This window comes from Mauremys mutica, chromosome 7 (genome assembly GCF_020497125.1).
Source record: "Mauremys mutica isolate MM-2020 ecotype Southern chromosome 7, ASM2049712v1, whole genome shotgun sequence".
Classification (NCBI taxonomy): Eukaryota; Metazoa; Chordata; order Testudines; family Geoemydidae; genus Mauremys; species Mauremys mutica.
In genome coordinates, this window is record NC_059078.1 from 82,351,566 (window position 1) to 82,633,742 (window position 282,177).

Sequence of the window (282,177 nt, forward strand, 5' to 3'; positions counted from 1 at the left end):
CATTGACAGTGCTGTCCTGCAATTCTTGAGACCAGAGGGCTTCAATCTCCAAGGGTGTGATTCTGCAACCAAATTTTGCCATTTAAAATTACTCACTCATATGGATGGCATTTGACCTGTCTTTTGTAGGACAAAGCAGGGAAAGCCCATTTTATATCAGGCAGAGAAACTCTGAACACAGGCAAAGCACACTTGCTAGATAGGGCTTCCAAGAGCCCTGCCTATAAATTCTTAATGACCTCTTCTCTCCTTCCTTGTCATAAGCCGTTCTGACTGTTCTGTAACCTACCAACCTTAATATTCTATCTTCAACGCAGGTATTCTGTCCTTCCAACCCAATCGCTGATGGATAGGACTCTAAGCAGGTGAAGTCAAAAGGTAAGTATATTGAAATGGGTAGGAACTATACAGAAAATACAAAAAGGGAATGGAACAGTACTCATCTACTCACAGTTTAATGTCATCTCAACTTCCATTCCAAAAGAAAATATGTGGGAAGAAGGTGAATATCCTTTCCTCCTCTCAGTTCTGAATTTCATTATACTTCACTGCCTTCCTCATGCACCTGCGTGAAAGGTATTGCACATGCATGAGAGAGGTGGCCTGAGTTTTCCTTTCAAAATCAGATAAGGCTCCTCGTATTTCCGGAGAAAGGAGAATGATACAATCCTGGCTACAAAGGCAAGGAAGAAAGAAAACTATACAGTACTGGCTATGAGGTGCAAGGGGAAGATAAATGATACCACATGGGTAGTAGTGGAGAAGGGAATGATATAGTTCTTGGTGTAGGGTGTTTTGAATATAGCAAATTATGATACAGCCCTATCTGGGGGCTGGATGATGTGAGAATAGAGACCTGTGCAGATATCAGGGCATCTGTCACTGCTGTTCCTTCTTTCTAAATATAAGAACTGCCATAGTGGGTTAGACCAGTGATTCATCTAATCTGGCATTCTGTCTCCCATACAGGCCTGGGCCAGAAGCTGCAGAGAAAGGTCCAAGAAAGAGCAGGGTGGACAACTATGGAATAAATTGTGACTAGAGAACATGTCTTCCTAATTCATCAATTAGTGGCTGCTTTATTCCCTGAAGAATGAAGTGATTATAACATTTCTTAAAGAAATTATATTCTTAGTCTCACATTTGTTTCAATTTAGTATCTCCCTATTCTTGATTTGGGAGAGGGGGGTAAATAGTAGCTCCGAGATTACCTTTTCTAGACCATTATTTTCTATGTCTCTATCATATCCCTTCTTAACCATTTCCTATCAGAACTAAGTGGTGTCAATTTCTTCTCATATAGAAATGTATTATCAGCCTCTGAACTCCTGTTTCTGCTATTAGAAATAGGGTGATCAAAACTGACATGTTCCAGGTTAGGGCACGCCAACTAGCTATAAGATGGCATAACAAGTTCAGTATCATAACTTGGCATAACAAGTTCAGCTGCGAACAGAGGAGAAACAAACAGAGGGAGCTTGTCTGTGGGGAGTTGCCACAGAGTCTTTTGCCTTTCAGGCTTCTGTGATCAGTAAATACAACATCTGAAGAGGCTCTTAGAAGGAAGACAACATGGATAGTAAGCGATCCGCTGTTGTGACCTGCACAGGGTGTGCTGTGTTTGTCTTTCTTCCAGAGAATAGAAGCGACTTCGTCTGTAAGAAGTGCAAGCTGATCTCCATATTGGAAGAGAAGGTTAAAGGACTAGAGACGCAAGTATCAACCCTGTGTTGCATGAGAGAAAATGAAGACTTTCTGGATAGAAGTCAGTGTTTGGTCCTGGAGGCACAGCATGCTGAAGAATCAGAGAGAGCAGTGCAGAACGGGGAAGAAAATTAGCAGCATGTGACCTCCAGAAGAAGAAAGAGGAGAACTCATGTACTCCCAATGCAGATCGAGGTAAGAAACCATTTTCAGGCTCTCTGCACAGCTACTATGGCGGAGAATGGTTTGGAAGAGTCATCTGAAGGAAGGAATCAGAAGGCGACCCCATTGACCAGAAGGCATGGGATACATTGTCCTAGGGATGGGGATTCCACGACCACCACTTCCAAGAGGAGGAGATGGGTGGTGCTGGTCAGTGACTCCCTCTTAACGGGGACGGAGTCATTCATCTGCCCTCCAGACTGGGAAACTCGAGAAGTGTGCTGCTTGCCTGGAGCTAGAATTCAGGATGTGACGTAGTGTCTACTGAGACTGATCAAGCCCTCAGACTGCTACCCCTTCCTACTTCTCCCCACATGGGCACAATGACACTGCCAAGAATGACTTTGAGTGGGTCACTGCAGACTATGTTGTTCTGGAAGAAGGATAAAGGAGTTTGAGGTGCAAGTTGTGTTTGCATCCATCCTCCCTGTTGAAAGAAAAGGCCCAGGTAGGGACCATCTAGTTGTGGAAGTAAATGTGTGGTTGCGCAGGTGGTGTCGGAGAAAGGGCTTTGGATTCTTCGACCATGGCAAGTTGTTCCAGGAAGAGTGATTGCTAGGAAGAGATGGGATCCACCTAATGAAGAGAGGGAAGAGCATCTTTGCAATCAGGCTTGCTAGCCTAGTGAGGAGGGCTTTAAACTAGGTTAGCTAGGGGATGGAGACCTAAGCCCTGAGGTAAGTGGGGAAGTGGGATACCAGTAGGAAACACAAGGAGGAGGGTGCAACAGGGGAGGCCTCTTGAAAGTAGGGCAATTGGCTAATTATCTTAGGTGCCTGTACATGAATGCAAGAAGCCTGGGAAACAAGCAGGAAGAATTGGAAGTCCTGGCACAGTTAAGGAATTATGATGTGATTGGAATAACAGAGGCTTGGTGGGGTAACTCACATGACTGGAACACTGTCATGGATGGGTATAAACTGTTCAGGGAGGACAGGTGGGGGAGAAAAGGTGGAGGAGTTGCACTGTATGTACGAGAGCAGTATGATTGCTCAGAGCTCCAGTATGAAACTGGAGAAAAGCCTATTGAGAGTCTTTGGGTTAAGCTTAGAGACGAGAGCAACAAGGGTGATGTTGTAGTGGGATGATGAGGTAGACGAGGCTTTCTTCGGACAACTAACAGAAATTTCCAGATCGCAGGCCCTGGTTCTCATAGGGGACTTCAATCACCTTGACATCTGCTGGGAGAGCAATACGGCAGTGCACAGACAATCCAGGAAGATTTTGGAGAGTGTTGGGGACAACTTCCTGATGCCAGTGCTATAGGAACCAATTGGGGACTGTGCTCCTCTTGACCTGCTGCTCACAAACATGGAAGAATTGGTAGGGGAAGTAGAAGTGGGTGGCAAGCTGGACAGCAGTGACCGAGATGGTCGAGTTCAGGATCCTGACAAAAGGAAGAAAGGAGAGCAACAGAATATGGACTTCAGAAAAGCAGATTTTGACTCCCTCAGGGAACTGATGGGCAGGATCCCCTGGGAGGCTAATATGAGGGGGAAAGGAGTCCCAGAGAGCTGGCTGTATTTTAAAGTCTTATTGAGGGCGCAGGAGCAAACCATCCTGATGTGCAGAATGAATAGCAAATATGGCAGGCGACCAGCTTGGCTTAACAGTGAAATCTTCGGTGGGCTTAAACACAAAAAGGAAGCTTACAAGAAGTGGAAACTTGGACGGATGACTAGGGAGGAGTATAAAAATAATGCTCAAGCATGCAGAGGTGTAATCAGGAAGGCCAATGCACAACTGTAGTTGCAGCTAGCAAGGGATGTGAAGGGTAACAAGAAAGTTTTCTACAGGTATGTTAGCAACAAGAAGGAGGTCAGGGAAAGTGTGGGACCCTTACTGAATGGGGGAGGCAACGTAGTGACAGATGATGTGGAAAAAGCTGAAGTACTCAATCCTTTTTTTTTTTTTGCCTTGGTCTTCACAGACAAGGTCAGCTTCCAGACTGCTGCACTGGGCAGCACAATATGGGGAGCAGGCGAGCAACCCTCAGTGGTGAAAGAACAGGTTAAGGACTATTTAGAAAAGCTGGACATGCACAAGTCCATAGGGCCGGATGCAATGCATCGGAGGGTGCTGAGGAAGTTGGCTGATGTGATTGCAGAGCCATTGGCCATTATCTTTGAAAACTCGTGGTGATTGGGGGCGGTCCTGGACAATTGGCAAAAGGCAAATACAGTGCCCATCTTTAAAAAAGGGAAGAAGGAGAATCCGGGGAACTACAGACTTGTCAGCCTCACTTCAGTCTCTGGAAAAATTGTGGAGCAGGTCCTCAAAGAATCCATTTTGAAGCACTTGGAGGAGAGGAAGGTGATCAGGAACAGTCAACATGGATTCACCACTGGCAAATCATGCCTGACCAACCTGATTCCCTTCTATGATGAGCTAACTGGCTCTGTGGATATGGGGAAAGCGGTGGACATGATTTACCTTGATTTTAGCAAAGCTTTTGATATGGTCTCCCACAGTATTCTTGCCAGCAAGTTAAAGAAGTATGGCTTGGATGAACGGACTATACAGTGGATAGAAAGCTGGCTAGATCGTCGGGCTCAATGGGTAGTGATCAATGGCTCAATGTCTAGTTGGCAGCCGGTATCAAGCTGTCCAGGCAAAGGGGAGGAGGCTTGGATACACTCAATGAAGCCACACCAGATGCATAAGTATAATCAGTTTTATTGCCAAAGTATAACAAGCTTCCCAGCCTTCACACGTTACTAAATACGTGCTTTCAAGCAAGCAAGCAAGAATCAATGCTTACGCCTCTTCTGCTATGGGCAGTCCCGGACCCTCCAACCTTGTCCCTGAGGGCTTGTAGCAGGCGCTGCTCTAGCGTGGGGAATTTCTGGGCACCCGCAAGGCCAGGGTCCGCAGATGAGACTGTTCATCTAAAGCAATTCGCATAGCCGTTTTTAATCATCATCTCCTTCTAAGGAGGGGGGCGGGGAGGTGGTATTCACCCACAAGCAGGCTCTGGCAGGAAACAATGCTGTTTTTTATTCCCACACTTCACAGTCTTGGGCCTCGCTTATTTCTTCACTTATTTATCCAGTCAAAGCCAGTTCACTACTAGCTCCCCACAAACCATTCTGTAACATCATCCCAGGGTAACTTGTGGTCAGCCCCAACACAAGTGGAGTGCCCCAGGTCCATCCTGGGGCCGGTTTTGTTCAACATCTTCATTAGCGATCTGGTGATGGGATGGATTGCAATCTTCACTCATAGGTCATGTTTTCTAGACCTTTAATCATTTTTGTTGCTCTTCTCTGGACTTTCTCCAATTTGTTCACATCTTTCCTGAAATGTGATACTCAGAACTGGACACAATATTTCAGCTGAGGCCTAATTAGCATGGAGTAGAGCAGAAGAATTGCTTCTCCTGTCTTGCTTACACTCCTGCTAATACATCTCAGAATGATGTTTGCTTTTTTGCAAGTGTTACACTGTTGATTCATATTTAGCTTATGGTCCACTATGACCCCCAGATCCTTTTCTGCAGTACTCCTTTTTAGGCAGTCATTTCTCATTTTGTATATGTGCAACTGATTGTTCCTTCCTAAGTGGAGTACTTTACATTTGACCTTATTGAATTTCATCCTATTTACTTCAGACCATTTCTCCAGTTTGTCCAGATCATTTTGAATTTTAATCCTATCCTCCAAAGCACTTGCAACCCCTCCCAACTAGGTATTCTCCGCAAACTTTATAAGTATATCCTCTATACCATTATCTAAATCGTTGATGAAAATATTGAACAGAACCCGACCCAGAACTGATCCCTGTGGGACACCACTCATTATGTCCTTTCAGCATGACTGTGAACCATTGATAACTACTCTCTGGGGATGGTTTTCCAAACAGTTTTGCCATGTGAGACAATATAAAAAGATTTACTGAAATGAAGATATACCACATCTACCACTTCCCCCCTATCCACAAGGCTTGTTACCCTGTCAAAGAAAGCTATCAGGTTGGTTTGACATTATTTGTTCTTGGCAAATCCATGCTGACTGTTACTTATCACCTTATTATCTTCTAGATGTTTGCAAATTGATTGCTTAATTATTTGCTCCGCTATGTTTCCAGGTACAGAAGTTAAGCTGACTGGTCTGTAATTCCCCGGGTTGTCCTTATTTCTCTTTTTATAGATGGGCACTATATTTGCCCTTTTCCAATCTTCTGGAATCTCTCCCATCTTCCATGACTTTTCAAAGATAATCGCTAATGGGTCAGATATCTCCTCAATCAGTTCCTTGAGTATTCTAGGATGCATTTCATCAGGCCCTGGTGACTTGAAGACATCTAACTTGCCTAAGTAATTTTTAACTTGGTCTTTTACTATTTTAGCCTCTGAGCCTACCTAATTTTAACCGATATTCACTATGTTAGATGTCCAATCACCACCAACGTTCTTGGTGAAAGCTGAAACAAATAAGTCATTAAGCCATTTCCACATTTTCTGTTATTATTTTCCCCTCTCATTGAGTAACGGGCCTACCATGTCCTTGGTCTTCCATCTGCTATTGTGCTGTCCTTTCATTTAGGATTATGTTTTACTGAAGTTCCTCAGTCTTTTCTAGTCTTGGTTGTCTTAAATATCATCAGCACATGATGTCACCTCACTGTTTGACACCTTTCCCCACATCATGAATAAACACCACCTTTTGTACCTAGAAGCACTGTACTATTAGTCTTTGTCCTGGTGAAAAATTTACCTTTTACTTCTACCTGTGACTTTTGTTTCTTAGTCAATTTCTAATCTGATTGTATATTGCATCTCATTCTAGTACTCCTGGATTCCTTATAGTCCCTAAAAAAAAGATATTGTTAAAGGCTTTATGAAAAGCCTAATGTCAATCAATTTTTCTTCATCCATTATGTAGGTGGTCCATAAAATGTGGGAGGAACATTTGGGGGGGCATGTGGGGAGGGAGTGATACCTATCTCTGATCCCAGCTCTGCTCTACCCCATGCCCAACTCTGCCCTCATTCCTTCTCCGCCCCCAGGCCAGCTCCACCTCTAGCCCCGGCTTCTCCCCCATCCCCCGTTCTGCCCCAAGCTCCTCTGCTGAGGAAGCCTTGGCTGTGCACTAATGGAGTGGGGGCATGGACAGATTCCATTAGTGGTAACAGGGGGGCATAACAGGAAAAGTTTGGCCCCCACTGCACTATTTTAATTACTACAATTATTTGAGCATGTTGACTGGAGGTACAATTTTCTTTTACAGGAACTATAATTGTTAAGGCCTATCATATAGTTTTGTTTTTTTTAAAAATAATTTCCTGTTTCAGCCAACTTTACTAGTACTAAAGCTAAACTCAGAGGCCTACATTTTAGGCTCACTTGAAAGCCTTCAATCCTCTTGGATTAACAGCTGGTGACTTTGCTGTTTCATGAGTTTGTTCCAGGACCCTCCCTGTTTTGACATGTCTATTTTGTGACAGTACCTCCTCTTTATTACCTGAAAAAGGGTCACATACCTTCAGGGCCGCCCAGAGGATTCCGGGGGCCCGGGGTCTTCGGCGGCGGGGGGCCCTTCCGTTCCTGGACCTGCCGCCGAAGTGCCCCGAAGACCCGCGGCGGGACCCCCCCCCCGCCGAATTACCGCCGAAGCGGGACCCGCCGCCGAAGTGCAGCTCGGTCTTCGGCGGAGGGGAGCTCCGCCGCGGGTCTTCGGGGTACTTCGGCGGCGGGTCCCGGAACGGAAGGGCCCCCCGCCGCCGAAGACCGGGCTGCGCTTCGGCGGCGGATCCCGCTCCATCTTCGGGGGTAATTCGCCAGCGGGGGGTCCTTCCGCCCCGGAGCGGAAGGACCCCCCGCCGGCAAAGACCGGGAGCGGCAGAAGCTCCTGCGCCCGGCCGCACAAGAGTTTGCCGGGCACCCCGGAGCGAGTGAGGGACCCCGCTCCAGGGGCCCCAAAAAACTCTGGTGGGGGCCCCCGCCCCTCTTGCCCCCCCCTCTGGGCGGCCCTGCATACCTTTATCCTTTGAAAACTGATGCAAGGAAGTGATTTAGCTCCTTTGTTCTCTCTATGTCCTCAATTGCTCCTTGGTACTACAGGAGCCCTTCCGATAGTTTTAGGCTTCTTCCTGACAAACTGAAATAATCTCACTTGTGTGTGCATTTAACATCTCAGTCTAACACTATGTTAAAGAGGAATTAGCTAGTTTATGCTATAACTCGATGGTTGAGTCATCATAGCTGAGTTAAATCATTACTAGCCTGTCCTTTCCTGCACTAGAAGTGGCTAGCTGGAGAAGTAATTTACGGTGTTGAAAAAAAATCAGTTTTAACTTTGCCTGTGTTGACACTTGACCAGTTCACAGGCAGGTAGCTGGAAATGCCTCTGATTAGATGTGTCTCCCTCTCCCCCAACTAGGACTATAAGGCGGCTGCTGTTGCATCTGTGTCCCCGGGAGAGAGACTGATCCCCGCCCCCGCGCGGCCCTGTCTCCACCGGCTCTGTTCCGTCCTGGGGGCTGTGAAGAAAATGAGCAACCCCGCGGTGCCGGCCGGCCCCTGAACAGCGCGGGGTTCCAGACACCAGCTCAAGCGGGCGGAAGAGCTGTTACTCCGCCCCCCATCTTGCTGGGAACCATCAAAGCCTCCGCAGGCTAAAGCCAGAGGGGCCCGGGGCCCGCCCAGAGAGAGCTAGGCGCATGCGCTCGCTATATCAAGGGCCCTCCCCCTCGGACGTGAACACAGCGCATGCGCAATCCAACTAGCGTAGGGGCAGCACCTTGTGCTGCCGCCAATCACGTCTTAGAGGCGTGGCCTGTTCCGAGCCTGGGAGTGGAGTGGGCGGGGCTGCAGGGCTAGGAAGGAAGGCGGAGGGGGAGGGGAGCTATTTAGTGCCGGGCTCCGGGGCCGGGAGTTTCGCTGTCGTTGGTACGTCGGCCAAGATGGTGTCGTGGATGATTTCCCGAGCGGTTGTGTAAGTGACTCCTGTGGGGACCGTGCTCAGAGCCCAGGTGTTTCCTTTTTTGTGTGGGGAGGGCTCGGCCTGGGGGATGGCTCGGGGGCTGGTGCCCACCGCTACCCTGCCGAGGCCCCTGCGCAGCTGGCGGGGGGGTGGTGCGGTTCAGCCGTGCGCCCCGGGGGCTGGTGTTAGCGTCTCCTTTGTGGCATCAAGGTGGGCTGCGAAGGCCGCCGTGTGCAGCCGAAGCGCCGCCCGGTGGCCCCTCTGCTCCTGGGCCCGTGGCAGCGGGTGGCACTTATAGCCTGGTGTCCCCGGTTTCGCCCCTTGCCTGGTTGCTGTCACTTGACATTCGTGCGCTGCAGTAACTAGATAGCTTGGGGGGTGGGGAGCCGAGTCCTGGGGGATGGGCCCCCAGGGCTGTGTCTCCAGAGGGCTCCCTGCTTTGTTCGTGTAGGGGCTTAACCTTTGTCTGCTTGTCCTTCCAGCGGCTTAGTAACCCATGGAAACGTTTTTGTCCTTCTCTGGGGGAGGGAACTCCAGTTATTAGGAAGAGACAGGTATTAGTAATGGGCTATTTGATCACTAGAAACATAGATAGAGCTGCATATGCGATGACTGGGAGAAGCGCATGTTGACTTGCATGCCTGGTGCAAAGGTTGCAGATCTCTCGAGACACCTAGAGAGGCTTATGTGTAGTGCTGGGGAGGAGCCTGTGGTTGTGGTACATGTAGGTACCAGTGACATAGGGATGGATAGGAGAGAGGTTCTGGAGACCAAATTAAGGCTGCTAGGTAAGAGGCTGAAGTCCAGGGTCTCCATGGTAGCATTCTCTGAAATGCTTCCAGTTCCACATGCAGGGCCAGTTAGGCAGAACTGCAGGGTCTCAATGTGTGGATGAGACAATGGTGTAGGGAGGAGGGATCTAGATTTATTAGGAACTGGGGAAACTTTTGGGAAAGGGGGAGCTTATACAGGAAGATTGGGCTCCACCTAAACCAAAATGGAACCAGATTACTGGTGCTTAAGATTAAAAAGGTGCTGTAATAGCAAATTGGGGAGAGACTCAACCCTGCCTCTGGCCAATAGGTATCTATAGACTAAGATTCTAGGATTGCCACTCTGATACTTGTAAAGTCTGAGTGAGTGTGAAGTGATGGACAGAGCTATAAGCATGGTTCAGGGGTCTTTGAACCTGGTGATATTTTCAACAATCTTCACTGGGTTTTGAAGTTTATCCTACGATCTAAACAGCAGCCATTTTGACTTGTGTGGGGGTACTCAAGTATCAATGCTTCAAGAGTCCTAGACCATTGTGATATCAGAGATGTGTAACTAAACCAATCCCCACATTGACTTTACAGCTAATTTGCATGTAACAACTTGATTGTAGTAGGGAGACTACACAGATGATGGAGTATTTGTTCCAACTGGCACACCTGTGTGAAAGGTTGGGGTTTTAGCTAATTAGTCTATAACATTACAACTTCAGACTTTGCTAAAAATCATAATTGTGTAAGCTATATCTGGTGAATTTATGGGGACAACTGGTTCCCTGACCACAATTGATATATGTACATACTAACTCAAGAGTAGCTTTGTGTGATACCAGAGCTTCTCTTACAATGTGATTGGCCATTTTCCTCCCCCCACTTTTATTAGAGTATACAATAGGCACGCAGCTTAAACATAAGTATTGTATTAAATAATAGCTACATTTCCATAATGTAATGCTTTTAATTAAAATAAAAAAAACACTCACCAAAGAAACTTAAGTGTTTCTAATAAGCATTTTGAACCCTGTGAAATTTAAGTAATCCCACTACAGTTGTTCCTAAAAATTCTACACCATTCATCTTCATTAAAACTGTTACTGGACAAGAGTTTTAAACAGTTAACTGTTTTAATGAAGATGAATGGTGTAGAATTTTTAGGAACAACTGTAGTGGGACTACTTAAATTTCACAGGGTTCAAAATGCTTATTAGAAACACTTAAGTTTCTTTGAGTGTGGGTGTTTTTTTTGTTTGTTTTGACAAAAAAAAAAAAACCAAGGGATGCTACTGATCCTGACAAAGGCGACTTTTGGTTATCACAGCATTTTCCTGAGAACCAATCCTATCTGACTACAGTGTTAATGGGATTTGGATATTAGCAACTGTCATGCTGCATTTAGATAACTGTTTTTGTTTTGTTTTTTTGGGGGTGGGTGGGGAGATAGACCCCAGTCATAGGCAGCTTTGTTAGGTTGCAACTAAGGAAGGAAGCACTGCGACTTGCCCAGAGAGCTCAGGGAAAGGTCCATCCAACCCCAGTACTTTCTGCCTTGGCTGCATTCCTGCAAACCTGCCAGTGACCACCTCCTCTCTCAGGCAATAATGGACTGCGGTGCCCAGTGCTTGCCCAACTGGGGAGTTCCTGGCAGTGTCCCAGTGCTGTGGACTGGGAGGGGAAGCAGCAGGGAGAGGCACTGCAGCCTGGATGCTGGGCCTTTCTACAGGGAGCAGGGGGTGCTGGAGGTCTATAGAGCTGCATGATATCTCTAACTGCGCTATACAGGCTGTGTTCTACCCTGGCCCCCGAGATCTGGGTATAGCATGTCCCATAGTCCTTCACCAACTGAAAATAAGTGATGGAGTAGAGGGTGGGAGGGGTGCTGAGTGAGCGTATGGCCATAAAAGATGAGGAAACAAATGTGAAGAAGGGAGATGTGCTGGTGTACTAGCTTTCCTGTGGATGCTCTCAGTACCAACAGTAAGATGGCACTGAAGAGGATAAATTCTAAAAGTGAAAAATATTAGGCCTTTTACGTAGTCAAATATTGACTGATATATTGTAATGAAAATGCCAACATTCTGACCTAAATTGCTGCTTAATCTCTCTCCATTTTAGAGAAAATGCTTTTCTCCATGAAGCTGATATTTTTTTGCTGTTTCTGCTGTAAATAATTTACAGCAATAGTCCTGAAGCTGAGGCTGTAAACTTTTTATTTGTTGTAAGGCAATCATTCCCATGTTGTTGAGCTTATTTCTCTGCTGTTGTCTTGTCCCTCATTTTGGTTTCTGACAATTGTCCCTGTAACTTAAGCTTTATTTGTTTTGACAAACTTCACTGAACAAAGCCCCAAACTAACTGTTCAGTCTTCATAGGGGATGATCAAATGAGTCCAGAAAAATCTTTAGTCAACTTACCCAGTTTGCAAACAAATGTTGTAGTCAGAGATATTGCTAGTCAATGTTTACATCACTGATGGCTAAAGTAGACTGTGACTGCAAGCATCCCTATTCATGCACCAGTCTTATGTACACATCCTAATGTCAAATGTGTAGCTAAGTGTGCAGTCACCAGCTTTCTTTTATTTCAGTTACTGCATTAGGTTACATGTAATTAATACAAAGCAATATAATGTTTGATAAGAACTTCAGTGGGTATAAAAGCAGAGTCAGCCATCTCCTGTAGTAGTTTAATGTATTGTTGAAAGCAACAGTCCTAGAATAACCATGGCTGAGAGCCTCAGTTTGTAATTATGACATGTGGCCCATAATGATAAAGCTGGGCATTATGTCTCACAAAATGACTGAATGTTGTACTTGGCACTTCTCTTATCCAGAGACTTAAAAGTAAATTGGTGCTACAGCAGCCTGTGAAAGAAGCAGGTTGTTATCCCCACTTTTCAGATTTTTATGGGAAGGAAGGGGACAACTGAGGCAGTATGTAGTGTGAGTCTGCTCTTTACCTACTCTCCTTGAGAGGCTCAGATAATTTTTGTCTTTGCTGGGAAAAGGGGAGATGTTTAAAAGTACACGTCTTAGACCTCTCCATACTCTACCTGCCCCATTTCCTAGCTGCAGAGCCCTGACAAAGTGGCTATTTCCACTGTCTCAGAAAGGTGGAGGCAGGAGGAGGGATGACTGCATCCAGGAGGGTAAACTAAGAGACTGTGAGGCAAGAGACCAGGTCCTGTGTGGGGCTAGGCAAGTGAAAACTGAAATGGAGTTGGGGAGGGAAGGGAGCTGGAGTGGGAAAGGGGGAAGTAGGTCAGGAGACGATATGGGGCATGCTATAAGTAGGGCACTACCAAATTTATGGTCCTTTTGGTGAACTTCATGGTCAGGGCATTTAAAAAATCCTAAATTTCATGATTTCAGCTATTTAAATCTGAAATTTCAGAGTGTTGTAATTATAGGGGTCCTGGTCCCAAAAAGAGTTGGGGGTGGGGTCACATTATAGTGGCCATTGCGGTATTGCTAGGCTTACTTCTGTGCTGCTGCTGGCAGTGGTGCTGCCTTCAGAACTGGACAGCTGGAGAGCAGCAGCTGCAGGCCAGGAGCCCAGCTCTGAAGGCAGTGCAGAAGTAAGGGTTGCAATACCACAATCTCCCTAAAATAACCTGGTGACTCCCTTTTGCGTCAGGACCCCCAATTTGAGAAATGCTAGTCTCCCCACTGAAACCTGTATAGTATAGGGTAAAAGCACACAAAAGACCAGATTTGATGGGGAGGGGAGACCAGATTTAATGATCTGTGACACATTTTTCATGGCCACGAATTTGGTAGGGCCCTAGCTATAAGAGGAGGCTTTCAGTTAAATGGTTTCCAGTCTTGGATTCCTTCCTGCTTCTTCTACTTTCACCCAACTCCCAGGCTTGCTCTGGCTCTTTGCCCTGATAAATTCCCTTTCTTGCTTCTTGATTTGCTCCTCTGCCCTACCCCTTCCCTCTCCCCCAGCCATGTTCTGCTGGACCCTGTTATGTCGTTCCATTTCCAAACCGACAAAGTGGGAAAGATAAACAGTTTGGCTGAGGGGCACCAATGTTTATCAGGGCCTTGCAGAAGTTGAGTTGTCTAGTGTTTGAAAAGGAGAATAATGTAACTGAATTGGGTATGGTGCAGTTCCTATCTATACTATCTACATGAGTCTTCTATATTTTAAATAGACACACAAACAACTCCAGAAACCCTGATTTTATTCATCCTGAGCAGCCGCCTGGAACAGCTGCCTTCATTGCTGTCCCTCCAGGTCTCCAACTGTTGTCCCAACTGCCATAGAACCTTTGCCTCCTGGCTGACCTTCTGCTCTCTGTTTGGTAGCCAGAAGAGCAGCAGCAGATTCACCTAAAGCAGACATCATGTGGCCCTCTGCCGATCGATTATCAGTCAGTGGATTTGCTATATTTGCACTTTGCCCCAAGTGTCTTTAAAACAAAACAAAAACCTAAAATTGTAGTTTCTCTAGACTTCAATTTCAGGAGACTCTTCTTATCTCAGAGTTAGTAAAATTACAGTGATATGTAGCGATTGCCAGGGCTGGAAGGAATAAGGTCAGAGCCAGGATTGGAGTACAGAGGCATCTGATAGTTCTGTGCTTCAACTGCTAGACCATGCTTTTGACTAATATGTTGATAGTCTTGAAAAATACTACAAGGGTTAAAATAACTGGCCCATGTGCTGTCAGTGCTTTGACTAATCCTTCATGAAATATCTGAACTTATCAACACAAATGCTTTATTATAGGACTGTCAATTAATCACAGTTAACTCATTTGATTAACTCAAATTAATTGCAATTTAAAATTTTAATTCTGATTAATCCCAGCTTTAATGGCACTGTTAAATAGAATACCAATTGAAGCTTACCTACATTTTCAAATATATTGATTTCAATTACAACACTTAATACAAAGTGTACAGTGCTCACTTTATATTATATTTTTTATTACAAATATTTACACTGTAAAAATGATTAAAATTTTTTTTTCAGTTTACTTCATACAAGTACTGTAGTGCAATCTCTGTATCATGGAAGTTGAATTTACAAATGTAGAACTATGTTTAAAAAAAACAAAATAAAACCTGAGAAACAAGTTTGTTTACATTTGCAGGCGATAATGCTGCTTGCTTTTTGTTTACAATGTCACCTGAAAGTGAGAACAGGCGTTTGCAATGCCAGCTACAATGCCATGCAAGGTATTAACGTGCCAGATGCACTAAAGATTCATATGCCCCATCATGCTTCGGTCATGCTGATGGCGGGGTTCTGCTTGATGCTGATCCAAAGCAGTGCAGACCAACGAGTGTTCATTTTCATTATCTGAGTCACATGCCCAACAAGAAGTAGGACTGAGTGGACTTGTTTCTACATGTTTTGGTGACTTCTGCTGTTTAAAAACGTTTTTGTGATCTTGAACTATGAATCAAAGCATTCTTTCTCACTTGTAGGGTCTGAGCAATTGTGTATATATACCAGTTACTGGAAGATAATATATTGTCATAACTTTAAACTAAATTATCTATATACTAGCTGTCAGTTACAGCCTGGTGTGTCCACAGCTATTGTGCGTCCAGGGAGGGTGAAGTGTTCTCCTACAGGTTTTTGTATATATATCGGCCACACCATCACCGGTTCATTCACCTGCACGTCCACCAATGTAAAATATACCATTATATGCCCGCAGTGCCCCTCTGCTATGTACATCGGCCAAACCGGACAGTCCCTACGGAAAAGGATAAATGGATACAAATCAGATATTAGGAATGGCAATATACAAAAACCTGTAGGAGAACACTTCACCCTAGCTGGACACACAATAGCAGATTTTTAAAGGTCGCCATCCTGCAGCAAAAAAGGCTTCAGGACCAGACTTCAAAGAGAAACTGCTGAGCTCCAGTTCATCTGCAAATTTGACACCATCAACTCAGGATTAAACAAAGACTGTGAATGGCTTGCCAACTACAAAAGCAGTTTCTCCTCCTTTGGTTTTCACACCTCAACTGCTAGAAGTGGGCCTCATCCTCCCTGACTGAACTAACCTCGTTATCTCTAGCCAGCTTCTTGCTTGCATATATATATATATATATATATATACCTGCCCCTGGATATTTCCACTACATGCATCTGACAAAGTGGGTATTCACCCACGAAAGCTCATGCTCCAATACTTCTGTTAGCCTATAAGGTGCCACAGGACTCTTCGCTGCTTTTACAGATCCAACTAACAAGCTACCCCTCTGATACTTGATACCATTAATACAGTAGACATAGCTTTACCTTTGCCTAGACACTATTGGAATTTTTCTGATAATCGACTTAGATGTAGTGTATTACCTTCCAAAGTAGGATTGTTCTCCACATGGTCTTATTTTTAAAAAGTAAGGGTTTTTCTCAGTCCAGTTTTAAATATGTGATTTGACAAAAACCTGGTAGCTGTTTAATTATTTTGAAGGCATCTGAATGGCTCTGAGGGTAGATAATTCTTAGCTTCTGTCCACAATTCAGATGTGGCTCAGTCTGGTAGTGACACTTAGAACACTGACCAGTCACTGAATAAGTGAATGATGTTGGTGTCATCCATTGCTTAAAATGTGTGTCCACTTGACACACATTTTGCACTTTTCTGCATTTAACTGAGGTGACACACTGACTTGCAACTCCATTCTTAGCTTTGCCATGTACAGTACTCTTAATACTGGTTTTAAACAAAATTTGTGGGAAATTGATGTTTGAATAAAAGTTTTGTTAGTGATGATAAAAATACCCAGCATCACATGACACTTGAAGTGCTGTTTGGTTTTGTTTTAAATTATATGTTTAAGTTTTGAAGAGAAGCTTGTACAAACAACTTTGGCTTGATGGTTTTCATTGTCTGCCCCAAATAAATGATTTATAATGTTGAGTTGTGTTAAACTTTTGGGAAGCATGACTAAGGTTTTTCTTGTTTGTCTCCTTGAATTTCCAAAGCCTGGAGCATAATACATTGTTTGAACGGAGGGTGCATGCTCTAAAGGGAAACAATATTGTCTAGTGATGAGAACAGAAAATTCAGAGACAAAAGACTTGGATTCTATTCACAGTTGTCCCTAACATGTGTGACCTTAAGTGAACTTGTCAGTGACTTGCCTTCTGTATCTCTAAAAATTGGTTATTCTTTCTGTGGAGTGCAGTGCAATTTTTCTGATGTACAGCAAGAAGTGTAAAGTATGGACTCCCCCTCCCACTTGCCCACCACTCTATATTGCTATCAAGAATATTGGCGCCTGAAATGGATCTAGAATGCTTCAGATAGCATAAGGAATAAAAATGGTTTCTCCATACAACACAGGGAGCTAGTAGTTTCATAGAGTAAGGCCAGAAAGGACCATTAGATCAGCCAGTCTGCCCTCGTGTATATAATATGTCCATACCTTTCACCTGGATACCACTATATTAAGCCCAAAAACTGAAGCTAAACTAAAATATTTCAGTCTTTGGGATAGTAAACTGCATGCTGCAGGAAGAGAATGGGTGAGAGTAATGGGACCAGTTACTCCTGAGGGAATTCTGCGCCTAAAAATTATGCGCACAGTATTTTAAAATTCTGAAAATCTCATTTGTCAGTTAAATGTGGCTCCATCATGGCAGTGGGGAACACAGGCCACTGGCTGCATTGAGGTGGGAGATTACCCTGAAGCCCCCATCTCCCCCAGTACAGGGACTTGGCAGTGAGGCTGCATCTGACCCTGACACAGTGCAGGGGCTGGACTTGCCCCAGAAACACCCTGGGGCTTTGTGCCAGGCATACCAGGTGTTGGTGGGCAGGTTCAGCCCAGTGGGATCCAAGTGTGGAGGGGCTTAGTGTGTGTGTGTGTGGGGGGGGGGCGGGATCCAGGTGTGGAGTGAGAGGTTTCTGTGTGGGTGGCTCAGTGGGAAATCTGGAGGCACAAGGGCTTGTTGGGGATCCAGGAGAAGGTGGTTGGGGCACAGCGGGGGTTATGTCTGTATGTGGGGGAGTCTGGGTGCCGGGGGAGTGGTGCTTGGGGTGAGGGTCCAGGTGCAGCTGGTTGGGATCAGTGGGGTGGGGGTCTGGGTGTAGGGGGCTTGTTAGAGGAATCCAAGTGTAGGGGGGTGGGGCTTGTCAGGGTGAGGGTTTGATGGGCCTGCTTAACCGGGGAGCCCCAGCTGCTGCTGAAGGGATGCCACATGCCAGGCTCCCAATTCCCCCCTCTTCCTCCATCCCCCTATCTTCACTCCCACATTCCCCTACCCTATTCCACCCCTTCTTCCCTCCCCTGCCTTCCCCCCCCCCCCGCATTACCTAGCTCCACCGCAGGCACTCTGTTGCACAGAAACCAGGAAGGGTCTTAGCACACACAAGGGGAGCACGACTGGCACTAGATCCCAGGAGACTGCATTCGGCTGCAGAGTCACAGATGCAGCCTCCTTCAGCTGGGCAGCTCTGTGCTTGCAGAAACAGGGGGTGGGGTGGGGGGTGGGGGAAGTGGCTCATAACCCCATGTGCCCCACATGCCTTGTCTCGCATCTGTTGGAGAGGGCAATCTCTCCCCAAAAACTGTGCCCATGGTTGTCGTCGTCTTCCCCCCTCCCCCCCCCCCATGGCTTCCCTTTGCTTCACTGCTGTTTTCTGCAGGGAAGCACAGGAATTCTGCAGGACGGTGTGTTTTCTGTGGGCGCACAGTCACACAGAATCCACCCAGGAGCGGAGCTAATGCTGGAACGTAGTCATCTGCTCTGCAGCCCAGCACACCTTTTGCTAGGTCAAATGGTATTTTATAGCTGCTGCTTTGCCTATGTACCCTCTGGTGCTACATAAGGAACACTCTAGGGCTGGAAGCATGCTCAGTGCAGTTCCCCATAGCAAACTGAGGGGCTGAAGCATGCTGGGACCAGATGGAGAATGGCTAAAAGTATACTGTGGGGGATGACATTCTTAGTTAATGCTCTTGGTGTATATTCCATATTACAAACTGTGTTTAAATGCATCTGTCTCCCACATTTCAGATAGAAGAATACCAAAAACATTGTGTTGTGGCATGAAAGAGTGTTCCTAGTACAAAACAACACTCATGCATATTCTGGATAGCAGAACATGCTTAACTGAGGTATATTTCAAGCTCACAAACACTTCCACACCTGTGGTGGAATAACTTACCTTATGTAGTCTTATGTGAAGCCAACAACTAATATGCTAATACAGATATGTTTCGGGAACTTAAGGGTCCAAAGCCAAATCTGGTATCCAAATACCTCATGTATTTTGATACATTTTGGATCTGGATGGCTTTTAATCCCTGATGAGCAAGTCCATAAAAACACGTCTCTAAAAGATGTGAATCTGTAACAAATAGCCCCTGTCCTATACATTTGCCATGGACAAGCTGTTTGATCTTTTAAAGGACAACTGAAATTCGTCATGAATTCCAGAATTTACACTTGCCATGATAGAAACTTCAGATTTTGAAGACTATGAAAAAGAACATGAATGATACACTGCAAAGGGATTGCCATTGATCTTTAAATTAAAAAAAAAAATTATTGTGGCACCTTAGACTAACACATTTATTTGGGCATAAGCTTTCGTGGGCTAAAACCCACTTCATCAGATGCATGGAGTGAAGTGGGTTTTAGTTCACGAAAGCTTATGCCCAAATAAATGTGTTAGTCTCTAAGGGTACGTTTACACTTACCGGGACGGTCGACGCGGCGAGTTCGACTGCTCGGAGTTCGAACTATTGCGTCTGATCTAGACGCGATAGTTCGAACCCCGGAAGCGCTAGTTCGAACTCCGGTACTCCACCGCGGCAGGAGGAGTTGCCGGAGTCGACCCTGGAGCCGCGGAGTTCGCTTCCGCGGCGTCTGGACGGTAAGTAAGTCGAACTAGGGTAGTTCGAATTCAGCTACGTTATTCACGTAGCTGAATTCGCGTACCCTAGTTCGACCCCCGAGCTTAGTGTAGACCAGGGCTAAGGTGCCACAAGTACTCATTGTTTTTGCTGATCCAGACTAACACGGCTACCACTCTAAAACAGGTTTTAATTTGAAGATGTGTTTCTTTGGGTTGTAGCAAACTATTAGCTACAGTAGTAGTGATGCTAAACAACTTGGTGCCAACCTGCCATTGGTAAATCATCCATGTGATAGACATAGGTGTATGCTGTAATGATACAAAAATACCCCTTATTCCTTTAAGCATATAGCTTTTTGATGGCAGATGTGAGTTGAATGTAACTTACACTTGTGTGTGTGTGTGTGTGTGTGTGTGTGTATATATATATATCCAGGACAGAAGAACTTTCTATGGAAAGTTCCAATATAATGCTTTTTGATTTGCCTCCCTTTGATAATGCGGCTGTTGTAATAGAAGTCTTGGCTTTGGGAGCAAAGAGTAGAAAGGGAAAAATGCGCTCTCTTTTCCTTCCCATTCACTCTCTGGAGTTTGTTCTGGCTGTTAATTGTCATAGTTTTCTCCTTATATAACTTTCTGTGGGGATAGTCTGTAGAAGGATATTCCTGTTCAGTTCTGTGAGACCAGAGGTAACATTTAAACATGTCACCAAGGAAATTTTATTCTAAATTGAATTTTTATATATTTCCCTTAGTTTTGAAGATATTTCTTCTAATTTTATGTGATTTACTGATGCTACTTGTAACATCCAATGACTTTTTAGAGGGGTGTGTGTGTGTGTGTGTGTGTGTGTGTAAGTGTAAAAGTACCTTCCTAAGTAGTTGCGAGTTTCCCATGAAAATTGCTGTGGCCTACAGTTTTGGGGTTCTGTGGATTTATATTCCCATCTTCTGTGTTAAGTTTCTCATTTCCTAGTCACTATCCAAGACATGTAAAGTTTTTAGGTGTTACTTTTCCATGACACAAGTACTTGAGGTTAATACAAATCTTAGTTTATGTATTTGTGTAGATGAGGATACAATGAGATCAGATTTATGCTGTGCTTCCCTTCAGTTGTGAAAAGTGTTGTGGAAAGAAATCCACTTCTGAAAACTCATAGCTGTTAACATAATTCCTTAGTTGGTCAACCGTGTTTTTAGAGAGACAAGGTGGGTGAGGTAATTTTATTTATTTTTGTGTCCGTCCAACTTCCGGTGAGAGACACAAACTTTGCAACTTACACAGAGCTCTGCTTCAGGTCTGTGTAAGCTCAAAGCTTGTCTATCTGACTAACAGACACTGGTGCAATAAAAGAGATTACCTCATCTCTCTAATATCTTGGAACCAATGCCTCTACAACAGTGCATGCAACCTTGTTTTTAGTCTCTTTAGGTACTGCAAGTCAAGTACCTTTTCTGAAGTACATCACATGCTTTTGCTGAAGTTAGACCAACAGGATCCCAGTTATAAACAAAGCTTGCCTCTGGTAAATCTTAATGAAAACACCAATCTCTAACCTTAGGCCTACAGTTGCCACAGGGAAAAATATTACGGGTAGCTCTGCCCTCCCTGGTATATTATATTACAATAATGTGGTATGATTAACAGCTAATCATAACTTAAATGCATAATGCCCTGGGGTAGGTTCCTGCCAGATATTCAAGCACATAACAGTGTAACTTTAACTTGAACTTTTTCCTAACAGAGATTTTAACATTTCACAAAAGGAAGAATTTCTTAGATTCAGAAATTATGTTACAGAATGATTAGTATAATGGTGACTATTGTGTCTGACCATGTTGTGATCCCCTTCCACTGAACATATTGGGAATTCCTGGGCATTTTCACATAGCTTTGAGTTGTACAGTCTTACCTCACAAGAGGTGCAGTGAATGAGACCAGGGCTTCTGTGGACTTTTATTCAATGTGAACCTTGACTAAATTTTTTCACTAAGCAGCTAACTTACCACTGCACATGTGAATGCAGGCTGTGCACCACTCTGGATATTAGTTTAAAAGGTCTTAGACATATACCAAATGTATATTGGTAGTATATTGAAGTGTGGTGTGTGGGTTTTTTTGTTTTTGTTTTGTCAATCTCCTAAATAAAACCTGTCTTCCTCCAGAACATTCAGAGGCAGTTCTCCTCACTTAAGCCCACTTCCCTTCCAGATTTTAGCTTCCTACTTCCAGCTGTTTTGGCACTAAGGCTGTTCTAAAAAATGTGAAGCATAAAGTGGAGAAGAGCATTTTCCCACTCTTCTGTACTGAAAAATGATGGAACTGTCATGGCATTTAAATAAGTAAGCTTCAGCCACAGGCCAGAACTAGAAAACTTCAGACCAGTAGCTAGAAATTGCAGAAAATATTTTCTGAAAACAGTAAGAATGGAAATGACTTGGTACCCTAATCTGTAAGATTCTCTCCTGTTATAAGTATCAGAGGGGTAGCCATGTTAGTCTGGATCTGTAAAAAATGACAGTGTCCTGTGGCACTTTATAGATTAACGGACGTATTGGAGCATAAACTTTGGTGGGTGAATACCCACTTTGTCAGATGCATCTCCAATACGTCCGTTAGTCTATAAAGTGCCACAGGACTCTGTCTCCTGTTACAAGTGTCTGTCTGTATAATCCTTATTTATGTAGTTAAATTAAAGCACCTCCTAAATAACAAAGATTATGTTAAAAGTCCTCAGATGCTGGAACTTTGACAGCTCATATGGTGCAACAACATCTTAATACACTGAATCGATTGGGTCCCCCCCCCCCCATAAACTGTTGTGAGGGAATAGAGCAAATGTTCTTAAATAGGAGCATAAAGAAATTCTCTGCAGCTGATGTGATTGGTAACTTTGGGAGTCTTATGTTGTAATTGTAACCACTAGATAATTCTCATGGTAACGTTTATAACTTGATCTTGAGAATAATATATTTTGGGGGGGGGGAAATATATACAAGGAAACTCTGGAAGGTTGACTCTGTAGCCTGTGACCTTTTTTAAATAACAAAAGGATTAGGTTTTCCTCAGGAATGATGTATTGGGGTAGGGGGAGAGGATGGATGGATAACTGCTGCTTAGAGTACAAATGAGGGATGAGTAGTATTTAAAGCTGTCTCACTGTCAAAAGTTAAATAGAACCAGTAGAATGAGGAGTGTGTGTGTGTGTGTGCACGCATGCGCCTTCAGGGAAGGGGATATGGGTGGTCCTCTCCTCCTCTCCCCCCCCGCCTTAACTGGGGTATGTCAGAGTTCCAGTCAAACTCCTCAGTGGTATAGTTGGAATGTAGCAACATCTTACAGCTGAACATGCTAGATTCAGTTCACCAGTGAAAAGTAATAGTTGCTGTATTTCTGCATTAAATTAATATATGGAATAACAGTAGTGAACATGTGGTGGTGTTGAAAAATCATGAGTCATACTCTCAAATCATGACTTAAAAATAAATTTTAAAATGGTTCTCCTTGCTTGTCTTCTTATTTCTGAGCCTTTAGTGTACATGTGGGTGATGGTTTTTGAAGCTTTAGTTTTCTCTACAACTGCAAGGATTAGAACAGGGGTAGGCAACCTATGGCACGGGTGCTGAAGGGGGCACGCGAGCTGATTTTTCAGTGGCACTCACGCTGCCTGGGTCCTGGCCACTGGTCTGGGGGCTCTGCATTTTAATTTAATTTTAAATGAAGCTTCTTAAACATTTTAAAAACCTTATTTACTTTATATATAACAATAGGTTAGTTATATATTATAGACTTATAGAAAGAGACCTTCTAAAAACCTTAATGTATTACTGTCACGTGAAACCTTAAATTAGAGTGAATAAATAAAGACTCGGCACAACATTTCTGAAAGGTTGCCGACCCCTGGATTAGAAACTTTTAAGGAAGCCTCACAGCTGAGGTTCTCATGCGTCATATTGTTCTTGAAGCCCCAGCTTTCGGAGTCAAATGATTACATCATAAAATCACAGAATTTGGCAGTACTGGTGTAGACATCAGTTTTAAATATTGCAATTGGCTCTTCAGAATCTTAATCTCTCCATTACTTGTTTCTGGGTTCCCATTACTCCCCCAAGATAGAACCTGCAAAATAAAGGGTTATGTTACCTGTTGAGTGTATGGGTATCAATGATGAACTCTTAATTCTCAAATGTACAGCTGGGGGGAGAGATGGGAGTTCTATTTAAAGTCTGTTTTAGGGCTTTCCTGTGGTGCCCATCACTGTAGCAACAAAGCACTTGAATATTCCATTATGACCTAAAAAGCTGGACAAACAAATTTAGTGAATGAAAAAATTTCCAAGGGATTGAAAACTACTTGTTCTAGGTCAGAGTGTATGGGTTTGAGTGAGGTGAACTCTAAACTTTACTTATTTGTATGCTGGTATTTAGGTAATAAGCAAGTTAAAATATGTTCTTTCACTACAGTCCAATCCAAAAATCTAATTCTGTTTCTATAAGGTTTTTTAAAATATATTCCTCGTCCCTCATGTATACGTCTCAGCTATGTTCAAGTTCATATTTTGATGGCTGTTATTGATCTGGCACCACCCGCTGTTAGGATCCTGGTGCAAGCATCCTAAATTGATAGACCATCATGCCTCTGCTGTGATGAGTGGCAGTTGCTTGCTCATAACACCTGTTATCTCTTCTCAACTTAAAATAAACACTCCTTATCTTCATTTCATGGATGTTAGCCCTATTGGTTTCCTCTTTCCATTCCTCATCCCCCAAACACACTTTCATGAGGTAGTAACCTATCCATCCCACTGCAAAAAAGTTGTCATAATAAACATCAGCTTTCATATTTTAAAAAAAAATTGTTTCTATCCATCTTCCTTGCTGAAAGTATTCAAAATGTAAACTGAAGTTACAGTTCAAGGTCTGTCAAAACCTTTTTCCTTATGTGAGCCTGGCTAGCTCAGTTGGTAGAGCCTCAGACTTTTAATCTGAGGGTCCCAGGTTCAAGTTCCTGGTTAGGCAAAAGAACACTTCCCCCTGTGATATCCCCCAAGAACTTCAGAAGGCATCTCTTGAGGACTCTCCTTGACTTCAGTTTTGGGCAGAGGGATAGCTCAGTGGGTTGAGCATTGGCCTGCTAAATCCAGGGTTGTGAGTTCAATCCTTGGGGGGGGCATTTAGGGGTCTGGGGCAAAAATCTGTCTGGGGATTGGTCCTGCTTTGAGCTGGGGGTTGGCCTAGATGACCTTCTGAGGTCCCTTCCAACCCTGATATTCTATGAAAATCATTAGTCTGTCCATCACTCTTTATAACTGACTGTTTATTTATAATAAAGGGTAATTTATTTGTACTAAGCCATGTTTTTATTACTATGACCATCACTTCAGATACATCTATACTGCACGCTCTTTTTGGCAATGTGGGAATTTAAGCTATGCACTAAGAGTGCTACATTAATGTTGAATATAGCTGGAAAAATGAAATAGCCATGCCTACAACTGGCAGTAAAAACACACTAGTAAACAGGATTACCCATAAATCTAGCAGTGTGGAATAAAGTAAATTAAATTAGATTCAGCTGGTTTTCTTATCTGCCACATGAGAGTAGTGCACCAGTATCAACTATTAAACAAATTCCTTTAAATAATTTTAAGGTCTGAAACACACAAGCTGGACAAGCCTAAAGACAATCAGTCTGTCCTTAAATTGACTTGGATAAAGATATTGTGGAAATATCTAAGGATGGCAGCCTTTATCACATGATGGAATATGTAAATATTCCTTAAATGCTGGGACTTTTTAGTAATGGTTTCTGCAGGGGAATAGAGTTCAGTAGATGCTGCACTCTTTTGTAGCTGTGGCAGCAATATCATGTAATTTTGAGATCCAGTGCTTGTCCTCAGTACCCATAGTCAGCTGCAGCACCTCACCCCCAATGCACTGATCCCTCTCTGTAGATTTGGAGGCAGATCTGAAGATGCAAGTAAACACTTGAAAAAAAAATCTATTCTTTGCCCACACCTCTGATCTTAATAAAATAAAATAAATCAGTTTTGTAACTGGTAGGCTTTCCAGATCACTCTGGATTACATGGATTTTTCATGTCTCGACTGAAGACCACTGGTAGCTATGTGGGGAAACTACACTACCTGCTTGCATCACAATTGGCTAAATGTTACTCTCAGTCCTGTTTTTTTAATACCTAATTCTCCCATTACTGGAATGAAACAAAAGCTTTTTTCTCCTTTAGTTATATCTTTTGACTCTTACTCATGGGCTAGGTTCCTTCGCTGTTGTCTGAGAACTCTTGTTAAAATTTCATGCTAGAGCAGTGTCAAACACTAGTAGAATAAGGGCCACTGATAATAATAATTATAAGATCTTCTTTTTTTATCTAGAGTTCTTGCCACTTTCACTAATACCAAGAGGAGAATACTGGAAGAGCATGGCTCATTTAATTCCCCCCCCCCCCCCCCCCCCCCCCAAAAAAAGCTATGGGTGGATAGAATTACTCCTCCATATGTTATGGGGTAAATACCAGGGAGGGTAAAGGGTTATTTTAAGCTCGAGGACAGTGATGGCACAACAACAAATGGATACCAAGTGGCCAAGGACAAATCAAGCTGGAAATTACTGTAGAAGGTTTCTAATCAGCAGTAGGGTGAGGCTCTGGAACAGCCTCCCAATAGGAGTTGTGGGGCAAACAACTCCATTAGTTTTAAAGGAGAACTTGATATATTTGAGTCATGTTTTTTTTACAGTGGGGTTGCTTGTGATGGTAGGGGTCTGGGCTCAACAGCGCTGGGGATCAGTTTTGGTTCATGTCTTACATTACTAAAAGCTAATTCTTCGGGGTTTCAGCTGGACGCTTGCAGGGGTCATGAAGGGATCACCTCACTCCCCCAAAACTCTGTGTGTGATTTCCTTCCTCTGAAGCATCAGAGATGGGCATGGCTAGAGATAGGGCATTGGGCAGCAAGGGCTAGGGCTCTGAGGTGGCACTGAGCATTTTCTCTCTGAGGTGATTGGTTGGCTGGTTCTTACTCACAGGCTCAGGGTCTAATGGATGGCCATATGTTGGGTCAGGAAGGAATTTTCCCCTAGGTCAGATTGGCAGTGACCTCAGGGTTTTTCATCTTCTTTTGCAATGTGTGGGTGCAGGTCACTTGCCAGGATTGTGTGGGTACATCTCACTTAATCATTTCCTTGCCATTGGAGGGTCCTCAGGCACTGGTGTACCTCAGTTCCTACTGTTTTCTGTCTGTGGCATGTATAGTCTAGTCTCCTGTGGGCTATAATACTTGGGTCTAATTTCAATTACTGGGTTTAGTGTGCAGGTGCTGGGTTGTGTTGGTCACCTGTGGTATACAGGAAGTCAGACTAGATGAAGTGGTCATCTCTTCTGGCCTTAAACTCTGACTATAAGGTTAAGAAAAACATTGGCTGAGACTTTATCTTGCTCTTTCCCATCTTAATTCCAACATAATTTTGGCAGATTTCAGGCTAGAATTATGAACTAGAGTTTTAGACCATCTAGCTAATATGATGCTGGTTACTGCAGAATGAAAATTACATTTTGATGCTTGGCTCTTGTTTTCATCTGGCCCTTCAAAATCCCTTTTTAAAAATAAAGTTGTTTGAAAACAACTATTGTTGAGTTTGAACTCTTCCTTACGCTGTTAAGATATCTTAATCAACCACCATAAATCATGCACTGATTTATTGAATGTGAAAATCCGTTTTTCTTTTGCTAAGACCAGAGTTCAATTTTGTATTTTCCCAGCAAAAGGATCTCAGCAGCTGGTTTAGATTGTATGGGGTTATTCTGTCCTTGCCTTGTTTTTTATCATGAAGATTTAATTAATGTAAATCAAAGAACGTGGTGGCATTACACAAAGAACTTGGTGCTTTATTCAATTGAAGTTTGAAGATCATTTCTTCCAGGATCTGTCTCTTCAAGAAATTCTGCATAATATAGTCTTTGCTTATACGAAACAATTTCAGAGGACTTCTAGAGGGGTACAGTAGAATCTCAGAGTTACGAACAACCTCCATTCCCGAGGTGTTCATATCTCTGAAATGTTTAACTCTGAACAAACATTATGGTTGTTCTTACAGTTGACTTGATACAGCTTTGAAATTTTACTATGCAGAAGAGAAATTCTGCTTTCCCTTTATTTTTTTTAGCAGTTTAAGTTTAACACAGTACTGTACTTGAATTTTTTTTGTCTTGGCTGCTTCTATTCTAAATGAGGTTGGTTAATCACTTAACTCTGAGGTTCTACTGTAATTTGCGATTTATTTAAGGCAATTTTATATCTAAGCTCCAGACACAAACCTCTGAAGAATAACTCAAATGAGAAGGCAATATTTAATGGCCCAATATAGTACTCTTTCCCGCTCAGGCTACTCTTGATACTTTTGAAATCAGTGAAGAGTAAGGTTTAAATTGAATGTATGGCTTGAATTCTGGGTGCCTGGTAATCCAGAACTAACCAGCTGACATGCTCAGCAGGACTCTACCTCAAACATGAGTGGAAGCCATGATGCCATGCTCTCATACCTCTTTATGAAGTGGGGCACCCTCCCTCCCCGATGGGACCTCTTTGCTACTCATGAGAACCTCAGTTGCTCTAAGGGAGGACTCAGGGCAATTCTCTCCCCTTCCCCCGAACAGGCAACCTCTGCTATGCCTCTTTTCCCTCCTTCCCCCCCCCCCCATTCCCTTGCTGCCACAGGTGCTACACAAGATTAACCAGGAGAGAGCCACCGTCATACTCGTAGCCCCATTCTGGCACCATCAGTTCCGGTTCACGGACCTCCTCAGACTCTCTGCCTGCCCACCATGCTGCTTCTGCTCACACAAGATTGGGAGAGGCTTTGTCATCCCAATCCAGGCCCTCTTCATCTCATAGCCTGGTATTTGGATGGGCGTCAGGGGTGCTCTACTCTGGTTCAACAAATCCTTACCTAAAGCAGGAGAAAATTCACTAGATCCTGCTATTGAACTAAATGGACACACTTCATAGCAGGGGTCGGCAACCTTTCAGAAGTGGTGTGCCGAGTCTTCATTTATTCACTCTAATTTAAGGGTTTCGCGTGCTGGTAATACATTTTAATGTTTTTTAGAAGGTCTCTCTCTACAAGTCTATATATTGTATAACTAAACTAGTATTTTATTGTAAAATAAACAAGGTTTTCAAAATGTTTAAGAAGCTTCATTTAAAATTGTTGATCTTACACTGCCAACCCGCTGCTGGCCTGGGGTTCTGTTAGCCCACTGCCAGCCTAGGTGGAGTGGGGCCTGCAGCCAGAACCCCAGACCAGCACTGCCAGTCTGGGGTCCTGGCCATACTCACATACCTACCTTCTCCCTGGTTCTGGCCTATTTTCTTCCTCTCTCTGCACTAAGCTGAGGGTGCACTGAGCACAGGGCTGGGGGTGAAGGGTCTGGCCAGGAGCTAGAATGAGGGAGGGGGCTCAGGGTTGGGGCAGGAGGTTTGGGTGTGGGGGCACTTACCTAGGCAGCTCCCATTACCTGTGAGGGGTGCAGTTGGTCCTGTTTGGTGCTCAGGGTGGGGATGTGCAGGGTACATGGGATGTCAGGGGGCTGGGGATGTGGAGGTGCAAGAGTCAGGGCTGGGGGCATGCAAAGGGGGTGCAGGTATCAGGGCGGCGGGGGCTGGGTATGTGTGGGTGTGCCAGAGTCAGGGCTGGGGTTGTGATGGGGGTGTGTGAAGTAGTCAAAGGGCTGAGTGCGTATGAGGGAGGTAGAGGGCAGAGGGCGCTGTGTGGGGGGGGGTCAGGGCAGAGGGCTGGATGACTGCCCCCCTCAGAACCTCCAACCCCCCCCACTTCTTGTCCCCTGCCTGCCCCTCCTGGGACCCCTGCCCCTATCTAAGCCTTCCTTCTCCTTGTCCCCTGACTGCCCTGACCCTTATCCACACCCCTGGCCCCAGACAGAACCCCTGGACTCCCATGCCTATCCAACCACTCCCTGCCCCCTGCCAGGACCCCCAGAACGCCAGACCCATACAACCTCCACCCCGCTCCCTGCCTTCCCCAACCCCTCTCCACACCCCTGCCTCCTGACAGCCCCCACCAGAACTCCCAACCCCCCAGCTCCATATCCCCTGACCACCCCCTCCAGAGACCCCCCCCCCCAACTGCCCCCAGGACCTCCTTGCTCCTTGACTGCCCTGACTCCTATCCACCTGCCCCCCGCTCCCTGACTGCTCTCTCCAGAGACTCCCGCCCCTAGCCACCCCCATCGGGATACCACCCCTTATCCAAAGCCCCCCTGGCCCTGGACCCCTTACCATGAGGCTCCAAGCAGAGCCAGATACGCTGCCCCGCGGGAGTGCGCAGCCCCAGCCCCCAGAGCGCTGCGCGTGTGGTGGCAGGGCTCCAGGGAAGGGGGGCGAAGGTAGGGGAGGGGCTGGCGGCTTGCTGTGCTTGGCTGGATGCTCTGGCCCAGGAGCACGGACCCTGCGGCTTGCCATGCAGGCAGGAATTTTAATGGCACACTGGAGTCCCAGCAGGCCACAGTGTGCCATTAAAAATTGGCTCGCATGCTGTCTTTGGCATGTGTGCCATAGGTTGCCGATCCCTGCTTCATAGCATGGGCCCACCGCCACCACCACTACTCACTGAACAAGGTGTCTATTCCAGTCGTCCTCAACTGCCTTCTCACCCTCAAGATGTTGGCCTGACCCTCAGTTCTATTCTATTGCATCTGGCAGAACTCGGTGTCTTTCTGTCTCCCATGGACCTCTGTGATGCATCCCACCACTATCTGCTTGATGAAAGATCTACTCAACAGTTTTCCACCAGTACTGACGCCCACACCACCATGGGATCTTAATCTCGTTCTCTCCACCCTAATGAAGCCACTCTTTGAGCAACATGCTCACTCTCCCATCTCTTGATGAAAGCAACTTTGATAGCAATTATCTTAACCAGACAAGTCAGTGAATTTTCAGCCATGATGGCAGACTCTTCCCTTACACAATGCTAGCCAAGGACAAGATATCCTTATGGCTGAACCCTAAATTCATCCCAAGAGTGGTGTCTGAGTTCCATCTAAATCAGTGCATACACCTGGTAGTTTTCTTCCCCAAACCACACCCTTCCCTTACTAACAAAGCCTTGTGCTCCCTTGACGTCCGTCGTGCACTGGCATTCCACAGGACTCGACCCTTTCATGCATCACCAAAGCTATTTGTGGCCATAGCTGAGAAATCCAGTGGTGAAGCCCTCTCATCCCAACGAATCTCTGGGTGCATCTGTGAATGCTAAAACGAATGCATCATACCTCCATCTGCTAGAATCAGTGCACTCAACACAAGCCTGTGATGATTTCAGTCACATGGACCCCCTTGGGACTGTCACCTGATGTGCTGAAATTACCTCTGAGCCCATTTTCCCTGATGGCTTGGGATCCTAGAACCCTGCATTGTTGAGCCAGACAGTGCTAGTATGCTTCAACACAGACCCAGGTCTGACCATGCCCCCAAAGCTGCAGGCTTTAACAGGTAACCTGCTGAGTGGTTTTAAATCTCTAGCACCCAGACATCCAGTTCCCAATGGGATCCAAACTACTAATAAATCCATTTTACTCTGTATAAGCTTTATACAGGGTAAACTCATGAATTGTCCGCCCTCCATACCAGTGATAGAGGTGCACAGCTGTTTGCTCTCCCAGGTATTAATCACTTACTCTGGGTTTGTTAATAAAATCACTTCTGTTAAGTATAAAAAGTAGGCTTTAAATGGTTTCAAGTAATACCAGACAGAACAAAAGTTACCAAGCAAAATAAAACAAAATCTGCAAGTCTAAGCCTAATACATTTAGAAGCTGCTTACAAATAAAATCTCACCCTGACAGATGTTCCAATAAGTTTTTCACAGACTAGACTCCTTCATAGTCTGGGCCCAATCCTTTTCCCTGGTAAAGAGCCACTTACAACCAATTGTCCTGGTTAATGGGAGCCATCAGGATTCCAAACCACCATTAATGGCCCACATTAATGCATAGTTACAATAGGACTTCAGAATAATACTGAATAATACTTCATATTTCTAGCTTCAGATGCAAGAATGATAAATTCATAGATAGGATGAACACACTCAGATTATAAACTTTGTAATGACACATTACAAGAGACCTTTTACATAAAGCTTATTCTAGTTACATTGTATTTTCATTCATAAGCATAGTTCCATAAACATATGGAGTGCAACGTCATAGAGCCTAAGCCACCACATTGGCCTCACTGGACTTTACATGTCCACGACACACTACGCCATCACACAAGCAGCAGCAGCAGACACTGCTGTGGGTCAGGCCATACTGCAGGCTGCACTTCCAGTGTCATGCATGCACCCACCTCCATGCTGGTAACTGTTTGCGAGTCAACCACGTGTGGAATACACATAGTAACCTCCTCCTCTTGAGTGATGGTCCCTTACCTGTAACTGGAGGTTCTTTGAGATGCATGGTGCCTATTTGTATTCCATTAACTGCCCTCCATCCTCTCTGCTTCAGACTGGATTCCGTTATGGTAAGAGACTGGAGAGGCATTGACCCACAATGCCTCTTATACACTCAGCGCTGGAAGAACAAGGAGACACGTGTGGGTCAAAGGACTCTGCTAAGAGACACTTATGGACTCGGGCACATGTCACACATGTGCACCCACATGTAGAATACAGATAGGGACCACACATCTCAAAGAACCTCCAGTGATAGGTAAGTAACCTCCTCCTCTGTACTGTATGTGATTTCATTAATGCAAAGCTGAAATTAAGTACTTATTCTTTTAAAAACAAAAAAACCCCAACCCAGTCACTGATGTCAACAAAAAAATCCATGTTGGCATTATAGCCTTATTTCTCAGCTACCTCTTCCTCATGCATGAATCCAAACATGGTACAGAAGGTATTGACTCTCAGTCCCATTTCTGCTTCTTCTCCATCCATCATTTTCCTTGTTTGTCAAAATGCAACTAACATGGCTTTAATTTAGGCAACCAGCAACAATTCCAATAGCTGTTTAAAAAAGCCTCTTTTAAACTGCAATCCTGTTATTTCATTGATATCCACAATTGACTAATTTGGAGATTGACTAATTTAGCACAGCTCAGTGTGCTCAGAAGTAGATTTGTATTGATACACTATTTACCATTTTATTTATATATATATAAATAAAATGGTGAATAGTGTATTTTTTTTTTTTTTCAAACAAGGCTTCTCATTAAGACTTTCCAGTCAAAAAAAAAAATGGGGTGCAAGTTACACCTAGTTACCCAGGTCAAATATCCAAGGAGAATGGAGTAGAAACATCTGGAGTAGAGTACCTGTGGTGTGTTGGGATGGAGTGTCTGGGAGCTTGGGTAGGTCAGAAAGGGGGTGGAGGAGGAAGAAAAGTGGGTTGTGGTCCTGGGAGTAATATTCATCATCTTACCATTGAATCTGGCTGTCAAGTCTGGTGTAGACAAGGCCTTATCTAACTGCAATAGCTTATGCTTCAGCTGTTTGTGTTGCACTGAATCATTTGTTTCAGTTAGTTCATCTATGCTGTATATGTGCTAGTATGGAGGTTATGCAAAATTTAAAGTTATTTAGCCAGTCATAAACAGATTCTACTCCTATGCCATGTAGCGGAACAACTTGCCCTTTTGTTTGGGTCTTAAAACCCAGAGATTTTAAATTTCTGGCATAGTACAGCTTGCTTTGCCATATATTATAAAGATGCAAGAAATAACCATGCAGTTCTGTCAAAGCTTGAATTACTGTAGTGATGGTCTTTTTTTTGTTGATCTGTTGCCTCTTTCTTCACAGTTCACTGAGAGGGAGTGCCAATTAAATTGGAGAAGTTAGTTCCATTCACTGCAAAATATGCCTCAATGCTGATAAGTCTACTGTGGATGCAGCTTTGCTGGAGGCAGGCATGACCATATTTCAAGCACTACAGGGGTTTGTGGTCACAGGGGCATGGACCATGGATACCATCTGTGATTTCATAATGGTGTTACAAAGTTAGAGTTTTCCTCATTTAGGGATTCTCTAGCCACTGCTGTTGATTCCATGTCTCAATCAACTGTCCCACCAATCCATGCTTATGGGGGGCTTATTTAAGAGCTCTTTACCATGACAACTTAGCAGGGGTGAGGAGAATACAACCTCTCACTAGGCAGTCGTGTGAATTCAGTTACCTATTGGTCTTGCTCTGGCACTCAGCATGCATTGCTGGGACACCCTCCTGGTGGTTGGTTGGTTTGTTTGTTTGTTTGAGCAGGAGGGTGAAGAACTTTCAAAACTTTGAGCAGAAAGTAGCTGTCTGTACTAAGATTGAGCTCCTACCATTTGGATTAGCATCCATATGAGCAATATGTTGTAGAAATGGCTTAGCTTCCTGGGAAATGCCAGGAAAATTAATTTGGACTTTTCATAACTCTTCATAGTGTAGAATCTATCTCAAAACCACCCACGAACCATTGTTTCAAGGAGCTGGGTTGGCAGTTGCAGAATAGTTCCCCTCAGAGCAATGCTATGACCACACATCCACATGTAGCCCTACAGTAAAACTACACCTGAAATATGTACCATTGCTACTAGTGCAGTTCCTTTAATTGGCAATATTACAGTCATCTGTTAAAGAAGCAGGTTCTAAGAAATAGATCCGTCTGTAAAGAGTCATTTTAGCTATCCTGAGTTAAAGCAGTGCCATTATACATTGCCTAAAGCTTCCTTCAAACTGCCTTAAAATCTTTTTATTTATTTTTTTTAAAGCTAGTAGAGTGCTGTTTCTAGGTTGTTCACCCATTTAATTGTATGAGATTATTGCTTTTGTTTTATATACAGCTTGTCATTTTTAAAAACTGTTTATTTTTCCTTAGGTTGGTGTTTGGGATGTTGTACCCTGCTTATTATTCTTACAAAGCTGTGAAGACAAAAAATGTGAAGGAATATGTAAGTCCCACTTCTTTGTTGTTTGTCCAATTAAACATAATGCTTCGGTTGAAACTTAGTGGATGTAAATTTTACCAAGTTATTCAGTTTAACATATAGTCACATGAAAGCATGACACGACTTTAATATATCTTCATAAATATTAGGTACAAAAATTATATGACTAACATCATTATATATACTGTGACAAAATTCCTCCTCTACCTTGCTGGGTCCTGCGCTTATTGGCAGACTTGCACACCTCAGTGACCTTCCCCTCTGGTGGAACCCACAGTCTGGGTCAACTCCTCTTGTATCTGATCAGGAGTTGGGAGGTTTGGGGGGAGAACTTGGGCCCACCCTCTACTCTGGGTTCCAGCCCAGGACCCTGTGGATTGCACCTGTCTATAGTGCCTCCTGTAACAGCTGCATGACAGCTACAACTCCCTGGGCTACTTCCCCATGGCCTCCTCCAAACACCTTCTTTATCCTCACCACAGGACCTTCCTCCTGGTGTCTGATAACGCTTGTACTCCTTACTCCTCCAGCAGCACACCCTCTCAGGCCTGGTCTACACTAGGAGTTTATGTCGAATTTAGCAGCGTTAATTCGATTTAACTGTGCAACCGTCCACACCAGGAAGCTAATTAGTTTGACCTAGAGGGCTCTTTAGTTCGAATTCGGTACTCCACCCCGACGAGGGGAGTAGCGCTAAATTCGACATGGCTATGTCGAGTTAGCCTATGTGTGGACGGAAATCGACCTTAGTAGCTCCGGGAGCTATCCCACAGTGCACCACTGTGTTGATGCTCTGGACAGCAGTCCGAGCTCAGATGTTCTGATCAGCCACACAGGAAAAGCCCCGGGAAAATTTGAATTCCTTTTCCTGTCTGGCCATTTTGAATCTCAGTTCCTGGTTGGACATCGGGGCAAGCTCAGCAGCACCGGCAGCGATGCATGGACTCCTCTGCTGGAGAGCTCTGCAATCTCAGAGTAAAAAGAGGGCCCCAGCATGGACTGACCGGGAAGTCTTGGATCTGATCGCTGTGTGGGGCGAGTAGTCTGTGCTTTCGGAGCTGCGCTCCAAAAAACGGAATGCAAAGACCTACGAGAAGGTCTCCAAAGCCATGGCACTCAGAGGATACAGCCGGGATGCAACGCAGTGCCGCGTGAAAATCAAGGACCTGAGACAAGGCTACCAAAAAATCAAAGCGGCAAACGGACGCTCCGGAGCCCAGCCCCAGACATGCCGCTTCTACGAGGCACTGCATGCCATTCGCGGTGGGTCTGCCACCACTGCCCCACCAGTGACCGTGGACTCTGAGGATGGGATAGTGTCGACGGGCAGTTTCTCGGTGATGTTCGCGGATGGGGAAGATGAGGAAGGGTTTGTGGAGGACGAGGCAGGCGACAGCGCTTACAATACTGCTTTCCCCGACAGCCAGGATCTCTTCATCAGCCTCACAGAGATCCCCTACCAACCCTCCCCGGCCGTTAACCCGGACTCTGAATCAGGGGAAGGATCAGTCGGTAAGTGCTATAAACATGTAAACATTTATTTTTTTAAAAACAGGAATAAAAACTATATGAAAAGAAGGTCAATACATATAGGGATCGAACAGAAATCCTCTTGGGAGAGTTCCACGAAGCTCTCGTAGAGGTACTCGAAAAGCCTCCGCAGGAGGTTCCTGGGGAGAGGTGCCTTATTGGGTGCTCGGTGGAAGCACACTCTTCCGCGCCAGGCCATCCTGAGGTACAGTGGGAGCATTGCCTCGACCAGCATGGCAGCAAAGGGCCCTGGTCTGTGCAGGGATTCACACAGCATGCGCTCTCTGTCTCTCCTAGTGACCCACCTCAGGGTGATCTCGCTCGGCGACTGCTGCATCTAATTAGGGGAATTAATGTAATGTTACTATTGTGAATGCTTGACTTTTCCTTTGCATAACAATGACCGTCGTTTAACAGCCACGTGGTGGAGGCTGCAGAGGGAAAGCATACAGGGATCTTTCCCGGGGACTGCCGCGAGGGGCTGGAACAGGGTCAGACTTTATGCTTTCCAGATTGCCTGCAGCAGGAGGGCACTGCTATCCATTAACTGTTAAGCAGCCTAAAGTTTACAGCTTACCAGGCCTGGCTGCTACACGGATTCTGCTGTCCTGCCCCGCTTGTCCGATCTCCAGTGCAAGACCCCAGGCAATGAAAGCGAATGCCGAAAATTCAAACGTGTCCTGAGAGCACATGAGAGAGGTGCCCTGTATGGTCTTGTTCACAGAAACTGAGTAGACTGTGTTCAGTGTTCGCAAACATGTATCTTTGCAAGGAAATCACTTCCTTTTTCCCATCACACAGCTGCGGCTCTTTCCCGAACTGCCCCGGCATCCCCCTCACAGAGGCTGGCGCAGATTAGGCGGCGAAAGAAAAAGACTCGGGACGAGATGTTCGCTGAACTGATGGCCTGCTCCAGAGCCGAGGCGGCCCAGCAGAGCCAGTGGAGGGAGACCCTCTCTCAGCAGCAGCGCTCACACAGCGAACGGGAGGACAGGTGGCGGCAGGAAGACCAGCAGGCGACTCAAACGCTGCTTGGACTAATGAGGGAGCAAACGGACACGCTCCGGCGCCTTGTGGATGTTCTGCAGGACCGCAGGCAGGAGCAGAGAGCCCCCCTGAACTGTATCTGCAACCGCCCTCCCCCGCCACAAAGTCCTGTCCCCCCCTCACCCAAAATCACAAGAAGGAGGGGCGCTAGGGGCCATGAAAACTGTCACTCCACCCCAGCAGAGCGCTCATGTAACAAACAGCTCTCATTCCCTAAAGTATGAGAATTGCTTCCCTTCCTGGCTCACCCAATCCAAAATCCCAGTTTCATCCCCCAACTGTGTAGCTGAGTATTAAAAATAGTTTGCTGTTCATTACTGTTTCCGTCATGTTTCTTTGCAGAAGACTTTGTGTGAAGGGGAGATAGGGGTTTGTTAATTGCATAGGACAGCCACCATTACCAGGGTACAGACATGGGGGCAGGATCAACAGCAGGTCACACACAGAGTGCAGTCACTAGGCACCCGGGTCACTCTGGGAGATGTCTGCTGCCCCAGGTCAGTCTGGGAGGTTTATGCTGCCCCAGGGTCCGAGCGCCTGGCATCCACAAATGGCAAGGCAGGCTGCCCTTACCATGCCCTTCCACCCTAGCCATGAGCCTCTCCGATGCCCTGAGCCCCAGCCAGAGCCATCATCCCCCCACACCTACTCACCCTTCCCACACACCCCTCACCCCTTCCTGCAAACCCACCCCTTCCTGCACACCCTCCTGTAACCGTCCTCCCCCCAGAGACCGCTGTAGGAGCAGGAGCCTGTCAGTCCTCGAGTGTAGAAGCGGTCTGTACATCACTGCACACTGTACCCACCACAGTCTGCGTCCCTGTTTGAACCCTTTAACGCGAATTCGTTAGTAAAGAAAACTTTGTTAATTAAAAATGTTCCAATAACTTTATTTTTAAACGTTTGTTGGAAGGGGGGAAACATGGTGAACGGGGTATGTAACCGCTGAAAAAAGTAAATAGTAACTGAAACGGACAGGTTCAGCTTCTCTGTAAAGAGACTGGACAGTCATAGGTTACCCTGCTCTCTGAGGAACCTAGCTTTCAAAGCCTCCCGGATGTACAGCGCTTCCCGCTGGGCTCTTCTAATCGCACGGGTGTCTGGCTGAGCGTAATCAGCAGCCAGGCGATTTGCCTCAACCTCCCATCCCGCCATAAAGGTCTCCCCCTTGCTCTCTCAGAGACTGTGGAGCACACAGCAAGCTGCAATAACAATGGGGATATTGGTTTCGCTGAGATCTGAGCGAGTCAGTAAGCTCCTCCATCTCCCCTTGAGACATCCAAAAGCACACTCCACCACCATTCTGCACTTGCTCAGCCGGTAGTTGAAGAGCTCCTTGTCACTGTCCAGGGCGCCTGTATAGGGCTTCATGAGCCAGGGCATTAGCGGGTAGGCTGGGTCCCCAAGGATCACTGTAGGCATCTCCACATCCCCAACAGTTATTTTGTGGTCCGGGAAGAAACTACCTTCCTGCAGGCGTCTAAACAGACCAGAGTTCCTGAAAACACGCGCGTCATGAACCTTGCCTGGCCACCCGACGTAGATGTTGGTAAAACGTCCCCTATAGTCCACCAGTGCTTGCAGCACCATTGAAAAGTAGCCCTTTCGGTTAATATACTGGCTGGCCTGGGGGGCCGGTCCCAGGATAGGGATGTGAGTGCCATCTATAGCCCCACCGCAGTTTGGGAATCCTATCGTGGCGAAGCCATCTATGACGACCTGGACGTTTCCCAGGGTCACTACCTTTGAGAGCAGTAGGTCAACGATTGCGTGGGCTACTTGCATCACAGCAACCCCCACGGTAGATTTGCCCACGCCAAAGTGGTTCGCTACTGACCGGTAGTTGTCTGGCGTTGCAAGTTTCCAGAGGGCTATGGCCACTCGCTTCTGCACACTCAGGGCTGCTCACATCCGGGTGTCCTGGCGCTTCAGGGCAGGGGCCAGCAAGTCACACAGTTCAAGGAAAGTGCCCTTACGCATCCTGAAGTTTCGCAGCCACTGTGATTCATCCCAGACCTGCAGCACTATGCAGTCCCACCAGTCCGTGCTTGTTTCCCGGGCCTAGAATCGCCGTCCCACAGCATAAACGTGACCCATTGTCACCATGATCTCCGCGGCGCGGGATCCCGTGCTTTGTGAGGTCTGTGCCACTCTGACACTTCACGTCCTCACCGCGCTGCCGGAGCCTCCTCGCCCGATTTCTCAGCAGCTGACTGTGGAAGAGGTGGACGATAAGGTGCGAGGAGTTGACAACGGCCATAAGTGCAGCGATGATCGCAGCGGGCTCCATGCTCGCAGTGCTGTGGCATCCGCGCTGTCACTGATCAGAAAAGTGCGCTAACAGATTTCCTGCCGGCATTTTCAGGGAGGGAGGGCGGGAGTGACGGTTGAATGACGACAGTTACCCAAAACCACCCTCGACACATTTTTCCCCCAGCAGGCATTGGGGGCTCTACCCAGCATTCCAATGGGAAGAGGGGACTGCGGGAACTGTGGGATAGCTGCCCAGAATGCACCGCTTCCAATGTCAACGCTTGCCCCGTTAGTGTGGACTCACAAAGTCGAATTAGTGTCCTTAGTGTGGATACACAAATTCGACTTCATAAGGTCGAATCCACAAATTCGACCTAAGTTAAATCGAACTACTCTTGTAGTGTAGACATACCCTCACTCTCAGCTCCTTGTGCCTCTTGCTCCCAGCTCCTCACATGCCCCCCACAAACTGAAGTGAGCTCCTTTTTAAACCCAGGTGCCCTGATTAGCCTGCCTTGATTGGCTGCAGGTGTTCTAATCAGCCTGTCTGCCTGAATTGGTTCTGGCAGGTTCCTGATTACTCTAGTGCAGCCCCTGCTCTGGTCACTCAGGGAACAGAAAACTACTCATCCAGTGACCAGTATATTTGCCCTCTTCCAGACTCCTGTACCCCACTGGTCTGGGTCTGTCACAATGGTTATGAGTACTTAGCTAATTTAGAAATGAAGTTACGGTTTCGATATAAATGACACAACTTAACACACAAAATTATGGTATATGAAGAACAACATAAAATGTGTTCATATGTACCATAGTCAAGCTAGGTCCTTGGTTTCGCCAACTTAGTTACATGACTGTGTGTTTGTGAGTAGCCTCATTGACACTTAGGTGTAGTTGTGTGTAAAGTTATTCAGGTGGATAAGTGTTTGCAGGATTGGGGCCTGATGTTGTAAAATGCTTAGCCTTAGTCAGGAAACTCGAACTGCCTACAAGACCACCGTAAGTCTACCTAAGTTACGCTACTCCAGCTAAGTAAATGTAGCTGAAGTCGACATAGCTTAGGTCAATTTACTGTGGTGTCTACACTGTACTGGGTTGCTGGGAGATGCTCTCCCATTGACTTACCTTACTCTTCTTGTTCATGGTGGAGTACTGGGGTCAACTGGAGAGCAATTTGTGGTCGATTTGGTGGGTCTTCACTAGACCTGCTAAATCAACCATGGTGCATTGATCGCCAGAGTGTCGATCTGGCGGTAGTGTAGACATAGCCTTTGTGATCTTAACTATGCTGCCTTAATGAAACATTAAGTATTCTTAGCATCTTTCTTTGTTTTGTAGGGGGAAAGGTTGGTGCTACTTAAGTTTTCAAGTAGAACCATTCTTTACCACCTTACTCGACAAATCTTTCCCTTTTTGGTATTGTCAGTCATGTCATGTTTTCTGACTTTCATGAGGTTTTTATAGCTTTTTCCTAATGTTAGGGCTTCTGAAACAGAACAGTCAAGACTGAGCAGATTTCTACTCCATTTTATGTGAACATAATTGTGTTTGCTCCACAACTGCCTGTGCTGTGAAAATCTTGTGAAGACAATGAGGTTGCAAATATCAAAGGCTTTCATTAGCCCCACAGAAATATTACTATTTGTATTATGCATAAAATAAGATGTCCTACCAATCATTTTAGGTGTCCTTAATAGTTAAGAAAACAATTATAGTAATGACAGTTATTACAGTTTCTTTAGTCAACATAATTCTACAATGGCCAGGAAAAATAAAGCTAAGTCTCCCTCCTGCAGATCTCCCTTTTCCCAAAAGTATAGCTGGGGTTTGCAACAAATAATCCGTGGTGTCTCAGGCAATTTCTAGGCCAACTAGCATTTCAAAACCAACACCTTACGTTCCACTCAGAAACTGGACAGCAGGCAATGCAGATGATAGGTCATGGATTTAACATTACACTGCAATAGTCCAGTCTCAGTGACAAAGGCATGAATGACAATAGCAGGGTCTGCATGCAAAGAAATAATTGCATCTTTCTGGTCTTGAATGGACAAAGGGTGTGCTAGGCATTGCTGCTAGCTAATCAAGTAGCACTTGGGAGTCTTAAGACTCTATCACCTATAAACTCAGAAAATGAAAGATGGAACCACTAGGGATGTAAATAGCGTATAAAACACAGCTCACCCACATTTTACGTGAGGCCCTGCTGCTGGCCCCCTGGGTGTGGGGCGACAGCAGAACTGAAACCAATAAGCATCAAGCTTATTGGTTAACCAGTTAAACTTTTACATCCCTAGGAACCACACCATCCAAGGTGCAGATATTCTCTGTCAAGCTGTCAGACACTGTCTCCAGAGAGTGACTAGCAACCTCAGGACACGTTAAGAAGCAGAGCACAAACCCCAAATTGGTTGTGAGTTGTATATTTATATTTCACCAACCAATTATCAAGACATGAGAGGTAATTCTTCCATGCTGCTCAGCACTGATAAGGCCTTAGCTGAAGTATTCTGTCCTGTTCTGGGCACCACACCTTCCAGTATGTTCCACTCCTTTCCCCAGAAGTCCAGAAAAGAGCAGTTAAAATGATTAAAGGTCTAGAAAACATGATCCATGATGAAAGATTCGAAAAATCATTTTTGTTCTGGAGAAGAGAGATAAGTTAAGTGTGTGAAAGGTTGTTATAAAAAAGAGGGGGATAAACTGCTCTCTTATCCACTGAGGAGAGGATGAGAAGTGATGGGCTTAAATTGCAGCAAGGGAGATTTAGGAAGCTTTTTCTTAATGTCTAACTCAGGGATCGGCAATCTTTAGCACACGGCCCGCCAGGGTAAGCCCCCCGGCAGGCCGGGACAGTTTGTTTACCTGCTGTATCTGCAGGTTCGGCCGATCGTAGCTCCCACTGGCCACGGTTTGCCGATCCAGGCCAATGGGGGCTGCAGGAAGTAGCACGGGCAGAGGGATGTGATGGCTGCTGCTTCCCACAGCCCCCATTGGCCTGGAGCGGTGAACTGCAGCCAGTGGGAGCTGCAATCGGCCAAACCTGCGGACTCGGCAGGCAAACAAACCAGACCGGCCTGCCAGGGGGCGTACCTTGGCGGGCTGCATGCCAAAGGTTGCCGATCCCTGGTATAACTTAACTGGAAGGGCAGATAAGCAATGGAACAAATTACCTAGGGAAGTTGTGGGATCTCTGCCTAACCTCCTCTTAAAAACCTCTAATTACATCAGGAATGGTAGGTAATATTTAATCCTCCCTCAGTGCAGGGGAGTTCAGTTGTCTGTTTTTGTGAAAATAGCCCAATGATGCTTTAGTCGTGTTTCAAAGTAGAAGTATACATTAAAGTGCCACCAACATCAAAACTTAGTTTAAGGAATTTTTAGTGTTTTTTAAAGTAGGGCTGTTGATTTTAATCACAGTTAACTCACACAATTAACTCAAAATTAATCATGATTAATTGCAGTTTTAATCGCACTGTTAAACAATAGAATACCAATTGAAATTAAATATTTTTGGATGGTTTTTCTATGTTTTCAAATATATTGATTTAAATTACAAGTAATATTTCTTGCAGCATGAATATTTGTAATAAAAATATAAAGTGAGCACTGTACATCTTGTGTTCTGTGCTGTAATTGAAATCAATGTATTAAAATATAGAAAACATCCAAAAATATTTAAATAAATGGTAGCAGTGGTGATTTTAATCACAATTTTTTTTAAATCGCTTGACAGCCCTAATTTAAACCTGATCTTGTTTTCTCTGGCCAGTTTTTGTGGTTTGAAATTCACATTTCCAGCTAAGCTTTTTCTCCCCATTGCTGATGTGTAACTCTCCAAATAGGTGACATTGACTACCCCGGGGAAACAGTAAAGCTGACTAGACAAAAGTGATGTCAGATTTGCAGTTGTGGTAATCTTGTAAACAGTAGGTTAAAAAAATTTCAGGCATAAATGCGATTTGGAGGTATTCCTTAAATACTGATTGCATTTAAGGGGATTAGTTAGGCATTAAGGAAACACCTAGTTAAGATGTAATGAGGTGTGGTTTCCCAGTGTTGCAGCCTCTAGGATTCTTGCATGCCAGTATTCTGCTGGGTTACGATAACTGGGGCTCCATGTTGATTGACAGTCTGATGGCTGCCTCTACAGTGGAGGTGAAAATTATCTTTAATTAAAATTTTGTAGAGTATGGCAGCAGGGGGTGCTGGCACCCTGAAAAGGGGCCGTCTTCCATTTGAAATAAATAGGTAGTGTATTTTGGAGTGAAACTTAATGGTGTGTACATGGTTAAATAAATTAATCCTTAAATCAGTAGTTTTTTAAATGATGGTGTCTAGGCTAATTCTCCACTCTGGCACTTCGAGTGCAGAAGGTTGGGCCCACAAAGATTTTAAAAATTAATACTGGCCATTCCAGGCTTTGTATTAATTTCCCAAGGTTACAGCTTTTCTCTGACCTTGGATTGGTAGATGCTGCTGCCACCACCCAAGTGCAGAACCCCTTTGAGAGCCAAGTATCAGAGGGGTAGCCGTGTTAGTCTGGTTCTGTAGAAGCAGCAAAGAATCTTGTGGCACTTTATAGACTAACAGACCTTTTGCAGCATGAGCTTTCGTGGGTGAATACCAACTTCTTCGGATGCAAGTCCGAAGTCCCACTTCTTCTTGCATCCGAAGAAGTGGGTATTCACCCACGAAAGCTCATGCTGCAAAAGTCTGTTAGTCTATAAGGTGCCACAGGATTCTTTGCTGCTTTGAGAGCCAAGGAAGGCACACTTGGAAATTCCTTTCTGTGGGGTACCCTCAAGCCCAGTGGTCCCCAACCTTTTCGTCTGGTGGGCACCAGATGAAGGACTGTGGCGGCGGTCGAGCATCCGCCGAAATGCTGCCGAATTTCGGCGGACGCTCAACCACCGGCCAGAACGCAGGCACTTTTAGATGCCCCCCTGGGTGCCATGGTGCCTGCAGGCACCGCGTTGGGGACCTCTGCGTAAGCCCGTTCACCCTCCCTCGGAGGAAGAACTGAGAGAGGATGGTGGGGGGGTGGGGGAGGGAAATCAGCTGTTGCTACCAGCTAATTAAACAGTACGTGCACAAACCTCTTAAGATACACAAATCCAATTCTATTATTTAAAAAAGGTAATTATAAAAAAAAAGAAAATATCTGAACTCAGGCTATTGCTTGATTTTAAAAGAGCAACTACAAGGACTAAGCACCAAGAATATTTTCCTTGAGGTCCAGCTTAAAGGTTACAAGCAAAACAAAAGCACCGGGGGTTAACACAGAGGAATCCACAAGGCATAAAGAAATAGTAGAAGACATGATTAGGTTTATCCCTTCTAAGAGGGATTTTATAGCTTCTGGATGGCTGTGTGTTCATAAAAGGGAGCTCCTGCCATCCCCCCTCCCGCTTCATTTATCACAGATGGTCTGTATATGGCTGGCTGCATGGTGTCCTGACCGTTTCTTATATTTTTGAAGAGGAGCTAGCCTAAAAGCCTTAAGTGGGTCTGCTGCCAAATAAGTAGAGAGGAAAATGGTAGCGGCTATTCTGAAACAGAGCCAATAATGAGAGTGCAGCTACCTGCAGAGGAATATGTAGGAGAGCTGTGGAGATGGGATTGAAGCAGTGGGACTCTTTACCCAAGAGAGCAAGGGGAGAAGAGGATCAAGTGCCTGTCTAGGCAGCATGTACAAGGAGAAGAGGACTGGGTAGTACGAGACAAGGGGGTGGGGGTTCAGGTAGCATAGGAGGGAACAGAACAGATAAGAGGGGAAATAAAATGCCATGCTGTACTCAGGGCCGCCCAGAGGGGGGGGGCAAGAGGGGCAATTTGCCCCAGGCCCCGCGTCCCGCAGGGGCCCCCACGAGTGTTTTCCGGGGCCCCTGGAGTGTTTCCCCTCTTCCCGCGGCTCCGGTTGAGCTCCCGCAGGCATGCCTGCGGCAGGTCCACCGGAGCCCGGGACGAGCGGACCTGCCGCAGGCATGACTGCGGAGGGGCGCTCGTCCCGCGGCTCGGCTGGACCTCCCGCAGGCATGACTGCGGCAGGTCAACCGGAGCCGCGGGACCACGGCACCCGCCGCAGTCATGCCTGCGGCAGGTCCGCTCGTCCCGGGCTCTGGTCGACCTGCCGCAGGCATGCCTGCGGGAGCTCAACCGGAGCCAAATGCCGCCCCCCAGGGAAAGGGCCGCCCCACGCGCCTGCTTGGCGCGCTGGGGTCTAGAGCCGCCCCTGAGCGGGGGCCCCCGGAATTCTCTGGGCGGCCCTGGCTGTACTAGATAGTGTAATTAACTGTACTGCAATTAAACATCTAAAAATACATACTGTAGATACTTGTTCATCAGCCTGTTTGTTTATAAGCCACCCCCCTCCCCCCAAGCTGGATAGGTGAAAATACCCAAAAACTGTACGACCCTTTCATAAGATGACCCTATATTTCAGGGCCTCCTGGCTTGTCAGGGTAAGCCACTGGCGGGTCAGGACTTTTTTTTTTTTTTTTTTTTTAAACTGGAGCGTCTGCAGGCATGGAGCCCCTCTGCTCTCTGTGGCTGCAGTTCACTGTTCCCAGCCAATGGGAGCTGCAGGAAGTGGCCACAGGGAGCTTTTTTTTTTTTTTTTTTTCCCAGATGAACTCATGGAAGTTTATTAACCCTCGTGCACTGCTCTGTCCATGTGGCTGCATTCCTTCCAGCTGAGGGGCCCCAGGCCTGCAGATGCTCCAGGTAAACAAAATGACAATGTGTTAGATACTGAATTCAATGATTTCATAAAGCTTAAAATCATCCAATTTTAGTGTAGACCAGTTTATAAGCCGACCCCTGCTCTTTGAGTCACTTTTTACCAAATATATTTGGCTTATGAACGAGTATATACAGTAATTTTCTTACTACTCTTCCATGTAAGCAATTTTTATAATTACCAGAGAGATGATATGCAGTTGTAATCAGGAGGGGAGCAGGTCTTCGGGAGGGTGGCATAGCCTAGTGGTTTGAGCACTGACCTACTAAACTCAGGGTTGTGAATTCGGTCCTTGAGGGGGCCACCTAGGGAGCTGGGGCAAAGATCTTTCTGGGGATTGGGTCCTGCTTTGAGCAGGGGGCTGGACTAGATGACCTCCTGAGGTCCCTTCCAATCCTGATAGTCTATGATTCTATGACTCTTCTGTATTCTAAATTGTTTAAAAAAAAAAAAAAAAAACCAAATAACTGCTGACTTTTTTCCTTTGGATGCTTGGGTTTGATTTTTGAGCTTGACTGACTGAAGTCAAGAGAGCAATTGCAAGATTTATTTTGCTATTCTAACTAAGCCATTATTTAATTAGTGTTGCTGTCTTTGCTTAAACTAATTGTCCAATGTTAATATGGAGAGAGAACTAATTGTAAAGTATAGTATCTGTGAATATTGCTGTTTTTTCCCCTGATAATTAGGTTCCAAATATTTAGCTGCATTTGGATTTACTCAGTAGCATTCAAAGAGAAAATGGATGGTTGTAAAAACTCAAAGGGCTTTGAATAAATGCATTCTTCCAGGAATTACTGAAGTGTGCCTAGCTTTGCTGTACCTTATGCAGGTCACTTAGGGTACGTTTATACTTACCGCGCGGGTCGACGCGGCGAGTTCGACTTCTCGGAGTTCGAACTATCGCGTCTGATCTAGACGCGATAGTTCGAACTCCGGAAGCGCCGCGGTCGACTCCGGTACTCCACCGCGGCAGGAGGAGTTGGCGGAGTCGACCTTGGAGCCGCGGAGTTCGCTTCCGCGGCGTCTGGACGGGTAAGTCATTCGAACTAGGGTAGTTTGAATTCAGCTACGTTATTCACGTAGCTGAATTCGCGTACCCTAGTTCGACCCCGGGGCTGTGTGTAGACCAGGGCTAAGATGAATGGTGATTACATATCTGGATCTAAATTACTAATGAAGATCCTTTCAGATCGATGAGATTTGTGAATACTTAATAAATCACTTTGAATCAATACAGCTTTAATAAAGTATTTGTTTTAATATGCAAAGCCTAAAAAAACAGGTATCATAGCTTTTTAGATTTGTCATGTAGTTGAACCAGGGCAATTGAAATAATAGCTAAGTAATGCCAAATAATATTGAATTCCATTTTATATTTTAGTGTTTTTATGGCAAAGTCCAGGTAGCATTTCTTTATTTAATGTTCAGTGCATAAAATGTTTAATGAAAATACTGCTATTGGGTAAATATCTGCATCATTAGAGTGAGATCATATCTACACTACTTCCCATTTAGTTGATTTAGATCCACAAATATTTTATGAAATTATATTGCTTTGTAGCAGCGTGGAGCAGTTTATATCAATATAATTTAAGTCGCTTCATTTAAAATAAAGGTTTAAATCATCTCAAATTAGCTTTGACCTTTTGACAACTCTTTTTGCTTCTGCTATTTTAGATTAAAACCTTTAAAGCCTTAAACTAGAAATGTGGTGTATATGCATTTTTGTTTACATACAAGCTGAAGTATTCACAATAATACTGAAACTTGTGCTCCTAAGTCATTCTGGAGCCTAAGTTCCAATGACTTCAAACTACAAATCCTGATGAAGTATAAATTTGGCTTTCCTAACTTGTGGAAGTACAATGTTAAGGTGGTGGTAGTTGCAAATATAGCATGAAGTATTTGCTTAGCAATTGCATTTGAGTTTGTTGTGTTACCACAGTAAGGATGTTAACGAGGCCCTACACTTCTCTTTCATTGCAGATGTGAATTTGAAGCATAACGCTTACTAAATTATCACTTCAGATTTACATTTTTTTCTTGACACCTGAATCACTCATGTTGTGTAGGAAAAATCCCATATTTGAGCTCTTCAACATCCGTTTAGGACCCTAACTGAACACTTCTATTTCTAAACATTTCAGAGGGTGTGTGTGTGTGTGTGTTTGTATGAAATGTTCAAAATAGCTCTAATGTATTGAAAGTCTAAATGTTTTGTTAACACTGAAGCAGTTTTGTTTAGAAGTGACAAACTTTATTCCTCTGAAATTTAATAAAAAATTTTTAGCCCCTCAAGCTACAAACGCATATGTGCTTAACTTTACTCACAGCTATATCTACATAAACTTGATAATAAAAATCTTGTTTACTTTAACTAGTTACTCTTTTTCATCTGCCTAACTTAAGAGCAGACTACTCTTTGCTTGTGGCAATCAGTGCTATAGATGTTTTAAGTATTACTTTTACTGACAACTTGCAGAATAGGCCTTCCACAAATTAGGGCAGTGATTCTCAAACTGTTGTACTGGTGACCCCTTTCACATAGAAAGCCTCTGAGTGCAACCCCCCCCTTATACATTTTAAAACACTTGTTTTATATATTTAACACCATTTATAAATGCTGGAGGCAAAGCAGGGTTTGGGGTGGAGGCTGTCAGCTTGTGACACCCCCTCTCCATGTAATCTTGCAACCCCCCCCCCCCCCGAGGAGTCCCAATCCCCAGTTTGAGAACCCCTGAATTTGGGTCTTTGGCTTTATACTGCAGTATAAACCTAAAAATCAAGTATAGCTATGTAGTTTTAAGAGTGACTTGTAAACTGGCACTGGTAGACCGCGTTCTGTACTGAAAATGAGGCCTTATTGCAGAGGAGAGAATTCCTATGTCTGGAAATTATGTAACTGGCTTCCAACACATAACCAAATCCCTTGTCTTTCCTTTACTTACTGGGAATAAATTGGGTTTTAAAAAAATCCACAAAATTCATAGAATTTAGGGATGTGATTTTAATGAAATGGTCAGTGAAGTCTAAATCTTGGGTGACCAGATAGCAAGTGTAAAAAATCAGGACTGGGGATGGGGGATAATAGGTGCCTATATAAGAAAAAGACCCCCAAATCAGGACTTTCCCTATAAAATTGGGACATCTATTCACCCTGTCTAAACCTGACATGAGCACTATGGAGTTCAATAGTGAATGAATATATTTTGGTTGCAAATTGAGAATGGGACATCAGAACTGTCTCCATGTGCTAGTAAGCATCATAGTGACTCTGAAGTGTCATATCTATGCCAGTCACTCGGTCCTTAACTTTTTTTGATCCCTGCTATTTATATCATAGTTCCTTGAAGTCATTCTATTTTACAAAATGTAGATCTCGTCACTCAATTACTTTGAGAAAACGATGGTTCTTCAAGCAGATATTAATCATTTTGGACTAGCACAGTCCTTGTTGGATCTGTTCTTGCTTGCCCGTTTACAAAGATAAACCTGTTTGAATTAACAGGAGGTATTAATATTGTGGGGAGTTCTGGATTCTGCTGTCTCTAAGCTGCCATAACTTACCTAGGCAAGTGCAGGAGTCCAGGTTGTGATGTGCAGGAGGAGGAAGGTATGTAAAGTCTTTCAGTTGAGGAATTCTCACCACTGAGAGATTTGAAATGTTGAGAGAAATTTGTTTTACAAACTATGCCTTAAACCCTTGTCTGCTTGGCGGGTAAAGTTCTTCATCTATTGTTGATGCCGATCATGAATGTCTTCCTTAAAGTTAGAGACTATTGCCTTGAAGGAAGCGGTTCAGTAACATATCACATCTTACATTTTTGAGGAAGGTTGTGGTGAGAACTCTTTATCTAGATGCCTCAGGTCTCTTTTGGCAATTAACATAAGAATGGCCATACTGGGTCAGAGCAAAGGTCGATCTATCCCAGTATCCTGGGTAGTGGCAAATACCAGGTGCCACAGAGGGAGTGAACCCAACAGGCAATGATCAAGTGATCTCTCTCCTGCCATCCATCTCTACCCTCTGACAATCAGAGGCTAGGGACACCCTTCCTTACCCATCCTGGCAAATATCCATTAACGGACTTAACCTCCATGAATTTATCCAGTTCTCTTTTAAACGCTGTTATAGTCCTAGCCTTCACAACCTCCTCAGGCAAGGAGTTCCACAAGTTGACTGTGCACTGTGTGAAGAACATCCTTTTATTTGTTTTAAACCTGCTGCTCATTAATTTCATTTGGTGGCCCCTAGTTCTTGTATTATGGGAACAAGTAAATAACTTTTCCTTATCCACTTTCTCAACACCATTCATGATTTTATATACCTCTATCATATCCCCTCTTAATCTCCTCTTTTTCAAGCTGAAAAGTCCTAGCCTCTTTAATCTCTTCTCATATGGGACCCATTCCAAACCCCTAATCATTTTAGTTGCCCTTCTCTGAACTTTTTCTAATGCCAGTATATCTTTGAGATGAGACCACATCTGTATGCAGTATTCAAGATGTGGGTGTACCATGGATTTATATAAGGGCAATAAAATAGACTCCGTCTTATTTTCTGTCCCCTTTTTAATGATTCCTAACATCCTGGTCGCTTTTTTGACTGCCTCTGCACACTGCGTGGACGTCTTCAGAGAACTATCCACTATGACTCCAAGATCTTTTTCCTGATTCGTTGTAGCTAAATTAGCCCTCATCATATTATATGTATAGTTGCGGTTATTTCTTCCAATGTGCATTACTTTACATTTATCCACATTAAATTTCGTTTGCCATTTTGTTGCCCAATCACTTAGTTTTGTGAGATCTTTTTGAAGTTCTTCACCGTCTGCTTTGGTCTTAACTGCCTTGAGCAGTTTAGTATCATCTGCAAACTTTGCCACCTCACTGTTTTACCCCTTTCTCCAGATCATTTATGAATAAATTGAATAGGATTGGTCCTAGGACTGACCCTTGGGGGACACCACTTTTTACCCTTCTCCATTCTGAGAATTTACCATTAATTCCTACCCTTTGTTCCCTGTCTTAACCAGTTCTCAGTCCATGAAAGGACCTTCCCTCTTATCCCATGACAACTTAATTTACATAAGATCCTTTGGTGAGGGACCTTGTCAAAGGCTTTCTGGAAATCTGAATACACTATGTCCACTGGATCCCCCTTGTCCACATGTTTGTTTGACCCCTTCAAAAAACTAATAGATTAGTAAGTGATGATTTCCCTTTACAGAAACCATGTTGACTTTTGCCCAACAAGTTATGTTCTTCTAGGTGTCTGACAATTTTATTCTTTGTGACGGGTTTGGGACTCACCACTTAAACACTGCCTAATTAAGTATATGTTCCTTTCTATTTACCTCTAGGATTTGACTTCCACTTTTTAAAAGATGCCTTTTTCTCTCACTTCTTCTTTTACATGGTTGTTAAGCCACGGTGGCTCTTTTTTAGTTCCTTTACTGTGGGTTTTTAATTTGGGGTATACCCTTAAGTTGGGCCTCTATTATGAAAAGCGTCCATGCAGCTTGCAGGGATTTCACTCTAGTCACTGTACCTTTTAATTTCTGTTTAACTAACCTCCTCATTTTTTGCATAGTTTGCCTTTCAAGAAATTAAATGCCACAGTGTTGGGCTGTTGAGGTGTTCTTCCCACCACAAGGATGTTAAATGTTATGGTCACTATTTCCAAGCGGTCCTGTTAGTTACCTCTTGGACCAGCTCCTGCACTCCACTCAGGACTAAATCCAGAATTGCCTCTCCTGTTGTCGGTTCCTGTACCAGCTGCTCCAAGAAGCAGTCATTTAAAGTATCGAGAAATTTTGTCTGTCAGTCTTGGTACAGACATGGTTTTGTCACAGACTGCATTGGTTGCATTGACCAATGTGTCTTTGCTGCTGTTGGAATTATCCGATACCTTCAGTGCTTTTAATCATAAGGTCCTGTTGACTCACCTGCAGACCTTGATGAGAGTGGATAGAGTAGCTATTCAGTGGCTTTGTTCTTTTATCTCACATAGCAGTGGGTAATTCTCTTTTAATAGGAGCTTTGGATTATAGGGTGCTATTGCCATCCCTCCAGCTCAAACATAAGAGGCCATTAGGAAGGTTAATAAGTAGACATGGTACGTTGTGTTCTAAGTGGGTGATCCCCCAACTTTGTCTTGGTCATATGAGAATGTGGTGGTATGTCTTAGCCAGTGTCTGGAAGTAAGGCATGGATGACAGACAGCTGTCTAAAGCTCAGTCCAAGGTCTAAAGCAGTGACCCTATTGGAAACAGGATCCTGGACTGCGGGGCCATTGGGCTCAACCAATATTGCAATTCTTGTGTGAATTACTGAAGTGATTTGGGAGTGTTATATAGACTGATTTTTAAGTAGGCACATCTCCTGTAAACCATATAGGGCAGTGATTGTCTTTCTGTTTGTACAGTGCACAGCCCAGTGGGCTTTTTGAGAGGCATCTAAATATAAATATTGACTACTAGCAGATCTGATATTCCTACTGAAAACAGTTTTCTTCTCCAAAAATGGCATCTAAATTGAAATCAATAGCTGCAAAATTTTCGTATTCTCAGAAGATGTTTTTACCATCTTTGATGTTTCTTCCTGTCCTGAAGACAATGCACCTTGTTGAAAATAAGTCCACTTAAATTTAGGCATTCATGCATAAATGAAATTTTATATTTAAATACATTGAAAATGAAGGCTGATATGTACCAAATTCTGCTCTACAAGCAGCTTTTCCTGTTTCCATCATACCCCATACACAAGTACAGCTACTACCGTCTATTTGCTCTTTTTCCACACAGAGATCAATTTTGTGTGTAACAGTTAAAACAGACCTGCACAACTCATAAAGCGGCGAGGGCCATATTACTCCAAAGAAAAACAGCTGAGGGCCGAACCCCCCCCCCCGCCCTGCCAAACCCTGCCCCAGCACTGCCTAGCCCCGCAGAACCCCCCCCCCCCCCCAAAGTATAAAGCCTCACCACCACTGCCCGCCCGCTCGGCTCATCATCCCCTCCCCCCCCCAATGAAATAAGGGGCAGGGAAAAGAGGGACAGTTTGAAGGGATTTTCTGGGGCTATGAACTAAGGGGACGGGAAAGGGGGGCAGTGTGAAGCCCGGGCCAGGCGCCCCTCCCCTCTGTCAGCACTTTCTGGCTCTGGCTCTGCCTTGTGCCCAGTGCTTCCTGCCTCAGCGGGCCCCAGAAGTGACGCATCCGCTGTATGTCAGGCGGGGGGAGCAGGAGATGGAGACACGTGTGGTTCTGGCCATTAGGGCGGTTGGAGTGCAGTGCGTGTGGGGCTGTGAGGCAAGGTCCCCCCCCCCCCCCAGGCAGGGGGTGAACCCAGCAGCCCCACCCCGCCGCTTGCCCGTGGGCCGCACAGTGAGCCCACGGGGGCCACATGTTGTGCAGGCCTGAGTTAAAACATTTGTGTTTAAGTGAATTCCTGATATTTATGTTTTGCAGAATCCAGAATGTTAGTAAGCAATGCGTTTTCCTGAGTTACTTCTTTGATTTGTTAATTTGATCATTCAAATATTAAGTTTATTATTGGCATTTAAACTTGGCAATTTAAAATTTGGTTAAGTCTTTTACAGTGAAATACCACAATTGTCAAGGCTGATGGTCTCCAGCATAACTTCATGTCTGCTCTTTTAATTTGTGAAACCATACTTTTTTTTCCCCTTCCTATAGCTGTAGTGGTTTTCCAGCTTTTAATTTTGCTTCGTGCCAAGGTTCACTAATACATTATAATAGTTATTTCAGTCTGTTTGTAGTTTGGGAACAGAACCAGATCTGTCACTCACTGGTAGCCCGGGAATGCCCTGCCTCTAAAGTTCTCTTTTATTTTTTTTCTGCCTCTGCAGTGGCTAGGAGCTCAAACAGATCTTCCTGCATGTAGAGATTTTTCTGAGGAAAAATCTAAATTTATTTCAAATTTTACACTAATAATTTGGTTCTATAATGTTTGATTTTCAGAGGGGCATATGACTTTTGAGGATATTGTCTCCCCAGCTCCCCTTCTGAAATGCTTACTGTGATGGGTGCCCTGTAGGCTGCAGAGAGAGAAACTGAGAAAAGTTAGAGGAAAAAGAAATGGTCGGTCTGTCTCCTGCTTCACCACCTTCTTGGGTATCTTGTGGGTGAGCTCAGCCAATCCTGCTGGCAGATTTGAGTTCCCTTGTACAACTCAGTCCAGAAAGGACTACCTCAGTCTCTCTTCTCTCAGCAGGCAAAGAGGCAGGCGACATGGAAAAGAACTGGCTTTGGAGAAGCAACACTCCCCTATCTCTTTCTCTCTCCTTCTTCCCTCCGCCCCCCAACTTTTTTTTAAATCAGATAGTAAAATATACCTAAACTAAAGAACAGAGGGTAGACTTGGGCAAGAGTGTATAGAGTATTGTAAAACGACACTTAAATTTGCAGCTGCCCTAGAAAAGCTGTAGCTATATACCCTTCTCATGCAAGGTGAGAAAGAGGATAAGGATTTCCTGAGACATAAAAGATTGGGGAAAATAGCAGATTCTCAGCTGTTGTTGCAAGTCTTCATGCACTGATTATTGGTCTGTAACTCCCCAGCGGCTGCTCTGGGTCACCATGTTCTACTGCCTAGATTATTGTCTGTAGTTTATGTTGCAGTTTGCCATGCCTCGCTGCCACCTCTGCCTTGTTAACCCAGCAGGTAGCTATGGAGTGATGAGAGAGACAGTAGGCCAGATGTGGAATAATTGGCAGGCAGTAAGGCACCTGGTGGTAGGATGACCTGATGTCCCATTTTTAAAAAAAGACAAATGGCCTTACCATTATTGTACTTTCAATGAAAATGTACTTATTCTCCCACTCTTGTTGGAAGCCTCGATTTTCATCTGTGTATTTTCTTTTCTGTTTGCACTTGCCTTCCATGGTTAGATTGCCATCCCATTCTGCCCCCTCCCCAAGTGTGTTGTGTCCTCGCTCCTCTCCCTCCCAGAGCCTCCTGCCAGCACAGAACAGCTGATTGGGGCGGGCAGCAGGCAAGGGGACTGAGGGGGGAGGCTGCGCACCGGGTTCTCGCTCCTCCCTCCCACCCGCTGTGATCAGCTGTTTCATTACTTTGAGGTGACTCGGGGCGGGGGGGGGAAGTGAGGACACAGCACCCCCCCCCTTCCTCCCTCTCCCCCCCCCTAGAGTCACCTCTAATGTTGCAAAACAGCTGATCGTGATGGGAAGCGCTGAGGGAGGGAAGGGGGCTAGGCAACGCGTCCTCGCTCCTCCCCCTTCCTCCCAGAACCACCCCAATGTTGCGAAAGAGCTGATCATGGTGGGCAGGAGAGAGGAGCAGGTGCTGATGGGAGGTGGGGGGCTGATAGGGCTACCAATGGGTGCTGAGCACCCACCTTTTTCTTTTTTCTTTTTTTTTTTTTTTTCTTCCCCTGAGTTGGTTTCTGGAAGGAGCTGCATATTTATCTTTTGAAGAGCCACATGCAGCTCTGGAGATGTTGGTTGGCCATCCCTGGGTTAGAGCCTCATGTCCTTCACCAGTTAGAATCCTAATTTCATATTGTCTTATCCAGCATAATAATGGGAGTTCTCTTCCACCTACAGCCTTGTGGAGAAGAAGCTATTTTGTAGAACCATGATGGAAAATGAACATTAATCATTTTTAGCTGCACATAGTGGGAGAAGTTTTTTTTGTTAAGGCTTTTTGGGACTTTCTTGTTTAGTAAAGATTTGCTTTTTGAAAAGGGCATCTAAATGATTGGTTGTTTTCAAGTCTGATTCTCTGGGTTTTTTTGAGGTGGAGAGCGGACACAGTATGACTTTCCACTTGATGTCCATTTTGTAGAGAAGTTCCACAGACTTCCCCTCCCAAGATATGTTCCTGTAGTGTTGGGGGGAACCTGGGCCCACCCTCTACTCCAGGTTCCAGCCCAGGGACCCTAATGGTAGCAGCTGTTGGCAGCCAACGTTTCACTGCCAGAATTGCTACATTCCCCTGGGCCACTTCCCCACAGCTCTCCTGCTTCTCCCTTACCTTAGGGCTCCCTTACCGATGGTTTGAGGGTGTCTTCATTAACCAGCCCTTCAGATGCACTTGCTCTCCTCTGCCTGACTGGAGTGAGCCCTTTTTATAGTATCAGCGGGGCCTTAATTAGAGTCAGGTGGTCACATTATCCTGGAGCACTTTAGCCTGCTCTGGTCAGTCAGGGAACAGAAAACTGTTAATCCAGTGGCCAGTATATCTGCCTTCTCCTATTCTGCTGTACCCAACTGGTGTCTGTCTGTCTGTCTGTCTATAATGGTCACTCCATATGAGCTATGGAAAGACACTGCTCAATTTCTTATGTTGTAGCAGCAATTGTTTTTTATTATAGAAGTGGAAATTTAAATTAAAATGTTTCTATTAAAGATAATGTCTTTTCATTCTCAGGTTCGATGGATGATGTACTGGATTGTGTTTGCTCTTTATACAGTTACTGAAACAGTAGCAGACCTAATGATCTCTTGGTAAGATTTTTCTATAATATGGAACATGGGGATGATATAATTTTTTTCTGATGATTTAATGCAGAGAATACAATTACCAACTTATATTTATAAGTGATGTTTCCAAGAACTGCTGTAAGGAACTTGCATAATGAATAGTGTCCCCCATTTCTAAATTTGTAGTGCCTTTTAATTCCTTAAAGAGTAGGGATAGGAAAATGCTACCCAGGCTGTAAAGCACAAGAGAAGCGAATAGAGTTGTAAAACTCATGCAAAAGAAATCTGGTGTCTTAAATAAAATAGTATAATGCAAGAAAACATGGAAAGATTTTTAAATCTCTTACCCTTTCTGCTTTTGATGGTATTACATTAAATGAAAACCAAATAAGTCAATGAAACAGATATTCATCTATTAAATAGTTAATTTTTAATCAATATAGATGTTATTACACTATTTTTTCATCCAAGGTTAACATTTTGTTGTAAAAAATCTGTAACCAGTTTTTTTCCAAAGCTTTGGTTTTGGTAGTTAATTAACATCTATCTTCTTATCATAGTACTTGCATAACGTTTTATCTGCAGGTTTCCATTGTATTATGAGTTGAAGATCGCTTTTGTTATTTGGCTGCTCTCTCCATATACTAGAGGGGCAAGTTTAATGTATAGGAAGTTTCTCCATCCTCTTCTTTCTTCAAAGGAACGGGTAAGAAATTATTATTTTCAAAGTTTGGCATTGAATACAAGAATTTAACATTTTAAGCACAAAAAAGATTTATACATTAACTGAGGCCATGTCTACAGTACCACTTATGCCAGCGAAACTTGTCGCTTAGGTGAAAAAACACCTCCCTGAATGACAAGTTTTCACCGGCATAGTGGTAGCGTGCACAGCACTTCTCCCACCAACGTAACTACAGCTTCCCATTAAGGGTGGTTTAATTATGTTGACAGGAGAGCTCTCTCCGCATAGAACAGCTACATGAGAGATCTTAAAGTGGTGCAGCTGCATCGGTACAGCTGTCCTGCTGTAAGGTCTTTAGTATAGACATAGCCTAATAACTTAATATAAGTTGAAATATAAATATATTTTTACCTTCAAGTCTTCCATCAACATTTTGATGATAAAATAATGCTATGGGGTAATACAACTTCATGACTTTCAGGGATTTTGTGTGCAGATTTAAATATGTATTCTGTTTTGTTTTTTAGGAGATCGATGAGTATATTGTACAAGCCAAAGAACGAGGTTATGAAACTATGGTGAATTTTGGGAGACAGGGTTTAAATTTGGCAGCTACTGCTGCAGTAACTGCTGCTGCAAAGGTAAATTTCACTTATGCTAAACTGTTCAGGGTAAATATTATGGATAAAAAAGTAAAGTGGTATTGGGTATTTACCCATCTTAACTCAAAGAATTCATTCTAAAAATAACATGTTTAAAAATAGGGGGATGTAATTTAAGGATTGCAATTTTGTGAGCATTTTTACACAGTCTGTTTAAAAATAAATAGAATGTAAATTTTTTGGATAATGGATATCAGTTGAGTGGTAAATCAAAATATAGACTACAATGTTATGTTCAAGCTATTAGTGAAAGATCAACAATCTTTTTTTCTGTCTTTGTTGCATTTTCTTGCTGGTAATCACACTATTTATAGGATTTCTGGCTTCTTTCTGCTGTCTTCCTTCAATCAAGTTGAGGTAACTACATCTGCAAAATAAGGCATGAAATATTACTACCACAGATAAAAGCTGTTTTGTGCGATTAATTCCTAGTTTGTGATTTCAGATCCAATTTTTAAAGTAATGCACTACATGAAAGCTTGCATCATAGTTGTCTGATCTGCATATTCTTTGCTTTGAGTAATGTTTTTATATGAAATCATAGAGCTGAATAAAACGCAGTCTCAGTTTAATAACATGCAACTTTACTGAAATTAATGAAGGGGGTTTCCCAAAATATTTGATTGAAAAGCCACTAATGAAGGCAACCAAGAAAGCTCTCAACTTATAATTAGTGAAATAAGTCTGGAAACAGCTTGTATGCTTGAAAAATGTGTTTTGATTAACATAGAAGATTGAACTGACTTTACTAAAGAGTAAACGGCCCCCCCCCTTTTTTTTTTTAAGTAAAAATGCAAGAAATAGCATTAGAAATTCATACATTCTGGTTTGGCAAACAATTTCAGGCTTAATTTCTAGTGAGAACAAGTGAAACTAGTATGCTTTAAAGTAATGATATTGAAAAGTTTTTAAAGATTCAAATAAGCCACTAAAAAGCAATATATAGAAATACTACGTAAACTTTATAAAATGGCAACACAGTTGACCTGTAAATTACTGTTGTCTAGGAGAAACATGTTGACGATTGGGCTTTTGGATCCAATGAACAAAATTTAACAGACTTCTATAAAAGGAATATTTTCACATTTACCATTTTAAAGATGTATCTTTTTTTTTTAAAATTAATGACATCTCAGATTGTCCTGATTTTGATATTTCTCTTGACAACAATGTAAGCAGTTTCACTTTCTGGTTTTCATACACTAGTGCATATTGCACTGTTTGGGATGTTCAGACACGACACAGAATGTTTTAAAGTTTCCATTGGAATATTAATTATAAAACATTTTTCGTTGGTCTGAAATATAAAATTGTACATCTATAAACCTAAATATTCACCTGTATCATTAAGATATGATAAATTGATTCAGCAGTCTCTGGTGTGATGCCAGTCAGCCCAGCAAAAAACTAGCCTGTTGCTGTCCCAACATCTAACACACCTTACATCTTATTACCTAAATATAACTTATAATACAAATAAAATTGGTGACTACTGTAATTCATAGTATAGTAGAGTTCGTATAAACAGCTGTCTCCCTTTTAAAATGTTATAATTAAAAAAACTGTTCTTTTGTATAAAGATTTATTTTTAAACAAGACTTGGAAAAAGTATCCAAACTTTTATTTTCTAGGGCTCCCTAACTCTTTAAAAGTGAGATTTTTCTGCCTGAGTGGTGCTTCAAAAGATCATTGTAATTATAAAGAAAAGTGCATGGTGAGCTTATGTTTGGTGGACATCTGTTTCATATTGGTGGTGGTTGGTTGTTTAAATGATTAATACATGAGAAAAAAGTTATTAATGCTACATGCCTGAAGCCATAACAACTTTTAAACAAAATATATTCCTATGGTAGTATGCCCTAAATATCATATGGGGGACTGGGAGGGAATATCAAAAGTAACCATTTTTAACTAATGTGAACTCTTCTTTTTGAAAGAAGGTTAGTATTGCTGTTTGAGCGGAACACTCCTATTTTAATTTGCCACACTGTGCACTCAGAAAAGATAAAATGACCACCTGCAGTATTACACTATTGCTTTGTGGTCGTTTCCCTCCCTCCAATATCTATCTGGCTGGCTGGCCGGCTGGCCATGATTATGTCACAATGATATACTTCTGGCTGGCCACGAATATTCAAAGATACAGAATTTGAAGTTGCATTGAGACCCAACTATTCCTTTCTTTCTGAGGTAACAAATAATTTCTGCCTCAGTGTCAATTAAGTTTGGATTTCAAAGCCATTCAACTGTGAATGGATGGATACTTATTCTGTTTATTTGTTATGCATCCTCATGAATATATGTACAATTAATCCAGTGCAATTAAGTTGCTTGGGGAAAAAAGACAGTCATAGTACCAAAGACATTAAGATATCAATGTGATTGTAAAGAGTGCACAGAGAGAGAGAGGAAACTCCTTGCAACTCTTAAACTATATTGTTAATATCAGAAATTCTCTCTTTAATGTTCTGTGCCATTCCAAAAGCTTGGGTGTAATTCCTTCATGCTAGCACTTGGAGACTGCACATATGTTCTTTCTGGTGACTTCATTCCTTGTATATAAAGGGCTTGCTAGCTTGCCCAAGTAGGTTTTTCCTGCCTCCAACAAGTGAAGAGAACAATACCTTTACCTGACACTGAAGAATGAGGCTTGCAATTCCAGAAATTCTTTTACAACTGGGACAACCCACACCGTGTAGTTTTCCAACAACCCAGGGTGTTACAGATGCCCTTGAGCCTGACTGCCTGTCTGCCTTGGTGAACTTCCTGTGATGGATTTAGTATGTCTGCCTCCCAGCATCCACCCAGGGTGATCCCCAGAGGACGATGCCAGGATAGTTGCACTTGGCTGGTAAATGAAAATACCCTTTCTGAAGGAGTCAGGAGAATCACATGGACAACAATTTCTGTTAAGTGGGGTGCTTTCCTCAGGGCAAATCAACAAAGAGAGTCTACTTTTGAAGAGAGATCTTCGGTACTTATGGCTCCATCACTCTAGTATCTGAACACCTCACAATCTTCCATGTATTCACTCTCACAGTATCATGTGAGGTTGGAAAGTACTAATATCCCATTTTATAGATGGGGAACTGAGGCACAGAGAGATAAGGAACTTGCCCAAGGTCACGCAGGGAGATCATTTTGAATTATCTGGCTAAGCTTTTGAAATGGCTGTCTAAACATTTTATCCTGCTAAAGGAATACTCAGATACATTTGAGAGGGCTGCAGTCAGAATTGATTCAGAGGCTGCCATGATCAGTCTCTGCAGTTTCATCTTTGTCAGACTTTACATACATCATTGTGACCATGTTGAGAACCATGGTGGCCTTTATAACACTGGAAAGGCTTCTTTGACTGAAGCAGTGGTTGGCTGATAGACATTCAAGGCCAGATTGGTCACTTAACCTTTCAGTAGGGCTGCTTTTGGTGAAGAACTCCAGCATCCAAAGCCTTTCATAGATAAGGGGAACATAGGGCTGCCGCATCACAGGCACCTCCTCCTCCTGTTCTCAGTACTAATCTCAGCCTAATGGGATAGTCTTACAGTGGAAAAAGTATCACCCAGGGAAAACGTTTTTCCTGAAAACAAGGCCTTTGACAAAGTAATTGCTTTTGTCCCAAGAAAGAGCTTAGACCACACAGCTATTTTTTCCATCTTAAGTAAACAACATGAAGGTATACTTAGGCATGCACCAACAGTGTTAACCACCATCAGCTAACAAGTGTTTAAACATCACTGTTTGTTTACAATAGGTGCTAATTGATGTTTCAAACACTGTTAATTAACCTGCATTAGCTAACACAAATTAAAACACAGTCAATTTTCTTAGTCTAAGATGTGCCCTTGGTCAGGTTTTTGTGAAGTTAGTCTATGTGCAGTGACAACATGCTTTTTGCCAAAGCATGTCAACTACAGTATTTAAAAGTATTATGATATCTGAGAGGCTGTTCTGAAATTACATGTAGACTTGTGTGTGGGGAATGGATAATGATATTGAACCAAAGCCCTGCCTGCACCTCTCTTCCTGGATTTGGAATCATAAAATGTTATGATTGTGTGACACCCCAAGAAACTGATTAAAACAAAAACCCAAGCATGGGTTAGTATGTGCAGTAGTGCATTATGGTGAGGGAGTCCTAAATACATTGCTTGTATTTTAATCTTTTATTTAGTGAGTATGTTTGGTGTCCCAGGTATTCAATGATTCCACAGCTGCGCAGTTAGCTCCTTCATGTGGAATTGTGCTGCAAAAATCTTTATTAATTTTAAAAGAGAATTTTAATCTTTATGTGGAGATAGCCTTGAAAACATGTGCAGTGTAAACTGATGCAGCAATATTTGCCTGTGTCTGTAGAGAGTCTGCAGCAGTAGGTGTGAGATGTGAACTACCCCATTCATCTCAATCAGGAGCCCATGGATTCTGAAATTGCAGAATTTGGCATTTTCCCAAGATACCTTGGATTTCACACTGCAGCACTTTTACTGTGGAATACATCAATTTGCCGCAGATAAAATTTTGCTTTGCTTTGTTTCCCTGGCCTGCCAGGATTTGCCTGCAGCTGCCTCTTCCTCTCCAACATTTCACATAATGGGGAGTTAATTACAGTATATTCTCCCTGCAGTGTTCCATTGAGCCAAGCACCAGGGAGCCAGAGAGCCAGAACTAGGGAGCAGGAGGAGTCGGAGGTGAAGCAGCAGATGCTCAGGGAACTCAGTTCCTGGAGCTGGTTAAAGGCTCCCTGTTGCCTTTGAATACATTAGTGGAAGCATGATCTTAGCCAGGCCACTGTTACAAAATCATGTGGCCTGAGACCTGAGGAGGGGTGTTATGCTTTTTGGGCAGCGTAGTGGGAAGTACCATGCTGGAAAATAATTGTTGATAACTTGTTAACACACTCCTCACTCCTGTGACCTTACTGGGAGTTTAGGTTGAGAATTGGATTTAAGGATATTTCATCATGTAGTAAACTAATATTCCTGTGGAAATTTGAGCTGCAGAGTGAGAAAAGACTTGATCCTGATGAATGCATCATTTAGAAGATATTTTTCTATTAAATATCTTTCATCATTCTGTGACCCTTAAATTCTAGTAATTAGAAGTGACTTTTTTGATTGTCATTTTGGGTTCCATTGTATGATGTTATGAAGAATAATATTGGTCTGCTAGATGGTCTGACGTCGCAATCACTGTTCTCCAGTAGTATATGAAAGTTATTCCAGTTTCATCCTCTGTTCCATAAAATGTAATTAAGGATGTGCAAGACATATTCATTTAAAAAAAATTTTTTTTTCAATGTTTTATTTGCTATCTGCATAACAAAGTAGATTGACTCTTTCAATCTTGGAGGGTATATACGGGATGAAAGAGCCCTGATGGAGCCATTCTGTATCATCTTTTATATGCACATTGAATGAGGCAGTGCTCCACAAGAGCCCTTGCCTCACTGAGTGCACAGCTTTCATAGGACATAGCATTACCCTCCTCTCCGCCAAACACTTCTACTTTTTCTATGTTCTCGTGAAAACAAACTTAAAAGTTCTATCCAAAATCTACACTGAAGAATATAGCTGCACAGTAGATTACTAAAATTGGGAAACATTAAATACTAGGATTGCAACGCTAATTCTTCTCTGTGCATGTGCATTACAATAGTCCATTTCATGGTCGTATATATTATATTGTATTAGTTCCACAGAAATAATTAGGTAATGCTCAGTGAAAGAGTTAGATTAACAGGTGTTCATGTGGGTCTGTTCTTCATTTTGGGTCCCTCACTGCAAAGATTGGGTATTGTGTAGTGATTGAAGCTGGGGTGTACTTATTGATCAATGATAAAAATATATCTCCGTTGCCTCATTCACTGCATGCAGAATGTATCGCAACGGTGACCCTAGGCAAAACACATTACTGTGTATGTAGGACAAAATTATAGTCTCTTATCAGCATCTTTATTGATTTGATCTTCTATTTCAAATACTTTTCATACTGTGGAGAAACAAGTACGTGTACATCTTTATGTAATATGTTTTGGTAATTTTAATTAAAGGGCTATTACAACTACATTCAGATATTTGAAAAGTGGTACTAGGTGATAGTGTCTGGATCAGGCATTAAAGGCTTTTTTGGGGGAAAAAAATCTCTTTAATCCACCTAGAATAAGGAATAAATAAATCAGAAAGAAATAATAAGCAGTGTCCAAAAGTGTTAGGAATTGGAACTATTAACTTAATTCATGATTTTTAAAAATTCCTTTTTACAAGGTATAATCTAATGTTAAGCTTGAACAAAATGCTCCTTGTCACAGTTCTCAGGGTAACTGCACCTCTGATGCCTTTTGTGGCCTCCTTCAGGGTACCCCACTAGGCATCAGACCTCTAGCCATCATCTTTCTCAGGGCAGAGTCCCGCAATTCTCTGTATCTAGACTGGGGATTTAGGCTGCAATTCTTTAATTTGCTGTGATCATCTCAGCAAGTCTGAATTTAGTTTAGCACTTAGTCCTGTTCTCTCAGGAGCAACTAGAGTTAATCTGTGACCAGCCAGCCTTCATAAAGCAAAGTATTTATTTGGAACAAAAGCATTGTAGAGAACACATCTTAAAAACAATAAATTGCTTACATGCATGTCTGGTTTACCAAGTGTCACCTGTCTTCCACATGGGGACCTTGGGAGATTTTAAAGTACTTCAGGTCTTCTCAGAGGGCCTGCCCCTCTGGGCCCAGTCTGAAGTCTGTCACTTCTTGGATCAAGGGGAATTACCTCTCCCCCTATGTTAAGGTGGTCACATCATATAGTTTTTTGTTCTTTCTTTGACTGCCTGTTTAATGAGGTCATGCCAGTATATACGATCTCTCCAGAGGGTAAAGCTTCTCCAGACTTGTTCCTTGTCTAAGGATTTGCCCTGTGACTTTAGTTCCTGCAGGAAGCTCCTGTAACTTTCCAATGGAGCCCGAATACAATCCCATAAAGACACATGTAACATTTATAAAGTTGATAGTCTTGAATATTCCATGTGTCCATAGTATGTCAGAGTATTTACATGAGGAAAAAACACAAATGTGAATGCTGCTTAAAACAAATGAACATCTACTGCATGTCTGTGTTAAGAGAATTTTGTAATACAGCAAGAAAGCATGTATTTAACCTTACCTCAATTTGAAGAGCAAATCTTAAGGCTTCTCCATTTGTTCTTGAAAAGAGCTATTATTGTGTTCCAGGGTCAAGGTGCAATAACTGAACGGTTGAGAAGTTTCAGTATGCATGACTTAACAGCTATTCAAGGAGATGAGCCAGTGGGACAAAGACCCTATCAGACTTTACCTGAAACCAAAAAGAAAACCAAGAGTTCTGTCAGTGAGTCTCTGGGTATGTATCTTAAAGTTTTTGGGCTACTCGTGTTGTAGTTAAATTCTGATATGTAAAAGCCAGGAAGTGGAAAGAGCAAGAACTTCTTTTTTTATTCTCTTAAATATTGGTGGTGGAAAAAACCCCAATCTCTTCCTGCAAATTTGAATAAGTTTGGATTGATACGTAACATTTTCAACTAGGATTATATCCATCATAACTGAGGTTCTGAACTGGTGGTTCTTGGTGGTTCTTTTCCCTTCATGGCTCTACTGGGTGAGATAGCAAATAGATTATCCTCATGTCTATCTTGCTGAGTCTGCGGTTTGTGTTAACTAAAACAGTAATGCTAGTAGTGCAAGTCAGATTTATTGGATGCGACCCATAATTGTCACTGTTGGTGTCATGGAACATGTGAAAAGTTGTGACAAGTAAATAGGAAAAGAACAAACTACTGAAAAAAGGGTGAATGTAACAGGCTTTTAAACAGGTGGCAAAGTCACTGGTTAAAAGTTGAACATGCTTGTAGCAACAAAAATAATTTTAGTCCATTGAGGAGTTGTCATGGGAAAATTTAAAATTTGGGAGTGAAGAATAATACTTGGTGACACAGCACAAACTGAAATGCTATACGTTAAGTGCAAATGCACAAGTTAACAGGTGGTTCTCCAGAATTTTTTGATACTGTAGATTAAACAGTAAAGTTTCTGGAAGGTATCTCGACTTCCATTATTAATGAATAGCGCTTATGAATCTCTGTGCTACTTTAAAGAAAATGAAAAATTTCAGAAGGATAGAAATCATCCTTTATAGCTAAGTTTTTATCATGGATATTTTTAGTGAAAGTCAGGGACAGGTCACAGGCAAGAAACAAAAATTCACAGAAGCTTGTGACCTGTCCCTGACTTTCACTAAAAATATCCCTGACAAAAGAGGTAGGTGGGTTTGGCACCCACTGCTGCTGGGGCTCCCGGTTCCCCCACCACTGCTATGGATGGAGGCTCTGGGATCCCTTGCCCAAGGGCTGGGCTGCTGTGGAGTTCCTTTGCCCCGGGACAGCTGGGAGCTGCAGGGTCCCCCTGGCCGGCTGTTGTGGCCAGGCAGATGCAGGGGGTCCCCACACCGCATGCTGGGCAGCTGCGGGGGGTCCTCACCAGGGTGGGGGGTGGGAGCTGCGGGAGGTGAAGGTGGCTGGGAGCTCCAGCCCCAGGGCAGAAAATGTCACAGAGGTCAATGGAAGTTACGGATTCCAAGACTTCGTGATATAATCGTAGCCTTACTTATAGCTGAAGTCTGACTAAAAATATAAAATAGCTGCTGCCTCTTACAAAGGAATAGTTCTGCTTTATTTTCCTCCTTTCTGTTACATTTAAGTCAATGGTAGTCAATAGGCGGACTGTGGGCCAAATCTGGACTGCCAGACGCTTTTGAATGGACACCAAAAATCTTCTATTTACTTATCACTAGTGTTTGGTTAATTATTATTTTCTCTGGAGGCCAGACCTTGACTATACCTTTGACCAAGAAATTTGGACCTTGACAAAAAATAATTGTCTATCCCTGATTTAAGTATTGAAAAGCCTAAGGTAAGTCTTACATAAAAAATGGAAGCCATTTTTTTATGTATAATAATCATACAGAGCATTTCCTGGGGATAAATAGCTATCTGGAGGAGCTAAGGATTAATTCCCAGGAAGTGCTCGGCATAGAGACCATCACATGAATAAGATATGATAATTGGTCAGTGGAAAAGCCTATAAATTCCTATTGTATGTATACATATGGTTGTATTATAGGTGATGCAGCTGCTATGTGTGTGGTGTTTCTAGATAACTAATACATTATATGTTATCTGGTTGAATTGTTTGACAATGATCTATTGACATTCCTGTTTGAGTAAATGAACATTTATCCTAATATAAATTAGTTTCACCTAAATTATCTGTACTATTAAATCATAAAATATTTAGTCTTGTTAAACTTTGATCCATTTAGTAATCTACTTATTTTTTGCACTTTGTATATATTTTCTAGTCAAGAATACAAAATAAAATGTTTCCAGAAAGGTCATAGCTATGCTTTGAAATTGCGTATTGGAAACAGTTTGCGCCCTCTGATGAGAATCTTAAGACAGTTAAATTTAGGGTAGGTACATTGAAAATTTGCACTCAGCATGCAGATGGTAGTGACCTGTTGTCCTTTTCCTCAATGCTTAAACATGAGTTCCTTTTCTTGAAGTTTGATGTTATTTCTGTGGCTAAAAGGAGAGACCATACCTCAGTGGAAATGATTTTTGGCTCTGTGTTTATAGCGATAAGGATGTCTTGCGCTTACCTCTATGCACAGAAATTTGAAAAATGATTTGTATTAGGAGCTTGCCCATTCTAAATCCTATAAGGTGATCTCTAGCTGCAAATCTTTTAGTAATGGGGTAGGGAGGCTAGTGGTGTGGGTTGTTCTTTTAAATATATATTCCCAAATATAAAACATCAGTAAGGTTGAGTACATATTTAAAAAGTAAGCCCTTTTAAACCCTCAAGAACAGTGCAGTTAACCAAAAATGTTTGTTCTTCAGGTGCTGTTCATGTCAATTCCAAGTAGGTGTGCGTGTGCCATGTGCAGAGTCGTCAGAAGGTACCCAATGGGTCAGCTGAGGCATCCCCTGGAGTTGCTCCTTCATGGTGCCACATATAGGTCCCTGCCAACCCTCCACATCCTCAGTTCCTTCTTACCACCAATGACAGTCGTTGGAGCCAAGTGTCTCTCTTCCTTTGGCAAGCAGTCCCCTAGTGATTTCTCTTGTATCCAAACCTGTAAATCATTAAATAGTTTAGTATTAGTTATAGTTAGTTCGTGTTTGGAGTCTTCTCCCTGTTTTCTGAACCGTCTAACCCACTTCTATCCTATATAATTTGCATGGGCCCAAATTACCTCAGAACGCTGGGTTCTCCGCACAGTAGATATGCGATATTATCTCCAGTTCTGCTCCTCCATACTCTCCCATCCCCTTTCCCTGTCCCTCTTCAGGGACTCTTCTCTCAAGCAGCTTCTCATGCAGGAGGTGCAGTGCTCCCAGTCTCAGGAGTGGTAGAGGAGGTCCTTCAGGACCTAAGGGGCAAGGGGTTTTTATTCCCAATATTTCCTGAATCCCAAAGCTGAAGGGGGTCTCAGACCCATTCTCGACAGATTCATGAAGAAACAAATCTTTGGCCACCATCATCCCCTCCCCGGATCCAGGTGACTGGTATGCCTCCCTTGACTTGAAGGACACATACTTACACATATCAATAGTCCCATCCCACAGACTTTTTCCTAGGTTCATAGTGAATCACAACCATTACCAGTTTACAGTCCTTCCCTTCAGCCTGTTAGCAACCCCTCGGGTGTTCACCAAATGCATGACAGTCATGGCCGCCTTCCTGAGAAGATGGCAGGTACAGGTGTTCCCATGTCTCGTCGACTGGCTTGTCAAGGGCCGCTCCAGGGCTCAGGTAAAGGCACATGTACATCTGATACAACTGACCTTTGACTGTCTGGGTCTATTGCTGGATGTGCCCAAGTACACCCTATCCCCAAACCAGAGGATAGAGTTTATAGGAGCAGTCCTAGACTCCACCCAAGCCAAGGAGTTTCTGTCAGTTGTGCTTTCATGTGCCCCATCATAGAGGAGACTCAACGTTGTCCCCACCACGATGGCACCGAGCTGCTTGAAGCTGCTCACTAACATGGTGGCTTGCACATATGTAGTCTAGCACGCAAGGCTCCGGCTCAGACCCCTTCAGGCCTGGCTGGCTTCAGTATGCCGTCCAAGCTGGGAGAGCTTGGACAAGGTAGTCTCGATTCCTCCTCGGGTTGTCAAATCCCTCCATTGGTGGCTCAACCCTCAGGCAGTTGTGCAGGAGTGCCCTTCTCCAGGTGGCAACCATCAGTGTCGCTGGTCACAGATGCGTCAACGTTGGGGTGGGATGTGCATCTAGGGGCCTTCAGGATCCAAGGCCTCTGGTCCCAAGCAGAACTCTCACTCCATATCCATGTCAGAGAGCTGAGGATGGTTCGCTTAGCCTGTCAAACCTTCCAATCTCACCTGGGGGGCAGGCGTGTATCAGTCATGACGGACAATACAACGTCGATGTTTGTTTTATACAAACAGACAGGGTGGAGCACTCTCCTCTCTTATGCCAGGAAGCCCTGAAGCTGTAGGACTTCTGCATAGGTCACTCAATACACCAAGAGTCGTCATACCTTCTGGGATCCTAGAATGAGCTGGCAGGCCACCTTAGCAGATCCTTCTGTGGCCACGAGTGGTTGATTCACCCGGACATTGTGAACAGCATCTTCCAATGGTGGGGAATTCCCCAGGTGGCCCCGTTCATGATGAAACTGAGCAGCAAATGTCAGCAGTTTTGCTCCTTCCTGATTCAAAAGCCCAGGCTTGAATGCAGACACGTTTCTCCTTCCCTGGAAGGACCATCTGTTCTATGCATCTCCCCACCACACACCCCTTCCTGGCCCTTCCCGCTCTTTCACAAGGTCCTGCTCAAGGTCTGAAGGGACAGCATCAGTCATCCTGATAGCACCGGCCTGGCCCTGCCAACACTGGTACACAACACTCCTGGAACTGTCAGTAGCCCCTCTGATCGCCCTGCCATAGATGACAGACCTCATCACTCAAGACCACAGTTGCCTCCCGCGTCCTGACCTCGAGTTTCTTCACCTCACAGCATGGAACTTCCTGGCTAAACCACATGGGGTTGGCATGCGCAACATCTGTCATCCGAGCCTCCATATATGGTCTTCTGTAAAGACAAGGTCTAGTTGTGGCCTCATTCAGCCTTCCTGCCAAAAGTGGTATCTCAGTTTCACACAAGTCAGGACATCTTCCTCCCAGTGTTTTACCTATAGCCGGGAACAAAGGCCCCACTCTCTGGACGTCAGGCAGGCACTGGCTTTCTATATTGAAAGGACAAAAGTTCCGAAAGTCTAATCAGCTCTTTGTAGCTATAGCAGACAGGATGAAGGGTCTCCCTGTATCGTCCCAAAGAATTTAATCATGGATCACGTCCTGCATTCGAGCTTGTTAAGTCTTGGCGAAAGTGCCAGTCCTAGCATTAACAGCACATTCCACAAGGGCGCAGGCCTCCTCGGCCGTATTCCTGGCATAAGTCTCTATACAGGAGATTTGCAGGACATCAATCCACGCTTCACTTTGCATTATGCCATCATCCAGCATGCCAGGGACGATGCAGCTTTCGGCAGAATGGCGTTTCAATCAGCAAATCCATGAGCTCTGATGCCGCCTCCTAACCGTCTGATTGGGAGTCACCTACTTGGAATCGACATGAAGCAGCACTCGAAGAAAAATGGTTACTTATCTTTTTGTAACTGTTATTCTTTGAGATGTGTTGCTCATGTCCATTCCAAGACCCATCCACCTCTCCTTCTGTTGAAGCCCCCGGCAAGAAGGAACTGAGGAGGCAGCAGCTCAGCAGGGACCTATATGCGTCACCATGAAGGCGTGACTCCAGGGGGCATCCTAAGCCGACCTGACAGGTACCAGTAGGGGAAAAACCTTCCGACAACTGTGCACGCAGCACGCACACACCTACTTGGAATGGATATAAGCAACACACCTCAAAGAACAACAGTTCTTCTTCGAGTGATTGCTCATATCCATTCCAGTTAGGTGTGTGCGCGCCGCGTGCACTTCCGTTGGAAGACTTTTACCTAGCAACCCCAGTGGGTCGGCTGAGCGCCCCCTGGAGTGGCGCCATAACGGCACCGCATATATACCTCAGCCAACCCACCCGACCCTCAGTTCCTTCTTACCGCCCGTGTCGGTCGTTGGAACAGCGGAGTGCAGCTTGTCTGACCTCCGCTTCCCTAGCTTCCTCATAGTTTTTTCTCTGTAAAAATTTGTACATAGTTCTTATCTTAGCTTAGGTTTTCTTGTTTTGATAGTTTAAAATCAGTTTAGTGTTAGATAGTTAGCGGGTTCGGGGGTTAGCCCCACTCGCACCCGGGACCGGAGCGTATGCCCGGCTCCCCAGGTTTCAAGCCGTGCTCGGCCTGCCGCCGGTCTATGCCTACAGGAGATCATAGAATCATAGAATTCAAGATCAGAAGGGACCATTATGATCATCTAGTCTGACCTCCTGCAAGATGCAGGCCACATAAGCCGATCCACCCACTCCTGAAATAATTCTCTCATAGCTCCTGTTTGAAGTGCTTAGGAGAGTCGCACTTATCTACTAAGTGCCCAATTTGCAAGGCATTCAAGCCTCGCACTAAGAGGGAGAGAGACATTAGGCTGAAACAGCTCCTAATGGAGGCAGCCTTAACCCCTCCGGCCGTGGCACCGCCCGCTGCCCCGACGGACTCTCGCAGCACCGCCACGGCGCTGGACCACTCTGCGGTGCCACCGAAAGCGCCATCGGCACCGAAACCGGCCCAAAGACGCGCTCTCTCGCCGAAGGCAAAGAAAGGGAAGGCCACTGCCTCCACGGCACCGCCGGCTCCGAAGCACCAGAGTGCGCCCCGTCCGGACCGCCCGGCACCGAAACCTGCCGTGGCACCGGTTCCTCTGCCGCAGACGCTTCTGCCGGCACCGGTGACTCCGGCTCCGTTCGCGGCCGGACGGCGACCCGGCACCTGTAACCTCTCTGGCTCCGGCCACGGTAGAGATGCCACTGCCATCGACCCCGGAGACCTTCGAGGCGGCACGGGACCTCATTGCGCTGACAGAACCGTTTGTGCCACCGCCCCCGGCGCTGCCGGTGCGGGCGCCCCGCTCCATGGGCAAGCTGTCCATGTTTAGGCCACCTGCTGGCACTGACTCTGACCGGCACCGAACCCGTTCCCGACGCCACTCCCGCTCTCGGCGCTGATCCCGATCTGGCCGTCGATCGCACCGCCGCTCACAGTCCCGGCACCGCTCAACCACGCGGCTCCGGTCAGACTCGCGGCACCGGTTGTTCTCTCGCTCTCCGACCCGTCACTCCCGGCACCGATCAAGCTCTCGGTACCGATATTGCCGCCGCTACTCGTGGAGTCGCTCACGGCACCGATCATGGAGATCCCGGTCGACCTCCCGGCACTGTGCCGGTCGCAGGTCCCATTCTCGCTCCTGCTCTCAATACCGAGATGCCTCCCGGCACCGTTCACCACAAAGGCGGGAAATGAGATCTGTGGGCACTTCGGCGCAAGGCTTATCTGCTCCACGTTGGCCCTCTCGACACGCTTCGGCCTCTTCACACGCCGACAGCTACTATGTCGATGACCATGACTCTCAGGTCCCTTCGGGAGTTTTCCGGCAATCCTATCCTGCGGACCAGGACCCGAATCAGTGGGGTTATTGGACCCCTTGGGCCTATCACCAAAGCCAAGGCCCTCCTGTGCCTCCTATGCGCACTATATCGCATGAGCCATGCGTCCCAGAGGCTACCGTAAGCCGCCCCCCAGTTGACACCGAGGTACCCTCCGGTGCAGACGAAGGGGCTCAGCCCACCCAGGAACCTCTGGGGCAGGAACCTTCACAGGGGCCGGATGCTGACCAAGACGCCATCCTGCCCGGAACTTCTTCCTCCTCCTCTCCCCCGGATGAGGCGGTGGCAGGCTCGTCATCAGTGGCACTGCGAATGGATCTGCAGGCTGAGGAGGTATCGGAAGTCAGTGATCCGATAGTGACCATTTTGTCCGCGGACGCTCCAACCCGCATAGCTCTCCCCTTCATAAGGACTATCCAGGCGAACGCTGATACCTTGTGGCAGACTCCGTCGTCTATTGCGCCCACAGCCCGAGGGGTGGAACGCAGATACATGGTCCCTTCCAGGGGATACGAACATTTGTATGTGCACCCTGCCCCCTCGTCCTTAGTGGTGCAGTCGGTCAACAACAAAGAGCGCAACGGCCAGCAAGGCCCGGCTCCTAAGTCGAAGGAGGCCAAGCGCATGGACTTGCTTGGTCGCAAGGTCTACTCTGCCGGTGCCTTACAGATCCGGGTGGCTAACCAGCAGGCCTTGCTAAGCCGCTACGGCCATGACACTTGGGCTGAGGTAGAAAAATACAAAGAGCTCCTGCCTCAGGATTCCCGACAGGCGTTTGCAGCCTTTGTAGAAGAAGGCAAAAAGGTAGCACGCACCTCCTTACAGGCCTCCTTAGACGCGGCTGACTCGGCGGCACGTACTGTAGCCTCGGGAGTTACCATGCGCCGGATCTCTTGGCTCCAGAGTTCGACGCTTCCTCCTGAAGTTCAATATACCATTCAGGACCTTCCTTTTGATTCAAAGGAGCTCTTCTCTGAAAAGATGGACTCCAAGCTTCAAAATCTAAAGGACAACAGGGTTATCATCTGCACTTTGGGGATGCATACCCCGGCTACCCAGAGGCGTCCGTTCCGTCCCCAGTTTAACCGCCCTTACTATATGCCTTGCTACAGGCAAGACTCTGGTCGGCGGCGGGGTCGCGGGGGCCGTGGGTGACGGCCTGGCAACCAACCGTCCCAAGGGCGAACCCCCTCTAAACCACCGGGGCCTAAACCATCTTTTTGAAGATGCGCCCGGGGACGGCATACCAGCTCTTCCTCCAAATTCCTCCCTGTTTTTTTTCCAACCGCCTTTCCTATTTCCTCCCGGCGTGGGCCCGGCTGACCACCGATGCCTGGGTCCTGCGCACTGTGGAACGTGGTTACCAACTCCAATTTGTTTCACCTCCACCTTCCCACCCTCCTTCCCGGTCCCTCTTCAGGGACCCCTCTCACAAGCAACTCCTCTTACAAGAGGTGCACTCGCTCCTAGCCATCAGAGCGGTCGAAGGTTCCGGACGCAGAACGGGGCAAGGGGTTTTATTCCCGTTATTTTTTGATCCCCAAGTCCAAAGGAGGCCTTCGACACATTCTCGACCTGCGAGGCCTCAACGCATACATGCTGAAGTTGAAGTTCCGCATGGTATCCCTCGGGGTCATTATCCCTACTTTGGATCCAGGAGACTGGTATGCCGCCCTCGATATGAAGGATGCTTATTTTCATATCGCCATCTTCGCACCGCACAGACGCTTTCTCCGTTTCACAATTGCTCACCTACACTTCCAGTTTGCGGTACTCCCCTTCGGCCTCTCCACAGCCCCAAGGGTGTTCACAAAGTGCATGGCCGTTATCGCCGCTCACCTCCGTCGACGCGGCATCTCCGTTTTTCCCTACCTGGACGACTGGCTCATCAGGGGGGACTCGCAGGCCACGGTCCAGCAACATGTCACAGAGATCAAGGACTTATTCACGCGCCTAGGCCTACTTCTCAACATAGAGAAGTCCACCTTAGTTCCAACTCAGAGGTTGGACTTTATTGGCGCGACCCTGGACTCCTCTCTAGCCAGAGCTTTCCTTCCGCAGCTCCGGTTCCAGGCCCTTACGCAGTTAATCCGCGACCTACAGGCCTCTCGGATGACCTCGGCCCATGCTTGCCTCCACCTCCTCGGTCATATGGCAGCTTGCACACATGTCACTCTGTTTGCCAGGCTCCGCCTCCGCCCGCTTCAGCTGTGGCCCCACTCCAGGTACCGCCCACACAGGGACCCTCTGGATACCATACTCACCATCCCAGCGGGTGTCCTTCAATCCCTGGATTGGTGGCAGACCCCGTCCCACGTATGTGCGGGGGTCCCATTCCAGGCTCCTCAACCATCCCTGTCCCTGACAACGGACGCCTCGTCCCTTGGATGGGGAGCCCATCTCGGCGATCTTCAGACTCAAGGCCTTTGGTCGCTGCAGGAATTGAACATGCACATCAACATCAGGGAGCTCCGGGCAGTACGCCTGGCCTGCCGAGCGTTCCAGACTCGCCTCCACGGCCGTTGTGTTTCGGTCTTTACGGACAACACAACGGCCATGTACTATATCAACAAACAAGGCGGGACCCGCTCATCCCCCCTCTGCGACGAGGCGATGCTACTGTGGGAATTCTGCATAGCCCACTCGATACATCTGGTGGCGTCGTTCCTTCCTGGCGTCAAGAACACCATCGCAGATCGCCTGAGCTGGTCCTTTCTCTGCCACGAGTGGTCGCTGAGAGCAGACATCGCTCATGCCATTTTCCGACAGTGGGGATTTCCCCACGTAGACTTGTTTGCGTCCCGATTGAACCGCAAATGCCAGGAGTTTTGCTCCTTTCAAGGCCTGGCACCGGAGTCTCTGTCGGACGCATTTCTCCTTCCGTGGACTCGTCACCTGTTCTACGCCTTTCCTCCGTTTCCCCTCATACACAAGGTCCTGCTGAAGCTCCGACGGGACAAGGCACGTCTCATCTTAATTGCGCCAGCGTGGCCCAGGCAACACTGGTTCACCACGCTGCTCCGTCTATCGGTAGCCAGCCCAATTCCTCTACTGCTTCACCCAGATCTGATAACACAAGATCACGGCACTCTCCGTCACCCGGACCTGCCAGCCCTCCACCTCACAGCGTGGCTCCTCAGTGGCTAGACCAGACGGAGTTGCACTGCTCTGCTCCCGTGCAGCACGTTTTATTGAGCAGCAGAAAGCCTTCCACTCGATCTACCTACCTGGCCAAGTGGAAGCGCTTTGCTTGCTGGGCTCAAGCGCGTGACGCTATTCCTTCGGAACTCCCGCTCCCGATGGTCCTGGACTATCTCTGGTCGCTAAAACAACAAGGTCTTGCGCTGTCCTCCATCAAAGTGCACTTAGCGGCCATCTCCGCTTTCCACCCTGGTGAGGGGGATATACGCTGTTCTCTCACCCACTGACTACTCGCTTCAGAAAGGGCCTTGATCGTCTCTACCCCCAGGTGCGTCATCTGACTCCCACCTGGGACCTCAATCTGGTCCTCAACAGGCTCATGTCTCCGCCCTTCGAGCCGCCGGCCACCTGCTCCTTGCTGTACCTCTCATGGAAGACGTTTTTTCTCGTGGCTATCACATCCGCCAGACGGGTCTCTGAGCTCAAGGCGCTCATGGCGGACCCGCCATACACCGTTTTCCATAAGGACAAGGTACAGCTACGTCCACATCCGGCGTTTCTCCCGAAGGTAGTGTCCGCCTTCCACAATAACCAAGATATCTTCCTGCCAGCTTTCTTTCCAAAGCCTCACGCATCTCCGAGAGAGCAACGTCTTCACTTCCTCGATGTTCGCAGGGCGTTGGCTTTCTATGTTGATCGGACAAGACCGTTCCGCAAATCCCCGCAACTGTTTGTGGCAATTGCTGACCGGATGCGAGGTCTTCCTGTCTCATCGCAGCGAATCTCCTCGTGGCTCACAGAGTGCATTCGCACTTGCTATAACTTGGCTAATGTCCCCTTGGGCCATCTCACCGCCCACTCTACCAGGGCCCAGGCATCCTCCGCTGCCTTTCTGGCGCAAGTACCCATACAAGAGATATGCAGAGCGGCGACCTGGTCGTCCGTCCATACTTTCGCCTCACACTACGCCCTGGTCCAACAGTTGAGAGGTGACGCAGCCTTTGGCTCTGCGGTCCTGCATACCGCCACGTCTCACTCCGACCCCACCGCCTAGGTAAGGCTTGGGAATCACCTAACTGGAATGGATATGAGCAATCACTCGAAGAAGAAAAAACGGTTACTTACCTTTGTAACTGTTTGTTCTTCGAGATGTGTTGCTCATATCCATTCCACACCCACCCTCCTTCCCCACTGTCGGAGTAGCCGGCAAGAAGGAACTGAGGGTTGGGTGGGTCGGCTGAGGTATATATGCGGTGCCGTTATGGCGCCACTCCAGGGGGTGCTCAGCCGACCCACTGGGGTTGCTAGGGTAAAAGTCTTCCGACGAAAGTGCACGCGGCGCGCACACACCTAACTGGAATGGATATGAGCAACACATCTCGAAGAACAACAGTTACAAAGGTAAGTAACCGTTTTTTACTGTTGGTAACTGTGGTGGTTTTTTTTGTTTTTTTTTCTGATAGTTAAATAATTTCTTATTTTTATATTTTTTGACTATTCAAGTTCTATCGTAGCCCTTCTACCTTCCATCTTATATTTTGCCTGCCATAGTTTGTGCTGCTTTCTGTTGGCTTTATTAGGACTGCTTTTTCATTTTCTTAAGGATACCTGTCTGTCTTGAATAATCTCTGGAACCTTGTCATTTAACCATAGTGGCTTTTCTCTATTCAGGACATGCTATGTAAAGGATTTTTTATCTGAAAATTGAAATAGCCCATTTAAAAGCGTGTCCCTTTTAAAACCGCAATAAAAAAATCTGATTTGAAACTTCAAGTATTACTTACAAGGCAGCTCTGTACTTGCCATATGTGTGCAGTATTTGGTGGTAGAGCCAGACTGCAATGGCTCAAGAAAGAACTCCTCCAGGAAAACAGGGTGGCTTTGATCTTCACTATATAAACAATTACACTGCCAGTAGAGACAATTTAAAGGAGATGACTGTATCATGGCCAACATAGTTTTAAGGATTGCATGGCATGGGCCAATGAATGGCTTTTGCCATTTTTATAGTGTACTATTGTTTGCCCTCCTGTCTTGAAACAGATGGTAGACTGACAATTGATGGATTTTCCACAAAGAAATCACAGCTACATTTTAGATGAGTAAAGAATGTACTTGTTAAAATGGACTAAATTTTCATGTCTTTTTCAGCAAAATTCAATAAATTGAAAAGCTCTTATAGCATCCTAATGAATTAAGAAACGGCTTTAACTTTCCTAAATTTCATCATTTGCATTGCCTCTACAAATACTTACTTTAATGTTTGTGCTACTACTATTTAGACAGACTTATGGCATACAAATTTCTGCCTGATGTGCTTTATTTTAGGTTACAGAATTCCATTGAAAAAAGATTCTGGAGATGATAAAACGGATGAGGAAATGGAGGGGACTCATTCAGAAGATGAGATGTTTGCTCAGAGGGGTCTCCGACGATCACAAAGCATGAAATCTGTGAAAAGTATTAAAGGCCGTAAAGAGGCAAGTGCAGCATTTTATTTGAAAGTATTGCATTCCATTAATAACAATGTAATTTGAAAACATAACGGTCCAAGAAATCAGAATATTTTATTTATAAATTACATAGGGTGTTCCTAAATTGTAAGTGGAATGTGGAACACAGCATGTGTAGTTATGGTCCAAAAAGCCACCACTCATTTTTCTGTCTTCTAAAGGGAAACGAGAAGAATAAGCTAGTTAACTACACAAGACAAAGGGAAAAAACATACTGAACTTATAAATATAATTGAATACAAGAAGTTAAACTCTTTACCTCTGAGCACTGTCTACCAAACGTGTACTTATCATAATAATGGTGAAACTACAGGCACAGAGTCTAGAAACAGCTTGGAAGGAGGGAGCTGACTGTCATGACATCTCATTTGAGGTGTGGCTGATGCAGCCCTGCACTGTGCATACAGGGATCCTATAAGAGATAGGACCATTCACATTTTTGTTGTATCCTATGGATACTTTGAATAAGTACTAAGAAACACCGTACTTTGATTTATAACACAAAAAAGAAAAAAGATCTTATGCAGGGCTCTACACAACTTGAGAAACAGGAGCATCATCAAACAAATCATAAACCAACAATACTGCAACATAAACACACATGGCAGCTCTCTTCACAACATTTCTGCCCTTCAGAAGTCTGGGTTTTTCAGCACATCCTGAAGGTCAACAAATTTTGACCTGTTCTAGATGCAAATGTAGATGGGGGGGGGGGGGGGAAAAGTAGCTTTCTAAGCAGAAGGCCATTCATGGAGAAGGCCTGGTTGATAGCTCCTTCTCATGCTCAAGCACCTTTAACTGGAGCTGTACAGGACAATAAGAGGAAAGGCAGTCTCTCTCATACGCACATCCCAGGTAATTTAGGGCTTTGTAATGCAAAACATCACTCTAAATTCTGTCTGGAAATCAAGATGCAGCCAGAGCAGATCCTAGAGTATTGGTGTCATGTTTCCAAATACCTTTTTACCAAGTGAGCTGCTATGGACTATGCCATTTTACATTTCAGCTTCTGAATTTATTTAAGATGAAGCTCCAAATAAAGCTTGCTGCAATAATCTGAGTTGGAGGTGCCAGATGCATGGATGGTAGCAGCAGGGTCTTTATACAAAAGAAATGACTCCATGTTTCAAGCCAGCGGTAGCTGAAATAAAGCTATTCTTGCTACTGGATGGCTATGTAACATCAGCTAGGAATCCAGCAGTATCACCAGGCAATGAATTTTAATATTAGATGGCCAGTACACAATCCCAAGTAAGAGGGTATATTTTTGGTTACTTCTCCAACCTGCCAATATCTTGGTCTTGCTGACTTTCAATCAGCTAGCCCTCTATGCCCCACCCTCTACCTAACCTTGGGTAAGGTGTGTGATAGCAACAAAACCTATGCAGAATCCCACACAAGAGGCTGCTGGGCAGAAAGGCACATTCTGTAAACCACTCTCTGGGAGTTTCATAGAATCATAGAATATCAGGGTTGGAAGGCTGTAAGATCTCATGTTCAGTCCCTGTCATGGATAGCTGGATGAATTTATTGAATCTAGTCCTGTATCAAGTGGTCTAATCCTATATAATACCTGAACTGAATTGAAATATGCTGAAGTTGAATCATTTTTTTTTTAAATCACCTTTTTGTCTTGGTAATTTTTATGCAACTTAAATGGTAACACTTGATTTCTAACACAACTTTCTCTTTCAGATACGATATGGCTCATTAAAATATAAAGTAAAGAAGAGGCCTGCAGTGTATTTTTAAGTGTACTACACTTTAAAGACAAACTGCTGTACTACAGTAACTTTACTTAGCACATCATGTGTTCAGGATTTGTGTATATATAAAAACTTTAAGCATGGTGGGAGAACTCATTTTTATCAGTCTAAACAGCTATGTAAGATGCTCCTAATCTTCAATGGCTTATCACTTGATTGTTAAATCTGGCTAGGAAAAATCCTAGGTTTTTGCACTCATTAAATTTTGTAAGAATTTAATGAATGACAAAAACAAAGCCTGATTTACAAAGGTACCGAACAGCTGCAAATTCCATTAACATCAGTTGAACTTGGTGTTATTCAGCTCTTACAAAACTTAAGCCCCTAGTGTTTCCTAGTTTACAATGCAAAAATAGGTATACCGGTACTTGAATTTGTTTCTAAACCCAGGATTCCTGAAAAAGCTTTTATAATTGTATAAAAATGTACAGTTTTAGAGGACAGTTGAATGAAAGTGGGGAAAGGAAAAGCCAGTTATATTTGGTATGTCCTTAAAAGAACTACTTACACCTTATTTCCTAATATTTTAAATATTAATAGGTTACTTTGATATCTGTACAACAGTTTTTGTATACTTGTGCAGCTGTAAAAAAGTAAACATGTAATGTTAGTGATTTAAAAAAAATAATTCAGGTTTCACCAATGTATTTTTAAATGGCAGCAATTTAATCCTTGTATTACCACATCTTACTCTTGGTTATTAAGCACATGGAAGATGCTATCGATAACTGTTACTAACCTTTTACAGAATTTTGTCAGGTGCCTTTTGTATTTTAAGGGGAGTACTCTTTCTCCAGCACATTCAGATATAAAGTGACTTCTGACTAATAGCCAGTTCTCAATTCTAAATTGTGGTAGATGCAAATTTGCAGCAACTGCTAGATATCAGGGACATCTTCAACTTATCAGTTGTGTGGTACAACCGCCATTGAAATGAATGGGAGTAATGCAGTCACATCTGCATCTAGGACTGTTCAAGTCCTAGATTCTAGGTTTTTGCTAACGCTTATTTCATAATATTATATTTCAGAATAGCTTTAGATATCAAACTTGCGTTCTGACAAATGTTTAAAAGGAAACTTCATTATTCCTGAAGTAGTTATTAAGATATTTGTGTATAAATAGCTCTTTTCAAGACTGTCTTCTTGCTGATTCAGTCAGCAATGCTTTAACCCAATTGACATCATGGTTTTATTTAATTTTAAAAATCCTTTATACAAATATCTCTAACCAATAGGGATGGAAGGAAAATATTATTGTGAAGGTTTTTTATACGACTATCTCTGTAGCCACTAGGGGTAGAAGGAAAATACTATGTTTAAAAATTAAATGGATTTTAAAATGTATTGAGTATTGAAAGTGTCACTCTCAATTTAAAGGAAGTTATGTCATAGGATCACTTCCAAAAACTTCCTGCCCTGCAAACCTTCGCCCAGATATGAGAGAAATACAGAAAGTAGAGACTGTAAGAGGGCAGTGTAATCACGTTTCCTTCTGGAATCCTCCCCCCCAATACATTAACAACCCCCTATACTGGCCCAGTGCAGCCCACTGACAGACTTTTAAGTCTTGTTTTAGCTAGAATTTTTCTTATTCCTACTGTTACTGCCAGCAGAGCAGCTCCATTAGTGGGAGCATCTTTTGGGGCAGCTGCTGGCATTCTAACCACAGTGTCATGTAGAACATCTCTGAGCAGAGTTAAATGACACAGTTGAAAATGAGGGCTGGTTTACATTAGCATTACATCAGTGGGGCTGCAACTGTAGGAATTTAGGTGAAATTACTGCAGACATGGCTTTATAGACAAGAGTGACAATATTGATGGGAACAGTGGGACTATTGTGCAAAGGGAGTTTCGGAAACACATTAGTTAGTACCAGTTACATTCCATAAGGGACTAAAAGGGCTAAGATTGACACAGCTTTACTAAAAGATTTGATGACGTACCAGATGACAGCCACCCTCTCCCAAATGAGTATAGTACCACTGATGCCAGTGTCATGCTACCAAATAGAACTGAGGTTACTGGTCCCAGTCTTATAACTGTAAAGTCTCTTTTCTTACATACTTGGGCAACAGCTTTTGTTAGAGAGTTATGTCTATTCTACTTAGGTTCATATACCATGCCTATTGCCATGGTATCTGAGCACCATTGGGTGGGCTTTGTGTCCTTCACTGTCTATTACACTTAAATTATGTAGCAGGGACCTTTTGATCACCTTTCTAAATCCTTTGTGTCTCCCTGTCATCCTATTCTAGCTAACATAGTAGCCTTTGTTTTAATAATTCAGTTGATCTAATACTAGGCCCAAACTTTCAGTATGCTGCATTTTTTTGTATTGAAAACCTGTAACTGTTGTGGCATGTTAAGGCTGGTCTTCCTGACAAAAGGGTAGGAGGGGATGTACATGCCTTGTGGCACTTGGGAAGACTCAGAGACACATAGACTTTAAGGTCAGAAGGGACCATTATGATCATCTAGTCTGACCTCCTGCACAATGCAGGCCACAGAATCTCACCCACCCACTCCTGTAACAAACCCCTAACCTATGTCTGAGTTACTGAAGTCTTCAAATTATGATTTGAAGACCTCAAGCTGCAGAGAATCCTCCAGCAAGTGACCCGTGCCCCACGCTGCAGAGGAAGACGAAAAACCTCCAGGGCCTCTGCCAATCTGCCCTGGAGGAAAATTCCTTCCTGACGCCAGATATGACGATCAGTTAAACCCTGAGCATGTGGGCAAGACTCACCAGCCAGCACCCAGGAAAGAATTCTCTATAGTAACTCAGATCCCACCCCATCTAACATCCCATCACAGAGCACTGGGCATACTTACCTGCTGATAATCAAAGATCAATTGCCAAATTATTTTAGAAAATTAGGCTATCCCATCATACCATCCCCTCCATAAACTTATCAAGCTTAGTCTTGAAGCCAGATATGTCTTTTGCCCCCAATACTCCCCTGAGAAGGCTGTTCCAGAACTTCACTCCTCTAAAGGTTAGAAACCTTCGTCTAATTTCAAGTCTAAACTTTGTAGTGTCCAGTTTATATCAATTTGTTCTTGTGTCCACATTGTTACCAGGGAGGGAGAGGAATTATTTAAGCTTAATATTTATCCCTCTGATACAGGAATCAGTTGAGGCTTTTGTAGTTGGAGGAAGTACATCTTTCCCTGTCCCTTCTTTGGATGGGCAGAAGTGACTTTACACTTGAGGAATTCAAATAGAAATCTTTCCATTTCTCCATCCCATGACTCTAATATTTACCACTGCAACCACCAATAATTAACATTAGCTTTTATTTTCTGATAACTTGATAGTTATAAAGGTGTTCTCATTAGACATCATTGTCAACATTCCTTGTAGAGGAATGGGGCAATTCTCACCTTTCAAAGTTGCACTTTCAGGTTGTCTGCCTACTCACACATAATTACTCCATCAGTTTACATCCTCTTCACATTCAAAGGGTCTTTGCAAATTTAAGGGCTAGAGACTTTTTAAATTAAAGTTTAGACTCTGAAACACAATTGCACATGACAGTCTGTTACACATGGGACCATTAAGATTGGTTTCTCTGTGGCTGACTTGACTTGCCCAGCTCAGTAACTTCACAGATAATTTTTGCAGCATTTCTTCTGTAATGCAGGTATCTCTACAGATGTTTAGATACATTGGTTTGAAAATCTCAACCATAAAAGGATTTAGCCAGACATACATCATAATAAAGTGGTCTTGTGGCCCAATAATAACTTTTGGTAGCCCACATAATTGTTCCATTGAAGATAGAAAATGTAGTGGGGGTAGATTGCAACTCACACCTACTTTATTGCTTCTCTCTCATCCCATTCTCAGTGTTCTGCTACTCCTCTTTCTGAGTGTGGCTCAATCATTTTTCTTCTACAGTATTTGCTTCCTCTTATTTAAGTACTTTAATACCATATTGCACTTGCAACAGAATTTGCTTAGCACTACACCACTGAGTGAGCATTTTGTTTTTAGCACTTCAGTAAGAAGGAACTTTAGCTATGGTTTTTAGTCAGTTTCACTCAATGCAGAGTGATGTGGGGTTTGCTCTTCTGATGCCTGGGCTACACTATACAGTTAGGTCGACTTAAGGCAGCTTACATCAACCTAATTATGTCAATGTACACATTACAGCCTTGTCCTGCTGATGTAAGTGCCCTACTACATTGACATCATAATTCCACCTCCATGAGAGGCGTAGCACTTATGTCCGTGTAGTTAGGGCAACACAGTCTGTGTAGACACTGCATTACTTACATCTACTGCTGGTTGTCTTGTCAATTTCACAGCTCCATGCTGGGCCATGAAATTGACAAGAAAGCCTGGCTGTTTCAGGGAGCGAAAAAGCCTGGCTCTGGCGCTCAGCTGTGAGCGGGGAGGCAAGAAGCTGGGCAGCTGCTCCCTGCTACCAGTTGGGAGTAGGGGGACAGGGGGAGCTAGGCTCCCTGGCTCAGCTCCCCACATTGCCCCTGTTCAGTTGGTAGAAGTGCTCCTAGGGAAGGTGCACACCACTGACAGAAGAAGGGTAGTGTGGACATCAGCCACCACAGTAATTACTTCTATGTTAAGTTGACCAGTGGCTGTAAGTTGACTTAAGTCTGTAGTGCAGACATGCCCCGAGTAACTCATTGTGCTGTGCTGCTGAACACAGCCAGTTGTCTGCATTCCTGGTTTTCCAGTGTTTGAGTTCTGGGAATTAAATTCTCCTGGAAGGGGATGAGAATTACAGGATGGAGAATGCTGGCAACCGTAGCTCCATGTTAATGACGGTATTTGCATACTGTCCTATCTAATTTTAATTGCTTCAAACCATTTCCTATCAGACTGTTTTTCAATCTAATAGCTCTTACTATCAAGTCATTCCTGACAGCCTATGCTTTTCTCTGTTAAATTAATCTTTATTTTTAATCATGACTTAATGGTAAATTTCTCACTCTCCTTGAGTTTAGTCTTCAAAAGTGTAGGCTCGTTGTGTCCTGTTAGTCATTGTTTAACCAAACTATACATATTTTTTGGCCGTCCTCTTACCATGCTAGATAAACTTAGTCAACCAATTATCTGAAATATTGTGCAGTCTTTCAAACATTGTGGCGGAGTATCTTGAGGATTTGACTTGAGCAATGGTGAATGTGATCTGTGTAGTTCTAGCTATTAGATTTCTTAAAAATGTAAGTCCACTTCTGAGGAAATAGCACTTTATTCTATCAGTATGCAAATTAAAATATAACCCAAATATGGTATAAATAAGACCATTGTTAGGGAACTCTGAACTTGTCTGCCATCTACAGTATTTGTAATGTTAAAGACAATTTATGCAAGATTTGTAAATCTCATGAAACAAGATTAGTCAGAGAAGCAAGATACATTTTGGAAAACATTTGAACTTTGTATTAATGTTTAACGGATTCATCTTGGCCACATGTACAAACACCAATAGAAATCTAAAGAGTGAACCATTAATAAGTGTCTTTGAAAGAAACTTAATGGAAATCATGAAAGCAAAGCAACTACTAGTGTTCACCATTTTATTTCCGTTACTTCCCTGCCTCTCAGGTGACCTGATGTTATCTTGAACACCTTACAGGCATTAATGAACTTAGGTTGATGAGCACTATAGGAAAAACTGAAAAATGTGGTTTACAGAATGACAAAGTAAGTGTTAAAGTATTTAGCAGTGATTTCATGATGATGCATTTTATATTTTTTATGTTGATTTGATCAGTTGGGACTTCAGTATTTTTTGAAAATATTTTTTCTGTAAAGGATGCATGTTTGTGAAGGGAATATTGTAACATTTTCAAGAACTCGCATTCTGCAATGCTACAAGAACCCCCAAATTAGTCTGCATTGAGACTAAAGATAGTAGCTTTAAAAATCATGAAATAAAAGCTTTAACTTTTCTTATTGTAATATTAAATTACTGTCATTTGTTTACATATTTGTATTGTAGAGAGCTTTTTAAACATTTTGTATCCACTTCTCTTGAAGTTCTTTTGTAAATGCTACTTTCTGAGCAGGATGCAGTGTGTATGTAATTACCATAAGGATGACTTTTTAAAACAATGTAAAATAAACTGCAGACTTACTAGAAACTAACTTGTTTGTACTTTATTATAAATTCCTCATCTGAAACAGCACACTAACTGTAGAGAGCTCCTTAAAGAATGTTTGACGTATGGTTAGATTGTCACTAAATATTTTTGGAGTGCCTGATTTGAGAGAGACAGGAAGCTACTGTGTGCATGAAAGCTTGTTGTTCCATTAACATTGACTTGAAAGAGGTAAAACATTTTTAAGTGTCTAAACAAAATGAATGTAGTTATCTGATGAGGAAATGTCAGGTTTTTGGGTTTTTTTTTTTAAACGGCAAGTCTACCTAGGTATTCTATCAATTAGGCTATTCAGGTGGATTTTTTTTAGTTAAAATGACATGTTTAATTAACATACTTAAAGCCTTTCATTCCTACTCCTTTTTCTTTTGAAACTGCTTTTATGCAGGGGCACCATTTATGGAGGGGAGGCACTTGCCTCCAAGTTTTATTTCATATCCCATAATTTTACAAATTCAGAAGTAACAGATCTGCCAACTTCCTCAGACAGCATACTCCTCTCCCTCACATTGTAGGGCATAATGAGGCCCATGAAGAGCTAGGTGACTCCAGGCAGTGCCCCAGCCTCGCCTTCCCCAGGCTGCTTTTATGGCTTCAGTTGCCTGGTGGGAAGCAGCACATTTCCTCCTGTGCTGCCCCTGCCATGGCTCGGTGGGGCAGGGCCTGTTGGCACGTGGGGAGTTGAGCAAGTTCAGCTCTTTGTCTGGCCCTGCTCGGTTCCAGCTGCAGGTAGGCAGCTCGAGCCATGCGTCTGGAGCCTCTAGGGAAAGAGGCCACTTGCTGTACAAACAGGAGCATTATACCTTAAGGAGTCTCTGAGAAAGGTAGCAGTCTGGCCAGCGGTGCGGCCGAGGGGCATCTCTCTGCTTGGCTCAGTACACAGAGAGCCTGGTACTTTGCAGCCAAGCCAGCTTTGCACTTGTGGAAGCACCTCTGTCAACCCCAGGCACAGGGTTCCTGGGGCTCTCCAGCTGCCATCAGGCTACGCTCTGGGGTCTCTGGGTGAAGAGACCTATGTGGAGCTCCAATTGCTCTCATGCTCCCTATGACCCAGCTCTCCCCATCTCTCATGCAGCGGTGTCTGTATGGTGCACTTGAGGTACCAATGCAGTATCTCCCAGGTACACCAGCTCAGTGTACTCCTCCTTGGCCTTCTCATGATGGCTAGAAACAGTGCTGAACCTCTCTGGTGTTTGGGAGACTCTTGTGGTGATGCATAGCCATAGACTGGAAAGTCAGGGGGTGCACAACTTTCTAAGCAGGATAGTTAGGGAACTGATCCCAGCTGGCTGGCATCAGTCAGATTGGACTAGAAAGGGGGAATTAGGGATGGCCCTGAAGTTGGCAGGTTGGTGTGTAACATGGAGAGTCCCTAATATACCCTACTCAATGAGGTGCATAAATCACCTTCCCCTAAGACTGCTACCACTATCTTTGGTAGGATGTCAGTTAAAAAAAATCACAGGTACTCTAGTCTCCATATATAAAGGTTTGCTTAAAATAGCTTTGTATACCAAACCTAATATTAACAAATGTTTACACACACACAAGCAAAGCTGTTTTTTGTTCCCATTCAGATATTCTCCATGTCATGTTTGCAACTCAAAATTATAGTATTGTGAAGGAACTAGATGATAGATATATAAACAGGACCCTCCCGCATGGAGGAAGGGCTCTAAGATCTGTTTTCTCTGGGGGCTGGGAGTGGGAGGGAGGCCGAAAAGCAGATGGATGGAGGCCCCTAGTCCTGGTGGGTGGTGGAAAAAGCAGAGTTTTAGGACCCCAGGGTCCTGGTGTACTGCAGGGAGGGGAACCTCAAAGCTGGAGAGCGGAAAGGCAAGGAGGACTCTGAGGCAGGGAAGTGATAAGGCCTGGCCCTGGCCTGGAGGTGACAGTGGAGGACCCCACCAAGTGCTGGGAGAGGGGAGAAAGAGCAGTGGAAGAGGGAGGTGTGGGGCACTGCGGGGACACCAATGCTGGGCCATGGACGATGAAGATTCCTGGCTGGCACTCACCTGTGCTAGGGGGCTCCCTGTGCTGGGGGAGGATCCTGCTGGAAAAGGAAGGGTCTGTCTGAGGCAGGAGGGCAGCATCAGGGTCAGCCTGGCACTAGTGGGTGGGGGGCACTAGGACCCTGCAGCAGCAGGCGATGCTGGGAGCTGGCAGAGTGGAGCGGGCTGGGGCTGGGCTGCTCGCTGTTGCTACCACAGAGACTGAGCCTGAGGGGCTCTGGGCAAGAAAAAGAAATAAATGCCAGGGCCAGTGAGTGCAGGGCATGGGCCCAACCTCTGCTGCTGGCACCAGGCCCCCCACTAGTCCCCTGGGCTGCCCTGCACCCCCCCCAACAGTGTCTCCCTGAAGCATGGAGCCCATGGTGATTGCCCCAGTCTACCCTATGGATGTGATGGCTCTGGGACTTATTTTGGGGAAGTTCTAGGACCTGTGTTATACAGGAGGTCAGTCTAGATCACAATGGTCTCTTTTGGCCTTGGAATCTATGAATATCAGTTCTTAATGTTCTTCCCCTTCAAATGTTTAATGTCTATCTCAATACTGCACTGCCATCACATGCTGCAACTGGTTAAGGAAGTACTATGTACAGAGAAGAAGATGGGCTCAGTGTAGCTGACAAGGTGCAATAATACCAGTGGGAGCTGCAGAACAACGGTTCTGTTCCCAACAAACTATTTTCTTTTTCTTCCCTACAAATTACAGCTGGGATCACTGGATTTAGATCTGCAAGGAACTGGGAGGGTGCAGAGGGCTAGGGGAGCAGAAGAGGACTGGATTGCATTTTCTCCTCTCCCAAGCATAATATGAGAATTCTACATTCACTCTGCCAGTCAGATTCTGCAATTCTGTTTCCATGAATATGGAAGGTGAAAGACCCTCCAATGCATCAGTTAACATCCCATTAATGAACTACTTGGCTCTTTTCATCTATAGAACTCAAAGCACATTACAAAGGAAAGTAACTTCAGAGATGTGGGAAAAGAGGCACTGTTCCTTCCATGGTACCATACTTCATTCTTGAAAGTAAACACCTTTTTGCTTTTGAGCCTGCACAAACTGAAGATGGGGCTTAAAAGGGGAAGCAGAGCACCACAAAAAAGGGCAGGCAATAAAAGGGAGCAGACCTCTACCCTGAGCTCTGGCCAAGTACTGCCCAGGATCTCTTGTGGCCTGAAACCTGGAAAAACAGACCTGACAGGACCTACAAAGGAGAATTTTAGGGAGCATTACTAATAAATCAAATAGCCATATAACTATGTATCTCCTCCCACATGATGGGAATTCTACATGTTATTTACTTCTATTTAGACCATAATAATTTATCGACTCTCAGTATCAATAATTAAGGGGAAGAGTTTGTCAATATGTAAAATGAAGGGTCAACAAATCTTAAGTGACCTCCAAATTAGCCATCCACATAGTGTATATACAACTTACAGGAGATATATTTAAAAAACAAACAAACAAAAACCTAAGCATTTTAACAGACTATAATTGTGGAGGAACTCTCTAAAGCTGTGCATAAGGGCTAGTCTACACTGGCAACGCTAAAGCGCTGCCGTGGCAGTGCTTTAACGTGATTTGTGTGGTTGCGGCACAGTGCTGGGAGAGAGCACTCTCCCAGCGCTCTTAAAAAACCTACCTCCATGAGTGACGTAGCTCCCAGTGCTAGTGCACTGTTTAAACTGGCGCTTTACAGTGCTGAAACTTGCTGTGCTCAGGGGGTGTTTTTTCACACCTCTGAGCCAGAAAGTTGCAGGGCTGTGAATTGCCAGTGTAGACAAGCCCTAAGATTCCAATCCAACTCTATTGTAGTTGATGGGACTATGATACTTTAAGGGAAGTTAGACTGGCTCTGGGAGCAACAGAAATTAGTGGCAAAAGATACAGATGAGAGCATCAGAGAAGCAGCAGTCATATGAAGAGAAAAAAAAATACTGTAATATGACATTTGGAAATGGACTTTGTTGGTGAAGAAGTGCTACCCGCATGGGCTCCTCCACCTGAGGAGCACAGAGTAGTAAGAGTGGGTGTCCTGGTCTGCCCTGTGAAGGAACTGCTGCTGAAATCTTTCCTTACCTCTCAAAATGCTTCTGCTACAGATGGTGTTACCCAGGGTTCTTTCAACCCAAAGCTCTTGATAACTTTTACTCTGTGAGGTGGTGTCAGGAAATAAATTAGGGGAGACATGGTCGTCCGACCGATAGATGGCTGGCACAAACAGGACAACATAAGCTAAAGTTTACTTAGTCTCAAGCACTTACACATGTCCTTAACAGGTTAGTAAAACACCCCCAACCCCTGATAATTACCAAAGCTGAGTGTGGCTCTTGAGTGGCACAGTGGCAGCCCGTCTGCCGATGGGGAACACAAGATGCATCCGGAGGGAGAGAGAGTCCAACTACCTCAAACTTCCCCCCTTATTTATACATTAGTAATGCAATGACATGTCACTTAAAGAAAACTTGTTAAGCAAGCTGTTTCAACGGTCAAGCAAGAAGTTTCCTTCTGATTATTGATTAACCAGGTGTGTTTTTTTCCCAGAGTTTGCAGCCTTGAGGCCCCTAAAATGCATGTATCAGCAACTTCAACACAATTCTTATCAAGAAGGATGCTGCCCTTTCTGTGGCACCCAAAACCCTCTCCTCTCCTGCCTTGGTTAAGCTAAGCCTGCTGCATGGCCACTTTACAACCTGCTGACTTGGATGCTTTTAGCAATAAGCAATAGTGGTTTCAGGCATCTTATTGGTTTCCCAAAATCTCCCCGTACTATGGGAGCTGCAGATCTCCACAAGTAAGCTGTGTGATGGCAATTTTGTGAGCTTAGGGCATCTCATTGTTGTGCTATGAGGCTAGACTAAAATAAATCTCAAATTCAAGATCACCCATGGTAACTGGGCCAGATGCCAACTGCGTGTGTCTTTTCAGAACGGGGGGGAAAGAATACCATCATAGAAGGAAAGGAAGCTGAGGCTAATCTGGACAATGACTACATCAGTCATACAATCTAATTCAGGAGAAACAGTGTGATTTTCAGCATGCTGGCTGTCATTTGTATAGTTCCTCTAAATCTATGCTAGGGTTTATTTTATACTGGAACCCACTGCTGTGGTATCTGAGCTCCACCCACAGTTGCTGTAAGAGCTAGGGTGACCAGATGTTTTATGGAACTTTTTTTTATATAGTTCCAAACTATTACCCTCCACCCCATCCCATTTTTTTCACAGTTGCTAACTGGTCACCCTACTCAGAGCAGATGTCTGCCAGGGCCGCCCAGAGGGGGGGGGGGCAAAGGGGGCAATTTGCCCCGGGCTCTGCAGGGGCCCCCAAGAGAACAGCGGAGGCTCCCGCCTCCGCCCCTCTCCTGGAGCCTCAGCGCATCAAGCGCCGAGTCTCCGGCGGAGCCCCTGAGCCCCGCCCTGCTCAGAGCTGCGTGGTGAGGGGACAGGGCTGGGAGCTCCGCTCCCTCCGCTTGGCGTGGAGCTCCCAGCCCCGCCCCCTCCCCACGCGGCTCTGAGCGGGACGGAGCTCAGGCCCCGCCGGGGACACGCTGCGGCTGTTCCGGCGAGGCGCTGAGACTCCAGGTGAGGAGGGAGCCGGGGGTAAGAGGCTGGGGCTGGGGCTGGGGCCGGGGGGGGAAGCGGGACCTGCCGCCGAAGCGCAGCCCGGTCTTCGGTGGCGGGGGGCCCCTTCCGTTCCGGGACCCGCCGCCGAAGTGCCCCGAAGACCCGCGGCGGGGACCCCCCCCGCCGAATTACCGCCGAAGACCGGGCTGCGCTTCAGCAAAGACCCCGGGCCCCCGGAATCCTCTGGGCGGCCCTGATGTCTGCACTGCAATGTAAGCCCAAGGTTAGCTGAACTTGAGTTAACAGACACTGTGTTTAAGTTAAGGCTTAAGTGTCTACACTCATTTGTTATCCCAGGCTAGGAACTGTTGAACCCTGGGTCCCAACCTAGGGATCCAACATCTATACCAGGGCTCAGCAACCTCTGGCATGCGGCTCGCCAGGGTGAGTACCCTGGCGGGCCAAGTCAGTTTGTTTACCTGCCACGTCGGCAGGTTTGGCAGACCGTGGCTCCCACTGGAAGTCAGCCAGAGGAAGTCAGCCCGTGGGATACATTTGGTAGAATCCGAGAGTACAATTCTAGTGGAGCTGCATCTACACTGCCTGTGAAACAACAGGGCTTGAAGCCTGAGTCCCAGCTTGACTCAGGTGTGGATGCTCCATTCCTGTGGGACCAAGAGCCTGAGCCCTAGGTTAGCACGGATGGAAAGTGGGTAGGCTTCAGTTCCAACCCCGGGCTTACACTGCAGTGTAGACACAGGCAGAGCCTTCAGCTCCTTGCCCCACTCCGGGGGTTCTGTTATGGCCTCACGACTGTCTTGCTTTCTAAGTTACTGTTTCTCAGGCCATGTGCTTCAGGAGACCCCCCCCCGGCTCTGCCCCTGCTGTTTGGGGCACGTAGGCTGACCAGGTGTCCGGATTTTATAGGGACAGTCCCAATATTTGGGCCTGTTTCTTCTATACGAGCCTATTACCCCCGCCCCGATTTTTCACCTATCTGGTTACGCTCCGCAGACGCTGCCTCCCGCCGGGTCTGGCCCCAGGGAGATACAACTTCCCCCGCCGAGCGGCTGGGCGGACGCTCCCACCCACCCACCCGGGGGGTGGCGCTTCAGCCTCGCGCACAGCGAGGAGACCGTTGGTGGCTGACGAGGGCCGCGCTCGCCGCCTCTCCCCTCCCCTCCCCTCCCCTGCGAGCTGAGGCTTTTCCTGCCGCCAGAGGGCGCCCCGCTCGCGCCTGGTGGCGGGGATGCCGCGGGGCCATGGAGCTGGACGAGGCCTTCGGCTCCGTGGGGCAGTTCGGCCGGAGCCAGAAGCGCCTCACCGCCTTCCTGGTGCTGCTGCAGGTGGGAGGGGCGGCAGACGCGCGGCTGCTCAGCCCGGCCTGCGCCGGTCGCGGGCGGTGACCTGCCCTCATTCGCTGCGCGGGGGGGCGAGCCAGCGTGCCACGGGGCGCTGGGCGTGGAGCGGGGAGGCAGCGAGCGATTTCCTGGGGCACGAGAGGGACGGTGGCGGCTGCCCTGAGGACGCGCGTGGGCGGGGCGGGAGAGGGCGCAGAAGTCTCTTTTCTGAGCGCCAGCAAAGGTGTCCGTCCGCGCCGCTGGCGGTGCGTGTTTTAAACCCTGCGTGAGCCCAGTACGGGGGTGTCAGACTGGAGCCTGAGTGGCTGCGCTGCGTCCCCTGCCAGCGAGAGCCGGTCCCCGCGGAGACCTAGGCGCGAGTGGATTAGCCCAGCCTGGCTGGCAGGGGAGAGGAGAGGAGGGACTTCCCTCTCGCAGCCGCGGGGTTGGGTTTCTTTCTGGGTTCCTGGCACGGAACCCTGCTGGCCTCGCTTTATAACCTCCTGGAATAACCACCAGGCAGAAGCTCTCTCTGGCTCTCACATAATTAGCGTAGAGTCCAGCCTATCTGAGTAGTGTTTCCAAAATAAATCACGTGGATACTGTACTATAAAAATAGGTATTAAATGAAATTTCTTTCAGAATAGTTTTACATCGTTAGGCAAAAAGGTTATTGAATATTAAACTAGGCTGTTCCCTGTTCATACATCCCCTATAGTGCAAACCAGTCTTTATCCTTTTAAGCGGATGTTGTCATTGGTTGTTTATCTTCTGAAGTTCCCTTGGACTTTGGAAGGCCAGGATGGAAGCATTTACATGTGTTGTTTTAATATAAGGTGGAAGCCTGGATGTGCATGAGCTAGTATACAAATAATCTTTGGTAGTAAATTTTATATTTTAGCCTGTGAATATGTTGACATGCACTGTAAGTCAGGAGGTTGAGCCATAGTACTGCAAGTCCAAGAACTTCTGTGTTCTCTTCTTGTATCTGTCAGTGACCTGCTGTATGATCTTGGGCAAGTCCCTTAAGCTCTTTACATATCATTTTTCCCTATTGTAAAATTGGGATAGTACTTAAATATGCTGTAGGATTGTGGAGAATAATTGCTACATTTTTCTGTAGCTGAAGTTTACAATTGGCCTTTCAAGATTAACTCCAGGAAGATTTCCTTGTAGCTACAGTGTAACAAAAAAGCATGGATGGTATTGGAAAAGCTGCTGATCTTTTATGGCTCCACTCACATGAGATAGATGAAGGTGTTGAAGTTTCTTATTTCTAAATCTTTTGTTTTTAAAAAATCAAATGCAAAGAAAACAAACAAACCACCTGTGTCTTTTTGATCACAAAACCAGTTGTTCCTCAGGATTTCTTCTGCAGTGATCTGAGATGGAGCTTCTAGATGGACCCTATGTTTGCTGCTCTTTGCATATTTCATTGTCAGAGATGTGGTGGGGTATTTGGGGGCATATGTGATGGAGGGGGTCAGGGGTGCAGGCTCCAGGCGACACTTACCTCAAGCAGCTTCCAGAAGCAGCGGCATGTCCTTCCTCCGGCTCCTATGCGGAGCTGTGACCAGGTGGCTCTGTGTGCTGCCCTGTCTGCAGGTGCCACCCCTGCAGCTCTCATTGGCTGCAGTTCCCAGCCAATAGGAGCTGCGAGGGTGGCACTTGGGGCGGGGGCAGCATGCAGAGCCCCTTGGCTGCCCCTATGCGTAGGAGCCAGAGTGGGGACATGCCACTGTTCTGGGAGCTGCACAGAGCAGGGCAAGCTCCTGACCCCGCTCCCTGGCTGGAGTTTCGAGGGCCAGATTAAAACATCTGGAGGGCCGGATGCGGCCCCTTGGCCGTAGTTTACCCATCCCTGATTTAGGACCTTGGTGTAGACAGAATATCTGTTACCTTGGCAGTTTGCTGGCTGCTTTCTGTTTGAAATCTAACATTCTCTTGCATTTGTAATTGAACTGTTTGGCATGCTTATTGTATTATTAATCAGGAATGATAACATACAAAAGCCAGTAGGTGAACACGTCAATCTTCCTGGACATTCTGTAATAGATTTAAAAGTAACTATTCTTGAACAAAGAAACTTCAGAAACAGACTTCAAAGAGAAACAGCAGAACTAAAATTCATTTGCAAATTTAACACCATTAATTTGGGTTTGAATAGGGACTGGGAGTGGCTGGCTCATTACAAAAGCAGCTTTGCCTCTCCTGGAATTGACACCTCCTCATCTATTTTTGGGAGTGGACCACATCCACCCTGATTGAATTGGCCCTGTCAACACTGGTTCTCCACTTGTGAGGTAACTCCCTTCTCTTCATGTGTCATTATATAATGCCAGCATCTGTAACTTTCACTCCAGGCATCTGAAGAAGTTGGTTTTTTTACCCATGAAATCTTATGCCCAAATACATCTGTTAGTCTTTAAGGTGCCACCGGACTCCTTGTTGTTTTTGTGGATACAGAGTAACATGGTTACTTGTGCTTATGGTAGTATTTCTTTAGTCTTCACTGTTCTTTTGTAACTTCTGGTTGTCTTTGGCTCAAGAAGCACTTAAGTTTTTGTTCTGCCCGTAAGTCTTGGGGGCTGATGGTTCCGATCCATCGACCTCTGGGTTATGGGCCCAGCACGCTCCCGCTGCGCAACTCTGCTTGGGGGCTGATGCCAGGCAGCTGGCTCTAGCTCATCTGGTTTTTCAGAAGATCTAAATACCCAATAACTTCCATTGACTAACAGTAGCTACCCATTTTTGAGAAAGTTGGGCATGGTTCATATGCAAACTGTTAAAATAGTGCCAATTAAAAAAGACAAGTGAAATATAAATACTTTAAAACTTAAGAGGTAATATTAAAATCAATTTCTCAGTGAATAGTGTATCTTAAATGTTTCTTTAAATAAGACCTTTTTAATTGAACACTTCTCTTACTTGGTTTGTTACAATTTTTCCTAATGCTTGAGATTTTATCATTTTGTTTCATTCCTGAGTACAGCATACTTATTTTTTTTTATTTCTAAAACTGCACTGATCATAGTTATGAGTAGGCATGTAAACATATTGGCTAATCCAAATATAAAGAGATCCAATCCCCAAATCAAGCTGCAGGACAAGATATATTGGGCCCTGCTGGACCTGTGGGGGGAAAATAGCTCCAGAGTTGAGTTCCTTCCATAGACAATACAGCATCAAAAAGTGGTTAAGGTTTGGGTATATATTATTTTTCAAGAAAGTTGGTTTAAAGAAAAAAAGTTAGAAACACAGAACTAAGATTTCACTTCTTGTACAAGGCATTCAAACTTACTGTGGACCTCCTGAAGCCTGCAGGAAGGGAGAGTCTTCATGAGCCTTTTGATGGAAAACTTTTTCTAGTATGTAGCCCAGGGGTGGCCAAACTTACAGACCCTCTGAACTGCATACAACAATCTTCAGAAGTTCGAGAGCCGGGGGACACCTGCTGGGGCTTCTGCCCCATGGGGTGCCCCTGCTGGGGCTTGGGGCTTCAACCCTGCAGGGAGGGGGGTCTTGGGGCCTCAGCCCTGTCACTGTGAGAGGCACCTGCAGGGACTCAAGCTTTAGCCCTGTGGGGACGGGGAGTCTTGGGGCTTCAACCCCACTCCCGCTGAAGCCCTGAGTCCCGGCACGTGCCCTCCCAGATTTTTGTGAGGGCTTGCTGGCCCCACTCAGTCACATTGTGCTGCAGGGCCCCCTCCCTGCATGGCAGCTGCTGGAGCCAGTAAGCTGGGAGCTGCAGCTGTGGGGAGAGGCTGTGACAAACAGCTGGGAGATGCAGGGAGAGCCACTGCTTTTGCTTCTGCCTCTCCCTGTGGAGCTAAAGTGGCAGCTCCAGCTGTTTGCCATTGATTTTCCATGTGGAGCTAATACCTGGGAGCTGCAGGGAGGGGTAGTTGAGGTAAGAGGGGCATGCCTGGGGGCTTATGAGTATGACTCCAGCTGTGGGGGAAACCTTTAAATTGTGCTCCCCGACTCTCAGGAGGCACCGGTTGTCTCTGGCAGAAGCCCTTAGCCCCACCACACTGCCACTGGGCAGAATCCCCAAGCTTGTCCCCCTCCCCCAGTCTGTTAGGTGGAGAATGGGGGAGGGGGTTGGAGACGCATTTTAACTGTAAAAGAGATGCATGCAGCCAGTTTGCCCACCCCCATCTAACCTCCATAGTGATCAGGTTCAGTCTCTGCAAGGAGAAAAGCTAGAGGTTTCTAACTCCATTGGTTTGCTGTACTGATTTGTTGCTGGAATTGATATTCCTTAGTGATGTTACTATATAAAATGTTAGTAACTCTTGGAAACAAACTTTAATTGAATTAAATTTTGGCCTTGGGTGCTAGATCAGCTAGAAGTCCCTAGTAAAGTACAGTAGTTTATAATCTCCTTTCTGTGTTCTTGCTACAAAGCAGCAAATAAGAAGTTTGAAGAATTTTGAAATTTGGGGGAGGGTTGCAAAATCAAAATAGAAACCCACTGAAAATCTTAAATATGACATGACTGCTGTCCCTCCAAAATGCTCTTGCTTATGCGTTCCTGTCTAGGGACTCAAAGACAATACACTGAGCTGTTGTGCTTTTGAATTAGGAGAACCACTGTAGCTCAAGTTGTAAATATTAGTTCAATGAAGAGGTTAAAATATTTATGATAAAAGAGGGCAAAATATCATGTAAATTGTTTATCCTAAACAATTGTTTGTCTCTTCTTTTTAGGTATATGTGGCCTGTCAGTCTATGCTTATTGTATTAGTGGGGGCTGTGCCAGAGTATCATATTGACCAGGGAGAAATTCCTGCTAGCACAGAGGAGCTTGCCAGACATGTCCGATTTGCAGATAACTTCACATCTATAGCAACTGAGGCAAGTACTTTGTTCTGTGTCATTTCTTAATGATTCTTTTCTGTGTTTCTGGTTTATTTCTTGAGAAAGAGGGAGCTGCCACTCATGGCCACAAGGAGGTGTCAAGCGGCTCCTCACTAGAGATAGCAAACTTTGGACAACCATGGGGTGGTAGGAAGTGGCCCAGGTAGGGCAGCCTTAAGGCACTCCTGGCTGTCAGACTTTTGATAACCCTCACCGAGTCCTGGGCTGGAGCCTGGTGTAGTGGGAGGGCCTGCCCCTGCCTCCCCCCAGCTCCCTCCGCATTTTGAAGAGCCTAAGTGCTGACCATTAGACAACGCTCCCACGAGTGAAGACCATCACAATTTTATATTCAATCTTCTAAAGACTACAAAAAGCACTGAAGAATAGAATAAAACAAAGGAAGACTATTTTAGAACATATGACTGATAAACTTTAACAAGTAGTCATCCTCTAATTCAAGCAGAACACTTTTCTTAGTTCTCTGTAAGGTGATAAGCAGATTTAACTGGGATTTGGTATCAGAATTTTTTTTCCTAGTTTTTAAAAATGTATATATATATTAAGTAATCTTTCTATATCGGTGATCTGCAAAACCACCACAGAGACTATGAACCTACATGTAAGAAATTCAGTAATGAGGTGGTATTTTAACAGAGTTTTTCCAGCAAATTAAAATGTGTTGTTATCATATATGTGTAAAGCAAAAGAAAAACATCATGTGGATGAGCAATAGGTAGTAATCTTTCTGGCAGAAATATTTGAAGATAAACACAATTCTCCAGTCTGGAATAATAAAGGACTCAAAATATTCTTAATATATTTAGAGATCTTTATTAATTCAACACTAATGCAGGGCGACCTTCAGGACTAAGAAACAGAGTCTCAAAAATTTAAAAACATTAGATAAGCCTGACTGTTTTGGAATGCTACTGTATCTCTCACCATGGAATTTTAGGAGAATGTAGAAAACTTTAAAAGCATATCTATTTTTAGCATTATGATTAACTTTTTTTTGTAATTTTTAAATAAATTGCTTATTGAAATTTGTGATGTACCTGCAACTGACTACAGATGTTTCTGTAAGTATATGTTCCATCTGCCCTAACTTTTCCTTTCCCATCTTTTTTACAATATAATAATACAGTATAAAATAAATAAAACATACCAAATTTGAACTGAGAAATAACTTATGAAAAGGAAAAGATGATTGCTTGCATATCTGAACTTTACAGTCAAGTAATCCATGTTGAAAACTGAATGACTCTACAACAGTTTTGAAGAAAATCCTTGAGATTGTTCAGACCACATAGTTTTGGTGGTTCCATGTGTATTGTATTACTATACACATAACAGCCTAATGCATAATTCTTTCAGATAATGGTTGGTAGGATGACACAGAATGAATTGTATTAGATTAAAAAAGCACCTGAAAGATCCCTTAAATGCAAAATCTATGTCAATACAACATCAGGGTAGTTATTTAAGAGTACAGAAATGAGAAAATTGTAAATGGTTGCAATAAGAACGATAGCTTTGTTCATTTGTATTTTGTATTCCAGTATGTGGTGGTATTTTAAATATCTTATTAGAAAATGCATTTCTAAAGTTTCCATCACGGTGGCATCTTGGCATCATTACATACATTGAAAATTATGGACATGGTTCTTCTGGCCTGGTATTTTGCCTCCTCAGTATTTTGAGCCACATAAAAGTGTCTGGATATAGCTTGTTTTCTGTATGCTCACTTGCTGGAGTTATTTTATTGTTTGGCTATTAAGGGAATTTCTTCTGAAAGAGGTGAGCCTTGCATCACAATCAGAAGGCTGCAAGAGCTGGACTCATCTCGTATGGTAATTGATTCCACTGCTGAGGTCTCTCCCTGTGAGAGACAGTGCCTTGAGGTGGCTTGCTCATGGCATTTTCAGGGCTTTGAAAACAAGATTTAGCAACCTGACTTATGCTAAGAACTATATTGACAGTCAGTTTGGAGCATGACAGTATATGTTCTTAGAGAGATGAGGTGGCTGAAGTTATATCTTGTATTGGAACAACTTCTGTTGATGAGAGAGAGAAGCTTTTTTTGAGCTTACACAGAGCTTTTCTTTAGGAAACTTCAAAGTATCTGTGAAGAGTTTGCTTCTGATGATGAGCCCTGCTGAGCCACTTCACCTTGAATTGTCCCTTGAAATATGTGTTAACTACATGTGCTAAACAATCTGTTCCATCTTGTATTTAGCTGTGACACTTGAGGTCAGGTCTATGCTTAAAATGCTGCAGTAGCGCAGCTGCAGTGCTTCATTGAAGATGCTACTACATTGAGGGGAGACCACCTCCCCTCTGTGTAGTAATCCACCTCCATGAGAGGCAGTAGCTATATTGATGGGAGAAGCCCTCCCATTAACATAGCATTGTCTACAACAGGTGTTAGTTTGGTAAAACTGCATTGCTCAGGGGTGTGGACGAAAAGCATCGGTGTGGGCAGCGCTTCGTCGGCTGGAGATGTTCTCCCAGTAACAAAGCTACCGCCCCGCACTGGGGGTGGTTTTATTTTGTCACTGGGAGAGCTCTCTCCCAGCAACAAAGAGCGGCTACACTGCTTACCTTACAACGTCGTGGCTGCAGTGGTACTGCCGCATCATTGTAAAGTGCGCAGTGTAGACATAGGCTTTGGCTACACTTGCATTTCAAAGCGCTGCCGCGGCAGCGCTTTGAAGCGCTAAGTGTAGTCAAAGCGCCAGCGCTGGGAGAAAACTGTGGGGAATAACGGACAGCGCTGGGGCTTTGACTACACTGGCGCTTTGTAGCGCCGCAATTTGCAGCGCTGCAGAGGGTGTGTTTTCACACCCTGCTGCAGCGCTGCAAATTTGTAAGTGTAGCCAAGCCCATAGCTTACGTTTCCCAGACCTTAAGAAGAGCTCTGCATAAGCCTGAAAGCTTTTCTCTCAACAGACGTTCTTCCAATTAAAAAAAACCTCACCCACCTTGTCTCTCTAATATCCTGGGGCTGACATGACTCAACAACACTGCATACAGTATAAGATGTAAATCACCAAGTGGAAAACCTCAATTTATGTCATCAGTTTTAATCAACTTTTCCATTTGTACTTCAGTTATTTTCTAAAGAAAGGTGCACTCTCATTGGTTGATATAACATTAAAACATGCAGATTTACAACTATGTAGAGCCTTTATACTAGATTTGGTACATGTTTTTTTGCTACCTAGAAGGGTACACTATAACTATATACATTTATTTAAGCAATTATATAGCTGAATATTTTTAGATTTTTGTTAATTGTACATTTTTAGTGTGCTAGAAAATGTTGAATGATATATACTAGATAATTAACATTTTGCTCATGATTTGTGCCAAGCTGCGTTAGGATAGTAAATGGAATTTAATTAAATACACAACACAGCATATACAATTTTTATTTATTAAACAAAACAACCTTCAGTGTTTTGGATACGTAAACTTCAGTGTTTTTCTATGAGCTGGAGAGTAAGTTTCTATGGTGGGTGGAGTCATAAATATTCATAGTTGGAGAACTAACACAATCAGAGTTCAGGTAGGGAGAAGCTATAAAATAGGAGTATGAGACCACCCAGGTGGGCTAAATGAATGATCCTGATGAGATGGATGATGGTGTCTCTTGTAGTCAGAGGCTGGATCCCAACACCTGTGATGACTTAGCCAGTCTCTTGCCCTTGGGTCCCCCACAGGATCAAGACCTTAATACAGTACATAACCTCTTGTGCCATATTTATAAACTTTGACCTCAAAAATTGGATGTTTTCCCCCGATTCTTTCTTTATATAGAAAAGCAGCCTTTAACTCAAAGGTTTTGATAGAGGCTCATGGATTCAGCATATTTATTTTTATTTAAATGTTGTAAGAGATTAAAATGAAATCTGAATTTAATGTAAAATATGTTAAGGCCTAAATTTATTATAAACAGGTTCATTTTTAAAAAAGAAAAACTTATTTAAATAACAAAATATAAAAAATCTGTTTGTTTTTGTATTTTTTCAAAAAATCATCTATTTTTACCAACCCTGCTTTGTTTAGCATGTATGCTATGAGCCACAAGCAATCTGTAGTTTGAGCATCACATCAAGCTATTGCATGCTGCGGAAGTCTAGCTCTGAGGTGACAAACCAGGGATTTCTGTGAACAAGTCTGCCTTTGGGAAAAAGGAGCACAGTCTCCTGGGTAGTAGAAGGTGAAACATGATGTTTCTGGCTACTGCTGCTGTGTCCATGAGAAGTTAAATGTCTTGCATTTTCAGACTGTCCTGACATTCACTTGGAAGATGCCATTAATGAAGATTGAGGTTGCATTTCCTAGATATTCCTCCAAGTTTAGCCCTTTTTCTTCAGCAATACCTCCGTCTTATTTGAGTTGATATACTCTTTACTGTGTATTAAATATATTATATAGTGTCGCTGAATTAAGATTGTTTTGTGGATCTACAACTTAGATTTTCCTGACTTTTCTGTATATAATAACTATATATGCTTTATCTTTTTTAAATGAAAGAAAATTAATTTGAAAAAAGAAATTAGGACATCTCTATTTACAAGACTTGCAGAACATGAGAAGAGACACAAGAGATTTCCCATCCTTCTTGTTGTACTCTGTCCCGATTTAAATAGGCATCAGTATGATTTTGAAGATGACATTGTAATAAAATATGTGATGCTTAAGACACACATATGCATATGATTATTTGGAGCATTGTGTCTCATTGCATTGTTTAAAATCACAACTGAAAATTCATGTACAACACTGCACATGACACTTTGACATTTATAACTTCATTATTTCTAAACTACATTACTTTAAACATGTTAAAAGCATTTGTTCTTACTGAGGACCCAAGTCCCTGGTAAGTTCTCAAGTTTTAAAAAGAAGCTGTTTTGACTTATACCTTTGCACACAAGAATTGTCTGAAAACTAATTGGTGTAAATATATTTTCTCCTCTTTCTCCAACTGTCTCAAAATGTTCTGAGAGTAAAGGTGAGAAACTACAGAAAATTAGTTTTCACCCCTAAAGTTAAATATCTGAATTAGGGATATGGAAGTGAAGATATTTTCTCTGCCATAATTACAGATTTGCTATCCCATCATTTACAATGCAAGTTTTGATCCTCTGCATTTAAATTTTACTATCAAGGCAATGGCTCCTGTAGCTCAGACCCTTTCTTCTTGGATAAACATGCCTGGATATAGCTTAATGTATTTTTATACTGATGTTTCACCTACATGTCAAGGACTTCATCATGTATTTCAAATCCAAAACTTTCTAGCCACAGACTGAAATATAAGGTCCAGCCGTTAAAATGTGGTCATTATGCATTCCATTTTACAGTTTGTTAGTCACTTAACCAATGTTAAATTCTGTTGTCTTTCCTCAAGCAGAGCTCCAGATTTATTCAAGAGGGGCTTTACCTCCTGTAGTAAGGACTACATAATCTGTTCTCAGTGTAAACATAAAGAGCCTACTGTCAATGGGACTTGAAGGACTTTTTGCATGGTTGGCCCAATAATTTGTTATTTACCCGGTAAATAAGATTTGGCAGTATTTTTAGTTTTTCTCAGGCTTTGTTCTTAATTACAATAATTGTCATCTAGAAGTCAGTTAAACATATATCATTTATAATTACTCGTTTGATTACAGATTTTTGGATTTCAAATGCATTTCTTAATGTTTTGATAGTATGTTTTTACAATATAAAATAAGACTTGATCTTTGCCATTAGTTATCATATACTTCTGTTTTTCAGCTTTTGACTTTTAATTATTTCTCTTTTTTTCTACATTTTGTCATGATCAGATCATTTGATGAGTTTTGCAAACTCACTTGGAAAAAATAGTGCTGAACTCTTATCAATTTATATTATACATTGTTTAATGGTAATATTTAAAAAATCTCTAATTTTCTTGAAATTAATGATCGTTATCTATATTTTTTTTAGAGATCTTCTCATTTTATTTATTTTATTTTCCATATTATATACATGAGCAACAGTAACTGTGTGTGTGTAATTTGTTTTGCAAAAGATGCTAGGACTTGGTTGTGTGGATCCTTTGAAGATGGCTATGGAATATTTTATTGTGAATTTGCAGTAGTTGCTCAATCGTCGTAAAGTTCAGATATGAAATATGTATGTGTGAAAATGTCATCCTGGGGTTACATAGTTATTTTCTCAGACTGCCAGATGTCATGCATCTCATATGATGCTCATGCTTCCCCATACTCCCCTTCAATTTGCTCTAACTGTGACCTGAAGAGGCCACATCTAGGGATGGAGAGGATAGTTCACTTCCATACCTGTTTAGTTTGACCTCTCTAGAGAGACTGACAACCACAATGTCAGTTTGTGCTAATTGTGGTAGTGGTTTTAGGTATGTGGCTGAATATGCCAGCACGCTTCATGGAGGCCTGTGGTTCTCAAACTTGACCTGGTATGGCAACATTTAACCCAGGTCCTCTATTCCCATTTAGCAATAAGAGAAGTACAAGGTGGTTACAACCTCCCAGGAATTATGAATCCCCAGCCCGCCAACCCAACTTCAGGATTTTGGAATTCCCAGTTTGAGAACCCATGTCATGGTCCATTCTTGGAAACAAGTATTCAGAATAATTGAATGCTGATCTGTGAATTATTCAGCAAGGGCAGAGCCAAATTAAACAAGGGAAAAAAGGTCTTCTCTGAGCTCAGACTAGAAATTCAAAACTTCAGAGTAAAAACCAACCAACTTCTTTGTGGAAGAGGAGTTGTGCATGTTGAGTGCCCATTTCTTCACATAATATAGATAAGAGGTTGTGAAGTTCATAACTTTAACAGCCTCTTCCAAGTACCTGTTTTCAGTTCTGTTGCCATTCTCTTTGCTGCCAAAAGCTTCCCCTTGAATTGATCAACGTGTTCCAATGGCTTGGTATGCTATCCTAGATATAAAGCCAGTGTGTTTTCCTGTCATATCTCTGGCATCATCAGTGTTGAATATCAAGTACAGCAATACCAATCAGTCCCAACTGCAAGTACTGCAGGAAAGCTTCAAAGATATTTTTCCTTTTTGGTGCATCCTCTCAGTGGACAGCAAAACAGGAAGTCCATGCTGCTCATACTGGACAAATATTGAAAGTTTCATTCAGCTGTGTTGAGAACTGCTGGCTTCTAACATCTGTTTCCAAACATCTGCAGCATGTCATTAATTTGTCATCTTGCTGACTGATATCGAAGAGGGCCGAGTGCTTTGATTGGCCTGGCAGCAACTGATTCTAATATCTGAGACTAAGGGAACAATCAGTGGTTCCCTAGTTATGAGACTTTGAGGCATTTGTTATTTGTGATGACACCAAGTATGATTCTCCAAGGGCTTTCATGTTTACAGCGTTGCTATTTAATGAAGGTCACCTCATTTTGTAAACTTTTGATTGAAGAATTCAGGAGATTATTTTAGAAAGATGTATGTTTAGCCTTCAAATGGCGGTGTCCTCTCCTTCTAGTGGCTATGTATATGCCCCTGAGTCCTCTGTCAGATACTGCAGCCACCCTTTTGAAGTATTCTGATGTGCATTTTGGTCAGAGGCTAGCAGAGAGGAAAGTCTGGCTGAAAGAGCCAGTTCCATAGAAGAGGGAAGAAATGGAGGGTAGCCATGTCTGCCTTGCTGTTTGGCTCTATGGAACAGTGCAGGAGGCGTGCACTATAATCCAAATATCTTCCCCAGAGTAGGAAAGCTGAGAATGCAGAGGCAACAGCCAGCAGGTCCCAGCAGGGTAGGGGGCCCAAACCAAAATATTGAGCTCTGACTAAAACAAAACAATGAAATGCTGAATGCCAGGGCATATTGGGGGGGGGGGGGGGGAAGTCAAATTCTGTGGCTACAGAATTGATGAAAGGGGCAGCTCGTACCTTTCAGAGTTGCTCTTGCAGGCTGTTTGTACATTCAGGCTAGTATCACTGCTTCAGTTTATGCTTGGTGAACATTTTCAAGGTTATCTCTGCAACTTCAAGGGCTAGAGACATATATATATATAAAAATACAAGGGAAAAACAGGGAGAAAGAGGGTAGTTTACATGCCCCCTAAAAATCTTTTGGTGATCTTCCAGGGTGTCACCAGCTATAGGTTGAGAACTCTTGATGTAGGCCATCTAAAAGCTGTCAGTAGTTAGGACTTCTTTGATACAAAATGATTTTTGAACAAATAATCAGATTGTGTATATTAAATGTCCGAATGCGAATTTACTCTATTGTCTGTCCGACTTAATAGGCGTAATCATGACCTATCAAGTATTTAGATGTTGGTTTTTGCTTTGTATTTTTGTTTTCAAATGTATCTTTAAAATTGACAATTGAAGTAAATTAACACAAAAAATGTAAGTTAGGAAGTCAAGCTCCTTCTTTAACACAATCTGTTGTGTGTACCTGGTGTGCTAACAGGAAATCTCAAAAGTGGCTGATATTTTGTAGAGTTGCATATTACTATTGTAAGCCTCTGCTTCAGAAACAAGTCTGAAGGTTTCCAGTTCATGTTATTTAAAAATTAAGTATCTCCTATTTCTAATAACTTTGACTGTGTTGCTGTTGATGGGCCAAAGTTTATTGTGATGCATTTCTAATTTGCTTGAACATATAACGTTGAAACGTAGCATGAGAAATATATTCTAATGAAACGTCTTGACAGAAGTATATACATTTAAAAAGTTGTTGGGCCATAATCTGCCATGGAGCTTTAAACAAAGCTCAAGTGAACATAACTCAAGGCCAGAATACAGAATAATGGTATGAGATATTCCGTAGTTGTAAAAGTATTAAGTTTTCTTCAATATTTTCAAGAAGCCAATGAATCTATATTACTGTTTTTAAACTACAGATTCCTTTATTTTCAACAGTGGTTCTTAATCAAACATGAGGCTTATAAAGTAAACCTGGCATCATCCTTGTATTTTGCTGGATTGCTTATTGGAAATATAGTTTTTGGACCATTGTCTGACAAATTGGGCAGGAAACCAGTGTACATGTCAGGTAAGATAAAAGTAAAATAATTGTTTCTTACACATTTTCAATTTGGACATAATATCTGGATCTGAAGGAAATGAGGGCCAGAATAAGAACATTTAATATTTTTCCATTGGGAGTACACAGCATATGTATTTCATCATACTTTTCAGTTAAAAGTTTATTTCCTTGATGGAGACAAGAAATATTTCTGAGGCAAATATTTGTGAAGAAAGCTTGTATTGTTCTGTGTTGATTGTGGTGTTCCACCAGCTGTGGTTTAAAAAAACCCATTTGAACTTGTGGTCTGTCTGTTTTGTTTTTCTGTACTATTTGGCAATCTATTTTCTGGTTCAAAGGTTTTCTGAAATTGGCTATATTGTATAGCACAATATATTAAACTTCCAGAGTTTTCTTCATGTTTGAGACCTCAGCATAATATTTTGAATTTACTACTTCTTAGCCAGCTATAATGCAACTTAACTTACATTCTCCAGCCTTCCAGTAATTATTGTCTATTATAATGGGAGGTGGTGCTATAGGTTTTCACAAATCATCACCCATTCATAAAAAGATGAGAACATATGTTGCAATTTCTTGTAGAATTTGCAACACGTAGACCCATCAATTTCAGATATGTAAAACTAAGAAGTCTTTCTCCAGCACATAATACAATATATTTTCTTCCTGTTGTCATGAGTGTTCTTATTTTAAACCTGAAGAAGAGCTCTCTGTAAGCTTGAAAGTTTTTCTCTCTCACCAACAGAAGTTGATCCAATGACAGATATTACCTCATCCACCTTGTCCCTCTAGTGCTTTTAAAGTGATTTAAGCGCCTCAAGAGACACTGTTGCCAGTGTGTGAGAAATTCAGCCCTGCTGTGATTTGAACATTTGGATCCCAAATCACTAATGCTACTACTTAAACTAAAGGAGATCGTATAGATACAGTTAGTAGTACTGGGATTAAATCTCTGTAGAAGCTTTTAACTTCTCAGGGCAAGACGTCAAAATATATTAATGTGTAGTCTAAACAGCACAGTTTCAACCCACTGGAATTCACTTCTCAGGTTTTTTGAAAGTCAATTTCAGCCACACTCCCTTGCAACCTCACAACGGAGGTAGCATTTTACCGTCCCTATAATATTTCTCAATCAGTCCCATTGAAATCCTGGGCTGCTTCTGCTTTTCTCAGAAAAGATTACTTTCATTTCTAGGACCACTTTGTGTAGCACAAGACCACATGGCATCAGGGACTCTATTTGGATAAAGAATAGTATGCAAGCCATTTTGAGTAATAAGGAAAGTCTATGTCCTGGCCTGATATTTTCAAGATTGATCAGACACATACTACAGTACTTCCGTATGTTTTAAAGAAACCTTATCAATAGTTTCTTTATCATAGTTCTTTTATCATGAGTTTTTTAATTCCATCTTGCTTTTTCACAGTTCCTCCTTCTCCAGAATCTTAATTATATCTCCTTAACTCATGTATTATTACCGTAAAACCTTGTTGTGATAGTTCTTGGAGTACCAGAGCTATGAGTCATCTTATCATTTTCCTGCCTCCAGCGAGACGGAGACTTGCTTGTGCTTTAAATGGGTGTCAGCTCCCTGACACTTCCAGTCTGTTAGGCCAGCCCTTACTTTGCCTAGCCAGTTAACAATAGGTGTAACTCAGTCCCTGAGCCCCTTCAAAGCATTCCCCAGAATTGTCTAGCCTCTTATCCTCTGAACACTCACAGAAATACCAGGCTTGCTGTCCCCAAGAGGACAATGTACACACTAACTTGTTTGATTCAACTTAGGATCAGCTCCTTGTATAATACCATAGCACTGAGATATATTTATAGTGAAAACAATGATAAGTTTATTATCAAAGATCAAGATTTAAGAGCAAGTGAGTAAGGATAATGGAAATAGAAGGGTTACATATAAAACAAAATCATAACATGATTCCTAGAGACTAAATTTAACTTAACAGGCTAACTTCCAATCTAAATAAGTTTATCTCACCCAACATGTCCTTCGCAGTGTTTTCAACCAAGCCTACTTGAGAACCCGTTTTCATGAATGTAATCATACTACTCGATTACTTCATAGGTGCAGGTGGGGTCTTCCTTGCTTTCTTGTATTTCCCCAAGTTCATTGTTTGTACCCCAGAGTCAGGATGACCCCCTGTAGTTTATTCTCTGGTGTGCTGCCTTTCCTCTTGACTCTGTAAACTGGGATTTCACTATGTTGGCTTACAATGCTTAACTTACATTTTGACAGAGATACACACATCTTACCTGCTGTCTGGAAGAAAACCTGTTTTCCACTCTGGTTGGTGATAGACTTTAAAACATATTTTCAGTACATATACACAGCTCCTTTGATGTCATCCACATGTACATCTCTCCGTGATTATGAGGCTCAGGATTGACATAAGCTTTTAGTAGAGACCTCACGTGGCTCTCTTTGGAGAACTAGAATATACATGCCAGACTCAGGAGCTACCTGTAACCTCTGTGCCCCTTTCCAGCTGGCATTAAAAGGTTCTTGAGGCACAGTTTTATTTTCTTAAATTACAGTTGCTCTTTGCATTTTTAACCTTTGTATGAAATAAAACAGTTGTGCCCATTGTTCCCTATGAACTCAATTTCCTGATTTCTAAATTGTTTTACGAGCATCCCTCTAGCTCTAAAGTTTAGAACTGAAGATTGTAGGTCAATGGTTGTACTTAATTTTGAAGGAAGAAATTTAGTTGTGTAATAGTCATTTTCTGCAGATGGTAATTTTCTTAAACTATTTTGTTAATTAATTTAAAGTATATTTTAGAACACTACGAAGTTACATTATTATTATGCTATCGCTGAATTGCTATCAACCAGTCAGATTATCTAGTTACCAGTAGCTCCGACTGGTAGGAGTGTTGTTGTGAGTTAATTGATCGGGACTTAATCTTCGGATTACAATTAATAACTCATGTCATGGTCATTTATTTTGCAGTTGTACTTCCAGTTGAAGGGTCTAGTGTTGAATGATAGTATTGTCTAAAGCAGTGTTTCCCAAACTTGGGACGCTGCTTGTTTAGGGAAAGCCCCTGGCAGGCCAGGCCGGTTCGTTTACCTGCTGTGTCCGCAGGTCCAGTACGTCCCTCAGCCTACGCCGCTTCCAGCAGCTCCCATTCACCTGGAGCAGCGAACCACGGCCAGTGGGAGCCGTGATCATCCGGACCTGCGGACGCAGCAGGTAAACAAACAGGCCTGGCCCAACAGGGGCTTTCCCTAAACAAGTGGTGTCCCAAGTTTGGGAAACACTGGTCTAAAGGTAAGTTTCCTCTTTTAGATCTCCATTCTTGGTATTACAAACCTCAGGTGTGTGACTTGGAGATGAGGTAATAGATACTAACAGTTTGGAGCCCCTTGGAATCCTCATGTTACTCAAGATGTTTGTAACCCCAAGTGTGTGAATCCATAGAGATACACCTCTACCCCAATATAATGCGGTCGTGGGGAGCCAAAAATCCCTACTGCGTTATAGGTGAAACACCATTATATCGGGGTAGCGGTGGCAGGGCTCTGGTGGTGATTTAAAGAGCTCCGGGCTCCGGTCACTGCGGGGAGCCTGGTCCCTTTAAATCGTTGGCCTAACCCCGCTGCTGCAGCCCTGGGGTAGCGGCGGCAGGACTCCAGCACTAATTTAAAGGGCCCTGGGCTCCCCGTAGCAGCTGGAGCCCCGGACCCTTTAAAGTGCCGATGGAGCCCCTCTACTACCGCGCTATATGTGAACCCGTGTTATATCAGGTTGCGTTATAGCGGGGTAGCGGTGTACTACCTTTAGAACACTAGTTATGGTAAGTAATTCAGTCCTCTTCTTTCCTTCCTTCTCTCTTTTCTGAATTTACACTATTTGAGAAGACTGATAGACCAGATTTTTAATACTTTGTTTTGTTCAGGTCTGTTCTTTGATGTCATTTTTGGATATGTCACAGCATTCGCTCCAAGTTATAAAATTTTTGCAATGTCACGCTTCATTGTTGGGATTATGAATGGTGGAATGTCTCTAGTGTCTTTTGTCTTGACACAAGAATATGTAGGAAAGTCTTACTGGGCATTAACAGGTAAGATTTAAGAATGATGCTAATATCTTACACAAAACTTTCTTTTTTGTAAATTCTTGCAATTTTAGAAATAATTTTAAATGTATGAAGTTATTTTAGTACATATTAAAGACTATAATGAGTCAAATAAATACAATATTCCACCCAAAATGCCAATAATTTCATGCAAAATTTTGCTTGAATAAGGACTGCAGGATTGGGGCCAGCGTGATTAACAACAGGGCAGTGGTGATATTTCAAGATTAGCATAATGATTCCCAAAATAATCTGTGGACTATTTTGCATTAAAATTTTTTTTCCAGAAACTCCCTTTTCCCCCAATTTCACCATCAGTGTTTTGAGAAAATATTTATGATGGCAAGAACACTTCCCTCTTACCCCATCACCATTTTTTAAAGTAGTTCATTTCTCTTGTCCCACAAAAATAAGCTAGCACATACCTGGTGCTTTTTTCATATTCTGTACTGAATCCAATATTTTAAAAATGTCTCTCTGCTCTGACAGCGCTAGTATTTAACATAGATTTAATAATAAAAGTTGAGATTCAGCTCTCCATCACACTGTTGTAAATGTAGATAAACTCTAATTTTAGTGGATTTGCATTGGAGTAACTGAGGGTAGAATTTGGCCCTAAATGTATAACTGTGATGGCTGTGAGCCTATTTCCCCCTTTTATTTCTTCAGTCTTTACACACTCTTTTTTTCTTGTCTCTTTATATTTTCTTGCCTTCTGGGAATGAGGGAGTAGGTTTTTCTTTTGTTCTATCTTTCTGTTTTTTCAATTACTGATATTTCTCTCCCCCTCCCTTAATGGTCCTTCCCATTTGTTTGTTTCTACATTTCCACTCATGTTGTCTCTGTCTGCCTCCTGTGTGTCTATCTCAGCTCTTCCTAGTCTTTTCCCCTACAGGGCTGGCCCCTATGGGCTGAAGAGACACTCCGCGCCCTGCTGCTTGCCATTTCAGGTGCTTTGTTGTTTTAGTACCTCTCAGCTGTTGAGTAGGGGGTGATGAAGAACAGATCAATGGCTGGTAGGGAGGGGGAGCTAATGAATAATGCTCCTGATAGCGGTGCTAAAGAAGAGCTTCTAGCTGCCAGCAATGGCCAAGGCTCCATTGACCACTGTTTGAGAATGTCCAGTTTAGTACTATATCTCACATACTTGACTGAAAAAGTTTCCTCTTAGGCTTTTGTGATTGACATTGACTACATATTTTCCATAGCACCTTTTATAAATATATGTTCTTCAGAAAGGTTTGGTAAGTTTTACCCTAGTATCACTCAAGTTCATTGCTTTTCTATACAATACTAACTACCCTTCCAGTTTTAGAGGTCTCTTCCAATTTTGTCTGACTCACGACCACTCCAGATTGTCGTCATGCATCCAATTAAATCAGTTAGAGTATTTCTTTTCACTTCCTCTCCCACCTCAGCTTCTCCATACTATTTTTACGTTGAGCTTTGCTTTGATTGCCTCCCACAAAACAATTAAGTATTAAAATTCTGTAAATACATGTACATAATCCATATACTGTCAGAATCAGTTAACTTATTCAAATGAACTCAAAGCAGTATGACAACTGCATAAGAATGTTGCAAAATCTTTATGTACTGTAGGAAGAATATATACTTAGTGTATTTCACTGCTTAGAAATTTAAGGCATCTGAGTGTGACCTTTTGTCATCGTTTGATGTAGTAGCTTTTTTTTGTTTTTATTTTCAGGCTCGTTAACAAATTTAACATTTGCAGTTGGCATAGCAGTTTATGCCTTCCTGGGTTACTACATACGAGAATGGCGCTTCCTTGCATTTGTATCAAATTCTCCAGGGGTTTTCTTCTTTCTTCTTTCTTTGTAAGTAGTTCAAATTTGTTATGTGTGTAAAAATATAATGTGTAGCAATTTAACAAAAATACCTTATTTTGTCATTGAAAGATAGATCAATGGAAGTACAGTTGATTTTTTCAAATGTTTTATACTCCAAGCAGGACAAGATTAGTGCATATATGAGGTCAAAGGTAGAAGAGTTTTTTTTGGCAGATATTTTCACTAATAAAACAAAGGCTTTGAGATTTTACTTGACTTCGAAGAAGAGATGCCAAAAGAAGTCTACCCTTCCTGTCCTTATCATGTAGGTAGAGATGTTAACCTCCTTAGAACAGAAGTATTAGAAGCCAGAAGGTTTGCCTTAATGTCATTAAATATGTCCCCATTTGATTAGTGTTGGTGCAAGGAAATATTTTAACCTCTTCCTTCTGATTTGTGTATTAAGTGAAGTAGGATTCAGAGTCGTAGCCGTTTTAGTCTGTATCTGCAAAAAGAACAGGAGTACTTGTAGCACCTTAGAGACTAACAAATTTATTTGAGCATAAGCTTTCGTGGGCTACAGCCCACTTCATCGGATGCATAGAATGGAACATATAGTAAGGAGATATATATACACATACAGAGAACATGAAAAGGTGGGAGTTGCCCTACCAACTGTAAGAGACTAATTAAGATGAGCAATTATCAGCAGGAGAAAAAAAACATTTGTAGTGATAATGACAAGAAGGTGTGAGGATACTTAACATAGGGAAATAGATTCAATGTGTGTAATGGCTCAGCCATTCCCACTCTCTACTCAAGCCTAAATTGATGGTATCTAGTTTGCATATTAATTAAAGTTCAGCAGTTTCTCATTGGAGTCTGTTTTTGAAGCTTTTCTGTTGCAAGATTGCCACCTGTAAGTCTGTTACTGAGTGACCAGAGAGGTTGAAGTGTTCTCCTACTGGTTTTTGAAGGTTATGATTCCTGATTTCAGATTTGTGTCCATTTATTCTTTTGCATAGAGACTGTCCGGTTTGGCCAGTGTACATGGCAGAGGGGAATTGCTGACACGTGATGGCATATATCACATTGGTAGATGTGCAGGTGAACAAGCCCCTGATGGCGTGGCTGATGTGATTAGGTCCTATGATGATGTCACTTGAATAGATATGTGGACAGAGTTGGCATTGGGCTTTGTTGCAAGGATAGGTTCCTGGGTTAGTGTCTTTTTTGCAATAGTACAATAGTCTATAGTCTGTAAACTATAGACTATTGTACTATTGCAAAAAAATTAGACTTATTGAGTATCAGATTTAATTGATTTGCTATTTTAAAACTATTTGTTAGAACTGTTCTCCCAGTGAAGAAAATAAGATCCTTAAATCTGCAAGCAATGCTACCTAGTCTGTAAAACTCATGTTCTGAGACAAAGAGTGTAGCATATAAAGCAAAAGTGAAAGATAAATTACTTAGGCTATGTCTACACTGCACTTTAGTTGGTAAAACTTTTGTCAGTCAGAGGTACAATAGGAAAACCTTTGTTCTTTTTATTTAAAAAAAAAAATAGGGGGTGGGTGGAATTGACTTCTGGTCCATTTGCACATTTCAGGTCCCCATCTACAACATGAGCTAGGCTGTAATAATAAATAATACTCCACATATTTAAATTGGGTAGATACTGTTAAGACAAGTAGCAATTCAGTATTATTTTAGTGCCAGTATAATATTAAAGCCTAGTTTATTAATGTTGCTTTTGTCATATTGACTAAATCAGTTCAGCTTTGGTCTGTCTCTTCTAGAAATACTAGCTTATGGTGTCTTTAAGTGAATTTTCTGTTGTAGAAGTTGATTCCTCACTTGCCAAACATTATTTAGGAGGCTTGTTATCATTTAAATCAGCAATTAAATAAATATTAAAATACAAAATAAGTAAATATTAAGTTATACTGTTTATACATATATCTTGTATGCTTTTGTCTTGTGGCAAACGTATTTGTTTTGTAAGTCTTCAGTATGCCAGGAAAAAATATTAGTCTGGATTTCTTTATTACCTTTAGATATATTGACTTTGAAGAGCAGAGAATTCTTGAAACATTATTTTATTTGCTAGACTAGCAAATGTGAAATAGATTATGTTGATTATAATCAAATACAGCAAGGCCTAATTTTCTGCTCTAGCTTTTTTTTTTTTTTGGTTTGGATTAGTGAAATGTTTTAACAATTCAATATTACTATTTTTCATTATGATTTTTACTGTTTTGGAGTTGGCTTTAAACAATTTGATGTTACTGTGGAACTAAAGTTCCAAATTTTTTTGTGACTGGAGATTAATTGGTACTGAGGTATAGCATCAAGGTAATTACCAAGTGAGGGTATTTTCCTTGGGTATGAGGATGTGGGTATTTTGTTAGGGGGTGAAGAGTTAAGACAGTCTTTAACATAAAAGGACAAAATTTTGCCTTGGGTAGCACAGCGAATGGGAATTGAAAAGGTTTCTGATGTACTCTCTTATTTTGTTCCCTTGTGTGTCATTTCAGCAGAGGTCAAGATTTGTCTTTAAATTACATTTTAAAAATACTTGGACATCATAGCATTTTGTCCACAATATTTTACATGGTTTTAAAAAAAGAATTTGGGTACCTGATACAAACTGGCTGAGAAAATATCTGGGTTTTAACTTTCTTGTACTATAAATTAGATGATCTCAAATGTGTGGATTTAATATACAGTTGCTTTACAAGATGACACTTGAGGTGTTTTGCATAGAAAGAAAATTGATACAGTACTTGTTGATAGGACTGAACTTTCACTATTGTATCTTTCTTTGGTAGTATGCTTCCAGAATCACCAAGATGGCTGTATTCCCAGGGGAATACTGCAGAAGCAGAGGATGTGCTTCAATACCTGGCCTGTGGTAATGGAAAAGAAAGGTTGACTATAAAATTGAAACCATGTGCAGGAACAATGAAAAAGAATGACTCAGCATCTGGTGTCCTAAACCTATTAAAACACCCAGTCCTTCGGTGGCGAACTATCATCTTGATGTATATCTGGTAAGTAATAAAAAGGAGGTGTGCTGAGATGTCATGAATTAGTCAAAGATGATAAACTGATTAAGATTTTCAGTTTCTTCCCTTCATTTAATAATAGCTTTTTCAAAGTAAAATTCTGAGTTTTTCTGTTAATAATTCCAGGCATTGGCTTTCTGAAAAATTGTGCTGGTATTACATTGTAATGCCTTTGATCGAGTTGTATTATCTGGAAACTGTTCCAAAGACTAATAAGACATTAGCTGGAGACAACAAAACATTTAAAAAAAATTAAATGCTAATGCAGAAATTAATAAAAATTGTTTCCATCTTACATTCTGACTGAATATATACTAAATATATGAATTGTCAAAATGTAGGTGTAAAAATGAAACAGAGCTAAAAATAGACCAATGTCAATCTAAATGGGGGCGCAAAGTATGGGCACGCCATCTATTCATTAGCTTTCACACATTGCCTGATCTATTAATTAATTATTGATTAGATTATTGATTTAGTTTACACAATTAGCACTCTAATATGTTAGGTTCTTGTCAGAATTATTGCCTGTAGAGCATGGCAGTGACAACAGTACTCAGAGAAGACGTTCTGTAACTGTGAAAGTTTTTTTTTTATTATTATAATTAGTCTGATAAAAACCATCCAAAGAAGTAAAGTTATATAATATAACACTGTCAGTGCAACTGGCACCATTACAGGTATATACTCACTCTATCTTTGAGGAGAGCTCTAAAAGTTGAGACAGATCCCAGTCCAACTCTGGCATGCTGATGAAGCACTCCAATGGCTGTACCTAAGATCAGATGTTTTATAGGCCTTGATGGTCCTTATGCATAACTCTTCCCTCCTTTACCATATCTTAACTTTCTCACCCTGATAATATTGGGATGTAATTATCCTATAGGTTAGTATATTAATTAAGCAAAGCTGATTAACATATAGGTCAATTGGATTACTATGGTTACCTGCGGTTGAGCATCTGCTAATGTTCCCCTCCAAAAATACTTTAAACTGGTATAAACTGCCTTCTTGTAGTTACCTACCAGCAGTTTGTAACACTTGTGATTATTACAAAACAATAAACAAAGTCTTATGCCATCTTTTGACTTAAAGTCATTGTTAGTTTACTTACTTATGCTAACTTATTGAGCAACTATTCCTATTCAGGCTCCCTAAGGCCTTATGCTTATGCTAAATGCTTAAGCTATTTTATGTAGGCCTGTAGGTCTCTTGCATTCCTGCTCTTAGTTTCTTACCCTTTTATCTTCTAATTACTGTTGTAATTACTACAGGGCTTGATAAAATGCAGATGCGCACATTTTTTTTTTTTTTAAATATCAAATGTGGATGCACTCTTGGTAACATATGCACTGGGCTTTGTGCCCTTGATTGCATCAAGCACAGTTTCAAAAATGGGCCCATAATGAGAGAGGAGATCACACATCTGAAAATAAAGGCCCTCGACCAGAGCAACAATAAGTCACAGGAAGAGCTCCAACTTTGTTTAAGCTGATTGGGAACACCTATTACTAACCTTCTGACCTATGACTAAATAATAGTCTATGTTTTTGTAAGTCTTCAGTATGCCAGAAAAAAAAAATTAGTCTGGATTTCTTTATTACCTTTAGATATAGCGCTGTGCAGTCTGACCACTGCCCAGTTCCTTCTCTACCGCCTTTGGTCTGGGATGGGGATGGATCACTTGATGATTATCTGCGCTGTTCATTCCCTCTGGGGTACCTGACATTGGCCACTGTCAGAAGACAGGATACTGGACTAGATGGACCTTTGGTCTGACCCAGTATGGCTGTTCTTATGGAATCTGCAACAGAGCCTGCTTTTCATTTTGACCTGTTAGGTAGTGTCTTACCTGTTAGTTTTAGTGTAGTTTAGTAGTTCTTTCCTTTCTCATCCTCTCTCTCTCTCTAATATGTCACAAAAGTATACTCATTGCCACAACCTGACTGCCAGGTCCCAAAAAGACCGGGACGTTTCATTACGACTTCTCATGGAGAGATCATTGCATCCAGCATCAGACCCTGGCCCAGACACTTCCCCTGGGCAGCTCTCATGTTCGGCTAGGTCATTCACTGGCCCTGATTTGCCATGTCCTTCTAAAAGAAAATCTTCCCTTCCTGTGCTGATGGGACGAAACAGGTTCCCTCATCACTGTCTGAGGCTCTGGCCACCAGAATGCCACTCCCTGCCAGGTCAGTTGTTTCAACATCTTCAGAAAGGGGACATAGTTCCAGGGACCATCCAAGTACCGCGAGAGCTAAGCACAGATCTAAAGACCCTAAGCAGGCAGACCTACAGCTGTCAGCAACATAGACAGGACATGAGACCTTCAAAAACGGTGCTGACCACTCCGACCAGATCAACTTTGGGCACCAAGTCACTGATGAAACTTTTGGCACCAAGCAAATCCTCGGCACTGAGCAAGTGCTCAACTCCATCTACTGGCTGCTCAAGAGAATGAACCTCTCCTTTGGCACTGATACATCCACCAGTGCTGATGAAGCTCCTCCCTCCCCATCCCCCAGATACCCCAAGGACCTGCTTGTATCTGATCTGCCTGGGTCACCACTACTCAGACATAACCTCCCTCCACTTCTGTCCTCTTCTCTGGAATCACAGCATTGCTCTCTTTCCCCTCTGAGGACAGCACTGCCCGTTCCCAGCAAGGAAGAGAAGAGGAGTACTCTGCCCTCATACTTGGGACAGGCAAAAAAGGTGTCCTCTACATGTCCTTACTATCCACAATTGGACCAGGGCCCTGATATGGACTGCCATGGATGCAACCCCACGTGTCACTCCCTCCACATTGGCCATACTGGGATCCTTGGGCCATGTATAGAGCATAGTTTGGGAAGCATCTCATAGAGCAAAGCTGAATACCTACAGGTTTGCCATCTCTGTTGGTCTCTTGACTACCAGAAACTGAGCCACTCTGCATAGCTGATGAGGAAGAAGAACTGGCGGAGGAAGTTCTGCTGCCACTCCGTTTCTTCTCTTCTTCCCCTGATGAGGCTATCATGCCTCTACTCCCTACGTCAGCTGACGGCTTTAAACACTTCCAGAAGTTGTTTGGGATAATAGCAGATTCTCTCCAGATTCCTTTTGAGGAAGCGAAAGAACAACAGCACAAACTGCTCAACATCCTGCATGCATTTTCATCCTCCAAAATAGTCCTCCCTGTCAGTGAGGTCCTTCTTGACCCCACCAAGGTGCTATGGCAGACCCGAGCGTCCATCCTGCCTATCTGCAAGTGGGTAGACAAAAAATATTACATTCTTGCAAAGGACATGGAATTTTCTTTTTTCTCGTCTGACTTCAAATTCCTTAGTGGTTAATGTTGTGCATGAAAAGGGATTTCATTAAATTACATTGGTGATTCCAGCCCACTGTCTAGACCAGGGGTTCTCAAAACTTTTTCCAATCCCCATGATTATGACAGGGATTGGAAGTGATTGGCCCTATTTGGTTGCAAGGCTTGTTCATCCACTATGCTGCAATTCCAATATCCAACTACGAGGCTCTTATGGCCAAATACAGTTACCTCAGTTATTCCAAAATATAGGAACTCTGCCAAGACCTTCCTGATGACAAAAAGGAGCAACTCCATGCATTGTATCCAAAGGACATTTCTTGGCCCATACAGCTTTACAAGCCTCTTTAGACTCCACAGATACCGCTGCCAGTTCCATTGCGACTGCTGTAGTCATGAGATGGGCATCATGACTGCGCCTCTCCAGCCTGCCTAAGGAGGTGCAAACCACCGTTGAGGACCTACCCTTTGAGTGCTCCAAATAATTTGCAGAGCATACAGCTGAATCCCTACACTCCCTTAAGGATGTGTGTGCAACTCTCTGCTCTCTCGGCATGAAGTGCTGAATAGATGACCAGGGAAATACCAACCTCCCCCACGATCCCAATCACTGCAGTACACTCCCCATTGACAGTAGGACACCCAACAAGTTGACCAAAGTCCCCTACCAAATGCAGACATATGACTCCTCAAGGAGCTGTCTCTCACACACCTTTGGCCAAACAACAATTTTGAAGGTGTGGTCACAGCAGCCATCTCCAACATCCTGCCAGTTTGGTGACCGTCTATCCCTGAAAGATTGAATATGGCCATTTATATTGTTGATATTGCCACTGTTATACAATTGCAACAAATCTTGTACAAAGTATGTCCCGTGAGGTGTCAATGGAAAAGTTATGATTTGCTAAGTATGATTATCCTGTTTATATAAATGTATCATTATTTTTATCTGAAGTCATAAATATTGGCTATGTACTGGCATCATACATGTGCACTGTCTTCCTGGGTAACACCCACCAGATGAGATTTACATCAGGACCAAACAGCTATGTATTGATGGCTCATCAGTGACATTTAGCTCTCACAGTGGACCATAGAAGAAACTCATTCCACCCAGATAGCTCTTCCTGCAGATGCCCCAGCCTCCAAGGGGCCAATGGCTATCCCATGTGAGTCATCAAGCCATGTAAGGACATGTGATATGCTCTTGTGACCCTGGACTCCATTCTTGTGTCAGTAACTTTCCACAAACTGGGCTGTGAGCTTTGTTTGAGACAATAAATTTCCAGGCACATGGCAGAGGATATAAAATACCCCTGAGATCTCCATTTTGCTTCTTTCCTGCTCTGATTCTCTGGACTGTGGATTTACAACAAAAACTTTTGGAAGTTGTAGTAGGAAGAGAGCCTGAGACATAAGCCCTTGTATCAAAGGCCTGGTATGAGGCCTGAGGCCTGGTTTGAAGTAGTGGTCAAAGCTTTGCTGCTATAAAGCAAAGTCAGGTTGTGAGCAAGAGACAGGCTTTGCTCACGGAATCTGGCAAGAACAGCGTTGATATTTCAGAAACACACATTACTAAGAAATTCTAGGTACAGAACACACATGCAAACACATTCCAGAAAAGTGGTACCAGAACACCTCAATACCAACACATTCCCCAAAGATAATAGGAACACGCTGACCCATCTTAAAGATAAGGTCAGGATGCCAGCATAATGGATAGAGATGTTTTGATTGAATCAACATGTACAAGGTAATGAGTGTCACCTAAATACGCCAGAGTGTGACATCTAACCATGTCAGAGGGGCAATACGTAACTTGTTTGTATCGGTGTATAAAGAGGTATCTCAGAGTGAAAGTCTTTGGCTGGCCTGGGGATAATGGGAAGTTTTGCCGTTAACTGAGCTAGTCCATTGCAATGGGCAAACATGTGTTAGTGTACCTGTAACCATGGGTGGCACATGGACTGCCGGCCGGGGGAGGCTAGCCTCCAACCCTGCCCCTTCTGCCCTAGGTCCTGCCGGAGCCCAGAGGCCCCCCCGACCATGGCCACCAGCCCCTGCCCCCGGCCTGTCTCCTTCCCCCCAGCCCGGGAGTGCCAAGAGGGCAGGCTGAGCTGCCTGAGCCAGGGCCACTGCACGGGAGAGCTGGGGGCAGAGCATGGGCAGGCCCACACCTGGCTGTATGGGGAGGCCCAGCCTCCTCCAGCCTATGATACCCACCGCCCGTAACCATTGAGCCAGGGCATTAGAACTGTGCTTCATTAACAATAAACCTGACCATGTTCCTTCACTATGAACGGGTCTGTGCTTATTGAACAGTTCAGTCAAGTCTGCTGTGCCAACTATCTGTGCAGAGCTGGGATAGCACACAGAGAGAACACAGACGCAGCCAAACATCGAACAACAGAAGTTACCAGAGGGACTTTACAAGCCAGCAGTCTATTCCAGAAGTTTACTTCTGTTACTGGTTTGGTATAATCTAATGATAGAATGACCACCAGTTTGGGGTGAGTCTGCCCTATTTCTCAGCAGTTAGTCCTGAATTTGGCATTCTCAGCTGTGACCCACTGAGGCACAGTGACAGCATCAAAGAAAATACCTGACTCCATCATCAACTTCTAACTGGAACAACCTGCAACACCCCGACTTTGGCAGACTGCTTGGGTCAAAAGAGGTAATATATTTGATCCATGAGAGTGAATCTTTGCTCCTAGCTGGACAATATACTTTATTATCTTTTTTATATTTGTTACATGAAATATTTTCGTGAGGCTGGACTGTCTGTTCTACTTTCATGTACTTGTATGATGTATTGAAAATGTAGCTATATATTTAATAGAATAGAAGTTAACATCTGTTTAGTCTATTGAACAGTTTTTAAAAATACTTATGGAATGTCAAATCTCCCCAGGTTGTTCTGTGTGTGTGTGTGTGTGTGTGTAGATATAGATATAGATATATGTAGATATATATATAAATTTATGGTGGTACTTTGGCAAGAAGATTGGGTTTCTTTGTGACTTTAAGTAGGGTCTGTGGTATCTTTTCTTTCTTTGAATGGGATCCATAATGCTGTGTGTGAAATAATTCTCTTTGTACTACTAGTACGTATTTAAATAAATTTTAACTTAAGACCTTAGCTTTAAATGCTTATTATCAAAACTAATCAAACTTTATGGATGTTTTCAGGTATGTCTGCAGCCTTGTATACTATGGCCTAACATTCAATGCTGGTGAATTAGGAGGAAATCTGTATCTAAATGTAGCTCTTTATGGCCTTATAGAAGTTCCTGCATTTCCTCTCTGCATGTTTTTTATTGAGAAATCCTGGTAAGAATAGTAACTTTCTAGTTTTATGTCTATATTGTAAGGCTAGAATCTAATATATATATATATTTTGTGTGTGTGTGTGTGTGTAACACACACACACACACACACACACACACACACACACACACACACACACACACACACACACACACACACACACACACAAAATAGGGAAAAGCTTATTTTAGACTTTTTTGTTTGTTTGTTTAAGTGATAAGATACTGTGTATTTCTGAAACTGTTTTTCCCTGGAGAGTTATGTGTAAGATTGAAAGCTTGTCTCTTTCACCAACAGAAGTTGGTCCAATAAAAGATGTTACCTCTCCCTCTTTGTCTTTCTCTTGGGAGGCAGTTAATTGTAGGGCCTCCTGTACTTAAGATAGGAATGTGTTTAGCATTTTCCACTCCTCCCTTTTTGATGTCATCTAACTTTGTCCTATTAGGTTGAATTTTTCAATGTTTAGTGTCAGCCTAAGGATGAATTTTATTTTTTGGAAAAATCTGAGTAAAATAATTGTCACTATGGATAGAATACTCTTTTTATATATCTTATTCTTGAGGAAATTCTGTACCAAAAAATTAAAAATTCTGCACACAGTATTTTAAAATATTTAAAAAAATATTCTGCAAATTTTTTCAATAAATAAATATGAAGGTTCCAGTATGGCAGTGAGGAGCACAGGCCACTGGCTGCATGGTGTTGGGAGATCAGCTTGCAGCCCTCCCACTTCCAGGCAGGGACTCAGTGGTGAGGCTGCACCCAACCCTGACACAGTGCAAGGGCCAGGCCTGTTCCAGAAACACTCCAGGCCCTGCCAATCTGTGCTAGGTGCACAAGGTGTGGGAAGGCAGGCTCATTCCAGCAGGATGTAACTGTAGAGGGGCTTTATATGGAGAGACAAAGAAATTTGTTGGGGACATTAATTCTGTACACATGCAGTGGTGCAGAATTCCCACAGGAGTCATATCTCAATTAGAAATTTTACACCCAAATAACTAAACAAATTGAAGTAGCAAAAACTTTGAACTTAGCTTGTTTTTATCAAGCATTAAAAATGAAGCCAGTTATGAATAAAAATTGGTTTAGTATTTTTAAAGTCATAATCACTTCGTCCATAATTTTTCATATTTTCTCCATATTTGGAGGCCCTCCATTATAGAAATTTTTGTCAGTGCCAAAAGCTAAGCACTAGCTCTAGAAATCCGCAGCTATGTAGGACTGCAGCCTCACTGCCATTCAAGGAACTTTGTGTGAAGTCCTGGCCCTATTTACATCAGTGGCAAACTCCATTGACTTCATTGGGGACAGGATTTCACATATAAGTTTTGAGGCAAAGCTCACTGAGCTTGTAAGATTGCCAAGCTAAAATGATCAAGGACTTCAGTTTAAACTGCGTAACACACATTCATGGGACATAAGCGGCTTAGTCCCTGTGCAATTTGTTGAAAATATATTCATCTGTATTTGAGAACTTTTTTTAAAATCTATTATTATGGGGGCATAGTGATGTATGTAGTTATAAAAGTTTAAAAGATATTATCTGTAACAAGCCAGGTAGCCTGAAGTTTGGTATTAGGCTTAATCTACAGTGCATTAAGAAATTTTACATTTTGTTTCAAAAGGGTGAAAAGGATCATTTATATGCAAATGTTCTATGTTGATTGTAAAGAATCCAGAATTCTGCTGCTGATAAGAGAAATATATAGATATAGCTAATATATTTTACAGTGAAGTCGTATGTATTCTTGTCAAGATTTAAATATAAAATGTATTTTATACTTTTTACTTTATATTACAACAAAAACTATGTAAAAGACTATTAAGGTTGCACAATCAAGCACTCGGGTTAGAAAGGCCAGAATGAAGGTTGCCCATCCAGCCTTAATTCAGTCCCCTTGTGCGTATGCATTATTATATAATCTCTTAATTACTCGATCATGTATTATATTTACCACAGGATCCCAGCCTCATTCTTTGCACAGAATGGATTGTGCTCACAGAATGAATCAAGGCTGTGTAGTGAATGAGGCTGTTGTTTGTAGGACCCCTCGCTCATTTGTTGCAGAAGCTGACAGTTTTCATGAACCATGAATTTTGGTAGAAAACAGTTTCTGTGAATAGTAATGTACCGTAATTAAAAAAATATGTAATTACATAACTGAAACCACTGTCTGAAACATGGTACAATATGTCTATAATTATTATTATTACAGCCCTTGGCTGTTCACAGACAATTACAAAAAGGCAAGTTTTCTGTCTTGATGAGTTTAGATTTTAACCTTATCTAACCATGTGCTCTTTTTCCTTTTAGGTCTGGAAGACGTAAAACTACAACTTCTTTTCTGATATTTGCAGGATTTGCATGTATATTTACCATGTTTTTACCAGAAAATTCTGGTGAGTATGTACTGTTGTCTAAGTAAACTTGAGCTAGTCTATCTGCAGATAACTGTTTTACAATTAAACTCAACTAATCTGTTAGGAAATAGTAGGGGGCTAGTAAAGTCTCTGTATAATTTTGGAGATGTTTTGATTGCATTAGAACTGGACATGATACAAACTATTGAATAAAGATGTGACAAACAGTATTTTCACAATTATTACAGTAGTTTTTAAAAAATCCTACCAGATTCATTGTAGAATCTTGAGCTATCTACTCATATGTACATTTTATTTTACTTAATGTTACAAAATAGTAGTGTTACTATTGAGATACTGTTTAGCAGAGGCTCCCAACCTTTCTAGACAACTGTACCCCTTTCAGGAGCGTGATTTGTCTTGCGTATCCCCAAGTTACATCTCTCCTAAAAACTACTTGCTTACAAAATCAGACATAAAAATATAAAAGTATCACAGCAAGTAATTACTGAAAAATTGCTTACTTTCTCATTTTGCCATATAATTGTAAAATAAATCAGTTGGAATATAAATATTGTACTTACATTTCAGCGTATAGAATATAGAGCATTATAAACAAGTCATTGTCTGTATGAATTTTTAGTTTGTACTGAAGGGAAAATAATAGAAGAATGGAAACTAGAAAGAGATTGTACACCTATACCCCGATATAATGCGACCCGATATACCACAAATTCAGATATAATGCGGTAAAGCAGTGCTCCGGGGGGCGCGGGGCTGTGCAGTCCAGCAGATCAAAGAAAGTTCGATATAACGCGGTTTCACCTATAACTCAGTAAGATTTTTTGGCTCGCGAGGACAGCGTTATATTGGGGTAGAGGTGTAGTTTTAAGTGCTGTGAACATATGAATATTAGTGCAACATGATTGTGTCCAGTTTGCATAACTGTATTCGATATGTCATTTGCCTAGGAGTTGACCTTGATATGTGGGTATGTCAAATTTCCCTGCTGATGTTACCCAGTTTACTGAAAAAGATATTGGAGTGCCTGAAATCCCTCTTAAAGACATCCTAGGGATTCCTGTAAGTCTAGCCGAAGGCCAGACCAGAGTATGCAAAGGGTAAATTCTCAAAGTGTAAGCCTGATCTAGCCACAGTGTTTGAGCTCCAGGACTCAATGCTAACACCTCGCATGCTGGTGTAGATCCTTCCACTGACTAAGACCAGATAGGTGGTTGTTACCAAAGTGCTGAACTCAGTCGTTATTAAAGCTAAGGCTGCTTCTTGTTCTTATTATTGGCAGTAGCCATGTTGTTGCTGCATGTATCAACCTTACCTATTTTTTCTTTTGGGACATTCACTCCGGTTCCTACTGTTTAGGAGTAAGAATCATGGTGGATAAGATCTTTAAAGAAGAAAGAATAACTTACGTGTAAGTCTTGCTCTCTGGAGATACCATTACAAAGGGATTCTCATTCAGCGACCGTAACCCCCCCAGAATTTGGGGGTTAGTCCCTTTTTAAGATGCCTCAGTGTTTGCACTTAGTTTTTGTGTTTTGGGGGTGGGACTTATTTTGAGTCCTAATTAACCATTTTGAATTGGATGACCATCCTGGGAGTTTCATGTCCTGTGAAACCAAAGGAACTGACTGGAATGTTCAAAGGGAAGTATTTATATCCAGCATTCAACAGCCAGTAGGGGACCTGACTCTCTCTCTACCCTGCTACTGTGAACCTCAAGGGTCAAAATTATTTAAGTGCTGAGGGAGTTCTTCCAGGCTTGTGGTAATGACCTAAGGCTTAGGAGTGGAAATCTTTTTGGAATTATATCTTCAGAGAAACAGAATTACAAGTAAGCATTTTTTAATGTAAAACTTTTCCCAATGGGATAGCCTCATGAGATACACATCTCATTTGCATGAGTGCTTGAGGAGGATAAGATATAACAGACTTCAGTACAATAGTAATAGAATGCAAGAGCACTCAGTCTGAAGTATTAAACTGCATTGAGCAATTGCAACCTCAGTTTATATTATACCCCTGAGCAAGTGAAGGATCAAACATTTATTAAAACCATAAAACATTGATGTCAGTTTCAGTGGAACAGGTAGCTTATTCTGCTAATGTGGGGCTGCAGCCCCAAATATCAGCTTTCCATAGACACTGAATTCGAACCACTTTTTAAAATACACTGATTTAAGAAAAATTTATATCTATGTTTGACATGCAGGCCGAAATAACTAGTAGTTTCTGCTATTTTATGTGACTGACTGACTTTCATTTCAGTCCCTTTCAATGCAAACTAATTTTTTACTTTTTCTGATGATTTTTTAAAAATAGCATGATGATCTGTTCATCCATGTGTCAAAGCAAGAGTTAAAAAAAAATCATCTTTAAAGATAGTGCACTAGCACAGAGTAATGATTGCTGAAGCACTGTTGAATTTCATAAAAAACTCTGTTTGGAGTTTTGATGTTGTGGATAACTGATAAAGTTACCATGTGTGTCAGTTTCTAGCCTAGTCTGAGTAAAGTTGGTTCTTGGCCCAGAATGACTGTAGTCAGTTAAACCATTCAGCTCCCAGCATTATACAGTCTGATTCAGTTCCCAGCATGAAGTGAGGATTATTCCCTCTCTAATCTGACCTTGTAGTTATTAGAACAAAGCAATTTTTTATTAGCCTTAGTCTGCATTCCTTGAAGTATTTAACACAAAAATCTTGATTTTATTATAGTGGATTTAAAATTATAATTAGGTACTAAACATATGCATTGCATGCCCTCATCTATCAGAAATTTGATTTCTAGATAGCTCAACTTGTTTATCAACCAAAATAGATCCAAATAATTTCACATGTGGAATAAGACAAATTACAACTCTTCAGCCATTAAAGATGCTGTCTATTGGTCAATTAAAAAACTCATTTTTTAAATTAAAACACAATTAGAACTCTCTTATAGTCCCCCCCCCCCTCCACCCCTCCTTCCCATTATTTTAGGATTAAGACATTCATTCATAGGGACTCTGAGTTGGAAGGTTGGGCAAACTAAGCTATAATTTTATTTGGTTTCAAAAATAATTCTAAGAGGTGGGAGCAGCTTCCTTCATTTTCGTCTCTTGTAATGTACTCTGGTGAACAAAGGTAGCAAGTTCCAACCAGGAGAAAATGACTTAGATTTGCGTGGTAGTACACATGAATGTTCTTTTAACTTGTGCAGCTCTTCCATTGATGTCAATGGTCCACTGAAGTTGAAAGTTATTTTGTGTATCTGGGAGGGAACATTTTTTTAAAAAGCAATTCATATTGAATTAATCATATCCTGGGACTTTTTCTAGTGTTTGACTGTGAGTGCCAGACAGAATTTTAATCTGTGTAATAGGGACTTTGAGGGCTACACTTTCCTGCATAGTTAGTTCTTCTAAAGTAAAATATAAACACATATTTGGGTTCTTCAAGATGGGAAGTGCCATTGAATGAAACTTTGCCTACTGAAGCAGAAGAGTAAAACATTAATGTGTATGATGACCCTTCATGTGCAACATTTTTGATGCAATTATCATAAAAGCATAGTCATGGTGACTATTCCAGGTGCTCCAGCAGCTGCTTAATATCAGCTTCATTTATGATTAATCTCTGGTCATCTCAGACACACAAAAAATTGCAAAGGTCAACCAATTGGTGATTATACCATAAAAAATAACTGAATGGCAAAGATTTGAGCTTGATGAGAAACCTGGAACTTTCTTATTTTCTAACATAATTTTCACAAAATTCTGCCCAAAATAGTAGCACAAAATTACCCATTTTCAGAAATATTTGAAAAACTTTCCTTTGGATATATTCCTCCAGACCGATTTAAATTCACAGGGCCGCTAAAAGGTGCTTCAGGTGAAGAAATAAAGGAAGAACTGAAAGGTTTCATGTTGACACTTGATGTGAAATTGCTGGTTAAAAATTAGAATTGCCTCACTAATGGCTATCAACATCCATTCAGGAGAAACTGTGTTTAATACTGTCTAATACTTCTGAAAAAAAGGTCATGGAATATTGTGCCAGAGTTGCTAACGATGCCATCCAGGAATGCAAAGGGAAATATTGCAAGTGAGTCTTTTGTGTTTTGCCTCAGCAATAACATAATAACATCTCAGGTATAATAATCCTAAATGTCTAATGTATGGCTGTTCAGCACATCATTTAAGCCTCACTGAAAAAGCAGTAATATTTGAAGTTCTAAAATGCACTGTGGAGTTTAAAAAGTGTTGTAAACTCCATCAGCCTCATGATTCGTTGATTGAAAAAAAGAAAATTGATTCCCTAGTTTCCCAGTGACACTTAGTGGAATTATCAGGAAGACTGGGTTTCTGTGTTTGCATCCTGCTACTAGATGTATGTTGACATTTGCATTGAGCACGTGGAAGATTTTTTGAATAACCTTTGTATCCCCTTTACATTACAATGGTTTCTGCAGGAAGACATGAAACTTGGAAAAGCAATTGAAGGAAGTTTCAGAGTTCCAGTATATATGCTGATGACACTAGTATTTCAGTTCGAGTAGAAATCTGGCTTGATCCAGTTAAAAAGAATTGGAATCATACAAGGACAAAATAAAAAACAATTGAGAAACGATCTTTTTCCACTACTTAGCCAACATGACTTGATCCAAATAAGTTGAACCCAGAAATGGAGGAAGAACCTGAAATACAGTTCTTGGAACATAATTCTGACTTTTTTCCTTCTTTTCTAGCAAGTAAAATTGAAGATCCAGATTTCTACCCAAAACATCTTTTTACAAATGAGTTTGTGTCACAGTTTGTTTAATCAAAATGGTGGAAGTAAAATCATGTTAACAGGAGAGTTAAACTTAATTCTTTCAGCTTTTAAAAGATCTGCACTCTTCTCCAGTCAATATAGCATCAATTGAGTGTGTGTTTAGTGAAAGGCAAATAAGTTGGTAAAAGTGTGTCATTATCTAAGGAAAAATACATGGGAGTAGTAGGCCTATCTAGTTAGTAGACTAGAGTATCAATTACAATGTTCTTGTTTTTACTTACAGAATTTCAAACTTTTCCTTTTAGACCATGTATGCCTTTAGATTGAATAGGCTTATGAATTCAGTCACATAGTCCATGATTTTGTATTTCATAATCAGGGCCGGCTCCAGGCTACAGCCCCAAGCAGCAAAAAAAAAGCGCCGCCATCGTGATCTACAGCTCTACTGTCGCTGCTTCAGTCCTTGGCGGCAATTCGGTGGCTGGTCCTTCGCTCCGAGAGGGAGTGAGGGACGCACTGCCAAATTGCCGCCGAAGACCCGGACGTGCCACCCCTCTCTGTTGGCCGCCCCAAGCAGCTGCTTGCTGGGCTGGTGCCTGGAGCCTGCCCTGTTCATAATACATTCGTGTTTTTATTTAATTTTTACCTTAAAAAGTCCCACCTTTTCTTTTTTTTTCTCTCCCTCTCTCATGTCATTATTATTACTAGTAACCTTGGGTTTCCCAAAAAGCATTGGGAGAGACTTCTTGCTCAGAAATGTACGTCTTAGTCACAAAACAGAATATGTTTTTTCTCTGGAGGCAAGGATTTTAGTTGTCAGAAAAACGTATGTCAGTGTGATGAAGTCCTGTATATGTGATGAAGTAGCATCATAAATTTGAGTACATCACCTAGAGCATCAATTTATGATCTCACAGGGAATGCACAAGGTCAGACAATAAATTTATAAAAAAAATATTACTATGCAAAACCATTTACAAGTGGTTTAAAATAATTTTTTTTAAAAGGTCTACACTTAATTAATGAACTGTGGGGAATTTTTTTTCTACAGAAAAGAGGTCTTTAATTCCTTCCTATCCCAGTTCAGGAGGATATTTGGTAAGTGACAGGATAGATAGCTTTTACGCTGGAAGAACAAACTTTAGTAGCAAAGAGTAAATGCTATACTTGTGTTTAAGTCGCTTGAAAAAGGCCATGTTTTCAACTTAGTACAAAAAAACCCAGAGAAATGTACATATTTCTTTATATTCACATTTATTTATTTTCTCTCTTCCAAAGGTTTTTTCTTCAGTCCAACTCTGTTAGCTTTGTGTGGAAAATTGACCGTCAGTGCTGCCTTCAACATAGTGTATATTTATACTTCTGAACTCTACCCAACAGTAGTGAGGTAATTGAAAATTTAGATCTGAATCATTTTTGGCATAGGGCATATAACTTCTGGCTAATTATTTGTTTAAATTTGTATTACTGCATTAATTGTTAACCTTGGTTCAAATGAAAACATTTAGATTCATAGACTTTAAGGCCAGACAGGACCATCATGATCATCTAGTCCAATAATTCTCAAACTGTGGGTCTGGACCCCAAAGTGAGTTGAGACCCCATTTTAATGGAGTCACTAGGGCTGGCTTAGACTTGCTGGGGCCTGGGGCGGAAGCTGAACCCCACTGCCTGGGGCTGAAGCCCTTGGGCTTCGTCTTTGCCCCCCATTCCGCCTGGGGCAGTGGGGTTTGGGGTGGCTTTGGCCCCCACACCTGGGATAGTGGGGCTGAGGCAGGCTCAGGCTTCACTCCCCCATCCTGGGGTTGTGTAGTAATTTTTGTTGTCAGAAGGGGGTTGCGGTGCAATGAAGTTTGAGAACCCCTTCTCTAGTCTGACCTCCTGCAAATTACAGGCCACAGAATCTCACTCCACCCACTCCTGTAATAGACCCATAATCTCTGGCTGAGTTACTGAAGTCCTCAAATCATGATTTAAAAACTTCAGTTACAGAGAACCCACCATTAAGATGAGTTTAAACCTGCAAGTGACCCATGCTCTGTGCTGCAGCCGAAGGCAAAAAAGCCAGGGTGTCTGCCAATCTAACCTGGTGGTAAATTTTTTCCTGACCTCAAATATAGTGATTAGTTAGACCATGAGCATGTGGGCAAGACCCAGCAGCCAGATAGCTGGGAGAGAATTCTCTGTAGTAACATAGAACCCTCTCCAAGTAGGGTCTCATTACTGGCTGTTGGAGATATTTTCTACTAGTAGTCACAGATCAGCTATGCTACTGTAGCAGTTTCACCGTACTATACCCTCCATAAACTTATCAAGCTCATTCTTGAAGCCAGTTAGATTTTTTGCTTCAACTACTCCCCTTGGAAGGCTCTTCTAGAATTTCACTCCTCTGATGGAAGTCTAATTTCAAGCCTAAACTAACTGATGGTCAGTTTATATCTATTTGTTCTTGTGTCAGCATTGGCACTGAACTTAAATAACTCCTCCCCATCCCTGGTATTGCTCTGTCTGATGTATTTATAGAGAACAATCATATCTCCCCTCAGTCTTCTTTTAGTTAGGCTAAAGAGTCTGAAACAGTTGATAAAGCATGTATGTAAATGTAAACAATTTTCACACAAAAGGAGTTGACTAGTGGCTGGGTTATTATAATTTCTGTTTGTTAATTTTTTAGTAAAATAATATGATTTCATACTTATCAAAGTGACTGATAGTAAAATTTATTACTTGAATATACTTTTTATGTCAGACACATGTTCTACACCATTTGATGGGTTGAGGACTTCATTCCCCATAGCTTTTGAACTGCCAACTTTCACAAAAACTAAATCCACTTTAAAAATGTGAAAAACAAAAATCCTTCCCTAATTAAATATAACTAACCCTAGGTATATTTTTCTTATTTCCATCACTAATTTTACTAGTGTAATTCTTATTCATAAAAACAAATTTCTACTCCATGACTTTTCCTTTGTCTTGCTCTTATACAAAATACCATAATTAACATGATGGAAGAACATTTTAACTTAATTCTTCAATATGGCACATGCAATAAAAAGCTGAGTTCTTATAACACTGCTGTATAATTAAAGTCCCCTATGTAGTAATTATGTGATGTCTTTTGAAAAACAGTTACTCGTTTATACCTTCATGTTATTTAATTAAATATTTTTAACAAATAATTTATATACATTGTTTAACAGATGTATAATATGCAAACAAGTGATCTGAAATACCCACCATATATTAAATAATTCACAATAGGGTGACAAAAGCTATCACACCTGTTATCAGGAGTAAGTTAACAGCCAAGTTACAGAAGTGAAGTATACAATACCCTTCCTGTTCTCCCCCTCTGCTGCCAAAATATTATCATTTATATGGGAGAAGTGCCCCAAAAATGCTGGTCAGAATTTGGGCCCTATTGTGCTTGCTGCTGTGTAAACAAACACAAAGGAAGATATGATTCCTTCTCCAGAAAGCTTACAGTCAGAAAGGACAATAAAACAATAAGTAAGGAGAAAAGAGGTGAGGGCAACCATATATAGGTAGGGTCATCAGAAATATGGTAGGTACACTGCTTATTAGTTCCTTTTCTTTTTCCTTTTATTCATTTTTCTTTACTAGAGGGTAGGGAGAAATAGCAGTAGGATATGAGTAAATAGTAAGAAAGGGGGTTGGGATGCAGAGTGAAATGGGGAAGGAAGGAGCAGCAGACAAGGAGAGTGAGGATGTTAGTGGAAGGAATGTGAGCGAGAGGGGTTGGAAGAGGTTGGACCAAACACCAGACAATAATGTTCAGAGTTCAAATAGTAAAAATCAGTTTGACGACTTCATTAGCTGTAGAGGTCAGGAGAGCATGGATAGTTAAAACCTCATTGGCTGAGCCTCTGCCTGCTGTGCTGTCATTGCTGTTCCAAGCTATTTGGCTATGGAATTCCCTGGAGCTCATTAGAGCTGGCTGCACACCCAAGAGATGCTGTTCTGGTTTGAAATACACAAATCTAGAGTTCTAGGGGACAGCCAATGGGAGCAAATTCCATAGCCTGAGGCCCTCCATTAAGGAAGATCCACTGATGCTTCTGGAGAGTTATAAACTAGGAACTGCAGTAGGAGCATAGTTGAGGGTGGTCATAGGAGAGTCAGAGCTTTTACAAATGTTGACCAACACCTTGAACTGCACTTAGCACTAAAGGTTCATAGTAATTCTAAGCTTATAAGATATCACAACTGAAGGAGATCTGCACACTCTGACTCTTCAGGATTTTGCAATTTCTGTCACAGACCATGGGAGGAGCTTTACATGAAACAAGTCCTTGTGTTTGAAAACCTGGGCCAAATTTTAGGTGTATAACTAACTCACCTAAAAACTAGAAGCAGCAAAGAATCCTGTGGCACCTTATAGACTAACAGACGTTTTGCAGCATGAGCTTTCGTGGGTGAATACCCACTTCTTCGGACTTGCATCCGAAGAAGTGGGTATTCACCCACGAAAGCTCATGCTGCAAAACGTCTGTTAGTCTATAAGGTGCCACAGGATTCTTTGCTGCTTCTACAGAACCAGACTAACACGGCTACCCCTCTGATACTTGTCACCTAAAAACTAGTTGAATTTGGGTTTTGTTACAAAAATGTTGTGTATTTTTAATGTTTGCCTCCTCGTCCTGTACTTATCATTCTCCCTGAGTCTGAATTGTGTGAGTTAAGCCTGGAGTGATAAGTTTTTTTAATTTCTTGGCTTTTGATTGTTTCACAGTGATCACATGGTTTAAACATTTTATTTCATAAGTCATATTGCTGCTATTGCCAGATATGCAACAGCTCATATCTACCGAGAATTATACCAATACTCGATTGTAATTGAAATAAGTCATTTGTGATGGGGGGTGGTGGTGTTAATCAGATACAGCACTGTCCTCTTGGAGAATCTGTACACTTATTTCTGGAACAAAAATAACCAAATGTTATGTTTGGAGAGGTGGAGAGCAGGGGTGGAGCGAGGAAGAGTACCATTTTTCTAAACTATTTTCATTCTTGAAATTTGATTATGTTTTATAAAACAGTACGTTATTGCATCGCAGGTCCCATACTAAAAATGTTTTCACTTACAGGTTAGTGATTATGTCTGTTTATATATTCTTGATATTTTAATCAGCTTCAAATATTTTCATTATTTTATACAAGAAAAATGTCACACTAGTACTTCAATTTTTGTGCCAGATGGTTAACTTGAAAACAAAACTTTAGCACCACCTCGTGGTATTATGAAGTTTTGCAGACATCTTCAGTATTCCTTTCCCCATTTTATATTGAAGTGTAACTATGCTGTATGTTGTTAAATTAAATATTTTGTTCAAAAGCAAAAATTTAAAAACATAGAGGAAACCAGAGATGTCATAGTATAATCCATTTCTTCAATTTTATTACTAGTAAAATACATGCAGGTTTTAATTTCAGTTAACACCTATTTAGTGCCATAGACATTTAATATGCCTCCTAACATCCAGGAAAAAAAACAACCCAACAACCAAAAAAACAGATGTGCATTGCCTGCTGGTCCAGAGACTAATCCTATAATAGAAACAATGGCAGAAAATGACTCAATCCAGGAATATAGTTTACTAGAACCAACACAGAGCTACAGTACCCACTAAGAACACTTATTTCTTCTTCAAATGATTGTTCATATCGATTCCACTGTTGGGTACACAAGCACCCCAGGCACATGTGAGATGATTCTTTTGGCCAGCAGTGTCTGTTGCAGCCACACCCCAACCCTAGATTTTTCTCCATCTCCCCACTCCCAGGTCATAAAGTGTGGAGGCATGGCCAATTGTCACTTAGATCCTTCTTACCACCTATGAACCCTTGCAGTGTCCATGTGCTTCTCTGCGACTCTGTTACAGAAATGTAAAGGGCCCAGCTGACTTCAAGCCCCTTGAGTTTCTTCTTACCACCCGGACTTGCCTTTGCAATGGTTCTCAGTAGGCTCTTTCTAGATTTTATTGTAAATGGTTTTATAGTATTATTAAAGTTATTAGTTAATTATTAGTGTCGTTAGATTAAATGTTACCACACTTGATGATTTCATCCAATACCCGGTACAGAGGGATGCCTCAGTCACTGGACTTCAAGCCCTGTGTTTCCTGTAGTAAGCCACCGCCTGTGAGCATCCCACACCTAGGCTACTTGAAGTGTTTGGCATCGCTGCCAGATTTGCAGAGATTTTAAGCCTCACACAAAAAAGGGCCATGAAAACAGACTAAAGTTTTTACTTACGGAGGTGGGCTTGATACCTCCATCAGAGCCAGGTCAGTTGGACTCGGAACTGAGTGCTTTGGCTTCAGTGAAGAATGCATATCCTGTTTGCCTGAGTCCAGCCACTGCTCACCATCCCCATGGACTAAGAAGAGGCATAAGGCCTCCAAGTAGACCACTGAGAGTAGATCTCTGGGACTGAAATCTGTTAGAAGTGCAGTTAAGAGTAGAGTGCTGCCAGAGTCCAAGCACATCTCTTCTCTGGCAATGCAGAAACAGAGACCATTGACTCCAGGACCGAGGCAGGTACTGTTGAGTTTGGAGCCTGAGGGAGCACCTTCCACATCTGCAGCACTGCACTGTACTGACACCGTCATGGTGCCAGTTACACTGGAGGCATTTATTGCTGCCAGAGGTCTCTTGAGCTTTTCAATACTGATATTGCCAACGGTGCAGGAGTCTGTGCTCTCAGTACCGGCAAACCTGGGAGCTGCAACAATATTGCTGCAGGACTCTGTGCCAGGTCAGCCCTGACTGCCTCATATGGCTCATCCTTCAGTACCGTCAAAGGGGAAGCCTGCAACACTTGCTACATTGCTTCCTTTTCCAACTCAGCACCAGTCACTGGCATCGTCAGTCAATGGAAGGAGAGTTGTCCTGCTCTGAATCGGAGGTTGAATCCTACATTTCCTAACATCACAGCTGCTCTCACTACTCCCCACTGAGGCACTACTTACCCTGCCAGGGATCCTTCAACTGGAGCACTATCGAGTGGGTGGCCAGGAGGTCATTGGGGTCCTAAACCTGTCCAGTGCCCTTTTTGGAATCTGTGGCATCCCCCTTCCTGGTTTCCAGACCATATTCAAGGCATTCATATTCAGTGGCCTCGGAGAGACACACAGCACCTATTCAACAGAAAACACCAGTTCCTGAGCCTGGCAACAAACCCAGTATTGGGCACCAAGAGCTGGCTCAGGTGGACCACGTTGGACAAGTGATCGAGGAAGAGCAGTCCCAAACTGCGCTGGGCTATTCTTCATCCTCTCCCAAGGAGGTAGTCTCCTCAGGAGTCATTTTGTGTCCCCCTGATGTTTTTAAAGAGGGTGACATTGAGCCTGGGCATCCAAGTGTAGAAAGTGAAAGAATCCTTATGCCCACAACATATTTTGGCCACAGAAGGTACTTCCAGAGTGGCCTTGCCTCTCAACAGGCAATTATGGACCCCATTAAGACGCTCTGGCAGACCTTCGTCTCTTTCCCCCACCTCAAAAGGGCCACGTCAAATGCCATGAGCCAGCACAGGGATTTGAGTTTCTCCTTTTCTCATCTCCCCCCACCTCCAGGCTCACTGGTGGTATCAGTGGTCAATGAGAGGGAATGACAGGGGGGCATAAAAGCGTGACCCCCAAATCAAGATGCAAAAAATTAGATCTCTTTGGTAGGAAATTTTATTCTCCAGCAGGGTTGCAGTTTAGAATTGCCAACCAGCATGTTCTCTTGGGCTGATATGATTTTAATGTCTGTGACTCTATGCCCAAGTTTAGAGACCTCCTAGAAGAAGCTGGCAGGAGTTCTTCTCATTAGTGGACGAGGGTAAATCTGTGGTAAAGAGCTTCATTGCAAGGTGCACTGCATGCAATGGATGTGAGAACCAGGTCCCTGGCTTCTTCAGTGGCCATGTGCAGGAGCTCCTGGTTGCAGTCCCTAGGGCTTCCACAGGAGGTCCAACAAACTTTACAACACCAGCCCTTTGAAGGGGCCTTGCTCTTTTCAGAGCAAGCAGTCTCTAAGCTCTGTGGTTTGAAGGATTTGAGGGCAACCTTAAAGACGCTGTGATCATATACTCCAGCACCTTCCAGGAAGCACTTCTACCCACAACAGACCATAGACAGTGGGTATAACAGGCCAGCGCAGGCTAAGCCTTTCCTGGCACAGCTGTGTCTGTTGGATGCCAGTTGTGGGGAGATTACTGATGAACCCAGGAAGCTAAATAACACATACTGCCTCCTCAGCTGCCCTGGAAGCTGCATGGCGCATATAAAAAGCTCAGGTTCTTTAGAAGAGACATAAGTTTTTCCTGCTGCGTGGCTTGGGGTCTCAGAAGGGGAGGTGTGGTGTGGCTTGGGGGGGCTCCGGCTGTCCCTGGGCTCCTCCGGCCATGGGAAGGCAAGCGGGGTGCTCAGGGCTCCAGCCACGGGGGCACGCCTCGTGGCTTCTCTGGGAGTGGGTGTGTTCGGGTCTCCAGCCACTGGGGTCGGGGAGCGGGGAGCCTCCCTGCCCATGCAGCAGACCCACCATTACTCTGGCCCTGCTCCTCATCAGGACCTGCAGAAAAAGAAGAGTGGGGATTATAGATGTAGACAATCTCCTCCTCCTATCTCTGCATCAGTGCCTGTCCATCCAGACACAGGGACTGGTATGCTTCCCTTGACTTAAGATACACTTACTTTCATGTGACAATATTTTAAGGTTACAGAAGTTGCTCAGGTTCACAGTGAAACACTCACATTACCAATCCACTGTGCTGCCTTTTAACCTGTTAGCAGCTCCTCAAGTTTTCACAAAACGTGTCTTAGGTAGCGGCGTTCCTGAGGAGACTAGGGCATGTCTACACTAGAAACGTAGGTCGACTTACAATCACTACAGTAATTACTACTGTGAGCTCCATGGCTGGATTCTGGGTGGCTCCTGGGCTCCAGTGCAACTGCTGGGCTCTGAGCAGGGAGCTGAGAGCCTGTGGGCAGCCACCCGGCTGTGGCAGAGAGCTGGGAGCTGAGAGCTGGCGGGGGTGGTGGTTGGGAGGAGCTATCTGAAGTGATGCAAAGATCCTTCTGGCTCCAGTCATCAGGAATACCTACTGAGGTCCAAACCACCGTAGCAGGTCTTCTGTTTGAGGGCCACAATTTCTTCGTCAAAAACTGATAAAGCCCTTCATTCATTAAAGGACTTTATAGCTACTTTTGCATTTTCACTGGGCTTGTATACTCTGGCTTGCTTTCTCCTTGGACAGACCTAAAACTTCCTTCAGATAGTATGGGGGACAGGGACATCATTTTAATCCACAGAAGGCATCAGAGCCACTGAGGAAAAAAGAGGTTGCAACATAGATATCTCTTCCTCAGTTACGGCACACTTGACATCGTCCTCTGAACAGCAGTTTCTACACCACTGTTGAGAGCCTAGCAGAACTTTTTGAAGATCACTACCTTGCTACCCCCTCATCACTTTTGGCAACTGCCTTTTTTTTGACACCTGGACTGGAAATACCGTGAGATTTGTTAGCAATCGGTACTGTATATGTTCTAATATCTCTCTACCACCATGCTCACCCACCTTCCCTGTCCCTTGCCAGGACCCTCTCTCATGAGATTCTGATTTTTATTCCTCATTATTTTCTCATTCAAAAGAAGAAAGAGGTTTGAAGTCCTACTCTGTACCTTCGATGTCTCAACATCCAGCTCACAGAATGTATCTCAGATTCCCGGTGGGAACGTTTCAATACTAGTGCAGGGTCCTGTCCTCTGGTCTTTCTATAGCACTGAGGGTGTTCATCAAGTGCTTGCCAGAGATAGCCACGCATTTAGAGACAAGTGATCCACGTCTACCCATAGTCTGTTCGTGAGCTGATCTGAGGCCTGGTCTACACTAGGACTTTAATTCGAATTTAGCAGCGTTAATTCGAACTAACCGCTCAACCGTCCACACCAGGAAGCCATTTAATTCGAACTAGAGGGCTCTTTAGTTCGAATTCGGTACTCCACCCCGACAGGTGGAGTAACGCTAAATTCGACATGGCTAGCTCGAATTAGGCTAGGTGTGGATGCAAATCGAACTTAGTAGCTCCGGGAGCTATCCCACAGTGCACCACTCTGTTGACGCTCTGGACAGCAGTCGGAGCTTGGATTCTCTGACCAGCCACACAGGAAATGACCCGGGAAAATTTGAATTCATTTTCCTGTCTGGGCACTTTGAACCTGACGTCCTGGCTGGACATCGGGGCAAGCTCCGCAGCACCTGCAACGATGCAGAGCTCTCCAGCAGAGGAGTCCGGCCAATCCAAGAATAGAAAGAGGTCCCCAGCATGGACAGACCGGGAAGTCCTGGATCTGATCGGTGTGTGGGGCGAGGAGTCTGTGCTGTCGGAGCTGCGCTCCAGCAAGCGGAATGCAAAGACCTTCGAGAAGGTCTCCAAAGCAATGATAGAGAAAGGATACAGCCGGGATGCAATGCAGTGCCGCGTGAAAATCAAGGACCTGAGACAAGGCTACCAAAAAGTCAGAGCGGCAAACGGACGCTCCGGAGCCCTGCCCCAGACATGCCGCTTCTACGAGGCACTGCATGCCATTCTCGGTGGGTCTGCCACCACTGCCCCACCAGTGACCGTGGACTCAGTGGATGGCATAGTGAACCTGGACAGTTCCTCCTCGATGTTCGCCGATGGGGAAGATGAGGAAGGGTCTGTGGAGGACGGCGCAGGCGACAGCGCTTACAATACCGCTTTCCGTGACAGCCAGGATCTCTTCATCACCCTCACAGAGATCCCCTACCAACCCTCCCCAGCCGTTAACCCGGACTCAGAATCAGGGGAAGGACTAGGCGGTAAGTGCTATAAACATGTAAACATTTATTTTTTATAAAACAGGTATAAAAAAATAGAAATACTATATATAAAATTTTCAATGAAAAACTATATGAAAAGTAGGTCCACACATATAGGGATTGAACAATAATCCTCCAGGGACAATTCAAGGAAGGTCTCATTTAGGTCCTCGAAAAGCCTCCGCAGGAGGTTCCTGGGGAGAGGTGCCTTGTTGGGTGCTCCGTGGAAGCACACTCTTCCGCGCCAGGACATCCTTATGTAGATGGGAATCATCGCCTCCACAAGCATGGCCGCATATGGTCCTGGTCTCTGCAGGGCTTCCCTTAGCATCCGCTCTTTGTGACTCCGAGGGACCCGCATCAGGGTGATCTCGTTCATGAAATGCTGCATCTAATTAGGGCAATTAGTGTATTGTTACTGTTGTGAATGGTTGACTTTTACTTTGCATATCAATGACCCTCGCTTAACAGCCACGTGTTGTAGGCCACATAGGAAAAGCATACATTGATCTTTCCCGTGCACTGGCGGGAGTGGCTGGAAAAGGGTCAGAGTATATGATTTCCAGATTGCCTTTAGCGGGAGGGCACAGCTATCCATTAACTGATAAGCAGAATGTACTGTAAGGCTTACCAGGACTGTCTGCTAGACGGATTCAGCTGTCTCTCCCCACTTGTCTGCTCTCCTGTGCAATGCCGCAGCCAATGAGAGCGTATTCCGAAATCTCGAACTTGTCCTGAGATCTCGTGAGACTTGTTGCCCTGTATGGTCTTGTTCAGAGAAACTGACTAGACTGTGTTCACTGTTCGCAAACATGTATCTGTTCAAGGAAATCAGTTACTTTTCCCATCACACAGCTGCGGCTCTTTCCCGGACTGCCCCGGCATCCCCCTCGCAGAGGCTGGCGCAGATTAGGCGGCGAAAGAAAAAGACTAGGGACGAGATGTTCGCGGAAATGATGGCCTGCTCCAGAGCCGAGGCGGCAGAGCAGAGACAGTGGAGGGAGACCCTATGTCAACAGCATCGCACACACATCGAACGGGAGGACAGGTGGCGGCAGGAAGACCAGCAGGCGACTCAAACGCTGCTTGGGCTAATGAGGGAGCAAACGGACACGCTCCGGCGCCTTGTTGATGTTCTGCAGGACCGCAGGCAGGAGGACAGAGCCCCCCTGCAGTGTATCTGCAACCGCCCTCCCCCGCCAAGAAGTCCTGCCCCCCCCCCACCCAAAAGTACAAGACGGAGGGGCGGTAGGGGCCGTGAGAACTGTCACTGCACCACTGCATAGCGCTAATGTACCACACACCTCTCACGCTATAAATTTGTAGAAGTGCTTCCCTTACAGGCTCACCCAGTCCCAAATCCAAGTTTCATCCCCCCACTGTGTATTAGATTATTAAAAGCTGTTTGCTGTTATTCACTGTTTCGGTCACGTCTTTCGTGTCAGAGGATTTTTTTGTGTATGGGGGGGGGGAGGGGATTTATAATTGCACGGTATAGCCTACATTACCAGGGTACAGACTTGGGGCCATGATCAACTGCAGGGCACACACACACTGCAGTCAGTAGGCACCAGGGTCACTCTGTGTGGTGTATGCTGCCCCGGGTCATTCTGTGATGTGTATGCTTGTCCAGGGTCCTAGCGCCTGCCACCCCCTTAATGTTAAGGCACGCTGCCCTTACCATGAACTTCCACTGTAGCAACGAGCCTCTCCGCTGCCCTGAGCCCCAACAAGAGCCCTCATCCACGGACAGATACTCACCCTTCCCCCTCACCCCTCACCCCTTCCTACGCCCAAACCCGCAGCCCAATGCCGTCATCCAAAACCATATCCAAAGAAGGCACCACTCGCCCCTTCCTGCAAACCCACCCCTTCCTGCAATCCCTCCCCTTCATGCACAACCACTTGCAACCGTCCCCCACCCCAGAGACCTATGTAGGAGCAGGAGGATGTCATTCCTCTATGGAACAAGCGGTCTGTACATCAGTGCACACCGTGCCCAGCACAGTATGTGTCCATGTTTCAACACCTGAACAGAAATGCAAAGTAAAACAAAGATTTATTAATAATGAGTGTAACAATTAATTTGCTTTAAAACGTGCTTTGGAAGTGGGGGAAACTTTGAGAACGGGGTATGTAACCGCAGATCGAAATCGACACATACAGACACAGGCCCAGGGTCAGTTTCTCTTGAAAGCAAGTGGAGAGTCATAGGTTACCCTGCTCTCCGAGGAAACTTGCTTTCAAAGCCTCCCGGATACACAGCGCTTCCCGCTGGGATATTCTCTCGGCACGGGTGTCTGGCTGAGCGTAAACTGCAGCCAGGCGATTTGCCTCAACCTCCCATCCGGACAAAAAGGTCTCGCCCTTGCTCTCACAGAGATTGTGTAGCACACAGCAAGCAGCAATAACTACGGGGATATTCTTTTCGCTGATGTCCGAGCGAGTCAGTAAGCTCCGCCATCTCCCCTTGAGACGTCCGAAAGCACACTCCACCACCATTCTGCACTTGCTCAGCCGGTAGTTGAAGAGTTCCTTCTCTCTGTCCAAGGCGCCTGTTTAGGGCTTCATGAGCCAGGGCATTAGCGGGTAGGCTGGGTCCCCGAGGATCACTGTAGGCATCTGCACATCCCCAACCGTTATTTTGTGGTCCGGGAAGAAAGTACCTGCCTGGAGGCGTTTAAACAGACCAGAGTTCCTCAACACACGCACGTCATGAACCTTGCCCGCCCACCCAACGAAGATGTTGGTAAAACGTCCCCTATGGTCTACCAGTGCTTGCAGCACCATTGAAAAGTAGCCCTTTCGGTTAATGTACTCGCTGGCCTGGTGGGCTGGTGCCAGGATAGGGATGTGAGTTCCATCTATAGCCCCACCGCAGTTTGGGAATCCCATCGCGGCGAAGCCATCTATGATGTCCTGGACGTTTCCGAGAGTCACTACCTTTGAGAGAAGTTGCTCAACGATTGCGTGGGCTACTTCAATCACAGCAACCCCCACGGTAGATTTGCCCACGCCAAAGTGGTTCGCTACTGACCGGTAGCTGTCTGGCGTTGCAAGTTTCCAGAGGGCTATGGCCACTCGCTTCTGCACACTCAGGGCTGCTCGCATCCGGGTGTCCTGGCGCTTCAGGGCAGGGGACAGCAAGTCACAGAGTTCAAGGAAAGTGCCCTTACGCATCCTGAAGTTCCGCAGCCACTGTGATTCATCCCAGACCTGCAGCACTATGCGGTCCCACCAGTCCGTGCTTGTTTCCCGGGCCCAGAATCGCTGTTCCACACCATGTACTTGACCCATTGCCACCATGATCTCCACTGCGCGGCATACCCTGCTTTGTGAGAGGTCTGCGCCACTCTGTGAATTCCTGTCCTCACCGCGCTGCCGGAGCCTCCTCGCCCGATTTCTCAGCAGCTGACTGTGGAAGAGGTGGACGATAAGGTGCGAGGAGTTGACAACAGCCATAAGTGCAGCGATGATCGCAGCGGGCTCCATGGTCGCAGTGCTGTGGCGTCCGCGCTGTCACTGACCAGAAAAGTGCGCGAACAGAGTTCCCGCCGGCGCTTTCAGGGAGGGAGGGCGTGATTGACGGTTCAATGACAACAGTTACCCAAAAGCACCCTCGACACATTTTTCCCCCAGGAGGCATTGGGAGCTCTACCCAGCATTCCAATGGGCAGCGGGGACTGCAGGAACTGTGGGATAGCTTCCCACAGTGCACCGCTTCCAAAGTCGACGCCAGCCCCGTTACTGTGGACTCAGAAATTCGAATTAGTGTATTTACTGTGGATACACAAATTCGACTTCATAAGGTCGAATCCACAAATTCGACTTAAGTAGATTCGAAATAGTCTTGTAGTGTAGACAAGGCCTGAGGAAGATGACCACAGCAGGTTATTGTAAGATGGCAGCCTTCCTCACCAGCCTCTCTGTGCAGCTCCAGTCACCTTCTCTGCTCTGTCTGACATAGTCTTGCAGAGTACCGGTCATTCTACATCTAAACCCATCATAATTATGTCTGACAGCCTAGATGTGACTGGCCTATATCCACTGAAACAACTTATTGAGCTAAAGTAAAGAACATTCTGCTCCCAAGCAGGAAAATCTTATCTGGACTCACTTAGAAAGCTGAAGTGGAAAAGGTTTTTCTATTTGGACATCTCAGGACCAGCTGGCTCCCTTCTCAACACTGTTTTGGACTATTTACTAGCTCTAAAACAATCTTTGCATTAATTCCACAAGGGTCCATAAAACAGCAGTATTTGTATATCAGTGTTGTCCTCACTGTATTTTCTCACCCTCCAATGGCTAGATTCCTAAAAGGCTTTTATTAATGGTTTTCCTCTAGTTCAGTAGTCTCCTTCCTTTTGGGACCTCAGTATAGCATTATTGAGGTTGATGGGTCCTCTACTTTGAGTCCTTGGCAACCTGTTAACTATATCACCTGTCAGTGAAAACTGACTTTTTTGGAGCAATTCCATCAGCTTGAAGGGTATGGGAGATTCAGGCCCTTATGTCAGGTCCTCCCTATACATGATTTTCTAAGGGCAGGATTGCTCTCAGGCCTCTTGCCCAAAGTTGTTTAAAGTTCATATGAACCAGTTTATTCATCTCCCAGTTTTCTTCCCAAAGCCTCACTCAACCCTGGGGAAACTAACCTACATACACTAGTTGTAGTAAGGGTATTCGTACTACCTTAACAGGACAAAATCATTCAGGAACACCCCTGTACTGTTTGTAGTGTTTGCTGAAAGAAATCATTTTCCGTTGATCTTTTACTCTTCATAAACATATAAGTCAGTAATTCTTCATAACCTAATAAAATATAGGGTATAGAGTTTTCAGAAAATGAGTACTCTGGTTATTCAGAATATGTTTTAGCACCTTACCCTTTAAGAATACATACTGTGAACAGAGTGTTTGTAGTGAGCCTCATCAGTAGTAATGTACTGTAGACTCTCAGATGGGTGGAATAAATCATTAGAATTTATTGTTAAGATATAAATATTTACTCCAGGGTTGTATGTGAACCTCCTAGAATATTGAACACCAATTTATTTGAATATTTAGGCAGTGGAGCAATCTCTGTTAATTCCAGTTAATCTATTGGCTGCGGTGTTGTAGCTGTTTTGGTCCCAGGTTATTAGAGAGACAAGGTAGGGGAGTTAATATCTTTTATTGAACCAACATCTTTTGGTAAAAAAGATAAGCTTTCAAGCTTACACAGAGCTTTCTCCAGACCTGAAGAAGAGCTCTGTGTAAGCTTGAAAGCTTGTCTATTTCACCAATAGAAGTTGGACCAATAAAAGTTAATGTATTAACATTTTTTAAAATCCTTTAGAAGGATTGTCTTTCACCCTAATGCAACCACATAGACAACTGTATATTATCAATACTTATTTCTTGTTTGTATATGAAACTCAAGCATTTGCAAATCATCAATTTTAAGAATGTGGGGAGTAGATTTCCTTTTGGCTTGATGAATTTTTCTATCCACTGAACTGAAATGTTAAATGTTCTTCTGGTTTTCATTTACCTGCCACTAAATTCTACCTATATGATAGATAAATTGGATATAATAAGCTTACCACCACTTTTGAGTGTGAGAAGCTGTATATGGTGCTTCCCCAATCCTAATGTATAAACGATATAGTAGAACCAAAACAATAAACTTGGCAGGTGAATTTTAGATGACCTCTAATTAGAAAAAAACATTTAGGACCTGATTCTGATTTCACATTGGTTTTACACAAGTGTAATTCTGTTGACTACAGTGTAGTTACTCTGGAATTACACTGATCTCAGAATCAGGCCCTTAGACTGTCTGAGATTGCATCTGAAGACTTGTTTTCACAATGGTCTATAAGGTGTCATAAAATGTCTATGTCAACAATGGAGGAGCAGGGTTTGTATTTCAAAACACACTTGCCTTTTTTATCCATGGTTTGCTTTGTCATTGGCTTTCTATACTTTGTTTATTAACCATAATCCTATCTATTTATTCAGACTTTTGGGGAAGTACTGGATTGCATCAGAGGATGGGGTTTTTGGCATGGATATCCTTGGGAGATAGATGGAATATTTTCTTCATTGGCTGGTTATAGTAATTTTTACTGTTACACAGGTTGACTTACCTGCTGGACTTCTATTAATTACATTAATAGACTGATTCTCCCCCCCCCACACACACACAAACACACAAAAAAACCCAACCAACCAAACACATTGTCAGGCTCTCCCGAGTCATGGATTGACATTTTAAAAAAGTATTTGTATAAATTTCAATTGAAAAAGAACAATAAAGCTTAGATGATACACCTCTACCCTAATATAACGCTGTCCTCAGGAGCCAAAAAATATTACTGCGTTATAGGTGAAACCGCGTTATATTGAACTTGCTTTGATCTGCCGGAGCGCGCAGCCCTGCCCCCCTGAAGTGCTATTTTACTGTGTTATATCCGAATTCGTGTTTTATTGGGTCACGTTATATCGGGGTAGAGGTGTACCTGAGAATAGAATTGCTTGTTAAGGGCTCGTTCTAATCATATCACATTTTGAAATTACACATCCTTTTTTTTTCCCCCTTTGGAACAGAAATGCTGGCTTGGGTGTCTGTTCAATGACTTGCAGATTTGGTGGTGTTTTGGCTCCATTTGTGCCATCCATGGTAAGTTAACTTTTTATTTTATTTTATTTTTATGTTAATTACTGATATTTTTTCCCCTCAAGACTTCTAGTTTATTGGAATAATCTCAGAATTGCTTTCATGATTCTGAACATGGCAGGTAGATCTTTTTCAAGGGATACTTATATATATACCTCTGCAAAATGTATATTTAAGCTCTATTTAATGATATTGATATAGTCAAATTCCAGACTTAACTAATGAGAGAGGGTGTTTTGGTTGTTGAGTGTTTTGGGGGTTTTTTGTATTTACAAAATAGAATAACTTTTTATAAAACTTCATTCCTTTGAGAAAGAAGCAAATTAACATTTTATCTTTTACATTAAGTGAGTTACCTAGTATTTATCTGCTGCTGCTGTCTTTGTAAACAAATTTTGTATTGATACCTAGTTAGTACCTGAATGCTCTTTGGCTTGAAAACATTCATAATGGAGATTTTGATATGAATAATTACTTGTATAGTGAGATTTTGATCAATTCTTTTCATAATGTATGTCTAAATAATTACCATTGTTATTAATAGATATTACATACATGAATGCTGTGAAGAACAGACCTTTTGATATAACTTGTTTTTGTGTATAATTAATTGAAATATATATATGAAACATGAACAAATAATACTGCAATATTTTTAGAAATATCCTGGGGCATGAATTAATTTTGGGTTTTTATCACTGATTTTTAATTTCAGAAAACTCTTAACCCATCTGTACCATTCATGGTGTTTGGAATCAGTGGAGTATCAGCAGGATTCTTGACTCTTCTTCTTCCGGAAACTCTTAATAAGCCAATTGCAGAGAGCATTGAAGACCTTCAGGGTCCTGTATACCAAATGCTTAAAAACAAAAAGGCAGAGTAAAAAAACTTTTTTTTTAATCTAGTTTTTTATTAAAGCATTTTCCATACATCTTACGCAAGTCACACTGTAGCACACATTTCTTAGTTATTCAACTTGGACGTTAATCTTAAATTTCTGTTTTTTCTTTATTCAGAACATCCTTGCTCTGTATTTGTTAAATAGAGTTTTACAATTGTTTGTATGTCAAAGAAGAAAGCTTTAAAATAAATTTTCTTGCACTCATTTTCACCTGTGCATATGATACAACACACAAGCCACAGTGCATTTTTGTTATTGTTGAACATAATTTTAAAATGCAACCTGAAATAGTCACAGGTGATATGTAGATAACTTAACTTGTACTTCTGCAATAAGGCAATTAAGTCACTCTTATGTATTGCATTGTACCCTTTCTATTTATGTCAAGTCCCTTACTAGAATATAACATTTAAAAAAATAGTGTATGATATTTGAGGAGAGTGTTTAATCCCTTATTTATTTCTCCTCCATTGTTAGAAGCATTTGGAACACTTTCCTCTCTAGTAGATGAATGCCTAATAAAACTTTTGAAACTGAAAAGTAACTTAGTTTTGTCTGATTAATGGTCAACAATGGTAGTTTCAAAAATACAACCAGAACAATTTGAAAAGATATACTGTAGCTTTAGTTTTTAGCTGAAATCTATTACTACAATTAACAGTACAGTGACTTCATGCAAATTGCTGGAATTTGCATAAAGTCTCTTCAAAGGATGCAGCAAGCATCAGTCTATCACTGTTATACTGTAGAAACTACAGTTTTTTCCCCCTCCAATCCTGTATGATGACACAAACTTTACTGTGAAGAATCAAAACTTAATTATCTCATGATATAGAATGTGTAACACATTCAAAGATTTTGCATATGTCGTCTTACTCAGATGAATATGAATGGTAGGATTTCTAATGACAACAACAAAGGTTATCCTATGAAGTCAACACAGGTAGCTTGGAAACAAAAGAATATTAAGTGTTCTTAACACACTAACAAATTAATGAGTGTTGTTAGTTATGTTAATTATTGTACTAAAGAATTAATGAGTTTTAAGAAATTAAAAGTCCATATATACTTAATGTAGTTTAACATTTGGTAGTACTGAATTCAGTTGAAATGAAAAGAAATTGAAACACAGTCTCTTATACTCATATTTGTGCAGTTTGTTTTTTAATTTAACTTCATTTTTGAATTTTGATCAACTGAATGTATGCTGATTTCCCCCTTTGACATTAATCTGTGAACATCAGCAAAAATAAGATACTTAAAATTGTTTTAATAATTTATATTTCATCTGTTTAACAGGTAAACCAATTAGAAGAAAACACTTAAAATTTCAAAAAACATCTTTCTGGTGAAAAATCAAGCATATTTTGGTAAAGTGCTTTCATAGTGAAGGTGTGGAGCTACTGAGAAACCAGAATGGAAATGTCGAGGGGCGTAAAGTATAATGCCACTTCCAGTATGTTGAACAGTTTATTTTTATGTGACGCGCAACTGAGAAAATGGAAAAAGTTTGCCAAAATTTGTGAAAAGAGAGATGGCAAATCCTTGCATTAATTTAATGACTTAATTAATGACACTCTGGACACAGAAGACACAGTTTTTAATAAAAAAAATGTAATATTCCATTATTTTATTTTGTAAGATGTAACTGCTAGCTGTGAATTGAAATATAATGATGAAATTGAGGTAGTATGTAATAAGTGTTTTTTAAAAGATATTTTCTGATTGGAAGGTTGCAGGGCAGCCTAGTTTATTCAGGTATTTTGTACTTGTTAGAAATAATTATATCCTGTGCATGCTAATGTACTCAACAGATTTTTTTTTCTTTTTTCATTTGCTTTAAACTACTGCATACCTCATAATACAAAAAGACCAAAGATTTGTATAGATTATTGCCTTAACAGTAACATTAATAATGTGAGAAACTCAATCAAATTGATCAGGAACTTTCAAAGGGAAGTAAATTAACCTTAATGCTGGATATAGTAGGTTTTTTTTAATAAGACCCAAGTTGAACAACAGAGAAATTTAACATGAAAAATTGCAACATTGGAAAGAATAATATGAGGTCTTTGCAGACAAGAGGTACATTTAAAAGAGGGAGTAAATTAGTACTGAACATTTAGTGAAATATTAATTCAAAAGATGCAATTAACCAGTAGCTAAGTGCTAGCTATAATTACAGAACTAGAAGAAAATTATCAAAAATGTATCAAATATGATATATAATCAAAAATGTTATATTCAATTAGAATTGGAAATATCTGCAATAGAAACATAATTTCAGTAGATTTCACTTACTAATTGATATTTATTTTTGAGTGGGGATATCATAGTTGTTATGATTGGTTTGCCAAAACAGTATTGTAATTAAATTTAAAGAATTATAAATATAAAATTAGTGTCTCTTTTACATGTAAATTTGTCATACTCTTATAAGGACATTTCCTGTCATATGGACTTTAGTCCTTTTATTAAATGCATCTGGTAGGAAAAGCTTAAGGAAAAGCCATTGCATTTTGACAAAATTTTCGTATTTAAACTGAGTCTGCAAGTTATAACACATGGGTAGACTCCTCAGCCCCTGTGGAACCCCAGTGAAGTCTGCAGGGGCACAACAGTCTATCTGTATGTTATAAATGGCATGATTGAATCCTTAAATTGCATAAAATTATTTAAAATCACAAAATACGGTTTGCAGAGAAAGTTATGATTTTAGATTGCATAAAACGTCTATATATGTGCATTTAAGTCCTGTGCCAAAGTTCAAAGTAACACAAAACACACACTTCTTATTTTCTTATATATATTTAGTTGCCTTATATTCCATTTTTATGGGCTTTAGAACTCAGTTGGTGAAAGTGTTCCTGAATACCTTCTGGCAGTCTCTTACCCTCCTTTAATGTTCATAATCACAACAACTGAGGATACCTCTTCAAAGGATAATTACACCATCAAGGAAATGGTAAAGAGGAGCTCATGTTTCTATCAATTTAGAACTTTTTATTATGAAAAGCTCTGATTCTTATTTTTTTGGTAATAAAAATTGAATCTTAAAACATATCGTTTTTCTTAGAATCAGAAGTAACACATTGAGATAGGCTCTCCAAAAATATATCATTGTATGGTGAATGACTCATGTCCCCCTTCTGCCAGATGTTTAATGTATCAGCCTCAATAATGAATTTTCCACATCCTTTTATTCCAGTTCTTGTAGAAAACAGATAATAAAAATAAATTGTATTTAAAATGTGCTTATATCTCCCAATTTTTTTAAATTTTGGAATGTATCCTGCTCAGCATTTACTAAGATTTTTGAAAATGTGACAGTTTGTGAAAGTCTTTTCCTGGGGAATTCTGTTCCAAAAAAAAAAAAAAGAAAAATTCTGTGAACAATATTTTAAAATTCTGCAAAATTCTGCTTATTTTATCATCAAAATTAACACAATGTAACCCTGACATTTTCAATTATTTTGGTAATTTATTTGAAAATACCTCTCAGCAAGTATCTCTGTAATAATACAGACCACAAAAAAGATTCAGGAAATATTTTTTGACGAACAGATTCCTTATTAGGCATATTAATATAGAAACTTAATATTTAAGTTATTTAAACTACAATACAGAAATGTATTTCCCACACCCCTTAGAAGGAGTGCAAAGGACTTTGGGAACTCAGGGGTAATGAAGGAGCTGGAGGACAGGGAAGTAATTGCTGGGAAGGAGCCTGGGAGTGAACCTGGAGGGTTGTTGAATGTGGGTGGGAGAAGTATGAAACAGGTTTTTTTTGGTGGGGGGAGGGAGTTTTAGGGTGTTGAGGAGCCTCCCTCAAGCATACCCTGGCTGACCCCTAGCCTCTTGTCAGAGTCTACCCTCACTTGAAACTGGGGGGTTTCAAAGTGAGGACCCGCATATATTCCCCCACCCTAAAATCCTAGGGTAGGTCTCCTTCAGGCTGCCACCACTCGGTCGATTATGTGGGCCGAGACACCCCTGTATTCCCCCTCCCCCTCCCTTTCCAGAGACGTTCCCTGGGGAAATACAGATCCACTCACAGGAGGGAAACCTCCCCCCCTCCCTCTCTCCTAGCCACTGGAAAGAAATACCTGATTCAAACTGCTTGAATCAAACCCAGGAGGAATTCTCTCTTCCCCCTCCCCTCTCTGCCCGGAGATAAACTGTCTCACCACCGAGAGAGAGTGTCTTAGCCCCTTCCCCTATCCACAGTAGAAGGGATTTAACCAAATCTTTATAGAAAGAATTTATTAAAAGAAAAACAAGAAAATACAGAATCTCTATGAGTCCAAGCTGGACACTCATAGGGTATAACCTTGCTAAGTTCTGGAGAGAATCCTCTCTCTTCTCAGTACAACCAGTACAGGCAGAATTAAGAATAATCAATAACAAACACACAGAATTGCAAACATAGGATTATTAGATAATGACACAAAGTATCTTTCTAATACTCACTATCTTGACTAGAAGAAATTAGTTCAGAAAGGTAGAAACTTGTAGACTTGATTAAAACATCTGGACTCTTGTAACTCCAGACGGCTAAAGACAAAACACACAGGATCAGAGTGAAAAAGTTCCCTCCTAGAAATTTCAAATTCTCTTCCCTGATTGGTCCTCAGGTCAGGTGCCTACCAGGTACTATTTTTAACCCTTTACTAACTATTCATGACACCTCTCCCATTCAGTCAGGCATATCTGCCCTAGTCCCCATGTATCTCTGTATCCCCACTCCTCATTCAGTCAGGTATAGCTTCCCCTGTTCCAATGCATCCCTGCACTCCTACACAGTCACTCTCACTCCCCCCCATCCCTATGTGTCCCTGCACCCCCACTTCCATTTAGCTCTGGCTCAATATTGTCACCCCACTAGCTCCTGTGCTCCTGCCCCAGTTGGTCTCCCCCACACCAACCCTTCTGAATCCCAGTCAGTGTGGCCCCCCAGCCATCCCTTATGCACCATTCTGAATGTCCCCTCCATATCCCGTGCATCCTCATCTGGCCTTGTGGGCAGGGGACGGTGAGGAAAGCAGGCTTTGCTCCCTTGGTCTTGGTGGTTGATTGCTCTGGCCCATGAGCCAGCTCCCCTCTCTTCTGGTGCCACTTTAGCTCCTGGTGGCCAAAAGGTGTAATTGCAGTGTGACCCCACTCATGGCTTCCATTCACCTGTACATCAGAATCAATTATTCTGCGGGGGCGAAATCTGTGGGGGACATTAATTCTGTGCTTGTGCAATGGCACAGAATTCCCTCTGGAGTAAAAGTCATAATGGTTGTCAGGCATATATACTATGTAGTGAGGCGGTGTGGCTCCCCGCTGCCCCGGAGGGGGAAGAGCCCATCCGGAGGCCGGAGTGGGCGGAGCTAGGGAGCTCAGAGCCCGCCTCTCAGAGGGTCAGGCAGCGACCTGGAAGTATAAAGGCTCACCCTCAGAGCTCAGTAAGCCCTGAGCCGCAGGAGAGGACAGACGTCTCCAGCCTTGCTCATGGCTGGGAAAACTTCATGGCCCAAGGTGGCTGCCAGGACTGGCCGGACCTGCCCTTCGCTCGCTACCCAGAGGAGTTGCTGGACCTACCCCACGCTCGCTACCCGGAGGAGTTGCTGAACCTGCCCTTCGCTCGCTACCCGGAGGAGTTGCTGGACCTACCCCGCGCTCGCTACCCGGAGGAGTTGCCAGGCCTGCCGCTTGCCCACTACCCAGAGGAACCCATGGTGCTGGACCCCGCAGAGGACAACACCCTGACCCAGGTACTACCTAAGGGGGAGTCTGGAAGTAGCCCGGGGGCAGCCAACCCTAGTCTGGCTCCAGCACAGCCAGAGCCCATGTCAGTGTGTTGTGGCCAGGATCCCCACTGACTAAGCAGCGGGTCTTCTGCCACTGCTAGGGCCCCAGGCTGGGATGCAGTGGAGTGGGAGGGTCTGCGCCCCCACTGCCACCCAACTCGTGGGTGGCAGTCTCCCCCTCCCCCAGGCCTTTAGAGGCTTGGGGCCTACTGTTTGTACTTACTGCTCAGCCCTGCCTGAGGGCCTGAGCCCCTGACTCAGCATTTGTTGCCCCGCCCTGAGCTAAAGCCCAGGCTTGATACTGTTTGTACTTACTGCTCAGCTCCAACTCGAGGGCCTGAGCACCTGACCCAGTGTTGCCCCGCCCTGACCCAGGGCCTGGGCTTACAGTATTTGTTCTGGTTACAGTAAGGGCTGCCGAGGGAGACTCCGCAGCCAGACTAATTCCCCAACACCAACTGTGTGTAGTGAGCCGGTGTGGCTCCCCGCCGCCCCGGAGAGGGTCGAGCCCCGGTGAACCCTTGTACATACTAGTTTCTAATATTATGCAGAGATGAAAAAAACTTTGTGCTGGTTCTGAGCAGTTTTGAGTCATCCTCTGACTCTGCATCTCTTTGGAGTCACATTTTGCAGCTTCAATCCCTTCCATTAATTTAGGCCTCTTTTGGCAGGAATTTTTTGCTTCTTTCCTTCCCATCACAAACCCAGAACAGGGGGAAATATGGGGGCCAAAGTTTGAATAGATATGCATGCATACATGCTCTGACGGGTTGGACCACCCTTTTGGGGTGCCACCAGTTGTTTTGGGTTCCCACTGAGCCCGCCAGTCCTACCAGCTTGGGTTTCCCTTGCACTGGATTGCTGTGCCAGGTTCTCAAGCCCCTTTCCAGCAGAGGCAAGACCACACCCAGCTGCAGATACAGACTGAAATCAGCTCTGTGTAGGAGGATTCAGCTAGGGGAATGGCCAACACTTCAGTGCGTACACAATATCTGGAGTGTAAACCCCAAAATAATATTGTCTTGCGCTCTGTAGTGAGAACTGTACAATGCAAGCTCATAAAAATCACCCTCTCTCTCAATGTGGAGGGAGTTATGCACAGCTTTTTGCCCCCTCTCCCCCGATATGAATTGCACAAGCCGGGTTTTGGAATAAACAGGAAATAAGTTTATTTACTAAAAAAGGTAAATTTTAAGTGATTATAAGTGATAGCAAACAGAACAAAGCAGATTACTGAGCAAATAAAACAAAACATGCAATCTAAGATTAATTCACTACAGAAACAGGTTACAAAATGTAATTTCTCACCCTAAATGTTGTTTTTAGCAGATTGCAGAGTTTCTGCATCTTACATTTCCAGTTATTTCTCTTTACAGACTAGACCCCTATCTCAGCCTGGACTCAGCCCTTGCCTTTCCTCAGCTTAGTTCCTTTGTCTCTTCAGGTGCTTTCAGCAGTCTTCCTTCTTGGGCAGGGAGCCAATGGAGAAGGGCCCTGATTGACTTACTTCCCAATCTTAAATAGAATTTATACAAGGCAGGAATGCTTTGTTTCCAGCGGAAAAATACCAGCAGTGTCCAAGGTGGTACTCTGTACCAGGTGACATCATCAGATGACCCTGCAGTGTCAAAGCAACATCCCAAGAAGAGGGAGATTAGTATCTTCAAAGTTCTATTGTCCTTCTTAAACAGCTCATTCAGGCTGATTGCCTACTGTCTGGTTAGCGTTCCCCCAAGTACACACACAGTTGTAATTGTTACACAGTCAATATTCCTAACTCCAGATACAGAAATGATACATGCATACAAATTGGATAAACACATTTGGTAGATCATAGCCTTTTCAGTGATATCTCATATGACCCATCTTGCATAAAATATATTAGTTCTGCCATATTTCTATCATAACAGTATTTCTATGCAGAATATGGAACATCACACACACATCATGTCATCTCTCTTTACATCCTTTCCCTTTGATGTTTGTATCCCTGCATTTAGCGGTGCTAGGTTAAACACCTTGTTACAGTAGATGCTTCACCACCTTGCTGGGTTTTTTTCCCCATGGTTAGATAAAAAGGCAGTTTATTTTAATATTTGCTGTTTTTCATTTTAGGTATTTCAATAGAAGGATTGTCTGCAGCTTTGTCATTATTTTCTACTGGATTAGCACAATTACGGCTTTGGGAGCCTAAAGCTCCTAAAGGAACCCAACAGTTTCACTAACTTACTGTGCATATTGTGACAGATCAGAAAAGCATCATTTTAATCAAATAACTGCTTTTCTGAATAGATCTCCTTTCCAAGCTGTGGTAATTTCATATGTTTGGCCTTAGGGAGTTAGAGCACCTTAATTTAGGGCAACTGTTTTTTCTGTTGTTTTTCAGAGGAGAAGAGAGCTTGTTTGGGAATGTCCTAATACATTCTTTACTCATTGTATAACTGTTCTCCATCTGTTACTTTTTCTTTCCAAGCTATTAGAGAATAAAGGGAGCTGAGTTTAAAACAAACAAACAAACAAACAAAAAGTTTAGTTATGCCCATTAGGTCACAATCCCTATCTTTTAGTGCCACTTTTAGTTCTTATTTCCCTTACTCCTCACTTGTGTATAGATAATTCAGTACATGAATGTTCCTACAGTACTAGTCATCCTTTTCTGTGACAGAACAATCCCCTTCAACCTCATACTTCTCCTAAGTAAATTTGCAAAATGTGGTCTAGATGAAATGACTGTAAGGTGGATGAACAACTGGTTAAAAAACCACACTCGACTTTCTGTCAAACTGAGAAGATGCATCTTGCCATGTCCTTCAGAGGTCTGTTCTGGGTCAAATAGTATTAAGTAAGAGTTGAGTAATGGAGTGCAGAGTTTGCTTATAAAATTTGTGCATGACTGCAAGATGAGAGGGATTACAACCACTTTGGAGAACAGGATTAGAATTCAAAATGACTTTGATAAACTGGAGAATTGGTCTGAAGTCAATAGGATGACATCCAATATAAACAAGTGCAAAGTACTGTACTTAGGAAAGAAAAATCAAATGTGCAACTACAAAATGGCAAATAAATGATTAGGTAGTAATATTACTAAAAAGTATCGGGGGTCACAATGGATCAGAAATTAAATATGAGTGAACAATGTGATGCAGTTGCAAAAAGTCCAATACTGTGAGGTTTATTAACAGGAGTATTGAGGTAATTGTACTGTAGTGCTCTGCACTGGTGAGGCTTCAGCTGGAGTACTGTGTCCAATGCTGAGTGCCACTCTTTGGGAAAGATGTGGAGAAACTGGAAAGAGTCCAGGGAGCGCAACAAAAATGATGATCTGTTTAGAAAACCTGACCTATGAGGACAGGGTCAAAAAAATCTGGGCATGTTCAGTCTGTAAAAAAGAAAACTGAGATGGGACCCTATAATGGTCTTTAAATATGTTAAGGACTGTGTGACATTGTCTAATTAAAATATAACCATGCAAGCCATTGTTGCTACCACTGCTATATAATTGCAGCAATCTTACACAAAATATAACTCATGGCCAGAAAGGGTTAAACAGCTAGCAGGATGAATGACCCAAAGCCCACCCTTAAAGTCATGTTAGAAAGGTATGCGAATGGTAATGAGAACCATTCATCCTAAGCAGGCTAGAACTTTGAAATGCAAACCTATATTGTTAGAAGTAATACTAATTGTATGTATCTTAAATGCTACCTGCGTAAACAGACAGTTTTTGTCTGTCACTATAGTTACTAATTCAGAGATTAAAAGGGAATATTAACATTTAGATGAATCTTGGGTAAAATAATGTCATTTCTGTCTCTTTGAAGTTGGTCATAGACTGCTAAATGGATAATTTGCCCTGTGTTAATTTGTGTAACTAATTACTGGTGGTATTTAGAAAGCAATTGGTTACATCAAAAGCCTATTGTTTAACCAGGACTGTGTAGTCAAGTGGATGCTAGAACACTGTATAAAAAGACCCTTGGGTACTGATTCTGTCATCTCAGATTTGCTTAGGCTTCACCAGGGGAAGTTTGAGTCAGAAGACTGCAGTCCCAGTTATGCTGGTATGCCCAGAATATGATATTTGGACATTGGACTATAACCTATGAACTATATCTGAAAGAATCTTTGCAACTACAAAGCTCACCAGCTCTGCTATGAATCTGAACCTCAATGAATTGAACTCATGGCTGAACATAGGGGAGGGCTAGCTCAGTGGTTTGAGCATTGGTCTGCTAAACCCAGGGTTGTGAGCTCAATCCTTGAGGGGCCCATTTAGGGATCTGGGGCAAAAATCTGTCTGGGGATTGGTTCTGCTTTGAGCAGGGGGTTGGACTAGATGATCTCTTGAAGTCCCTTCCAACCCTGACATTCTATGTATATTGATCTTTTAACCATACACACACTCTCTCTCTCTCTCTCTCTCTCTCTCTCTCTCTCTGTTTTTAAATAAATTTTAGTTTAGTTAGTAAAAATTGGCTGTAACGTGTATTTGGGAAAGATCTGAAACATCCATTAACCTGGGAGGTAATGTGTCTGATTCTTTGGGATTGGTAGAAACTTTTCTTTTATATGATGAAATAAGATTTTCAGAAATCATATTTGACTTAGATACCTGGATGGAGGCCTGAGGCTGGATCACTTTAAGGGAACTGTGTTGTTTGGACTTCTGAGTAACCTAAGTATTGGAATATCCACCAGTTTGTGGGGGATTGCCCCATTCTTTGCAGTTCACTCTAAATGGGTGACCACAGCTGACCCCCACTGGGACCCCAGTCACAGGCTGTTATAAAGAGAACAGTGATCAGTTGCTCTCTATTTCCACTCAAGTAGGACAAGAACTAATGAGTTTAATCTTCAGCAAGAGAGATTTAGGTTAGGCATTAGGAAAAAATTCCTAACTCTTAAGGGTAATTAAGCACTGGAATAGGTGACCAAAGGGAGGTTATGGAATCCCATGACTGGAAGGTTTCAAGAACAAGTTAGACAAACACCTGTCTGGGATACTGTAGGTGTACTTGGTCTTCCTTAAGTGCGGGAGGCTGCACTAGATGACCTCTTGAGGTCTCTTTCAGCTCTACGTATCTATGATGAATACAGAGCAACACGTACAGTATTCAGAACCTTATAACCTATCTGATCCACTTCAATCACAATACAGTTTTGATTTTAAAAGTTTCAGTGATAGACAATCTGCCACCACTTTTCATAAGTTGTTCCAATACTTAATTGCTATCACTGTTTGTTTTATTAAAACTCTTATTTTTAGTCTAAATTTGTCTAGCTTCAGTTTCCTTAGAATCATAGAATCATAGAATCTCAGGGTTGGAAGGGACCTCAGGAGGTCATCTAGTCCAACCCCCTGCTCAAAGCAGGACCAAACCCAACTAAATCATCCCAGCCAGGGCTTTGTCAAGCCTGACCTTAAAAACCTCTAAGGAAGGAGATTCCACCACCTCCCTAGGTATCCCACCTTCATCACAGATCTCTCAGGTCAGGTTCTTCTCAGTGACATCATTCTGGTATCATTCTTATGTGGCAGCCTAGTCACAGTCCAGGGAAACAGACAAATTTTATACCTCCTAATGGCCATATATGCTCTGTGTTCTAGGTAGTGCAGGTAGTAATGTGCTTATAGTTAGGGTTGTCTGACAGTTTCCATTATAAGACCCAGTTTTCAGTTGCTTATAACTTTGTGAAACTTGATTTGTTTGGGCTGAAATTTTCCATGTTCTGTGTCTACTTCGAGCTGATTTTTTTTTTATAGTTCATGCTATATATAGTGAACAATGTCTAAAATTATACTGAACAGGCCCAATACCCTAGACATGGACTTGTATTCCCTAGCTAACTGTCAAATCAGACAGGGAAAATCCTTAAAGGGATCATGGAGCCAGAGTAATGATTCCTGGCAGACAGATTACAAATGCAGTGTAGCCAGAGAGAACTCAGCATTAGGTGGAGGTGTTCCTCCTTCACTTTTATTTGGTACAAATGAGAGGTAGAAGGATGAGAGAATATAAGGAAGGACTGATTGGGTGCAGGAATCCCCCAGTGTCCTCTTAACAACATTTGACAGTGGAAGGCACTTCCTGCCCCATAGTGCAGCAGATGCATTTTTTTTTAATTCGTATAGTAAAATAAGAGAAGAGGCTCTTGTTCTCTTCTTCTATCCTTTCCTTGTGACTGGAAGAGGTGCACAAGGTGGGCTGTAGTTGTGATAAGGATGTGGAACACAGTGCTGGGAAGGCATTGGCCATATTTCCTGTTCCCCAGTCACCTAACATGAGCCAGGGTTACAAAATGCTAATGTCACATGACAGGGATAACTATCCATTGGCTCAGAGTCACGGTTACAGTAGTAATTTCCACTAAGGCTAGAGATGTACTAAAGATAAGGCTAAGATTTTGTCATGGATATTTTTAGTAAAAGTCAGGGACAGGTCACGGGCAATAAACAAAAATTCACGGAAGCCTGTGACCTGTCCCTGACTTTTACTAAAAATATCCATGATAATATGGGAAGGGACTGGGCAGCTGCGGGTGGCTGGGAGCTCTGGGGCCCCCACCACCCATGGGAACTCAGAGCTTCAGGGACCCCCTGCCCCCTCCTGCAGTGGTGGGGAGCTGCCAGGGTTCCCCTGTCCTCTCCCCAGTGGTGGGGAGCTGTGAGAATCCCCCTGCTGCTGCCACAGTGGGGAGCTGCGTGGGTCCTCCTGCCTGCCTGTGGCAGCTAGGGGCTCTGGGATCTCTTGGTCTCCTGCTGCTTAGGGGAGCTGTGGGGGTCCCCCTGCCTGTCGCGGCTTCAGCCAGTGATGGAATTGGCACTCCCTCCCCGCAGCTTCAGCCGGTGATGGAATTGGCACTCCCTCCCCGCAGCTTCAGCCGGTGATGGAATTGGGGCTGTGCACTCCCTCCCCACGGCTTCAGCTGGGGCCAGATCTGGGGCTTTGCACCCCTTTCCCTCTTTTTATAACAGGAGCTGGAGCTGTCAGTTCTTCCCTGTGGGGCTCCAGCTGTCATTCCTCCTCCCCCACCCCACCTTCTCTCCCCCATTTTCTTTAGTAAAAGTCACAGAGAAGTCACAGCTCCCATGAATTTTTATTTATTGCCCACAACCAGTCCATGACTTTTGCTAAAATTAACCGTGACACAATCTTAACGTCACATATGACTATTTTGTTAGTTTTTGTTTTGACAGATAATTTGTACAGAAGAAACCCTGCTCTTTCAAGTTATTTGTCAAAATAGCTGCCAAAGCCTAAGTCTAGTAGTTGAAAATGCCATGAAAGAATTCCCAGTGCTGAGGAAGTACATGAAAATGTATCCTCAAGGGCTTCTCCCTGGTTTGACTTCTACCCCCTGCCCCACTTATGCCTCATCCAATCTCTAGAGTTTGAAAATTAGTGTTGGAAATACAAGTAAACTTTTGTCTGATGTTTTTTCAACAGGAAAAATAATGTCCTGTGCAAAATACATAGGCATCTTTGTTAAGGCACCCATGTATTTTAGAATGTGTTTCTGAAGAGTAAAGTTGGTAGTTGATGGGCTTATGCAGCCATGTTCTTTTTTAAATAAATTACATTGGCTGTAAACTGGATATTTGTTATGATCCTCTGCCTAGTGATCAACCAGGAAGGAAGGGGAATAATTATTAATAGCAGATTTTAGTTAGTTAATTTGTTGGTGGTGGAACTAATTACACATTCCAGGTGTTCTTCATCAATTTAACAAGACAACATGCAGATATCAAATGTTTCAATTACAATGAGTCTAATTAAACATGATTAAACTGTTAGGTTTACAAACACACAACTAATTACAAATAATTAAATTTGCACAGGATTTATAGCATGCATACCACAAAGTATTTATAATATGAGAAATTGCTTCACAAAAGACTACATTATCACTTTTACAATAATATGCTATGCATGTAATAATATGCCAAAAATGTCACTGTTTTTTCCAGGCCATTAATCAACTTGTCAAAAATTGTAGTGTGGAATATTGCAATAATTATTTCAGAGAATGTAAAACTGGATAAATTTTCTCATGCAAGTCAGAAAATGAAGTGAAGCTAATTAACTGTAACTGGTGAATGAACTTTGTTTTCCATGAGCTGGAAATCCTTTGCAAATTATTAAACAGAACTGAAGCCTAATCTGAATGTATTGCAAGAAAAAGTTCACAGTTGTTTAAATTATGGGACTAATCTTGAAGCCTTGAATTTGGAGAGGCTTGGTGTGAGTCAGGGCTTGCAGTGGAGGATTATGAGAACCAGAGAAGTTTTTGGTGGCTTTTGCAGAAGAGGAAGGAGCTTTGGAATAAGGTCTGTGGTTTACATTGTGTATTGGATGGAGCCAAAGACCGGCTGCTCTTGTGAAGGAGAGAAGAAGGTCAAAACATACACTTTACAGCCATGCTACCATCATTTAGAAGAGAATAGGGCCAACATCCATTTGCAACCTTATAAGAAACTAAATGTTTAGCATTTATTTTGTAGGTATGAAAGTATTGTATTTCAAACCATAATTAAACCAAAATATTACAAAAAAAATCAATAACTAGGATCAAAGGTTTAACAACTAAAACTCATATCACATATGTATCCTGGCCATGGATTAAACCTAGCCCTAGAAATGAAAGGCAAATGTGTTAAATAACTGAGTGCTGTGAAATATTATGGGCATTGTACAGCTAGGTAGAACTATCTATTTTGTTACTGAATGTACCTATTATAACCTAATATTGCATTGATTTCAATGGAAAGGTAATGGACAACTGGTAGCACTACCAGTGAGATAGAATACCAGCTGTGAAAAGGTCTTGAATAACTTGCTGGGTATCTGAATGCTCAGTGCAACATGTATAGTTTTATTTGGAATAGAGTTTCATTCATATTCATTCTCCCCATTGTATGGACTCCATAAGTCAATACACTGTAAATCTAGAGAGGCTTTGTGAAATCAAGGCATTTGGAAGATATTTTAAGAGATAGTAGGCAAATGGCCCTTTTCTATAACTAATGTGCCAGTTAGCATAGAGGAATAATGGGTAGCATTTACAATAGAATGTTTGTGGCAGAGTACATGTGCAGAAAAAATGACTATGTTCGATGGATGGTCTCAAATGCATCCATGGTATGATGCAGAATGTTTACCAGTACAAGTGGAGCAATTACTACTCTTCACGATTACCCATGAAATAAAACGTATGAAGTAAATGTCTTTAAAAGTTCAGAATAAACCATTTACTTCATTTAAAAAAAAATCTAAACTAAGCATACATAGTCTTTGAAGTACCACACTTGAGCTTGCCTAGCTATCTGCTAGTATCTGAAGAATAGTTGTAGGTAGTCACCTGAAAGAACCAACCTGACAAAGTGTCTGTGAGGTGTTTCATTAATTTACCTTCTGAAAAGTGACTCCGTACATTTGCACCAAGTCTTTTCCTGTTGCATTCCAGGATCACAAGATGAATGTGACAGAGAATGAGAATTTTATATAGTTCTTTCCTTGCAGTCTACTTAGCCCTTTAGTCCCCAAAAACCAATTTAGTAGCTTCTCAGGAACAGCTTAGAGATAAGAGTTACAGTACTCTTTCTATTTTCAGGACCAGCATTCTTCAGCCATCTCTGCAACTGCACCTCCAAGCCAATTTGTCTACCCAGCAAATGTCTTCTATCTCCCCTTTTGGCATGCAGCTACAACTTCTCTCCTAAGGGAACAGCTACAGCAGTGATTTGAGATTTGGTTAGAGAAAAGGGGTAAGCTTTGAAAACTGGGCTGTAGGTACAGATTCTGGGGCTAAGGCCTTGTCTACACTACAAGACTATTTCGAATCAACTTAGTTCGAATTTGTGGATTCGACCTTATGAAGTCGAATTTGTGTATCCATACTAAATACACTAATTCGAATTTCTGAGTCCACATTCACGGGGCCAGCGTCGACTTTGGAAGCGGTGCACTGTGGGAAGCTATCCCACAGTTCCCGCAGTCCCCGCTGCCCATTGGAATGCTGGGTAGAGCCCCCAATGCCTGCTGGGGGGAGAAATGTGTCAAGGGTGGTTTTGGGTAAGTGTTGTCATTGAACCGTCAATCACAACCTCCCTCCCTCCCTCCTTGAAAGCGCCATCGGGCAATCTGTTCGTGCACTTTTCTGGTCAGTGACAGCGCGGACGCCACAGCACTGCAAGCATGGAGCCCGCTGCGATCATCGCCGTTTTCTCCTCCTCGGACTTTATCGTCCACCTCTTCCACAGTCAGCTGATGAGAAATCGGGCTACTTTTCAATGGTGCTGCAAGCACTGGGGGACCATAGGGGACGTTTTGCAAACATCAACGTCGGGTGGCCGGGCAAGGTTCATGATGCGTGTGTTTTCAGGAACTGTGGGCTGCTCAGACGCCTGCAGGAAGGTAGTTTCTTCCCGGACCACGAAATAACTGTTGTGGATGAGCAGATTCCTAAAGTCATCCTCGGGGACCCAGCCTGCCCGCTAATGCACTTGCTCATGAAGCCCTATACAGGTGCCTGGGACAGCGACAAGGAACTCTTCAAATACCAGCGAGCAGCGTGACCTGTGACTGTTCAGTTTCTTTACAGAGAAGCTGAACCTGCCCCTGTTTCTTTACCCACTGACTGTTGACTCTCCTCTTCGGTTACATACCCCGTTCACCCCGTTTCCCCCACTTCCAACACACGTGTAAACATAAAATACATGTCCCATTGTTACTGAAGAAAGGTTTCTTTATTCATGACTTTGCGTTAAAGGGTTGAAACTGGGAGGCAGACTGTGCTGGGTAGGGTGTGCGGTGATGTAAAGACCGCCTCTAAACTCAATGAATGACAGGCTCCTGCTCCTAGAGCGGTCCGCAGTGCCGGAATGCTTCTTTCAACGAAGCCTGCCATCCCTCTTTTTCGAATTCTGTGTGCGGGGGGATATGTGACCTTGTGGCGGAGGAGTACGGATACAGATTCCTTTGCTGCGTGACTCAGCGGTCCAGGACAAGGACCGCTGTATAAGATCTGTAACCGCCCTCCCCCGCTACAAAGTCACATCCCCCCCGCCCACACAGAACCTGGAAACCACCTCCCATACCGACCATGGTGCCTACTGACTGCACTGTGTGTGTGACCCACTGCTGATCCTGCCCCCGTGTCTGTACCCTGGGAAAGGTGACTGTCCTATGCAATTAACAACCCCCTTCCCCACGCCCCCCATTCAAACACAGTCTTCTTTGAAAAAACATGACGGAAACAGTAATTAACAGCAAAGTATTTTTATTACTTAAGTAGACACTCAGGGGATGGAACTGGGATTGGGACTTGTGTGAGTCCGGAAGGGAACGACTTCTGCAAATGTAGGGTATGAGAGCTTTTTGGTACTTGAGCACTCTGCTGGGGTGCAGTGACAGTTTACACGGACTCTGGCGCCCCTCCTTCTGGTTATTTTGGGTGAGGGGGGTATGGGACTTTGTGGCGGGGGAGGGTGGTTGCAGATACACTGCAGGGGGGCTCTGTGTTCCTGCGGTCCTGCAGAACATCCACAAGGCGCCTGAGCGTGTCCGTTTGCTCCCTCACTAGTCCAAACATTGTTTCAGTCGCCTGCTTGTCTTCCTCACGCCACCTCTCCTCCCGTTCGCTGTGTGAGCGCTGGTACAGAGAGACGGTCTCCCTCCACTGGCTCTGCTGGTCCGCCTCGGCTAGGTAGCAGCCCATACGTTCCTCGAACATCTTGTCCCTTGTCTTTTTCTTTCGCCGCCTAATCTTTGCCAGCCTCTGCGAGGGGGATGCTGTGGCAGGTCTGGAGACAGTGGAAGCTGTGAGATGGGAAACAGGGAGTGAATTCCTTGCAAAGATACATTTTTGCGAACAATTAACTGAGTCTAGGCTGTCTCTGTGAATTCTGGGTTGAGACCCCTGTGCCTGCTGGGGCACAAATAATTTTTGCGGTGGATTCTGGGTAAATGTCACCAGTCATTCCTTCCTCCGGGAAAGCAACGGCAGACAATCATTTCAAGCCCGTTTTCCCAGAATTGCCCTGGCATACGCCATAGCGTGGCAACCATGGACACTGTTTTGCCTTTTGTGTATGTCACTGTATGTGTACTAGATGCCGCTGACAGAGGCGGTCCAGCAGCGCTACACAGCAGCATGCTTTTGCTTTTGCATGACAGCAGAGATGGTTACCAGCCATATTGTACCATCTACCATACCATAAATTGGTAATAAGATGGTAATAAGATGGGCATGGTTACCTGTCCTTTTGCACTGCACCATTTGGTGCTGTCATAAGTGCCCCTGGCCGAGCAGCCAGGGGCGCAAAAACAAAAATTGGGAATGACTCCCTGAGTTAATCCCTCCTTTTTGGTATCTAAAAATAGAATCAGTCCTGCCTAGAATATGGGCAAGTGTACTAGAGAACCACTGTATCAGAGAACCAGAGAGCACAGCTGCTCTGTGTCAGATCCTGCATAGATTATGAGCTGTATGCTATTCACAGGGGGTGCTCCTGCAACAACCCCACCTGTTCATTCCATTCTTCCCCAGCCTTCCTGGGCTACCATAGCATTGTACCCCAACTTGCGTGATGAAGTAATAAAGAATGCAGGAATAAGACACAGTGACTTGTTAGTGAGAAATGAGTGGAAGGCAGCCTCCAGTTGCTATGATAGTCCACATAGGACATTAAGGAGTGTGGAGGAGAGGAGCCCATCATCCCTCTGCTAGTCCAGGGGCAATTGAATCTTTTCTTTACACATGAAGGGTGGGGGCTGATGAAGTTCAGCCCCCTGTTGCTATGATGACGATGGTTACCAGCCATATTGTACCATCTACCAGGAAAAATTAGGTTCACCTGACACTGGGGAACCTGACAGATAGTAGTCGGCATGGTTACCAGTTCTTTTGCACTGCCCCATGTGGCAATAGGCTGATGATGAGGACGGGTACCAGTCATTTTGTACCATCAGCCATCCATAGCGTGGGGGAAGCAAGGATGTTGGTGTTGAGTGCTGCACCATCGCGTCTATCTGCAGCATTCAGTAAAGATACGGTGACATGTAAAAGAGTCAAGAGAGGATTGTTTTCCCTTTCACTTCTGGGGGTGGGTGGGGGGGTGCGTAAATTGCCGAGCTATGCCCTGACCCACCGCGGACACTGTTTTTGTCCCTAGAAGCATTTGGAGCTCAGCCAAGAATGCAAATACTTTTCGGAGACAGCAGGAATTGTGGGATACCTTGCGTCCTCAGTCCCCCCTCCCTCCATGAGCGTCCATTTGATTCTTTGGCTTTCCGTTACGCTCGTGTCGCAGCAGCGTGCTGAGTCTCTGCTATGCCGTCTGTCTGGAGATTTTTTAAAAATACTTTGGACCAGGCGTAACATTACAGTAATTCCCCTAATTAGATGCATGAGTCTCCTAGCGAGATCACCGTGAGGACGGGCACTGCAGTAGATAGAGAGCGCATGCTGCGTGAAATCTATCACGAACCACGGACCGATGCAGCCGTGGTCGGGGAGGCAATGCTCCCTGAATACCGCATGAAAGCCTCGCGCGGAAAAGGGTGCTATCACGGAGCACCCAATAAGGCAGCTCTCCCCAGGAACCTCCTGCTGATGCTTATCGATTAACGGAAGTAGAGCTTCGTGGAGATCTCCCAGGAGGATTTCTGATCTATCACCATATATAGAGAGACCTCCTTCTCACACACTTCAGATTCCTGTTATATTAAGAATAAAAGTTAACATGGTTAAAGCACTTACCGACTGCTCCTTCCCCTGATTCAGGATCCGGGTTCATGGCCAGGGAGGGTTGGTAGGGGATCTCCGTGACGGTGATGAATAGATCCTGGCTGTCGGGGAAACCAGCGTTGTAAGCGCTCTCGCCTGCCTCGTCCTCCACAAACACTTCCTCATCTTCCCTGTCCGTGAACATCGTCGAGGAACTGTCCGTCGATACTGTCCCATCATCAGAGTCCATGGTCACTGGTGGGGCACTGGTGGCAGGCTCCGTAGCGTCCGTTTGCCGCTTTGATTTTTTGGTAGCCTTGTCTGGGGTCCTTGGTTTTCACGCGGCGATGCGTTGCATGACGGCTGTATCCTCTGTCTGGATCATGGCTTTGGAGACCTTCTCGTAGGTCTTTGCATTCCGTTTGTTGGAGCGCAGCTCCGAAAGCACAGACTCCTCGCCCCACACACCGATCAGATCCAAGAGTTCCCGGTCAGTCTAAGCCGGGTCCCTCTTTCTATTCAGAGATTACATGAACTCCTCTGCTGGAGAGCTCTGCATTGCTGCCGGTGCTGCTGAGCTCGCCCCGATGTCCAACCACAAAATGAGATTCTAACTGTCCAGAAAGGAAAAGGAATTCAAATTTTCCCGGGTCGTTTCCTGTGTGGCTGCTCAGAGCATCGAAGCTCGGACTGCTGTCCAGAGCGTCAACAGAGTGGTGCACTGTGGGATAGCTCCCGGAGCTACTAAGTTCGATTTGCATCCACACCTAGCCTAATTCGAGCTAGCCATGTCGAATTTAGCATTACTCCACCTGTCGGGGTGGAGTACCAAATTTGAACTAAAGAGCCCTCTAGTTCGAATTAAATGGCTTCCTGGTGTGGACGGTTGAGCGGTTAGTTCGAATTAACGCTGCTAAATTCGAATTAAAGTCCTAGTGTAGACCAGGCCTAATATTTCCCAATTCAAATTCCTATAGTCCTGAATCCACTGATAGTGCAGGTATCTGGAATTATGCGGGTAAGGTTTTGAGAAAACTGTAGATATAATTGCCAGTGATGTTGTTGTGGCATACCATGCATATTCTCTATGATAGGACTTTCAACATTCAGTTGAGGCAGGTTTGGGCATAAGACGTTTGCTACTTTTACTTTGAGGACTCAGTTGATAAGTGGAGTATAGAAATCACACAGTGTTCTCTAAACTTTCAACTGCTGTTCCTTCAGTTCATCATACTTTGGGCTGCATTCTTGGTGAATGTTATTGTCCAACCATTATTCTACAGTACAGAATAGACAGCTTAGCCTAATACTACTGCTACAGCAGTATCATTTTTAAATCCCTCTGTTCAAGTCCTGGGGCTAGGATTTTGTAAATGTTTCCTACCCAGAAACTACAGTGATGGTCATTCTAATGGGAGGTCATGGTGCAATGAAGTTGGAGAACCGCTGATATATTGCAATTCCCACAAGGTGCAATCCATTACAAGTCTAGGAGGAAGGAGAGAGTCATCAGGCACCATACTAGAAAATACTGTTCGGATGATGACGGGCATACAGTGAAAAATGAGCCACTTATAAAATCTTGGGATTGTTGAATACTGGCTTAATAGATGGGAGAACAAGACTAGCACTCTGGAGTATAGATAAGATTTACCAAAGGCCACAGTGATGTAATAAGATCGGGAAAGAGGGAAGTTAAACTCTGCCCCACCCTCCCTTATTTTAATCCCTGTTACAATGAAGCTGCTGGACAGCCTACTGAAAAGTTATAAAATGCTAAATTTAAAGAAGAAAATACTTGAAAATAGAGTGTTACTGTAATGTTAGTATTGGCTTTTTAGGGAGAAGGGGCAGATCTTGTTTCCTTTCCTGGGACAATGGACTCTGGAAAACCCATTTTTCAGTCAGTGACCCAGGTGGAATATCATTTGTCCAACAAATTTGATTTCTCCTGTGATAAATTCTCTGCTGATTTACAATATAGTTTCACTTGATATTATTATTATATAGCCTGTATTGTGCAGGACGTCAGACTTAGGTGACACCTCATAAATTATCGAATATAACTGGAATTATATAGGGTACAAATGGGTGGAGAATTTAGTTCCAGTAACATAATTATCTTTATGATCAGATCCCCATTAAAAACAAATAATCTCTCCCCTTCCTCCCCCCACCCAATTTAGTGACTATGTGATAGGTCAAAGAAATCCATCTGTCGGGGCTATACTGTTGTTTTCTGACCTTGGCCACCTAACTCAGGAAGAGACGACAACATCTGCCTATAATCATAACCTTTAAAGGTGAAAAAGATGAACCCATCCTTGTACAGCTTGCAAAATCCAGGGTGGAAACAGCAGAAATGAGCACATCTTTGTGGGGGAGTAAAGTCAAGTGATATTCAAACTGCTAGATGAAATGGACAAAGATGCATGAACAGTACTGCAGGGCATAGAAGTGAAGCTTAACTGAACATTTGGAGCACGGATCACATTAATTCCCCTGCTTTTTCTTTTTTTCTACTGGTTATTATCCATTTAATTAGCATCAACTAGTTTCGTAATTTTGTGTGGTATCCCTGTTTTGTTTTCACTTCTCTCATGGACACATTAATTTGTTTATGATTATAGTATAAAAGAACTGTACTATTTTGTACTTGTAGATTGATCAAATATATTTTAATTTTGTTATTGAAATATAATTAAAAAGACTAGGGGGAAAAAAGCAGACTATAATATAGCAGATTTTCTCTGTTGTGGTCCTCCTATCTAGCAAATGCTGACTACACGAATGCAAAACTACAAGCTTGTGTGGCAACTGAGTATCAGATTCTGCCACAACTGCTATGAGGACATGTGGAGATCAGGTTGCCTGAAATGTAACCATACTATAAGAGCACTGAATCTTTAGAAGAGTAATCCAACTCAAGATAAGCACATCACTAAGAACAGACTGCACACAAGTATGCTGCCCAAAGGAGTCCTTGGTAAATTTATTTTCCAAACCCAAAGAGGGACTGTCCTCAATGCTAAGTTTGCTCAGTAGTCAATTTCGATTGCTGAATATTTGTGTTTGGAAAAGCATATCAAACTACTAGACATGAGGCTGTCAAACTGGGAGTCGGGACCCCTCAAGGGGCCATGACGTTATTACATGGGGGGTCGCGAGCTGTCAGCCTCCACCCCAAACCTCCTTTTCCTCCAGCATTTATAATGGTGTTAAATATATGAAAAAGTGTTTTTAATATATAAGGGGGGGGGTCTCACTCAGAGGCTTGCTGTGTGAAAGGGGTCACCAGTATAAAAGTCTGAGAACCCCTGTACTAGACCCTCATTACCTGTTCCAGTCCCAAAGTTTTTTTCCCCCATGCTGTTATGTCTTAGATGTATGAAAACGTTTGGAAGCAAATAAATTAGATTGTAAAAGCGTGAAATTCTACTCCTATAAGCCCCAATCTCACAGAGCACCTTGCATGTGCTTAACTTTAAGCATTTGAATAGCCCCACTGACTTTTATTCAGATCCTTAAAGTGAAGCAGTATCTTAAGTTCTTTGATTGGGATCTTACTGTGGATATGGGGACATGAAGCAATATCATGGTAGACAACAAGTTAATAAGAAACACAGTTGTGCTGCACACCAAGGATTTTTGTAGCAAACTCATGGGCACGTTTATTCTGGAGACACTTCTCGTCACGCTTGATAAATGGCAGATTGCTGGATACGTTATCAATGTGGCCCCTTGAGAAAAGGGAACCAACATAATAAAAGCTTTTAAGTCTTGAGATATGCCAGACACTACAGTTCTGTATTGTAACTTGCTAGGTTATTTCTGGACACTTTTCCCACCCAGTTTAACTTCTGGCCAGTAGTGGCTCCACAATCCCTTAACCACAGGAATGAGAATTAATATCCTTAGGTCAGAGTTGACCAGGCTGAGGCGGGAGGCTGGAGGCACAGCCTGGAAGCAGGCTATGGGGCGAGTGCTGTATAACAGGCAGCCAGAAAAGCTGACCAGAGACACATCCTATTGCTTGCAGGTGGCCAGCAGTAGCTACAATAGGATACAAAGTAGTGGCTTGCAGGCAAGAAGACATTGTGGAAGAGGCTGGAGCACATGACTTACGAGGAGAGGCTGAGGGAACTGGGATTGTTTAGTCTGCAGAAGAGAAGAATGAGGGGGGATTTGATAGCTGCTTTCAACTACCTGAAAGGGGGTTCCAAAGAGGATGGATCTAGACTGTTCTCAGTGGTAGAAGATGACAGAACAAGGAGTAATGGTCTCAAGTTGCAGAGGGGGAGGTTTAAGTTGGATATTAGGGAAAACTTTTTCACTAGTAGGGTGGTGAAGAACTGGAATGGGTTACCTAGGGAGGTAGTGGAATCTCCTTCCTTAGAGGTTTTTAAGGTCAGGCTTGACAAAGCCCTGGCTGGGATGATTTAGTTGGGTTTGGTCCTGCTTTGAGCAGGGGGTTGGACTAGATGACCTCCTGAGGTCCCTTCCAACCCTGAGATTCTATGATTCTATGATTCTAGGTGCAATTGTACTCTGAACTTCCCAGCCCTGCACTGGGTTGCCTTTAGTGGCTGAGTTAGAGAGTGTTTCTTTTTGGTGCTGTTACTTAAAGCAATGTTGCCTAGGTCGTTTACGTCTCTTATTTCTGGGAACTCTAGTAAAGAAACACTCTTGGTTACTTCAAGTGTGTGAGTGTTCTTGGGAACTAGCAGAGGGCTGAAGCCTGAAAAGTGTAGTGCTTGGAGCATCAACAGCACTTGCCTCCAAGGCTGTGGAACACCAAGCATGCTACCAGACACCTAGGGCCTAGAGTACCACAACACTCTCAGCCATACTCTGCACTGGGGTCAGTTACAGTACCAAGGGTGCAGTAGTGGAACATCTCATGAAGGTAAACTTGATTGGCCTCAGCAGGAAGTTGCTGGGCCCCTTTAGACATTCTTCAGCAAGAAGAAGAAAACAACTGACCTTTTAGAAGAGGAGGCTATTAACTTCCTGAAATTTCATGGATGTTTTCTTTATCTCCAACCTTGAAAGTGAATACTGTACAGTATAATTTATGGTTATATTATTAGCCATAAAATTATATTTGTGAACACCATCAGCAAAGGAAGAAATTTGCTTTCAGGAAATGCTAGTTTTATTTGTGGAAAAAATGTTTAATAGAATCTTTCTCCATATATAACCCTATTACATTCTCCCCAATCTGATTGAAGAATAAACTGGTGAAATTGTGTGAAGATTAATTGAGAGTATTTAGGGAATCTTATTATCCTCTTTTAAGTCATTGTCGACACTCATGCCACTTACGGGCTCTGTGCACGTGAGATAAGATTCTTTTGGCCAGCAGTGTCTGTTTGGGCCATGAGAAAGTTGTTATGTTTTCAGTTCTTCAGCATCCAAATGGAGGTCCTGGAAACAATCATGTAACAGAAATTACTGGGATTTCAGAGAACATATTTTGTTTCAGAAGCACCATGTGTCATTATTTCCAAAATGAAAATTTTATGGAATTTCTGTTCTGTTTGAAATTTTGAAATGTTGAAATTTTCCCACAAAAGGGAAATTCTGTGTTTCGATTAGTTATAATAATGAGCTGTGCAATAGCAGGACAGATGAAGCACTTTGTACCTTAGAAGATTCTGTGGCCCACGAGATGGATGATGGGAATGGGAAGGTTGTTGGATATTGACCCAGTGAAGAACTGATTTGTCAGAATGTTAAATGCCAAATTTATGACCTTTTCAAGGTTTTTGGTTCTCAGGATTTTGTCAGTCAAGCTGAACATAAGGCCTTTCTGGTTCATTCTTCATCCAATGATAAGGCATCTTAGAGAGGGCAGGAAAACTAAGTGTGTGGAAATGTCGGGTTATCGTGTCTCCATGTGTGTGACCCCAAGTCTATAAGAGGAGTTCTGTTTTTGTTAGTGTTCATTTTCCAACAAAAAAAATAAACAAGTTTGGTGTTTTTGAAGAGCAAATTTTGCTTCAGCAGTTCATGTTCCTTTAGCTGAAATATGGATTGATGAATTGATAGTGGTTTTCCAACTAAAAATATTGTTTGTATGTATCATAGAATCATAGAAATGTAGGGCTGGAAGGGACCTCGAGAAGTCATCAAGTCCAGCCCCCTGCACTGAGGCAGGACAAAGTAAACCTAGACCATCCCTGAGAGGTGTTCGTCTAATCTGTTTTTAAAAACCTCCAGAGATGCAGGTTCCACAACTCCCTTGGAAGCCTATTCCAAAGCTTAACCACCCTTACAGTCAGAAAGTTTTTCCTAATATCTAACCTAAATCTCCCTTGCTGCGGATTAAGCCCATTATTTCTTGTCTTACACCAGGCGTGCACAACATACGGGCCGCATGCGACCCACAGAGGCTCACTGTGTGGCCCGCAGGGGGATTCTAAATCCTCCGCACACAGGAAACACTGCGCTCTGCGGGCAGCCCAGAGCCCTTTCAATCCCGGCAGCGGCTGGGATTTAAAGGGCTCAGAGCTCCCCCTGGCTGCGGTCAGCCCAGAGCCTTTGCAAACCCGGCCACGGCTGGGATTCAAAGGGCCCTGGGGTGCCCGCAGGTGCGGGGAGCCCTGAGCCCTTTGAATCCTGGCCGCGGCTGAGATTTAAAGGGCTCAGGGCTTCCCGCGGCCAGGCTGGGGCTGGGATTTAAAGGGCTCAGAGCTCCCTGCGGTTGCAGGCAGCCCAGAGCCCTTTGAATCACAGCCGCAGCTCCGGCGGCCAGGCTGGGGCCAGGATTTAGAGGGCTCGAGTTCCCCTCAGCGGCAGGAGCTCAAGGCCCTTTAAATCTCTGCCCCAGCCCCGCAAAGCTCCTGGTTCCCCCGGCCGCCGGAGCCCTGGGCCCTTTAATTTGCCCCTGAGGGCTCCCGGCCACCTCTTCAGCTGGGAGCCCCTGGTTGATTTAAAATAAAGTATCACCTCCCCACACCCAACCTTCCTTTTTGGCCCACAGCTGTTTTGGTGGGGCGGCGCTGGGGAAGGAGGGTTTGTTTCCGCAGGGCTGGGCGTTGCTGGGGCGGGGGGCCGGGAGATGCTGGGGGGAGGGTGTTTCTGTGGGGCCGGGGGGTTTCGGCCCTCAGCTGTTTTCTTTGGAGTAATGTGGCCCTCGCCGCTTTACGAGTTGTGCAGGCCTGTCTTACAGTGAATGGACATGGAGAACAATTGACCACCAACCTTATAATAACAGTCAATTTGAAGACTGTAATGAGGTTCTCCCCCCCCATCTTCTTTTCTCTAGACTGAAGATGCCCAGTTTTTTGTCTTTCTTCATAGGTCAGGTTTTCTAAACATTTTATCATTTTTATTGCTCTTCATTGGACTTTATCTAATTTGTCCACTTTTTTTCTAAACTGGGGTGCCTAGAATTGGACACAGTACTCTAGCTGAGGCTTCATCAATGCCTAATAGAGCATGACAATTATCTTCTATGTCTTACACATGACATTCCTGATAACACACCCCAGAATGATATTAGCCTTTTTCACAGGTGCATCACATTGTTGTGCCACTATGGCGAGACAGTTCTTTTTCATTTATGTATGGCATGACGTAATTTGCATTTTTTATGTGCTAAGTGAAAAATACCAGTTTCCCATGGTGAATGTAAAACCTTTACTATGAAAGAACCTATGAGCCTGTGTACAGTTTTTTCCAATTTGAAAATATGGTGGTAGACTAGGGTAATGACAAACAGCATGATTCATATATTAACTTGTTTCTCATGAATTTCAAAGCTCATTAGCTTTGTGCTGAGTAAAAATTGCCTTTGTACATAAATGTGGCAATATATCTGAATATCTGAGATCACAATTAAGCTTGTATCTAAGAAGTCCATGGACTGACAAAACATGTCTGTCTCTCTGTCTAGCTCTCCAGGTATTTACATGGTTGCTGTCACTGTAGTATCTGAAATGATTAATCTGAATTTAAATTAATTGACTTTATATGTGGAAATGAGAACAGAATATTTTTGCAATAGTGTTTGATGATCGACTTGCTACTTCAGGTTACAACAATAAATTATACTTGTGATTTTGATGAATACTTTTAGCTAGACAATAAGACATTCTACAATATAAAACCATGAAAGGATCATGTTATGGGATATGTAAATAAAAGTCAGAGTTTGAAACATGGCTTTCAGACACTCTATGGTTTGGATAGGCTTGATTTTCTACTTTTGTTTTGCTGCTTTCAATATGAAATCGCTATTCTCTTCTCACTTCACATTCCTTGCCATTCTTGGCTTACAGCTTCACCTACTGTGTGATTCACAGTTATAATGACTTGCATATGCCTTCATCTGAAACAACTTGATTCATGTTCTTCATCCTTCTCATTACAGTACATGATTACCTTTTTCTTTCTTCCCATCAGGAGAAGTCTCCTCATCCTTCAGAAAAAAGCTTTTGTTGCTTATGAGATACAAACATAAGCATTTTTTTTCAGTATAATCCTTTTCCCAAATCTGATTTTCATTTTAGAATTTCTGGTTCATGGTACATGCTGAGTAGTGGAAAAAGTACACAGAGGTCACAGTGATTGGATTCCTGGTAAAGGAATAGAAAGTTAAAATTATATTTTCCATGCACCGAACCAATATCCATCCAGAAATACATTGAAAACATTGAAAATGAACACTGAGTTAAAAGAATAAACCACAAGAACACAAAAAGTAAAATGCAATAAAAATGGATATTATGTAAGAATAGATATTCTCCATTTACCAAATTACAATAAATTACCTAAAACAGAAGAATCCTCTTAAATGAATGAATTGCAAAACCCTCAAAGCCTTGGTGCAAGTTTAACTGTTAGCCAATTGCAATTATACCCAACATGTCCAGCTAACTGGACATTCTTTAAGGAACTGGGAAAGAGGAATAGCAGGTTTTACACTTTCTTTTGTCATTTTATAGTGGGCCTGATCTTGCTCCCAGTGAAGTCAAAGAGGAATTTTGCCATTGATTTAAAGGGTACTTGGATTCAGTCTTATATGTAGAGAAAATGTGCTTTGCTAGTTTATTCACAAAATAATGAATCACATAGAATTACTAGAGCATTTGAAGATTACTTTCATCCTTATTTTTGTCCTTTGCAGCTAAAATGCTCTAGCAATTATTTTTAAAAAGTAATGAAGTTCTGAGTAACTCCCTGATCTTTTTTCCATTTATTCTCAGCCACTTACAAATAGGAAGGAAAAAAACCCACAGTTATTTCTTGTCAGCCTGTGCTGGACACAGATTCAACATTATGCTAATTTTTATTTAAAAATTTCTTGAGGTAAATGACTTTTTTTTCCACATTCTATTTCTGGCATAGAAACATGGTTGATAAAATTATATGAATTATCTGAAAGACTTATTTGTCTTCTGCTGTATAATCTTATCATTCATCAATTTGTCTCCCTACCATATCAGGGATCTTATCATATCACCTCTAAAACAAACATTTAAAAAAACCCTTCTGAAATGTGTCTGACTTCTTTCAATTTGTATTTTAGCCAGTGTTGTCATAATAAAGAAACCTTTTTTAAAAAGTTCCCTACTCTGTGGTATCCTGATAAAAACCATAAGTTTTCCACTAGTGACAATTCATTAGCAAGTACACAATACTTGCCAGAAAAATTACTTTTCCTCTAACAACTTCCCTCTCCTGCTGTCCTTCCCCCTCCCCTTCCATTACCCCCTATGACTTACGAGGCATTAACAGGCCACTTCATCTTGAATGGCCCCCTGAAATATGTAACCAGTAACTACTTATGCTAAACAATCTGTGGTGCTCTGGGTACGTTTCCCAGACTTGAAGAAGGGCTTCATGTACGCTCAAAAGCTTTTCTCTTTCACCAGCAGAAGTTGGTCCAATAAAAGATATTACCTCACCCACCTTGTCTCTCTAATTTTCCTTCTACTAGCATCTTTGTATACATCATGTAGTGTTCATCTTGATGCACTGGATGGCACTAAGTTTCCAAAAACCACCAGACTTTATGTGCTCTTAACTTGAAAATCTGCTTTCTTGTCAGAATTATGCTAGACGTTGCTGCAAATGTAATTTGTAAAAGTCCACTCTTTCAGGACTTACACGTACTTCTTCTTTTGTAATTTTTAAAATTGCTATACTTTCCTTCATCTTTCTCTTCTTCCTAATGTAGTTATAGAACCTCTTCTTATTGCCTTTTACGTCACTTGCTAGGTATAACTGTTTTGTACCTGAGCCTTTCTGATTTTGTACCTACTTGCTTGTGCCATTCTTTTGTACTCATCCTTAGCAATTTGTCTATGTTTCTACTTTTTGTAGGATTCCCTTTGGATTTTCAGGTCATTAAAACCTCCTGATACAGTCATATTAGCATCTTACTGTTCTTCCTATCTTTCTTTTGCATCAGGAGAGTTTGCTGTTGTTCCTTTAATATTGTCTCTGTGAGAAACTGCCAGCTCCCTGGAACTCCTTTTTCCCTTTAGATTTGTTTCCAATGGACCTAACTTACCAGTTCTCCGAGTTTGTTAAAGTCTGCTTTTTTCTGAAGCCCATTGTCCTTGTTCTGCTACTCTCACTCCTTCCTTTGCTTAGAATAATGAAATCTAATCATTTAAAAAACAAGTTGTCCCCAGTATATTATGTTGTTGCTTCATGCATCTAAAGATAGCTAGTGCTCCTTAGGTAAGCTAAAGAGTGTGAGGAGAACTAACTCCTATGTATGGGTATGTCTACACTGCAGCTGGGAGCATGCTTCCCGGCATGGATAGACAGACATGTGCTAGCTCTGCGTGGGTATGAACCACTGCCCATGTTGCCACAAGCTACACTGCTATTTTTAGTGTGTTAGCTGGAGCAGAACTAGCATGAGTCTGTCTGCTCGCACTTTGAAACACCCTTCTAACTGCAGTGTAGACATAATAAATGCCAACACATTAATCACTGTATTTATTATTGAGAACCATTCCTGCTTCCACAAAAACGAGATGTCTTTTGTTTTTGTGGATACAGACTAAAATGGCTACCCCTCTGATTCCTGCTTCCCTACTGCTGGAGTGAAGGTTTTTAGAAATGAGGAAACAGGGCTGACTTAAGAAAACAAGTGTCAGTAGTGTTACCATAAAGGCATTATATTTTAAGAACATTGTTTCCCTAATTATTTCTAATACAGAGCAACAAACATAGAGTCTTTTTGAAGCTAGATTTGATTGCAACATCTAGATAAGTGGGTAAGCATTAGAGAAGCACAGTGGTCCAGTGGTTGGGTACTGGATTAGACTACCAGAGACTTGGGTTCTATTCCTTTCTTTGCTTTGTGACCTTGGGCAAGCTTCTGTTCCTTCTTTGCCCCCCCCCATCTGTCTTATCTATTTAGACTGTAACACATTTCCTAGCATTTCAAGTGGTTAAAGCAGGAAGCAGTACCACTCAGGTTTGACCTGGCCACCCTTCTGTAAATGGAGATAGAGGGGTGGCCAGACCAAACCTATGGCACTAAGACCCTGTCTGCCAGGTTGCAATGCCACTTGATCTGATGGCCCTCTCAAATGGGGGGCCTGAGGCAAACTGCCCTCCGCCGCCCCCATCCAATCCTTCCTCTCATTCCTGATGCCTCCCCCGGGACCCCTGTCCCATCCAACCACCCCTTCTCCTTGTCCCCCTGACTGCCCCCTGCTGCCCCATCCAACCCCCCCCCTCCTTCCTGACTGCCCCTCCAGGACCCCTGCCCCCATTCAACTGCCCCGCCCCCTATCCACACCCCCGCCTCCTGACTACCACCCCGAACTCACCTGCCCTCTATCCAACCCTCCCCAGTCCGTGCCCCCTAACCACACTGCCTGGAGCATCGGTGGCTGGCGGCACTACAGCCGCGCCACCTAGTTGGAGCCAGGCCACGCCCCCACTGTCTGCTGCCGCCTCCACCACACAGCACAGAGACTGGATCAGGCCCGGCTCTGCAGCTGTGCTGCCCCAGGAACTCAGCCCCGCCACTCAGAGCATTGCACCAGCAGTGGAGTGAGTGAGCTGAGGGCAGGGGTGGGGGGACAGCAGGGGAGGGCCAGGGCTGGCAGGACAGTCCCGCGGACCACAGTTTGCCCGCCTATGGTGACATGTTTCCAGTGTGACACATCCAGATTTCTAGCTTGCATTTCAGATATAGTACAGAGTAACTCTGATTTGAGATACAGCACCAAATCTTGATAAAGTTGTTTGTCTACCTTTTGATCTAGAGAATTAGGAGAGTGGTGGTGATTTTAATAAAAAATAGACAGTAGTTGGGGAAAACAGGAATTAACTCCATTCCAAAATGCTTTATTAAATATGATTCCAAATGCCAGAATATTAATGACAGATTAATATAAATAAATAAGCACTGCATATTTCTGAAATGTTATGTTATTTATGTGTTTGAAAACCTGACAGCATCTTCTCTTCTTGGGCTCAGATTCTACGCTGCTCTGTTGCAAAAAAATAAAAAAGAAGATCTGGAGATCTTTGTTACCTGTGTTGAAAGAAGTATGAGGAAAAGTTAGTGGAATCTTTAAAAACCACAAAACAAAACACTAAATTGGAATATATAATTGCAGAGAGTGGATCAGAATGAAACATTTTGAGCTTGCATTGATGCTGACTTTAGCTGGAATAACTTGTGCTTTTCAGCAGCTGTATGTGTGTAATCACAGAAGAGGTGTGTGGTAATATATAGTCTTTCACATGTCAGCAATCAAAATGGAAATTGTAGCATACAGGAATATTATGTGAATTTGGATGCTGAACTGACTGCTTGTCCATAAAGCAATGAATGGATTACATGGACACATAAGTTGTTAACAGATAACCTTTTTCTGATATTATTCATGCTCTGTAAAGTGGTAATGATCTGTGCTGTAGCATGAAGGTCCCAGGAATGCCCGTCAAAGCTGAAGGCATAACAATGTGGAGATTTTATGCAAATGACTCAAAACCCTAATTTGCAAATCTGAATATGTACTGCCTTATTTACATTAACAACAGCAACTATTCTGATTGCTGGAACTTAAGCCTGCCAAGGCTACAGTGTGGCATGAGCTTCAGGAATATATGATTTGCTATGCTTCTGGCAGGCTTTTGGGGCCATCTCCCCGACTTTGTTCTTCAGGAAACTTTGGGTGCTGTTTGATGGGTGTCAGGAATCAGGGCTTGCAGTAGAGTCAGTCTGGAAGCAGGCTCTGCAGCAAAGCCAATCTCTGGGCAATTTAACAAGCGCAGCTGGTCTGTAGTAGGTTGCCTGACAGGCTATACTGCCTGATTGGTTAGAAGTGTCAGCAGATCAGCTTTTAAGCCCAGCAGCAGCAATGTAATAGCTACTCTAAACATTTACCTATGGCTGTGGTAGCCCTTGTGTCTGCTTGTTCTTAGTCCTGCTCCTGCCTTGGCCTTACCCTTGCTTCACTCCAGGTAATCTGGGTTCTGAATTTCAGCTCCAATTCCTGCCTTCTGTCTTTGGCTCTGATCCTGGCCCTGGGCTCTGATTCCTGATCCTTGGCTTTGACCCTTGGTTCTGACTCTGGTACTGATTCCTGACTCCTGCTGTAGCCATTAGGTATTACTACTCACATTCTCATTTGACAGTGGTTTCTCCAACCTTGGAGTGGGTGGAAGGCTGGGGTGGGGTTGCTACCCCCTAGTGCCAGTAGTTCCTTTCTTTGGTCTGTGAGGGGTGGTCTGGCAGGGAGACTGGTCCCTTGGTGGGTGTCTAGCTCTAGTTGAACCCTGGTTTGTGGGATGGGCTGTATCTGCTTTTCCCTGGTTATTGCTCCCAGGCATGGGTGAGAGATGATGCTGTAGCCGTAGCTCCAAGCTATGGCTAACTGTGGGATGATGTGCTAGATAGACCAGTGTTTTTCAGCCTTCTCAGATTGTCAATCTCTTTTTCAAAGTCAAAACACTCTTGTGACCTGTTTACACTTGCTATAAAAATAAGAGTAAAAACTATACTCATGATAAGCCTATACAATTTATTTGTGTGGGTGTTTTGAGAGGTTGACGGAGAACACACGGCCTTGAAGGATAAGAGTGTGTGGGGTATAGAGAAGTCAGACTTTCTTTGATTTAAATAGTAATAAAATTTTCTGTTCTATCCACCCCCCCTTTACTTTCTGTGACCCTCTAGAGTTGCAACCTGCTAGGTGAGGAAACAATGTTCTGGGCTACAACTTTTTGGGTAGAGGCCTCCTCGATGGGTTTCTATGGTTGGAGTCCTGAGGACCAACCTGGTAAATCCTGCTTAGAGTAGCCATAACCATAGTTATTCAGACTAGCATATCTTCTCTCCTCCTCAAATCAGGCTTAATATTCAATGACAGGAGTAATTTGGGGAGCAGCTGATCCCAGGAGCCTCCCAGCCACAACGGAGACTGCACAGATCTGGTGCCAGGTTCTAGTCTTGCTGCTGACCAAAGCAAGGGGCTGTTAGGCTTGCTGTGATGCAAAGTAGAATCTAGGTGTATTCTGATAACTGTCCAGATGTGGAGTGACCCTGGGCAAGTTCCCTCCAGAAAATGACTATAAAGGGCCAGAGTATTGAGGAGAAGATAAATGGGCACACCCCACAGACGGCTTACTCAGGCCAGTTAGCTGAAGATCTAGATCAAATGCACCGCATAGAATGTACATTATCCTTCATAGCCTGCTTTGTAAAAATATGCTGTCAACAACCATCTACAGGGCTAAGTATGAGATGTATTACTGACCACAACTGTTCAAAACTTGGGTCATAATATTGGCTTAAAAATCATGAGATCTTAAAAATGATACATTTTGGGTTCTCTTTATTTGCCTTCTAGTTTTTGTGCCTAGAGTGTAGCATTCAGATTTTCAAGTTTTCCTTGTAATCACACGACTACTTAAAAATGAAAGCTAAGATTCTCTTTTAATCATGTTCCATGGACTGGGGCTTTTAGAAAAACACTAAATATTGTGAAACTCCTGGTAAGACAGTTGGCTTTAACAAAAAGATACAGGTTTTGACTCTGCTCTCACACTGGTATTATGCCATTCTATCACCATTGCCTTCAGTAGTATTACTCCTGATATACAGTGAGGTAAATGAGAACAGAATCTGGCCTCTTGTATTCCCCTGTGTAATGTGGATATTAAATGAGGTACAACATTTACATTGGAATTGACAATCATGGCAATAGCTTTATTTAAGTTGTTACCACAGTTCTGTAATGGAGAGTTTATAGTTAGTGTGCTTGAAATGGTTCCTCAATTTGCAGTGTCTAGGGCTCTGAAATGGAAACTTTTAATGAGAGAACACTGTTTTTTTATGAGAGCTGCAGGTGGCAGCAAGGACTAAAATATCAGAAAGTGTGTTTAATTCCCTTTCTCCAGATTGGCTTTGCATATAGCAAATTTTTTTAATGTTAGTGCGAAGCTTTTTTTTAAGCCCAACATGTATTTTTGTTGGGACTTGGCAACTCCTGTTGAGTGGAGAGTAACACGTTTCCAGTAATTTTAATAACATTCCATTGCTCACTTCTGAATGCACAGCACTGTGTCTCTACTCAGGGTTTGTTTTTTGGTAAATCTTTACAGCATTGGCACAATACTAGAAACATTCACTGAACTTTTATTTGTTCTAACTAGATAAAAATTAAGGTGTTAAGGAAATATCTTTACATTTAACATATCAAAACATTATGTCCATGTGACTTTGTGAATTGATATAACTAAGAATTTTGAACTTTGACAAAATGTATGTTAGAGAAAAACATTGAATAAGATTTAGATAACCAGCAAAATATTAAATTCTTATAATATAGGACTCTTTAAAATATAATAGTGATTAAAGGCTAAGAACTTGTCTACATGGAGGGGGTAATAGTGCACTTCAGAAATCACATGCCTTTAGTGCACCTAATGTGTTGCATATTAATTGGTCTGTGTGGATCCTGCACACTTTAAATACTGTATAATTTCAGTCTCTTTTCCCCTAAGCAGTTATATCTGCCAACATTTGTTTTATCTAAAAATAAATGACTAGATCCTAGCTTGTGTAAATTAGTGTACCTCCAAAACATAACTGCCAATTAACATGTGCTGAAGATCATGTGCAATAGACCTAACTGTAGCCTTAACATGCATTAAGCTATTTACAGAAGAGTTTGGTGAGAATCAGGGCCGGTGCAACCACTAGGTGAACTAGGCAGCCGCCTAGGGCGCCAAGTGGTTGGGGGCGCCAAAAGCGCGCTCAAGGGAGGCGGTGGAGTGGAGGTGAGCTGGGCCGGGGGGGGGGGGGCGCAGAGGGAGGGCTGCCTGCAGCAAGTAACGGGGGTGGGGGCGTGCAGGGGAATCACTTCCCTCCTCAGCTCACCTCCGCTCCGCCTTCTCCCCTGAGCACGCCACCCCCGCTCTAATTCTCCTCCCCTCCCAGGCTTGCCGCACCAAACAGCTGATTGGCACGGCAAGCCTGGGAGGCGGGAGAAGTGGAGCGGTGTCGGCATGCTCAGGGGAGAAGGCAGAGCGGAGGTGAGCAGGGGCGGGGAGCTGCCGCAGAGGGGGCTGCCCAGGCAGAGGGGGGCGGTGGGGGCTGCCGCAGGGCTGGGAGCTGCCGCAGGGGGGCTCCCCGGCTCTTCACCATGGCTCCCATCCCAGCCCTGCCTCACCCCACCTCTTCCCAGCCCCGCCTCCACTCCCCCCCAGCCTCGCCCCCACTCCCCTGAAGACTGTAGCCAGGTCCGACCCTGCACTCACTGCATGGTAAGTGGAGTGACCTGGCCCCAGCCAGGTCTGCTCCCCTGGCTCCCAGGCTTGAGGGGAGTGGGAATTGCCCCCCTGCACTTGCTGCCCCCTCCCTCTCTGTGGAGGCCTGGGGTCCCACACAGCCCCCCTGTGGGGGGGGGCTGCATAGGGCACTAAAATAGCTAGAGACAGCCCTGGATCCCGGGGGGGGGGGCGGGGAGTTGCGCAAGGTGGAAATTTCACCTAGGGCACGAAATATCCTTGCACCGGCCCTGGTGAGAATATAACAACTGTGGACAATTTTATACAGTATATCCCTGTCAACTGCACTGCTTGTGTAGAAAGAGGATATTTAAAACTCAGTTAATGTGTTTGGCCTGTTGTTTGGCCATACCTGTTGTGATATACAGTACTTTTCTGCAGAAACATTCTTTCTACATTGTCATGATGTTTTCATTCCTCAAAAAGGTCTAGTCTTGCAATGGGGTATATTAAGAGTCCCATAACTATCTTTAGTGAGCTTAGCAAAAGTAATACAAGTATTAGTTGAATATTGTCTGACAACTTTCTCATTCTGAGTTCTGCCAACACTTGCATTTTGAAAATTATTACTATTATTTTTTATTTTAGTGAGTATTGGTTTTTTTTAATAGTCAGCCATTCTCTCCTAACTCAGATAAGTGTTGGAGATTGATCTTTGTATTAAATATTGTATCAAATGATACACAGATGCACATCTGGTTTAGCAGGATGAAAGCTACTTGTTTTTGACTTTTAAAGTGTGGACAGAAACCAGGAATTTTTTGTTAGGATTTCAGATTACATTTGGGCTTCATTCTCATGGGAGAACGGTAAATGCTACTAAAAATTTATATTCTGATTATAGAAATGGATACTGAAATTGTATTGCAATAGTTGAAAGGAGTAAGTTCCCTTATTTGACAACTAACACCAACTAACTATAGGAAACAACAAAGTGGGGGAAGCTTCATAATACAAATTAAAACATTTTCATTGTTAGTGAAGCTAGAATTAGTTTTGTATATTTTCTTAGCCCATTTGCTAATATACATACATATGTAGTAATTTATCCTCCTTATGGTGTGGCATGGTGAAGTAGTGGCTCTGCTTCTGTTTCCCTCTTGGTAGTCTGCCCAGCTCCTAGGTCACCTGGCCAGCTGCATGACCCAGATCAATGCCATGAACTACCCGGTGCAGCCACCGCCACTGCCCCCACCTGGGGCTCCGCACGCCTCCTTCAGGCAGCCGCTGGTGCAGATCCCCGTGGGAGCAGCACCCCGAGGCAGTGGTGTGGTGCCGCTCAGCAGGATGCCTTGCAAGTTGAGGAGCCCGGCGGGGGAGGCCACCAAGGTGCATGCTGGCTTCCAGCTGGTGCCTGCCTCGGACGGCCAGTTTGCCTTTCCCATCCCTAACACCTTTGCGCCCAGGGCCGGCTCTACAGTTTTCGCCATCCCAAGCAGCGCGCCGAATTGCCGCCGGACGGCGGGGGCAGTCCGTGTGCCCTTAGGGTGGCAGGCGCGTTTCCTCAGCGGCGGCGGCAATTCGGCAGCAGCTTCTATGTTTAGCTGTCCACCGCAGCTTCAGCTAAACATAGAAGCTGCCGCCAAATTGCCGCGACTGCGGAAACGCATCTGCCGCCCTAAAGGCGCACGGACTGCCCCCGCCGTCCGGCAGCAATTCAGCTCGCTGCTTGGGGCAGCGAAAACACAGGGACTGCTGCCCCTTGCAGATTGCCGCCCCAAGCACCAGCTTGGAATGCTGATGCCTGGAGCCGGCCCTGTTTGCGCCTGGCGGGGCTGTTGTGCCATTGTATCCCAGTGGCGGGCTGGGCTCTGGGGCGTCGCCAGCGGGCCTTCGCTCACAGCAGACTCTGTGTGGCGGCCCTGGTGAGCCAGCACCAGTAGCGGGACTCTGGACTGTCCCGGCCAGAGGACAGGCTGACGGGCCCACGTGCAGCAGGCTGTGTGTGGGTCTCCCATGCCCTGGCTGTATCATTATCTATTCATATTGGATCCATCCCCTTCTGGCTTGTGGTGACTCAGCTCTCTGGCTAGGAAATGTAACAGTTCCACCCCTTTCAGGGTATCCAAAACAAACCAAGATACAAACTCGCTCCTTCCCTATTCTGTCTCACAGCAAGAACTCAAGGTCTGCTCTCTTGCCCTCAGCCAGGCAGCAGTTTCTTAGATCTTCTCTTAATGCCTGACACAGGCATGGCTGATTGGGCCCAAGGCAGCCCATGAACACAGTTGAGCCTTGAGGGGGAAAGGAGTCCAGGAGAGCTGGCTGTATTTTAAAGAAGCCTTATTGAGGGTGCAGGAACAAACCATCCTGATGTGCAGAACGAATAGCAAATATGGCAGGCAACCAGCTTGGCTTAACAGAGAAATCTTCGGTGGGCTTAAACACAAAAAGGAAGCTTACAAGAAGTGGAAACTTGGACAGATGACTAGGGAGGAGTATAAAAATAATGCTCGAGCAGGGTGTAATCAGGAAGGCCAAAGCACAATTGGAGGTGCAGCTAGCAAGGGATGTGAAGGGTAACAAGAAGGGTTTCTACAGGTATGTTAGAAACAAGAAGGAGGTCAGGGAAAGTGTGGGACCCTTACTGAATGGGGCAGGCAATGTAGTGACAGATGATGTGGAAAAAGCTGAAGTACTCAATCCTTTTTTCACCTCGGTCTTCACAGAAAAGGTCAGCTTCCAGATTGCTGCACTGGGCAGCACAGTTTGGGGAGGAGGTGAGCAGCCCTCCATGGTAAAAGAACACGTTAAGGACTATTTAGAAAACCTGGACATGCACAAGGTCATGAGCCCAGATGTAATGCATCTGAGGGAGTTGGCTGATGTGATTGCAGAGCCATTGGCCATTATCTTTGAAAACTGGTGGCGATCCGGGGAGGTCCTGGACAATTGGAAAAAGGCAAATACAGTGCCCATCTTTAAAAAAGGGAAGAAGGAGAATCTGGAGAACTACAGACTGGTCAGCCTCACCTCAATCCCTGGAAAAATCATGGAGCAGGTCCTCAAGGAATCCATTTTGAAGCACTTGTAGGAGAGGAAGGTGATCAGGAACAGTCAACATGGATTCAGCAGTGGCAAGTCGTGTCTGACCAACCTGATTGCTTTCTATGATGAGCTAACTGGCTCTGTGGATATGGGGAATGTGGGGGACATGATATACCTTGACTTTAGCAAAGCTTTTGATATGATCTCCCACAGAATTCTTGCCAGCAAGTTAAAGAAGTATGGATTGGATGAATGGACTATAAGGTGGATAGAAAGCTGCCTAGATTGTCAGGCTCAATGGCTCGATGTCTAGTTAGCAGCCGGTATCAAGCGGAGTGCCCCAGGGATCAGTCCCGGGGCTGGTTTTGTTCAACATCTTCATTGATGATCTGGATGATGGGATGGATTGCACCCTCAGTAAGTTCGCAGATGACACTAAGCTGGGGGGAGAGGTAGATATGCTGGAGAGTAGGGATAGGGTCCAGAGTGACCTAGACAAGTTGAAGGACTGGGCCAAAAGAAATCTGATGAGGTTCAACAAGGACAACTGCAGAATCCTACACTTAGGCAGGAAGAATTCCATGCACCGCTACAGGCTGGGGACTGACTGGCTAAGTGGCAGTTCTGCAGAAAAGGATCTGGGGAATAAAGTGGACGAGAAGCTGAATATGAATCAATAGTGTGCCCTTGTTGCTAAGAAGGCTAATGGCATATTGGGCTGCATTAGTAGAAGCATTGCCAGCAGATCGAGGGAAGTGATTATTCCCATCTATTGGGCACTGGTGAGGCCTCATCTGGAGCATTGTGTCCAGTTTCTCCCCCCCCCCACTACAGAGGCTGTGGGAAAAATTGGAGAGAGTCCAGTGGAGGGCAATGAAAATGATTAGGGGGCTGGGGCACATGACTACAAGGAGAGACTGAGGGAACTGGGCTTGTTTAGTCTGCAGAAGAGAAGAGTGAGGGGGGATTTGATAGCAGCCTTCAGCTACCTGAAGGAGGGTTCCAAAGAGGATGGAGCTAAGCTGTTCTCAGTGGTGGCTGATGACAGAACAAGGAGCAATGGTCTCAAGTTGCAACGGATATTAGGAAAAACTATTTCACTAGGAGGTTGAAGCACTGGAATGGGTTACCTTGGGAGGTGGTGGAATCTCCATCTTTAGAGGTTTTTAAGGCCTGGCTTGACAAAGCCCTGGCTGGGATGATTTAGTTGGTGTTGATCCTGCTTTGAGCAGGGGATTGTACTAGATGACCTCATGAGGTCTCTTCCAACCCTAATATTCTATGATTCTATGACTCATGTGGGCAGGGGCGGCTCTAGGAGTTCCGCTGCCCCAAGCAGGGCGGCGCGCCGCGGGGCGCGCTCTGGCGGTCGCCGGTCCCGCGGCTCTGGGGGACCTCTTGCAGACGTGCCTGCGGAGGGTCCGCTGGTCCCGCGGCTCTGGTGGACCTCCCGCAGGCATGCCTGCGGATGCTCCACTGGAGCTGCGGGACCAGCGGACCCTCCGCAGGCACGTCTGTGGGAGGTCCACTGGAGCTGCGGGACCAGCGGACCCTCCGCAGGCACGTCTGCGGGAGGTCCACCGGAGCTGCGGGACCAGCGGACCCTCCGCAGTCATGCCTGCGGGAGGTCCGCCGGAGCCGCCTGCCGCCCTCCCGGCAAAATGCTGCCCCAAGCGCGCGCTTGGCGCGCTGGGGTCTGGAGCCGGCCCTGCATGTGGGTACCTCTGTACACCTCTTCACTATCTATATATAACAAAAGGTGGATTCTTACAGGTAAGTCATCTTCTCTCCCCTTCCTCCCATAGAGGGGTGTACTTCTTGTGGTGGTGGTGGAATCCAAGTCAGGACTCAAGGACTGTCCATCATGGTGCCATGCTTGTTGGCATCGCCTTCAGCACCCATCTCTTCATCCCGGTACTGATCAAAACTTTCACACTACTGATGAACATTGTGGCAACAAATATTCTGGTACTGAAGCCTTTCACAGTACTGGCTGATTTACTCATAGATCAAATAATGGAGTATCCTTTATTGCAGTGTTTGAGATGTGAGCTTCATGCCATCCATTCCCCTGCCTCAACCTGATTTAGCATCCCTTCTTTTAGACTTGGTACTCTAGACAGGACTTTACCTATGGATGAAGTCTACTCTTCTTCCTCTCAGAGGATGTTCCTCACCTTTCTACCTTCACTCTGCACCCTGGATGGCTCAACCAGAATTCAGTATGAACTCTATAGAGGAATCCATCAGAGGACACTGAAAGAAGATAGGGATTCTCAAAGAATCCTCATGATAGTATTACTGTCCTGTGTCCTCCACCTCAGTATGTGTTTCAATCCTGGCCCTACTGGTGTCCCTGGGACATGAATCCTTCCTCTAGAAAATAAGAAATCATCAAGCAGGTATGTTTCTAGCGAGGTCCCATTGGGATCAGTTCTTGGTCCTATGCTATCTAATACTTTTATCAGTGACCTTGAAGAAAACACAATCACTACTGATAAAATTTGCTGGTGACACACAGATCAAGGAAGCAGTAAATGATTAAGAGGACAGCTCACTGGTACAGAGCAATTTGAATAATTTAGTAAATTGGGCACAAGCAAGTAACATACTATAAAATCATACATCTAGGAAAAAAGAATTTAGGTTCTACTTATAGGAAGGGAAACTCTGTCCTGGGAAGCAATATTCTGAAAAGGACTTGCGAATTATGGTGGATAATCAGCTGAGCTTGAGCTCCCAATGTGATGCTGTGTCCAAAAGTGTTAATGTGATCCTGAGCTGTATAAGCAGGGGAGTCTCAAATAGGAGTAGGAAGATTTTTTTTTTTACCTCTGTCTTTGGCACTGGAATGACCACCACAGGAATACTGTGTTCAGTCTCAGTGTTAACAATTCAAGAAGGATGTTGACAAACTGGAGAAGATTCAGAAAAGAGCCACAAGAATGATCAAAGGATTAGAAAACATGCCTTATAGTAATAGACTCAAGAAGTGCTATTTCTTAAAAAGAAGATTTAAGGAGTGATTGGTGAAACTCTGCAGGTCCTGATAGGTTCCCTGCTTCTATTTAAACCAACCAGAGGAACGGGAACCCATCCAAGTAACTGCGTTTTTGCCTGCTTAGGAGTGCTGTCCCTGTGCTATCTCTTCCTGCTACCTGATTCTGACCTCCTAGTCTACTGGCCTTGCCTGCCTCCTGATGTTGCCAGGACTCTCAGTTTGCCCTCTGACTTGTGGTAACCTTTGCCTGCCTCCTGATGTTGGGCATGGCTAAGCCTTTTCATTTTGAGGCAATAGTACTGCTTTGCAGATTCCTCCTGCTACCTGTCTGGTCCAATACAAAAGATGCTAGAATTTGGATAAGTATTTTAAATAAACTTTTATTAGAGAAATGAAAGTGAACCCATAAGCACTGGAGCTGTGGTTGGGCAAACACACACGCGCATACACACACCTGTGTGTTGCATGCTTGCCAAAGAACTGGTAACTATATATCAAACTGTTGCTGGGCAGAGTAGGACTAGTAACCCTCACATGAGTTACAGCCACAACAGGATCGAGAGTCCCATGCTCCTCAGGCCAGGAATCCTGTCTGCACATGGGCAGACCTGCACAGGTCACACAGCAGACACTGTGACTGACAGCCCATAGGCTGCACTCACTTTACTGGTCTGATGCTGTTAGTGCAGCCTACCCCGACTCTTGGTCGGCCCAGTCTCTGATTCTGGTTTCCTGGTATCCAGACCCAGCCTGCCTCCTGGTTTCTAATTCCTACTTTGAACACTAGGTAAGACTACTCACATCTTTGTTGTGACAGTTTGCACAGATACGTAGGCCACAGGAGTAAGCCTGGTGCTGCCAGAATGGGCCTAGCTGCCTTTGGAAACACCAGCCATGCTCGAGGGGGCTGTCTACCTTCAGGTGGACAACCAAGCCCTGAAGGCCTGGGTCTTCCAGCTCACCTTGGAGAAAATGCTGCATTCTATGTAGGCTGTAAGGTTGCCAACTTTGTAATATTTAAAAACCGGACACTCCAGCTGGAATACCAGAACCTTCCCTGCCCCACCTCTTCCCCCACAAGGCCTTGCTTCCCATTTGCTTGTCTGTCTCCCTCCCCTCATCGCTTGCTGCTTTTCCCTTCTCTACCCATCCCAACCCTACCCAGGTTGGGAGGGACTCGCCCGCAGAGCTACAGCTGAGAGCTGCAGCTGCCCGAGGCAGGTAGGCATCCCTGGCTGAGTAGGTGCTGGCACAGGTGAAAACCTAGTGCCTTCCCTGCCTGTGGAGTCCAGTCAGTAGATCTGACCAAACACTGTCAGGTCCCCTTTTCGACTGGACTTTCTGGCTGAAAACCGAATACCTAGCCACCCCTAAGGCTGTGAAGCCCTGTTTCCTGACACATCTGCTCAAACAATTTGCTTTATAACCCCAGCAATGCTTAGGTTTTATAAACCAATGATACTTTCTGTTCATGATGCATCCCCAGTCCTGTTCTATTTATTGTACAAAGGTGAGCCTGATTATCAGCCTGCTGTCTGGAGAAGCATTAGACTTGGCCTCTCCCTTTAAGTTGGAGAGCCTGGTGCTGTCCCATGGCGGGAGGAGGGGTCTATTTGATGAGGTGCTATTTGATGAGGTGCACCAAGCTCAAATGGCAGAATGCCCTAAGAAAGCTCCACCAGGGGCAGGGTACCATAGCCTCCAACGTAGTGCATGTCCATTGCTTAATGGGCAAAACAGGTTGGAGCTGGGTAGCACAGCTATATTTGTTCTGGTGGGGTCTGCAAGAAGAAATTAAAGACGAATTGGCCTTGGGTGGAGATGCCTATGAATCTGGATGCCCTAGTGGATCTCGCCATCCATATAGACAACTGGTTATGGGAAGGGAGGAGAAATGGGGTGGGATGGGGAATCCTGTAATTATCTTAACCACATACTGTTACTTTGTCATCAATACTTTCTGCTGAATCGATGCAAGAAGATATGGGCTGTCAATAGCTCACCCCTGTAGAGAAGGAATGCTGCTGCTAGCATAATCTCTGCTTCTACTATGGTGTATTGGGTCACTCTGTCTCTACCTGCCCTGGGGACCTGGGAAATGAGCTGGCCCAGGTACATTAAGGGGGACTGACCTGGACCCTGGAAGAAAAGAACCCCCCTACACCTTGGTCTGGACTGGAACACACCCTAAGCTCTACCTGATTCCCCCTTGCAGGTGCTGGTCCAATTGCATGTACCTGGGGCAACCTGGTGAATTCCCATCCTAACAGGCCTGATTGACTCAGGCACAGCCGACTGCTTCATATACACAGCAGCAGCCTGTATCCTGAAGATTCCTCTACAATGACCTCATGAGACTATTGAAGTTTCACCTTTGTTCTCTTGTCCAGTAATGGAGGAAACCACTCCCTTAGTGGCCATGATTTAGGGACACTAAGAAACACTACAATTTAGCATGATTCACGCTCTGCACTTCCCCTGAAATGCCATATCTCCTGGCCGATCCTTCACAATTTGCTCATTTGGTGTTAAGCACAGGAAATCTGTTTCTCATAGGAGTTTTGTTGGCAGCACTGTTGGAGATTGGTAGATTTTTGTCTCAGTGGTTGAATTTCAAAAGGCTCAGGTCGGGGCAGGCAGCCAGACTGAACTGAACAGACTCCATCAAAGCTACATCAGAACTCCCCTCAAAATACCAAGACTACCCTGATGGTTTTTGAGCAGATGAGTTCAGAAACCCTGCCTCCACAATGGGACTATCTCTGGCTAATAGAGCTGAAATCAGGAGCAAAAATAGTATAAATTCATTCAAATGGTATGTCAGAACCTGAGCTGACAGGACTCTGATAATACTTCCATGAGAACATGGCCCAAGGGTTCATCCACAAGTTGACCTTGCTGTGCAGTGCAACAGTCTTTTTTTTTTTTGGTCAAGAAGAAAGATGGTGGTCTCCAGCTCTGCCTTGACCACCTCACATTGAATCAGATAACTAGCAGGAACCAGTATTTGCTACCCCCGATTCCTGAGTTGCTGGATCATGTACGGGCTCCCTGTATATTCACTACACTGGTCCTCTGTGGGAAAGTGTGTACAAGTAATCAAGGAAGGGGAAGAGCAGATGTCTGCCTTCTGAGTATCTGGTAATGCCCTTTAGGCTGACCAATGCCATGTCCACTGTCCAACATTTTATAAATGATGTGTTCTAAGACATATTGAACAAATACATAGTAGTTTACCTGGATGATATACTGGTCTTCTCTAACAACTCTGTACAGCATAATGCTGCTGTCCAAATGGTCCTGGTACAATTAGAGCAGCATGCTCAAGAAACGTGCCTTCCAGCAGGCCTCCATGGAGTTCTTGGACTTTCTTTTCCCCAAAAGGAATCCAGCTGAACCTGTGCAAAGTCCAAGCCATCCAAGGCTGGTAGATTCCCCACTTGGTATGTGACCTGCAATGCTTCCTGGGTTAACTAATTTTTGACTATTCATCCCTATTTCTTTTGTACCAAATTGAGCCCGTCACTGCTGTCCCCTAGAAAAAATATCTAATTCTATTGGTCTCTTGAGGGCCAGTATGTGTTCAGCCAGCTAAAACTTGCCTTTACCACTCTGCCCCTATTGGCTCACCCAGATGTGTCACAAGCTTTCATGGTAGAAGCTGATGCCTCGAGTTTGGCAATTTGGGTCTGTCCTTTCCCCATGACTTGGACCCGAACAAGTATTACACCCATGCACTTATTATTTGAGGAAGCTCACTCCAGCAGAGTTCAACTATGAAATACTAGATAAAGAACCCTGGTGATAGCGCTGCCATTATGAAAAGGCGGCCTTTATCTGGCAGCAGCTCACCACGCAGTCCAGGTGTTCATTGATCACAAACTGGAGTGCCTGCATAGCATGAAAACATTAAACCAGTGGCAGTTCTGGTGGGAAGTATTTTCTCCCAATTTGATTTAATCATCCCACTGCTCTGAAATCAAAAAAGGCCAGGCTGAAGCACTGTCTCTGAGGATGGTACCAACCCATGAGGCCTCAGCCAGGAACCCTCATTCTCAAGCCCTGTAACTTTATCAGCACAGGTCTTCACCAGGGTAAATTTGCAGTGATACACTCTGCCTCAATATTTCTTCCTGTTGAAGAAGCTATTATCAACAAGTAACTACAGATCACTCCTGGGATGGGATCACATACACAAGGGACTGCATCTATTCCCCAAGGTCCTAGAAGAATTGTGGTCTGGCAACTGTGCCATGACTCTTGCCTATCAGGATATTTGGTGTGCTTTAAGACCCAATGACTAATATCCCCATCTGATTGGTGGCCCAGGTTATGCAAAATAATAGTCATTCAGTGCCTTCTGCAATGTTTGTGCCTACACCAAGATCCACACCACAAAACCTGTGGTCTCCTCCAGCCCTTGAGCACCCTATTTCATCCCTGGCAGCCATCACCACAGACTTCATTGTAGAATTATGAGTCCAACAAATTTACAACAATTTTGACTGTATTGAACCACTCCATTCCCAGTACAGGCCTCCTCTTCCCACGTTGGGGAAATGGTCCAGCTACGGATTAGCCAGGAAGTCCATCCCTAGTGCATTATCTCTGATCAGGGGTCCCACATCATGGCCCAGTTCTGGTATGGGGGTCTGCACATGCCTTTTCTCCACTTATCATCCCCAATACAACAGCCAAATGGAAAGGACCAACCAGCTCCTCGAGCAGTATCTACAATGATATGTCAATCATCACCAGGATGATGGGTTCTTGTTTCTCCCTTACGGGTAGTTTGCATATAAGAATGCAGACCATACATCCCTGGGTCAACCCCCCACCCCCTTTAAAAAAAACAAACAATTATAGCTTCCACCCACAACTACCCATGTTCTCTCTGAAGCTGGCTGCCTGAGACCTAGTGTGGCAATTTCACCAGACCCAGGAAAAAGGTGAGGAAACTCTTTGAAAAGTCAAGAATAGACTACAAACAGTACGTGGATCAGCATCAACAGCAAGGTCTCACCTATTCAGTGGGGAAAAGTATGGCTCTGCGCAGACCCACTCCATATGCAGACCCACTCATACGCTGGACTTTCAGTTCCTAAGATCCAGCAACAGATCAACCTAGTCCCTTTGAACTGCAACTACCCTAATAGCTGAAGATTGACCCAATGTTTCAGGTATTACTTCTGAAACCTGACATGAAAATCCATTTCCCATGCAGGACCCAGCTACCGCCGCCTCCTCCAGGACAGGTTCAAGGTTGTGAGGACTATGTGCTTTACAAGGTCCTGGACTCTGAACAAAGTACCACAGCCTCCCCTGTTTATCAACTGAGAGGGATATGGCTCTGAGGAGTGCACCTGGGAGACATTGGAAAAATGTACAAGTGTTCCATAGGAGCCACCCCAAAATTCCAGTCCGACACTGTTCAGAGGGTGCCCCACAGGTCTCCAAACTCTGGTCCAGAAGGCTCTTAGGAGCCAATATGTTTCAACCTGCCACCCAGTAACCTGGTAACAGTCACCAGAACTCAAAGCTCAACTTCGGAAGAAGACTCCAGTCCTGGGATCTGATTGGTTCTTTACTTCTATGTAAACCAAGCAGGGGTCCAGGAAGTCATTTGTGCAACTGGCTTTCCCTCTGCTGCCTGATTTTTGACTTCTTAGTATCCTGACCTAGCCTCCCTCATGACACTTGAATCCCCGTTGCCCTCTGGCCTACCTTGGGCTCTCAAGTTCTGGTAGCCAGACCTGGTCTGGCTCTAGACTCCCACTCTGTCTGCTAGGTTAGACTGCTCACATTCTGCTTGTGAAAGGGTCACATTAGAGCCCACTGCACTAGGCCTCAGGCAGCCTCTCTGTTTGCTTGAGTAAGATACCTATATCTGAAATATGTAGGTATATATTGAGTTCTGTTCGTTCATACTTACCTTCCAGATTGGGTGCCAGCTGTGATAGGGATGTCCTGCAGTCATTCTTTAAGTAGAACTCTTACTCCCACCTCCACGTTTGAGAACTGTTTGTCAGTCATTTAGCGTGGAATCTGTGTGGATAATCACTCAAAGAAAGAATGCTTACTTACCCTACAGCAACTGAGGTTTTTTTGAGATGTGTTACCCATGCAGATTGCATAACCTACCCACCAATTTGGAGTCTTATCCACTTGGGATTCTTATTGCCAAAGGAACTAAGTGGTGGTTGAGGCCACCCTGCCCCTTACACCCTCTGCTACAGTGGTTTTGAGGGCACATTAGGATGCTGGAACAGCAACAATGGATGTTGCTATTCAAAAAGATTATGGAGCATCTAGAATGGTATCTGTGTAAATACATCTGAGAATCATAGTTGGAACGTAAGTACAAATATTTTTGGATGAATCAGCATTTTCTAATGGAAAAAAATTCATCAAATTTCTAGTTAGCTTTAGTAAATTATGTCCCCTCCATCTTCTATGCAAGATCGGTGCCCTAGGAATTATTGTGAGTTTTCTGAGCCTCTTACTCAGGGTTGTAGCTGAATGCCACAATCTAGCCCTCTATTACCCTCCTGACCTATGTTCTCCATTGTCCCTTTTATTTTATTCCTGTGTCTGACTGAAACAGCTGGAAATGTCCTTGCAGCAAAGCTTTGTTTAAAATGAACTAAAAAGTTTCTTGTAAAATAGCTTTTGCCAATTCTAGTTGTTATCCAATAAATTGTGCTGTGTGGTCACTGTAGATTCTTTTATGTTTTCCTCTTCACTGGTGGTATTGTTTCATTAATGCTGTAGTAGCCAGCCTGGTGTCTTATAGACTCATAGACTTTAAGATCAGAAGGGACCATTATGATCATCTAGTCTGACCTCCTGCACCATGCAGGCCACACAATCTCACCCATCCACTCCTGTAACAAACCCCTAACCTATGTCTGAGTTATTGAAGTCCTCAAATTGTGGTTTGAAGACCTCAAGCTGCAGAGAATCCTCCAGCAAGTGACCCATGCCCCATGCTGCAGAGGAAGGCGAAAAACCTCCAGGGTCTCTGCCAATCTGCCCTGGAGGAAAATTCCTTCCCGACCCCAAATATGGCGATCAGTTAAACCCTGAGCATGTGGGCAAGACTCACTAGCCAGCACCCAGGAAAGAATTCTCTGTAGTAACTCAAATCCCATCCCATCACAGACCACTGGGCATACTTACCTGCTGATAATCAAAGATCAATTGCCAAATTAATTTCCAAAATTAGGCTATCCCATCATACCATCCCCTCCACAAACTTATCAAGCTTAGTCTTAAAGCCAGATATGTCTTTTGCCCCCACTACTCCCGTTGGAAGGCTGTTCCAGAACTTCACTCTTCTAATGGTTAGAAACCTTCATCTAATTTCAAGTCTTAAATTCCTAGTGTCCAGTTTATATCCATTAAATGGGAACAACCTATATAATAACCTTAGTCCTCTCATTCAGTGGGTTATCAGAGACAGGACACTGAAGACAAGATGTTCTTGTCCTAGCACAGGAGAATAACTCACAAGATGTTGATCTTATGCCCTACTTGTCAGGTGGCTATAAAATGCATTATAGCACCCTGAGAAAGCATAGCTGTTGGCCTAAGTATAAGCCTGCTAAAGAGGGGGAGGAAACAGACAAGATTAATGCCCTCTCTGATAAAACTATAATACAGCTCTTTCATACATCTCCATTGTTAAACTCCATTTCACAGCTCTCTGCAGATATAGGGCTTGACTCAAAGTCCATTGAAGTTAGTGAGAGTCTTGACTTCAATGGACTTTAGATCTGGTTTCCGGGGGCGGCTCTAGCCATTTCGCCGCCCCAAGCATGGCGGCACGCTCTGCTGGTCGCCGGTCCCGCGGCTTCGGTGGACCTCCCGCAGACGTGCCTGCGGAGGGTCTGCTGGTCCCGCGGTTCCGGTGGGACCAGCGGACCCTCCGCAGGGACGTTTGCGGGAGGTCCACCGGGACCAGCGGACCCTCCGCAGGCATGCCTGCAGGAGGTCCGTCGGAGCTGCCTGCCGCCCTCCCGGCGACTGGCAGAGCGCCCCCCGCGGCATGCCGCCTCAAGCACGTGCTTGGCGTGCTGGGGCCTGGAGCCGCCCCTGCTGGTTTCTTAATGTCCAAATTCCTTCATGAGTGGCCCATTCCTGAAGTTCTTACTTACACAAAATGCTGATTTGACTTTCATGGGAGTTTTTTTGCCTCAATAAAGATTGCAGGGCTGAGCTTTCTAGCACTTTACATAATATGGTAAAGATAATACAGGGCACATGGCTCCATTTCCTCTGGTCTGTGCATGCTAAATTCAGCCCCCTTTTGAGTAGGCATTATGATACAGTCTATAATTACATGATAAGCCCTTTTCTCTCCAAGATCACTGCCTCAGTCAATGCACAACATGAACCCTTCTCTGTGGATGAATCAGGGCTCTGTAGTGAAGGAGGATATTGTCTGTAGGATCCCTGCCTCATTTGTTGCAGAAGCTGGAAGATAAGTAGTGAATAAGTTAGGAGATGGCAGGGTCTCATGGTTAAAACACTTGAATGTCACCCTGGAGAACTGACTCTTCTCTATTGTGCCACAGAGATCCTATGACATGCTGGACAAGTCACTTACAATTAGTTTGGGTTGTGTTCTGAATTTTCGAGATGTCCAACCTGAAACCCTGGGTCCAGATTTGCAGAAGTGTTAATCACTTACCATGGCAGCTGAAATCCTTGGGAGCTGTGCTTAGCATTACATAGCACTTTGTACGTATAAGGTACACAGAAAAAAATCAGGTCCCAGGTATCTCAGGCACCCAGAATTAATGGATACTCTGTGCCTCAGCTCCCCATTTGTAACATGAGGATAATAGTCTCTCACCTCACAGGGGAACCTATAGTGATGAGCACCATAGAAAAGCCTATGATGACATCATTTAAATCCTGCTCTGAAGATGGAATTAGTGGGTGCCACACTGAATGAGGAGAAAACAAAATATTGAATAGTTGCTCACTGAGTGAGTGCTGTCCATGCTGTGCACTAAAGATGTGTTTCCAGCTCAAGGAGATCTGATTGAGAGAGCTTACTAAAATTAGAAATGTAGTCATGGTGGCATGAGTGGTGGGAGGGGTTAGCTGCTCCAAGTATGTACGAAGTACAGTAATTCCTCGCTTAAAGTTGCATTTTTCAGGAACATAACTACAACTTTAAGTGAAATGATGTTAAACGAATCCAATTTCCCCATAAGAATTAATGTAAATTAGTGGGGGAGGGGCTAGGTTCCTGGGAAATTTTTTTCACCAGACATGTATATAATTTAATGCTGTACACAACAATGCTGATTGTGAAGCTTAGTTGAGGTGGTGAAGTCAGAGGGTGGAAGAGGGTGGGATATTTCCCAGGGAATGCCTTACTGCTAAAGGATGAACTAGGAATTGGCTGAGCCCTCAAGAATTAAGCCATTGTTGTTAATGTAGCCTCACACTCTACAAGGCAGCATGAATGGAGGGAGGGGAGACAGCATGGCAGACAGAGACACACACACACCCTGTGTGAGAGAAAGCCCTTTAAGTAGGCTGACCCCACTCTAAGTACACTGCCTTTTTAAGTAGATCAGCAAGTTGAGACAGCAGCTGCTCCCAGGAAGCGCCCTCTGTCATGAGCCCTGTCCTGTCATTCCCCTCCCATGGAGATGGGGTAAGTGGGGTGGAGAAGCAGGGGAGAGGGGGACACCCTGACATTAGCCACCCTTTCTCCCCCCCTGCACAGCAAGCAGGAGGCTCCAGGGAGCTGCTCCAAGGCAGAGGGCAGGAGCAGCACATGGCAGTGAGAGGAGAAACATCTGAACTGCTGGCAACAGATAGCCTGCTGGGCGGCTGCTGTGCAGAGAACTTAGGGGAGTGGGGAGCTGATAGGGGGGCTGCTGGTCCCACGCTGGTTCCAAGCCCCCACCAGCTAGCTCCAATGGGCTGCTCTCTCTGCAAGCAGTGGACAAAGCAGGTGGTTGCCAAACGATGTTATAAGGGAGCATTGCACAACTTAAACGAGCATATTCCCTAATTGATCAGCAACATAACAACGAAACAACCGTAACTGGGATGACTTTAAGTGAGGAGTTACTGTACAGAAATATCCTAAATATGGTAGGGACCTGGGGGAGGGAGGGAAAATAACATGAAATTGTGTAAAGACTGTGGATTCATGATGGTACAAGGGGCTGAATTAAGGTTGCATGGGCAACCTTAACTCAGGCATTTTCCTAACTTTTAAGTGCTTGACTTTACTACCTTTATGACATTGTTTTAACGGGATTTGTGTATAATTTCATAGGTTTTTATAAAGCAAACTGAAAAGACAAATTCCATCATTTGGCTGTCACATTCTTGGGTGAAATTTGGACCAGTGAGAGGTTGTGTCACCACTTTTATTATAATTCTGAGTGCCCCAACATGCTTCTGCTACTTGTGGCTCCCTGATGGGGACATACTCACAGCCAGCGTGCACTTCATGTTCTGTGTGCTGTACAGCTCTGATTCAAGGTGGTTGAATCCATCTATCTTGCTAACAATTATCACAGACACACTTTTGTCTTTACTAGACTTGGTTAATGATACCAGGTGCCTCCAACATGTTCCCAGTCTTGAACTTCCCCAGACCGTGTACTCTGCAATGTCTAGTCCTGTTTCAACTTAAAGCAATAAAATCCATTTGATCCTTTAAGGAGACAAAAACCCCCAGCTTGCCACATTAACTGGAGCTGACATTTGCTTTAGTACAAACACAGCACTGTTGGTTTAGATTAACAGTAAAACAAGTTTAGTAACAAAAGAAGATAAGATATTAAGTGAGCTCAAGTATAAGAGAAAGTTGGAAATGGTTTCAAGCAAATGAAGTGAAAACATGCATTTAAAAGTCTAAAACAATCTAGCAAGGTTCAGTTCAAGGCTTTGTTCAAGATAACTTTTCTGACCACCTGTCTTTCAGCAATATGGTGGCTGACCTCTTTCCTCCTCTCCCCCCCCCGCATCATGTGCTGGTGGTTCCTGGGTGAAAGAGAGAACGTGAAGTTTCTGCCTCCTTTATATCTATCTATATCTATATCTATATCTATCTATCTATATATAGAGTCCAGTGAACCTTTGAAATGGATTCTTCTGAAGCTTATTCCTCATAGTAAAGTTTATTCAATCAGTGGGACAGGCAACATAGAGTCGGGTGGTGAAGGAGGCTCCATGCTCCCTCCCTCACACCTGTGTTTGCTAAAATGCAAATTGTTTGGTTTCCTGCAATCTTCTTCTCCTGCTGTCTTGATGGTTCTGATAACTGTTTGTGCAAACTGAGGTAAACACACATTCTTCTTCAAGTGATTGCTCCTATGCATTCCAGTCAGGTGTGCGCGCCGTGCGTGCACGGCTCTTCAGAACTTTTTTACCCTAGCAACTCCGGCGGGCCGGCTGGCGCCCCCTGGAGTGGTGCCGCTATGGCGCCTGTTATATACCCCAGCCGGCCCGTCCGCTCCTCAGTTCCTTCTTACCGCCCGTGACGGCCAGTTGGAACTGTGGAGTGCTCTCTGTCCTCCACTACCCTAGCTCTCGCTACTGTTCTCTGTATATAGTTCGTTTAGTACTTAGTGTAGATAGTTTTTGATAGTTAGTTAGTTAGGTTTTAGGATAAGGTTAAGGGGGGTATCCCCTCCCTTTCCTCCCCCGGTGCGGGCTCATGCCCAAGGCACCGGGCTTTAAGCCCTGCGCATCTTGCCAGAGGCCTATGCCAATCGGAGACCCACACGACGCCTGCCTCCGCTGCCTTGGAGAAGGTCACCGAACAGATAAGTGTTCTATCTGTTCCACCTTTAAGCCGCGAACTCGTAAGGAGCGGGACATTAGATTAAAACAACTCCTAATGGAGGCGTCGCTCCAGCCCCCGGCACTGTCCGCGCCGGCACCGAGGGCTTCATCGGTGCAGAGCGCACCGGCGGCCTCGGGCCGCGCCGGCACCGCGGCTCCGCAGCCTCAGCCAGCGGCTCCGAAGACCCGGCACCACTCGCTCTCGCCTTCTAAAAAACACAAACTGGCGAAGGCGCTTTCTAAGGCCCGCGCTGAGGACTCAGCGAAGACGATTGCGCCACCTGCGGCCCCTGCGGCGGCCGTGCACAAGACGTGCACCAGGCCATTGACTCCGGCGCTGCAAGGGCCGTCGAGTCTGGCACCGCCACGCTCCCCGGCACCGACCGTGGTGGAGCCCCGGCTGCCATCTACGCCGGAGACATTCTCCTCGGCGCGCGAGCTTATACAGCTCATAGAGGCACCGAGCCTCCGGCCCCCGGCACCGCCGGCGCGGGCTGTCGTGTCGGCAGGAAAACCGGCCATGATGCTCTGGCCGCCCTCTCCGGACAGACGGCACGGACGACGCTCCCGGTCCCGGTCACGTTCCCGGTCCCGACGAAGGTCACCGTCCCGTCGCTCGCGATCTCGGCACCGCTCGCCATCACGGTACCGGTCGCAGTCTCGACGCCGGTCGCAGTCCCGGTTCTGTTCGTCATCGCGGTACCGGTCGCACTCCCGGCGTCGCACCAGGTCCCGATCGCCGTCGCGTCGGCACCGACAGAGGTCTCCGTCCCGGCACCGTTCCCGACACCGTTCCCCGCGCAGCCGCTCCCGGCACCGCAGGTCCGAATCCCGGTCGAGCTCCCGGCACCGGTCGAGCTCCCGGCACCGCGGCAGACGTTGGTCTCGGTCACCGTCCCGGTACCGTGAAGACCAGCACCGATCCTCGGCACCGTCCGGGGCCGGACTGCCTCAGTCGACGGCGCAATCCATCAGCGCCTCGGCACCGCCATGGCCATCCCGCTCTGCATCGGTCGCCTCCGCGGTGGACAGCAATGCTCACCTACCGCCTACCCCACACAGTCAACCTCAGGGGGCACAGCAGAGGGGATTCTGGGTGCCATGGGCCCAGTATGAGTCTCAGGGGGTGCCGTTGCCCCCAAGAGCCCCTGCTTCCGAGCGCAGGGTACCAGAGGCGACTGTTAGCCGGCCGCCCCCTTCACCTCCACGTGAGCCTGACCGCGAGGGGACCATGCAGCCGGACCCAGCCGATGAACAGTCCGCAGGTCCTTCGACGGAGGTCGCTGTCCAGGGCTTGTCCTCGTCGTCCTCACCGGACGAGGCGGTGGCCAGAGCTTCTACCAAGGAGCCTCCGCCTATAGACCTGAAGGCTCACCAAGACCTGCTTCGCCGCGTGGCGACAGCTATGGCTCTTCCAGTGGCGGAGGTTCAGGAGGACGAGGACCCTATCACTAACGTCGTCGGAGCGGAGGCTCCAGTGCGAGTGGCGTTACCGTTTGTACGGACAATACAGAAGACCGCCACCACACTCTGGCAGACACCGGCGTCCATCCCTCCTACGGCTCGTGGGGTCGAGCGCAAATATTCAGTCCCCCCCACGGGGTACGAGTATCTCTATACTCACCCAACCCCGGACTCGTTGGTCGTCCAGTCAGTCAACGACAGGGAGAGGCACGGTCAACCTGCCCCTGCGCCTAAGTCGAAGGACGCGCGGTGAATGGACCTGTTAGGCCGCAAGGTCTACTCGGCTGGTGGCCTGCAAATGCGCATCGCCAACCAGATGGTACTCCTCGCCAGGTACGTCTATGACATCATGGCGTCCCTGGCGAAGTTTACAGAGCTCCTGCCAACGGCCTCCCGCCCGGAGTTCTCGGCGATGTTAGACGAGGGGAAGAAATCGTCCAGGTTCTCCATCACGGCCGCCCTCGACGCCGCAGACTCGGGAGCTCGGACCTTAGCCTCCGGCGTGACGATGCGGCCATCTCCTGGCTGCAGTCCTCCACCCTGCCGCCGGAGGTGCAATATACGTTACAGGACCTGCCGTTTGACACCCAGGGTCTCTTCTCCGAGAAGACTGATTCCCGGATCCAGACCCTAAAGGACGGTCGCATTGCCATCCGCACCCTAGGGATGCACACGCCGGCTCCACAGCGCAGGTCCTTCCGGCAGCAACCCCCCCGGTCTTTCCCGCAACAACGGTACCGCCCGTACAACAGCAGGCGACCAGGCCCAAATCGCCGTCGACCATCCGGCAACAGGCGCAACCAGGCCCAGGCCTCTTCCAAGGGCCTTCAGGGGTCCAAGCAGGCCTTTTGATGGGACGCCCGAGGACGGCCCATCACTCTCCCTACCGGATCCTGCCCCTTTATTTTACAACCGCCTTTCCCATTTCTTTTCGGCGTGGTCCCAAATAACAACGGACAACTGGGTGCTTCAAACAGTCCAGTCGGGATACCGCCTTCAATTTGTTTCGCCCCCACCTTCCCACCCACCCTCCCTGTCCCTCTTCAGGGACCCCTCTCACGAGCAAGTCCTCTTACAAGAGGTCCAGACTCTGTTGAGCGTGGGTGCCATAGAAGCAGTGCCTCAAGACAGGCGGGGCAGGGGATTCTATTCCCGTTATTTTCTCATCCCCAAAGCGAAAGGAGGGCTACGTCCTATCCTGGACCTTCGCGAGCTGAACAAATACCTGCTCAAGCCCAAGTTTCGCATGGTCACCCTGGGGACCATCATTCCCTCTCTGGATCCGGGAGACTGGTTTGCCGCCCTCGACATGAAGGACGCCTACTTCCATGTCGCGATCTATCCTCCTCATCGACGTTACCTCCGGTTTGTGGTCAACAACGCCCACTACCAGTTCGCCGTGTTACCGTTCGGGCTCTCCACCGCACCGAGGGTGTTCACCAAATGCATGGCAGTGGTTGCCGCAGCCCTCCGCCGTCATCAGATACATGTCTACCCGTATCTCGACGACTGGCTGGTTCGCGGACAGTCTCGACAGCTGGTAATGGGCCAGTTGACAGAAATACTGTCCCTCTTCCGGCGACTCGGTCTTCTCATCAACACCGAGAAGTCCACCTTGATCCCGTCACAGCGGGTGGAGTTCATTGGAGCGGTCCTCGACTCCTCGTTGGCCCGGGCCTGCCTACCGCAAACTCGCCATCAGACGATGGTCTCCCTCATCCGGGACCTCGTCACCTTCCCAACCACGACGGTGTGCTCCTGCCTCCGCCTCCTGGGCCACATGGCATCATGCACGTACGTCACCGCGTACGCGCGGCTCCACCTCCGCCCATTCCAGTCTTGGCTTGCGTCGGTGTACCGGCCGCATCGAGATCCCATCGATATGGTGGTCACAGTCTCCAGGCCAACCCTCGAGTCCCTCAACTGGTGGCTAGACCCGGAGGTCGTCTGTGCGGGAGTCCCGTTCCACCCTCCTCGCCCGTCCGCCACTCTGACCACGGATGCCTCAGCGCTCGGTTGGGGAGCTCACCTGGGCGACCTTCACACCCAGGGCCTGTGGTCGCCCTAGGAGCTCGCTCTGCACATCAATGTCCGCGAGCTGCGAGCGATCCGTTTGGCCTGTCCACACCTTCCGCACCCACCTGCAAGGCCGCTGTGTGACAGTGTTCACGGACAATACATCAGCAATGTTCTACGTGAACAAACAGGGCGGAGCCCGCTCCTCCCTCCTCTGCAAGGAGGCGATGCTCCTGTGGGACTTCTGCATGACCCACTCCATTCACCTAGAAGCGTCCTTTCTTCCGGGAGTACAGAACACGCTGGCCGACCATCTCAGCAGGTCGTTCCTCTCCCACGAGTGGTCTCTCCGTCCCGACGTCGTGCACACAATCTTCCGCAGGTGGGGGTTTCCCCGGATAGACCTATTCGCCTCCAAGGCGAACAGAAAGTGCCACCTGTTCTGCTCGTTCCGGGGTCACGCGCCGGGCTCCCTGTCGGACGCCTTCCTGTATTCCTGGAAGGATCACCTTCTCTATGCCTTCCCTCCGTTCCCGCTCGTCCACCAAGTGTTACAGAAGCTTCGGAGGGACAGAGCCACCGTCATACTCGTGGCTCCGGCCTGGCCGAGGCAACATTGGTACTCCCTGCTGCTCAAGCTCTCCGTTCGGGATCCTATCCCCCTTCCGTTGTGGCCGGACCTCATCACCCAGGACTTCGGCAGACTCCGCCATCCGAGCCTGCAGTCCCTCCATCTTACAGCTTGGTACCTGCGTGGTTGACCACGCAGAGAGGGACTGTTTGGCAGCAGTTCAGCATGTCCTGCTAGAGAGCAGAAAGCCTTCCACTCGCTCCACCTATCTGGCGAAATGGAAGCGGTTCGCGCTCTGGTGTGACCAACGAGGCCTCAATCCCTTCGTAGTCCCTGTCCCTACCATCCTGGACTACCTCTGGTACCTTAAGGAGCAAGGTCTCGCGGTCTCCTCCTTGAGAGTTCACCTGGCGGCAGTGTCCGCCTTTCGTCCATCTGTGGAAGGTCGGTCCATCTTCGCCAACCAGATGGTTTCCCGCTTCCTTAAAGGCCTGGACCGCTTGTACCCGCCGATGCGGCGTCCTGCCCCGACCTGGGATTTGAACCTCGTGCTGGCCAAGCTGATGGGTCCCTCCTTCGAGCCCTTGGCCACGTGCTCCTTGCTCTACCTCTCCTGGAAGACAGCCTTCCTCGTCGCCATTACATCAGCGAGGCGAGTCTCTGAGCTCCGTGCTCTAACGGTTAGTCCGCCATACACCGTCTTCCACGGGGACAAGGTGCAGCTTCGACCACATCCGGCCTTCCTCCCAAAGGTGGTGTCGGCCTTCCACCTCAACCAGGAGATCTTCCTCCCAGTCTTCTTCCCGAAGCCGCATGCCTCGCCTCGGGAGCAACAGCTTCACACCCTCGACGTCCGCAGGGCGCTCGCTTTTTACATCGAGCGGACGAAGCCCTTCCGGCGTTCGCCCCAGCTGTTCGTAGCGGTTGCTGACCGCATGAAAGGCGAGCCGATCTCCTCCCAACGGATTTCCTCCTGGGTCACGGCGTGTATCCAGACCTGCTACGAACTTGCTCGCGTGCCACCATGCCGCCTCACCGCTCACTCCACGAGAGCGCACGCCTCGTTGGCCGCCTTCCTGGCCCATGTCCCCATCCAGGACATCTGTCGAGCGGCCACCTGGTCTTCGGTCCACACCTTCGCCTCCCACTACGCGTTGGTGCAGCAGTCTCGAGACGACGCAGTCTTCGGCTCTGCGGTATTACACTCCGCCACGTCTCACTCCGACCCCACCGCCTAGGTAAGGCTTGGGATTCACCTGACTGGAATGCATAGGAGCAATCACTCGAAGAAGAAAAGACGGTTACTCACCGTAGTAACTGTTGTTCTTCGAGATGTGTTGCTCCTATCCATTCCAGACCCGCCCTCCTTCCCCACTGTCGGAGTAGCCGGCAAGAAGGAACTGAGGAGCGGACGGGCCGGCTGGGGTATATAACAGGCACCATAGCGGCGCCACTCCAGGGGGCGCCAGCCGGCCCGCCGGAGTTGCTAGGGTAAAAAAGTTCCGAAGAGCCGTGCACGCGCGGTGCGCACACCTGACTGGAATGGATAGGAGCAACACATCTCGAAGAACAACAGTTACTACGGTGAGTAACTGTCTTTTCCTTTGTTTAGGATAGGCCTGTGTCATAAATATAAAGGGAAGGATAACAACCTTCCTGTATACAGTATTATAAAATCCCTCCAGGCCAGAGGCACAAAATCCTTTTACCTGTAAAGGGTTAAGAAGCTCAGGTAATCTGGCTGGCACCTGACCAAAAGGACCAATAAGGCGACAAGATGCTTTCAAATCTGGGGGGAGGGGGGAAAGGCTTTGTTTTGTCTGGTCTGTGTGCTTGCCAGAGACAGATCAAGAAAGCAAGCAATCCAACTCCATTAGGATTAGTAAGTACTAGCAAGGGAATGTGTTAGCTTACTTCTATTTTGGTTTGTGATTTTCTCTGTGCTGAGAGGGATGTGTATTCCTAGTTTTCTTTTTGTAACTTTAAAGTTTTTCCCAGAGGGAAATCCTCTGTGTTTTGAATCTGACTGCCCCGTGAGATCATCTTCCATTCTAATTTTACAGAGGTGCTTCTTTTAACTTTTTTCTTTCAACGTTCTGTTTTTTTTAATCTGATTTGTTTTTTTTAGTGGTCTTAAAAACTACAAGGTTGGTTTGTGCTCATCTTGTTTATTCTCAAGCCTCCCGAGGAAAGGGGGTGTAGGGCTTGGGGGAATATTAGGGGAAAGTAGGAACTCCAAGTGGTCCTTTCCCTGAGTTTTGTCTAATCACTTGGTGGTGGCAGCATTACCTAATCCAAGGTACAAGGGAGAATTTGTGCCTTGGGGAGTTTTTAACCTAAGCTGGTAGAAATAAGCTTAGGGAGTCTTTCATGCGGGTCCCCGCGTCTGTACCCTAGAGTTCAGAGTGGGGAGGGAATCCTGACAGCCTGTTTAACAACTTTTGTCTAGGCAGGGCTGTTTGGTTTTCAACAAGTAACATCATAGAAGGGGAGTTGATAGCTTTACATTTCACCATGGTATTATTGACTAGCAAGTTATTCATTTTCAAATGATACCTCACAAGGTATATTTTGTACAAAGATATTAGAACAGTGTATAGGGTGCTTTGAGTCTCAGAGATTGTATTGGCCCCCACAAGATTCATCAGCAAGGTTGGAAAATTTCAGATCCATGACACAGCACTCTGCTGCTTGAACAAATGGAGTAACCATTAGGTTGTCATGCTTTGTCTGGACCAGTGATACCAGACCCACTTATAATAACTTGTCCTGTTCAAAACTAATTAAATAGATTTTGTTTTCCTCCAACTGTTGCTTTAAAAACTGGAAATATTATTCCTTGGCAACCTGGATCAACTGTCTAAAGGCACATCTGGACTTTCTATTTACTCCCTGGGAGTGACAACTCAATCCGTAAGCAAGTCTTCAATCCACTCACCAGATGAGTTTGGGAGTCTGCTTCCACTTCAAAGGATTCACCCAGATTGTCTGACTCCCTCTTCCTTCCCCTTCTCCATTTAGGGAAAATTTCAAAATGTACATCCCAGTGAGTTTCCTTAGCAACTGATCAGGAATTATAATCATCTTATACTTGATCAGGTATAATATTCCTCTGGCATATGCCTGTAAAATTTCACTGCACCTGTAACAGGTATGTGAAGTAAATTAAAATGAACCATTCCTTAACATTTATTTTCTTGAACGTGAAAGATACTGATTTTTGTTCCAAATGTCTGCAATGCATACCATACAGCAGCAAACAAAGATAACATTTGGAGAGAAAAATGGCCTTACAAAGACAAGTAGATTGTCAAGACAAGACTATTTAAATAAACATAAAATGTCACCTTTGTCTATAAATTGCAATGTCTGACTAGTGCTGTAGTTTTGCCTTTCTTTCTGTACAGAAACAAGTACATTTAACACTGTATTTTAAAAGGGTTGGCATTTATTCATTCAGACGTGTTTACTAGAGTCATTAGAAGTCAGATTAGGTTTGATGCTCACTGCCCTTTAAAGCAGGCCCCAAAACAAAAGGTAAAACATGTATCTCAAATGTCAAGCATAACAAATCTCTCAGTTACTAGTCAGGATTTCAGGATGTGCATTTACAAAAAAATGCTGATAGAGATTAAAGAGCGAAAACTTCAGAAAATGTAACTGTCTCTTAGGAGACATTCTTTTGTATCCAGCAAAAGTAATTCTTCAATGTAATAGAAAACAGAACAAAATGAATATGGCTAAGTGAAAATGTGAAAAAAGAATATTTTTTTATGTATCCGCTGATAAACTGCCTAGGGTAAGTTTTATATTATTGATTGTGTTTAAATGGGATCATAATTTCTAGTAAAATAGTAAATACAAGTTTCTGTTGTCAGCTCCCAAACTTCTGTGAATTTAAATAGGAATTTGGATATTTTTGAAGTTTTAGCTATTTCATCCAAATAAACATTTCATTTAAGCATTTTCATGTGTTCTGTATGATTTTTATATGTTTACATAGAGAAATCACATACATGGCATATAAATAAGAAAAGAATTCCCTAAAAAAGGGGCATGGTCTGGCATGGCCTATAAGGGACACTCATTCAAAGATCCCTGATCTAGTAGTTGTTGATGTGGCTTAGGCAGAAAAGATACGCTGTAGCTGAAGTGAATACTACCTGTAGTAGCTTTCTATATTTGTGAAGAAACTAGGAAGACAGATCAGGTAAAGAGTAGGTTGAACATGGACAATGTGTGGATAGCGCATGCTGCACAGGGATTGGTTCCTGCAAAGTAACCAATCCAATCCAAAAATGTGTAATGCATTGTATAGTAATTGCAACAAAATGTGCAATGAATACACAGGTAGAGGGTGTCTGTGTAACTTTGGAGCTGTAATTGTACCTTACATCCACCTATCCCGTGCGTCTAATCTACTCAGTGTAGTGCTGGTATATGCCAAATAAAGATCTCAGTGACAGTCTGGAGTCAAACTCAGTTCTAGAGAAGCTGAGTAGAAAATAGGTTTCAGAGGGAATCTCAAGACAGTGGTGCTGTGACTAGACCTCTAATGTACAGACCCACTGTAAATATTAGCACTTAAAAACACTGGAACACACTATGCATGTGAATGGAGTATTCCATTTGTGGATCTCCCTAAGATCATACAAAAGGGGATGTTTAGCCAGCTATGAAACATTCTATCAATCTTACCCTAAACCTTTTGGAGACATACAAGCTGTACCATAGTGTTAATTAAGCACATGCAATTCCAGGTCTCTACAGTCATAGGTATTCCATACCACGCTGCCCATCACTGTTTTGAGTCCAAGAATAGTGTTGGAGAAAGTATTCTGGTGGCAAGTGATCCTTTGCTCAAAACTTGAGCTAAATCTAAACCTCAGATCTGAAAAAGTTCAGAATATTTTTATTACTTTTCACTTTCACTGGCCTTTCTGCTTCTGAGTAAGATCAGAAATATAATCACCAAAATCCCTCAGAAATGGACACTCTAGTGGTACATAATACGTGTGGCCCAGCTGGAAGCAGCAAATATGGTACTAGCAATCATAGGAGAAATGCCATTGCTATCAGACTTTCAGCCCAGTTTCTCAGTGTAGCAGGCCGGTGTGGCTCCCCTCCTCCCCGGGGAGGGTTGAACCCCGGACACCGGAGTGGGCGGGGCTACAGAGCAGTGAGCCCACCCCTCAGAGGGTCAGGTGGCGACCCGGAAGTACAAAAGCCGGCCGGCGGAGCTCAGTAGGAGCCCAGCCACCGTCGGGAGCAGACCTGCCAGAGAGGGCTCGGGACTGGGAAGCCGCTGGAGCCCAGGGCAGTTGCCCTGACTGGCCGGAGCTTCCCCTCGCCCGTTACTGGGAGGACCCGCCAGAGCTTCCCCGCGCCAACTATGAGGAGGAGCCGCTGGAGACCCCCTCTCCTTTGCTGTTACCCTGAGGAGCCCCCGGAGCAAACCTGGCCGGACTTCCCAGAGGAACTGCCGGATCTACCCCCCAGCCCGGGCTGCGAGGAGCCCATGCTGTTGGACTTCCTGGGAGCGGACGCCACGGACCAGGTAGGCCCAGAGGGGGAAATTGGAAGTGGCCCGGGGGCAGCCGACCCCAGTCAGGCTGCAGATCAACCAGTGCCCATGTCAGTGTGTTGCGGTCAGGATCCCCACTGACCGTCAGCGGTGGTAGCCGCTGCTAGGGCCCCGGGCCGGGACGCAGTGGAGTGGATGGGCCTGCGTCCCCCCTGCCACCTCACTCACGCGTGGCAGCCTTCCCCCTCACCCCAATGCTCAGGCATAAGGGTCTGGGCCTGTATCCTGAACCGTTTGTCTGCTCAGCCCTGCCCAAGGGCCTGAGCCCTAACTGTTTGTTGCCCCGCCCTGATTCTGGGCCTGGGCCTGTATGCTGAACTGTTTGTGTTGTTGCTCAGCCCCTGCACCAGAGGGCCTGAGCCCTGACTGTTGTTGCCCCGCCCTGATCCAGGGCCTGGGCCTCTAGACTGACTGTTTGTTGCTCAGCCCCTGCTCCAGAGGGCCTGAGCTCCCTGAACTGTTTCTATTGTTGCTCAGCCCCTGCTCCAGAGGGCCTGAGCTCCCTAAACTGTTTCTATTGTTGCTCAGCCCCTGCACCAGAGGGCCTGAGCTCTGACTGTTGTTGCCTCGCCCTGATCCAGGGCCTGGGCCTCTATACTAACTATTTGTTGCTCAGCCTTGCAGCAGAAGGCCCGAGCCCCTAAGTGACCGTATGCACTGTTGCTCAGCTTTGAAGAGTCGGGACAGGACACGACTAAGAGCAGCAGGCTGGTGTGGCTCCCCTCCTCCCCGGGGAAGGTTGAGCCCCGGACACACACGTTTACACTCATCAAAATCTCTATAGTCCAGATCTGTTTAAAAATCTGAACTGGGTGAAACTGAACCCCTTGAGGATCATTCTTCACTAGTGCCAAAGTAAGGATATACATACCCCCACATTCTGTGATGATTGCAAGTCAGTCTTAAAGCTTTCAGAGCCTAACTGTTACTTACAAACTAACTTGATCTGCATCCTATTAACAAAAATTGAACTTCAGGGAGTGGCCTGAGCTAACCATTTAATAGATGACCTAAATATTTCAGTGCAATAATTGACAAAGGGAAAAAAAGACTCTGCTATGGAGAAGTTCAGGATCCTGAAAGTGTCAGACAATATTGTGATGAATTTGAAGGCAGTTTGGGTAACATTTTTTTCCTAGTGACAGGCTCAGTCACTGTGTTGACAGAATGGTGCATCATTACTCCAGCAGTCTGAGAATAAGAATGCTAAATATTTTCAAACTCCTGAGAGTACAGCATCAGGAGGACTCTCTTTTGAATAGCAAAAGGTGACCAGATGCTGCCATTGCGATGAGCAGTATCACTTTTCCCCTGTCATTTGACTGAGTTGTGGGGAGACTCACTTGGTGCCTTCTCCCTTAAGCATCAATGCATATGAGAGAAGTAGATTTTTTGCATTTGGCTGAATAAAGCTGAGTCCTTTCAGTACAGCATTTGTGTTTCCCATTTTATTTGTCTTCAATGACGCATGAAAAGTCATCCACAAACAAGCCTTTTTTGTCCATGAAATACAAATATCAAAAGTTCGTAACTATAACATTACCTCTGAGAACATGTTTCATAAGTCTGCTAGTAAGTGCTGTACACACTTTCTCATCCTTTCTGCAATCAGTGCCTGAATCTCCATCAGTAATTTCATTGAGGTCACCACTCTTCACAAGGAAATAGTGACTTCGATTCCTCATTAAGACTAGTAATAAACTGAGAACTATTTAGCTGTGTGTAAAGTCCATATGAGCTTACCCCCAAATTTTACTAGCTCTCTATGGCCAGTAGAACTCCCACAATGGCACTCATTACCTCCTTGGACAACTGCCTGTTTTTCAGGGAACAAAACAACTGCTAACCCATATTTTTCACATTCTGTTCAACTGAAAAAGGACATATAGTTACAGCAGCAAAGAATCCTGTGGCACCTTATAGACTAACAGACGTTTTGCAGCATGAGCTTTCGTGGGTGAATACCCACTTCTTCGGATGCAAGTAATATAGTTACAGTAATTCCATGATGATCAACACAGTGACTCAGTCTCAGGCTCTGTAAGGATTGCTCTCTGCATCTCAGGCCCTGTAAGGATTGCTGTCTGTTAACTGTGCTTATCTTCTGATTTTTTTTTTTCAGAAACACTTTTTTTTTTAAACCCAAAGAGATGACTTTTTGTAAATACATGAACTAAAATCTCTGATCCTTGCCTGTGCAAATATCTTGGTGTCTCCCATTGTGATCTCTTGGCCTTAGCAGTCTTGCCACTTAGAAGGAGAAACTTTAAAAAAAATTTTTTTAAAGGGCATTCTCTTCCTTCTTCCCCTCCCTCCACTTTTTCCTCTCCATCTGTTAGAGCCTTTCTTTCTGTTTAAGACTGTGCCCACCTTAAATCTTGCTCCAATGCTCTTAGGTCCCTCTCTTTTCTCCTCTCTAGGCCCTGATCCAGGAAATCATTTAAGCATGTACAAGTGCTCATGTACAAGTGCTTAAATACTTGACAGAACTGGGGTGTACGTGCTTTTCTTCTCTCAATCTCATCTTCCAGGAGAGGAAATGTTAATTTTTTTCAGGATATCTCTTCAGGACCTGTAACCCAGGATCTCTGGATACCAGCAGGCAGACGGCACAGGTGTCCTCTGGGTTCATCAAAGAAATGCCCCTCATGAAAGCCTCTCTCTCACTGGTCACCATAATCCTTGAGAGATGTATTATGCAAAACGTGGGAGGAGTTATGTATACATGCTGAAAATTATGTTCTCAAGGTCTTCTAGTGAAAGGCAGGTCCCTTAGAGGTGTGCAGTGAGACAAACTTCTCGAGATAGGAGGCAGGAGACACTTATCTCCGTGGTGGACCATTGTGTGTTGTACAATAGAAATCTATTAGCATACTGAGTCAAATGCTAATGAAGACCTTGCGAAGACTTCAGAAGGAAATTAACAGGAAGAGGTAAACAGCAGGGAAAGGGGAGATCCTCTTTTCTGGTAAAATCCGAAGGTCTGATATAGGTGGGGGTGCAAAGAAATGCTCTGGCATCCTTCAGTCTATGAAGACAAGTTGCCAGCAGGCTTAAATTTATGAAAAGGGGATCTCAGCCATCCTAGTTGAAAATGCTGGGGAAAGGAGTTGGGTTAATCTATCCTGCAGGAGCCAGGGGAAGGTTTTGTGAATTAAGTTTAGGCTCTAGAAAATGTTTGTTTTATAGGTAACCATATTTCCAATAATATTACTTACTATCATTTGAATCCTGTCTTTCATGATAAACTTATTCTTGTTTTCACTATAAATACAGCTAAGTGCTGTGTTTAAGTAGAGTGGTGATCCTCAGTTGAATATACTAAGCTGGTGTGTACTTTTCCATTGGGTTTAGAGGACCTTAGGCCTTGTCTACATTATTGCATAAGTCAACATAAGTTACGTCGCTCAGCAGTGTAAAAAAACCCAACCCACTCCCCTGAGCGACATAACTTACTATAACTTAACACAGTTTCTACACTGTGCTATGTCAGTGGGAGATGCTCTCCTGCTGACATAACTTCTGCTATGTTGACTTTTCGAGTCTTCACCAGTCCTGCTAAATTGATACCACTGCATCGAGGTGCCAGTTGAGCACGGTAGTGAAGACAAGCCCCCAGAGTTCTGAGTGTTCAGTGAAACAGAGCACTCTGGAGGATGAAGCGGTTGGTGTGCGTCTATCATTAATATGTACAGAGAGACCGAGGCCTGCGGAGACCTGGACAGTAGTGCTTACCAGGGGCTGGTGGAGTCTGTGCCTGCTGTGGATCAGCTCCTAGCCTGGAAAGCATCACAGGACTCCTCTTACTGCTACCCTGTTCTGGGTACAACCTTCCTCCTGATAATATTTGAGAATCCTAAAATGATGGATTCCCTTCTGGAACTAACTGGAAAACCTCAAGTAACTGACACTGAAAGAGGCAAATTCTGACTCAATCAGTGCTTTTGAGTTTTGTGAGGATGTCAACCACTGAATGACTGTGTACAGTTAAAAGGAAACTTTATATGGTAGAAAACTTAAAATTGTAGAAAAGTTTTGTCCCTGAATAAATTTAAGACCATGATGTTCAATGGAATTTGAAATATATTTTAATATGTTCTTTCATCTTTATCAATAACTTGGTCATTTATAGTATCAGCCTGTTCTAGGGCTGTGCACCTGATATTCATTTTGAGTCAATTTCTGGATCAGACTGTGAATAATACAAATACAATTGCCAAAAGCTTTTAATAGTGGTGTGCTTTTCTTCAAAGGAAAATTGTGTTGTGTTAATATTTTTCTCTAGATTCTTACATGGACTCAAAAAAACTAGGCTCAAGGCCAAAGACTTATCACAGAATTACACAGTCCCCTTTAACCGAGAAGCCTTTACAGATGCTTGTATGTAATATACATCAAAGCCAGCTTCAAAGTTCATTTCTTTTCCCAGGCTTCAGTACTGGTATTTGAAAACTGAGGCTGGTATTTGTGGCTGGATTGGGCATTTGAGGGAAGGAGGAAGAACCAGAGGCTATTTTGTGCTAGTATGATTTGATTGCATATAGTGAAAGTGTCTACTGTTCTATGTAGGTGCATTTAAAATTTATTTTATTAATATAAATGTCACAATTACTTTGGGATATATGCATTTTTTTTTACATCAGATCAACAGACACCACTGGTGTCCATACTCTGTGCTTTGTTCAAAGTGTTGAATACGTATAACTAAATAGTATGGGAACTGATATACCAAAGCATAGCTATTTACACAGAAATTTCCTTCTGTTAACTCTGATGTTTATCCCAACAATGTATTGACTTTATGATTAAAACATTTCATGTACATTTCCACAAGTGGACAAAATTTTGTACAGTTGAGTGACACCACCTGATATATACTAAATCTCGCTTATGCAGAAGAGATTGAATTAATGTATTCCACAGAAATGAGTGACAGATGCAGAGAGAAAAAGCAGATCAATGTTTAATTATGTAAATATAGTCCTAAGCTTTAATAATACACTGGAATAAAACTGTCATAACTGCCAAATTTGGGAAATATGATGAGTGAGGTTTCATCCCAGGGCACTATTTTTGGAAGATTTTTCATTACTGGAAGGGATGGTCCCTCTTGAAGAAACAACAGAAATACATCAGGGATTTCAATATTTCTTGCTGCTGCCAGGCTCCATTCACAATGACAACCAAGACAAAAATGCTGTGCGGTCTCCCATGCATTTAACCTAGAGATTAGAAAGCTAAACTTTCAAAGTGAAAACTTGATAAGTGGGACACAGAGAGAACACTTCATATAAAGATTGGATTAAAACCCCTCCTTGTTATTAACGCATACTATACTTAGCTCTAAGAATGAGGAGTACTTGTGGCACCTTAGAGACTAACAAATTTATTTGGGCATAAGTTTTTGTGGGCTAAAACCCACTTCATCGGATGCATGCAATAGAAAATACAGTAGGAAGATATATACACAGAGAACATGAAAAAATGGGTGTTGCCATACCAACTATAACAAGACTAATCAATAAAGGTGGACTATTAGCAGCAGGAAGAAAAAAAAACTTTTGTAGTGATAATCAGGATGGCCCATTTCAAACAGTTGACAAGAAGGATGGGGAATTAGCATGGGGAAATAGTTTTTACTTTGTGAAATGACCCATCCCCTCCCAGTTTCTTGTTGGAGTCTGTTTTTGAAGCTTAGACACAATAGGTCCCTGTAGCATTTTCCCTCCAACTAGGGTGACCCGACAGCAAGTGTGAAAAATAGGGACGGGGTGGGGATAAGAGCCTATATAAGAAAAAGACCCAGAAATTGAGACTGTCCCTATAAAATTGGGACATCTGGTCACCTACCACTAGCTGCTATTGCAGTGACTTGCTACTGGGGACTATCAAGAGGTATAAACAGTCACATGCGTATAAACCCCAATTCAGGAAGGATTTCCGATTTAAGAGAGCACTTGAGCACATGCTTACATCCTACGGAAGTCAGAGTGCAGTGAGACGGTGACTTCAGTGGGACTTACGCATGTGCTTCAGTGCTTTCTTGAATCAGGGCCATAGCAAAAAAATAAGGAAACGTGCCTTTGCAAAGAGGAGGGAAAATGGTCTTCTCCCAGCCAGGGCTGGCTCTAGACCCCAGCGCGCCAAGCGTGCGCTTGGGGCGGCAAGCGGCTCCAGTGGACCTCCTGCAGGCACGCCTGCGGAGGGTCCGCTGGTCCCGTGGCTCGGGTGGACCTCCCGCAGGCACGCCTGTGGATGCTCCACTGGAGCCGCGGGACCAGTGGACCCTCCGCAGGCACGTCTGCAGGAGATCCACCGGAGCCGCGGGACTGGCGATCGCCAGAGCGCCCCCCTGCAGCGTGCTGCCCTGCTTGGGGTGACGCAATTGCTAGAGCCGCCCCTGCTCCCAGCTGAACTTTTGCTAGGTTTGCCATGAACAATCTTCAGGTTTCTCCAGTAAAGAAGGTTTTTGAAGTCTTGATGTAAATGAAAAAATGAGTTGTGATGAAGCAAGCTTTCTCCACAGTTGCAGAATTTGGCACACTGTCTCAATTTTAATTTCTCTTTTAAAATTTTCATTTTAAAACACTTTCGGTTTTAAGTCAAAAATCTCTAGCTAAAACCACTTTTTTGCTCATTTCTACCCCTAGGTTTTTCAAATATGCTTACTTTTTGTCAAAATGGCTTTCAGTCCCACTGTTGCACATGATTCTGGACTGATGCAGCTTCATGCATGGAACAGGCCTTTTGGCCCATGACACAAGTTTTAGTACTAAAAAAACAGAACACAGAAAAACGTGTCAACAGAAAGTTTCAGTGAAAGGTTAAAAAGAGGAAATAAAAGGGAACATGTCTCCCCTGTCTCTTTTATCCCTGCTTCATTTGTCCCAACAAAAACTCTTCCTCTTTTTGGCTTCAGAATACTACAGTAGCAGTTCCTAAACTGTGGGTGGTGACCCCAAATGGGGTACACCATCATCAGATGGGGTTGCAGTGATTCCTACTGTGCAGAGGATGCCATTTTGCTCCATACTGCATGGCCTTGGAAGTAGGATGCATGTGAGGTCTTTCTGTGGCAAAGATGCTATTTTGTTGAGCAATATGGCACCCTCCAGGCTGTCTGGGGTCCCGGAGTAAATCAATTAAAATGGGATCATGCCAGCAAAAAGTTTGCACTACAGTATTCACATCCATAGCAACGATCTGGAGTTCTTCATTAAACTACCAGAAAATAAAAATTCTAGGTAGTTTTGGTACCATTTTAAACACATTATAAGCAGAATGACAATATGAACTAGAATTTATTCTGATATGCAGAAGCTATAGCCGCGCCCTGAACTGACAGGATAACAGGATTTGATCATCTAACAATTCCTGCAAACATTTCCCTTAATGTGTGCTTTCCTCCTACTTGGATAGCACTCTCTCTTTTCTATTCTACATTCTTAATCTCTTCCACCCCTCCTCTATAGTGCTTCCCTCTCTTCTGACACTTTTGTAGATACTTATTATTTATCACAAGTTAATATAGAATCTCTAACATCTGAGAGGGGTGAATGAGGAGAAGGGACCTAGAGAAAAAGTTAATCTCAGCAGCTTCTCTGGCCAGGCCTAAATTCTATAGCTGACCAACAATTAAATGCAGTTTTCCCTGGCTGCAGAATCTGTTTGCTATGGCCCCTGCCTATATTTGCTCAGTTTTTCTCTTTAACTAATACAGTAATTGAATTCTAGCCTGTGTAGTTTTTTCGTTTTATGTAACAGTACACCATGTAGACATTTGATATATCCTTCATTCTTTTGGTCAGAAATAGACTTCATATTCTTTCCAGCACCTCCCTTAAAATTTGAAGTGTGTAAAAATTCTACTTTGTAATTAGTTGTATGCAAAGTGTGTAAAAATTCTACTTTGTAATTAGTTGTATGCAAAGGAGGAGGATGAATACTGTCTGCAATCTTATCACCTTGGGCTGTGAACTTTCCAGATCTCACAAACCATGTAGAGTTTGCCTTGCACTAGACCTCTTCAGAAGCTCAGGTACTGCAGGAAGTGGTGACTGAATATGTAGCTTTCTTCTCTCTGAATGAGTACTGAAGAAATAGCCTTGCATTGTCCAAGGGGAAATGCATAAACAGTAGTGCTGTCTCTCATGTGACAAAACTAAGCTCCTGACAACCCATAGTAATAAAAGAGCCCACAGCTCCTTTTCTAAGAGTAAAAGTGTTAAGACGGGTGTCCTGGCCAAATTCCAAACCAAGTAAATATACTGTCTCCTCAGTTTCCTATGTGGTTCCAGTTGAATAAAATGCTTTTTTTTCTGAACTACTGTTTAGAAATATTGGTGCAGTTACCAATTATTAATCCAGTTTTACAATAGTGCTTAAGGGCCAACCAAAAATGAGGACCTGTTGTCCTAGACACTGCGCAAACAGAATAGCAGACTGTTCCTGCCCCAAAGAGCTTACAATCTAAGAAGACAAGACAGACCCAGGGTGGAGGGGAATGGTAGAACATACAAGCAGCATGAACAATGTGAAGGCAGCAAATGTTTGTGTGTGTGATGAGTTTAGGAGTGGACAAGCAAAATGGAAAGAAAAGTGAAGGAGAAGGAGGGGTGAGTGGACAGGGATGGAGTGAATTTGAAGTGAAGAGCCTGAAGGAGTGGGAGGAGGAAAGCTACAGGGTTGTGGCAAACAGCCAATCAGCACAGGGCAGAGAAAGTTTAGTCAGAACTGTAGACAGTTCTCAATGTCTGAATTCCAAAGGTCATTGTTTTGGCTGTTTCTTCTGTCCCTACCGGCAGGAGTCTCTGGCTACTTACTCTCTGTGGTTTTCTTCCAATAACTGCTGATTACTATCCCAAAAGAGGCTTCTTTTTAGTAGGAGGGAAAATGACTGACTCCATATATGAAGCATGAAAGTGTTTTGGTTCCTTTTGGATAAAAAGTGCTATATAAATAAAAATACTTATTACTGTTCATTGCTAACTCAGATTTTTGGTGCTATCATAAACCTCAGAGTTGCACAGGTGTTCAATAGCATGCTAACGTAGTAATTATTTAGATAAATGATCTAAATTTATATACCTATCACAATCCTATATTATTTATTACTTTATCTGAAAACTTTTCTATGTATTGAATGAAGTTGAGAGATTAAAAATATAAGAATATTTTTGATTGCAAGTGTATAGATGCTCAACTAACATGATTTCACTGGTGTGTTGACACTTGGCAAGGGAGATGAAAGTTCATCATGTGGATGCACAAATGGAAAAAGTATCCCATTGTATAGGAGGAGTGTCAGACTTGAAATAATGCTGGTATTTGTTAACTTGCCTTTACAAATATACCTCTCTGTGTGTGCACAAGTCTCATTAGTAGGTTCTTGCAATAGGAAAGGAAAATAATTGAATACATTCCAGTCTGCAACAAGAAGCTCCTGGCTCTAATAGACTTTGCTTTGCTGTTTCCTCTTACAGCTTTGTGACAAGATGATAAAAGGTACCATGGGGTGTTCTTGTTAAATACACACTATAGTACCCAAGATAGATAAATAACTTAAAAATGGACTGGCTAGAGACAAGCAGTGAAAGGGAAGAAAGAGTGTAACATTAATCTGCTGATGGGAATTAGTCTGTAATCATGGAATTGGTAACAGAACATGTATGGAAGCTAAAATCAAGAGCTTTGGGCTCTCCCTCAGTCATGGGATGCTCTTTGTGCTGGTCTCATACTGCTAAGGCTACCACCACAGTGCTCTGCTCCTCACTCTCCCATGTGGATATTGGAGAAGGCCAACTGCCGCATATATACTGTGTAATTGGTGCAGTTTGAGTTGATGGGAAGGGACACCATTCAGGGTTCAAATCTAAGGCATCTAAAGTTTGAAGGGTGCTGTAGTGGTGTGGCTGCTTATTGAGTGCCCCCTGCTGGCCCAGGGTGTGGTTTTAAAGGCAGCGTGACCTTATTAGCCCTCTTTCACAGGCTCCTTAACACTCCAGTCAGTCTGTGTTGTGGTTCACAGTGCCCCTTTCTGGGCTGGTTTAATTTCAAATAAAGTTCATGCAGACTTCAGAGTCATTAATCACAAAATAAGCCAAAGAATCCTCAACATAGCCCAAAATCATAATTCAGCCCTTCATACTTAGCTCTGGTCCTTTAGCCGTATCCACAGCTGGCTCTTAGTCTGCTCTACCTGAAGTTGTTAGTTTGCAGCCCTTTCTGGGAAAAAGCTGAGCCCTCTATCTCTATTCCCTTTTTCTCTCTCACAGTTGCAGTTGCAGCTCCCTGCTGCCTTTTATATTAAAGCACGTGATCTTCCTCAGATGAGACCCATCTTGTAATCAGGGCTGGTTTGGCTTAGCTCCAGGCTCTCCTGCCTATGGGAAAGCAGTTGTATTATTTGTTACAGTTGTATTATGTGAGGTAGGAATGAGTACATATATGGGGGATGGGAAAGAGTGAGAGAGAGAATGTGTGTGTGTTGGGTGGAACAATGGGGAGAAGAGGAAAAAGAGACAGGACAAGGGTCTTAGGGAATGTGTCAAGGGAAGAGAGCTTGATTCCTTTTCAGTGCTTTGTGCTGAGTCTAGTGAGCAGCCCCAGACCAGCACTGATGAGTGTGAGATGGGAGAGGCAGATATGTGAGAGAAAATGTTGGGGAACATAGACAAGGGAGAGGAGAAGGAAAATGAAGGGAGAAAGCACTCAGGCAAGGGAGAGTGAAGGAGTGAACAGACAGAAGAGAGAGAGAGAAAAAGAAGAGAGAAAATCCAACCTTCCAGAAAGTTCTGAGCCTCTTTATCCTGCACACACAGGAGGAGATGCTGCCTCAGAACAGTCAGCTCAGGTATCTGCAGGAGGCAGGTGTGACAGGGAAGGCAGAGCTCACCAGATCTCAGGTAGGAAAACAAGGAAAGGAAGAAGGAAGGAAGATGAGCAACAAAGTTTGTTTATCTCCAGACTGTGGTCACATGGCTTCTAGTTCCTCAAGTGCTTGGGTAAAAGATGTAGGAGCCAGTGTGCAGAAATCTGGCGCCTTGTGGACATACAGGTTTAGGGGCCCATACATTCCACGACAAAATCACCAATGTCTGATCGAAAGCTGACTGGAATTAGTCACTGTAAATTGTATTATGGCAATATCTGTGAAAGAAATTAGTGAACATTCCCAGTGTTGCAGCCATGGCATTTGGGTGCTTGTGCTGACAATTGCCTGCTACTGGGAGAGGCAGTACTGACTCTTCAGACCCTCTGACAATAGGCCTGCAAATATTATTTCATATAAGGAGAGACTGAGGCTCCTTGCAACTGAGGGGTTCTCAACCCTGCTGGCAATCTGGGCTTGAGAAGCCCAGTTAAGAAAGCTCTGCAAGGGCTTTGCTGCTTGAGCTAAGGTGCCTCCATTTCTTTCTCCTTGAAGTTGCCAATAGGTATTCCTGCTTTCTCATCACCACTGGACAGGGGCGACTCTAGCTTTTTTGCCGCCCCAAGCACGGCAGTCAGGCATCTTTCGGCGGCTTGCCTGCGGGAGATCCCTCGTCCCGCGGCTTCGGTATACTAGGTCTCCATAACCCCTGCTAAGAGAGTCCTCTATGTTTGCTTGAAAGAGCCAGCAAAAAATTGATAAAATATTTAATATAGCAGAGGCAAGAGTCTTTATGTGAAGAGTCAGCAAACAGCAGATTTCTTCAGTGCAAAGTGTGTAGGTTGACCTGATTAATACCTGTGTTATCAGCCAGCTACCTTTCCCCCCTTTGTTTCTCTTCACCCTTCTGCAATTGTACTCTCTTTGGGATTATGCATAGAACAGAAATTCAGGGAAGATTATGTAGGAGTAAATATATTTTTCTGTACTTTTGTAGAACAAGGGCATTTTCCCAGTGTTAAAAGGCATGCAAGTGTGCAACATAATTCCAGTCTCCTGATTCATGGATCAGTGAGGAAAAAATTAAGGTAGTCTGAACACCACCTTTTATATATGTTACATTCAAAATAACTGTGTTAGGAGAATGTTCAGACTGCAAAGTCCAGAGCTCAAAAGTTAGGAAATAGCTGAATTAAGGCTGATTGGGAAACTGATTTTTGAAGCATCAGAAAATTAACAAAAGTAGGATGTTCATTTGGAAAGCAATATCTAAAATTATCAATGTGTCAAATTCAGCCATTGTAAAATTATCCACCTGACATAGGTTTTATAAAATGGAGTCACAAGACCTATGCTGTCAAGTATCAGAGGGGTAACCGTGTTAATGTGGCTCTGAAAAAGCAGCAAAGAGTCCTGTGGCACCTTATAGACTAACAGACGTATTGGAGCATGAGCTTTCGTGGGTGAATAACCACTTCATCGGATGCATGTCTGACCTATGCTGTCATTGTTACAGGTATTTTTAAGTAAGTGAAGAGTTGTGTATAAACTCTCTTGAGGGCAGCCCATTTCTGGATTGTGGTGCAACAACTCTTATATTTTCTTAATTTACTGTGTAGTATGGAATCTGTCACAGATCCAGTCATGTGCCCCCTGGTCTCCACCAACTAGACTGCTGTGAAGGAAATCCAAACTTCTGGATCCCTGGGTGTTTTAAGCCTCTGGAGTCTGAACAGAGTCCAGCCCCTGCCATAGTCTTCTAAGAGGGGAGTGTCCTAGGTATATTCTCAAGGTTCAGATCCTTTGTCTAGAACTGTCTCATAAAAGCTGGAACCTGTTGTCAAGTTGCCTCGCCCCTGTGCTCATGGCTGATGTTTCAGATTCCCCTGTCTCTTAAATTTACCCTCTCCCAGAACTCCATCCCAAGGTGTGAGCCTTCTGGTTTACTGTTTAATTCTCTTAGAAGGTGGAAGAAGCTACTTGAGGAGAGGCTGTTCTAGATTTGATTTGACAAATAGGGAGAACTGGTTGAGAATTTGAACTTGGAAGACAGCATTTCTCCACTGATGCCTGGTCCATTAAGGACTTGATGTCAGTGGCACAATTTAGAGTTGCCCAGTAGCAGCTCGAAGCTGTGTCTGGGCTAGGGTTAGCTCAAGAATCAGAGTGTTGGAACTGGCTCCCTGATGCCCTCATCTCTTCTGGGCTGAATGGAACTCCCGGTGCAGGAGAGAATCTTGCCTGTTATTTACACTTCTCTGTTAGCATTATTGTTGTTATTTGCATTCCTGGCTGCTCTTATTTTTTGGGTTATTTTCTGACTTAAGTATGATACTGTTACTCCAAGAGTAAAACTGATTATGTATGTGAATTATTAATCTAGATCAGGGGTCGGCAACCGGTGGCTCGCGGCTCGCCAGGGTAAGCACCCTGGCGGGCCTGCCCGGTTTGTTTATCTGCCGCGTCGGCAAGTTCGGCCGATCGCGACTCCCACTGGCCGCGGTTCGTGGTCCCAGGCCAATGCGGGAGGCAGGAAGCGGCGCGAGCCGAGGGATGTTCTGGCCACGGCTTCCTGCCTCCCGCATTGGCCTGGGACCGCGAACCGCGGCCAGTGGGAGCCGCGATCGGCCGAACTTGCCGACGTGGCAGATAAACAAACCGGGCCGGCCCGCCAGGGTGCTTACCCTGGCGAGCCGCGAGCCACCGGTTGCCGACCCCTGATCTAGAATGACCTAGCTATGGCATTAAATGGTGTGAAAAATTCACACTCCTGAGCACCATAGTTAAGCCAAATTAACTCCCAGTGTAGACCCAGCTAGGTCAACAGAATTCTGTCACTCCTGGAGGTAGGTTACCTACATTGACAGAAAACCTCCCTCTGTCAATGTAGGAAACATCTACACTATGGTGCTACAGTGCCATAGCTGCAGCAGCACTTGTAGCATAGACTTGCCCTCAGTGTTAACACATGATTTCTTTGTTCTCCTGGGGAAATTCCATTTCTCTAAATGCCAGCCCTACATACAGACTTGGTCAGACTGTTTTCCCTAGGCTTCAGCAATCTTTGTCCTGAGGTGCTCCCACTTGAATGGGAGCCATAAAGGTTTAACGACTGTCCATTATCCCTGGTATGGGGAATATGTGATACAGCCTTGACAATATGTGGCAGATTTCATATATAGTGAGGCACTGAATGACACAGCAGTTTCATAAGAACAGCCGACATTCATAAATTGTACATAGATTCCCCAAACTGTAACAATCCTATTTTCAGTTTAATATAGGTGCTTGTAACTTGCCACTGTACTACTTGTCAAGGATATACTGTATATTATTAACAGATAGTCTAGACAATTGTTTCTTTTTTGAAATGATAAATTTGGAGGTTTTGAACCCTTTTTTATCCTTTGTTTATAGAAATATCTTATTGTAATTGGTAATATTCAGTAGGAGGCAGCCTAATAAATGTTCTTGAGGAAAAACTATTAATTAAGTCATAATGTTTCAGGTGCAGAGCATTTCCTAGGGATTAATATCTAGCTAAGAGGAGTTGCTATTTCAAACCCCAGCTAGTCATCAATCTCCAGAAATGCTCAATGCCCAGTTTATTATTGTTTTTAAAAACTGAAGATGAAAAAAAATACAGGCATATAGATTTTTTTTCTTTATGAGCAATGCAGCTTCAGTCAGTACAGAATCTATAGGGTAACTTCTAGATTGCTAATGCACCCCATGCCTCCTCCAGTCAGATTGATAGACTCATCTCTCAATATTCCTTTCAGATTCTAGTTAACAATTGGTAACCAGACTCTTGTTTTCCATTTTTCTTTTGAGACAGGATTGATTGTAAAGTAGTTAACTCAGTTCTGGAAGGAATTGCAAAGTCTGCATTACCTCAAGACAGCTCTGACAACATTTGATAATTAAACTTGGTAGGCTATATGTAACCTATTTTTCCCCTGCCAAAGTAGTGGGACACAGGGATGTCAAAGGAGTTGCTGTGCATAGATTTAGAATGTGTGGGAGTACTCTTGCATTTAGAACTTTCTTGCTTTTGTTAAAACTCAAGGGAGAGGACCTTCAGACTGCTTTGGTTTCTATTCTTAGCATAAAGTTTTATTGTTATCATTATTGATTAGTCAGGGGAAATTGAAGCTTTTTCATAAGTTCTAAAGATTCCAAATAAAAATCATAGAAAACTGGAGTGTGAAATCATCAATGCTATTGTTTAATATCAGTAGGCTCAATCCAGAGAGGTCCACATCTCAGGGGAGTGCCCTAACTGCTGGGCTATAGTGTCAATATCTCTCTTGTTCTCCCTGGCCCAAAGACTATTTAATGATTTACAGGAAGTGGAACATCTTCAGCAAGAAAGAATGAGAGAGACCCACCCCAGAATACCCCAAAGGCTTGTGGTTAGGCCACTCACCAGGATGTGGGAGACCTGGAGTCAAGCCCCTGCTCCAAACTGGGCAGAGTAGGGATTCAAATCTGGGACTCTGCTAGGGTGACCAGATGTCCTGATTTTATAGGGACAGTCCCGATATTTGGGACTTTAACTTATATAGGCTCCTATTACCCCCCACCCCCTGTCCCGATTTTTCACACTTGCTGTCTGTCACTCTAGGACTCTTGCATCTCAGATGAGTAATCTAACCACTGGGGTATTGGGTATAATGGGACATACACATGCATTAGTTAGCCAGCCCCATAAATTCCCAACCAGCTCACCACAGCTGTTTTTGTGTGAGACCCAATCCTGTAGTGATGCTCTGAGCACACCTACAGCATTGGACACTTCAGGCAAGATGGGCAGGGAACATCTAGTTTGAGAATTCTGCTGAGGCTTAGGCATGCACTCTGGGGCCAAGCAGCACAGTGGTGACAGGATATAGGAAGTTTTGTGCATGTCAAGCAGCAGAAATTAAGGTGCTACAGGGTTAGGTGGCAGCTGAGTGTAGTGTGAGGGTTTTGAGGATCTCAGTGTGTTATGGCCCCAAAAGGCCCGAGGTACTCTGCAAGAACGAGACCGACTCCACACTGAGAGTAATTGGTTTTAATGAAGGTAACGTGACACATCTGCAACGGGGACCCCAAGCGTTGCTGTCACTGAGACGGGGACCCAGCGCCCTGTAGCCCGGCCTGGGGTGAAGTCCTAAAACAAACACAAAGCATGCTCATTTTATACAAACAGCAGCATATCAGCTCATACATAATGCAATAGAAACTCTCCACCCTCCGGGGCTGCCCCCCTGGCCAACAGCCAGGGGCTTGCCACGCAGCAGTCCCAGCCGGTTACGGCAGGTTAAAACTAGCATGCCGTGTCCTACAATAACCGGAGGCTGAGAAAGCGGAACTGCCTAAGCTAAGCCGTAACAGAATCTTCCGTGGTTCCCTAGCCTCCTACACAGTGGCACCTAAATGTTGGACTTAGTCACTTAAAGTGTCGGCTAGGTGCCTAAGTCCATTTGTGAATATAGTCTACAGGCAATAGCTGAGTTTGGACAATAACACACACAAACCATTTGGCTTGCTCCTAGAACTCCAGCTCTGGAACTGCTATAAAGCATAGTAGTTGTGACCTCCTAGCAATGATTGTTCTGGATCCAGCGAAGGGGTTAACATCCTTATTAGATAACTTTCTGAAACTTTAATGCCCGCTTAAGAGGGTGTGTGTGTGTGTGTGTGTGTGTGTGTGAGTGAGAGATGGGGATGGGAGAGGAAGAAGAAGCACCTCTGTATTTGATGATCATCTCCATCAGCTGTCGTTGAAAAGGCAACATGAAAACCTACTTTAAGGCATGTGGCCTAAGACCATTTGCTTGTCTTTTTTTTTTTTTTTGGTTCATTTATCTTGTTCCAGGTTGATTCAACCTATGCTAACTGGATCAGCCTTATAAAAATGAACCTTATCAGTTAACTCAGAAAGAATTTTTGAAGAGGAATATGCAGCGAACCTAAAGTAAAGGCTGTGTTAGGAGAAGTGCTAATGTTAGAAACAATGGAACCATATCAGAGAAAGTAAGACTCTGTAACAGTGAGACCAAAGTAACATGGGGATTTTACAAGATTGCTTTGGCCTGAAGACTTATGAGGTCAGAATGGAAAACTGACATAGAAGTGAATTACTGTTATTAGGTGTTAGTTTTGACCCACATAGCACTATCTGAGACTGCCTTTCTCCTATATATGAAGCAATACAACAGTTGCTATTGTGGGATGAGCTTAAGCTAACATTTTCTTCCTAATATAAATGGGAGGGGACTGGAGTCAGGGCAACCTCAGAGAGGGGTCCAGGACTCTAGGACTCATTTCCTGCCCTTGTTCAACAGAGATTGGATTTGATTTTCTTTAATATACTCTGTGACATGCTCCTGATTCCAAAATATTTTCTTGAAGGTGGCTGGGCAAGGTGATGGTGGGACTTAAGAGGACTGAATATGGGTAAGAGAAGGCGATTGTGCTGAAGGCAGAAAAATACTTTGAATGTAAGCCATGTTTTATAACTGTAACATCAGAGCATGTGAATTGAAGGACTTCATTCTGGTGCTAGGAAGGCTTTTTGTCTTTGAAGATAATTGTATGTTGTACTTTTAAAATTGTAACGTACTTAGAGTATTAATTCTGCCAGGAATCACGATTAAGTCTCAAGGGAGGGTTGTTGTTGTTTTTATTTATTTATTATTTAATGCATGTAGTTGGGCCTAGGGACCCTCCTCAGGGATTGGCACCTCACTGTACTAGGCACTGTACCTGCATGATCACACGCATGCCTTCTTTACTGCACAATTCCTATCTTCAGTGCTGTCTGCTACATGTAGCTTCTTATTAGGGCTGTCAAGCGGTTAAAATTAATTGTGATTAATCGTACTGTTAAACAATCATAGAATACCATTTATTTAAATATTTTGGATGTTTTCCACATTTTCAAATATATTGATTTCAATTACAAAACAGAATACAGAGTGTACAGTGAGCACTTTATTTATTTTTTATTACAAATATTTGCACTGTAAAAAACAAAAGAAATATTTTTCAATTCACCTAATACAAGTACTGTAGTGCAGTCTCTTTAATGTGAAAGTTTAACTTAGAAATGTAGAATTATGTATAAAAACAACTGCATTAAAAATAAAACAATGTAAACTTTTAGAGCCTACAAGTCCACTCAGTCCTACTTCTTGTTCAGCCAATCGCTTAGACAAACAAGTTTGTTTACATTTGCAGGAGATAATGCTGCCCGCTTCTTGTTCACAGTGTCACCTGAAAGTGAGAACAGGTGTTCGCATAAAACTGTGGTAGCTGGCATCGCAAGATATTTACATGCCAGATGCGCTAAAGATTTATATGTCCCTTCATGCTTCAACCACCATTCCAGAGGACATGCGTCCATGCTGGTGACGGGTTCTGCTCAATAACGATCCAAACTGACTGACGCATGTTCATTTTCATCATCTGAGTCAAATTCTACCAACAGAAGTTTGATTTTTCTCTCTGGTGGTTTGGGTTCTGTAGTTTCTGCGTCAGAGTGTTGCTCTTTTAAGACTTCTGAAAGTATGCTCCACATCTCATCCCTCTCAGATTTTTGGAAGGAATTTCAGATTCTTAACCTTGTGTTGAGTGCTGTAGCTATCTTTAGAAATCTCATATTGGTACCTTCTTTGTGTTTTGTCAAATCTGCAGTGAAAGTGTTCTTAAAATGAACAACATGTGCTGGGTCATCATCCTAGACTGCTATAACATGAAATATATGGCAGAATAAATAAGAAGTGGCAGCATTATCTCCTGTAAATATAAACAAACTTGTTTGTTATAACAATTGGCTGAATGAGAAGTAGGACTGAGTGGACTTGTAGGCTCTAAAGTTTTGCATTTTTTTTAGTGTAGTTATGTAACAAAAGAAAAATCTACATTTGTAAGTTGCACTTTCACAATAAAGAGATTGCACTACAGTGCTTGTATGAGGTGAATTGAAAAATACTGTTGTTTTTACAGTGCAAATATTTGTAATAAAAAATAAGAATATAAACTGAGCAGTGTACACTTTGTATTCTGTGTTGTAACTGAAATCAATATATTTGAAAATGTAGAAAAAGATCCAAAATATTTTATAAATTTCAATTGATAGTCTATTGTTTAACAGTGCGATTGAAACTGCGATTAATCACAAAATTTTTTTTAATGGCGATTAATTTTTTTGTGTTAATATGAGGAAGAGTTCACTTAGGATTGTCCAAAGTAATGACCACCACATAGCGTGTCAGATTTTTTCTTCCTTAAATGTTGTTAATCTATAATGCTTGTTGGTCTAATTCTCATACATTCACACATGCACCAGGGACCTTTAACAAGGTATTGTATATGGTAAAAAAAAAAAATGCAAAGATGCTCACAGGGATTCAGATTTTTAACTGTACTTGAGCTGATTCGTTGACTAACATACACAGAGTAGCACTTACCTTCTACTCTAACTGGATGTTAAAAGTGGTGTGATGTGGCCGCCTACACCTGAATGGATGGAGGTAATAGGAGTCACCTCCTTCAAACATGACGATAAGGCTTGAGTTGACTGGGGATCAGATTAATTAAAAAAAAAAAGGTAAAGTTTTCATGCAGGTTAGTGTCTAATGGACAAACTTTAGAATCAAAGTTCAGAGCCAATTTAAAGTTTCAGTCCCTCCTAGAGACTCACATCTTGTGAGTCCCACAAATTCTGACCCATACAAACACTAAAACACAACTTAGTCAAATACCTCCACTACCCCGAATTTAGAGGAGAGAGAAAATAATGTCCTACATTAACACCTCTTCTGTTTCTCATTTAACCTGGTTTTATTTGTCATATTTTTTAGGCCCCTATTAAAATAAAAATACCTATTTTGGAGAACGCTTAAGCATATGATTAACCTGAAGTCAATAGCATTGAAGTATATGCTTAAAGTTAAGCATATCTTTAAGTGTTCTCCTGGAATGGAATTAAGCAGGTACTCAAATGTTTCCTGAATTGGCATTGTGGATTGTAAGTTCTTTGGGGCAGAACTTTACTCTTTGTGCAACATCAATCACACCATCAATGCTTAACAGATAATAAAGTGCAGTTCCACTCTTAAAAGTACCTCTGTAAAAATGGTATTCTGGGGTTCCACATTCATGGTCACTCGACTTCCAGATCAAATATGCTCTGTTTATAGATAAAAATTTGGATTTTGTTAAATTGCCAGCTTTGCAAGCTCAAGCTGAGATCTGAAAGTCAAGCTGAACTCTTCTAGTGGACATATTATCACCAGTAACCTTGACCCATGCAATATGAAGAGTATTATAGATGCATTTATGGTCATGCACTTCATTGTGTCCTGAGGTAAAGCTTCTATAATTGGAAATTCATTAACAATTCAGTTGCTGTTGATTCCAGAAAAGACTCTCTCTTGCTCTCCCAGAGCTATACTGGCTACATGGGCCAACAGGAATAATAAGTCCTAAAAATTTTTGTCAGCAAAATAGAGTAGAGTAGAAAATTTCATTCAGAATACACAAAGACTGAAGATCTGTAGAATAGGAAAGTTGCATTTTACCTAGGCAATTTTCCAATCTGAAACATACTTTGAAACACATACCATCTATATTCCTCAAGCTTGTTTCTGTCTTATATACTCACCCTCACTGGAAATTAGGAAGCAAAATCCTGGTATGAACTATCCTGTTAAGACAAAAGGATTTCCTGAAGGTAATACTAACAAGTGTTTATCTGTGGCAGAAGCTGTAGGGCTTCACGGTGGCTGGGACAGGGTTATAACCTTCAGCTTGCCAATCACAGTGCAAGCCTACTTGTTTCGCCCTATCAGTTTAATGGGTGATTTGTTTCATTTAATAATGAATGAAAAATATACAGTAGTCCTGTTATTTTTTAGATGAATCTAGCCCCAAGGTGCTAGTAATATTGTCTGTCAAAAACTACTCAGTCCCAGCAATATAAATAGGCTTAATAAATGGCAGGGGCATCAGATTTTGAATTATTGATCTTGGCTTCATGAATGAACAAAAGCTTGTGGATCATTAGTCCTTTCCTCTGAAATACCTATGGGAGGCAGGCTCTGGAGAGAGGAAGATGCTGTTGAATTTCCCTTGAGTCATTCCGTGATTGTGGTGCTTGGATTTGGTCTGTAATGGAATAGAAGATATCGAGCTGCCCAAACGTGCCAGGGAACCCCTGTGTCTCTATGTTGGCTCTTCAGCTCCCATGGCTTGCCGATAGTGCGGCTGTATTAGAGTGAGGCTCCAAGGGCTTAAGCCAGGCTGTCATACTGGAGGGAGCCCCCCTTTATGGGACATCTCAAAGGGTGAAAAAGGATATTTTCCCCTTGAGGTTTGATTGGGGTGTGTGTGTGTAGGAATGAGTCACCTTGTTCCCAACCTGGCCCCACTCATTGTCATTCACAGCTGTGGAACTCCAACCATGAGGGAGGCTCTCTCAGGGTCTAGGAGAAGAGGACAATGATCACATGGAGATGGATCACTCTCCCTCATCCAGAAAAGCCCTCATGCAATGGTGAGGATTTGTGCAGGCCACCTGTGCACAGCAAATATAGGGAGGAATAATTATGTTTTTGATCTAAATTCCTGTGGAACTGGTGATTTCTTACTAAAGGCAATGTGATCATAGGACAAAGATAATTTTTATCTTTATTAGATAACGCTGATAAAGTTTGCAAAAAACAATAAAAACACCTGATCTTGAATAGCCCTGCTCAACTCAGTGGGGGAACTGGTTGTGAGAGAAAAGAGTTCTGCTTGGATTGGATATCCATTATATCTCAGACTGGATATAATGCTTGCTAAAAATAACTTGGGTGCTATAATTTGTGCATTCTGCTTGCTAATTATGTGCACAAAATATAACAATGAAAAAAACTGAATGTGTATTTTTCACTTTTGGAGATGTTGCCTTCTAAGTAGTTACAGTTACCCATAAAGCTGATGGCTTGCTTTAGCTGAATATCTTTGAATGGGAAGAACTAACATTAGACTTTTTAGCATTCAAAATCCATCATCTAGAGATATGGTTAACTTCTCCTAACTCTAAGGCTATGTATACACTACAGCCAGGATCGATGCTCTGAGATTGATCCACCAGCAGTTGATTTAATGGGTCTAGTGAAGACCCGCCAAATCTACAGCAGATCGTTTGCCAGTCGACCCCTGTACTCTACCCATGATGAGAAGAGTAAGGTAAGTCCTGTCGAACCCCCATGGTGTAGACCCTGTGGTAACTTGATTTAAGGTATGAATAACATAGCTGGAGTTGCGTAGCATAGGTTGACTTACCACAGTAGTGTAGATGTAGCTTGAGTCATTACCTTTTCAAGGACTTAGAGGATTAGAGAAAGTTTCCTCCTCCCTCTCCCGCCATGAGTCATGTCTAACAATTGATTTAAATTAGAATAGTGTTCATTTTGTTCCCCATTTACATGGCACTGTTGAATCTATAGACCATGTCTAGGGATCTAATCTTCAGATGGTCCTGTTCTTACAGTTTTCAGACTCTATGCTGTATACATGTTAGGTTATTTAGATGGTAAAAGAGAAAACATACTTTTAAAACTATCTTTATCAAATTAAATAAAATTTGTAAATAATTCTAACTTAAGAAAATCCATACGCTGAGTGTAAAAATTTTTTTTTACAGGAAAAATATTAATATGATGATTTGGAAAAGAGGTTAGTTTCTGAATAAATTTGGAGTCCAGTTCTGCAAACCCTTACTCAAATGAGTAATCTTTTTTGATTTTGTGTTGTCATTAGTAAAGGCTCTTGCATGGTCAGGTAATGATAGCCTGCACCTAGTAATTTTCTCACTTGCAGTAAATGACAGCAACGGTTCAGAGAGAACCTTCCCTAAGAACAGGTTATTCTATAATTGTCTATCATAGGCTTTCTTGCCTCTTTGTCTGAAGCATTTGGCCAGTATTAGATGGACCACTGGTCTGATCCTTTATGGCAGTTCTTATGTAGTTAGAGCAATGTAATCCTCAGAATATAAACAAGAAAAAATCAATAGAATTATGCTAGTGAGAACTTCTCAGTACATGCTCCTACTCATGGCAAGAGGTAATGCCAATGTACTTGTTCTTTCCTGTACTTTTATACAAACAATGTAAACTGTAGGAAGTATGCTTTGATAAACAATGCCAACCACACAATTTTAGTGAACTGCCTTTTGAAGTTAGCAGGGTTGACATATGGTTGGGAGGGTGAATCCTGCCTGCTGGAGTGCATAATGTGATATACCAATATAAGCAGTTATGACAAGTTATTCTAACACCATGTCAGACCTAGGGAATCCAAATGAGATCTTATTTAAGAAAATATTATGAGGTGGAAGAAAGTACAAAATAATCAGATATGTAAGTAACAGTAATTAAATAGTAGTGCATGCAAGATGGGGCAAGGGGTTTAAGTTTCCCACTGAAAATTGTGAGAATGAAGAAATGTATCATAGTGAATCTATCCAATATAATTTATATCCATCATGAACTGTGAGCTGCCTGACTCTAATGGCTACATTGTTTATAAGGGATAAGATGGAAAACAAATGAAATTTAAATAAGTACCTTGTGTGATATGAGTTAGGATTTTTTTCAATTAGTTTCAGTTTAATAAGTAATTCAGTACAGTTATGTTTTATACACACAAGGAAATGCTGATCTTTGGCTGTTATAGAACCTGTGCTAACTGCATCAGCTGTGAACATTCTTGGGCTTAGGCTGGCTGTTCAGTAATAGAGCTAGACCTTGAACTCACCTTGGTATTGGTAAGCTTATCTCTACTGCTTTCACAATCCTACTGGTGGTACTGTGCTGAATCTCTGTATACTTTATGTGGATACTAAGAATTTAAGAGCTCTGTACTTGTTGCTGAAGAGCTCTTCAGAACACTTTTTTTTTCTCGGACAGCCAGAGTTTGGAGTTAGTGCAGCCAGGCTGAAGCTCTGGGTATATCTACCCTGAAGTTGGGAGTGTGCCCATTGATGGATGACTTCTGGTAAGCTTTTAGCTCGCATATAGCAACTTTTTCTATTCGTTCACCTTAAGAATAAATGTACTTGCTTATGAAGAGCTGTGTGATGAGTTGTGACTGTTGTCAATTAGTTATTTATAGCCTTCAAAGAGGAAATCAAAGTGAAGACACTAGCTTGTTTAGGCAGTCTGACTTGCTAGGGATATCACAATGCAGCCTGGAAAGACCCCAGCCATGAGGGAGAGAGAGACGGTCTCTATCTGAGAGAGGTGATGGCTGAGGAGCCTGGAGCTTACTGTGATTTCTTGAGGGACTATGGAGGGGGAAAACAGGTGCAGTTGCCCTGAACTGTAATACCCCCTTCATAGCATACATATTATTTCACAACATGGCTTCTTAGAAAACCCAGATTTGATCATTGTTTAAAGTTATTCTGATTTAATGTAAAACAGCCAAAGAGCCTAACAATATTGAAATTTCATGACGGCAACTTTAGTTGACACAGACTTCAAGGGCACAGAGAACACCTTGTCATTGAAAATTTACTCTAATTTAGTGTCACTACTTTCTTGCATTGATTGTTAAAGTGATTGCTGGCAACAGCTGTTCATTTTTATTCATCACACAAGAATTGTTACTTTTATTTTATATTCTTTGTCCAACACGTACAACTTGAGTTCTCATTTTCTGTGGCATACATTCCAATGTTTGCTAAGGAAAATTAATAAAAATAAATATACACGAGTAACTGCCATGTGGGCTATGGTGGCTTTTGGACATCTCTAGATGTACTGTGGTATGTATGGGGGAATAATTGGTTTATATTTTAAATGAATATTAATGGTATTTGTATAAGTGGAAAAATCAGCATGTGCAAGCAGGAAAAGTTCTCATTGTTTTGCTTCTATATCAATAAGATACTTAGTATCCTACTCAGGGTGTAAATTCTAATCAAGTATTTCCTGGAATCCCCCTACCCCCCCCGCAACATGGTATAAAGCTCCAGAGGGTCTGAAAATATTTACCAGAGCTCTAATCCGGACAGCTGCAGCTGAGTTTATGCCCTGAATCCCATCAAAGGACACAGGGTTCAATCATAGGAGTTCTGCTGTTGACTTTTATAGGAGCAGGATCAGCCCTCTGTGAATCAGCAGGACCCAGTTACTCAACTATAGTGACCACAGAGGGACAATGAATGTAAAATCAATGATTAACTTCTGCAGAGCCTTCTTCAGTGTCAGCTGGAATTTGATATTAAGGGTAGTATGTTCCTATCTTGCTAAGATCAACACTAGAGGAGTTGACAGCCACACTAATGTGTGAAATGAAGTGGTGTCAGAAATGGTACTGCATCATGTCGTCATATATGAGTGCAAGCCAGAGTGGTATAAATATAGTGGGCATAGCTAAAAAGCCCAGGCCACAGAGCCCGTATCATGGTTTTGTTGTCAGAATGAAGCATGGAGCCCTGACTGTAGGGTTACTTAGAGGTCAGGAGGTGCAGGAGGTCAGGAATCAGAATATGAGTATGTTTATGGAGTAGTGGCCCTTGCTGTTCTTGAGAGCACCCATCTTGGTCAGTGTTTCCATTTAGTCACCAGACCTATTGTTGATGAAAGGCTCTGAGCTATGTAACCTTCTTTGTGTGAGTTACTGCTGCCAAATTCAGCGTGAAGGATCACAAATCTGCTAGCCTCTCAGTGCAACCATTCTGGCCACAGATTCTGCAAGGATTTGTAAATAAAAGTAGAGTAAAACAACCAACAGCATTCATCCTTTATTTGCTATTGTCTTGCCTTAAACAAGCAGCTTACTTCTTGGGTCTAAATAGGGATTCCTTACAGTACTGTATATATGCAGTATATATAGTATTGATGAGGTTTCTCTGTTTTTTCCAAGTTACAGGAGATCCAAATGAGTTTCTAAAGTATCATGAAACCCTCTCAATTTGTTTACATTCTGATGCTTTCACAGGGGTACCTCCTTCCCCTTAGTATTATGTTTTACATTCTCAGAGTCTAGAAATAAGATGTCTGGTTTAGAGTAGAAAGATCATGGTGAATAGCAAAATGTTCATTCTGCCCTTTTCTTCTGCCAAATAAACACAAAACTCATGTAAATCAAGTCCTAAAGCTAGATTGAGTGTAAACTGTTTTAGGTGTAAAGTTATTCATTTTCTCCTTGACACTGGTACATCAAACCTCATGACACACAGGCTAATAAGGTATATATGCTTTTTCTTTGTTATAAGTGGAACACAATCTTCTAATGCTATTAGGTCCTTTGACAAGCCAAAGCATTCCCTGTGAATCTGGTATTTGTGAAACATGCTGGAGAATTAGTTAGCAGAACAGGAGTAGCCCAGGGATTGGATGAGGTTCTCCACACTATGCCAAACCTGGCTTGGAGGTACCATCTCCAGAGGTGTGAGGAGGTATTTGTTTCCTTAGCAGAGATGAGAGAATCACTTTCTCTCCCTTACACCCCTGGTTTAGTGGCTGAACCAAAAACCAAACAAACAAATAAAAAAAAAAGAAATTTGCTTCATTTCAAGCAAACTGATTTTTTCTAAGTTTTTTTTTCTTGCTGAAATAGAAAATGAAAATTTCATTCAGGGTCAAACAAAACATTTCAAGTGTTGATTTGAATCAACATTTTGTTTAGGAAATGTTAATTTGAAATGAAATTCAATGGTTCATTTACATTTTTCTAAACTGTTTCAATATTTCCAACATTTCTGTGTTCATTATTTTTTTCGGCCAAAATAATTGATGAATTTGACTTGAATTTGCAAATAGGTTTGGTACCCTGAAAAGTTTACACCAGTTCTAGCCTATAGGTCTATTAAATCCTTGCTCTCTCTGCTGAGATGAACATTTAGCACCCCTTATGGTGGTAATTATTATAATGTCAATAACAGCAGCATGATTTTCCAATCCCAGTTGCACCAATAAATATCTGGGGTTTCCTCCAATAACATTTTGTTACTCCTATTTCACAGTGCTTTAAATCTGATCAGAATCTCCTATTCACTGGAGCTGGACTGATTCCACCAGTTAATTTTGTCAGCAAACAGTTGACCTAGGCAGATTATTTTCTTGAATTGGCAGTTTAGAGGTGAAAGGTGCTTCTGTACACATTATGATATCCAGAATCTGCTAGTTTTCCACTTTTCTTGGTTCTATTATGCAGTAGGAAAATCCATCCAAAGCATTTAAATTTAGCTTAACAATCTCTTTAATATTTTTTATAAAAAGTTACATTATAGGAAAATAGAGTACAAATTATTACCATGTTGGAGGTGACACTGCAGACTTGACACCACAGCTGGAGTGCTTCTGTTCAAGAGGTTTCTATCTTTAAATCCTCCCCTGTGCTTGATGAGCAGACCATTTCTGTCATCAGTCACAAAATGTACACCTGTCAGACTCAACAAAGGGAAAGGAATATATGCAGTGTACACTGGCTGATTTCACATTGTGTGGAACTGTGGGATTTTTTTGCACCATTTTTACATGTATTTGTGCAGTTGTTTGGAGGAAGCAACATGCCAGTTTCAAAGTACATAGTGGTGTTCTATCTATTGGCAAATTCTTTTTTTCCCCTGGTCATTATTAACCAATGCAAATCGGGAGCAAAATTGTTGAAGTTACTGGAGCTATATCAGTATAAACTGGTCTGAGAAGACAATCAACCTCTGTTACCACATTGACATCCAGCAGAGTTACTGCAGATTTACAGCAACATCTCTTGGAGCAGAATTTGGCTCCCAGCAAATTATAATGCTGACTAGAGAACAACAGTACCTTCTTTGGTGGAAGTTATTGAACATTAGGGCCAGTGAACAAAAGTCTGGAGGGCTGTGTGTGGAATTTCCCAGCTCTCCTTCAAGTAAATGTTTGATTTTCTTGCTATATGCTCCCCGCCCCCATCCTGTGTAGAAAATGGATTAACTCTCATGAAAATAAGATAAATCAATATATTTCCTTATTATTTTTTGTTTGCAGGGGGAGGAGGGCAGCCTGTTTTTTTTTTTTAAAAAGATCACTGTTATTGTAATTTCAAAAAGTAATTACTATTCAGCAGATACATAATTTTACCACATCTCGAGGACATTTTGTGATCTTTAGTTTAAAAAAATAAGGCTTCAAATCACTGGTTAGATCAACATCCTGATTAACCTACCAAATCCCTACATAATAAGGACATATTTCTATAGTGGTTTCTGAGTGATAGGATATTGAGCCCCAGACATTCTTTTGTTTTCTGAAGAGAAGTGTGTGTACCTATTTGATGTACTGTTTTATTTTCATTGGACTTAGATTTGTGACATTGGTGTCAAAACTTTCGAGGAGCATAAGAAATCCTTGTAAAGAAAACTCCGTTCTGTTTGTAAACAGGTGAAACTCCCTTGAAGTCAATGGTCTGAACTGAGCCATTGTACAGAAAGTACTTTTGGGATGGAGAGGAAAGTATAGTAAAAATAAATCCTTGGGAGGAAGAGGAGGAATGGGCAGAGGGGAAGAGTGGACTGGCAAAGGTTCATGTGAACACCTTTTAATGTTTAATTCTTAAGTTTCCCACTCCACGTTCTATAACTCTGGTGGCCTGGGATGAGGCAGGATCTTTTTAGATTTTAAAGAGCTGTTTGAATTTAGCATTTCTTCCTTAATTCCAGCTGAAGCCCTGCCCATTGGCCCTTTGAATAGGGTATAAAATGGAGTTCTTTCAGCTTATTAGAAGCCCCAGCACTACTCTCCATCACAAGAGCAAAACCACATTAAATATTCTACAGCAGTGGCAGCTGACCTTCTTTCAACACCATCCTTCTTGTAAGATGGAATACAGAGCCAGAATGCTGTTTCTGGCTGACAGAACATGTTTTATTTGCTGAAGGTAGCAGGAATATCTATGTCACCTCTGGCCAGATTACCTCTATTCATCCTCCCTCCCTCAACCAGCCCCATTTTTTTCTGTTTGTTAGGGTGGTGTTGCTTCCTACTTTATTGCCTTTGTTGCTTGATAAATTTACAAATTACCACATTTAATTGTCTCAGAGCCCTGCAGTCCTTTAGAAGGTAGCAAGCAGGTGTTCTATATTTTTATATCCTTTACTTTCGATATAAATATGGTACTTATTACTAGTTCTGAGAAAAGACAGGCACATGGGGTTCTTTGGATGCTGGATACATGACTCTTTTGACCCCGGCAGTGAATGCAAACAGAAATATTACATTTAGAAAGGCATTAACTGCTGAAGTAGCAGTAGGAGGCACAATTCAGGGTCACAGTAAAATTGCAGAAAAGGCTCCCCCAGCAGAGCTCTCCTTTAGTGTAAAGTATCTGAAAAATGAACTAACTCCAAATACTTATACAAGTAACATTAACCAGGCGGAGAGAATTTCCATTCACTGTGACTGCTATTACCTTTTTCAGTCTCATGGATTTCTGAACTGTGAAAAAAATTAACTGAGAGGAAGAAAATAGTTTTACTGCATGGGAACAGAAGCCACAAACATAGTTTAGTTTTGCATTCACATATCACACATGTTGTTTCTTTGAATCTTAGTGCCTCCTCACTTAGTTACATTTTGATCTCGGGATTATAGAATTTATTAAACTATATTGTAACTAGGCTATAGAGCATAGCACTAAAGACAATGATTGCACCTTGTCCTTCAGAGAGGGGGAGAGAGAGAATGTACAGTTGTACACATAAGTGCAGTTTGTGCATTCTCTCTCCCTCTCTGATGCACCAGGTGCAATCATTGTACTTGTGCTTCCCTTGTATTAGCCTCCAAGGAGGGAATGGGGCAATAGCCCCATTTCCCTCTTCAATGACAAGTGGAACTAGGCCTGCGTGGGTAAGTGGAGAGCATCTGGTGGGGCTAGGGTTCCATTAGATCAGGGGTCGGCAATCTTTCAGACGTGGTGTGCCGAGTCTTCATTTATTCACTCTGATTTAAGGTTTCGCATGCCAGTAATACATTTTAACATTTTTAGAAGGTCTCTTTCTCTAAGTCTATAATATATAACTAAACTATTGTTGTATGTAAAGTAAATAAGGCTTTTAAAATGTTTAAGAAGCTTCATTTAAAATTAAATTAAAATGCAGAGCCCCCTGGACTGATGGCCAGGACCCAGCCAGTGTGAGTGCCACTGAAAATCAGCTTGCGTGCCGCCTTCGGCACCCGTGCCATAGGTTGCCTACCCTTGCATTAAATACTCAGACCACCAGTTTTTAACAAACCACCAGATAGTGGCTGGGATGTGCAGGCTGTCTGGGGGCCTGCAGACCTAGGTTGAAAACCTGTGGATCCTCACATCACTCACTCTCCTAGGGTGCCTTCAGGGCATCACTGGACTGGGTTTTTCATGGCAGCTCTTATGGAAGGCTTTCATCAGCTCTGGGGGGCTTACATTCTCCTAGTAGCTTTCTTCAGGCCTGTAGCCCCCCCAAGTTGATCAAGTACCAAAGTTTGCCTTGCTTGACCTTAGTATAGAGGACCACATGGATTATATACTCTTTATGGTCCTGGACATGTATTGGTGGGGGGTTGGGTTCGAAGGGGAAATGGGTTCTTTATACATGACTTCAGGACAACACATGACAAATGGTGTATTCTGAGGGACAAATAGTGTATTCAGATGGAGCTCACAAGTAAAGGGTTGAATTGTCAACACTAATGATAGGGCTGAGGAACTGCTGATCCGGTTTATGGGATGTTCTCCATGTGGAGATGTTTAGCTGAGAGCCACGCTTTCTGGCCTACAGAAAAGGTGGGACCATTCTGCTATTGTGGGTCCACATACCACTTCTAATTTTTTTCACAACTTCAGTGTGGTTATTTAACTTCTCTTGGGTCTGGTTGATTGGCTGTCTGCAATCTGAGATTGTAAGGTTGGAAGAGATCATGGGTAGCTTCCGATGGAATTGGGATGGAACCTGTAATTTGCACAAAAAAGGGTAGGGGGAGCTTTGCAGTAGAGGCAAGTTCTGTGTTGTTCTATGCAAACTCCAAATAGGGTAACATCAAGAACCAGTTGTTCTGGTGATGGTTGGTAGATATAACAGAGTAGGTACTGGTCTAGTATTTGATTTACTCTCTCCATGTAGCCATTTCTTTTGGAGTGGTAGGGACAATAAGGCAGGAGTGAACCCCTCATGTTCCAAGTGCTTCATGCTAGAAATGGGAGATGAATTGTGAGCTGAGATCAGAAGTGGTGTAATCCAGAAGCCCATGAAGGAGGACAACCTTGTTCACCCATAGCCAGGTGGCTTCCTCAGAAGAGAGCAGTTGGTTGCAGGGAACAAAGTAAGCTGTCTTTGTGAAAAGCCATCAGAATCACTGTATACCTATTGGACTCAGGTGATGAAGTCTAGAGCAATAGCCACCCAGGGTCTAGGTGGAGTTTCTAGAAGTTGAAGGAGTTCCTGGGTTTACTGCATGGCACCTTGATGCAGGCACATACGTTACTGGAGGCAACATGTGCCAGTCTTGTCTTTGGCATTTGGGGCCACTAAAAGAAATGAGATGCTAAGTGCTGGGTCTTGTAGCCACCAAAATGTCCCATCAAGGGGAATCATGGCATAGATGTGGGGTTGCAACAAGTGGGATTCCAGGGGGGAATGTGTGTGCATCCCTTAATGAAACTTAGCCCATTCCAGGTATTGTGCTATTCTTTGTTTATAGCTTCCTGTTCACTGGGTGCAATCCCCGGGTTAGAGGATGCACAGAATAGTGCAAGAAGATCCTGGTGGAAAATCGCATTGAGGAAGTTTATGTGGCTTAAGGATGTAGGAGGGCTCTTGATTAGACCCTTTCAGGTGAACATAGTATTCTCCTTTCTGGACAGTGCATTGGCTTTTCCATTCGAGGATCCCAGATGATAGAAGCTAGCAAAGTCAAAATGGGAAGGAATAGGCCCCCCCCAAAGCCCCTCACCTTTCTCAGTTACTGTGGACAACACTACCATCCTTCTTGTTACTCAGGCCAGTAAACTATATGCAATCTTCACCTCTTTTTAGATTCTCACATCCAGAATGTGTCTAAGACATGGCCACTCCTCTCCATCCACACAACTAAAACTAATATCATCTTCTCTGACAAATGTGTTCTTGCCCCACTTACATGCATTCCAAACACTGCTGCAAAGATCTTTTCCCTGGCTTGTCAATTTGACCACTCACCACTCTCTTTGCATCTCTCCACTGGCTCTGCTTTCTGCATCACATTATACACAAACTACTCGCTTTCACTTTCAAGGCCCTTCCTGACTATCATCTGTAATGCCCCACACGTCTAGAGCTGAGGCCAGTAGAGCTACCAGGTAGGTGACATCTCCAGACTGCCACCCAGCAGCAGCTGTAACCAGCCTCCGCTCCACTTCCCATGACCCGCTGTGGACACACACCATGGGAAGTTCCCACCTCAAAGATTTTACAGGCAGCAGTCCTAGGGCTCCTGATTGGCTCCCTGCCCTATATAAGCCGAAGGGGCATTCCAGGAAGTGTCCAGGCAACAAGTGTGGATCTCCTGTAGTTACCATGACCATTCCTGTTCTATGCTCTTGAACTTCTGGGTTGACCTCAGCTTGATTTAGACTTTACCTCCTGACTCGGACCCTTGGTATTGACCTTGGCCTGGAGCCGACTATGAACTCCTTGGCTACTCCTATCCAGGGCTGGCCTTAGGGAAAATGGCACCCTGGGTGAACTTGTATTTTGGTGTCCCTGTTCCTCGTGGGTTCCCCAGTCTCCCCTCATCAGCTCTAGGCCCTGCTGCCTCCCCCAGTGCTTAATTTGTATTGAACGAGGCACTGGGACCCAGCACAAATTAAGCACTAGCTGGCGGGGGGTAAGAGAGTGGCAGCTGCTGGCCGGGCATCCAGCTCTGAAGGCAGCACCGCCACCAACAGCAGCAGCAGTGCAGAAGTAAAGGTGGCACAGTATATGGTGTATTGCCACCCTTACTTCTGCACTGATGCTGCAGCTTGGGGTGCCTGGAGCTCGGCCTGCAGCTCAAGGTAGGCTGCACGCTGTTGCATGGTGGCTGCATCTTGCTGGAGAGCATGGTCATCCCACAGCCCTCTGGCTACTCCTGGCTCACCGGGGCGCCATTTCAGATTTAGGGCGGGGGCAGGGGGAGCAAAGGCAACTTTAACCGTGATTTCAGGGGCTGCTTAGGCACTGGAGAACTCTAGGTATTTTTGCAGATAATTTAGAAATGAGTTGACTGGAGCACTGTATCTAATTCCTATACACATAAACACCAATTAAGTTTATGTGTTAATTTAGAACAATCAGGAGATAATACAGCAAGATATTGCCAATCCCAAGCCTTGAGGTATCAGTTTTGGAGCTTTAACACAGATATCAGAAACACAATTTTGATATTTTGTGCACTATCTTTAGTAGAGATAATTAAAATCTGCTTACTTTCTCTAGCAGACACATTGTATAACAGCCATTATCTACTCTACTTTAGTCAATTGTTTTTCACTCCACTAAAAACATATTTACTTCATTTCGACATCGACGATTAAGGATTTTTTCTCTTTTTATTAAGAATGTATTTTTCTTATTATTTTGGCATTTATGTTTACTGATCACAATCATGTAAGTGACTCACTAACATTTGATTCCATCATTACTATTAGTATCAGACTTGGAACCACATTTATTTTCAGACAAATTTTGTTATCTTACAGATATAACTAAAAATGCAATTTGAAAATAAGCGACCTTCATCTGCACAGTGTCTAAAGTTATATGTTTAGCTAACTTTTTTTAAACTGGCACTGTTAAGATGAGTACAAGCTAAATTTACATTCTAGAAGGATACTATTATTTGATTGTACTACTTTAAATAATGAATGACAAAGCATAATGTAGTAATAAAAGAAATCATGGTAATTACTCCAGCCAGGACAAGTTAGGCATTTTAGAACTCACTACTCAAAGAATTAAAGTTAAGCATAAGAGAGAAATAAAACTATGAAATGCACAGACAAGTAAAAAAAATAAAATAACAGTACTGTAATCCTTAATGAACTTTGAAAGAATACAGTTACAGAGAATATACGTGCATTGTACATTTCGACAGGCAGTACCAAGAAATAACAATAATAACAATATAAGTGTGTGTGAGGGAGAGTGTATGTGTTGGGGGGGCTGTGTGAGAAAGTATATGTGTATGAGAGAGTGAGCAAGAGAGAGTGTTAGCGTGCTGTCTCTTTAAGCAGAGCACTCAGGAGCCTGAATCTTGTTCAGGCAGCAGCTTCCGGCAGCACCCACTCCTGACTCAGAGACAGCAACACAGACAGGTTCCTCCCTGTCCATCCACCCCAGCTCAGCTGAGACTAGGTACACAGGTGGTGGGAGGGGTACAACCCAACATCTGTCCCTCCACCCCACACCCCTGCACTGGCCTTGCACAGCAGAGGTGAGGCAGGCTCCCGGCCCCAAGAAGCTTGGCCAGGGGTGGCTTGATGGTGGGGGCAGGCAGTGGGGAGGGGAGGCAGGGCTGCCCAGAGGATTCAGGGGGCCTGGGGCAAAGCAATTTTGGGGACCCCTTCCATAAAAAAAGATGCAATACTATAGAATACTATATTCTCGTGGGGGGCCCTGCGGGGCCCGAGGCTTGGGGCAAATTGCCCCACTTGCTCCCCACCCCCGCCGGGCGGCCCTGCCCATTCCTGCTCCAGAGGAGTTACCTGGCTGGTTCAGCTGTATCCTTGCAGCTCAGGTCCATCCACCCTCTCCAGACACTGCTGCTCGCCTGCCTTGCTGCCTCCATACGCCTGGCTGGCTCTCAGCAGGTCAGTTGGGAGATACCTTGCAGCATGTACCTCTGCGTTGTGCCTGGTGCCATGGGCAGTGACCACCCTTGCCCATCCCTAAGGCCAGCTCTACTCTTTGCCTCAGATTTGCCCCTTGGGCCTGACTGCCCTTGCTGGGATCCTGACATCATCTCTCATGCTATAGAGATTTTTGACTCCCACTTCTGCTCTGCCAGGTAGCCTTTGTTGCCCATTTGTTACATTTTCAAACAAGCACCTTTATGTCTTCTCCCATTCTGCTCTTCCTCCAGTGGAGGAGTTCCCATAAACCTCCATAAAGCTACATCGTTATCTTCCTTCAAATCCCTCCTTAAAACCTTCCTTTGCTGTGATGGTTATAAGAAGACAATGGATAGGCCATTGATGTGCTGAGTCCCCTGCTTATTGTGTAGACCAGGGGTGGGCAAACTTTTTGGGGCGAGGGCCAGATCTGGGTGAGGAAATTGTATGCAGGGCCGGGGCAGGGCGGGTGGAGTGCGGGATGTGGAGGAAGGGGCTCAGGACAAGGGATTGGGGCAGAGAAGGGGTGCAGAGTGTAAGAGGGGGCTCAGGGAAGGGGGTTGGGGTACAGGAGGGGTACGGAGTGCAGGATGGGGCTCAGGGCAGGGAGTTGGGGTGCACGGGGTGCAGGGTGCAGCAGGGAGCTCAGGGCAGGTGGTTGGAATGCACAGGAGTGCAGAAAGGGGCTCAGGGCAGGGAGTTGGGTGCAGGAGGGGTGCGAGGTACAGGCAGAAGGCTTAGGGCAGGAAGTTGGGGGGCGGGGGGCAGGAGGGGTTTGAGCTCCAGCCTGGTGCTGCTTACCTAAAGTGGCTCCGGGGTGGCAGTGGCGCACACCAGGGCCAGGGCAGGCTCCCTGCATGCCTGCCCTGTCCCCATGCCACTCCAGGAAGTGCTGCGGCCCCTGGGGAGGAGGGTGGGCAGAGGGCTCTGCATGCGCACATGGAGCCCTTTGCCTCCCGGCCCGGGGGCTGCTTCTGAGAGCAGCGCCTGGCCTGCAGCACCACCAGGGGTAATCCCGCGGGCCGGATCCAAAGCCCTGAAGGGCCGGATCCGGCCCGCGGGCCATAGTTTGCCCATCCCTGGTGTAGACCAACATTGCCTTCTGGTCCCCCATCCACAGGCAGAGCACTCAGGAGCCCGAATCTTGTTCAGGCAGCAGCTGCTGGCAGCACCCACTCCTGACTCAGAGACAGCAACACAGATAGGTTCCTCCCTGCCCAGGTGGGTGTTCCACCCCCGCTGCACCCCCACTTGGCCCCTTTCCCATGCCCCACTCTCGCTCCGCCTCTTCCTGCGCCACCCTCTTCTCCCAGCGCCAAACAGTTAATTGGCAGGTAGCTGGTGGGTGCTGAGCACCTACTATTTTTTTTCCATGGGTGCTCCAGCCCCAGAGCACCCACGGAGTCAGCGCCTATGTGCCCCTCTGTCTGAATCTGTATCTACCTTTTTTTCCCCTTATAAACTGAGATCATAAGGTCTTTGGAGCAGGGACCAACTTTTTGTTCTGTGTTAGTACAGTGTCAAGTGTAATGGCATCCTGGTCCGTAATTGAGGTTTCTATGCACTACTGCAATACAAATAATAATAATGCCATCTGTCTATGAAGATGTGGTGTTAACTGTATACATAAGCCCGTCTGGTACAAATAGTTTATACAGACAGCATATACAATTTTGGAATGTAATTATATAACTCAAGTATTTTTCATAGAAGATAATTCCCTGTTTTTTTCCTCTTTAATATTTGTGGACTTACTGCATATGCCTAAAAACTTTGCCCTAATAGCCTTCTGGATATATGCCATAAAGCCTGACAAACCAAGCACTTCTAAAAGAAAGAGAGGTGTATTGTTCTTTGTTCAGAGCTTGTTCAACAAGCAGGCTGTGCCTTTTCTGTGGGACCCTTCAGAAATGGTGGCATGTCAGGAAGAGTAATGTCATTTAATTTATGAACCATTAATATTTATTGTACAGCTGATCACTGGCATTTTGAACATGGCAGCTGTAAAGAAGGTAATAAAAATGGGGGAAGGCCATATATTTACTGGAACTGCAAAATAATTCATAGCGAATAATTTATTTGATGAATTTATCCCCTTATTCTATCAGCAAATTTTCTGGCAGCAGCTGATGATTTCCCTGAGTGTATTTGCTATTCAAAATGATTTGCTGAATAATTACTACAAATAATTCATCATGTCATTATTTATAGTGCAGTGGTGCTCAGACACCCACATCAGGATTGGGGCCTCATTATAGTATACTCTATACAGGGCCGGCTCCAGACCCCAGCGCGCCAAGCGCGCGCGTGGGGTGGCATTTTGCCGGCAGGGCGGCAGGCGGCTCCGGCGGACCTTCCGCAGTCATGCCTGCGGGAGGTCCACCGGAGCTGCGGGACCACCGGACCTCCCACAGGCATGACTGCGGAGGGTGCGCTGGTCCCGCTGGTCCGGTGGAGTAGCCGCAGGCATGCCTGCAGGAGGTCTACCGGAGCCGCGGGACCAGCGGACCCTCCGCAGGCACATCTGCAGGAGGTCCACTGGAGCCGCGGGACCGGCGACTGCCAGAGCGCCCCCCGCGGCGTGCCGCCCTGCTTGGGGCGGCGAAATTACTAGAGCCGCCCCTGACTCTATACAAATACATATGAAGACCCATATGTATGAAGTTCCTGCCCCAAACAGCTTACAATCTAAGGGCATGTGTACACTAGTTACATGTAGAACTTTTTGCCAGTTGCTGACATTGCTGTATCAGTAGAGCATGTTCACAGTAGGCTGCTTTGCATATGTGACATGTCCTTGTCATCAGAGGCTGTGTTGGCAAAAGCCATGGTGTACCATGTGTAGGCATTCCAATGTCCCCCACGCTACCATCCAGAACCCTGCCTTCTGGGATGTTTTTGCAGTGCATTGTGGGTTACTTGGACTTTGCTCAGAGAATTATGGGAGCTTGGGGTCAAGTTCCCCCAATTTCTTTTTTCCATTTAATAAAGTTTCTTTCATGTGATTTTATTTTTAAAAGTTGCACAACTTCTTGTGATGCTTTTTAATCTCTCCTCCATCTCATTGTCAGTTATGGATCCTGCACAGGCCAGAAGTGTTCTTGTGTCCGTTTTAGTGACAGGGTTGATGAGTGTGGATGCCTGCAAATGTTCTGACAGAAGGCAATTTTATGCCAGCAAAACTTTGTAGTGCAGACCAGGCCCCAGGACCTGATGCTGCAAAGATTTGTGCCCGTGCTTAACTGTACATATTGTAAGTAGTCCCACTGAAGACCGTTGAGGCCAGGATTTCACCATTGAAATAAATGAGTTTGTCATTGTGACTGCAGTTTGGGAGTGCAATCCAGACCAGTGAAGTGTTGTCACCACTTGGCCTGCAACATTGGGTGCTGTGTGATGCTTTGCTGCTGCACCTCCCAGCCGGGGATGCTCACGACCAGCCTACAAGCACTCAGTTTGCATGCTAGACAGCCCCAGTTGTGTGCAAGCACAGAACGTTTGTGTGCTAGACAGCCCCAGTTCAGCAGCTCTGTCCCCAGCAGTATGTCTACAGCCCCTCTCTGGTTTCCAGCAGTCTAGGTTGCAACCGGTAAGGTGACCCCAACATACCCCAAGTCCCAAATTTCCCCCAAAACCATATGTTCTGCAATGACCAGCCCTCTCCTGGACAGTTCAGAGAAATAATATGGTTCACTTGTTTCTCTAAAGAGACACAAACACATCACAGTTTATTAACTTGGGTATATATATCTTTCCATTTAAACACAACACTGAGTTGGTTTGTAGTAAGAATAAAACAAATTTATTAACAGTAGAACATAGATTAAGTGATACCAAGTAAATGGAATAAAGTTAGGTGCAAATAAAAGTGAAAACATGCATTACTGGGTATGTCTACAGTGAGTGTGAACATCTACACTGAAATTAAACAGGCTTTAGCTTTAGCCTTAGCCCTGTGAGGCAAAGTCAGCTGACATGGGACAGCTGCGGGTTTTTAACTGGAATGTAGACATACCCTAAAAGTCTAAAACTTAACCTAGTAAGGTACAGGCTTTGTTCAAGATGTTTTCTCACCTCTATTCAGTTTCCAGAGACTTCAACCCCCACTTGGTTGAAGGACCCATCTTTCACAGCTTGCAAGAGCTCCGTTTCCTTGCGTCTGTTTTGTGATGGATGCCAAAGATGGCTTCTCTATTTGCTTACATCTTCCAAAGCTCAATGACCTTTTTTCAAGGGGAAGGATGACATCATGCTGTTTTTCCACTCCTGTGAGCTTTCCATGCCCCTGTTGATTTCTGTAAATGAGGCTTCCATTATTTCTGGTCACACCTTGCTTAATTTCCTTGGAGACAGGTAGATAGGAGTGAAGGTAGCTATCTTGAGGAAAGCCTGTTTCTCCCTCTGTTTGGTCACAGACTGGAAAGCCTAATATCAATGAATATCCATAATTCCTTATGTAGTGTTAATATGTACCATTCACAATGATATTACTCACCAGTGTGTCACAAGCTTTCATAAAAGACCTCACCCAATGATTTTATAATACAGTAATATTGTCTACAGTCAGTTGATTCCATTGTTTATCACTTAAGGTTCAAACCCTATGTCTTTATACACCAGTAAAACTTTGAAATGGACTGTTCTGAGGGTTACCCCTCAATGTAAAATGTATTCAAGCTGTGAGGATGGCAACATGGAGTCTGGTGGTAAAGGAAGCTCTGCTCCCCCCCCCTTCTTAGCTTAATAGCTTTGTTTAAATAAGGTGTAACTTGGACCTTCATTATCTTTGCCTGAGGATCAGGCCGGTCAGACAATCAAATACACATTCCTTTTTTAAGGCAGAACTGTTTACCAACTGCCCCTAATGTGCCTGGTTTAAACACACTTTAGTCATAATTCTATCATGTATTCATAACTCTTAATACCTACCATGTACATAGATCATGCAAGAATATTAATGATCAGTGAGTTCCTGGTTTTCAAATGATACCTCACAGGCATATTTTGTACAAATATTATTATAGTAGTTTGTAGGGTGTGAATACAGGAGTGTTTAATGTCACAGCCATTGACCCCAGTGTGGCCAGGATTTCACCCACTGAAGACAATGCGACTATTTACAGTGTCTAAAGTCGAGCACAAATGAAAATCTTTGCAGAATCAAGGGCCTAATTCTTAACCTGTAGATTGTTTCTTTGTAAGTAGCTTGTAACAAGTATTAGAAATTCAAGCTTTGTTGGTTAGTTTTGATTGGGCATAGTTAACATGGCTATTCCTAGTAGGAAAAGGGTTATTCTTATTCTTATGTTTTATTTCCCTAAATATTTTGCATTATTTACTTTTAATTTGCATGTGAAGTGGAAACCTGGAAAGCCTTAATGCTGACATAGAATGAGTGGTGATAGCTGGCAGTGAGTTATCCACGGTAGCAAAAAAGGGGCAATGAAGTTTGGTCTACATACACAGAAGCAGTTCCTCGTGTAGCAGAGAGGTAATGGTGCATTGGTATATGGCTCTGGTGTTTATTGCAGCTTGAATACTATGCCCATTACTGGGCCCCACATTACCAGTGTGACATTGACAGAATGAGGGGGGCTCAAAGAATAGCAATGGAGCTGGAGGGATGGGCTTCTGAGGAAAGATTACATTAGTGTGGGGAGGTCTAGCCACCACCTCTGAATTTGGCTCCCTGAAACTAAGGGGCAAGAAGAGAGGAATGTAGCAAAAGCACCTAATGGGAATGTGTAAGTTAAAGTAGGCCAGGCCCTTAAAGCTTTCTTCTGGTTCTTCAGAGTGTGAGTTACTCCAATGTAGAGTGCCTCACACATCAGTAAGTTGTTGCAAATATGTCTCAATTTGTGTAAGGAAGGGAGTCTTGCCTTCATCACCTTACAGTTAACCTACCAGTCTCTGAGTCAAAACCTGTGGATGTGTCTCATGCAAAACTCTCTCTCACTGGAGGCAATGGGAGTTTTGCCAGAGTAAAAACAGCGGGGTCAGGTCTTTTATCCTTTTTTCTTGTTCTTTCTTCTTTTAACATAGAAGAACATGTATTAAAAAGAGAGAGAATAAACTGCTCATAGCCAACAATGTATGCAGTGTAGTTATAGCTGTGTTGGATATTAGAGAGACAAAGTGGGTGAGGTAATATAGTTTATTGGACCAACTTCTGTTGGTGCGAGAGACAAACTTCTCACCCACCTAATAGCCAGCAACATTAAGTATTCATCATATTGGACAAACCAGAAAATTCCCTCATATGGATTTTAAGAGTGTATTGAAATTACTGCTATTATACTTTCCCTCTGGTTCCTATTTATAACACAAATCGGTTTTAAAAGAATAAAATAAATACCTTTTTTTTTAACTAGAGGAACAATATCACTTTTTTATATTATGGAAGCATTGGTAGTGACACCATAGTTAAAGTAGCATTGGAAAAGCACTAAATGCATTTATTGGCAACTGGCATATTAACTTTTTAATGAGCCGATTTTTCTTATTTGGAGAAGCAAAGAGAGATGTTTCATTTTATTTGTCTCCAAACAGTGTATTAAGCATAGGCCAATGCTATGACTTTGAGTTATGAGAAAAGATGAACATTAATAAACAGGAACATCAAGGAATCCACAGTACAAGGGATTTTGTTATTCCTTCAACATTTGTCACCAGATGCTAGCCCTCAAATAAATCTTGCTTTGATAAATGGTTTTTAAGACTTACTTACATGTGACAGCTGTAAAAGTCCCTTGTGAACTATGAAAAGGCAATCTCAATCCAGCTGCTAGTGGTTAGGGCTACACACAATGAAAAGCATTGTAAATGACACTTTTTTCCCTAATAGATTTGACAAACAGCAGGGCTGAACCTGTGAATGATGGGAGGTTTTTTGTTATGTTTTTTTTTTAAGGGCCTTGCAAATAGCAATGATTTCTTTCACTTGTGGAGATATACACAAGTGAAAATAAACAGTGATAACATGCCGTAATGTAAGTAAATGAGTAATCATGTATATTTGCAGAGAGTAGTAAATTCCGCTTAGTTTATCGTTGGATTCAGAAGAAGAAAACAAAGAATGAGAAGGCACAATAAACTGCAGAATAAATCTACATCTAGCATATATGACAGTGCTACTGACTTGTTGGGTGATCTTGGGTGGGTAAAATGGGAACAGCGGTATTTAACAACTTTTGTAAAGTGCTTTTAGATCATTGGGTGCAAGGAGCTATTTAAATGAAAAATATTATAAAAGAACTACAGACTCTGGACATACATTTTAGAATCATGCTAACTTTAATTTTGCAAGTAGGAAGATCTCATTACCTCATCAAAAATGGTTTCATTACACTTCTCTGCAAAGAGCTAATCTAAGTTTAGTGATTATTACTGATTTTTAGCGGCACTATTGTAGTATGCATTACTTAAATACTTATTACATTTACACAGAGAGTTTAGTTTTAATTATTTAAAATCATATTTCACAACACTATTAAATGCTATTGTGTGGTTTATTTTGTAAAAGTAAGTACATATTAGCTAATAGCCACCAAAAGGGTCAGCTTCTTCCGGAAAATGCTAACCCACAATGTTTAAATGGCTTCGAGACCTCTTGAAAACAAGGAGTCTCTTGACCTCAGCTAAAATTTGTCCTGGTCTGTGATATTAATGAAGACTATAGTGGGAATGTAGCACAGCTAAGGGTCAGGACCAAGACACACTGTGTTTGGAAGAAGAATGGTGAGGTCAGGAGTGCATCTGTGTGGGAGAGGGAGGGAACAGAGAGTATTAAATCTCAACCTGCAGAGTCTGAAATACATAAGCTTGGTCCAGTTTTACAACTCTGATGTATAGATTACAGTGGTATTAAAATCAAGGGAAATTCTGAGTGCAATAGGACAACTAGTATTTAAAGGATCATTGGGAATTTTTTAAAGGAATTCCATACATCATTAGAATTTCCTCTGTTCATTGTTTATTTGAAACTCACTCAATTTAGTCTTCAGAAATCTCTAGTAATTTTTGTTTAAATTAACTTAATGTTCTGCTTTGTGTATCTTCCAAACTCAAAAACAATTGTGCAATGTCGTCTTTGTGAAAAATAACCCTCTCCTACTGGAAGTTGCTAAGTGTGCAGAATTAGTTATTTCAGGGCTGTTCCTTTTGCAAACATACCCACTGTTCCATACCAGTAACTCACTGTAACAGTGTATAAAGGTCCTGTTCTCTATGCCACACTCATGCAAAACTTCTGCTCATTTAGAATGAGTTTGTTACTGACTTTTGTGAAGATCCATGAGGCTGTTATCCACTACATGTCTCAAATAGTGCCCATCACATCAAAAGATGCAGGGTGAGGTGTAGGGTTGCCAGGTGTCTGGTTTTCAACTGGAACATCCACTCAAAAAAGCACTGCTGACCTGGCCATTAAAAATCCAGTTGGTACAGGGCTGGCAGGCTCCTTACTTGGCTCCGTGCAGCTCCCAGAAGTGGCCGGCATGTTCCTCTGGCTCGGAGGTGGCCATGGGGGCTCTGCACACTGACCCTGCCTTGTGTGCTGGCTCTGCAGCTCCCATTGGCCAGGAACCATGGCCAATTAGAGCTGTGGGGGTGGTGCCTGTGGACAGGAGCAATGTGCAGAGCCCCCTGGCCGTTTAGGAGCTAGCAGGACATGACAACACTTCCTGGGAGCTGCCTGAGGTAAGCACTACGTGGAGCTTGCACCCTGCACCTTCTCCCACCCCAATCCTCTGCCCCAGCCCTGAGCCCCCTGCTGCACCCCAAACCCCTCATTCTTGGCCCCAGCCCAGAGCCCACATCCCCAGCCAGAGCCCTCACCCTCTGCACCCTAATCCCCTGCCTCAGCCCAGAGCCCCTTCCTGAACCCTAAGCTCCTCATCCCTGGCCCCACCCCAGAGCCCGTATCCCTAGCCAGCACTTGCACCCCTGCCCCATCCCAGAGCCCCCTCCCACACTCTGAATCCCCTCGGCCCTACCCCCCAGCCTGGAGCCCTCTTCTGCACCCCAAATCCCTCATCCCCAACCCCATCCCAGATCCTGCATCCCCAGATAGAGCCCTCACCCCTCCCTCATCCCTACCCCAGTCCAGAGAGCCCTGCCGCACCCTGAACCCCTCATTTCTGGCGCCCATCCCAGAACCCGCACTTCTAATCAGAGCCTTTACCCCCTCCTGCACCCCAATTCCCTTCCCCAGACTGGTGAAAATGAGTGAGTGAGGGTGGGGGAGAGAAAGTGACGTAGGCAGGGGGGATGGATTGAGCGGGAGTAGAGCCTGGGAGAAGGGGCGAGGTCTTGGGGAAAGGGTGCAGCAGGGGGCGGGGCAAGGGCGTTCGGTTTTCTGTGATTAGAAAGTTGGCAACCCTAGAACGGAGAGGGCCAAGGCCCCAGCCTGTGTCTCTGACCCAAGGTGTAGGAGGGTGCAGACTTTACCATATCAAGGTCTGGTGTACCTTGCTCACTTCTTCAGTGCACCAGGCATCTGAGGGAATGGATTGTATTTCTGAGGTGCAAGCTCCTTCTGAACTCCCTATAGGTAGTGTAACACCCCCAATACAAGTAAATTTAGCCATCAATAGGAATTTTGCCAGACTACAGAGAACAGGCTATTGGGTCCTAGGAGGAGGGAGCTGCAGTGTGTCTGCAAGCCTAACTTTCTTTAGTTATGGTTTTGCAACTAACTGAGTGCAAGTCACAGTGGTGTGACAGTGAAGCCTCCAGTTTGGGCAAGCAATAACTCTTGGGGCAAAGATTAATCTCTCAAATCTTACACTGCATCAGAAGCCAGGCCCCAAACTCCCTCTTACTTTGACAAAATAGACCATCTGCAAAAAGGTCAACTTCACATTTAATGAATGAATCCCAATAACATACATCCTGGTAAAACAAAAAGTAGACCACTTGCTCACTGCTACACCTACTTTTCAGACACAAACTAAGACATTAAAAGGCTTGCAGAGTGATGGGATTTAATCTACAAGGATACAGTAACTCCTCACTTAACGTTGTAGTTATGTTCCTGAAAAATGCAACTTTAAGTGAAACGATGTTAAACGAATCCAATTTCCCCATAAGATTTAATGTAAATATGGGGGGTTAGGTTCCAAGGAAAATTTTGGGGCAGACAAAAGGCATTATATACTGTACAATACTGTACTGTGGTAGGGAGGTGCCCTGGCTTACCCTTGGGGCTCAGGGCGGGGAGTGCAGGATTTGGGAGGGAGTTAGGATGCGGGAGGGCGCTCAGGGCTGGGGCAGGCAGGAGGTGCAGAGCACTTACCTGGGGCAGCTCCTATTTGATGCAGGGGGCAGTGCTGGCTTTATTAACTGTGGGGCCCAATTTGAATACCTGGTGGCAGTCCGGGGCTTCAGTGGCACTTTGGCAACAGGGGGCCCGCTCCGGGTCTTCTGTGGCACCAGGTCTTCTGCGCCTAAGGCACGGAGCCCGATTCCTGGGAATTGGGCGACTTGGCCTAAAGCCGGCCCTGGCAGGGGGTGTGCAGGTGGCTCTGTGCAGCACAGCACCGCCCCCTGACCGCAATTCTGGGAGCTCCCCCCACCCAGCGCTTTGAAGGGGAAAGCACTGCTTCTCTCTGGCCACTGGCTGCACGGCTGCCCCATCTGCTCCTGAGTCCTCCGGCCCATGCTCGCAGGGCCGCATTCCGAAAGTGCCAAGAGCCAGGGCACATCGGCCGGGGGCTGGGACTTCAATCCCATGGGAGCTGCTTGATGGGGCTCAGGGCTTCGGCCCCGCTCCTGCTGAAGCCTTGAGCCCCAGCAGGTGCTCTCTGCTGGGCAGAATCCCTGAGACCCCCATCCCCGCTGGGCAGAAGCCCCAACCCCACCGCCACACTGCAAGGCAGAGGTTCTGGTCTCCCACCACCCCGAGTCTGGAAGGTGGAGAATGGATAGGGCATGGGGGGCTCCACGAGCTGCACTTTCATGATAAAAGAGCTGCATGTGGCTTGCGAGCCACAGTGGCCACTCCTGAAACTATGCATATTAACTGTTTCCAATATGTTAGGTCAATGTACTGAAAACAAAACAACAAATGCACATTGTCCCTGTTCTAGAGACTCCCACAGCTAGTTATCAGATAAAATGATTTGAACTACTGATCACTAGTAGGCACATTTTATTTCAAGCCAAAAACCTAACTGCCTCTCATGTTGCCCAGCTGAAGTCCTAGTAATATACAATACTGGTAAAGACAGTTGGATCTTGCGGTGATGTAATTGTCTCTATTACCAAATCTTGGTATAAAAAGGGTAAACAAGTTAATATCCTTCTGCCCTTTTTTTTTAAACTTTCTTTACTATATCTCTTGTTTTAGGACATGCAGCAGCAGTGTCCCTTGCAATAGAGCAGACAAGACTTGGTTAAAACTAATGTAAAGTTTTCTGTATTGAAGTAATTGGCTATAGACAAGACCCTGTAATTCTCCCTGCTTGTCTTGTTTCTAGAATAACTAAACACAGTCTGTGCTACCTAGCATCACAATATAGGCTCTCTTCATGTCCTGGCTTGGACCAAGCAATTATGGACATTGCTGCTAACAGTGTAGGAAAAATTTGTAGAAGGGAAAAATTGGGTGGAACTTGAGCTTTTTTTGCGTTGAAATGTCCTGAGTTGTTATCCCTTCAAGGTGGGGCACATGCTCAGCTTCTGCTATGTGTGTCAGTCTCTGCCTCCACAGCTGTGTTGCATGCTATGCAGCCACTGGCTAGTCCCCCATCTGCTGTGAATTCCTGTTGGTCCTTGTAACTATGGCAGAAAATCAGTGTAGAAACTGTCTCATTAACGTGTACTGCAATTTGCCATGTAAGTAATGATGGGTTCCCCAGGAAGCATGCTGCTTAGTGCAGCTGCTCCTTGACTCTTCCTCCCTCAGCAAGGCCATGCTTCTCCCTAACCACCTGGAGAGAGAAGCCATCATGGCTTTCTTGTGCTGCTGTGGGTGAGGTGGGATGGAATGTCCTGTCCCAGGCCATTTTGTAACAACCTTTTACCAACTCCTCTCATCCACACTACAGCATGGAGGAAACACAGTTAGCAGCCTCTATAGCTCAGTGGAGGAGAGGAATTAACTTTCAACATATTTATAATAATTCTCCTGCAAAGTGATGAATTTTTGGGATGAAAGGTGTATACATGCCAAGTATTTATTTTTATTTCTATTATATCATACAAGCATAAATTATGTTAAAAGGAATTATTAAGGTTGCAAAGTCAAGCACTCAAAAGTCAAGGAATGACAGACTTAGGTTGCTTCTGCAACCTTAATTCAGCCCCCTAGTATGTATGCATTATACAGTCTTTAATTATATGATCACATACTATTTTTTTCTACAGGGCCCATGATTCATTCAGTGCACAGGATGGATGGTGCTCACCTAATGAGCAGCTGTTAAAATTTTATTTTCTCCTCATCAGTCAGTGTGTGGCCCCATGCCTTATTTACTGCACGCCATCCAAACTCTACTCTTAAGACCAAATTATTAACTTCCTCGTGAGCTTTTCTGTGATGTGCATCATTAGTATCCAAGTGTTTCACAAATATTAATTATTTTATCTTCACAACACCCCTGTGAGATGAGGAGGTGGTATTATCCTCATTTTACAGATGGGAAGCTGAGGCACAGAGAGATTAAGGTAAAAAGTATCCATTAATTTTGGGGGCCCAATTTGAGATGACTAACACCTGATTTTTCAGAGTACTTAGCATTATATAGCAGTTTTTCATGTTCAAAGCACAGCTCCTATTGACTTCAGTAACAATTGTGAGTGCTCAGCAATTCTGCAAACTGGAGTTTATGGTAGTAAGTTGGAAATTCAGAAAATGAGTTAATGACAACATGTGAAAAGTCTGGTTTAAGTCAGTGGTTCTCAACCTATGGTCCTTGGACCCTGGACTATGTCTAAGAGGTCCATGAAAGACTTAGACTGAAAACTGACTGAACACCTATATATACAGACAATAGATTTCCAAAGGGGCCTGCAACTCCATTCAAAAATTTCTAGTGGTTTGCAAATGAAAAAAGGTTGAGAACCACTGGTGTAAGTGATTCATCCAGCATCACCTAGGAACCCTGGAGCAGAGGCAGAGATAGAATCTAATTCTTCTGGGCAGTATTCAATGAGTCTCTCCTTTCTCTTCCTCCAATGCTCAGCTTCATTCACTTTCACAGTTCCCAATTTTCACCACAAATGCACAAAGGGCTTCCTACAGACAGCAGCCTCCTTCCATAAGGGCCACCCAGAGGGGGGGGCAAAGGGGGCAATTTGCCCCGGGCCCCAGGCTCCGCAGGGGCCCCCAAGAGAACAGCGGAGGCTCCCGCCTCCGCCCCTCTCCTGGAGCCTCAGCGCATCAAGCGCCGAGTCTCCGCCGGGGCCCCTGAGCCCCGCCCCGCTCAGAGCCGCGTGGTGAGGGGGCGGGGCTGGGAGCTCTGGGCTGAGCTCGGCTCCCTCCGCTCGGCGTGGAGCTCCCAGCCCCGCCCCCTCCCCACGCGGCTCGGAGCGGGACAGAGCTCAGGCCCCGCCGGCCGCACGCTGCGGCTGTTCCGGCGAGGCGCTGAGACTCCGGGTGAGGAGGGAGCCGGGGGTAAGAGGCTGGGGCCGGGGCGGGGGGGAAGCGGGACCCGCCGCCGAAGCGGAGCCCGGTCTTCGGCGGCGGGGGGCCCCTTCCGTTCCGGGACCCGCCACCGAAGTGCCCCAAAGACCCGCGGCGGGGACCCCCCCCCGCCGAATTACCGCCGAAGACCGGGCTGCGCTTCAGCGGCGGGTCCCGCTTCGGCGGTAATTCGGCGGCGGGGGGCTCCCACCGTGGATCTTCGGGGCACTTCGGTGGCGGGTCCCGGAACGGAAGGGCCCCCCGCCGCCGAAGACCCCGGGCCCCCGGAATCCTCTGGGTGGCCCTGCTTTCCATACCCAATCTTGATTAATCTGCAGAGCACAGGACCATCCTGTGCACTGCATGAGGAAGGTGGCTTGTGGAAAATATAGTATATGATTAGGTAATTAAACACTTATCACAAGGGGGATGAACTATGGTTACACTGGCAACCCTAATTCTGGCATTTCCTAACTTCTGAGTACTTGACTTTGCAATCCTAACAATGTTCTCTTAATGTAGTACTTTGTGTGTGATTTAATAGGCTCCTTACTAAAAGTTCTTTAGTGCACGTTAATGTAGCACTATCTGAAATTAAAGCACACAGGCGAATTTTTAGGGCATGCCAACAAGGTTCACATGTGCCAGTTAGTGTGAGACAAGCTAGTGTACTCTAGAACTTGCACCCCTCTGGTGTAGACTAATGCACCATATAGACAAGCCCCAATTCTGTCTTTGATATAATAGTCCTATATATCCTTTTGTAGTACATGGATTTTAGTATCAGGTCACCCCCCCCCCATGTAAAGTTGTATTAAGTCTTCCCCTGACTCCTATTCTTTTTTGACATGATAGTCTTGGTTTTTCCTTTTTGAAATAGCTCTCTTTAGCAGACCACCTTCTATATTTGGATGCCTTAAGTCCCAAGTGAGTGAATAATTCCAAGTCAATTTCTTTATTCCCATTGAAAGCTAGTATACCTCTCTGACAGGTTGTCTTATATTTCAACTGGAATCTTGATAATTTGATGTAGTCCAGCTGTCATCTTTTTATCCCTTCTTTAGAAATGTGAACTGTTGTCTCAGCTAGGACCCTTGGAAACAAGATGATTTGGAGGATTTGAACATGATTTATTCCATATAAGAATTGTCTTTGATTTTTTTGTAGCAAAAAAAAAAAAAGTTTAAGAGCACAGGAACTTTACCAAATATTATTGAGCTCTCACAATGCAGATTGATTGTACTGCTTTCCTGAATGGCATGCTCCAAAGAAATGAGCAACCCACTGTCCCTTCCTAGCTTAGAAATTAGAACTAGAAAGGGAGAGGAGAGAGAGATTGTTTTAGAATTTTTAAAAGTTTCTTCTTTTCTGCCCCCCTCAACCAGTAAAGACCCTGACTCGACAGACGCTTTCAAAATTGTAATTAATTAAATATAAAGAGCTATACTGGACAATCATGCAGCTTAGAATTATGCTACTAGAATAGGTAATGAAATCTTGGAGGCCTATTGGAAGATTATTCTCAGAACTCTCTCTCTCTTTTTTTAACCTGTCAGGGTCAAGAAGACCAAGTGATGCAAAATGGGTGAGGTCATTAGCTATAAAAATAACAAAAGAACAGACAGAATCCCATAATGAACAGTCTCCAATTACTTATATGCTGATAGTTTCACTATTTTTGAAATCAGGGTTTTGCTTTCTAGTAGCATAAAATTTTGTATTTTTTTTATTTTAGTGTGGATTAATTAAAACTCAACCTCACCACCTCTTTCAAATGCTTTCTGGAGGCAGATCAGTTTCTAACCTGGGCCGACATCCTTTCTTCTTCCATGAATAGTAAAAGTTTTGTTCTTCATCCAACACTCAAATGTTGTCAGATTTTTTTTAACATGAGATGTGCTCCCTTCCTGTAGGTTTCATGGCAGAATCAAAGCGAAAAAAATGTTTTGAAAAGATTTTTTTTTTAGAACAGCTATCACTTTTGGAAGAGCTGTATAGTCATCCCAACGATGTGCTCCATGTGATCCTCTAAATATCTCATTCAAAGCATGATGTGAACACAGTTTTCTTTGGGGGCAACTTTTTCATCAAAAGCATAGGGTAAACAAAACCAAATATTTCTTCCATGATAAGGGCTCTTAGATGTACCACATGTCCTACCATTAGAATTATGGTCTATTCTGCTCTTTCAGGAATAGAAAAAAAATAAGCTCAGCCTCCTGCCAGTGATGATACATTCACAGGCCTGATTGTATAGCTCAATATACAATACTGTTATGGAATGCTCTCCTATGAGTATCACTTGTCAAATCAAGTGTCAGGAGGCATTTGGCATCACATATACATCAATAAAATATTTGATTACGTGGAATGCTATATTAAATGGTGCCAGTAGTGGCTGTTATTTCTAAATGTTATGTTTGGGGTGATTTTTTTTTTAAAATCTTAAAAACTTCATAGAGCTTTAGCACCATGGTTTCCATTGTTTTTGACATGAGCTTCATAATCTTTTAGGTAAAATCCCAACATTTTTTAAGTTTTAGGGGAAATCTTCAAGTTGTACAGTTAATATGGTACCAAGTTCAACAGGTAGTGATCAATAGCTCCATATCTAGTTGGCAGCTGGTATCAAGCGGAATGCCCCAAGGGTTGGTCCTGTGTCCGGTTTTGTTCAATATCTTCATTAACGATCTGGAGGATGGCATGGACTGCACCCTCAGCAAGTTTGCAGATGACATTAAACTGGGAGGAGTGGTAGATACGCTGGAGGATAGGGATAGGATACAGAGGAACCTAGACAAATTAGAGGATTGGGCCAAAAGACATGTGATGAAGTTCAACAAGGACAAGTGCAAAGTCCTGCACTTAGGATGGATGAATCTCATGCACTGCTACAGACTCGGGACCGAACGGCGAGGCAGCAGTTCTGCGGAAAATGACCTAGGGGTTACAGTGGATGAGAAGCTGGATATGAGTCATCAGTGTGCCCTTGTTGCCAAGAAGGCTAACGGCATTTTGGGCTGTATAAGTAGGACCGTTGCCAGCAGATTGAGGGAGGTGATCATTCCCCTCTATTCGACTTCGGTGAAGCCTCATCTGGAGTACTGCATCCAGTTTTGGGCCCCACACTGCAAGAAGGATGTGGAAAAATTGGAAAGAGTCCAGCGGAGGGCAACAAAAATGATTAGGGGGCTGGAGCACATGATTTATGAGGAGAGGCTGAGGGAACTGGGATTATTTAATCTGCAGAAGAGAAGAATGAGGGGGGATTTGATAGCTGCTTTCAACTACCTGAAAGGGGGTTCCAAAGAGGCTGGATCTAGACTGTTCTCAGTGGTAGCAGATGACAGAACAAGGAGTAATGGTCTCAAGTTGCAGTGGGGGAGGTTTAGGGTGGATATTAGGAAACACTTTTTCAGTAGGAGGGTGGTGAAGCACTGGAATGGGTTACCTAAGGAAGTGGTAGAATCTCCTTTCTTAGAGGTTTTTAAGGCCCGGCTTTACAAAACCCTGGCTGGGATGATTTAGTTGGGGATTGGTCCTGCTTTGAGCAGGGGGTTGGACTAGATGACCTCCTGAGGTCCCTTCCAACCCTGATATTCTATAATTTTAAATTTGGAAACACAAGTCCAAATTCATCCCTCCACTATTCCTCTGAGATCAGCTGAATCACAGTGGGATGAATTTGGCCAACAGGGAAATTCAGGTGTAAGGTTCTGGATTTTCATAACACAGCTGACTGTGCTGTCTGAGAAGTCTGAAAAGTACAGAATTCTGGTTGTCAGGATTTATGCTTACATTTTCATTTATACCAGTTTTAAGCATTCACACTTGCATTCATATGACTTGCTAGCCATTTTCTTTGGGTTGCATTTTTTCACTTTACAGGAGATGCAAGCCATTCAACTTACGTGGAAATAAGACATGAACACTGCTTTATCTAGACCTAGAATTTGCAATTTTGTGTAGTGACAGTAACTATTTTGCATTTCTTTTTATATTTATCATTTTATATATTTTTTCCATTTTACAACATTATTAGCATTGCAAAGTACTTAAATCCTGCACAGCTACTGATTCAATTGTCTTGTTTCAATATATGTTAAAACACAGCTCATCTCAATTTAGTAAAAAGAAAGCAGGATAATTATACTGGTTCAAGGTTCCATCAAACCTTTTACTGGAAAAGTCAGGAGAGGTGAGCATATCTGAATAGTAGGCTGAATAATATCAAAAGAAAGAGGAAAACGTGCCCAAGAAATGCACATTTGTACAAGAGAGAGAATGTATATTTCAAAATAATCTTGAGTTGCCATTATCTGAACCTTCCATTCAGTCTCTTTGTTCACTTTGCTACTCATCCGTTTGCTGCTTCTATATTCCAGAGCTTGAAAAGATCACACACAAATTGGGGGCAGGAAATTTTTCTCATTTAAATGCTCAAATGAGAAGGCAATGTAGTAATGTCGGGTTTTTTCATCTCTCATGATTTTTGATGGAGTCCGACTCATGATTTTTGAAAGCTTGGTGATGGAAACTCTGATACACCAAGTCTGAAAGAAGACTTTTTTCCCCCTTCCTTTTCCTGTTATGAGATAAACCGAAGGGAATATGTTGGACATACTTTTTCATTTATTTTTGGGTTGCATGTGAAAACTCTAAGTGACTTTGTTGTGTGACCATTAGGATTCCATTTTGTTGGGTGCTACTATTGGTTATTCTCAAATAGTGAGGTTTTTGTTCTGTCTTTATTTGTGGCAAACATCTATTCAAACTGTTTTCTGTCCTTTTCGTTTTGTAGCAGTTTGATAGCTACACTGGTTTCCATGGCTTCAGCTGCATTGACATTCATGAACACAACGTGTGGATTTCACCTTTGCAGTGCCTCCCCGAAAGCTGTGTGATTATGTGCAATATACATAATTCATCCTGTGACTGTAAAACTGTGCAAGGAGGTTTAACATAAAAATGGTCATACTGGGTTTGAACAATGGTCCATCTAGCCCACTATCCTGTCTTTCAGCCGTGCCAGATGCTTCAGAAAGAATGAACAGAATAAGGCAATTGAGTTATTTAGACCCAGCTTCTGGCCATCAGAGGTTTAGTAGGGACACTCAAACATGTGGTTGCATCCCTGACCATCTTGGCTAATAGCCATTGATGGACATATGCTCCATGAATTTATCTAACTCTTTTTTGAACACGGTTATACTTTTCGGGCTTCACAACATCCCCTGACAATGAGTTCCACAGGTTGATGGTATGTTGTGTGAAGAAATATGTTTTATTACATCAGTTGTAAACCTGCTGCCTATTAATTTCATTGGCTGACCCCTGGTTCTTGTGTTATGTGAAGGAGTAAATAACATTTCCGTATTCACTTTCTCCACACCAGTCATGATTTTATAGACCTCTATCATATACCTGCTTAGTTGTCTCTTTTCTAAGTTGAACTGTCTGTCTTTTTAATCTCCCCTTATATGGAAGCTCTTCCATACCCCTAATCATTTTTGTTAACCTTTTCTGCAACTATTCCAATTCTAAGGGTACGTCTACACTACGGGATTATTCCGATTTTACATAAACCAGTTTAGCAAAACAGATTGTATAAAATCGAGTGCGCGCGGCCACACTAAACACATTAAATCGGTGGTGTGCGTCCACGGTCCGAGGCTAGCGTCGACTTCTGGAGTGTTGCACTGTGGGTAGCTATCCCATAGTTCCCACAGCCTCCCCCGCCCCTTGGAATTTCCGGGTTGAGATCCCAGTGCCTGATGGGGCAAAAATCATTGTCGTGGGTGGTTCTGGGTAAATGTCGTCACTCACTCCTTCCTCTGGGAAAGCAACGGCAGACAAGCATTTCGCGCCTTTTTTCCCTGGATCGCCCTGGCAGATGCCATAGCATGGCAATCATGGAGCCTGTTTTGCCTTTTGTGACTGTCACCGTATGTGTACTAGATGCCGCTGACAGAGGCGATTCAGCAGCGCTACACAGCAGCATGCTTTTGCTTTTGCATGACAGCAGAGATGGTTACCAGCCATACTGTACCATCTACCACACCATACATTGGTAATAAGATGATCATGGTTACCAGTCCCTTTGCACTGCACCATTTGCTGCTGTCATAAGTGCCCCTGGCTGAGATCAGCCAGGGGCGCAAAAGCCAAAATTGGGAATGACTCCCTGAGTCAATCCCTCCTTTTTGGTATCTAAAAATAGAATCAGTCCTGCCTATAATATGGGCAAGTGTACTAGAGAACCACTGTATCATAGAACCAGAGAGCACAGCTGCTCTGTGTCAGATCCAGCAGAAATTATGAGCTGTATGCTATTCACAGGGGGTGCTCCTGCAACAACCCCACCTGTTGATTCCGTTCTTCCCCCAGCCTTCCTGGGCTACCGTAGCAGTGTCCCCCCACTTGTGTGATGAAGTAATAAAGAATGCAGGAATAAGACACAGTGACTTGTTAGTGAGAAATGAGTGGAAGGCAGCCTCCAGCTGCTATGATAGTCCAGACAAGACATTAAGCAGTGTGGAGGAGAGGAGCCCAGCATCCCACTGCTAGTCCAGGGACAATTGAATCTTTTCTTTACACATGAAGGGCGGGGGCTGATGGAGCTCAGCCCCCTGTTGCTATGATGAAGATGGTTACCAGCCATACTGCACCATCTACCAGGAAAAATCAGGAGCTTTTTACACAGGCGCCCATGATTGACCTCACTGAATGCTAGTCGGCATGGTTACCAGTCCTTTTGCACTGCCCCATGTGCCAATAGACTGATGATGACGATGGATATCAGCCATATTGTGCCATCAGCCACCCATGGCAGGGGGGAGTGAGGATGTTGGTGTTGACTGCTGCAGCATCGCGTCTATCTGCAGCATTCATTAAAGATAGGGTGACATGTAAAAGAGTCAAGAGAGGATTGTTTTCCCTTTCACTTCTGGGGGTAGGTGGGGGGTGTGCGTAAATTGCCAAGCTATGCCCTGAACCACCGCAGACACTGTGTTTGACCCTAGAAGCATTTGGAGCTCAGCCAAGAATGCAAATGGTTTTCAGAGACTGCAGGCACTGTGGGATTGCTTGAGTCCTCCAGTTCCCGCTCCAGTCCCCCCTCCATGAGCGTCCATTTGATTCTTTGGCTTTCCATTACACTTGTCACGCAGCAGTGCGCTGAGTCCCTGCTATGGCGTCTGTGTGGAGATTTTTTAAAAATGATTTTGAATTTCGTCTTCTGTAACGGAGCGCTGATAGAACAGATTTGCCTGCCCTTACTGCGATCACATCCGTACGGTCCATGCTGGAGCTCTTTTTTTATTTTGATTTTGGACTGCATCACCACCCGTGCTGATCGGAGCTCCACTCTGGGCAAACAGGAAATATTCAAAAGTTCGCGGGGCTTTTCCTGTCTACCTGGCCACTGCATCCGAGTTCAGATTGCTGTCCAGAGCGGTCAGTGGTGCACTGTGGGATACCAGCCGGAGGCCAATACCGTCGATCTGTGGCCACACTAACCCTAATCCGATATGGTAAGTCCGATACTAGCGCTACTCCTTTCGTTAGGGAGGAGTACAGAAACCGGTTTAAAGAGCCCTTTATATCGATATAAAGGGCCTCTTAGTGTGGACGGGTGTGGCGTTAAATCGGTTTTACGCTCCTTAAACCGGTTTAAACGCGTAGTGTAGACCAGGCCTAATTTATCTTTTTTGAGATGGAGTGACCAGAATTGCATGCAGTATTCAAGCTGTGGGTGTATCATGGATTTATATAGTGGCATTATGATATTTTCTGTCTTATTATCTATCCCTTTCCTAATGATTTGGACCATTCTGTTAGCCTTTTTGACTGTGCATATTTAGCAGATGTGGATAGTTTTTTGAACACAGTGACTCCAAGATCTCTTTCTTGAGAGGTAACAGCTAATTTAGCCCTTGTAATTTTTTATGTATAGTTGGGATTACATTTTCCAATGTGCATTCTTGTCATCAATGAATTTCATCTGCCATTTTGATCTGCACATTTTCATCTGCACTGTCCCCCAGTTTAATTATATTCCTGGGCAACTCTTCACAGTCACACTAACTATCTTGAGTAATTTAATATTGTCTGCAAACTTTGCCACCTCATTGTTTGCCCTCTTTTCCAAATTATTTATGATTGTATTAAACAGCACCGGTTTCTGCATAGAACTTTGGACTCCTACTTTTTCCTCTTTCCATTGTGAAAACTGACCATTTATTCTGACCTATTTTCCCTATCTTTTATTCTATGAGAGGACCTTCCCTCTTATCCCATGGCTGCTTAATTTGTTTAAGAGCCTTTGGTGAGGGACCTTGTCAAAGGCTTCCTGAAAGTCCAAGTAAATTATAGCCATTGGATCACCCTTGTTCACAGGCTTGTTAACATCCTCAGAGAATTCTAATAGATTGATGAGGCATGTGTGACATTACGCCCCATATTCTTCATAGAGATATTGCTATGATATGAATATGGCATAACTAAGATATGTTTTGTGCAAGATGGGTCATGTGAGGTGTTGTTGGAAAGGTTATAATTTACTGAATGTGATTATCCAATATGTGTGCTTATATCATTTCTGTATCTGAAATTAGGAATATTGACTATGTAACAATTACAACTGTGTGTGAACTTGGGGAACGCCCACCAGACAGTATGCCATCAGCCTGGATGGGTCATTAAGAAGGACAATAGGATGTTGAAGATACTAATCTCCATCCTTCCTGAGAAGTTTCCTGGGATGCTGCTTTGACACTGTAGGGTCATGTGATCATGTCACCTGGTACAGGATACCATCTTGAAATGCTGGTACTTTTCCATGGGAAGGGGGTGGGGGTCAGACCAGGAAATAAAACATTCCCGCCATATGCAAATCCTATTTAAGGTTGGGGAGTGAGTTAATCTTGGCTCTCCTCCTCCCTGCCCAAGATGGAAGACTACTGAAAACATCTGAAGAAACAAAGGAACTAAGCTGGGGGACACAGCGGCTGAGCCCAGGCAAGAAAAGTCAGCCTGTAAAATGAATCCCTGGAGATTTAAGATGAAAGCAGTGCAGTTCACCTTCAAGAAACTCTGCAAGCTGCTTGAAAAACTCTGCAAGCTGCTGAGAAATTATTATTTGTAGGCAGTATTCCTTAGTGGATTAAGCTTAGTTTGCATGTTTTGTTTTATTTGCTCAGTAACCTGCTTTGTTCTGTTTGCTATCACTTAAAATTTACCTTTTGTAGTTGATAAACTTGTTTTTTTGTTTATTCTAAACCCAGTTTGTGCAATTCATAACTGTGTGGGGGCGGGGGAACTGTGCATATCTTTCTCCACACTGAGGGAAGGGGTGAATTTCATGAGTTTACACTGTATAGATCTCTATACAATGTAAGACAATATAATTTGGGGTTTACGCTCCAGAGGGTGTGTGCACCAGAGTTAATTGCAGACTCTGTGTAATTTTACAGCTGGGTGGGTCCCTACCTGTGTGTGTGCTGGAAGAGGGCTTGAGAGCCTGTCAGCAGCACAGAGTGGGGAGAACCCAGGCTGGTGGCACAGGTAAGAACATAAGAACATAAGAAAGGCCGTACCGGGTCAGACCAAAGGTCCATCTAGCCCAGTATCTGTCTACCGACAGTGGCCAATGCCAGGTGCCCCTGAGGGAGTGAACCTAACAGGCAATGATCAAGTGATCTCTCTCCTGCCATCCATCTCCATCCTCTGACGAACAGAGGCTAGGGACACCATTCTTACCCATCCTGGCTAATAGCCATTTATGGACTTAGCCACCATGAATTTATCCAGTCCCCTTTTAAACATTGTTATAGTCCTAGCCTTCACAACCTCCTCAGGTAAGGAGTTCCACAAGTTGACTGTGCGCTGCGTGAAGAAGAACTTCCTTTTATTTGTTTTAAACCTGCTGCCTATTAATTTCATTTGGTGACCCCTAGTTCTTGTATTATGGGAATAAGTAAATAACTTTTCCTTATCCACTTTCTCAACATCACTCATGATTTTATATACCTCTATCATGTCCCCCCTTAGTCTTCTCTTTTCCAAACTGAAGAGTCCCAGCCTCTTTAATCTTTCCTCATATGGGACCCTCTCTAAACCCCTAATCATTTTAGTTGCTCTTTTCTGAACCTTTTCTAGTGCTAGAATATCTTTTTTGAGGTGAGGAGACCACATCTGTACACAGTATTCGAGATGTGGGCGTACCATGGATTTATATAAGGGCAATAATATATTCTCAGTCTTATTCTCTATCCCCTTTTTAATGATTCCTAACATCCTGTCTGCTTTTTTGACCGCCTCTGCACACTGCGCGGACATCTTCAGAGAACTATCCACGATGACTCCAAGATCTTTTTCCTGACTTCTTGTAGCTAAATTAGCCCCCATCATATTGTATGTATAGTTGGGGTTATTTTTTCCAATATGCATTACTTTACATTTATCCACATTAAATTTCATTTGCCATTTTGTTGCCCAATCACTTAGTTTTGTGAGATCTTTTTGAAGTTCTTCACAATCTGCTTTGGTCTTAACTATCTTGAGTAGTTTAGTATCATCTGCAACTTTGCCACCTCACTGTTTACCCCTTTCTCCAGATCATTTATGAATAAATTGAATAGAATTGGTCCTAGGACTGACCCTTGGGGAACACCACTAGTTACCCCTCTCCATTCTGAGAATTTACCATTAATTCCTACCCTTTGTTCCCTGTCCTTTAACCAGTTCTCAATCCATGAAAGGACCTTTCCTTTTATCCCATGACAGCTTAATTTACGTAAGAGCCTTTGGTGAGGGACCTTGTCAAAGGCTTTCTGGAAATTTAAGTACACTATGTCCACCGGATCCCCCTTGTCCACATGTTTGTTGACCCCTTCAAAGAACTCTAATAGATTAGTAAGACACGATTTCCCTTTACAGAAACCATGTTGACTATTGCTCAAGAGTTTATGTTTTTCTATGTGTCTGACAATTTTATTCTTTACTATTGTTTCAACTAATTTGCCCGGTATCGACGTTAGACTTACCGGTCTGTAATTGCCGGGATCACCCCTAGAGCCCTTTTTAAATATTGGCGTTACATTAGCTAACTTCCAGTCATTGGGTACCAAAGCCGATTTAAAGGACAGGTTACAAACCTTAGTTAATAGTTCTGCAACTTCACATTTGAGTTCTTTCAGAACTCTTGGGTGAATGCCATCTGGTCCCGGTGACTTGTTAATGTTGAGTTTATCAATTAATTCCAAAACCTCCTCTAGTGACACTTCAATCTGTGACAGTTCCTCAGATTTGTCACCTACAAAAGCCAGCTCAGGTTTGGGAATCTCCTTAACATCCTCAGCCGTGAAGACTGAAGCAAAGAATCCATTTAGTTTCTCCGCAATTACTTTATCATCTTTAAGCGCTCCTTTTGTATTTTCATTGTCAAGGGGCCCCACTGGTTGTTTAGCAGGCTTCCTGCTTCTGATGTACTTAAAAAATATTTTGTTATTACCTTTGGAGTTTTTGGCTAGCCGTTCTTCAAACTTCTTTTTGGCTTTTCTTATTACACTCTTGCACTTAAGTTGGCAGTGTTTGTGCTCCTTTCTATTTGCCTCACTAGGATTTGACTTCCACTTTTTAAAGGAAGTCTTTTTATCTCTCACTGCTTCTTTTACATGGTTGTTAAGCCACGGTGGCTCTTTTTTAGTTCTTTTACTGTTTTTCTTAATTTGGGGTATACATTGAAGTTGGGCCTCTATTATGGTGTCTTTAAAAAGGGCCCACGCAACTTGCAGGGATTTCACTTTAGTCACTGTACCTTTTAACTTTTGTCTAACTAACCCCCTCATTTTTGTATAGTTCCCCCTTTTGAAATTAAAGGCCACAGTGTCGGGCAGTTGAGATGTTCTTCCCACCACAGGGATGTTGAATGCTATTGTATTATGGTCACTATTTCCAAGCGGTCCTGCTATAGTTACCTCTTGGACCAGCTCCTGTGCTCCACTCAGGATTAAATCTAGAGTCGCCTCTCCCCTTGTGGGTTCCTGTACCAGCTGCTCCATGAAGCAGTCATTTAAAGTATCGAGAAATTTTATCTCTGCGTTTCGTCCTGAAGTGAAATGTTCCCAGTCAATATGGGGATAATTGAAATCCCCCACTATTATTGGGTTCTTAATTTTGATAGCCTCTCTAATTTCCCTTAGCATTTCATCATCACTATTACTGTCCTGGTCAGGTGGTCGATAATAGATCCCTACTGTTATATTTTTACTAGAGCATGAAATTTCTATCCATAGAGACTCTATGGAACCTGTGGATTCGCTTAAGATTTTTACTTCATTTGAATCTACACTTTCTTTAACATATAGTGCCACTCCTCCCCCTGCACGGCCTGTTCTGTCCTTCCGATATATTTTGTACCCCGGAATGATTGTGTCCCATTGATTGCTCTCAGTCCACCAGGTTTCTGTGATGCCTATTATATCTATATCCTCCTTTATCACAAGGCACTCTAGTTCACCCATCTTATTATTTAGACTTCTGGCATTTGTGTACAAGCACTTAAAAAACTTGTCCCTGTTTATTAGCCTGCCTTTTTCTGATGTGCCAGATTCTTTTTTATGTGACTGTTTATCATCTGATCCGGCCCTTACATTATACTTCTCATTCCTCTGCTCCTGACTATAACCTGGAGATTCTCTATCATCAGACTCTCCCCTAAGAGAAGTCTGTGTCCGATCCACACGCTCCTCTGCAGCAGTCGGCTTTCCCCCATCTCCTAGTTTAAAAACTGCTCTACAACCTTTTTAATGTTTAGTGCCAGCAGGTGGGCTCATTGTGACCCCAGCACATCAGGTGGCACCCCGGACGGGGAGTTGAATCCATCACAGCATGATTTCCCTTTACAAAAGCTGTAATGGGAATTCTGTCCTTTACTATTGTTTCAACCATTTTGATTGGTACTGAAGTAAGGCTTGCCAGTCTGTAATTGCCAGGATTACTTCTGAGGACTTTAAAAAAAATTGGTGATGTATTATTTCTTCCAGTCATCTGGTACAGAGGCTGATTTAAGCAGTAGGTTACATGTTAGTTTTTCTATTTTATATCTTAGTTTCTTCAGAACTCTTGAGTGAATACCATCTGGTCCTGGTGACTTATCACTGTTTAATTTATCAGTTTGTTCCAAAACCTCCTCTATTGACACCTCAGTCTGGGACAGTTCCTCAGATTTGTCACCTAAAAAGAATGGCTCAGGTGTGGGAATCTCTCTCAAATCCTCTGAAATGAAGATCTATGTAAAGAATTAATTTGCTTCTCTGCAACTGCCTTGTCTTTCTTGAGTCCTTCTTTAGCACCTCGATCGTCCAGTGGTTTGACAGGCTTCCTGCTTCTGATATACTTACAAAAACTAGCAGCAAAAATAGTTGTCTTTTGCTAGCTGCTCTTCAAATTCTTTCTTGTCCTGCCTTATTGTACTTTTAGACTTGCCAGAGTTCTTGCTCCTTTCTATTTTCCTCAGTAGGATTTGACATCTAATTTTTAAAGGATGTTTTTGTGGCTCAACTGTCTTTAAGTTATCATAGATTGTTCACATGCTGTTTAGCCATGTTGGCATTTTGTTGGTCTTCTTACTGAATTTTTTTTCCTATTTGATGTGTATATACTTAGTTTGAGCCTCTCTGTTATGGTGGTTTTTAAATAGTTTCCATGAAGCGTGTAGGCGTTTCACCATTGTGACTGTTCCTTTTAATTTCTGTTTAACTAGCTTCTTCATTTTTGTGTAGTTTCCCTTTTTGAAGTTAAATGCTACCATGGTGGTTTTATTTGGTATTCTCCCTGTTACAAAGATGTTAAATTTTATTACATTATGGTTACTATTACCGAGCAGTTCAACTATATTCACCTTTTTAGACCAGATACTATGCTCCATTTAAGACTAAATCCAGATTTGCTTCTTCCCATGTGAGTTCCAGGACTGACTGCTCCAAGAAGTAGTCATTAATGGTATTTAGAAATTTTATCTCTGCATCCTGTCCTGAGGTGACATATACCCAGTCAGTATGGGGATAGTTGAAATCTTCCAATGGATTTTCTGTTTTTGTAGCCTCTTTAATCTCCCCAAGCATATGACAATTACTATAACCATTCTGGTCAAGTGGTGGTTAGTATATTCCTCCTGCTATACTCTTATTATTCAAGCATGGAATTTTTAACGCTATATGGTGACAAGTATTAGTTCATTTAGTTTTGTTATTTCCATTACACTACTGATCATTATTCAGTCACTCCACTTTATCAATAAAATCCTCAATACTATAACCTTTTGAAGAGCAATGACTATACACCAAATTGTAAGGATATTTTGGTCCTCCTTTTTGCCATCCCACATCTCAATCTGCTAGTAATTTCATTGAATCTGATGATAGAGGACCTTATCAGACTCAGAGTTGGTGTTACACCCTGACAACATAATGGTTTTTAAGAGTTGAGAGGGTAAGTTAGTTTTCGTGCCTGTTAATTCGTTTGTTAGCTCCTGTACTAGGATGGCTTACAAGGGAGCCAATCAGTGCCAAATACATCCTATGTTTTCAATTCATAGATCTGAGTGGGATCATAGGGAGGGCTGAGAGCATGGCCTGAACCTGCTTCTACTGAGAGAGAGTTTCATCAAAGGATTGTTGTTTGTCCTTCGAGTTCAAAGATGATCATGACATCACTGATTGGTTTGGTTTCTGTGAACACGTGAGTGGCTGATCAGGCCAATTTGAGGTCGGAACTCACTGTGGCACACTGAACAAGAGATGTCACTGTGGGTTACTTGATTAACAGTGGACATACTGCTGTTGTGAGATTTACATTGCAGGCATTTCTGCTCTGCGTCAGCAGTTCTTCTCTGCTCATAGACTGCCGCTCCAGTATGGATGACACTTTGCCAGGTAGAATGATCATGAGTGAGATTGTTCCAAAACTCTGGGTCAATACTGAAATGCCTCAAGGATAACTTGAGGGAGTCTTTTGAAACGTTTCTTCTGGTCTCCATTCTTTAGCTCACCATAAAACATCTTCTTTAGCAGTTGATCATTTGACATCTGGTGATATGGCCTGCCCATCTCATCTGTGATTTCATCAACAGAATATGGATGCTTGGCAGGGGTGAAAGTAACTTACAGGACTTACCGGTACGCTGTACCGGCTTACTTTCACCCAGGGGCGGCTCTAGGATTTGCGCCACCTCAGGCAGGGCGGCACGTCGCGGGGGCGCTCTGCTGGTCGCCGGTCCCGTGGCTCCGGTGGACCTCCTGCAGATGTGCCTGCGGAGGGTCCGCTGGTCCCGTGGCTCCGGTGGACCTCCCGCAGGCACGTCTGCGGATGCTCCACCGAAGCCGCGGGACCAGCGGACCCTCCGCAGGCATATCAGCGGGAGGTCCACTGGAGCCGTGGTCCCAGCGGACCTTCCGCAGGCATGCCTGCGGGAGGTCCACCGGAGCCGCCTGCCACCCTCCCGCGGGACGCCTCCCCAAGCGCGCGCTTGGCGCGCTGGGGTCTGGAGCCGGCCCTGCTTTCACCTCTGAATTGCTTGGAATACCTGCCCATATGAGAATCTCAGTATCTGAAACCTTGTTTTGCCATCTTATCCTCACCAGTTTCCTCAGACAGCCCACATGAAACTGATTCAGTTTCATAACATGGCATTTTACACTGTCCAGGTTTCACATGCATATATCAAAATTGGCAACATGATGGCTTTGTAGGCCTTCAGTTTTGTTTGTTGACTAATGCCTCTTCACTCCCACACATTTGCACGTAGTCTGACAAAGGACACATTGGTTTTATCATCAATGTGAACTGCATGTGATAGGGTACTCCCAAGGCAGATGAACTTGTCCACTGCCTGGAGGGTTTGGCCATTCACTGTGATAGCAGGCTCTATGGAAGGCTTTCCGGTGCAGGCTGGTACATCACTTTTGTCTTCTTGATGTTGATTGTGAGACCAACATTGTCACAAGCTGAAGAGAAATAGTCCATACTCCGCTGCATGACAGACTCAGATTTGGATAAAAGGGTAAAAGTTTCATTGACTTTAGTGGGTGAGGGACTGTGCTTGAGGACAAAATTAGTCAGTTTTAAAATACAGTTGCACTTTCTTCTGATACCAGTGTCCCCTTCTTGGCAGTTGTCCCCCTTTTCCAAGTAATAGCAGATGACTGAGGTCTGGGGCCTTGCAGGTCGGCTCCCTAGTGGAGGAGAAATCAGTGAAACAGGGTGGGTATAAGTGTAACTAACTTTACTTAAACAAGTATACAGCAATCCTGAAACAGAGGCAGTCACAAAAAGCATTCATGCTGTTCTTCCGCAAATCTCAGCCCGCAAACCCATGACTCAGTTCTGAGGAAGCTACTCTGTCCTGAGAATTACCTCTAAATCTAGCTAATAAAGCAGACAGGAAACTCCGTCAGCTTCTCTCAGAGTATCACTGCATAACAAAACTAACAACAAACAATACACTATATCTTTAAAGGCTGAAATCTTGCTTGCACGCTGATAAAAAGAATTTGTATACTACATGTAATAGCGCCATCTGATAATTCCTGCCATAATATTTTTAATACAATTTCCTCTTTTATGGGTAGACTCCTCCTTTTTATCTGCTGATTTTTTATTTTTTCTTTATTTTTATGTAACATTTGGATTTTTTTTTTAAGGGAGAGGTGGCATCTTTGTAACCAACTTGATAACTGTAAGTCCAGAAGCCAGTTAGTAGAGCTAATCAGAACAAAGGGACTTGCATATTCACTGCATAGAAATTCAAAAATGATAATACAGTGACTATTGAAAATCCTGCACTCTGATTAGATGGTAATTGCTATTAGCCAGTTGGTATACAGGGATTTAGAAAGGGAAATAAATAACATAAATAACTAGAATGACAATATAAATCATACTCCCAGCACCAGAGTGCAGCAATTTGCATAGCTGAGGAAACAGATAGCTAGTTATGTTTCAGTAACTGTACAGCATCCCTGTACTCTGAGACCATCTAAGTTTAACACTTCTATAGTTCAGGTTCACAGAGTTATAACTGTATGTCATATGTAGAGAAGAAAATGTCCTCCAGGTCAGTGTGAACTTGTTGTATCAGGCAGGAGGCCTATTAGGATTAAGAATGTTACTTAAATTGAAAATGCATAACTATAAAGTGATTTGGAAATGAAAATTGCTTTTTGTTCAGTTTCCAGTTTTTGTACCTATTAGACAATTTTTTGGTTAAAAAATAGTACCACTGAATTGTGGTAGATACACATCTATCCTTTCTTACTAACTTTCCTATTGAATTAATCATTCTATCTGAAGCATAGATTTGGTCTTATAATCACATTTTCCTCTATTTTTGTGGCATCTTCATTGAGGTATGAAAAAAATGAATGACTAATTATATTGCAAAAATGTAGCTATGGTATTTTATTTTAATTTCTTTAATGTAAGTGTTTAGTACAAATACTTGTTTTTGAAAATATTGCACACAGAGAAGTATCAAATACACACAACATGAGCATTTATAGATTTATAAAGGAGATTTTCAAAGGCACAAATGGGATTAGACACCTAAATGCCTTTTTTGTCTTTGGAAATCTCCTTATTGCTTAGCTTTGTTAAGAGTTGTTGAGTGACTGGTGTAGATGTAATACATAAGTATTGTAGTAATTACAGCTCATTGAACAGTATTCATTGACCCAACACTTTGACAAACATAGGCCTCTTTTAGTTTATGAATGAATCACAAACTATTTCTGATTTATAGTTATGTATTACATAAGAACAGCCATACTGGGTTAGACCAAAGGTCCATCTAGCCCAGTTTCCTGTCTTCCGACAGTAGCCAATGCCAGGTGCCCCAGAGGCAATGAACAGAACAGGTAATCATCAAATGATGCATCCCCTGTCGCCCATTCTCAGATTCTGGCAAACAGAGGCTAAGGGTGCCATCCCTGCCCATCCTGACTAACAGCCATTGATAGACCTATCCTCCATGGACTTATCAAGTTCTTTTTGGACCCTGTTATAGTGTTGGCCTTCACAACATCCTCTAGCAAACAGTTCCACAGGTTGACTGTGCGTTGTGTGAAGAAATACTTCCTTTCATTTGTTTTAAATCTGCTGCCTATTAATTTCATTTGGTGACCCCCTAGTTCTTGTGTTATGAGGAGGAGTAAATAATACATCCTTATTTACTTTCTCCACACCAGTCATGATTTTATAGACTTCTATCATATTCCCCCCCTTAGTCATCTTTTTCAAGCTGAAAAGTCCCAATATTATTAATATTTGTAAGTATTTGCTCAATAGTTTGTGAGGATGATTTATAGATTTTTTTGTGTGTGAATTGGGAACAGTTCATTTGCATGATTTATTAATGCTGCTTATTATGTCTGAAGTCTCGTGGTGTATTTTTTGTTCTCTAATTGGTTGACTGAAAATATTTAATGAGAGAATAAGGAATGATAAATAACAATAAATATTGAATAACACATTTCTGGTACAAATATGAGAAATATTCAAGATGTTAATGAATATTCACAAATAACTAAGGCTAAGATTTAGTTATAGGTATTTTTAGTAAAAGTCATGGACAGGTCACAGGCCGTGAATTTTTGTTTATTGCCCGTGACCTGTCTCTGGCTTTTACTATAAATACTCATTGCTAAATCTCTGCTGCTGGGCCCGGCTACTCTGGGGAGCCCCTGCTCCAGTGGTGGGGGCTGACTGCCCCCAGCAGCCCGTTGCTCTGAGGCCCCCGGGGATCATTCTCCCAACAGCCTCAGGGGCTGCCTCCAGGACTGCTGCTGCTTGGGTGGGACACTTTCTGGGGCCCTGTTCCATCTGTCCCCGGGACTACTGCTGCTTGGGCAGTCCCTAGGGCCGTCCCTGGAACCGATGGTTGGGTACTCCCTGGGGCCGCTACTCCAGCAGCCCCCAGGACTGCTGCTGCTCAGGTGCTCCCTGGGGCCAGCTGCCCTGGGCCACCTGGGCAGTGGCCAGTGCAGCTGGTCCTGGGGTCCGTCCGAGTGGCTGGCATGGCTGGCCCTGGGGCTGCCCCAGGATCGTTGCTCAGGCGCTCTCTGGGGCTGCCCCCGGGACTGTCTGCCACACCAGCTGCTGCAGCTGTGGAAGTCATGGAGGTCACGGAAAGTCACGGAATCCATGACTTACGCAACCTCTGTGACAGAATTGCAGCCTTATATATAACTAATTTCATGACCGCACAAATAAAATATATCCATCGATATAGATATATAGATAGTTCCATTACTTTGCCCAGCTTTGTTAACAGTAGTTTTTCTTTCTTTCTACTTCTGTGACTTGTAGTTGCTATTATACTGTAACCAGATTCAGACTGCATCAGCTCTGATCATTTTAATGAAACAGGAACTGCATTAATATCTCATTCCATATCTAGCCATTGGCTTAAAAGAACTTCTATATTTCTCAAGAAGAAAATGTCAGTTCTTCATAGGAACATGCCAAACCAAGAATCCCAGGAGGGCATTAAGAGGGCCAAGATGACACAACGCAATAATTTTTATCTTCTTGTCTTTTGCCTGCATCTGCACTTTAAAAGTAACTTGTGAAAGGGAATTCAGTGATTTTGAAAGATACTTGATTTTTCTTCGACTTGATGATGATGCTGCCTTTGTCTTTGTGACAAAAAGTTCTCAGAGCATCTTTAAAGTTAGAGTTTTAACACTTCCTTTTTTTCAATCTTTTTATCAGGGCTTGGTAGGAATTGAAATAAGTCCAAACACCCTTACTTTCTATATAAAAGCTTTTTAGTTTTCAGAATAGCCTTTTTAAAGTGAATTAATTCTTAGAGCATCTTTAAATTTACATAGCCATTCAAGAAGGTATTGTCTCTTCTTAACAGTCTTTGGAAAGGTGGCTCTTGTCTTTCAATTTGGTAAGGAGGTTGCTTAAGCATTGCCAGATAACTAACTAATTCACCACTTAACATAAATATTCTATACTCAGATGGCTTCTTGTATTAGTATCAACCAGAAATATAAGTAAATGTTGTTATATTCTCCAAGCAGCATGGCCATACAAATAATTGTGAAGAATTCTTAAATTCAATAAAGGTGCAGATGAGTTTTTAATGACCTAACATAAGAATATATTATAATAATTTATTGATAATTTTTACATCAATATTGAGGTTTCCCCCCTACATATCACTATATCCTAAATGGTGGATATTTTATGAAGTTCCTTTCTGAATAATATATGTATAATATTAATATCAAAGATTGGTTTTCACCTACAATAAATTATTTAATACCACTTGTTATAGCATGCAAAAAGATTGAGTACAGCAAGTAGAGAACTGACAGATTTCCCTGGAAATGCTTAAATATTGGATACTAGAATTGTTTTTATGAGCAAATGTATGGTCACAGCAGGTATTAGTTAAAATGACATGGAAAAATAATGTGAATGTTTTTTCTCCTCTTAGATCAGTGCATGTACTTCTTATTTCAAACACAATTTTAAGGAATTATGAAAATCTCAAGTGTCATGCCTGTTTTTCCTCTCATTTCTATGTAGGGTTTCATTCCTGTGATCAGTACTGTCCAGGGTTTAGCATTTGAGAGCAGCATTTGCTTCCATAATTTATTTCTCTGTTTTCAATTTCACACTGTAAACTTCTTGAACACGCTTGTTTGGATATGGGTGATTTACTGAGAGCTCACTAATGATTTATTTCTTCAGACTGGATGATGAGTGGGAATAGATGAAGTGTGCTTTCACTGTCAGGGCAGGAATAGCCACTGGGAAAGGGTGGAGTGGAGTGGGGGAAGCAACAACAAAACCTGTCACAAGAGTAAGCCATTGCTTTTAGAATCAGTATTCCAGCCACAGGAAAGAAAAAAGCAATTGTTCTGAGTGGAGAGGGACAGCAACCAATCAACTGAAATGGAACATAGTGAAGTTAGGAAGACGCAAAAACAAATAAGAACCATTTATGGCTCCTTTGTGCCTTTGGCACAGGCCTTCAGTATGGTGCAGCCCTTCCCTAAGGAAAACACTATGAGCAGAAAGTCTCTTGCTTCTCCCCAATGCAAAGAAAGAGTGTATCCCCTGTAACAACCTTTTTATAAGGTGCTGCCTACACTCCTTTATGTAGTAGGGGGTGGACTTTTGGCTCTGTCTCGTCTATGCCCCTTCTCTTTACCCTTCACTCATCATTTTGGGGTGTTGTTTGCCTTGGGGAGGGGAAATATGAAAAAAGCAATTCCTGTACTCCCCACAGAGCAGGAACACTTATGACCTTGCACACACACATAAGGTACACAAAAAGTATGGCCCTCAGCAAGGATGGTCTAAGGGGCAGAACAGGAAGTCAGGAGTTCTGGGTTCTATTTCTGGGTGAGTCATTTGTGTTCTCCATTGAAATAAACTGGAACTGTGGATGCTCAGCACCTTTGAACATTTGCAAACCCACTAGTGTTCAGAAATGATAGTCAATTTACCGCTTCAGCAATCTGTGTGTTATCTACAGATTTTTTTCAGCTGTGATTTTAAATTTATTTCCAGATCATTGATGAAAAAGTTGAATAGCATCAGGTCTAGTACAGATCCTTGTGGAACCACGCTAGAACATTTAATAATAATAATAATAATATATTAACTAGCTATGTTGAGAACTACTTTCTGAGATCTGTAAGTTAGCCAGTTCTTAATTTGATTAAACCATTCTGATAATAATGTATTGAGCTAATTTTTTTTATCTTAATGTTGTGTGATACTAAGTCAAATGCCTCCCAAAAGTCTATTTTTTCTATACAGTTACTTTTAGCAACTAAGTTTGTAATCTCATCAAAGAATATCATGTTTGACAAGACCTATTTTCCATAAAACTGTGTCGCATTAATTGTATTCTATCCTTTAATTTTTTATCAGTTGAATTCTGTGTCAGCTTGTTTGCCCTTTTGAATAATGGCATACCATTAGCTCTCTTTCACTCTTCTGGAATTTCCCTGGTATTCCAAGATCTATTTAAAATTAAATATCAGTGAGCCAG

At 43.6% G+C, this 282,177-nt stretch overlaps 2 protein-coding genes and 3 long non-coding RNA genes across 12 annotated transcripts; 2 read left to right on the forward strand and 3 right to left on the reverse strand.

Moving 5' to 3' along the window:
- Window positions 1-464: 464 nt before the first annotated feature.
- On the reverse strand, window positions 465-8,528 carry LOC123373603. Its single transcript, XR_006580776.1, has 3 exons — window positions 7,905-8,528; window positions 6,642-6,736; window positions 465-565 (listed from the first exon to the last, which is right to left on the reverse strand). It is a non-coding gene; the product is annotated as an uncharacterized LOC123373603 (long non-coding RNA).
- A 248-nt stretch (window positions 8,529-8,776) lies between these two features.
- REEP3 (receptor accessory protein 3) lies at window positions 8,777-81,193 on the forward strand. Of its 4 annotated transcripts, none has more exons than XM_045023119.1 (8): window positions 8,777-8,861; window positions 34,356-34,428; window positions 56,416-56,492; window positions 57,054-57,174; window positions 57,681-57,794; window positions 65,035-65,182; window positions 77,953-78,104; window positions 79,833-81,193. In XM_045023119.1, the coding sequence occupies exons 1-8, from the start codon at window positions 8,830-8,832 to the stop codon at window positions 79,887-79,889; spliced, it is 774 nt and encodes a 257-aa protein (XP_044879054.1). In that variant the 5' UTR covers window positions 8,777-8,829; the 3' UTR covers window positions 79,890-81,193. The 4 variants fall into 4 exon arrangements, with proteins under 4 accessions (XP_044879054.1, XP_044879057.1, XP_044879056.1 ...); XM_045023121.1 differs by lacking the exon at window positions 8,777-8,861 and adding an exon at window positions 10,257-10,293; XM_045023120.1 differs by lacking the exon at window positions 8,777-8,861 and adding an exon at window positions 32,082-32,206.
- Window positions 56,876-92,772, reverse strand: LOC123373885. 4 transcript variants are annotated; one of them, XR_006580922.1, is made up of 6 exons: window positions 92,612-92,772; window positions 78,397-78,549; window positions 67,894-67,972; window positions 64,967-65,137; window positions 57,565-58,182; window positions 56,876-57,160 (listed from the first exon to the last, which is right to left on the reverse strand). It is a non-coding gene; the product is annotated as an uncharacterized LOC123373885 (long non-coding RNA). The 4 variants fall into 4 exon arrangements; XR_006580920.1 differs by having other exon boundaries at window positions 56,876-58,182; XR_006580921.1 differs by lacking the exon at window positions 78,397-78,549 and having other exon boundaries at window positions 56,876-58,182; window positions 92,612-92,764.
- LOC123373883 (solute carrier family 22 member 15-like) lies at window positions 92,759-151,250 on the forward strand. Of its 2 annotated transcripts, none has more exons than XM_045023117.1 (12): window positions 92,759-92,964; window positions 97,672-97,818; window positions 106,724-106,856; window positions 110,769-110,933; window positions 112,657-112,786; window positions 115,573-115,794; window positions 122,312-122,452; window positions 124,764-124,849; window positions 130,860-130,968; window positions 147,030-147,102; window positions 147,815-147,978; window positions 149,300-151,250. In XM_045023117.1, the coding sequence occupies exons 1-12, from the start codon at window positions 92,881-92,883 to the stop codon at window positions 149,301-149,303; spliced, it is 1,458 nt and encodes a 485-aa protein (XP_044879052.1). In that variant the 5' UTR covers window positions 92,759-92,880; the 3' UTR covers window positions 149,304-151,250. The 2 variants fall into 2 exon arrangements, with proteins under 2 accessions (XP_044879052.1, XP_044879051.1); XM_045023116.1 differs by having other exon boundaries at window positions 147,815-147,973.
- A 65,571-nt stretch (window positions 151,251-216,821) lies between these two features.
- On the reverse strand, window positions 216,822-222,016 carry LOC123374086. The gene is made up of 3 exons (XR_006580998.1): window positions 221,900-222,016; window positions 218,422-218,524; window positions 216,822-216,974 (listed from the first exon to the last, which is right to left on the reverse strand). It is a non-coding gene; the product is annotated as an uncharacterized LOC123374086 (long non-coding RNA).
- Window positions 222,017-282,177: the final 60,161 nt, after the last annotated feature.

Bases quoted from the DNA above. Each gene is read 5' to 3' on its own strand.
- LOC123373883 (XM_045023116.1), top strand. From the start codon at position 92,881: ATGGAGCTGGACGAGGCCTTCGGCTCCGTGGGGCAGTTCGGCCGGAGC. The intron at 97,819-106,723 runs GCAAGTACTTTG...TATTTTCAACAG, and splicing joins TCACATCTATAGCAACTGAG to TGGTTCTTAATCAAACATGA. The intron at 124,850-130,859 runs GTGAGTATGTAC...TCTCTTCCAAAG, and splicing joins GTTTTTACCAGAAAATTCTG to GTTTTTTCTTCAGTCCAACT.
- REEP3 (XM_045023119.1), top strand. From the start codon at position 8,830: ATGGTGTCGTGGATGATTTCCCGAGCGGTTGT. The intron at 65,183-77,952 runs GTATGTATCTTA...GCTTTATTTTAG, and splicing joins TTCTGTCAGTGAGTCTCTGG to GTTACAGAATTCCATTGAAA. The intron at 78,105-79,832 runs GCAAGTGCAGCA...TTTCTCTTTCAG, and splicing joins GTATTAAAGGCCGTAAAGAG to ATACGATATGGCTCATTAAA.